The sequence below is a fragment of the Corvus hawaiiensis genome, chromosome 3, assembly GCF_020740725.1.
Source record: "Corvus hawaiiensis isolate bCorHaw1 chromosome 3, bCorHaw1.pri.cur, whole genome shotgun sequence".
Taxonomy (NCBI): Eukaryota; Metazoa; Chordata; class Aves; order Passeriformes; family Corvidae; genus Corvus; species Corvus hawaiiensis.
The window spans coordinates 105,290,207-105,544,447 of NC_063215.1; the positions used below are offsets into that span (position 1 = coordinate 105,290,207).

General features: G+C 40.4%; 6 protein-coding genes and 1 long non-coding RNA gene across 11 annotated transcripts; 2 read left to right on the forward strand and 5 right to left on the reverse strand.

The window, feature by feature from the left end:
• Positions 1-51,493: 51,493 nt before the first annotated feature.
• On the reverse strand, positions 51,494-98,540 carry CNIH3 (cornichon family AMPA receptor auxiliary protein 3). The gene is made up of 6 exons (XM_048299343.1): positions 98,383-98,540; positions 75,638-75,706; positions 72,760-72,807; positions 57,212-57,324; positions 54,602-54,745; positions 51,494-52,659 (listed from the first exon to the last, which is right to left on the reverse strand). The coding sequence occupies exons 1-6, from the start codon at positions 98,461-98,463 to the stop codon at positions 52,632-52,634; spliced, it is 483 nt and encodes a 160-aa protein (XP_048155300.1). The 5' UTR covers positions 98,464-98,540; the 3' UTR covers positions 51,494-52,631.
• A 1,458-nt stretch (positions 98,541-99,998) lies between these two features.
• LOC125323831 lies at positions 99,999-132,234 on the reverse strand. 2 transcript variants are annotated; one of them, XR_007202670.1, is made up of 6 exons: positions 132,056-132,234; positions 130,628-130,754; positions 129,458-129,627; positions 111,886-112,089; positions 108,421-108,525; positions 99,999-101,628 (listed from the first exon to the last, which is right to left on the reverse strand). It is a non-coding gene; the product is annotated as an uncharacterized LOC125323831 (long non-coding RNA). The 2 variants fall into 2 exon arrangements; XR_007202669.1 differs by lacking the exon at positions 111,886-112,089 and having other exon boundaries at positions 100,002-101,628.
• A 383-nt stretch (positions 132,235-132,617) lies between these two features.
• On the forward strand, positions 132,618-164,182 carry WDR26 (WD repeat domain 26). Its single transcript, XM_048296127.1, has 14 exons — positions 132,618-133,300; positions 134,795-134,894; positions 135,014-135,070; positions 141,584-141,720; positions 142,310-142,407; positions 143,201-143,357; positions 147,854-147,992; positions 151,486-151,626; positions 152,932-153,051; positions 153,806-153,951; positions 154,474-154,552; positions 155,136-155,265; positions 157,905-158,090; positions 159,481-164,182. Exons 1-14 carry the CDS (start codon positions 132,942-132,944, stop codon positions 159,504-159,506), a joined length of 1,875 nt encoding a protein of 624 aa, XP_048152084.1. The 5' UTR covers positions 132,618-132,941; the 3' UTR covers positions 159,507-164,182.
• CNIH4 (cornichon family AMPA receptor auxiliary protein 4) lies at positions 147,347-176,252 on the reverse strand. 2 transcript variants are annotated; one of them, XM_048296131.1, is made up of 5 exons: positions 176,130-176,252; positions 174,802-174,870; positions 173,880-173,992; positions 169,656-169,796; positions 147,347-150,484 (listed from the first exon to the last, which is right to left on the reverse strand). In XM_048296131.1, the coding sequence occupies exons 1-5, from the start codon at positions 176,196-176,198 to the stop codon at positions 150,460-150,462; spliced, it is 417 nt and encodes a 138-aa protein (XP_048152088.1). In that variant the 5' UTR covers positions 176,199-176,252; the 3' UTR covers positions 147,347-150,459. The 2 variants fall into 2 exon arrangements, with proteins under 2 accessions (XP_048152088.1, XP_048152087.1); XM_048296130.1 differs by lacking the exon at positions 147,347-150,484 and adding an exon at positions 167,971-169,067.
• Positions 176,253-176,271: 19 nt separating this feature from the next.
• Positions 176,272-215,045, forward strand: NVL (nuclear VCP like). 3 transcript variants are annotated; one of them, XM_048296125.1, is made up of 23 exons: positions 176,273-176,378; positions 178,300-178,373; positions 178,914-178,966; positions 179,057-179,153; positions 180,009-180,063; positions 180,580-180,846; positions 181,666-181,789; positions 182,082-182,158; positions 182,434-182,568; positions 184,007-184,108; positions 185,961-186,078; positions 186,586-186,730; positions 189,399-189,669; positions 191,900-192,118; positions 192,697-192,801; positions 193,599-193,661; positions 194,855-194,974; positions 195,666-195,765; positions 203,644-203,750; positions 207,433-207,509; positions 208,989-209,077; positions 212,933-213,003; positions 214,789-215,045. In XM_048296125.1, the coding sequence occupies exons 1-23, from the start codon at positions 176,322-176,324 to the stop codon at positions 214,831-214,833; spliced, it is 2,571 nt and encodes an 856-aa protein (XP_048152082.1). In that variant the 5' UTR covers positions 176,273-176,321; the 3' UTR covers positions 214,834-215,045. The 3 variants fall into 3 exon arrangements, 2 of the variants coding, with proteins under 2 accessions (XP_048152082.1, XP_048152083.1); XM_048296126.1 differs by lacking the exon at positions 184,007-184,108; XR_007202001.1 differs by lacking the exons at positions 203,644-203,750; positions 207,433-207,509; positions 208,989-209,077; positions 212,933-213,003; positions 214,789-215,045 and adding exons at positions 201,654-201,845; positions 203,369-203,637 and having other exon boundaries at positions 176,272-176,378.
• Positions 215,046-220,240: 5,195 nt separating this feature from the next.
• On the reverse strand, positions 220,241-225,680 carry DEGS1 (delta 4-desaturase, sphingolipid 1). Its single transcript, XM_048296128.1, has 3 exons — positions 225,519-225,680; positions 223,996-224,738; positions 220,241-221,829 (listed from the first exon to the last, which is right to left on the reverse strand). Exons 1-3 carry the CDS (start codon positions 225,598-225,600, stop codon positions 221,683-221,685), a joined length of 972 nt encoding a protein of 323 aa, XP_048152085.1. The 5' UTR covers positions 225,601-225,680; the 3' UTR covers positions 220,241-221,682.
• Positions 225,681-229,474: 3,794 nt separating this feature from the next.
• On the reverse strand, positions 229,475-243,342 carry FBXO28 (F-box protein 28). The gene is made up of 5 exons (XM_048298718.1): positions 243,102-243,342; positions 237,159-237,268; positions 236,053-236,191; positions 233,421-233,616; positions 229,475-231,573 (listed from the first exon to the last, which is right to left on the reverse strand). The coding sequence occupies exons 1-5, from the start codon at positions 243,312-243,314 to the stop codon at positions 231,179-231,181; spliced, it is 1,053 nt and encodes a 350-aa protein (XP_048154675.1). The 5' UTR covers positions 243,315-243,342; the 3' UTR covers positions 229,475-231,178.
• Between the last annotated feature and the right edge of the window lie 10,899 nt (positions 243,343-254,241).

Genomic DNA, 254,241 nt, shown 5'->3' on the forward strand with positions numbered 1-254,241 from the left:
CATACAGGTGTCCAGGAGGCTCTGAGGGCTCACATGAATAAATGTGAAAAGCTGCTTCGGATGAGGAACAAGCAGAATACAGATGATTTCTGCTTTACACTTCCAGCTAGCTTTTACCACGGTGCCATTTGCAGTATCCCTTTGCAGTAACCCTTTGACACTGATCGTTTTTGGATTTAAGACCCAAAGAAGTCAAGTAATTTATAACTCCATGATTTTACATACAAGTATAGATGCAAATGTGAAAGCAAAAGCTGTAATTCTCATTGAAAATCTGATTTAGAAACCAAGTGTTTTTCACAGCTTCTAGCACCAGTATTTTTTAGTTGGACATATAGGACTACATGAGTTGTTAAGCACAACTTGGAGAAAAGTTATTAGAATTTAATAATCTACTGCTTTGTGAAGGATGTTCATCACGTCATAAAAAAATATCCATCAAAGCAGAAACCATGGCTGATATAAACCAATTCTCTACCTATTCTCAATCATGCCATTAATTTGAACATGACTCTGTCTAATTCCTATAATGACTGATCTGGTTTGTGGAAGGTGATCTGACACTGGATTTGAAAATAGAGAGAGAATGAATTACTGGATTTTCTTCTTAAATGTATGAAATCATATTCAGATGGAGGGCTTTAAGAACCAATCATGCATATTAATTGAAGGTTTTGGTCTTGGAAAAATTGAATAGCATAGCAGAAACACAATAATAAAACACAATATATAAGAATATGAAGGGGTAGTTCTTCAAATATGTCATGCACAAGATTATTAAAACTAAAAGTTATTCTTGATCCTTTTTTTGGCTAGAGTTTCTTACAGGGTGTTTAGGCTCAGCAGAAAATCATCTTCATACTCATCCTCTCATCCCAAAACACCTGTAGTTGCCAAAGTAAATGCAAATAGATATGAAGTTTTCCTGATAACTCATCAGGACACTTTTCCAGAATTTTTTTCCCCCTGAATTAATAAAACAGGAAAAAAAGAGTCAATAATCTTCAAATATTTCACTGCAATAAACTAACATAAATTACAACTTTTCAATACATTTCATATAAAAAACATACAGTAATTGGCTGGTATTTCTGGAATACTAGAAGCCAAATGGAGTGTGAAACATTAAATCACTGTTAAGAGTAAGAGGGTAAATAATTTTGCAGTTGTGCTGCTGAAATTCAAAATGCATGAAACCCATGGGTTATGATACTAATTAGCGTCCAGGTCAAACAGGATCACTTTCCCAGATACAGAATCCAATTCTGAAACTTCTGTAACGTTGTAATTCGTGGGAAAAGATATGCAGAGATCCAGGAGCTCCAGAGATGTTCTTGAACCTACATGTGTGGCTTAGGGTCTTAAAGAAAATCCTTCAGCTACATCTGGGCTTCACCTTGGATACCTTTAAAAAGAAAAACTACCAGGAAGGCAAATCTTGAATGAAAACAGGATTGGTTCAACTGAGATGACCAGACACCACGGATAACACTGACAAATAAAAGCACATTTTTTTACACAACTGTTAATTAATAACAGAGCTGATTTACTCTGCCCAAAGGATGCTGTGGAAGCAGAAAGTGCAGCTGTCTTCTGACAGACAGGTCCCTGGAAGATAATTGCATCTTTAGCTGCTTGCTGTGGTGTTTTGGGTGGAATCTCCAGCTCAAGATGTATCTTCATGTTGCTGAGGTGAGGCCAGTAAGGGTGCCTGAGAGAAGGGTAGTTAATTTTGGAGTTATTTTTCCTACATGATTTCAGTGCAAACCAAGGAGCAGATATTGTTAGAACATGCTCCTTGTTTAACAGTAAATGTTCCACACACCTCCATCCAGAGGGATGAACTAAAAGGCTGATTAATTCCAAGCTGCAGAAGTCTGTCTGTGTCCACAGAATTAATGAATTGCCTTTATCATTCAATGATAAGAGTTCACTACAACAGCAGGAACTTTCCTAAGGAACCATGTCAGGGAGACACATTTTTTAAAATCCACGGCAGCTCCTGATGACCATTTTCAGAAGGAATTTACATGTTTACTACTTAGTCCATCCACCACCACAATCTCCTTCTGAGACACAGAAATGTCTGCAATTTTTTTTGGTGTGTGCTTATAGGAAACGTTTTGTCCTTTTCCAAACTTCTGTGAAACAAACTGTTAAGTGTGTGTAACTATTCTGTGGAAAATTGAACAGACTTTTAACACTGAAGGGTTCCCATCCATCACTATTTGGTACTATTAATGAAGAAGACTGAATATTTTTCATTGTATCTTTGAATATATTTATAATCTGTGTAAATATATACATATGGCTAAGTTTTGAAGTGAATGCTTATTGCTGTCAAAAATTCCAAAAAGACAATGAACAAGCACAAGTAAGCAGTTAGACACCTTTTAGTCAAAGTTGCTGCATTAGTATTTACTCTGTAGTTTCAACTAGTAATTGGAAGAAAAAACTGGAGGAAAACTAGATTTAATCTTGCTACCCCTTTGCTACAACATTTAACTGTGCCTCAGGGCATAGTAGGTTGCTTTTTATAGGGAGTAAACAATAAAATTGCTGTATCATTACACAGTAAAGAAAAAGCAGGACAAGAACTGCAACACTGATAAATATCCTTGAGTGACCATGTTGTCCAGTGCTATTTCTGGGATGACACCTTTGTCTTTTTTCTTCATGAATTTGGTGATAAGTTTTGCTCAACCCAGAAATGTGATCACAGAAATCTGCAAGTGTAAAACTGTGGTGGGAGAAGAGACTGTTAAATTTAAAAATGCATGTATTTGTCAGAGCAAAATGGTATTGCAGGGAAAGCATGAGAACCTGAAAACCCCATGAAGTCAGAAATGTACCCCACACTAACATTTTGGTGACTCTTACCACCTCAGTGTTTTGTCTGCCCTTTACCTTTAAAATAATAACCTATTGTTTAAAATGCCCGTCCACGTATCACAAATATGTGTGATATAGACACACAGAGCTCACAAGCACAGCATCTGTCTGTAAGTTAACAGTCTTCTTGGTATTCCAAGTAAGTTGCAAATCGTTCTTTGTTACTGAAATTGACTGTTCTACCAATCACCTATTCGATAGCTTGAAGAATGTACAGAAACTCTTTGCTTTTTATACATGAAACAGATTTTATCATGCTGTTTGCAGAGCAGAGCATGCCTTCACTGTGCTTCCTTTACAGAAAAACATTTTTTCTAATGTTGCTTTTAATTGAGTGTCATGTCTTAAGAGAAATGAGACACATCATAAAATGAAGATGTCATATTTGTCTCCGTCAAAAGAAAAAAACCCTGAATTTTTACAGTTTCGGGATTTTAACTTAAAAATGCACTTTTCAGAAAAAGCTTTTTAAAAGCAAATGAAATCCTTCTGCTGGGTTTCCTGCTTGACAAGAGAATTCAAGCTTTAAATTTGGTACATGAGATATTTCAGTCACAGGCTTTTTCAACTTTGCTTCATTATTGTCTATGGAAGTTTGCTGTTGGAGCCAGACAAAGTCTATTAACATATTTGCTGAAATATTTGTTTCCTTCCAACTTTATTAGTTTTACTAGAAGCAAGTTTTATAACACATTTTTAAATAAATTTTCTTAATTTTGGACACAGTATCTGAATAAAGCTGAAAAAGTAAAAGACAAAAAGGGAGCTATTGAACCACTAAATCAAGTCTGTCCTAGACTTGGAAATTTGGATACCATCATCACTGACAGGAAGGACATAACCATTCTCAAAAACTGCAGAAGGTGGAAGGAGGCTTGGAAGATTGTATGATCTGTTCTTCATGTAGAAGCACCTATAATTAAAAAAAAGATCTTATTTTCTCAGAAGTATTCTCTCTATGTAGGGAAGCAGTGGAAGTGTATCTTGAAGAACTCCAGCTATTGGTAATGACTTCACTCTATTACCCTGCATAATATTTTCCCCCATATTTCATATATTTATTTTATATTTAGGTGATACCAAATGCCATAAAGGCACAATAAATTAGAGGAAGGTCTTGGAACTCTTTATACGAACACAAACCTTGACACCCTTTTGCCCAACACAGCATTGACCCTGGCTGACATATTGATTACTCGAGGGGAGCTGAAATCCAGATGGTTTCTCTGGATGTAATTAGGAAGGAATGAACCCCCAAGACACAAGAGACTGAATCAGCATCTATCACAGCCTGAAAAGGAGGCTGAGGAGGAAGCCAGGAGAGCTGTCTCTGGAGCTCAATGATATAACCTTAAAATGTCATGACATTAAATTCAGATCTGTTAAAAAGCTTTTGATAATGTGTGAGTCTGAAGTTAAGAAATCAAAAGAATAAACCCAGTGTGTTTGGTTGCCTGAGTTGTTCTCATGTGACTGTGACCTTTCCTTCACTGCAATTATTAATCACAGTGAGGGGAAAGCACAGGAAACAGGAAAATATCAGTAATGTTCACGTAGATCCAGTACCTGCCATCCAGTTATTTGGCACAGAGCTCAGTAGGTAACCTGTCAAATGTGGGGCGCAGTTTACGAGACAGCTTTATGCTTCCCAAAAGTGCTAAAATCATCCTCTTCTGGAGGAGGGATGCTATTTCCAAAGCCAGAGCATATCAGCAGGCAGCCTCCTGCCAGATGGTTGTGAGCACAAAAGGAGGGAGCAAGGCATGGATGGTTTGGCATCAGGAGCTCTGTGATCCTCTCTGCTGCTGGGTAGTCCAGGTTTGGAGCAAGCCTTCAGTCCAGTGTGTTCTCAGGTGCTGCCAGAGCTCACCAGCCCCTGCAGAGACTTGAGAAAACTCCTTTTTCTGCCATTCTCAAACACCTGCAGTCAGAGTGGACCCTATAACCTGAATACAGAAAGGTTTTGTTCTGTCCCACTTAGCCATGGTGTTAAAAAGCACCCCATGTACAATTCAGAATATGCAAATATTATTTAGGAGAAGCAGTTGCAAAGTCTATTTTTTCTGAATGCCTAATTTTAGCATTTTTGACAGAAGTATTTCCCCTCATCTTGTGGGGTACAGCTGTCAAATGGCAAAGAAAAACAACTGTTGGAGGTGGAAAAGGTTGTATCACATGAGTAGGACCGCTAATTCGGGCCTGAGCATAGAATCTATAGAAAAAAAAACCAAAAAACCCAAACCAGAATAAAATAAAGTCTATGAATGTTTGCATTTGAATTGCTAATTATAGTTAGACAGTGTTTTCACATGCATCTTGAGTGAGCTGTAGCACATTTCTGTCAAATCATCATACACACAAAACTGCATGGCCAAAGAATTGTTCAGCAGACAGGCAAGATGCAAGTAAAGGTTTCTCTGCATTCTTTAATAATAGTTTTATTATCTTTTCCCCATTGCATTACTTCAACAATTTGATTTTCAAAAAATAAGCACAAGAATTGGTAGTTCTGAAACACAACTCACATCCTTGCTTGAGTTCCCCTTTTGAGCATCATAACAAAAGATCATCATCAGGAAAAGGCATGGCAGATGTGCACATTTCTCATGGTCAGACATTTCAAGGCTGTCTGTCTACTGCATAAGCTACTAGCTCAGAATTTTGCACCCTTTCTAGAGGTTTCCTTGAACATAACAGTAAGCTGGACAGCACTGCCTAGTGCTGAAGTGTCCAAGTGATAATACAAGAAGACCTTCTTATTCTCATTCCTGTCCTTTACAGCAGACTGGATGGCTGGAGCAAGAGAGGATTGGAGTTCCCACCCTCATCCAAGGCTGGGAAATACCCCTGTGACAGAAATAATACAGTCAGAAACCTTTTCTTTGAATTTTGTTTCTACAGGTTTTGGCAAAGGTGATCTGCTGGGGCAGAACAGGATTATCTGGATTGTGACTACAGATCCTGGAATTTCAGGGCTCCAAAAGATACAGCCAACTTTGAGGAGGCTGATAATTAAATTATTAGAGGCCATAATTAAAATAAGCTCTCAAGTCTGACCAGGTAACACTGAGATCCAGGAGGAAAACAAAACACTCCTCACAGAAAGGAGAAATATTTCTACATCCATTTTGTGTAAGAAAGAAGCTGTTCAGATGTCGAGGTGCTTGCATTGCCTTCATCTATGCCTAAAAATATACAACATGACAAATACCTGCAGCTTTCTGAAGATTAAATATTGATTCCACTCAAATAAATAAAAGAAATGCAATAGATCTTTCATGGCACAATAAGTTAATTTATTAGATTAACTTTTTATTTGGAAGAGCAGCCTCCAACATCGTTTCATGTGATAGTTGGAAACAGATTTGAATTGATCAATCTGTGAGATTTCTACAGCTAATCCAGTTAACAAGTCAACATTAAGTTATGCAGGACTCAAACAGTGAACAGCTCACTTGGGAAATTGGGCTCATTCCATTACAGGAGTATCTCAAGCAGAATCTCTACATTGCAACAAATTGTGATTTATACATTTTTATATATATATATATATATATTATATATATATATATATATACATATATATATACACACAAACACCCTTTCTGACTGACTTTTGGCAAGTGCTCACAGATTCTCCACAAGGTCACTTCCAAGATCTCCTCAGGATGTCACACACTGCTCATTCTTCTTCCATTCACTCTTGTGAACCTACTTTCCTAATCACAGCCATCACAGGGTGTGGAATTGATTTATATTTATATTTATATAGCAATGCACGGGCAACCCAACTATAATGAAATGTTGATGTGGCATTCCTAGCATTGTTTTTCAGTGTAAAATTCAAATAAATACACGTTACTTCATTTACTTTTAAAACTCTGTCTCATAATTCTGCATAAACCAGGAATTTGGAGGTTTTTTCTGCAAAGTCTGCAAGCAGCAAACATCCCTAAACTGTATGTGCAAAGCAAGCTCAGCATCTGGTTTTCAAGAAAACAACTCTATTATGTAAAAGTACCAAAGATTTTTCTCAAAATCAATCAATTTGTAGTCTTCCCTCCACCTGTAAGGCCAAAGCAATATTATACCAACAGAAGTCTGAAAACAGATTGCCAATATTAATTAAGGTGGTTGAAAGAACATCCAACATGAGCTTTTCCTTTTATTTTATTGAAATCATTGTCTTGAAACAATACTGAAATTAATCAGGTAAGAGCATACACAACTCCCTTCCAGTTCTATTTTGGATATAAAACCCACACCCCAACTAACCAACAGAAAAAAAAATTTTAAAAATCAAATGGTTTGCATCTTACTAACTCAGATCATGGATATGACAACCTCATATCTGCATGCAAAACACTAAGTAGATTTCCCAAAAAATACTGCTAATTACAAACAGAAATGGCTTAGTTTTAAAATGCAGCAGATCAAGCAAAGAAATTATTTCAACACAGGTCTCAAACAACATAGATGCCTTAAGCTCTCAAACCTACTGTCTAGTCTGGACTCTTCTCTATACCTACCTTGTTAGGAAAAAAATCCTGATACACATTTTTCTGCAAAAAAACCCCAGTACCCCCCAACCCCCCCAAAAAACCCCAAAATCCGAACCACACCTAAACTTTTCTCCTCTTAAGTAAAAAAGACTGAACAAAAAAAGGCATCAGAGAAAAAAATTAGTTTTCAATCATGGCTTTTCTGATCTCATGCCCCTAATGCACAGCATTTCCTTTGTTAATAAGTGTTAACATACATTAATGGGAGAAACTTAAGTACAAAAACACTGATGCTGGCAATAAGCTGTGTCTGTGTAAACTACTAAAGCAAAGAAAAGCCAAATTTTGATGTTAACGTACATTGGATTCTACTGAGAAGATACTAAAATCTGAAATTGTGAATAGTTGTTTGCCAACCTCAGGGTGTGCTTTCAAAGAAGCACAGCTAAGAATATAATGGGTTATTGATTTCACATGGACACAGGTTCCAAAATTTGATAGCAAAACTCTATTAACTTCTCTACCTGGGCTGGCCAGCTACAGGCAGCAGTAATTGCTCTCCTTCCAGTCCTGCATGTACCAATTCCTAAGATTAAAGAAAATGTAGGCAGTTAATTATACACTGGTATTTCAAAACCACCTAAAACTGCAAAGCAACAAGTTATGTTTTACTTCAGATTTCATTCAAAGGTCTTTAAAAAGAGGCAGAAATTTCAAAGTATAGGTCATATTTGAAAAGGTGTACCGTTATTCTTGAAGAGCTCGTTCTCTCTACAATGTAGTAAGCTGTTACATTAGAAAGTTACAATATACCCTGAATAATTTTTTTGGGCAAATTTGAAGTTTGCAACGAGGACAAGGATAACATCTAATTTCACAGAATATTCTGAGTTGGAAGGGACCCTCAAGGATCATCAAGTCCAGCTCCTGGCCCGGCACAGGACACCCCAAGGATCACACCATGTGCCTGAGAGCGTTGTCCATGTAACTCTCATCCCTCAGAATATCACCCAGGGCAGAAATAAAGATTCTACAGTGTTTTAATCATTATGTATATTCGCTATGAAATGCGAAAAAAAATGCAACGTAAAACCCAAACATGGAGGGCCACTGAAAATAAGCAAGCAAGCAGAAATCCCAGGCAATGACAGGGAAAGTGAGGCATTCTGAAAGATAAATTTATGGAACACTGTGGGAGTTTGTGATGATAATGAAAGTGGAAAATGGAATGCAGTGCTTTTATTGCTTGCAATTCCTCACTCTTCTTGAGATTTCACCTTGAATGATCATAGAACAGGGATCCCTAGGCCATCCTCTCTTGTGGAATGCACAGGGATACAAATAGGGCACATGCAGAGTCATTTTAATCTTAACACATGCAGAACCAAATATATCAGTTATTCTGAGATTACATGAGGAGGAGAAGAGCAGGAAATGTAGACTTACCAGCTTCAAAAAATAAGTATACTGGCCATGATTGCCTTGAGTGATGTGCTTTTGCATGGTGAATGATTCCAAAAGGAAGCCTTTAGACAATTGTGCTTGGCAGCTGGCTCTGGAATCCTTCACAGAAGTAACGGTGGGATCACTGTGGAGTTCTGTATCTGTGCTGGATGGCTCAGAAATGATGCAGTATTTAAAGAAGCCACTTAGTCACAGATGGGTAGATTGAAAAACACAGACATGGAATGATAGATCAGGACTCTGTAACGGAAAGGATCTGGAATGACTTTGTCTTATTTCTCACGTATTAAAGAGAAAAGAAAGTGAAGCACCCATGTGCCCATCGCAGACAATCCCAATAAAAAGTCTTGACAGAGCAGACACTTTGTATCTTCACCTTCTGAATTTGATTTGACATCACACAAACCTCTTTGAGACAGAGCCTTTCACAGCATGCAGTTCAGAGCGCCAAGCAGACATCAAAAATGTCCAGTGACATCCCTGTCAAGAAGCAGCATTTGATTTCAAAGTATCACTGAATTTTAAATACTAAATACAATCCCATAACATATTCTCATTTATCTCCATCAATGTTTATGTCTTACCAGCTATAAATCCACTTAGCTGAAAGAGATGTGAAATAATTTCTTCAACTTTGTTATTCACAGACAAATGGGAGGCTGTCAAAACACAGAAGGCAGTCTTCTGATAGTTAAGGCTTTTGACTTTGATCATGTAGATATGCTTTTTAGTAGCCATTCCTACAACTTACAGCAGAGCACTTGTATACTTATCCAGAATGTTCCTGAAGCCTTCTGAAGTCCCTTCCTTTTGTAGTGTTGATTTTGATGCTTGCAATTATTCACCATGCTGAGATAATGATATAAACTCTCTGCTGAAGTGTTCTGCTTGTGCCATTCAACTACGAAAAGACAGAGAAGTTACCATCTGCAGATTTAACATTGCAAGGGAAAAAGCTGTAAGTTCTGTTCTGTACACTAAAAATGTCTAACTCTTAACTGCAGCCAATTGTCTACTAAGAATTGTTAGGACTTTTCAGGGTAAGGACCACGTTAATATATTCTACATGCGATTGCAGTGCTCTTGAAGGGTGCACAGTCATACGTAGGATGAGATAGAATAAGCAACTCAGTTTCCAGTAATTACTTGAACACACTTTAAACTACTTCAGCTCTGAGAAACAGAGTTGTCAGAGAGGCAAAATGCTATAAAGAGCACAAAAATGTGTTTTCTTACATTTTTTCCCACTTGTTATTCTGTGCAATCATTTTAAACAATTTCAAAACCTGCCTGAAAATTCTTGGTTTATGATATCAACATTTTCTGTATTGCTTCCCTCTTGGGATCTCCTTGATGTTTTGTTATTATAATGTTAAATTTTCAGGACGGATATTGCTTCCCTTTCTACAGCAGCACACAGACTCCTGGGACTTAAATATAAACTTTCTGAAATTAACTTCTACAGTTCAAGCACCATCACCACTTGAGATGCATTTCTTAATCTTGTGACAATGCAAAGTTTTGGTAGAATAACTCTGTTCCTACAAGTAGTTCCCAGTCTGGGCATGGGTTCAGACACTGTTTTCACTCTTTTCCATAGTAAAGAACCATGACATGGGTTCCTGTAGAGTTCCTCAAACCAGATGGAGAAGGTTCACACAGCAAAAACTTCAGCTTTGCCTCTCAGGGAATTTTGTCAAGGAACTGCACTTTCCCTGCAGTACATATTTTTTCTCTTACATAATCTCCTATTCTCTTTTTGGGCATCTTCTCCATATAAAATGAACATTTTGGTCTGGAGCAAGCTTCAGGGTAGTGGCTGTACTTTGAATGTTGCTGAACCTTCAGCAAACCATGTGTAAATCAGGTCTTCTTCCTTCCCTGATCAGTCCCTTCACCATAAAATAAGAGTGGTTGGCATGGGCTGCACATAGGTCTGTTGCTGAAGCTGTATCATAAGATCACTGTGTTTACACAAGGGATTCAAAATAATTTAAATATTTCACTGCAGGTGGAATGAGTTTAAAAAAATCCCCCAGTCTTGAAAGTCATAGTAAGCAGGGGTAGCACATACCTAATTCACACATCTTAAAAAAACACAGCTTCAAAATTCAAAATAACTGAGACAGTTACACTCGAGACAGAGGACGTTCTAAACAAGAGCAAAGAATGACGATGAAAGTGGAGGAGGCAGAGCAGCTGAATGACTGTTCCTGAAATGTTATACCCAATAAAGAAGTGACACAGGAAAACCCATGCCATTCATCAGCCTCAATGACCAAATTACCTGCACTGGAGTTGTGATATAATGGAGCAGAAAACAGAGAAGGAGAAAACTTGTAAAAACCCTGTATTTCTTCTTTGATCTGGTTCTTGTTAGAGGGGTAAAAGAATTGCCTCTAGTAAGGCTCCAGCTGGTGTTATTTTTATTTTAGACTAAGTAAAAATACTCAGAGGTCTTAAACTCTATTTAAAAGTACACAACATTCCTATGAATTTCAAAATGGAGGAACTCCGGCGATTTCATCTTTGCCGGCTTTTCAGAAAAATGGTGTCAGAAAGATCCGAACAACAGAAATGCCAGAAGGTCTTGGTTTTCAAATGCAAGGTTTCCTCCAATACTATTTTTGACAGAAGTTCACAGTCTCTGTAATAACAAATCTTAATTTCACCTTCAATATTATTTCAATATTATGGAAATTTTTAAAGTGAAAACTTAGGACAACCCCAATTGAAAAAATCATATCTTGTTTGGAAGAAAATATTTTGGTATTTCTCTTTGTACTGATTATTTTCTTATTAGCAGGTGGGTTTTTTTCCTAAAGAATTCCTTTGGCTCTGTAATTTTTTTATTTTTACTTGTAGGACTTTGTTCCATTTGTCAAGCTGTTTCTGAAATCTAGAAGCAGCTGTCTTCTTTTTCTGAAAAAGGGGTCTTGTCATAGTAACGTGACTTGGTCTGGTTAAGTTCCCATTAACAGATGACCTGGTCAGCCAGGTCAGAAGTGAGAATAATATCCATTGGTTAAAGATTTTTTCCTCAGATGTTCTGATAGTAGCTCTGCAAGCAGGCAGACTGCTATAAAACAGTTTAATAGAAACACAGTTTTCTTGTGTTTATTTGTCTGATTTATGCTCTTTCGAGATCAATCTCTCCTGGAAAAAACATGGTCAGCAAAATAGAGTTTAGCACTGATTCCATAAAAGAGAGCAAATGCTGATGCTCACGAGTAAGTCCTGAGAGGGAGCAGAATGTGGCTGATTGTGGCACTACAGGGGCACAGTGACCAATTATGGGCTGTGTATGACCAATTAAGCACTGGAGCAGTCGCTGTAAATAACAGCACTCTGGTAAGCAGCAGTGGAATTACCAAGGCTGAAACCACTCTCCACACATTGGCAAGAACCACAGTCAGAGGCAGGAGAGCTCTGAGGTACCAAAGGGTGTCCTGGTGGCTTTTATCACCAGCTGCTAATGGGCCCTTGGTGAGCAGTCAGGCCACAGAAGATTTACAGACCTTGAATACAAAAGGCATCAAGGGAGATGACTGGAACACCAGTGCTGCTTTGCTTTTGATATCCCTGATTTACTTTGTTGTCTAAAGGTTTTATTAAAAAAAAAAAAGAAGTGAAGGACAGTTTTTTAATGCTTAAGAAAATCCTTAAGCAATTAAATATAGCACTTTCTTCAAAAGGCCTAGTCTTATTTTCTACCCTAGCAAGTCCAGAGAGCTGCTATGTGTTTGGTCTTTCCTGGATATTTTTTTTTTTTTAATTTACATAAAATTCCTTTAAACTCGCTCTATTCTTTGAAAATAATTTATGTAAATCTCAGACGATTTTGTCTGTATTAATATAAACCACTTGTTCAATGGCATAAATAACTGAAACCATGAGTAATCCAGAAGCTGAGAATTTAGGACAACTGAAATAATACCAGAAATTCCTGTGTTTTACAGATAATTCCTTTGAAATAACACCATTAAAATATGTCACACTAAGTAGCAGGAAGGACTAAGATGACGAGAAGCAGCACTGAGTTTTATGCCTTTGGTAGTAGCACTGGGGTGTCCAGAGGGAGGTTTGCTCTTCAGGAGAAGCTCTGGTAACAAAATCTTCAACTCAGGTTCTGTGGGGGAATACACACCATAAAAATATAAGTGGGCTAAGACCACAACCTGTTTTGTAACAAAGCCATTATGTGGTCTCCAAATCAAAACACTCTTTTTGGGGCTGTGATTTGTGTGGAGCCATGTGTGCACCTTGGTGTGGAAGAGAGAAAAGACAGCAAACAGCCAACATCCAACTCAAGTGTGCTTGCCTTTCATTACCCGTGTTTGAAGTATTCTTGTCAATGACTTCAAAATGAGGAATAGCATAACCAAACTTATTTATTGCATGAATTAACTTCAAAGAGCTTGCCTCAATATGACATTTAAGAAATATAAAGAATTTGAACAAGTCCAACAAAAAAAACCTTTAGAATTGCTTTTCTTAACGCATAGAGACAGTTTATAGAAGGGTTGCCATCTAAGGTCATATGATTTCAGGACATTAAAACATTTCAAAAGACAAGTCTGATTTTGATTGAACATACTAAAAGAATATTCTGCCGTTGGGTCATTTAAAGTGCCCCAACTGAATGTTGATGAACTTGTCACCTACAAAAAATCTGTTATTAGGGAAAACGCTTTGTATCTGCTAAGCATTAATGCATGAATGAATAAAAGTGGCTCTGACTAATGACAAGCAAAGACAAAAAAAAATTTTTTTCAGAAGATGACTCATCATCTATTACTTTTAATGATGCATTCCATAAATGTCAATTTTTCAGACTTTATGCAATTAAGAACTCAGTTTACTCAATTTGTTTTCCTATTTTGGCAGCTGTAAAATCAGGCAGACACAGTCTGACAGTTTATGCCTTTTCCACTTGTCTGTTCAAGTGGAAGAAGTCCATCAGCCTTTCCCTGTCCTTTACCCTTAGGTACAAGTGAAAGATCTAATCCATATACTTTCAGCACAGCCCAAATCCACAGAAAGAAATCTCTTCCTAACACAAGGACTAATTAAAAACCTATCAGAATCATCTCAACTATAGGATACATTTCCACTAAAGGGGAAACCAATCTCTTGTGAACAGTTAACAAGATCTTTTTCATTATACACAATACAGATATTATTTACATGCTAATAAAGGATGGTCCTAAGGAGAATGAATAGCTGAAGTGTGATGGGATTTTGTTTACTCATCTCAACATGAAGATTGAGTTCCATCGTCTCATTTGGCCCATATTCAGCCTGAATTTAGTGCAACCACTCTCATTTTGCAATGGAACACTGTATTAATTATTATTTTCATCTTACTTATAGCAAAAATCCCCAGTCATAAAGCAGAATCCACTGTGCTTGGCACTAGACAAACATCAAAATAAAGCTCAGGTTTCCCCAGATTAAAATTCTAGTCCCCTACACAGCAAGATGACAGGACCTTAACAATTTTATCAGAGTAAGTCTTCCATGCTGTTATCAACAGTTACTCTGGCATTTGTATAATGGTCTTTGTTGCTTTAGAAAGGGAAATAGAACAGAAATTGGTAAAGTGTACAGCAGGAGATCAAGTTATCCTTAATTGTTTTCCCAGGAAAAAGCTACATTCAAACTGGTCTTGTTCGTCTGGCTTCCTCTAACTTTGGTTTTCCAGACTAGAAAGTAGGTTTTCAACTCAGCAGCTTTCTAAACCTGCTCCCAGGCTTTGCCTCCCAAACTGGATAGATGCATGAAAAACATATCTGAGGCAGAGACTTATTGTACCCACAAACATCCCTGTGCTGACCACATCAATGGACAAGGGAAGGACTGTGAACATCATCTCTCTGGGCTTCTGTAAGGCCTTTGACATGGTCCCCCACAACATCCTTCCCTTTAACTTGCAGAGAGATGGATTTGATGGGTGAGCTGTTTGGTGGACAAGGTATTTCTTGGACAGTCACATCCAGAGGGCAGTGGCTTGACTGAGGTGGATATGAACTAATCATTAGCATAAAGTGTGTAGTTAAAGAATGTCAGTCTGATAAAATTCCGTTTAAAAGTTTAAAATTTGCTTATCTGTCTCCTGAACATTCCCATCACAGCAATCATTAATTGACACATATACACACATATTCAGTAACAATGAAGGTTCCCAGAACTTTGAGGAGCAATGTAATGAAACAAGACCATGATTTCTTCAGTTAATTTTTATAATGTGGAGTGTGGTACTGGCAAACATAAAGTACAGTTTCAAATATATGTGCAATTCAAACCAGATTCAACCAGAAACAAGCATCTCCCTCTAAAATGGAATGAAAAAATATTGAAATGAATGTGTAGGAGAATAATGTTGCATATTTATCTAAGCAAGAGGTTAAAATCCAGCTATCAAGTTTTTACTGATATTTCCAAAACAGCCAGAAGAATGTGACAAATTCACCACTAAATATTTTCTTCTGTTTATCACTACATAATTTTCTGGAATTAATACTATATAATGTGAACAGTACTAGCTATTTCATGCAGTCTTTATAGCAACAAAGAGAACAAATGGAAGAATTAACTTGCCTCCTAAAATTCAGTGCATATTAGGAAGATATTACCAGATATATTCTCACTTTTTCTAAGGTTAAATAAACAAGAATAAACAAAAAAATATATTTTAAAGAAAGAAGATGTTTAGTTTCTTTAGTAATTTAGACATAAGAACCAAAAGACCTTTGAATAATCTTTAGATTCTGTAATTCTTTAAATTCTTGAATGCCTGTGCAGGAGTCAACACAGTATTAAGATGGCATTTTATCATACAGAGTTGTTGAAAAAATATTACTGTAATTGGTTAATTTCAATTTATTTTTCATTTCCTTTACACGAAATTGGAAAATAAATTAAAATTTAGTAACTTAGAATGCAGCTGTCTTTCATGTAGCCATTTTGGCACTAGTGTTAATTCCATTCCTCCTAAATTATGGCCTGCAGAAAACTAGTGAAAGAATCAAGAGAAAAATAGCAATCACTTTCAAAAAGAATTTGTCAAGCATTTCCAAATCTTCATTATCAAAGACTAAAAGTATGAATACTGATGGCCTCAGTGGTGGCAAAAAAATCACTGTGTTTTATTTTGTCTACCATGCAGCTTTTGTTTAATTTTGAAGAAGCTTACAGCTGTGACACCCAGAGGGTGGTCACCTTAACACCTTCTGGCAGCAAACTCCTAAAAAACCTTTTCCTGAACCTCTGCCACATCTTGAAGGTAGGCAAACAGCATCTGAGAACCAAATCAACAACAGGGCAAGCAAATAGAGTTTGATTATCCAAAGGGAATGTGCACACCTGTGTGAAAGGAGATTAAAATCACAAACTAAAGTAGCATCATTTTCACATTATGGACTGGAGCCTGACTGGCAAGAACACAGTAAAGTGGCAATGGGTAGATGTACTTCTGTAGAAACCTTTTTTATCTTTCATGGCAGTACGAGAGAAGACTGGATACTAAGCAGTAATTAATGATTTTGAATGAACTATTCTGTTGTTTAGCCAAAACAAATAGTAGATACTTTATTGCAGACCTTTTGGAACACATCACTTTGTACTTAAATCAAGGCTGTACCTAAAATTCCTTGTAAGCATTCTCAAGGCAAAGGAACAAGGCTGCAGCCTTTTTTTCCCCAGCCAGATTCCCAACACTTACTCTTCTCTACCCATTTAGTTTTATAAAAGCTTAGTGTCTCCACTGGTAGAAAATACATTTTCCCCATTCTAACAACAGTAATTGCAGCAATTTCTAAGATATACCTGTGATTTTCTGACATTCAAATCAAGTATCTCAGAAGTTTAGCATCCAGCAACAATACAGTTGTGTAAATTATGCAATTATCACTTAAGCCATGCAAGTTTAGTGTCATACTAATTCCAAAATTCATTGATGCTAAAGACAAAAAGGACTTCAAAGTTGATTTGTCTTCAAAGACATATAAGATCTGATGAAACATCATGGAATGTGGTGCTCATATTCTTAAAAGGTATTATTTTTAGTGCTTCTTTTAGGATTATCACTACTCTGAGCTTCTGGTGAGATGCCTTAGCTCTCTAATCTGACTGAAAATTAACCTGGCAAGGAGATAAATACACATATAAAGTATTTTAATTAATTTTCAGCTGAATTAGTGAGACAGTCTAACATGCTGGCCATGAAAACACCAGGACCAGTGTGATGGAGGGGGTGTCTTAGAGCCTGTTGTGTTCAGGGTGTAGAAATTTGTCAGAAAATAAACCCCCTGTGCTCCAGCTGGTCCTAAAAGATCAATGGGCTGTGACTTCTGATCACAGCTAATTCAGCACTGTAACTGCGCTCAGTAAGGACCTGCACGATTCAGATTCACAAATAATGTGGATTATTGAAGGAACAGAAAAGCATGCTCAGAATTGCTGGTGATAAATGAACTAACTACAGAGATGTTAGCATGTGTTGCCACAGAAAGTATAGCAACAGAGATCTAGTAACAATATAAATATAGAAATGAATATTCCCACCTCTGCTCCAATGCAGTTGGAGGTGCAAAGTTCACCTAAAGGTGTCCCCTCAGGAGAGGAGGAAGGACACAGTCTGTCAACCGATCCTGAGCAGAGGTGTCTTCTCCTGCTGTCCTTTTTGCCCCAAAGCCCCCCTTTTATACTATAAATTTTGACTCTTCCCAGTGGGGTGGAACAATCACATCTTACAGCTGGAGTTTTGGTGACTTTCGTCACACATGTGTGACGTGTCGTCTCTTTTTTTTCACTTGCATTCTTAGGGGTGTGAAACTTAATATGGAAATGGAGCTTAATGAGGGTCCTGGTTACTTTCTGTCAGAATTTATAGCTGACATAAAAGGTAGAATAAACACTTCAGTCCTCCTCCACATGCTGGGGTGGCAGTAAAGGCAGTCTGGCCTTCACCAGAGAGTCTTTGTGCACATCCTTATCTCCTTATCAGACCAGGTTTACAACAAGGCTTGTTACACACAGTGAAGGGAGTGAGGCCACTGGCTGGTATAGAGGTGCAGGTGCTCTTCTGTGCCTCACATTCCAGACATCCTCAGCCCTCAGTCCTCAGCCCTTGCTCAAGCCTGGTGCAAGATAAGGAAGGGGCTCAGCTCAAGTTTCCCTCAACGAGTCTCCTCAATTCTTCACCAACTTAAAGTCGACTGTAGAATTCTGACCATTTACAACACCAGGAAAGGCTGAGAGTCCTTATGCAGCCACTGTCCCCTGCAGCCAGCCAGCCATGCATCCATGCATCCATGCATCCATGCATCCATGCATCCATCCATCATCCTTGCACACTGATTGGGGGCAGTTTCTTCAGAGCTCCCTAACTCATGGCAATGGGAGAGATCAGCTTCCACTCAGGGCAATAGAAATGTGTCAGCTCACTCAAAAAGCTTTTGAAACAGCTCCAACAGCAGCCAGCCTGCTCAGGCTTTTGTGCATCCCAGTGGGATGCAGGGGATGCCCACACTGATGGAGGAGGGAGGCAGGATGAGCACTCTCACAGTTGGTAGGTAACTATTCTGCTCAGTGGTGCAGGAGTTACAGACCATGAGCTGAGAGTTATGAATTAATCCTGACAGTTGGAGAGGGGATGAACTAAGAGGTGAATTCATGTGCAAAGGGGATGGAGCCTTTGTTTGTCGTGGTTTTCTTTCCCAGTGAGCTAATGAGAGAAGTTTAATTTACAGAGTGTCTTGTCCTGCAGACTTGAGAGGTCCAAACAGATCATGACAGATGTGCCTTACATCTTTTCTGTGGGAAGAGGAGACTTCATTTTGCTGTGTAACAGAGGATCTGCTGGGGAACAACCTCTATGTCCCATTCATGAAGCAGCCAAGTTAATGCAGCCTGAGCAGTGTCAGTGTCGTTACTGTGAAGGCACTTCAGCACACTATACCAGGCTGAGCTCCTGACAGGCAAAGAACCACCTGGAAAAAAGCAAAGCCAGGGAATGTGATACCCAGATGGCACAGGTTTTGCATGTGAAGATTCAGCAAGGTTTGAAGGTGTACAGAAGCAGCCATGCAGCAAACCCAAGGGGTAGTTGGGTTGGCTGGCCTCAGAGAGCCTCAGTGACTGCAGGAAAACACTGTCATTCATTACTTTTCCTGAAAATCAGTGTACACTTGTTATTGCCAATACCTCTGCAAAAACCACTCACAAAGGCTTCTTCAAGAAATCTCTTCTCCACTGCAGAAGAGAAGCACTGGAGCACAAGTTTCAGAATGTTTGGCCTCAGAATCCAGGCCTGCGCTTGCACAGCCGTTGTTGTTCTGGGCAATAGCCAGAGATCTGCCGGGATGAGCCATGCTTCTCACAGAGATATGATGGAATTCTGTTTATTCTACTGTCAGTCCCATAGTTATACCCTAATTCCCCAAGCACGCACAAGCAAGCTCCATGCTATTGGATCACAGCTGCTGTTCACACAGCCTTTAATAGCAAGTGATTGGTTACAAACAAATATGAACGTGACTGACTAACACAAGTCTTCCTCTTCCTGAGGTCAGCACCTCCTTCTTAACAACCTGTCGACTTGCCACATCAGCATTGTTCTTCTTTTTCCTTAGTCAAGGACAGTTCATGAACATAGCTTGGGTTGTGCACGTACATGTCCCTGTTCACCCAGCCACTCCTCTACAATTCCCTCTTTTTCTCTTTGCACAAGCCAAGCCCGATTAACAACGTTCTCTAAAGCCTTTCGTATGCACCCAAAAACACAACAAAATATCCCGAGCACGATGGATGCACACTGCCTAAAACTTCTTGTCTCAGGCACTTGATAACATTCTCGGCATAAACTACCTTGCTCGTCTATGTTCCAAGTTCCCCTAGTAAGCTGTTCCCCACAGCCCCCACAGCACAAGCACAAGCACAAGCTATTATACCAGCGTAAACAATTTCTGCAGCGATTAGCATGCACTCTCGGGGACTGTTCCCAGACTCTGAGTGATTGTCCAAATGTGAGGTTGTCAGCCACCAAGCGAAGGTTCACTTCCCAAAGGTTGGGAACATCTGCTGTACGTGCCACGTCCTGGCTCAGTCGGTCACGCACTCGCTGGAGCCTTTTGTGTCAACAGCAGGACTGGGAGCAGGCTTGGTCCATCTGCTAGGAACCCTTATCGGTCTGGTATCTGTAGAAACACAACTATAACCTCGACTGTTAAATAACAATGGAGCTGCCTCCCCCCATTGTCCCATCCGTGGGTCTTTATAACAAATTTGTACCCCTGGGTAGCTTATAGCTTAACATGGCTGTTATGTGTGACTACGGGGGGCTGTTCAGCATCCCCTGCCAAACTCAAAAAATTTAGAGTGAACAGTACCTGCTGCAGCCTAACTACAGGATCTGTTTGCTCAGTACCCTTCTGTTTAGCTAAATATTCCTTGATTGTCTGATGGGCCCGTTCTACAATAGCCTGTCCTGTAGACACATGGGGGATGCTGGTATTATGCTTAACACCCCATAGTTGTAAAAACTTCTGCACTTGACCCCCCACATAAGCTGGCCCATTATCAGTCTTTAGGGAGTCTGGTATACCCATAACAGCAGAACACGCGGTCAGGTGGCGAATCACATGGATTGCCTTCTCTCCTGACTGCGCGGTAGCCCATATCATTTTGGAAAAAGTGTCTACACTGACATGCACATATTTTAGACGCCCAAATTCAGGCACATGTGTGACGTCCATCTGCCACAGTTCGCATGCCTGCAGCACTCTTGGGTTTACTTCGAGGTCTAAACTTGAGCCATGCTGGCTACACTGTGGGCAGGCCCTCACAATCCCATGTGCATCAGTGTTGGTAATGTGGAACTGTCTTTGCAAGGCCTTGGCGGATGGGTGGAACATAGCATGACTGTCATGGGCTGCTGCAAAAGAGTCTTGAGGTGCCTTCAATAACGGGCTAACCAAGGCATCAGCTCGGCCATTGCCTTCGCCTAAGCCTTGGTTGGAGAGGTGGCCTCTGATGTGCAGTATGCTGCATGGCCCAGTCCGATCATGGATCGCTTGCCGCACTTGTAAGTGTCCATATACTCCAGTCCCTGTCAGCATGTCTGGGTTGAGGCCATATAAGGGGTCATTTTGTTGTCATGGGCGGTGGGCCTCCATTTGCACTAATCTTTTCCATTCCCTCTCCCAATGAAGGAACTGGGATGGTGTCAACAGAAGTTTGGCCAGGTTAGTGCTGTCCGTAAGGAGAGTTGGTATCTGCTGTAAAAATCCACTCTAAGGCCATGCAGGCAGCATCAGATTTTATTCCATGATCTGTTACAGACTTCTTGGCCTGCTATAGAACTTTCCAGTCATGTTGCTCATATTGTGGCCCATTTTGATCGAACACTACAGGGCATGTGATATTCCCTGCAGCGCACCAGTCCCCTTCTAAGATAGCATCTTTTATAATTCCGGACCACCTCTGCCCCAGCCGAGAGGTACGGGGAGCGCCTGTGGCGCAGGGCGGCAGTGCTGTGCTATCCAAGTCGGGAGGTGGAGGGGAGGGGAGGGCTCGACTTGAACCCATTCTTGTAGTTGCAGGGCCGTCTGGGCCACGGCCTTCGGGAGTCCCGTAAGACCTGCTTCAGGTTCTTGTTTCCGATTAAGCTTTTCCTCCATAAAGGACAGAGCGCGATCAAGACGATGTTCCATCCGGCGCACGGCCTCTTCAATCTGATGGGCCCATTTCCCCGGGGCCGGGGGCGGTTCATTGACCACCTCCGGCACTGGGACACCATCGTGGGGCAGCGGAACGCTCCGTGGTTCAGGGCGAGGTCCGGCCGGCAGCGGAGCGGGAGGGGCCGGGCAAGCAGGGTCGAGGCGCGGCTGACAAGAAGGGCCGCCCGTCGCTCCGCCCATTGACTGCTCAGCCCTGACTTCCGCCGCTGCCTCCAGTTTGCTCTGAGGCGCCGTGGCGGTAACTTCCTCTTTCGGCTTTGTTTGCAAGAGCTCTTTCTCCTGCTCCTGTAGGAACTCAGTGACAGTCTCAAAGTGTATCTCTGCTTTCTGCCCTTTTATTGCGCTCGGGCTTTTAAACAGTCCACTCAGCCCCCCGCGCTGCGCAGTTCGGGCAGGAGCGACAACCCCAGCGGTGTTGCAATTGCCTCCACCGCAGCCGCGGCTGCTTTCGATTCGGCTTGCATATTTCTCAAGGTATTTATAACAGTTCTCCAGGTGGGCCCTAAGTTTGTCATTTCTTTCCCTTTTCCCTGGATAGTACAGTCCCACAGGTGATCCCCTACTTCCCTCCACTCGGCTGCATTGAAGGGGGGGGGGGGGGGGGACTCGCAAGTGTCCATGCTCCCGCGCCCATAAAACGAGCTTATTTAGATCCTTTTCCTTGACCTCCTCCCCTCGCTTAGCGAGGATACCGAGGAGCAATTGTTGCGCTGCCGCAAACTCTAAATCCATGCTAGCAGGGTATCACGGAGGGAAGGTAGCGACCCTTCTTACCGGCCTGACCGACGTCCTTTGACCCGCGGTCCACACTCTCCGCCCGCAGGATCTCTGTCGCTCGTCGCCGTCACCCTCCTTTCGGTGATCAGCGAGCGTATCTTCCTCGGAGGAACAGTCCCTGTTCCGGCGCCAGAAATAGCCAGAGATCTGCCGGGATGAGCCACGCTTCTCACAGAGATATGCTTAACTCCGTTTGTTGTCTTGCTGGTCACATAGTTACACCATAGTTCTACGAGCAAGCCCCATGCTGTTGGAGCACAGCTGCTGTTCTCGCGGCCCTGAATAGCAAGCGATTGGTTACAAACAAATATGCACGTGACTGACTAACAAAAGTATTCCTCTTTCTGCGGTCAGCATCCCCTCCCCAACATCCTTGCCACATCAGCATTGTCCTTTTCCTTTTTCCTTAGTCAAGGACAGTTCACAAACTCTACACTGGGCCATACTTTGGTACTTCATCACCACTTTAATAAGGCAAAACACTGTTTTTCTTTGGAGGGGGTGCTGGTTTTGCTGCAAAAATACATAGGATTTTAGGAATGTCTTCACTTTGTAACAGAGAGGAAAACCTTTGCTCCATCTGTTCCTATAGTAGCTGGCTCATAACTCTTATAACTCCGTAGATATTTATCCATGTCATTCTTGGGATCACCAACACAGTGGGACATTCATGAGTTACAGATATTCCTTCACATGAGTACAATACAAAACATGCAGTGAAAATCTGTACGATTCAGGTGGATCTAGCAGCTTTGCTGCTAAGTGTGTTCCAGTTATTTTTGGTTATATACACTGAATGCACTATTTAAAGATTTAAAGACTTTTATGTAAATATATTTGAACTCATGTGTCATACTGGAAAACTCTCACTTCTCTTGACATTCCCCAACCAGTCCAGAGTGCCCTCCAATTAGATTTGCAATGTTCTAGGGTCAAAATTCTTTTAGAGACATTACTTCGTATCCCCTAATGCAATATATTACTTTAGGAAACACTGCATGTGTTCATTTGAAGTTTGTTGGCTTTACTTGGTTAGGAGCACATTATCCTTCAATCAGTTTTGCAGTAATGTGATTTACCTCAGCACAGATTTCCCACACAGAGGGAAATTATCCTACCTAAATCTACAAAACATTGTGTCAATACAGTCACGTGTAACAAAAAGAGGTGAAACGCTGGAAGTTCATGTCAAAGCCATGTGGAATATTCCTGGTTACAGGTATTAACCAGATTCATACAATTATTTAAGCCAACAAACAAAATCAGAACTGCTTCTCAAATTAATTGCATCCAGATTCATAATAGCACTTAGAGAATTTTTTATTCTTGGATTAAAGTGGAGCATTTTTCATCTGTACCCATCCCAGAACAGTAGGATAATACTGAAAGTCTCAGTTCTGAAGGGCCATCCTTTGTACATGTTTCATAACCCCAAACCTTTTATAAACATAAAAATCTGCAGATCTAAATTAAGACATAGATCTTAATGCTTACTTCCCCCCCCCCCCCCCCCAGCATTCCAGTTTTCTGTGTTCTTGTAAGTGCTTAATGTTAATTACAAGTAACTTCAATATAAGCTTTGCATGTAAATCTCCTGTGGGTAGCTGGGAAAAGAGATGAATTTCCTGCAAGGATTTAATTATTTGTTATGTCTCTCGAGATTCCATTTTCTTAGTATGGCACTTGCAACTGATTCACCAAGACAGATTTATTAATGTGTTTGAAGAAATCATATTTTATTTGAGTGTAAGCATTTCAGATTAACAAATAAAGGCTTTGTCACCATTTACATCTTCAGGAAAGCCATGTATGGTCAAATCAAGTGTGGATGAGTTAGTCCTGAGCAGAGTTTTACATTCCTTTTCAGATTTCTGACAGTCTGGCAGTTCTGGTAAAACAGCCCTACATTTCTTAAAGATAATTTTGTTCTTTTAATGATGAAAAAATTTTATGATCAATAAGAAACAAGTTGAAGGCTATCAACTGTATAGGCTGGGGACTCAAGAATAACTTATCAACAGATTGACTTCAAGATACTGAAGTACCAAATAGTTTTACCTTTAAATAATCCTCTTTGGTGGATCATCACTTCAGTGAGGATGTAGTGAAGTAACATCTGACTATTTCAACTAAGTTTTTGCTTTATTACTGAACTTCCTGTAGCTTGAAGCTTCTCCCTGTGGGGCAGAGACATACTACAGATATTTTTGAAAGAAGTTAATGAACTCATTTACTGTTGGCTTTACTCAGCACTGCTACGGAACAGTTTTTACCAAAAATTAACATTCACCTCTCAACTGCCAGGTTTCAATGCTGCAATGACCACCCTCCAGTCAGATTTTGGTGCCACACGAACCAAGGAGATAACAATAATTTGATGTCTTTGATATCATGTCCCACTTCATTACAGCACCAAACGTTCATGTTTTGACTATGCTTATTTTCAAATTTTGGCCTGCACATACCAAGGTATTTACCATACAGGTAGAGACTAACAAATCATGCATTTTTCAAGCAGACAGGCTTTTTATTAGTTTCTCCATATTTTTTGCTGGCAATTGAAAAAATCAAGCATTTTGATTGACCATCAGCTGGATTTCTTATAGAGATTCCTCATAAGATTTGTCAGTTAAGTCCTTAATAAATGATTGATTATATTTTAAACCTTGACAAGTCAGTTTTGATCCTTGTACCTAAACAATAGGCAGTTTTTAATGTTGTCTCTATTCAAGAAAAATGAATGGTGTCTTCAGCCTTCTTCAGTTTTCCTTCCTTTTTAGCTTTCCCATCTTGCTGTGCTCTAAAAGTTAATGAAATGAGTGAGCCATAGTCATCCCCTCTGTATTCCCCAACGATGTTCCACCTCAGGCTTTAACAGAATGAGCTTAGGGGTGTAGCTGGAAGAAGGTCTGTCCAGATCTGTCTCTGCTTCTTATCAGGGATGTGAGCTATCATTGTTAGAGGTACTAATTACTCCTGCATGGCTACTGCAGCCATAGCTGCTTCTGCATCAAGAAAATGTTTTACCTGTATAGAATTATTAGTGTATTTGCCCCCTTGAGGCATGATTGAAGTGTTTTGGTATCTGTCTGGTGTGTGTAAAGAGTTCATTACTTCTCATTTGGAGCTTGACACTTCCACAATTGTGCCAACTCTGCCTGTGAACTGCCCTGATCAGATCTGGGGCACTGTTGGTTGTTGGATTGGTTTGAACCATCTGTTCTGTACTAAACAGAGTGAAGAACATGCAGGTGATGTCTGAAAGAGTGTTGATTGTGGGAATATGATCTCCTGTTTGAGTGGCAAGAAGTGGTGAGGGAAGAGCAGCACACTGATCTCTTGGGATGTGGACGGATGAAGAAGGAGAGGTTTGAAGGGCCAGCCTTGCTTTCAGCTGTCTCAACAGCCAATTCTCACAGTATTTCCCTGCTGAAACTGCTTCAGACTGTTAGAAACATGGTTTATGAAGTAATGCTACAGGAAGGGAATGTGCCATTTATCAAAACAGGATGTTTTCATGTTGTCAAAAAAAGTAATGTTACCAACCCTTCAGAAATAGGCTAAACTTCCACATTCATGCTGGATCAGGATTCAGCAAACCTCTTCAGCACAGGCTGAAATTTAAGGTATGGTTGTCCTTGCACATCTTGCACTTCATCTTTAATCCAGAGAGCACAGGGACCTGCTGCCACTGTGGATATACCCAGGTCTAAAGATCTAGGTGGGTTTGGAAGAGATCCCAGCCACTGGGATAAGACAATGCTCTTTCCTTCCATTTCCTAATTTCAAGTGGCCTGAGCCCTGACAATTTCTCTAGGATCCACAATTAGCACAGGGCTTATTGTGGATCCTAGAGAAATAGGATAAAGAAACTGAGCTCAAGGGATCAGCTAAGTTTGCAGCCTGATAAAATTATATTCAGCTGTTGTTTCCTTAACTCCCACAGGAATGAGCAAACCTGGCTCAAAGACTTAGTACACTGAATTTCAAATCCTAGACAAAAGACACTGTAGCCAATGATTAAGCCTCTTGCAATTTGAATGTGAAGCAAGGCTAGATATTTACCTCTTTCAATTTTCTCTACATCATACACTCCCTTTTTTACATAATATACAATAGCAACTGACACTTTGATCAGCATTTATTCTTCTGTGCACTTCGTTAACATCACTGAAAATGTAATATGCAACACAATTTCAGTGGTCCTTCCCGAATTTAAGTATTTGCCTTAAATAGTTCCCAAGGTTTAGAATGGAATGCAAATAAACCCTTTTTTTTTTTTTTTTTTTCTCTAGAGAGGAGCTATTGGGACATCAGTCCCTTTTTTAGTGGGAAGTGGGAGTATTTAATTCTGTGGCACATGGGCTGTAAGCTGGTAACATATGAAATGAAGATGATGGAGGTGGAAATCCTGTCAGACACGCTTCTCCCATTGCACATCTGTCCCTTGTCCACCACGAAGGCCAAATCAGAGGAAGGAGGGAGCAGCTCTTCCTTGACACTTTTAACCAGATGTCAGCAGAGAGCAGCATTTCCAAGTGGTGGATACAGAACAGGCTGGGTTTTGCACGGAGCACCCCTACTTTTGCAGATGTTCATTTGCAGTAATCTATTTTGATCTATTTAAAAAAAAAAATAGATGTATTTGCAGTTCATAATGAAGCTTATAACACTTGATAGTTTTACCAGGTTGTTTATTATCATGGCTGGGCTTTGATGATGCTGTGATTTGGAAGCATGTTAAGGAAATGGAAAAGGGGGACCTAAACTGGGAAACCAAACAAATCTGATATTTCAGTGATACTTGTAAATCAGTAAATCAGGATTGAAAACCTCTGTTCTTTCTTGGCTTTCAGTGGTTTTTTTTACTCTGTATTAACATTTTGGTGGTTAAAAATAAGAATGGTCTTGCTGAACTGGATTTTTTAGATGACTGGATTTTTGTCTGGATTTAGGATTTTAAAAAATCCTCAAAATATTTTTTCAGACTCCTTTATACTTTCCATAGATAGCGTATATAAAAGATGAAGATTAAAATATTCAGAAATTCTTGCTTTTTCTTGTTGACCTCCTTACAAAAATGTGTATTCCTTTATCTAAATTGTGCTTATAGCAGTAAGTGCACTTGCCTTTATCGTTTCCCACTATTAATATTTTCAAAGCAGATAAATACTTAATTTGCCACTTAGTGCACAATTAACTGTTTTTAATTTGTCAACTGCTTTTAATTTGCAACACTGCAGAAGCAAATACTCAACCACCACCTGATTCCTAATGAGGCGTGCTGATCTCGAGGATGCAGCTCACACTGGGGGCATAGTGGGGAGAGTCATTGCTGCAGATTTAATTCAATAGTTGTTTTCTTACTGTTAGGATGAAGGATATTGTCCTAGCTGTACCTCCATCCTACTAAAAGTCTGACTGAGAGGCTACTGTTAGAATCATATACTGTGCAAGTAAAGTTAAATACAGAAGTGTGTACGTTCTTGAATCCTTTCTAAATCTGTGTGCCCAGAAGTCCAAAATCAAATCTTTAAAAATAGTGGCCAGAATTCTGCTAATTCTGGAGGCCAGAATTAGCTTGTGCACTCATAAATTAAGGAAAGTTCTGCTGCATGTGCAGTCCTGGGCAGATCTCTGGGCCTGGGCAGCTGTGGCTGTTGGAAATGCAGCACCATTGAGAGGTTAGAGGTATTGTAGGAGTGGTCCAAAGCCAAAATATTGTAGTAGAGTATAGGAGCCTTTAGAAACTCCCTTCAAGGGTTAATGTTAAATTAGTTCTTGCACAACTGTTTCTTTTTTGCCAGTGAGACTTTGGGGAAATTGGGATGTTTTGTAAGACTGAAAATTTCATGTTAGCCTTATGTGTAGGCAGGCACCCTTCGGTTGGATAACTTTGATATACACAGGATAATCCTAGATTTACAGTATTTTTATATAGGGCATTTTAATTTGGTTTTTTTTAGGCTGGCTTCTTCCTGGGAAAGTGTTATATGAATACATTTTGATTATTACATATTTACTGACTGTGCAGTGGTGGGAGTGAAAGTCTTCCTCCTAGGAACCTTGTAAGGAAAACTTCAAAGGCTGCCTTTTATTGTGAGGCCTTTTCCTGCAGGAAATATTTGATACTGAGTAACCATGAAAATATGGGACTTTAGAAGAAAAGTGGTTTTGCTTGAAATCCAGCTACAGACCTGCCATTGTTGGCGGAATCTCCTTAATGAATTGTTTAATGGTGATTGTCTTGAAGGGAAACTGAAGGAGTGTCCATATTGCTCTTAAATACTGTACCGAAAACCTTTGAAATGGCATGACAAGGTGCAGTCCAGGATTCTGACTGTAATATTAGAAGGAGTAGAAGCTATTTAGGGAGATCACACAAACCTGCCTTCTGCTGTCCATCTCCCTTGTCTTCCCCTCACATCCAGAATTATGGATCGTGTATGTTTGGGACTGTAGGGCTGCTCTGTACCTGTTTGTGAACCTGCTGACCATGAACTTAGCTTTTCCCTTTTTGAACCTCCTCATACCATCATCCTCCTCAGATACCTCTGGCAGGAAGCTCCAAAAGTTCATAATCCCCAGCCTTCTGGCACAGTTCATTTTTTTGGTTCCTTGTTCTTTTTACAGGAGATGAGGAAGGCAAATATTTTTCTGAGGCTGAAGAGACAAGAGTGCTTTCTTACAGGACACTTCAAATCATGAATTTTTTAGACTGGGTTAAAACCACATGTAGGGTATTTTAGTCTAAATTCTTTATTTTAAAAATTTGATGTTTGTCTATCAGTTTCCTCTTGATGAATTTTGAACTAATTGATCCCTTGCATCTAAACTTACATGTAGAGAGAGCTGTAGACGTGAACTTCTCAGCTTGTGAAAAATGAGGTTTTGTGTAATGGAACCTCAATTTTTATCTGTTCTGAGCCATGAGAATGGTCTGCATCCCATACACCATAGAGCATTTCACCAGTAAGGACCTGCATTCTGGCTTGCATCACAATACTTGCTGCTAACAGTCTTGTTTAATTAGTAGGTGATTTGAGAGGAAGCTGAGAGGAGGAATCCAAGCAAGGAAATTGAAGATGGAAGTATTTCTGGGGAGTGATTAAGGAGTATTAAAGCACATATTAGGAAACTGCCAGTCTTCATTAGTTTCAGTACAATTTATTTTGTATTTGTGTATTTTGCTCTCTCACCTCTTTTCAGAAAGCAAAGCTCTTTTTAGCACAGAACTGCACCATCCACTTTTACAGTCTCATTCTCCACTCCTTTTTTTAGATTTTTCTGGCAAGTTTCTGTAAGAAATATTCTCTGCTCTAACTGTGAGACTGTGAAGAAAGGGTTTATAGAGCAGTTAGCTCCTCCTCCTCCCCAAACCAACCTACAGCTTTGAAGAGAAAGTCTCCATTCATAGACTCAAATACAAGATCATTATTAAATACCACAGTCCTTCTTTCCAGGGAGATTTTCAGTTGTCTTATATCTTGGAATAACTTTTCCTATTGGATTGCACGTTATTACAGAGAAAATATAACTCATAATGAATGAGGGCAATTACTGAGGAAGATTCTACTGATCTACTGGGCTGAGTATGATGACAGCAGACCAGTTGTGCAGTGCTGTGTCTGAGGTAGAGAATAGATTAGTTAAAAAAAAAAGGAAAGAAAGCTGTACAGTCTTGACCCAGGGAAGGGTAAACATGCAAACATCAAGCTTTATTCTAGTGCAAAAAATGTATTTATGGGACCATGTTAACATTTGGCCATTTTATACTTCCTCCAAGAATTCCAGATCTGAATTTCTCAGTGTGACAATCTCATGATGGAGATGAGGACTTGCTTGTCTCTTCTGGGCCATGTTGTTTCTTGCATTTATGAACTGCTGTGGAACAAATTTGTCCCAGATATGTGCAAGGAAGTGACTATGGTCTCTGTCAGATAATCAGTAAATTTATTGATATCTAGATAAAAATTTTACACTGTTACCTAGACAGTAAATAATCACTGCTCTGTTATCAGGTCCTCTCCCAGTTTCTCCCATCTTCCTGAAAAGTGGCTGCTGTTCCTATTCTTTCTCATTAGTCCCTGAATAAAAACATGGAATGTTCATGGACAGCTTTGAAGCTGAAGGTCTCTGAAAGAGCCATCCTGAGAATGCTGAGGTAGCTGTGACATCTGGCTCAGACTGCTGGTATGTCAGGAAAACTGCTCTTTTTTTCTGTCAAAGGCTTGAAATCAGCCTTGAGAAAAACAGGCTGCTAAATGTGCATGCACCAGGAGAGAGAAGTTATAAGTAAATAAGTAAAATAAGTACAAAATAAAGTACCAGGAGAAAAAAGAAGATATGGAATAGAGGGAGGTTTTTGCTATGTATTTTTTATATGAACAGTGCTCCCCCTGTCCTTCCTTTTGTGCAATGGAATTCTGGCCTGGAAGAGAAACTTCATGAATTGTGTATTGACCTTTCCTGCTCCTGTAGGAAGTGCATTCATAGCCTGTGTCTGCTGCTAGAGCAGAAAGAGGGTGGCAGAGATACAGAGACTTGGGAACAAAACCCTAAACATGCTGCATCGGAACTGACAAGACAGCAGATCAGGCTGTTCCCTGATCAAAGTATTTGTCCTTATGGATGTTTGGCAGAACTGTTCTGCACTCTTTTTTCATTTTAACTAAATGCCATTATCATTCCTTTAGTAAAGCTTGATCAAATTTCAGTGTCAGTGTGAAATTCATACAAATTAATTTCTTTCTCAGTTTGCAGGTACCAGCAGCACAGAAAATGCCCTCAGAACTGGCCTTGTCAAACTTGTGGTCAGCTCAGCTGGCAGACCATTTCCTGCTGGGACCTGGAAGGCTGACCAAACATTATACAGAGGTCACCAACAATTAGCACATAATATGGTAACTCTTACTAAAACAAATAAACAAACAAACAAAAAAACCAAAACCAAACCAAACCAAACCAAAAAAAAAAACCCCCCAAAAAAAAAAAAGAAGGAAAGGAAAACAAAAGCCATGTAGACTGAGATTTTCAAATTAGCATCACTTAGTGATGTTGAAAATTTATATTCAATTTTTCCATTTTATGAGAGCTGAGCTTTTTCCCTAAAAGGCAGAAAATCCCAATTCTTTAAAAATAAGCAGATAAGGCTGTTGATGGCCTTGCCTTCTGCAGGATTAATTTTGTCTTTTGAGTTTCATTTAAGATGTAACAGCAAATGCTGATGTGCATCAGCTCTGCAGACCTGAAACTGAATTTCTAGTGATCTGCAGGGCTAGTCTACAACACACAATGGGAAGTCACAGGATATGCTCCAAACAGTATTACTAAAAGAAGAAAGATGAGTTTTATTTTCTTTAAAATGTGGCTTTCACAGTACTTTGCTAGACAAGCTACTGATGTTGGACTCCACTAAAATGTTCTGTGTTGCAATTTTTGAAAAAGCCATAAGGAAGAAGCAAAGAAGCACATATTGGCAACAGATCTGCAGTCAGGTCCCTGGTCCAGCTCTTGGGATTTTTTTTCAGAAAATGAATGTGTTCATGTAGCACTCTGAAATTCTTCACGGGAAAGTATTTTGCCAACATGTTGGGAAAATGTTGTTGGTCCACAGCTGACAATGGCTTTCTTTGTTACTGGAACATGTTTAAAACAGCAAATTGAACTGACTAGCCTGAAAGCAGACAGCTTTCATTCCATAGAGCTTCAAGAGGTTCTGAAAGAGCGAAACCAGGAAAAATACGTTAGGAGAAGAGGAAAATTTAGTAAGTTGTTAGCCCAGGATTTTATTTTGAGAAGCCAGTATTATAATTGTCCTATGGATGGTTATGGAGCTATTTGCCTCTATCTCTCAGCAACTCCAGGAAATCAATAGCTGTCAGAAAATGCCCTTTGCCATCTGTCATTACAGGTTATTCATAAACCTGATGCAATGCTGAGGAAGAGCCTGGGCAATCAGATGACTAAATGCCTGGTGCCTTAAACAGAAATATTAAATAATAATTAAAACTGTCAGCCATTAATGCATAAATACAAACATGCTCATAGAATTTTTTTCCTCATTTTAATTTCCAGATTGCTGAAAAATATTGAGCTGACGAAGATATATACCACTGACTGATTATTCATGCCCATCAATGTCCTCATTTCTCTGGGCTGGAAGACTCAAGCTGAAAGCAGTATCATGAATAATTTTTATATTTATAGAGCAAACTGTGTATTTGCAATCCAGTCGAAGGTTGCTGCTGTTGGCGTAGATCATCCATAGGAAAAGGGAAGGATCCAAGGGTATCTTGCTTTTATTATCCACACATTTGCCTCAGCTCTTGTTCCTCTCCCCCACAGCACTCAATGTAGCTGATGTACAGGAGAGTTCACCTTAGATTAACTAGGAGACAACAGGAACTTTTCTCATGCAAATAGATGATAAATAAACACCCACACATGTTCCCTCTGACAGAAACACTCGTTCATGCACAGGGTAGCACCAACAGCCTCATCCTGTTCCCCTCTCTGGATGATCAGGAGGAAGGTCCATTAGTGAAAAACATAAACATACATGTACATCATGGCCCAGTAGCTGGCCCTTGGATCCTTCATTGTGACATAGAGATGAGCCTTGAATCACATAACCTAAGACAGCCTGTTTAAAAAACCCCAAAAGTTAATTACGATTAATGTATTGAGTAAATTCTTATTAAATAGTTAATGATTTGTAGATGCTTCCTCTAGAAGATGTATATAAAGGTCCCTGTCTGAGATACAGTTATTTTTATGTAGAAATTACAGATTCTCACTAATATTCCAGGTATGTTGTTAAAGAATTTCACCATTTGAAACCATACAGAGGATAAGGAAAGGGGGGTGCTAAGATCAGGAAGTAAACCTTGAATTAGCACAACAGACCAGTTCTGCATAAAAGCACCCAGTGAGAGAGTGATCAGGGACTCACTTTTCTCATCTCCCAGGAACACTGAGTATTTATTTAATTTCTTTTGCTGACAAGTTTTAGTTAAATCCTGTCTGGGTCACCTCTTTCCCAGTCTTGATAATTACTTCAGGCATTTCTAATATAAATTACATCCTGCATTGTTGAATGCAATTTCAAATCGTTGGTCTAATTAAGGAGCCTCAGACTCACAAAACATTAATTAATTATGAAGTATCTGGGCAGTGTGTGTCTATGTGCATGCTCAAAATAAAGCAGCTAGAAAATCTTTCCTTGCTAGTTGTGCTTTTTAGACAATTCATTATAACAATCACTAGTTCCTGAGTGCAAAAGTCATTGTTTTCCTGGCAAGTTTGCCCAGATAAAGAAATGCATCCAAGTGCTCTGCAGCATCACATTCCCAACAGCCAGCAGGAGAGCAGCTTTGTTGGTGGGAGTGCTTTGTTCCTCACCCACTGCATGGCTTCACACACACACAGACACACACACACACACACACAGACACACACACACACACACGTGATGTCAAACACAGCAGGGTGTGCTGGGCCTGCCCTCTTCCCCTCCTTCAGCAGAATAACAACACTCATCTCCCTGCAGTCCTGGGAATATGGGAGTTCTTTGCTCTGGCTATGCCACAGCACCCTGCAAGCACAAATTTCTCCAGTGACTAAGGGCTGTCTCATCGGCCTCCAGTAACATGCATCAGAAAAAGCAAAATGTACAGGAAAAAGGATGAACTATAATGCTGGGGGGAAAAAGACTGGGTCTGAAAAACTGCCTCTAAGCTAAGCTAAGCAGAAAAGGAAGAGTAAGGCTGCTAGAATTCACCAGGACACATTTAACAAAGACACAGTGCTAACTGGATAAGAGTACAAGAGATCTGGCCAAGCTGAAAGTGAAGTTTGAGAAGAAACTGAAGTTGTATCTAATTTTGTCATTTAGTGTTGTTATTCACTGAAAATGACAGGTTTCTCATCCAAAATCTCATCCTTATTTTATTGTAATTTTGCTCACAAAGAGGACAATATATTACTGCAACTATGCAAGTAATCTTCATTAAAGATGATTAAAGTGGTTCAATAGGATGCTTTTCTTTAAAACTGAGTGCAAGATATAACAAATTATTTGGTTTATGAACACTAGTTATACAGAGACCACATTAATTAAAAGAATGCACACTCCTGTACTCACATCTCATAGATAAACTGGTTTTAGCCAACTGAAATTGGTATCTCAGTGCAGTCTAGGGCCAATTAAAATATGAACATGAACATGTAGAGCACTATCAGGGATGTGACAGCCTCAGTGCTGCCATGTGTTAATGAATTCTAAGACCAAAGGTTATTTTTACTTGAAGGACCCTTTGTAGTTAAGAGAGAATGTATCATATGAAACCCATAAAATAAGACAGACCCCTGTGAAACCACTGTATTTCTCACAGACCATCACAAATTCTTATCAGCCCTTTTTCCATCAAACAGCTTTTGATAACAAACAGCACCAAATGCAGAGTAAGGAACTGCAGACCTGGACTTAGGAACAGAACATAGGGGAATATTTTTAAACTGTCAGAGGGTAGGTTTAGATGAGATATTTGGAAGAAATTCTTTGCTGTGAGGGTGGTGAGACACTGGAACAGGTTTCTCAGGGAAGTTGTGGATGCCCCATCCCTGGAAGTGTTCAAGGCCAGGTTGGATGGGGCTCTGAGCAAGCTGGTCTAGGAAAAAGTGCTCCTGCCTATAGCAGGGGATTGAAACTGGGTGATCTTTAAGGTCCCTTCCAATGCAAACCATTCTATGATTGATATTAGGAAATAGTTTTTATAACAAGTGACCATTATATAAAACTAATTTCAATTTGTTAATGTGCCAGGATACATTCTGCTGGTAAAAGAAAAAAAAAGGGAGTTTTATTAAGCCATATAAACATCATCAATTGATAGTTTGCACTTTGTGTTAGGGAAAAAAGATGTCAAAACTGTAAGAAGAATAAAATAACTTAAAATCAGTCTGGGGAAAGAGAACAATAATATGCAAAAGGTAGATTAATTCTTTTGCAGAAAAATGTTGGCTCAACACTGCCCCTAAGGGCATAATTCCAGATTTTTAACAAAAGGGAATCTAGGATGTTAAGGCTTCTCCTCATAAAGGTAAGAAATGGTAGCATCTAGTAGTCAGCGATGCATAGAAGCACAAACCCCTCAAAGAAGTGGCCACTTTCACTGCTGAGTCCCTTCAATTCTCTATGTAAAATTCAGGCTATGTTGAAGTTAATGAACACACAAAAAAAAACCCCCAAAAAAACCCAAAGGAGAAAAAAGAACAGACCAAAAAAACCTCAGAGGCCCAAGTCTGTGCAGCAGCAGAGCTCAGCCTCATTCAGTTCTCTGAACTGTTCTTTTGCCCCAAGTTTCCACCTACAGATCTTTCTCAAGCAGGGAAAGAACTTGTGAGGCACTTGTGCATGCATGTTTTCTGTACAGCCTCTGGGCTGTTAAATCTGAAATCAGAAATACCATCCCCTAAGACTGGAAATCCTGATAATTTTTGTACTGTTGCAGGTATTCAGATGCTCTGCACCAGTGGCAGATTGCCTCCATAAATAACTAATCAGACCCATTACACTTAATGAAAACAAGTCAAAGTTTAAGTCACCATGGAATACTCAGCCTTTGGCTTCAATGCGTGAATGAGTTTGAAAGGAGCAGGCTGTTACAATAAAAATAACAGATTTAACTACTAGCTGGTTTTTTCAGGGAAGAAAGCATGATGGAGCAGTTTGGGCTAGGAAGTTTTGATGGATTAAAAGAACAACTTTGGGTCTTTAATGTCATGTAATGTGGAATTTATAAGCAAATCTAATTAAATAACAGATACACAATGATCAGACTTCAGTCATGACAGCAACAAGCTCCTGCAGTGCTTATAATTATCATTTATTCTGTGCCATGCACAGGTCTGATTAGAAATTGAAATGAGCAAGCTCCAGTTCAGGATTATACTCGTCACGATTATTTCGCTCCTGCGCTCTGAATAATTGCAATCTTGCCAGTCTCCACACTTGGAATTGTGTTTTCTTGGAACTCAGATGAGCAGTGAGAAACATACAATGGACAGACAGAACAGATTTATTTATAATTTCAAATTCCCCTTGCTACCCATCTGTCCTTCTCCATTGTTAAGTGGATTTTGGCCTCTCTTCCATCAATTAATTTTGCCTGATTACCTGTCTGCTTCTCTTACCACCACCTTCATTCTTTCCTCCAGATTCCAGAGCACAGATGCTAAATAAACACCTTTATCACCAAGTCTTTCTAGTTCAGTGAGACAGTATGAGGACCCACCAAACATTTATGAGTTCTACTCAGCTGTTGTGGTAATACGTAAGTGCAACAGCAGCTCTTGGAAGCAGCAACTGCTGACCCTTGCCAGGCAACTCCGAATTCCACTTACACAATTTTACATGCCAAGAAATAAGTCACAGTCTGTTGCACACGTTGGTTTGTGTACAGATTCTGCCTTTCACACAAGTGCTCTATCTAACAGTTAACTCCCTGTACACATCACTGTACAGCAGCACTTGGGCATCCAGTGAACACAGACCACAAACTAAAATTCCATTTCGTATGCGGTATTTCCTAAATAATAAAGAAACCCTGACACACTCGGATGTTTTGTTAAACTGGTTTCCTCTTATTTGATTTACATGATAATAAAGCTGTCAGAGTTAGTGCAGCACTTGAAAGGTTTCCTGATCCCTCCTCCTCCTGGAAGCCTCAGTCTGGAATATGAAGCACAGCATCTGCATTAGTATTCACATCATGCATGGCAACATTGACCTTGCGCCTCAAGTGGTTTTAATATTTCAGAGACATGAGGATTAAACTCCATGGGAACATGGAATGGAATAGTGGCAGGGCAATAAGCAATGAATTAAAAGAGGTAAAAAAATAAAATCACGTCCTATGTGATCAGACATCTAAATTAAAGTAATTTTACTGTCAAAACAATCAGTTAACTATGCAACAAGTAATTAGGCAAATAGTGTCATTATTCTTTAAATCTCTCGGAGAATGTTGGATGTGCTTAGTGGAGAGCTGATAGTGATAGAGTGATAGTGATAGCTCAGGGGATAGCTGACAGCTTTGTTTAGTTCCTCCACTACCTGCTGTTTAATCCACACTGTGCCAAATGTCAGCACTTCATGGGATGAGGGACCTGGATCACCACAGATCTCAAGCAGGCAGCAAGTATCTAATCAGTAAGGTGGAATTTTTGAAGAAGTTGTAGGGACATATTTGGAAGTTCAGAGTTTGTCCTTCACCCCTCTGCCTTCTTGAATGTCCAGCTCAAACCAGGGATAAGAGCTGACTCAAGGTCTGGTGTGGCAGAGACCAGCACTGCTCCTGTGTGTCACATCTCTGGTACAACACTAACACAAGCTGGAAGGCCCTGAGCTTCTATGAAGTCATGTACAGTGCATGGTGTGTTCTGGTGCTTTAAGCAATTTTTGATGTTTTAGCATGTTTTAACATGTTCTATCAGATTTATCAGAGCATCTATAGCTTTTTTGTGTTTGGGGGGTTTTTTTGTGTATCTGTGTTTTTTAGCTTTTTTTCCCATTTTTCAGTGGTTTTAGCAGGTTTTAGCAGCTTCTTCCTTTTGCTTTTTTCCAAGCTTCTTAGTTGCAATAAAAACAGCAGGGAAGTGAAACTGTCCTCTGGCTACGTCAGGCTAATCATCATAACTCCTGTGTGAAGATGAGCCAGCTATTTTCCCCAAGATACTACTAAAGCAACAGGGAAAAGTGGAGGAAACATTTTCAAGAACTGCATATCTTAAATTTATGAACAGAAATTAACATTTGTTTCTTATCTTTCACTTTATAAACCCTTCCCTCTTCACATGACTGGAAGGAACTTGGAAACAAGAAAGCCAAGTTAGAACCTAGGCAGAACATTCTCAAATTACAAATAACCCAGTGAAGAGTTTGATCTTATTGCAGAACCAAAATTGTTCTGCCTGAGAACAGAGATATAAAATTGAGTTGTTTGGGGTCCCCCACAGCTTGGGCTCAGACAGTAAATCTAATGTAGAAAATTAAGAGTAATTCTATTCTTACAACTGTGTCAGAGAACAAGGTAAGTTGTAGTAAAAGTTTATAAATATTGCCTTTGAAATATTTGCTGCTATGGAGACAGGAAGGGACTTGCAATTCCTACAATAAATGAAATCCAAACCAAATCAACTTTAACTCGATTATGTTCTTTACCCCCGGATTTTAGAGAGCTGTGGAAATTCTGGCTTTAGCACATCACTGAGGAGAATCACTCAGTCCCACCCTGGGAGCCGCAGTTCAAAATTAGGAAAGCAGAACTTGAACCTCTCCTTACGGACTTGTCAAGATTTCAGCCAGACTTTCTGTTAGCATAATAAATAGCCAGTATGTCATGGGTTTTTTGGTTTTAACTGCATTTTTTTTAGCTAGAAATAGAATGGAATTACTGTACCACTGTGCAAGCCCAACTTGTCTAATAAATTAAATACTCCAAATGAAGATTAATAGATTTTTGATCCACTATAAGAAATTGTTTCTGTAAGTCAGAACTCAACCTGCTGTGCTGCTGAGAGCAAAAAGTGCACTTTGGTAATTGAGATGAGTGATCACTTGTCAGGCACCGATGTTGGTTACGTGAGTTTTCATTCTCAAACAGATTCTCCAGGGAATTGATTTCACCAACCCGAATTACGGGATTACAGGAGCACTATTGTACAGAGTGCCTTTGTCTCCCCCTTCACTTGAAGAACGTGAACAAACCTAGGTAACTCTGATAACAGTCAGCCAAGTCCTACAGCCCCAGGAGCTATCCTGCAGTCAGGAAAACTTCTATGCCATGTGTCATAACCCATGTGCCTGTGGACTGCTCAGAGCACCAAGAAAATGCCTTGGTTTTCTTGCAAGCAGGATCTGAACAGATGAACTTGCTGGGCTATTATGCAAATAAGGACTTACAATTTCTTAAAAACAATGCCATAATTTTCACAGTGCCATTTTTAAGACTTCTGCTGCCAAGGCAGTTTTCATAAGAAGACATGCAATTTGTTAACCATTCAAAATCCTTTGAAGGGTACACAGCACTTGTGAGCTGTGATAATGTGCTTTCCTCTCTGGTATTTTCCATCTGGAAATTTCCTTATGCATTATAAAGTAGGATGTTTCAACCAAATTTGGAGAGAGGGGAAAATCAGTGTTCTTAAAAATGAAGTGATGCCTCACTGACAATAAGTCATTAGGGTAATCAGAAATAAACTGAAGCTCCCCTGTCAAGTATTTGAAATACTAAAATAGGCTGCCTCTCTTCATTACAAAAGGATTTCTTTTATTAGGGAAATGTGTCACACTTGATGTATTCAAATTTTTTTACAAGCTATAGCTAAACCTTACAATGCGGTGTCGAGACACAGTGTTTTCATCTCCATGGCAGGAATGAAATAACAGCAGTGTAGAAATGTTGGGCCAGTTGGCCATCATCACACACTGAACCTGTGTCAGAGTACAATAGCTCATCTGCTTCTTAAGTTTGCAGCAATGATACAGAAAATCTACCCCAAAAAAGGTCTGGTGGGCCTGCTTAGATGACCACCTACCCATAACTTTGATCATTAAAACAAACCAGCCTCTTCAGACTGGAGGAACAGAACAGGCTGTTTGGGAAGAGCAGATGTTTTGCTTTTTTCATACTGTCCTGCTTCCCTCCAAAGCTAATTTACTTCATCCACTTCTGTGTTCCCTCTCCTCTCCCTCCTACAAATCTGCACCTCTTGGCTTGAGAAATTGGGATGAGCAATACTTGCATCTGGGGGTGTACTTGTCGCTTGTCTGCTTCTGCAGACTCACAGGCCAGAGCAGAGGTTGCAAGGGCCAACACACAGCTTTATTTCAGTTTTAAAAGTAGCTGCTTTGCATTCCAAATCCAAGTAAGGAATTAGTCCAACTGGACATCTCAGTTCAATCTGCCCTGCTGGGTATCTGCCCAGCTGGCTAATAGAGTTGGAGAGCTCAGGGAAGACTCCTGCATGACAGCTGCAATTTAAACACAAAAAAAGAAAACCACGCACAGTTGCATGTGAAGTAGAACAATGAATAACACAGAGAATACAAAAATGTTGTCCAAATCACCCCTACTAAAAATATATGCAGCTATGGTATCACAGAAAGGGAGATGAGGCATAGAAAAATAGGTGTAGAAGCACACAGAATTCTGGTATTACTCACTAAAAAAAGATGATGTTGTTATTCATCACAGAATTTGATAATTGTAAAGGTGATACATCAGAATCTTCTGTCTTTCCAATCTCATAGCCATATTACAAAGACCGACACTATGAGAGTTTTCTGAACATTCTGGAGAAACCACAGACTGAAAGTCAGGCTTAATAGAGAATACAACACCTCCAATATCATTTGGTCACCTCTTTCACCCACTATTAAAGAAGTTTCCCTGATACATTCACCTCTGCACATACAGCCTTGTTAAGTCATCAGTGACTGAAACTGAAATATTCTTACTTGGCTAGGATTTATAGATACCTGTCTGCCCTGAGCAGATTTAAGGAGTCTGTAGCCTCACCACCAACCAGCAGAAACCCACTAAACAACTTGCATATTTTTGCTGCACCTCTCCAGTGTCACTCTACCCCTTTGACATACTGCTGAACTGAAACACTGGAGAAACACAGCTAGAACTGGCAGAGCAGCCCATCATTTAACACAGTAAGAGAGCTGACCTCAGCCTGGGCCAGCTAATAGCAGTTCCCCCTTGGGAAGCACTCCAGCAGTCAGAATCTGTAAAGCAGGATGGAGTCCTACCAAGAGCACATCGCCCCCAGCTATTGGCAAGGACATGGCAATGCAGCTCTGCTCTGTTTGGGCTTTGCAGAGGTGCCAAGAATCTTCTGTAGATTGGTTGCTGTGTCTTTTTGAGAGGCTTGAAACATGGCAGACGTGCAGATGTGCCTCAATCCAGGAGAGAAACTATACCCAGAGCTTCTGCAAGCCATAAAATTCCAGGGCAAACTTCTTCTAAAAGGACAAGTTATTTTTGTAGCCAACAATACTGGTGACTGCAAAGGTTGTGTTAACAGTAAACAAATTTCCAGGTCTTTGAGTGCTCAGTAGTTCCAGCTCTAGCCTCTAGCACAGCGAGGCACAAAAACAAGATGACAAAACAAGAAATGACAAAAGTAATGTCCTCATTTGAGAACACACTCTTTATCTCTGATAAAATCTGTGCTGTGCTCTCAGTACAAGATACCTGCTGGAGATAGAGGTGTGCTTCATGGGTGTGTCAGAACATGCTGCAGAGAGAAAACAGAGCCCTACAATCGAATGAAAAGAAGCATCATAAATTCATAATTGCTCCCAGTGCTCCAGGCTAAGAGATTGTCTCTAGATACTGTCAATAGATTTATTACACTTACAGCAAATATATATATATCTATTTAAAAGGATCTCTGTAGTCCGGCAGCTTTTATTTTATTTTATAGGTTTCTCTGGAAAATATACTTGTAATATCTGGAACATAGGTTTTCATTTACAGCAGAAACACAGAGACAAGACTTTCTAATCTGGTGATGTATCAGTGCTGGGCTGAGTGCTCATAGATTAAAAAAAGTAGATACAGTCATAGCAAATTACTTCTGAACTTCTTTGAAGCTTATAAAACTGCTATTATGATCCAAAGGAAGCTTGACAAGGTTCATCAAAGATTCATCGCTTGTTGTTGTAGACTTCAAATGATGAATGAGAGAGGGTACATTAAAATTCTGCTGCTGCCACTACCACTTCAGGAAGCTTTTGGAAGATAAATACTGTTTCTACTTAAAGGCAACAGGTTTTGAAAGAATGAGTCACATTTTCCAATACAACTTAACAATCTTATTTAATAATTAACATAAAGGGACACTGCCTGCTCTCATAAGGCAAACCCATGATAGAAAATACAACAAATTCCTCCACAGATAATCAAAACCAAAGCTCTGGCTGCTGCTGGGATTATGACAGTGCTCTGGGATGACAGGCAGGGCTGACCAGCTTTTGTTTTCTCCTGCAGACCTTGCTAACTGCATTTAGGTTTTCAAGGCCAAAGAGTCAGAGAATGAGCACATTTGGGGAATATCTTTGACATCCCTTGAAAAAAGGCTCTCAAATGACCTGAGGTGGTAAGGCTTACAATGACCCCACAGCAGCAACTCTGAACCTGCCAGCAGCACTTGTCAAAAATGTATTCTAAATTAACATGTTAGAGATACAGCTTCCTTTTCTTGTTCAGTATAACCCCATAAGTAATGTTACTGCTTGGACCTGCTTTATGTGGCAGATAAAGCAAAAAGATAACAGAAGAGCACTTCCTTTTGTTCATTATATTAACAGACAAGAATTTATTTAGCTTCTAGATGGCTTCTGTGTGTATGTGCATATCAAGGAGCACATAATTAAATACCAAAGTATTTAAAAGCCTATAAATAGACAATAAAGGGGATATAAAGCCCACTTTAGATTCCATTAGAGTTCATCTCATGCAATGCCTTAGACAATATAAGTATGTATAAATATGTATTTTTAGAAGTCTGCTTCAGGGCTGAACTCGAGGATTTAGAACCAAAATGTCAGGTGGCAAAATTCAAGGGTGATATAATCTGTAGTGGAAGAAACGAGGGTTAAAACAGGCCAAATGCCCCCCAGCAACCTGCATGACTCTACACCATGAAAGGTTGCACCAGTGCCTGTAAATGGGACATGTTCCCCTCTGTGAACACAGCTCTGCTGTTCTGCAGCTGGGTTATACCTACAAAAATATATCATCCTTTCCCAGATTGAGGCAAGTTCTATCCCGTTGATTTAGCCTACTAACCAATTTGTGCTAATGCACATTTAAACACCAAACTCTTGTACGAATGTGGCTTTATTCATATTCCAGGATGAAAAGGATGTCTACCAAAACAGCTGATTTCCATTTGTACCCAGTTAAAACCAAACTAGGATAATTTTATTCTAAATAAATGTCCACAAGCAGATGTAGGATTTGGACTAGAACCAGTGCCACTGTTTTAGTCTGGGCTTGCACTGGTTTTGCTTTAAATGCAGCACTGAAAGATAAGTGAAACAGGAAGAGGATAAAAGGGTAAAGCCAAAATGAATTAGAAGGGTGCAAAATACTGAAATGGGGAGATGTTCTGATCTCTATTCTTTACATTTTAGTGTTCTCTGGCAGCATCAAATTACAGAACACAGGCATTCAGAGGCTGAAGCACACTTCAGTCTGTCAGCAGGCCCTGAGGCACAGCAACAGCCCAGATCAGGTACCTGCTTTGCTGGCAGTGGAACAAATGGATTTTGACTAATTCCATTGAATTCCATTATTTCCTCCCATGAGAAAAAGTGCATTATTTAGGATTATAATACCATCTAGACATGTAATTTGAGCTGTGCAGTACCAGGCATTACTCAGAGAGAGAAATGCCTCCATCTCACAAGAGCTCATAATCTAAACGGACAAGACAGACAAAATGAAGAAGGGCCGTGCAACCACCTCCAGTTAGGAGATGGTGAGCTCAGAGACTGAGTGTTTGCCCAAAGTGACAAAGAAAGGGGCAAGAACTGAACTCTCATTTTTGCAGTTCTGGTTACTCAATGATGAGAACTTCATTTCTTAGAAAAGGATTTCTGGTTAGGTGGTTAGAGCATGTACCCCGCAGTTAACAGAAATAAGTAGATCATACTCAAATAACACCTTCAAGTGCTCAAAGTATTTAGGAGTCTAAGGGTTCCTCTGCTGAGAAAGTGAATCTAGAGGGTAGCAAAGAACACACCAACTATTCTGCATCAACTTCCTCTGTGGGCATTTCCAGTGGAAACAACCTGTATTGAAGTCTTGGTATGTGGACAAATCTTTCATCTCACTCTCAAGAGGTTTTTAGGATCTTAAGTAAATAGCCAAGTATTTGTGAAAATTAGACTTGCACTCCAAACTAATTTAGGAATTTTCAAAACTTTTGTTGATGTAGAGAAGTTAATAATAGAGAAGTTAATAATTTGAACCACAGTTTCCAGTTAAGTAGATGTTCTGAATTTGTGGTCATTTGAGAACAGAATCTGAGCACTTGAGTGAACATGTGCATAGAAAACAAATCTTCCTGTCAGACACAAAATGAAAAAAATACCAAAAAACCACTCCAAAATAGTAAAAAATGAAGCTCAGGAACAGCTCAGTGAAAACTGCTCTTTCTTGATGGTATCTTTCAACTTGGAGAGCAGTGTGTGCCTGCAAATGGCTAGGAACAGTAATGCACCCTGATGTTCTTACCTTCCAAAAGGGCAAGGGATCCAAAGTGACAAAGTAGGGGTCATCTGCTCCACAGGAAATGCGGCTGCAGGATGTGAAGTTTCTGGGCAGCTGGGAAGGTACAACTGAGCCTGTATTTGCTCATATTCTTCCTGAACTGTTGTTCTTGACAATGGCAGCAATCAGGTGGGCTTTGACAGTCCAGAAACAATAAATGACATCAAACCTAGAAATTTCCTTTGAATAAGAAGGCTCTCTAGAAGTTTGGTAAATTATCTGCCATGTTTGCTGTATTTTGTAGTTACATTTCATTTGGATTTTTTTTGTAATACATTTAAATTTGCTGTATACCGAGAGTCAGGCATGGTCTGAAAATGGGTTAAATATGTTTTAGAAATGAACATAGATTCTTATTCCATGGATTCTTATTCCAAAAGAAGCTAATGTATGTATTGCTAAAGCTACTATTGACATCACAATTTTCACCTCCAGTAACTGCAAGCTGTCAGTAACTGTCAGAAATTATTTGAAATGTTTAGAAGTAACTATGGACAAACTTTGCATTCCTGTTAACTGCTGCAGCCTGATTATCTTTGGTTTTATAATTTGAATTGCTTTCTACAACAAGCAAAATACTGTAGGATCAAAAATTAATTACGGACAGAACAGAGATAGAAATACAGAGAGAAATCCTGCTTTGCTTGTACTACAAGACTTGCACTATGTATTACTTGTACTACTAAGTGCTTGGTGCTTTATAATACTATGCACAGGTGAGAGCTATTCCGTAAGACTGGATGACTTCTGTGTTATTTAAGATGTTTCCATAAATCATGGGGTCGTCTGTAGGAATTGTTCTTTCTGTTTCACGCCAATGATCAGTGGCTGAACATCTGTTTAAAAAGACTGGAACTGTCAGAACAGTGGGACAGGCAGATTTCTTCAGATCTGTCAGGAGACTGCTGATACCAGGGATAATTTATAGGACAAAAGGAGCAACATCTCTTCAAGATTTAGACTAAACAAGATAATTTGGCTTTTAATGCTTTATTCCATTGCCATAACATATTACTCAAATATGGGGTCTCATTATTAGGAAAAAAAAAAATTAAAAAGCACTTTGAATTCCTCAGAGTTCTCTTGCGAGTTTGACTACACAGGAAGTCATGGAGTTGGGACACAGAAGTATATTTTCTCTTACATGGGAGTTTGGCCAGCAATTAACGGTAATAAAACAAATACTTTAAGTGTGCAAACACTAAAAAATATTTCTAGAACTGTGGTTTATTAAATTGCATCAGAATATTGTCTGCAGCAAAGAACTTCATGCTTTGGTTGAGGTGTACCACTGAAACACATCATCAGAATTTTGTTACAGCATGTTCATAGGTTATCTGGGAGAAAAAAAGGGGAATATTGTATTTCATGGGAGAATTTTCCCTCCTTCCCACCTACAACTGCATTACTGAGCAGCACAAAAATAAATCAGAACAATGTGTTCATGAGCAATGAATGATCAAAAAACTCACCAGAGGAGGAATCTGGACTGAGATCACTGATGTAAATTTCAGTGCAGAATGGATAGCAGCCTAATATTTGTTGCTTCCCAAAGAATAAAAAAACCCAACTCTTGCTTTATTTTGACCTTTTCATCTCCTGTCCTATTTGTAGCAACCCAAGCTTTAACATTTTGATTAACTAAACTTACTGTGTTTGTTTGGTGCTTTTTCTATTCTTGTTTTCTACCAACCTTTTGGTAGAAATTGTGCAGTGGTAGGTGGGGCTCACATGAAACAAAAGGTATGATTTCTATCAACTTCCATGTAGCCAGATTTTTACCAAGTTGGTATAACTTTCTGTGATAGTTCGGCCTGAGCATTGAAATACTACCCTTATCCCTAGAAAATGCAGGTTCCTCTTCCATTCATAATTCAGTTAAATGGATGTGGTACCAAGATCTAAAAGATGGGATCCCTACTAGCAAAATCCTAGAGACTTTCCAGTGTGAACCAATTTCCCATGTAGCTCTAGAGGAATGGGCATTAAATGGAAACATTTTGTTTTCCTTTTGTTTCCTATTGGAAACAGCAAAAAACCTCCAGTAAATTCAAGGATTTTGGGTCATGCGCTGCCATTTTTAAATTTTTTTTTTTTGGCAAAAATATCTGTGTGGTGATGGAATGGAGAAAGGAAAAGCAATAGATTGCTAATACCCTTGCTAATAATGTAGGATTACTCATGACCCCAACAGCAGTGCCAGATCATAACAACCTCAGAGCAGTTTTTGTAGAGTGTAGGTTGAAGAATTTTTTCTTCCTCTTTCAGTGGCTCAGTGCAAAAGGAAGAGTATGGCTCAAGGAAGCAGATGGAAAAACATTTCTGACAGCTTAAGTACAGTTAATTATTTGTAGGCGAAGCATTCTGCTACCAGCACTGATTTGCTGTATTTGAAGCTGAAACAGTCAGAGCAGCAACAATTTTGTTCAGCATCACTGCAATTACCTGACTATAAATAGGACACCTTGCCTTTCATCCCTTCCAGGAACAGGCAGGTAAAGGCCAGCACACTGTGTAGATACCCTTTTGGTAGGCAGCTCATGCAGGTCTCATCCTTTCCCATTTTTTTCCACCTCTTACCTTTTTCCTTTAGGCAGATTCACCAGCTACCAGGAAAAAAAAAAGAAAAAAAAATAAAGAAAAGAAGTACAATGTGTATGGAAAGAGTTCACAAGGTAGGTATCACCTTTTTCACTTCACAGATGGTGCAGATGAGGAAAATGAATACTCATTTAAGCATGTGCTCATTACACTCCTGCTCCTGAAGGAGCAAAGTGGGATGATGCGTTTTCTTATGTCTTTTATGGGATTTATCTCTATCACCAGATGTCATGGTTTAGTATAGTTTGGGTTTTTAGTAAAGAGGGCGTCAGCCACGGAAGTGATTCTATTGCAAAGAGGTGCTTACAGCTTCCTCTATGAGCTGACAGAACCAATCAACTGGCCAGTTTGAATATTGGCCACTTTTTAAGCCCCTTAAGAAGCTTGACACGGCTCTGTGCCCCCCGTTTAAGAACGACCAGAGCCCGGGAAAGCTCAGTCGCTTCCGGCCTTCGGGCAGGTCCCTGGGGCCCGCGCGGCGCAGCGGGGCCGGGCCGGGAGGCGGCCGTGCTGGAGCCGGGGGGCGCTGTTCCACCCGCGGCCCCTCAGCGCGGGCAGCCAGAGCCCCGCTCCGCGAGGCAGCGCGGCCCGGCCCGGCCCCGCAGCGGCCAAGGACTCATCTGAGGCCGCTGCCCGGCAAAGATGGGACCGACAGCGAGAGGCGAATGCCGGCTGCGGGGCCGGCTGGGGTGAACCCTTTCAGTGCTGTGAGTTTCCTCCAGGACAGATGGAGCCTGCAGACATCAATCCTCTCCCGAGTCAGAGGAAGAGGAAAGGTGGAAGCAAGTGAAGAAAACACCATAGAGACACCAAAGTCAGTGAAGAAGGAAGAGCTGAAACCCTGAGGGAGGAGAAAGAGGAGGTGCTTCAAGCCTAGAAGCTGAAATTCTGTTGTAAAGCTATGGTGGTGATGGACTATGATACATCAGAGCGCCCACTGTAATTTCATGAGAGCATGGGGGGTGGAGCGTTCAAACTGCAATTGTGAGCAAAAGTACCTGTGCTGAAATAAGCAAATGTTGAAGTAGCTGTGATTTGATGAGAAGCATCAACAGAGAGAGATGAAAGAGAGGAGGACCCTTGCTCCCAGGGAAGACCTCTGTTCCTAGAGATGAAGATGCTCCCAGAGATAGGTGAAGAGAACCTTTGCTTCTGAACAACTCAACCTTAAAATGGTACCCCATTAACATGATTGGACCCTTGAAAACAGTTGTGGGGAAAGCTGTAAGTCGAGGGAAGGGACTCTCACATGCGAGCAGAGAACCAACCCGGGTGCCTGTCTGGTTGTGATACTGAAGCCATGAGAGAACTGTTTCTTGTGGAGATGTCTCCATAGCATGAGCAAGGGAGACTCCTCTCCCTAAGTGAACTGAAAAAGATTATTATAGAGGTGGTAAACTGACTGAAAATCTCAAGGGTTGTCTTTTTACACTGTCAGTGGAAGAAGGGAGAAAGGTGGGGGAAGGAGAAGTGTTCTGAAGGTTTAGTCTGACTTTTTCTTTCTTTTAGGTCTGTTAATAAACTTCATTATATTCTTTTAAGTTTTGTGCCTGCTTTGCTTTCTCCTAATACTTATCTCACAGAAGGAAAATAAGTAAGTAATGGATATTTTGAACCAAACCACTACACTAAATTGGTGTTTCTGCCCGGTTTACGAACTGAACCTGCTACACCAGAGCATGTGAGAGAAGAGCACTCTGCTCCTAAGTAATGACATTCACCCTTTCAGGAAAAAAGACAGGAAGAAAGCAGGCTCGGGGAGGAAATCTCCAGCCTCCACTAACCAACAAGGAGGAACTGGAGAAAAAAGGGATAGCATAGACTATTTCTCCCTTAAAAGTGTGACATGGGCGAGACACTTCTTGTGACCAAAGATCACAGCATTCTTTTCTGTTCTTCAGCAACAACTACGCAGTTTACTTCCCTTGCTTTGGTTAAACCAGAATCATAGAATCTCTTGAGTTGGAAGGGACCCACAAGGATCATTGAGTCCAACTCCTGGCCCTGCACCCGAAATTCAATGAAAGGGGAATTATCCTCGTATTAGTCAGTTTTTCCATCAGCTTTAAGATTTATCTCGAAGATAAACAAAATGCTATTCAGAGCTGTGTGATTACTATTTTAACAAGTGTTACTGGAAAGTACTGAGAATATTAGCTTTCACTGTCCATTCACAGCAAGGCCTAGTTAGAGTAAGATACTCTCTGGAATACTCAGAACAGCTGTGATTACCCACTCTCAAGAGAGATTAATTTGACTGGAAAGACAATGAAGAAGTCCTTGAAAGAAGATATGGAGAATGGAGACTTTTCTATGGGAGGACATGAGACAACTCACTTTTAACAGAATGGAGGCTGAAAAGGACTTATTTCTCTATATACTGAAATCTTAAGCAGCATGAGAGAGAGTGTAGTTAGGCTAATGTTGGCTCAAAAGCAAGTGGAATAAATTATCCAGGAATAAATATACTCTGGAAATACAAAAAAAAAATTTCTAGTACGAGAGCAGTGAAATCCTGGAAAGACTCACTCAAAGCAGTAGTAGTATCAAATGAAGTGCTCTGCTTTCCAGTGGAGTTTGCCAAGTATATTGATGACGTTGCCTGAAATAGAGGACCTGTTTCAAATGACCTAGCATGTCCACTCAAGTCCTTGAAGTCACCTGAGGTTACTTTCAGAAGATGCACACACACAGCTGGTTCTTGTGCAAAGCCAAGAATTACATGCCAGTGCCAGTTACACTCACAGAGCTTCTACTCAGCCCCACAGGAAAACAACTGACCTGCTAGCAGTTCTGCTCATCCCTAAACCTCAGGGTCTGAAAACTGTGTGTTTTCAGGCAAGTGGTCATACTTTCACCTATCCAACCTCACAAAATTCCAAGCCTTTCAATGAAACTGACTTTAAAGCATGTATTTGGAATATAGGAAACCTGAATTAATTTCTTTTCATCTCCTATGCAATCCTAGAAGATTCATGGAAAGATTCAGTCACCTGCTCAGAGATGAAAGTTTTATGAGGTAGCAAGACATCTAGAAGTTATTCACTGTGATTTGTCCCTATGAATCTAGTTCCTGTACTTCCGTAGAACTAGATGCTTTAGTTAGGATGCAGAGAAGAAATTCAGTTACAATCATCAGCTTTTCATGGGCTGTGCACTAATTACTCCACAGCAGCAGAGCTTTATCAGTTAGCTCTGTAATGATCCAGTGAAATTTCTTAGCTCAGGCTCACTCCAAGAAAACAGATCTGTACTGCCTGCAGGGTCAGTGTGATTTCAAGAGCAGTTCAGCCACCTCTATGGTGTATGCAATCCAAAACTATGAGCCATCAGAGTCCAAATTAGCTCCCCAACATCTGATTTGACAGCCCTATGCTTCCAGAACTGGGAGTATTACATTGTATGAAGATAAAATACATCCAGTAAAAACTACTGAAAATTAAAGAATGAAACCACAGTAAATTAGAGAATGTCAGCTCTTGGGATAACTTCATCATATAAATGTTGTCAGAACGACCCCAGTATAATGTTTGCACAGGCCAGCTAGCTCCATTCCAAGCAATGCCCAGGCAGGATTTGGGAGCTGGCGTGGTCCAGGAGCAGTTTACATGCAGCCACTGTGCTTTGCTGGTTAACAGGATTTAATTTTGCTAACGTAGCCAGATCAAACCAGACTGAGTCCTGGCACTGCAGGCACACAGTAACTCCAGCCCCATATGGAACATGCCAGACATGGGATGACCCAGCAGCCATTGTGAGACTGCATCTCTCCTGCTGAAGTCCTGTGCCCAGACTGAAAACACCTCAGAGCTTGGTACAGGATCACTCTATTGGCTCTCAAGAGCCAGACCAAATGTGGTGAGCAGCGAGCTCGTGCTAACAGGACCAGCTGTGAACAAGGCAGGGGACAGATGGGCCTCTCCATGCTGTTCCCTGCCAATCTCTGGTAGAAACCTACCTTATTAGCTCATTCCCAGTGCAAGAGCCAAGCAGTGTCTGTGCATGCTCTGGGGCTAGTCTCGAGTTTACAGCCTTGCTACTACCCACAGCACCAGTGACTCTGAGGGAGCGAGCCTGGGTTCACCTGGATCAGCACTGAAATATATTTAGCAGCAGTTCTGGACACTTGATGCCTTTGACCTGTCAGTCAAAGAGATTAACCTAAAATGTAAATAGATTGTATTTATATAGATATGTATTTGTATATACATACATATGTATAAAGATAAGCAGCCCATACGAATGAATTCGAATGAGAATTCTATGACAAAATTTTAAAACCTTTAAACTATAAAAAACTGAACATCTTTCAAAAGGAACCTGATACAAGACAAAGACATTTTGTGTATTTGCTCCAGCTTAAATTTTACAGCAGAAGTACAACTGCAAAACAGAATTACAGACCACAATTAGCTGGTCCAGTATTTGCTATCCAGCATTGTGATGAATATAATAGCTACGTTACAATCCTCTTTAAATATATGCAGCTTTTACCTGGTTTGGGGTATTTTTCAGTCAGAGGAACACTATTCTGGTAAGTGCCTGGCCTGATTAGGTTAAACCCAATGTATTTCTACATCTCACTGTATGGTGTTGGCGCATCACAAATGAAGTACAGAAACATACTGGATGTTCACCTGCAGGAATAGCATATAGTTAGAATACAGAACACTGAAACTGCAAATTCCTTCGTTATTGTTGTTTTGGTTGGGGACAAAAACCAAGAAACCAAAAGCACTGAAGCGGTTCCATGAGATTTGACACCCCTGTTTGACTAGAGTCATGCAAACAGCCCTGTAGGACAGTCACACATCATATATGAAGTCCACTCAGCACTCATTTTCAGAACATGTGGTACAGTTCTTCTTTCTGTGTAAGATCATCTTGTCCTGTGCTTCCTCAGTCCAGAATAGTCCTTAAGAAGCGTTGCTTTCTGGAAGACAGTAGGGGCTATAGGGATTACAGTTTTAACAAATCCACCAAACCAAGCAGCATTATCCCTGGAGAGGTGAATAGTTGTATAATTTGGCCCATGTTGTTGCTATTTTTTTTTTTTGTTTGCTTGGGTTTTGAAAAATCATTTGCTGCAATACATTGAGAAACAGGAGACAAACACAATTAACTCAGCCATTCTCCCATGGTATTCTGCTTCTCTTTGCTGGATCTCTCTTTCATGTACCGTATTTACTGCTTGGGTTCAAAGTTCTCCTCTTTGCTTTTTTTAATCATGCATCCCTTGGTTCACTCATCCTTGCACCTCCAGCCTTTGTTGTTTTCAGTCTTTAGCGATGATCTTTCAGTTAAGAGCTCACCAGAGTGTAGATCATGCTGAATGTAAAAGAAAGACACAATATGAAAGTATCCCTTTGAAGCATGCAGAGCACTTTGATTTTTATAACCCTTTGCTGTCTGTTCCTCAGGTCTGACTGTAATGGCCTGTGCCTTCCTTTGCTTTCTTTCTATCTCTCTAAAGCATCTTAATTATGGTGTATTCAAGATGGGTATCAAAAGGCACTCAAGAAATAACAAATTCATTATCAACATCCTACTGCACCACAAGCTGTGTTTGAGCTTTTTAAAGCTCAGTCTGAGCTTTTGAGGATTTGAACAGCGAAGAAACAAAACCATTTTGCTTTCACGTGTTTGATCTTTAAAACTTCAACCAGCAACTCTCGGCGGGGCAGGCAAGGTTTTCCATGAAACTGCATTGTTTTGATTCCTTTGGAAAAAAACTCTGTGCACTAGAAGAAACATAAAATGCAGCCACCAGCTGGACTGAGTCCATACATACTAAACTCAACTCTGAAAAGCGAACAAAACAGAGTATATTGCCACAGCTCCATTTTACTGCAATTCTAATTCTGCCAATACCCAGGAAAGCATTGAAAAACTGTCTGTAATTTATAGTATTTTATCTAGCACCAGGCAGTGGATTTTGGATGATGGCCACATTTTAGAATGAAGGGCTCAGAGGAAGCTGCACAGCAGTAAGGTCACAGGAGAAATGCTACACCACACTACAGAGCCAACTTTGATCCCAACACAAAAACGTGGAGTTAAAAAATGCTTTTCTCTGGCCATTTCTTGCTTTCTCTCCTTGCACTACTGACAGAGCTTGTCTAGCTTAACTGCCATGCTTTCCACTCTCAGCCCCCTGAACAGGACTGGCACGGAAGGTTGCTCAGCCTAAACCCACCAAGTTACTCCTACTCAAATTCCCATTCCATATCCATCTTCATGTGTGTTAGGCACCTCCCAGCCTCTCGCTCTCATGTGCAGACAAAGGCACCTACACATGCACAGGTGGATAGAAATCTTTGTTCTCAACAGCATTTAAAAGGAATGCTGAGAAACAGCAACGTGCAGCAATGACTCCTCAAGATGTGGGGAACAGCAGAACAGATAAGACACCAGTAATCAGAGGAGAAATCACACTTCCACCAGCACGCAAACCTACCTTGCAGGGGGATGACTACATGCAAGACTGGCTTGAAGAGGCAACTCTATATAAATACATCATGGAAAAAGGAGTAGAAAAAAGGCATCCTAAAGCATCACCTCCATTTAAAGTGTGTTAAAGTTTGTCGTCCAGTAGTTTTTATGGTATGATTACAGAGGTGACTAAAAGCACTGGGATCCTGGTAAGCCTTACCTTAAATGATTCTGACATATTTTTGCACTGGGCATTTGTGCCTGTGCACTGAGGACATGTGACGTGAAAGGGGAAGGGGGACAACACACAACTGGGGTGCATATCGTATCTTCATTAATGTACTTTAATTAGGGGTTTGGACCACACACAGGCTTTACCCTGTCATGAAAGGGAGCCTGTAGGAATGACTACAAGCATGGTGCATCCCATGCTCCCACCCAACATCCACCTACCCATTTATTTACCATCTTGAGTATTACTACACCAGAGGTGTATTTTTCTTCTGATTCTCTTGAATCATAAGGAATTGTAGTTTTTTATTTCATGCAATGCCATTAGCATAACATTTGTTATTTCACCCATCCTAAAAGACTATACAGAGAAGTTAAAGTTATTTCCTTTGGTTGGCCCTGGGGCCTGGTTCAGGCCTTAGGTAAACAGTAAATATTCTGTACTGAAGTGTCAGCAGTCAGTGGGAGTACTTCCCTGAACCAACATCAGAAGCAAGTTTTATGAGACTAAGGAAATTGTCCAACTGGTTCCAGTCATTCCTAAATGCAATTTCACAAATGAAATGAAAAGCAGCTACTATTCTCTTAGTGAAATGGCCAGACTTACCAGTAGAGATAGTAGAAGAAGGAAAGGAGGTAGAAGGCCAGCTTACACCAGGCCTCTTTTTGGCAGTAACTCAAGGTATCTGCGTTCATGACTGCAGGTGGATCATATGCCAGCTCTGAGCTATCTGCTGGGCAACGAAAATACCTGGAAGAGCAGGAGAAGACACCCAGAATGGCTCTGTAGTAATCTGTATTAAATATGTGCAGATACACACCCTCCTGAACACCAGCTCAGGAGACTACCATCTTCCATGATATAGGAGGAATCCCCCTTTCTTTTTCAAGTCCCTATTTCCGGACATTGTAAAAATCAGGAAGCTAGTCTAAGCACTCCTTTCTTATGGAACCGAGCAATTAATGAATGTGGATTTACTGTGTTCTGTTAATTTTTCACATTGAAACATTTCCCCTTCCTACAGAGTTATTTCTGCCTTATCCACTAATAACATACACATTGTGAGTGACAATACATGGTGGTTTGTGATCACAGAGTGGAGGAAGGACTACTGGGCTTTAACTGCACCTACACAACTGATTTCAGACATGATGAAAGGTGACAGTCCCAATCAACTGGTAGCTAAGTTCCTTCAACTCTGGAAAGGAAAAAAGCCAATATGGAGTAACAGAAGAAGTGGCTAACTAATGTTTTCTACATGTGGCACTGCTCAAAAATGTATCATCCAAATAATTTTCTTTGGAAAATATTTTCCTTCTTGCACAGAAGAAATTTCTAATTAGTCTCAGCAATGACTGAATGTTTGAGAAAATCGTGACAAAAGAACTCCTTTGGCAAAGGGGCTTTTGTCTCAGCTCCTTTGCAGTAAAAAGCAAAAGCAAATACAAAAAAAAGAAGTCTTCAACAAAGTTAATGAACTGCTCTAAAATCAGCACAAATCAGAGGAAATATTGTTATTTCTGCTGCTTTGACGAAGTAAACAGAAGATTGCTGATTGCTTACAGATGGATAGATAGACAGATAGGAAGATACAAAAACACCAAACAAGTGACCAGCAGCAAACTTTGAAAGGAGATGTTCTCAAAATAACTTTGCCTTTCTCCCTTCCATTGTTAGTCACATCCATTTACAATCTCTAATAAAATTGCAAATTGTTTTACAGAGAATCATAGGTAAAATCTTGCTTAATTCTCTTCATTGGAATGAAGATATTACACAGCATCTTCCCATGGTTCTGTGCAGAACTTTACATAATGAACCCAAACCTCTCTGTGGTTAAAGCAGGAGTAATTATGGAGTACTTACAGCAAAGCATATGAAGAATCACAGAAAGAGAATCAAAAGTTCTCTCCAAAGATCAGTATCATTACTTAGAGTCTGACCATTTTCCTCTTGGTAATATTTGTTTTTAGAAACTTTTAAAATGGGTATCATTGTCACACTTTGGTTGTTAACCCTTAGCAAAAGAGCAGCATAAAATATTATTATTTTTATTGGAGCAAAACAGTGTGGACAAAAGAACTTGTAGCTTTGTTTCATTTAGCTTTCTGAGAACTGCACAAGCACTCCAATTTCTCAATAATACACTTTATCATACGACTCTGCATTACTACCAAGCTTTTGCAGAAAAAAAGTGTAAAAAAGCTACTACTTTTTATTTCCTGGTTGACATGATGATTTTTACTTCTTTACAGAATTATTCTTCTGGCTACCATATGTACCTTTGTAACACAAAGAGACCCCGACAGACAAAAATCATCTGTGCTTTTACAAACACTGTGAAAATGCAAAACTAGGGAAGTCTCCAGACTGACAACCACAAAAACTGATGTCTCTTGGTTATTTTCAGAAGCAACAGAAGGCTGATCCTCCACTAGAATGCAGAGGAAGATGCAGCAGCAGCAGCTGCACTGCCTGTCTGGAAAACAACAGCAGATCTTATGTGATCAACTCTGAAAGCCCCTCGGTGAATATAAAGACAAATCAGAGATCCAGAGTGGGAACACGCCCCACTTCTTCCTATGGGCAGTGTGAAGAAACAGCTCTTCACCTACTCCAATCCCTACTCCAAGAGTCTCTAAAAGAGAACTCTCCTGCAGAAAAGAAATTCCCTACTGCACAGAAAGAAACAACTTACTTCATACTGAAAAAAAAAAATCAAAAAGCTGCCAAAGAAGATGAGACACAAAAATCTGTCAACCTGCCCAGTCTCTATTTCACAACTACAATGGAAAGGTTTCCTTGTTGGGGCTGAATGAAGAGGTCCAAGCTCTTTCAAATATGAACTGTCTTACAACTCCCCAGCTGTGAAGTATTCAGAGCCTCACCAAGTTCCACATTCAGATTCCAGCCTATTTCACTCCCATGTTTTCACTCGCTTGCGGCGAGTATATCCTGACACCCTTCAGAACATTCATCTAAGTAACTGAAAGCCACAGCTGTATTATCATATGTTTTCTTTAGCCATCCTAAATCATAAAAAAAATTCCTTTTTCTCTGGAAGTGTAAGTTTCAGCTGCTTATAGGCAAGAGCCTCTAGGCAGAAGATACTCATCTATACTCCTATCACTGTCCTTCATTGTTCATACAATCTGCATGTGTGCTGAGCTGGCAAGCAAGGCTAACAAGCAGTCAGCGTATAAAAGAAGGGCTTACCTCCAGAAGTGGTAAAAAAGCAAAGGAACATTTAACCCCAGTGTGAGCCACTCCTGAGCACATAAAAACATTATGCAGAAAAGACTGTGGATGGAGTACTCTGGCAGCACCAGCTAAAAGGAAAGGAACAGAAACAACAGAAGTCAGTAAAACAAACACCTCTTTGATTTTAGTCACCCAGGTAGTCTTTCAGAAAACAAATCAACTCTGCAAGTCTTGCAAGTCTCCTGTGTGTCTGCCCCTAGACATACCTCAGCTGGCAGACAGAGTGTCTTTGAGCAAGGAGCACAAGACTCAGGGCCAGGTTAAGGTTCTACCCAAGTCTGTACTCCAAAGGCTTGATGAGAGGCATAGGACAAATCACATACTGTCTTATCTGGTGTTCCAGATTTATGTCTACAGAACACACATTATATTAATACCTCCCTCACAGAAGCATTTTGAGACTAAATGAATGTCAGTAAAAGAGTTTTCAAAGAACGAAGTTTTATTACTCATGCATTCAGAAAGGAAACAAAGCTATTCCTGAAGCTTTGTGTCTGTATTGGAGGGGTGTCTTTGGAAAAATAAAACGCTGCTTCTACCATTTTGATATGTTATATTCACCCTAAAGAGACCAAATCCATTACTAAGTAAGCCTTGCAAGCTCAAACCCACTAAGACAGGAAACTCACTTCCTAAGAAAATCCACGGCTCCCTACACTATTTGTTTCAGAACCATGATGATTCTTTCTATTAAAAGAGAAAATGAGTGGGTAGCTGGCAGAAGCAGAAATGTATGTGATGTTGATTCAGAGTAGTTATTTCAAAAGGCACTTTGCTTTTTTCAATGCTTTCCCATTTCTTAGCTGTCTTTCTTCTCTTGTTTTCTTCCCATGTCTCTTCTCAGCAATCCCTATTTCTTTTCTTCACATAATAGAAGAGAACAGTTTCCAGCAGTGGATATTTCTCAAAGCTAGACAAACTCATATACAACTAATCTGCATCCATTGCTTCATCTTGGAGATACATCAACCAAAGTTACATCACAAAAGATATTTGAGGCCTTTTTTTGATGTAAATTCATTATCATCTGTCAAATAATTAAAATGAGACCTATTTTTCTTAAAACAATGTAAAATTTACTGTACAGCTTCTCCAAATGCCTACTCCCATACAGCTGTGTTGCAAGGAATTACATCATCTTGGTTCTAGGAGTCTTTCCACCTCACATGGAATGTATTGTTTTAATTCATTTCACATCAGTACTTGAAGAAGTTAACACATTTTGGTATCTCTGTGACTATGCCTTCAACTTAAACATTCTCAAGGGCTTATCTTATGTGGATGACAAATCACAATACAATTATATAGTTCAGGTTCCAGATGGTACTTATTTATCACTGCTGGATCTTTTTTTTTTTTCAATTTTAGAATGTGATTTACAACATGACTATAACCTTTCCCCAAAGAATGATTCATCTTCATCACAAATTGTAGCAAGAAAGGTCTTCATGATGTATGTCTGCCCACTAAACATCACAACACTTAAAAGCATATTACATTCATTTTCACATATTTGATCTCTGATTCCAACACAATACACAGACTTAGCAAGACTGTAACTCTGGTGCCTGATCAGTGGGCTGGCTGGTAATAACAGAGAAGGAAACCCACGGTGAAGATTTATTCAGAGCTTGAAAAACAAAACAAAAATCTGCAGTCAAACTAGAAAGGAAACAAAGGAAGCAGAGGACTCTCAGCAGCAGGCTCACTTTCCAGTCACAATTTCTGGTGTAAATTAAATCCATCTATGCTTTTGATGGAACAGCAAATGGGTCATTTACGTCTTTCCACCCTTTTCTTGGAGTGGTATTTTCCTGTAGACATAATTAAGAAAGGATCATTGCTGATCACTGTTTCTGGAGAGAATTCATGCAAAGCCAATTACATTCAGCTGATGGACTTAAGAGACCAAATCTAAAAGGAGAGAGAATTGGAAGCATGTAGAAAGGCACTAACATCAAGGCTTATGAGGTGAAGTAAATAACTAAAATAAAACACTGTCTCAGTTCTTAGCTGTAAGAATCATCCTGCAATTTGACATGATATCCTCTAAAAACAATGGAAACTTGAAATCAACTTTAGCAAACATGGGATTCAGCTCCTGGAGAGAAGAAAGCTGGCTGAGAAACAAGCAGCAGTAAATCCTTGTTGTCCCTGCTGAGGTACTCAACTGAAAAGCAACTTCTGTGATACAGATAACTGCAACAGGAATTAAACCGTCTTTAATTCATTCCTGTGAGAGCATAGGAAGCTGTCAGATGGTAAACATGTTAGGATATAAATAGTACACTGCTATTTTGAACCAGGAACATCCTGATTCAGATAACGACCTCTGCTTTCCGACACAGCTCAAGATGAAGCTCGAGATGGTTATGAAACATGGAGAAGAAAGAGAAACTGGCATAGCAGCACAATTCTTAAGGGATGCAACTCGGTCACTTTGAGTCCCAAGCTCAAACGGCGCTACAAATTTACCACCAAAAATTCAGCTGGCTGATATTTCCCTGTGGAAAACCTGAGAAGGAAGTCAGCTTCTAGACAAAAAAATTGCTGCTAATCAGAAATGCCTTTTGCTATAACATAAGCATAAGGGAAAAAGAAACTATCACAACTTTCTAAGTGCTGCTCTGATATGGATAATTAAGTAAATAGCTACATCAGTAAATATTCAAAACCCTTATTCACAATTCATCATTCACATTTAAAATGCAAAATCTTAGGTGGTTATCACAGTCATTACCATCTCACCACAAGAATTCATTCTCATACAAAGTAGTAGGCACACACATGCACATGTAGATAGATCCTTCTCCTCTAATTCCACAGAAAATAAGGCAGGCTTTGCTATGGCTAGACATCTAGGCTTGGCTGAACTAAAAGAGAAGGAAAACAAGCACTGAATTTAAGCACCTATCAGCAGCTTCTTTCTGTTTATAGGAATACAAAGGCCTCTGTAGAGAAGCTCAGTCCTAAATAATTTTACTCTGTTTCCTATTTCCTAAATCCATTCTGTTGTTCTTATACAACAGCCCCTGTCTTTTTCTGTCAGCACCTTTCTTCCTTATTCTTCTTATTACATGTGGATACCTTCTTCTAAAATGTAATTTTGATTTTACAGGACACTATCATTTTTACATGGAATGATTCTTACAGATTGTCTCACCAGTGAACAGGGCCCATAAAATACCTCACAGGAACCAGAACGGGGAAGATATTATAGCAGGAATAATAACATCCCTTCATCAGTGCTACTAAATTCTCACAGTTAGAAAATCAATTGCAACAAGTGAATCAAGCAGTTTTCCCAGTCTCTCTTAAGCCACTGAAATGTCAAGATGCTTTTTTCCAGCACTTTGGTTAGACCAACACTCCTGAGTGCTACACAATAATAATAATTCTCACACAATTGCTGTTCCTTCCCCCAAAAGACTCAGAGTCTACATCAGACTCCATCTGTGCATGTCAACCTCTGCACTGCAACCACAGATTTTACACTGTACCCAGAAATTGCCAGTCACTATACACTCTACCCTACCAGGGTTTCTGAGAGTCTTCATTACACTGTTAGAGGCTGAAACAAGGTCCCTTCTTAATGCCTGCCTTCTCCTCCCACAGGTGGCAGGAAAATCCTGGAGAGAAGTGGGGGTTGAGTCTCCTTCTTGCAATGTTAAGAGCTCTGTTGATTACCCCAGCAGAAACAAGTTGTTCAACTTAAAAACACACAAGCCTCTTTCCATCCACCTGAAAGCAACAAGAAACTGAAAGCACCATGCATTTGTGGAATCAATCCCAGGCCCCAGATTAGGACTGATCTAAGTGCACACTGCTTTATTGCAGTGGTTATTGCTACTGCACTAGAGGATGACTGCAGCTTGTCACTACAGTGCTCATTTGCTGCTTTTTCCACCACATCCCTCAAAAAAGCTGACGGAATCAGTCCTCAGCAGCAGCAGGGAAAGAGGGGGTGGAGGTGTACCCAAGGTTTTCAGGACACAGGAGTTATTTCAATAACACTTTAAAGCCCATCCCTACAGAGCCTGCCAGAGCTAACCTGGGTTACTGGGGAGTGTCAGCTGAGTTAAAGACTGTGAGGTCAAAGGGAGATTATTTAATGACTCCAAAATTCCCCTAACTGAACAGCACAGGCCAGAAAAATCACAAGTGTAGTGCAAGCAAGTGGAAAAAAAAGGAAGCAAGACCACACAAAAAGCTAGCAGTAGCATGCGCCTTAGCCCAGACTGTGTGCGTATGTGGAATGTACATACTCTGAAACAAATCATCTGTTTCCTCCTGCTGGTGCACAAACCAAAGAAGAAGGGTCAACTGTGTGTAACTTAAATACACACACACATCTTAATAATTCCAACAGTTTAAACATACTGTTTGCACTGATCAAACACATGAAACACTAAATTTACTCCTGAAATACAGGAAATCTTTCTGCTTTTCTAGTGTATTTTTCTAAGCTACTTTAAATGATTTGGGTTACTTGGCTTCCAAAACCTCTTCTGAAAGGCTGCCCTAGAGCCCAATACAATTCTGTCACAGCAAATATACTAAGGTTTTCAGTCCAAATATTCAGGTTCAATTTATTTCAATTCTCCTGTTAAAATCCACACTTGCTTGTGTCTCTACAGACTGTTCTCTAGCTGTTTATAGAAATCACTTAGAAATTCAGTGGCATCAAATTGTTATAACACAAACATGTAACAAAACCGTTTCAAGTAATTAAACACCATGTTAGGCAAACCTCTAGAAGTATTTAGCAGTTTGCTAGGCAGATGTGTGCAAGTAGCTGAAAAGGAAATGCCTGGGAAATGGATTCCAGATCATCAAAAGGACAACGTGCAGTTGAACCTACTAAGTTCATATATATATAGCTTTACATTTTATCTGGGGGAGAGCAGCAGTGCACACATGCAAGATGTAATGTTACAGAACAAATGCAGAGCACAAATAAAAACGAAAAGGGATATAACATCTGTGCTTTCACCCCTCCACCCACTGTTCAGGATCACAATGAAACAAAGCAGCAAAAAGCCAGTGCTTTATGAATGTAATTTAATTATTCTAAAGAGCTATTGGAATTCCTTTAAACATTTATTTTAAGGGGATGTGAACATAAGTCACTCCACAGCACAAATACCAGACAATGAAATAAGTAACACAAAGAGCCTAATTACTATTCTCACTCCATATCCATCTGTAACACAGTACCAAATCTAATATTAAAATATAGGATTTCTGGATGCTCTTTCCATCTCAGCTACTAAACACATCTATATTTAGGCCTATCATTTCACTTCTCATTGTCTCGTTTCTCTCTTCAGCAACATGGGGATAATTATATTCAATATCTACAGATTCCACTGGAGCTAGTTTATGACTAGAATATTTAAGCCTTTTCTTAAGACCAGTAATAAGTTCAACAGGAGTGACAGATGAGAATCAGGTCTTTACAGGACATTCATCAGGAGTATCTATAAATATTTTGGTATTGCAGAGCCCATGGGAGGTCACAGCAGCCAACAGGTAAAGAGGTTATGAAACGGATTTAAAAAAAGACTGAAAGGTCTGCAGGGCAGCGGCACAATTCAAGAAGTGCCCCATCCTTGGAAGGCACGTCATTAGGGCAGATGTGCTGTGATCTTACAAGTGTATCTCCTCTGCAAACTGTTCTTTTCCACTCAGCAGGGATCAGGAGACATCTTTATGACCTTCCTTTTCCTCACACTAATTCAGAACCAGTAACAGAAGCTGGGTTAGCAACCCCGGAGTGCGAACTTCTCTAATGTCCACAGCACTGGCAGAAAACAGGGTAATAAACCCCGTCTTGCCCTACCTCACTTTTGTACTTCAGGCACAACCAGCCAGGACACTCCGCAGCTGGGCTATTCCAAGAGCTCCTGCTGCCTTTGTCTGCTCACCCAAAGCTGGGGAGAACGGCAATTAGCACTGCAGCTGCTCATTAGGAGCCACAAAACCAGCCCCCCAGCTCACAGGCAGGGCTATGAATACAGAAACCTCAGGAATGATCAAAATGAAGTTCAGCCATCTGCACGGCTCAGGAAGGGCCCTCAGGCCTTCTCCTGGGGGTCTGCCTAAGACTGACACTTCCATAAATGCTGAAAACTAAGCGTTCACTAAAGGGCTGTTTCTGTACTGGGTATGTAAAGACTGTCAGTCTGAGGAAGCAGATTTGGTGCAGTGCAGACATGGCAAAGACATTTCCTTCCCTGGCAGTACAAGAGCTTTATAGAAAACACCAGCAACGAGATGCAAGGTAGGACATTTAACTCACAGCAGAAAACGACTGCATCCATAAACAGGTATGGTGTAAAATTATTGTGCTCTACATTTAGGAATTATATTGCTTTTTGTAATTGCATAGTAGCTTTATAGGGTGTGATCCCAACTTAAACCCACACCGAACATTCTGCTAAACAGAGCAGTGACCTTTGGTTTAACTTCCTTCATTTTATGAAAATGCAAATACTTCGTTTATTGCATACTGAATTAGAGCAAATATAGGCCATTAGCAAGTCAAATTCTGCCAATATTTCAACACAGCTCTGAGGAACAGATGCATAAATCGCATCACCCCAAGTGGCTGAGAAGTACACTGCTCTCAGGAGCACAGTACAGATGACATTACTCATCTACATTTTTGCTGCATCCTCAGCTTATTCCGCTGTTACTTGTGATGTTCTCCCACTGTAAGGACTTATGTTTACATATCCTCCAGAGCAGGACTGGGAGAAGCTGAATTGTAGAGTGAGAGGTCATCAGCTACAGGATGGTACTTTGTTTGGCACTTTGATTATTGACTAAACACTTAGAGATGAGACTAGCAGCAAAATATAGTCAGTTAAACTGAAATAGTTTTATACATACATATTTTCATGAGTAATAACACTACAAATATCTCCCTTCAAAGGATATTCCAGTTTTCATCAGGCATGACTTTGGCAAATCTTACTTCCCTCCTGGAGTAAAAGAGGGATAAGGACCAAACTGTGGCTGAGTCACAAGTTTGAACTCTTCACTCTTGCAATAGTTTTCATAACTTCTCCCCTTACAAGCTCCCCCTGCTATGAGCACCTGGCAGACACAGCAGGATCTATCTTCTCATTATCCCTAGGTAAGCACACAGACATCCTTAGGCAATTACTGCTAAAAATAACAATTGTTATGTTCTAACTTTTCAAAAGTGCTGAATTCAGGAACTTGTGAAATTGACTAGAAATAGTGTTGGCACAATGCACTTAATAAATGAGTGTCAGTAGTGAATGAATTGCCTGCCAGAAATACTACACTTCCTCTCAGTTCTTTAGTCCTATTTTAAGGACTTTCTTTCCAGATATGATAGTGTATCCAAAGAAAGGACAAAAGGGATTATAGTCGGTATTTTTACTGCAATAGTAATACTTTTTTAGTAAATATGAATGTAATCTATTTAAAACAAAACAGAAAGTGTGACAAAGATGCACTATCTCTAGTCAAGCAACATTCATGGGATTATTTGTGTACGAAGTATAAATACTGCCTGCTCTTTGATCCCAATTCTATTATCAGTTCTGCAAAATAGCTACTGTGCCAAGTTCCACTCTTTCTGATGAAATTCAAAACTATGTGGGTGCCCAAAAGACTAACTGAATAGGGCATACCCCATTTTATCCCATTCCACAGCTCACAGATAACAAATGTAACAAAAAAGTGGGCAGAAAAGACTTAAGGGAGGGAAAGAGAGAAGCTTTTAGATGATCTGTACTGAATTTCCTGTCAGAGTGCAAAACTGAAAAAGGCAGCTCAGTAACAAAGGTACTGAACGCCTAAATTTTGTCTGTACTGGAAATATATTGCAAGATTCAGGGAAAATCATTATGTCCTCCATCCTTCTGGGTGCAAACAAAATCTCTACCAAGTGTGAATCACTGTGAATATATTAACTCCATCCTCCTTTAGGCAAGCTGCAGAAAACAATTAAACCAATACAGAGCTAGTGAAAGTGTGTCATATTTCAGTTACAAATATTTTACTTCCCTTTCCTGTATCTCCACTTCTCCTATCAAGTTACATTCCTCTTTCTTTTCCTTGTACAACCTAAGGACAGCCCCACTGTTCACATGAACAGGAGATTTAGCATTTATCTCCTGCCTCTTTTGACTAATGAGAGACGCTGTGTGAAAATTGTCTAAAAAGAACTCCACCATAAGTCATGATCTTCATAAACTAAAACTTGTGTACTAATACATTTTTAGCTAACTTCAAATTTTATCCCTGAAGTGTAAAGTCGCTCTCTCCAAATGTAAAAATATCTTGTCAGAGCCACTCAGAAGGCCAGAATAAAGTTGGCTTTATCATGCAATAGAAGTTTACCAGCAACTTTCATATAAGGATGGAGTAGTGAGATACACACCAGTTTTGGGTTTCTCACACACACTCAGAGCCTAATGTATTTGAAAAAGTTCTGGGGCACCTCAAGAAAGGAACTTCAATGAATTTAGTTTTACAAAGGATGATGCAATCACAGTCCAAATCCTAACTGACAGGATATGAACAGCATGGCAAGCTTACAGCCTACAAAATCTGCAGATCTAATCAATACTTCGGAAACAGCAATATCCTTTATTCCAGTGGCTGCATGCAAACTCTGGAATTTCTTCTGAGGCAGTCTGGAAGCTAATTTTGTGTATGTGTGTATAGCAGAGGGGTGTAGCTCATACTTACTGTGATGTTGACAGAGATCTATCTCATCTTACTGCCTATTTTATTAACACTTCTGTAGAGGAAGCATCCCAAGTCTCTAAGCATACAACACCAGATCATTTTACTCCCAACAATCATCAATGTGACCACAGTAGTTCGAGGCTGACTCCAAACTGGGCTGGATTTGAACAGATGCTGAAGAGATTTGAGGCCCCATGCAATTACTGACACCCCTCAAAAACAGCTAACAATTTTAGCTTCAGTTAAAAACAAGAGATTCAAGCTATGCCCGCTAACAACAAAACTAAGTAGGTTTCCAAAAACAAGATTTCTATCATCAGAATAACTGTGCAACCTCTCCCTTCCTGTTGTGTACATGTCTTGTGAGTGCAAACAAATGCTCTTCCCATTTACCATGTGGGTTTTGTAGCATCTGACACAACAAGGCTTTATTCTTTACATGAGACCAAAAGCACTTCTGTAACACAAACACCAATGCAAACATAATGGAAAAGGAGAGCCAAGTCTTGCTGAAAGTCATCTCTGGCTGAAGCACAACACAACCTTTAAAAGACCAAAGTATCCAACTAAGAGAACCAAATGCAAAATTCAAGAAGTGGCAAAACATAAGACAACAGAACATCCACCTAAAGACAACAAAAGCAGAGTATTATATTTCCTTCCAGAAAGAAGACAAACGAAATAGCCTAAAACTACTCTTTTGACTTAAGACACTATTAAAATGTGAAGTTTTCATCTGATAATGTTAATTCAGAATATCACTGTAGTCCCAATAACAGATCATATGTTTAAACCTCTAAAAAAAACTATTAATGAACACCTGTTTCAGATTCACATTGCTTATCAGGCCAGTTAATAACAAAACTACCTAATGTAATCCAACCAAAAGGATTCAGAACTCTGTTCTGAACCACTGAACTGCAGTGCAAAGAAAAAAAAAAGGCATTTCAGATGATAAAAATAATCTTAAAAATACATAGTATTTACTTAAATAGTTTTATACACAGCAATGCCTGCCTGGGTACAACCTTCTGTATTGCCCTGAGTCACAGTGAGACATTGAATAACCCCCTAGGTATCTGCAGTATATCTTCTATTCACAGAACTTTATATTCACTCTTCAGAAGATATCCACATTGCCTCTTGATTGGGGTTTATGCTCCTCGTCACTCTGTGGGAAGAGTCTCCTGACAGTTTTCCTACTGCCCAGAAGGTTACTCAAAACTCAGCAGTTTCATCACATCGGTGAGGTGTGAAAGGAGAGAGCATTAGATACATTAAGAAATACAACATGTGCTGAGGAGCCAGTAACAATGATGAACTCCTCAGTCTCTAATGAGAGTGGACAAAGTTCATGTGCTCCATCATTGTAAGAATCACTATTAACAGGAAAAATGCCATACGCAGCCATTTTTTGTTCCCTTTGTGATCTTTGTTACAGCAGCAGTTCATCAGAACTCTGGAAACATCAGCCTCTTTCTCCTGCAAGGCAGAATATCACTGCCATTTCCACAGCCCAAAAATGCCTTATTACCAGACTGAAAATTCTGTTTTCCTCCTGGATAACACAAACACCTAAGCTTCAAAGAATAAGTGTCCACTACATGCTAGGAGGAAAGCAGGTATGCATTAACCCTGCAGACTTATCCCTCTAAGTGTGGCTATGCTGCAACATTTTCTTTTTCCGCTAAGTCCAACTTAATGAGGAATTAAAACATGTTTACTGAGGTTGTAAAAAACATAGCACTACCAAGGTAAAACCATTGCTGCTATTCCCAGTTTCACAACAAACTGATTTTCTTGCTGCTGCAGTTTCCACCTAGGAGATTTCTCAGCCCCAGGGAGAAAGTATGATTCCTTCTTACAATATGGATGATTACACACCACTTCCAAAATTCCTTGTGATTATGCATCACATTTGCTAAATTTGCTTATATAACCTCACATTAGGCATTTTAATGAGCCATGCTATAGGCTTACAGAAGTGGTCTGCTAATGACTATCAGCCTGCAGACTGGGTAAAAGAATGTCACATGTCCATAAATCCCTAAATGCATGACGAAGCAACCAACAGACATACCCAAACCCACACTCTTAAAATCCATCGCATTATCTCAGGCTTGCCAGTGACTATGAGGCAGAACCACAGAGAGAGTGATCCTTGCAATAGCCAGAAAATTTATCAAGATGGAAAGAATGTGATCAGTCAGTTGAAATGAGCTACTGGGACACCTGACACTCCCCAAAGGAGAGTGGCCACTGTAGCTGCTGCATGCAGGGAATGGTAGGAGCCACCAGAAGGCAAAGGTCTGGAGCCTATCAAGGTCCAAGTAAAAAAATTATTTCATATGGCAATTACTCTAGTGCACATTGGTCCAAAATATGCAGGAAGAATCATCAGCTGAGTAAGGGTAAACAAGGAAGGACGGGGCTACTTTTTAAGAGTGGTGATTTCACATAATAGTTAGACACATATAAAGAAAAAGAACATCCATATTCAAATAAGCCTCTTCTGCTGTTAAGGAAAAGCCTAAAAGCTAACTTGTTCCCCGTTAGCTGATCCAATGAGCTCAGTAATGTTTCACCAAACATATTGTGGGATTTTGTCCAAACTTTGAGAGTCTGCATTCAGTGTTGACAAACAGGCATGACAGACATGGGATCAAGCCTTATCTTCATCCTCAGATTCATTGCTCTGTCCACAGCTGAACCTGTGGTGTTAACCCATAACCCTTCAAACTTCTGTTTGTTCATGTCTCTGGATTACTGTTACTTGCACACATATGAGTAATTTTAATTTTTTTACAGAGTAGGTAAATATTGAAACATACAAAACAAAACAGTGCAGACACTCAGATGTCTAGAATTCTGTATTACCCTCTCTAGGTCTTACATTTTATTTACATTATCTCAGTCTGAATGGAATGGCTTCTACAACTGCTCTTTGAGGTAACATCAGGTTTGGTTATTTACCAAATAATGAAATATAAACTTAAAATAGATATTTATTTTATTTTTGCAAGTACTAAAAACCAGAACTGAATCTGGTAAACACCAGAACTACTGAATACATAATAAGTTTCCACCATTTCTACAGCAGATCCAGCTCCACTGGAAACCACAGTGACAGAGGTACAAGACCAGACCAAGCACTGGCACTGCCCAACCACCTAACTAAAACACTAAAACTTGCTTCAAAAAATATTAGGTGAAGAGGTTTTTAGGTTTGTTTTGTTTTGTTTTAAAACCCCAGCTCCTGATTCACTATCTACTATATTACTGCTAGTACTGGAGTGCTGAACTGGCCAAGTTTGGTTATTCAAATACCTTCCCTGCAGCGGTTTTTGTCTGTGTATTTGTTTGTATTTTTCAAGACAGTTCAAGTTTATCTGGAACGTCTTTGAGATTAATGTCACCTTGCCTGTGGTTAGATTTCTTGCTGAATTTACTCTCTTCCAATCATCCCTTCAGGAATTGGAAAAAAAAAACCAAACCAAAAAACAAAAACAAAAAAACCCCCAAAACCAAATAAAATCAAGAAAAAGGATTGAGCTCTGGTACAGTATTTTCTTACACTTGAAGTTTTAGGAATTTTAGGCATAACTTAACTAAAATGCTGCACTACATTAAAAAAATGTGTAAAAGTCTGTCTTTTATCTACCTCAACTCCCTCCCAGTTAAGTTCCAGTTCTGATGTTCATAAATCACTCTTACTTTAGCTTAATGGGCTTTAAAAACAAATATTTGCTGATAATTGGAGAAAGGTTACTTATATTGTTGAGCATTGTCTGGCATGAGCAAACTGAAATCTGAAACGTGTTCACTGATCAAGAAGTTCAATCAACTCTCCTCCTTAGTAGGATTTATTGAATTAATTAAAAAATTATAATGCAAACCTGATTAAAATTTAATTTAAATTTCCTCCAAGGTAAAGTAATAATATTACAATGGTTGATTAATGAATTTGACTGTATTTTAATCTAGGAAATTCCTAATTGTCCTCAGTGCTAATGTAAATACCAATTAGGAATTAAAAAATAAGGAATCAATTGGTTACATAGATTTCTTGAAATACAACTGCAATTACAATTAAATAATATTGCTGTCATCAGTAACTGAATATATTTTAACAACCCCAACAAAATATTTGACTGTAAAAATCATGGTAGACCTCACAGGCACACCTTGCTTTTTGCACCCCTCAGCAGGGCTGATGAGCCCAAGAAGCCTGAGATGCTCTGTACTGCTCTGCTCCCACCCAGCACTAGTTTGTGTCCCCTGGACAGCACTGCAGTGAGCCATGGAATCACATCCTTAGGGAAACAAAGGCAATTTATAGCAAAAAAGCCTCCACAGCATTTGCTCATACTGGTGTGTGTCCTGTGTCAATCATCTGACACTTGTACAGCAACCAGTGTCCAGGTAATGGGATATTCAACAGTTTGCAGCACAAGTCTATCCTAGAAAGCCCCACACCACTGAATAAAATGAAATATCTGTAGTCTGAGAGAACCTCAGGTGGTGCTGGGCTCAGAAAATAAGCCTTCTTCTCATTTACTTCAGGGTAGGAGAGATCTGACTGTGGCTATAACAACGTTCATAGCTTCCTTGTGCATAATCAATTGTTCTCCAGTAACCAGAAAATTTGGGCTTATCTAATCCTGCAGCACCATAGAAACAAGGACCCATGTGTTCCCGCCTGTGTACATGACAGCATCATATATATCTGCTTCAGACAAATCCTGCTTGTTTTAATGACCTAGAAACATTTTCCCCAAACCAAACATCAGAAAATGCCTGGCTGCAGAACAGTTACATCCTCCATTCTATTTTGGAAAATGTAAATAACTTAGATAAATTATATAATATCTGGTGAAATAACACATACCTGGTCACTGTTTGACAATAAACTTCTCCAAGTATTTTGGAGATAAACCCAAAAATACATCCTTAAAAAAGTCTTTGCTCACTGGGATCAGGTTTATATGACGTATGCCCACTTAACAATTCCCAAGAATCTCTTCTAAAACCAGTGTATCATGAAATTGAACATACTTTTATAGCCCACCTATAACCTCTTTAAAAAAACAAATTTACATCATCTCTTAGACATTAAGTTCTAGTGTCATAAATAGCAAAACAGCACTGCTTTCAAAGCCCTTTAAAAAAACTTCCTGACTTCAAAACAGGTATGTTGTTGTTTCATAGAAATAGAAACAGATCCTAAAGCCACACAATATTGAAGGATATATTTAGTACTTGCTGGAAGCATCCTAACTGCTATTTTCCTGTATCAATATAGCTGACACTCAATTCTTAACTGTTTTTCCTCAATTTTCCTCTATACTACATAAAACCCAACTATTTTTAGTGGTTGTCAGATTTGAAGGCTACAAATCTCTGTAGTTATTGCACCCTTCTCTTCTTGCATATAATCTCTCAATTAAAACAAATGTGTCCCCAAAGAACTTAGAAGGAGAGGCTGAATTAACAAACCGTTTAAGTGAACCAGAAGCAAGGCAATCCCTTATGAATACAGAGTCAGCAATTAGCCAAAATGCTCCATCTTGCTGTTCACAACGAGGCTGAGGCTCAATAAAAATTAAACATTGATGCAGGCAAGGCATTCCCATGGGGCTCACATATAATAAACCACCACTCAACAGTTGCTTTATGTCCAAGAAACTGGGACACAGCTTGAGACTGGCTGGCTGCCTGTTTGATAAAGTGGAAAGCTATTGGTGATAAGTATTTTCTCTTATTTTCATATCCCCCAAGTGTCATAAACAGGCTCAGGAAGTACTTAAATGTGGCTCCTAACAGTCCCACGCTCACAGTGGTGCCAAAGAGACATTATTCAGGTTCTGACTGATCAGAAGATGACAGTCCACAGGTTATGTATGCATGGAGTCACAGTCACGCCTTTGGATCAGCCCAAAATGATAATCCCCAGCACCATCTTTCCCAAAACCTCTAAGGATGAGGCCATCAGTTTCTTAAAGCCCTATCTCAATTTAGGTCTTAGCTTGATTAGGGTGTGTTCAGCAGTCCACACTTCAGTGACGACCTTTTTAAGGAAAAATGCAGGATTTAGGAGGCTTCATTACCACCCTGCAGAACACAATACATTGAAACTTGAACACAGAATAAAGTAGTTTGGAACTATGATATTTTTACTTCAACGGGACACAGTCAGGAAAACAAAGATTGTTTATGAAAATGCTCTTTGAAGCCACAGATAAGTAACCCACAATGTATCAGCTCCTTTAAATCCCTCAGAAACTGAGGCACTCAGCATCTCACTTTCATCAAGCTAAAACACATATTATATCAACTATTCTATTCCATCAACCAGAAACCTTGAACACTAGATATGTAACTAATAAAAATGTTCAGCATGTCAAATAGTAAGCCACTGTTCAAAAAAAGGGTATTTTTAAAGCCTGTACTACAACAATAACAGCAGTTTTATAGGACTATAAAAGAACCTCCAGCTGCAACTGCAAAACGACTCACCACCTTGGAAAAGCTTGTTCCAAAATAAATGGGCTGATGTTCCAAAGTTCAGTTTTTATCCAGACACCCTCTATTACATCAACCTTTTATAATTTGTCTTACTCTGTCCTTACAAGGTCATCACGACTTTCACTGCACAGGAGAATCCAGCTTTCCATCAATAGAGTGTGAGGATCAAAGAGAAAATAAATGCACATTGCCACGGGATGGCTTTAATTCTCATAAACTTCACAAATCCTTGGCTGGTTCATGCTCACCTTTCGCAGGAGGAAGCAAATCCGCTCAATATTCCTCAGCCGCTCCCTCTGTCAGGAGAAAGTGAGGGAAAGGCAGGAGATTAGCTGGTGTTATAAATTAAGACAATATATTACAAGGGGTCAATGTTTTAATTAATGGCTGCAGTGAAGCAACACATTATTAATCTGAAATGACAGCATTCAATTCTTACCTACTGCTTGCAAGCCAAATGATTTTCCCATTTCTAAGTCCCAGTAAGTTATTTTTCATTTGTTACTGGGCGTAACAATATCAGCTGGGGATTCAAGTCTATGTTAGCCTTCAGCCAGAGGCTGCAACTCTATTTTAAGTCAGCATTTTTGGCTCTATCCAATTGTGCCAATTTATACCACAGAGACCTGGTCTTGCATTTTCAGGTACCCAACCTCTGGCTTCAAGATAAATCTGAGTGGGAAAAACAACAATGAAGTTTGCATGGCAGCTCTTCCTCTATCACTAAAATGGTGCCTGAACACGTAAAACTAGAATTTAACACATTAGTGAAAAATATCTGAAATATCCTAAAAATGCCACTTTAAACAGCAGATGCATTCATAAATACTGAAAATCACTGTAATTAGGCATTGTGACTCAAAAGATGTTCTAAGCTCAACTCACAGAAAGAAGACAAATCAAAGACAGGCTTTCTTTTCAATGGCTCATAATGAGGAGCTCACCAGCAAAACCAAATTTCACTGCATAACCCCATGACTGGAGTTACTGTTAGTTACACTGCAGAAGGTAGAGTGGGTTTGCTGTCCTCAGAAGACTATCTAATATTTTCGTTTAGACATGGCAAAAAATATTCCAAACAATGAACTTTTTAAAGCAGGTAATGTACTATACCAATGTGAGAAGCCAAGTCTACCTAAGCTTTTTGCTTTTCAAATGTTTTAAAACTCAAACTTGTGGCAATTTTATTCCAGTCTCCAAATGAATGTCTGTTTTCCTTTCCTGTCCCCAAGTTTAAGCCATTTAAAAAAAAAAGTATCGTTTTGGAAAGACAATGAGGCAGTGGCAGCTTGATAGGCGTCAGAAAAATAGAGTGCCTCTTTTTGGAGCCTCTGAGCTAAAAGAGAGTCAGAAATTTTAGACTCACAGTTGCAAACGTGAGAATGGATGTGTGTGGATGTGCCTGTGAAGCTGCAGAAAGCTCCCTTGCCTTTAGAAGTGGAGAGGGAAAGACAGATGCCAACTGCAGCTGACCTTGTAGAAAGTCTATCTCTGAACTGGAGGTAATAGAGAGCAAACCAGGAAATATGAATTAAATTCTCAGTACTGCCATTGTTTTTGCCTCTGGTTTGTCTTTAACTCAGCCTCCTCTTGCCAAAAAGCCTCTATCCTCTGTCATGAAAACACTGTGGAGGACATGTGGGTAAACTTCAGACACTCTTACAGTGCAATACAGAAAACTACCCCACCAAAAAAATGGAATATGGGCACATACCACTGTGCACAGGGAAAAAGGAAAATTCACTCGGCAAAAGATACAAGAAATGCCCACTAAAAATCTTCCTTTTATGACAATCTAAAAGGCATCAACATATATACTGTGCAGAAAAAAGCAATCTCAGATTATTGCTTGAGTTATCACAGAAAGTTTCAAGAAGTCAGGTATGTGAACCACAGAATACTCTGCTGTGCTTTACTAGAAACGTTATGATTCACTTTTTGATTGCACCACTAATATGACAAAAAAAGGGACTTGTTAACTTTTTTTTAATCATGGAGACCAACTCCATTACCATTTTCAAATAAGATTAAATTATCTCCACCGAGCATCTCAAGTTTTAGGAAGGGAACAGTTTACTGGAATTTGGTACATATAAATTCAGTCTGCAGTTCTCAAGATGGGAAATAAAAACAGATAAAGTGAATTGAAAATCAGATTACTTCCAGTAAATTCAAAACCAGATTACATCCACTGATGTCCTCTATAGGATTTCCTCACGTAATTTCTTTCTTCTTATTCTTTGCTTATGTGTTAGTGAACAGTAAAAAAAAATTGTATTCTAGGATTATAAAGCTTATGCTTAAAATCATCAGTGGTCTAAGCAGTGCAAGTCCTCAGCTGAGTTATGAAACAAAGTCAAATGGCAAGGTACTAGTACTGAATCTGGTTACCAATTGTAGGCAATTCAAGAACTTCATCCCCTGTAGAGATCAAATTCAGCATGTGTCATGACCATTGTAATTCCCAGTGAGGTGATGGGGAGACGAGTTCTGCTCTCAGTTCTCGTGGTACAAACTGACACGTGTAGCAGTAGTCAGCCAAATCACCTTAGATTACAGCTTTAATTATCAGAGGAATTTTGATATGCATAAATCTAGGCTGCACTTTTGGTTCACTAGTTAAAACTGAGTTTACAGTCCCAGGTATTTACTGCGTTTCCATGCAGATACAGCAGAATATGATATTTACTCCTAAACCACAGGAGAATCTAGAGCCCTGCCATGGGACAGAGAAGTCCAGGCATGCACCTCTTTTGGTTCATTATTACAGACAATATGGGAGAAGCATGGGTCATCCCACGCCCGAACAGAGAGAAAGCAAATTATTTTGAAAACGAAAACTTATGCCACAGAATGAAAAGGTAAAAAAGAAAGCAACAGCATCCCATGACACCCTTCAGTTTTTGAATTTCCAAATTACCTTCCTGCCTCCTTCAGCAAAGAGGAAAGCCATTAACATAAACATCACCATCTGGCTCCTCAGACTGGCCCAATAAATCAATTTTCCAAACCACAGCTGACTTCACAAGAGACTCCCTATTAATTGCCACACTCATCCATCACTGACAGCTCAGTGCTCCCTGTTTCTGGAGCAGCCCCAGCTCCGCAGGCCCTGGCTGTACTCACTGCGTGGGCCGGGTTGCACTGGTCGATGGGGCTCTTGAAGTCTGTCCGAAGTTCATCGAAGGCAATTATCTGAAAAACAATTTTTTCAACTCCTGTAATGAATTCTCATTCAAACACTTATTTTCCTTAAGGGATTAATTACATGCACTGACTGCCTTCCTGTCTTTCCAGGGAAAACATGGAAAAATAGCTTCCCCGACACACTCCCTTTAGAACTAAGTAGTTAAAACAAAGCATGGCATACTCCTACATATGACACCTAGAACTCATTAATCTGTCACTCTGCAAAATCATATCTATAGCCTTTTCAGTGTTGCTCCTTTCCATATTTCTTCCCTCATATTAACAAGAATTCTTTTCTCAAATTTCCACATGACATAAAACTACTTCACAAACAGATACATCTCCAGATTTGATGGAAAGTCATTAGCTGCCTAAAACACAGAGATGGATCTGATATGATGTTCCAGGTTTAGTACATAAACTGTCCATTTTATTAGTTGTTAAACCTACCTCAGATATTAATTCCAAATTAGTATCAGCTTTACCATCAAGCTGCTATTCATTAACAAGCACACTCCTCAAAAGGTAAAGCACTCTAGAGCAAACATGCCCTTCCTAAATTGTGGCAGGTTTTAAAACTTTACTTCAGATCTCACTAATGGAGAGATATCTTTTGCTCAGGTCCTTTGGTCTCCTCCATTAACGGATGGATTGAGACACCCTGGTAATTACTGATGCTTTTAAAGTACAGCAGATAAATTGCCTATAAAAATAATACCATTTGATAGCATTTTCTTGGAAGATCTTGCGTTAGCTCTAGTGAAGAGCTAGTGTTTTCCTGGAAGATCGTTTTCTTGGAAAGAAAACAGCTGTAATGATCCTCAGCATACTTCATTCAAAGATCTCAAAGCACATTCTTAACTTTGTGTTTGCATTCTAGTAATACCTTTTATTCTGCTTCTGTCTTGCTTCACCCAAGGAAGGAAAGCTCACTGACAGGCACCACATAAACAGATGTTAAAACAACGATTCCTTTTTAGACACTTTACAACCCAAAGTCTCTGCTCTTAATAAGAGATGATGGAAGTACAAGGCAGCAATCTGGTAATTAGTAGAGTGCAACAGCCTTTCCATGATGTGTTACAACGTGCCTGCTTGCCTGGCTGTTCAAAAATGAACCAACTGGGTGTCAGCACAGACCTGCTGCATAGCCAAAATGCATTCATTTAGCAGAGATAGAAGGCAGGAGCAGAAAGCCTGAAAAGGGCCTGTTCTTGAATCATAATAATCTGGTGAGAGGCTTGAGAATAAAACCCAGAGCTACAATCCCCAAATTTCAGCAGCGCTCCGCATCCCACTCTAATGCTGCATTCATCACACCAAAGCACATTTAAAAATCAAAAGTGTGGCATTTTACAAGAGCCCTCCACAGAATTCAATTTATTCAACTATGACAAGTCGAAGTGGCAGAATAAACCACAAAGGGAACTATAAAATGTGATTACAAGTGAAGCATTTCTCCCTATGGATGCAGTACCTCTTCAAGTTAGGAATTAGATCTGCAATGGTAAAAGAGCAACTAACAGAAGCTGTGAGGAGTTTGCAGTACATTTATGAAGAATAAGGCTCATGACACCTCTGTATTTAATTCTTCTTGGACAGGTCGTTATATTCTCCAGCTGGACCAACTGCTAAGAGGGCTACAACCCCACGAGTCAGTGTAACTGGGTATCTCTCTGCAGTTGGGTACCAGCATCAGCACTGACAGAAAGGGGGAAGCATGGAAAAGAGGTTAGACTCAAATATACTGCACATTTATATTTACTTATATTTTTCACTTTCTTTTCTGCCCTTTTTTTTTTTAATTTCACCAACATTCCCAGTTCTGTAGCCAAGACCCTACTCTATTTGCTGGTACATAATTTATGTTATGCTTGCATTATATGTAAGTGCATTGAAACACATCTGACAGGTATTAAGCACACGGTTTTCACAGAACCAGTACGTAAAATGCAACAGTCTCACAGACAAACCTTTTGAGACGCCTGAAAGTTATGACAATCTTAAGAGACACTTCTGCTACACCTGAAAGAGATTGAGGTCTGGTATCAAGCACACGTGACTGGAGGAAAGTTTCTTCAATAAAAGTTTCAGTGTCTCTCTGGAAGGAGGCTGACAAAAATAAACCCTCCTCAATTCTTATCATTTTATTTCAAAAAAAGTTCCATAATAGTTTATATTTTGTTACATCTCCAGAAATAGAAGTCTGGTGATGACAGGAAAATACCTATTTTTATTTATGAAAAAGCACACTCCTATTTCCTATTTCTTAGTTACAGTGAAAAAATTTAAAGCGTAACATTAGGCAGGCTCAGACTCAGAGGAATATAAAGAAACTCCCAAAGCATTTTGGGGGCATGGGTTTTTTCTGTTTTGTTGTTGGGAGTGGGGTGGGTTGGGGGTTTTTTTTGTTGCTTTTAAATCTTACATGTTGTCTGTCTTAAATCGAAAGCCACAACTGAGTAAAACTGTAGCTTCTTAAGATTAGCAGTTGCTCACAACACACCGAGTAACTGTGCAACTAATTATATTATATTACTGAAAATACAGCTGGGCTGTGCTGCAGCGGGGTGTGCATAACTAATTAGGAAACATCTTCCTCTTTCAATTATAACTTGCCTTCTGGAGCAGTTTAATGCCCTGAGGTGTTGAGTGGCTGGAGCTGCCATTTTTCCATCCAGACCCCTAATAACCAAGTACTTGTCTCCATTAAGTATTTCACACACAATGCTTTCACGAGAGCTGCGGTGCTCTGACCACAGCCAGAGGAACAATCTCCTGCCTGTTCCCATTTCAGCTGGATGCAGTTCAGCTGCCTGACTCCCACACATGTACCGAGCAGAGCTGCTGAGTGCTCTGGGACAGCATCTGGACACACTCAAGGTCTGTTTCACCTCAGAAACTGCCCCACTTACCAGCATCTCGAGCAGAGCAGTTCATCTCATCTCATCTCATCTCATCTCATCTCATCTCATCTCATCTCATCTCATCTCATCTCATCTCGAGACAAACAATGTAATAGATCCCAGTCAGGGCACTTCATAAGAAATGACATTGTTTCACCTTTGTAAATGAATGTATTTTATAAAGCATTCATTATCTTTTAGTTTTCCAATCTAATTTGATCCAGGGTGGCAATCCAGACTACAAATCATGCACACACATGGACATCAGCAACCCAGTCTCTCCGAAGGCCACACAATAAACGGACCATTCCAAAGAAAAATGACCAGCCCCTAGTCACAAAGCTGAACAGAATCTGGAAACATGTGCCAGGTCTTACAAAAAGGAGAAGTTTATTTCTATTTGTGAAGATTCATGTTGTACACAGCTTCGTAGAGAGAGAATAGGATCATCAGGTATTTATTTAGGAACTTGAAGAAAAAAACCCCCAAAACACCAAGTGTAGCAGGTTTGGTTTGTAACCGGGCGGAAACACCAATTTAGTGTAGTGGTTTGGTCCAAAATACTCATTACTGTTTATCTTCTGTGAGATAAGAATTAGGAAAAACACAAAGCAGGGACTAAACTTGAAAGAATAGAAAGAAGTTTATTAACAGACCTAAAAGAAGAAAAAAAAAGTCATACCACGCCTTCAGAACACTTCTCCTCCCCCCGCCTTTCTCCCTTCTCGCAGTGATAATGTAAAAAGACAGCCCTTGAGATGTTCAGTCTGTTTACCACTTCCATAATAACCTTGTTCAGTCCATTTAGGAAGAGGAGCCTCTCTTGCCCATGCTATGAAAACATTATCACAAGGAGCCAGCCACCCGGGTTGGTTCTCTGCTTGCATGTGAGTCCCTTCCCCCGTCTTGCAGCTTTTCCCACAACTGCTTTCGAGGGTCCACTCTTGAATTGCTGGGGTAAAATTTTAAGGTTGAGCCGTTCAGAAACAAAAGTTCTCTTCACCCATCTCTGGGAGCATTTCATTTCTAAGAATAGAGGCCCTTCTCTTTCCCTGGAAGCAAAGGGTCTTCCTCATCTTCCTCTTTAGAACTATCTCTGGGAGCATCTCTAGGACCTGAGGTTTTCTCCTTTTCCATTTGGAGCAAAAGTCCTCATCACTTCCATCTCTCCCTGTTCAAACTTCTCATGAAATTACAGCTGCGTCAGCATCTGCTTATCTCAGCGCAGGTGCTTTTGCTCACAAGTACAAGTTGAATGCTCCACCCCCCATGCCTTCATGAAATTACAGCAGGTACTCTGATCTATCATAGCTTCACAACAGAATTTCAGCTTTAAGCATCTCCTCTTTCACTTCCCTCCGGTTTTCAGCTCTTCATAGCGCTAAAAGGGTTAATCTCACCTAGGCCTTGCAGCTGGAATGTGGCTTATCGCTGTTGGTCACATGACCTCTGCCAGACAGCCGTGCAGCTTTAGCTGAATCTTGGCAGCTCTGGAGAGGGGGAGCCGAGCCGCTCCGGCTGCCCACAGCCCTGCTGTGGGGGGGGTTCCGCGGGTGGAACAGGGCCCGTCGGCTCCAGGATGGCCGTGGCCCGACCCGGCCTGGCCTGAGCAGGGCCTGGGCCGGGCCCGCTGGCCCCCACACGGGGCCCGCAGCCACCTGTCCCAGCACCGGAAACAAGACAGAGAGAGTCTGCCTCGGGGTTTCCTGTTCTTAAGTGTGGATCACAGAGGCGGTCACAACTTTAAGTGGCTTAAAGAATTGTCCATATTCAAAGTGGCCAGCTGATAGGTTCTGTCAGGTCACAGAAGGAGCTGTAAGCACTCCTTTGCAAGAACATCACTTCCGGGACTATGCTTGCTAACCCATGACACCAAGTTATCTGTTGACTTGCAAAGCCTTATGAGGAAAAGAAAAAGTGCATCATGTTTAGCAGTAATTTTTATAATTACTGCAGAAACAGGCCAGGGATTGAATAGACAATGCATTCAGCACTACCTTCTGTCTTGGGGAATTTTCCCTGTGAGTCCACACTGCAAAGCATTGCAGGAAGTTTGTTCTGCCACTGCCCTAGGCATGCTTTTTCCTGGTGAGAGAAGTGTACTTGTGTGTGTTTTCCACCTAATAAAACTAAAGTTCTATAAAAATACTGCTTGCAGTCTCTGGTGATTCACACCATCTGCAAATCTCAAAACTCCCAGTCTAAGTCAGCAAGGAGTTTGCCCCAATTTATACACATAATGCATCAATGAGATCGTGATGACAATACAGGTTTCAATTGCAATTATATTTAGAAAATTTGTTTTCATTATTTGCATTCTCTCTGCTTATCAGAGAGACCATAACAGCTTTGAATAATGCAGTATTCACCTATGACCTATGACTGAGCATGAATTTTGCTTTCTTTCTATGCTTTTGTACCCATCAAAATGAAAATTTCACTTGATGCTAGAAATTAGCTATATCTCATTTTTAGGGAACATACTTTTTTTCTTAATCACTGAGCTCTTACAGAAACATATTTTAATTGAGAATGTGGTGGTTTAGGGTGGCAGTGAAGTTGGTGTGGGTGTGAATCCAGTGACAGCAAAGAAGTTGGATATTATTGCTTACTGGCATCTCAGGAAAGTTAAGATAAAACAGAACTTGATGACAACCACACTAACCACAGAACAGAACAGTAACACCTAACATATGCTTCCTTGCCACCACCCTGTCAATGCACCACCATCCCATACTGAAGGAACTGTCTTTAATGGTTCATTTAGACAATTTGTCTCCCCCTCCACTCTCCCAGGCAGCTTTCACAGCACCCAGACCCGCAGTTCACAGGCGGACTCCAAGTCAGCACATGCACACAAGTTAGGCAGGATTAGGAGCAGGCTGTGCTCCTGAACTTCATGCCTGCTCAGCAACTGATGCACAGACATATCAACTGTCTTGGGAAAACGTGCTTGGCTGAGGAACTTCGCTGGATTTTGTGGGGCAGAAGCAGCAACTGAAAAAATGTGAGAGAGTCAGTCAGGTAAGAATGAAAAAGGACCGGGAAAGGAAGGTAAGTCACTGCCTTGACATGATGGAGTGAGGGAGCCCATGAAGAGCTACAGAGAACAGGGACATCAACAAAGTGACAGATTGAATGTTTTTTTTTTTTTTGCTACCCAATTCTTATCATGATATGAAATGAACCTGAACAAGAAATTTAGCTACGAGGTGCTCTTCTTCCCTCTTTGTTTTCTGGTTGAATTGATCTGGTTAATGCTACCAAGCACGAAAGATAACTCAAGATTGTATGAACGGAGGGGCAAACTGCCTCAAATTCCAGTGCATTTTATCCTTGTTGTCATTATTTCCTGCCTATATCCATTTATTAAGCAGCTCCTATTAAAAAAGGAAAAAAGTCTCAAGTCTTGGTTTTCATCATTCCTTCCCATGTAACACAGTAGCTTCCCAGACCAGTGTACCTGAAATGCTGGTGTTGATGAGAACCTTAACAATAGAGCCAAGTAAAGGGCAGAGAAAAAACGTCAGATTGAAAGTAGTCCTTTCTTCTCTTTTCTCACCCCAAAGTATTTATCTTTCTGAATATTACAGTTATTAATTCACCACATATTAATAAAAGTAAACAATAATAATGAATAATGCTTTGCAGTTATAAATCTGCCTTCAAGGCAATGAAGGTCTTAACAAAGGAAAACATTATTTCCATTTTTTAAACAAGGGAAAAAATGAAGCTCAAAGAAATTAAATTTTTTACAGAAGCAGTGGCAGAAGAACGAAAGGCTCTGGATTTTTACACCATACAAAATTTAGGGGAAACAAAGAATACTGTCAGTACACTAATAACATGAGAAGTGAAACCATGCACTTCTGTCTGATTATTGTGCTGTTTTTCATCTCTAGAGCAGAACACTGGTTTAAGCAGAGTCTTTTCGGATTAAGGTTGCAAATGGTTTTAAGACACTCAAGGGTAGAAAATTGTTCTATTTGTCAGATTTCACACTAACAATTGTATGGCATTTCCTTGCTCTACTTAACTTGAATTTCACATGCTGCCACCATCAAACAACCCGCCACAAAGAAATCCAAAACATGGCTCCATCCAGGGCTGCACAAGCAAACACCTGAGCACCCAGTTTACATCTCTTTACTGAAGTTCTTTTGTCTGTAAAAGGATATTACATTTAGGACAACATGATTTAAACCTTTTTTAGGCTCTAACTGGAAGCTTAAGCTAACGTAAGTCATGAAAATCTTACTGTAATTTCTTAAGTATTTAAGCCAGCTCCTAAGACTTTTCCAATAGAAACTCCAATTGGCAAATTTAAAAAGGCATAATCTCCATCTGGTTAGCATGACTCAAAAGGATTTCTTACCTACCAATGGAAATATGGAGGCATAATTGTACTACTCTAAATAAATACTGATGAAAATCCATAGAGGAAGGCTCTTTTGCTGAGAGCATGTGTGCACAAACATGCCAGCCTGCACTGCTATATTTACACCACTGTACTCCTCTGCACAGATAGAAACTATACAAGTGAAAATTAAACAAAACAAACAAAAGGAAAAAAAACCTAACAAAAACCCAAAACCTAAAACCAAACAACAAAACCAAACAAAAAAAACCCTACGCCCCCCCCAAAAAACCCCCTAAACCCCCAACCCTCCAGAAAAGCAGTATTTATTGTATCAGCTACATGAAATTAGATTTCCAAGCCTGCAGAGAGGTGCAGGAGAAACCACTAAGAATTAAGAGTAACTATTTGGTAGTCACTTGAAACAGTCCACACCTATTAGTACAAGCATGAAAAACTCCATCCACACTGTGAAAAATACAGAAATGTATCTTCAGGGATACAACCACACTGTACAGAGCTTTGAGTGCCTTGACTAAAAAGTTACTACGTCCATGGTACTGGTTACTATTGCAGGCCACAATTTGGAAAAGCAAACTGATTTCTGAATGTAAAGAATTCATGTTATTAATTTTGACAAAACCACTAAAAAACCCTCAGCAGCTGCAAAATTCTGTTGTACACACAATGTTTCCAGAAGGATGATTTGACAAGCATCTATTGACAGATTTCTACAACTGCTATGAAATGGGCTTTTAAAGATAATTTCATCCAACTGCAAGGTGAAACAGTTTCTACTGGCTGGCTAGCAACAACAGGGTTCTGGTCACAGATTTCACTTGCTCACCACAGATACTGAAATATCTTCCCCAGTCATCCTGAAACTGAGATGTCAACCCCCTCCTGCAGCAGAGAGACAAATGTCCCACTGATTCACCACAGACGGAGATGACCTGTGCTTTTATCACAACTTTATACCCACTCACTGTCTTCCAGTCTACACCAGCTGAAATCCAGCCAGACCAAAATCAGCTGTGCACATATAAAGTGCATTTTGTTAAGAGAAGGAAGACAAGCAGCAAGCTGTGCAGGAGGGATGATGCTAATATAGCTGTACAGAGCCTGTTTCTAAATAGGTTAATAGTTTTGCTCCCTGCAGCTAGGACACATTTCCAAACAGACTGCAAGCGGAGGCGGCATTTTTCAGGTAAGTCCAGACTGCCATCCTTCTTTCCCCCTGAAAGGATTTCATCATTTTGTTGTCGTGATTCTTCTTTTTTTCCTTTTGTTTTTTTAAACCTTACTTTATTGCATTCAGTACAGGGAAACAGTTCAGAAACCAGCAGTGTTCTGAGACTCAAACACGCCCCACAACTCACCCCTCAGTGGGACACAAACACTTGCTACCAATACAAAGAAAAAAAAAAAACCCCACATTTTCAATTAGCACCTAAACTGGTGAATACACCACATTGTTCTGAACAGAATGAAAGTGGTTTTATACACAGAGATGCAATACTTCAGTTTAATTACATTCAGTGTGATAGAAACAATTCTTCTGCCTCAGCTGACTGAAGACTCCACGGGTCAGTGGTGAAGTTAATGTCACAGTCTGAACCAAAGGCAGCAGGTACGGACGGCATTCCCAAGTGCTTGTATGTGTGCTCTTCTCCTTTTTCCAAGAAAATATTACAGAGGATTTGACAGTGTTGCCCACCAGCCCCAAAGGCACAAAATCTATGCATCATTGTAGGCGGAGGGAAATACAGGTGGGATCTCTGCAGCAACAGGGAACAGAGTATAAATCTCCCACACTCCTTGTACTTCTGACACAAGCACGCCACCAGTATTCTCTTCCTGCATATGGTCTCCTCCTCCTACATGCAATGGGGTATTTCATGTGGATTCTTTATAAAACAAACAGGTTTTTTGATTTAGATAACATCAAAATGTTTTAAACATTTCGGTATCTAACTGCTTCTGATCTCTTCAGTTCAGCACCAAAACCCCAAGATCAGTTATTCACAGAGCACCAGTGACATCAAACTGACATGTCATTTCTGGGAATGCTGTCACTTGTTAGGTAGGTAGTAAGTTGGTTTGATGGTCAGGACTGGAAAAGCAAACAATCTGCTACAGCAAGGATTCCCACTCACAGCCACGCATTCGGCAAACTAAGAAAGGGCACCACAGAGTGGGTCACGTTGGAAGGGACCACAGTGGGTTGTCTGGTCCAAGCTCCCTGCTCAAGCAGGGTCATCTCAGAGCACATGGCACAGGATTGTGTCCACATGGTTCTGTAATGTCCCCAGTGAGGGACACTCCACAACCTCTCTGGGCAACTTGTTCCAGTGCTCAGTCACTGCACAGTGAAGAAATTCTTCCTCATATTCAGGTGCCTCAGCTTCTGCCCCTTCCCCCTTGTCCTATTGCTTGACACCACTGAGAAGAGCCTGGATCCTTCCCCTTGATGCCCTCCCCGCAGACACTGACAGACATTGATGAGGACCCCTCTCAGTGTCTCTTCTTGAGGCTGAATAGGCCCAGCTTCCTCAGCCTTTCCTCGTAAGAGGGATGCTCCAGTTCCTTGATCAAAGCAAAGGTCATCATGACAAAGGTCATACAGATTCTTGCACCAGCATTTTCTTCTGTCCTGGAAAGGATGCAAACAAAGACCACATCTGCAGATAAGCTGAACAAGCATATGTATAAAGTTAGGCCATGACTTCACCCCTAGTCTTGACCTCTTCAATGGGCCAAGAGGAAATGACGGGAGTTTGGATCCAAGCTTTACAGATGAGGTGTCAAACTCAGATCTGTGGCTCTGATCCAGGGAATATCTAGTGCAGATAGACTGGTTTGCAGATCTCTTCACCAAGCAGGGGAGATGAAAGCAGTATTATTTTCTATCCATGCCCAGGAGAGGCTGGGGTACTCTGCTTTCAGCACAAGAGATAGCACTGCTTTGCCCTTGCACCTCTTTATACTAAATTCCACATCAACTAAGAAAACACAGTAAGAAACTAAACAACTCCAACATCTTTCTCACTGCCTCTTTATCACAGATGCATCACTACAGATTTCTACAGCTGCTACTTGCATAGGCCAAATTTTTCACTATCCAGGTTTTTTCCACACCAAATTGGAGACAGACTAGACAGGACTTGGTGAAAGACCTGTACAAGAGGCTGGCCAGCTGCAGAAGGTAGGAGAAAAGGCGGTGGTCTGGTTACAGTGGACCAATAGCTGGTTTATTCTGTCTGGAAGCAATATAGCTGCCCCCCTATATTTTTAAGAGAGTTTATTCTTCTGCCCTTGTTTTTCCTCAAAATTACTAGTAATTTCTTATTTATCTCACCATAAATTCTGTGTGCTGCCATGCAATGTTTCTACTTGTCTTTTTACTCTCATCAGAATTACAGTATGGGGATATGCAAGGAGAAACACACTACAGACACATTACAGCCACAAAGCTCCATCTTCATAAATTATTCTCAAAATGAACTGAAGCACTTTTTCTATTACTTAACAGCACAAAGCTGATAATCCAAAGCTAGGAATAAACAGGCTGTTTCTGCAGAATAAATTCAGGGAAAGGGTAGTAAACAGACAGGAAAATGTACTAAAATAGGCCCAACTAGAAAAAAATATTCGCCCCAGAGAAGATGGTAAGAGAATGAGATCCAAAGAGAAGAATTTTTTTTTAGTATCAGTAGATGAAAGTCATGGGTGAGAGACTGGCCAGCTGGCTGGAACTGTCCCAGTGCAAGTATCCAATCTTATCATCACAACACAATTTGTTCTTTTCTTGAGCTTTCAAAGATTCCTACATATTGCTACAAGTTATTATTTTGGTATTTTTAATTACTGTTTTGCTGATACATGCTTGGGAGAAGCATTACCTTCCTTTCCCCCCGCACACTCCTTGGTTTTCCTCCCAGGTTTCTCATTGCTGCTGCTACTTTTTCCCCCCTCTCCTGTGTTCTCCATTCCTACCAGCAGCGATTTATGCACATTCACCAAAATCCAGGAGACACATAAAGGAATCTGGGTTCTGTCACTAAAAAATCTGTTCAAGCATGTCACACATTACACCATACCCACACAGAAGGCTCATTACACAGGCTGTCCAAAACCATCCACCACCTGAATTAGCCATACCTTCTGGATTCAGGCAGCCTCTTCTGCTCAAATAATTGCCTCCCAAATGATAATGAGAACACAGCAATCTTCCCTCTTGTTAGTCCCTTGCTCATACATGGATTTTCTGCCTCTCATTTCCTCTTTCCTTCACATCTTTCTCCCTGAAGTCCTCCCTCCCACAGCCCCATTTTCCCCCTTCCCACGTCATTTTTATTACCCATTACCCACTCAGCAGTGGGGTTCTACTTAATGCTGTCTCAGAAAGAAGCCCGTGGCAGGCAGAAATTCTGCTGGATCTGTGCTTCCTGCCTCTCAGTGGCACAGTAGGAGCCCAGCTGGACCAGCAAGAGGCAGGACAAGGGAACAGGGGCTCTTCTAATGCAGGCAGCATCAGGCAGGGATGACAAGATTAAAGACCTTCCCAAGTTTTCTTTCTTTCCCAAAAAGAGGCCATGCAGAACTTGGAGGAAAAAACTGCAAGGCCAAGACACACACACACACGTGAAATGGCCTTCAGCCACACAGCAGTGTTTGCAGGGCTAAGGCAAGGGGAAGCAGTACAGCAGCATTACAACTGTGGTTGCAGAAAAATAGCAAGGAGAAGGGACACAGCAGCGTGCAGAAGTGACCAAAAATTGAGATTAGAAGAACAGCAACTCAAAAAGCATCCTCCCTCATCTATTCAGCCACGTTCTCATGAAACTCCTCAGTTTAATTACAGGAGCATGACTAAGGATAAGGATTTCAGCATAGCCAAACAGGCCTGTCACTTAGATGATCAGCAAATCAATTTTCTAAAGGATCTGTTAATAGTGTTTATATAATACTGAGGGAAGAACAACTCTGAAGCACATGCAATCAAATTGATTTCAGTGGAGCCTTCATTATGTTTGCTTATAAATGCCCATTCTGTGAATGTATAAAGAAATTTCTAGTTAGATGGCGATACAATGTGAACTATTTAGCCCAAACTCATAGCGTGATAAAATAATAATGCAACAGAAGATTGACTAAACAATTACACACTTGAAACTGTGACTCACACACAGCATGAAGATGGTTGGCATTTAAATGCATTAAAAAAATCAAATGTCATTCTATTAAAAAATGGTGCTTGTATCAACAATGCCTGGCACTTGCACACTATCTGTTATAATTGCAAGGGCTATAAGTTACGAATTCTCACCATTTTACTGTAAGTCTCCTTAATTCTTTAAGTCTGGTTCCTCTGGCAATGTGCTTAGACTTCCAGATGTATTTAACAAAACCCATCTTTCACAGCTAGAATATGACATGACCTGCAAAAGCATAGACATACAAAAGGACCCAAAACCAACTGAGATTTCTCATGACCTGTTACATTGGCGAGGGAGTTGCAAGCAGTGCACAATGGGAGAACTCGGCGACGGTACTGCTTCTTCATCTCCCTTATGTTCTGCTTCATGTGTTCACATGATCAAAACCGGAACCACAAGTTCAGCACTCCTGCAGTATCTTGCTGAGAAAACCTAGTTCCATTGTAAATGTTTTGTGATTTTAATGTAACTTTCCACAATGACATTCCTAAAATAAATCCTTGCTTTATAGCAATACCTTTTCAATGGGAAGGAGAGAAAAATGTAAAGACTTTTGTCCTGCCTTCACAAGGCACATTGATGTCTCTCTGAATTTAAATCTACCCTCTGCTTAAAGCCATTCCCTCTTGTTCTTTCACTACACGTCCTTGTAAAAAGTCCCTCTCCAGCTCTCTTGTAGGGCCCGTCCCAGTACTGGAAGGTGCTATAAGGTCTCCCTGGAGCCTTCTCTTCTCCAGGCTGAACAATCCCAATTCTCTCAGCCTTCTCAGGGTGCTCCAACCCTCTGAGCACCTTCACAGAACTCCTCTGGACCCACTCCAACAGCCATGTTCTTATGTTATGGATTCCAGAGCAGGACACAGAACTCCAGGTGGGGTCTGTGTCCTGCTCTCAGAGAGGGAGAATCCCCTCCCTTGACCTGCTGGTCACACCTCCTTTGATGCAGCCCAGGATATGTCTGGCTTTCTGGGCTGCAGGCGCACGTTACCAGGTCATGCTGAGCTTCTCACCAACCAACACCCCCGAGTCCTTCTCCTCTGGGCTGCTCTCCATCCGTTCTCCACCCTGCCTGTATCTGTGCTTGGAATTACCCCAACCCAGGTGCAGAATCTGGTCCTTGGCCTTGTTGAATGTCATGGGGTTTGTACAGGCCCACCTCTCCAGCTGTCAAGGTCCCTCTGGATGGCATCCCTTCCCTCCCGCGTGTTGACCACACCCCACAGCCTGGTGTCATTGAACCCACTGAGGGTCCCTTCGATCCCGCTCTCCATGTCACCAGAGAGGTAAAACTGCACCAGTTCCAATTCTGACCCCTGAGGAACACCACCTGCCACTGGTCTCAGCAATCGAGCTGTTGACCACAACTCTTGAGAGCGCAACCATCCAGCCAATTCCTTATCCACTGAGTTGTCCATCTGTCTAATCCATGTCTCTCCAGTTTAGAAGCAAGGATTGACACTTTCATTCAGGACAGTGTCAAATGCTTTGCACAATTCCAGGTAGGTGACACCTGTTGCTCTTCCCTCATCCACCAACACTGTAACTCTGTTGCAGATGGCCACCAAATTTCTTGGGCATGATTTGGCCTTAGTGAGGCCATGCTGGCTGTCACCAATCACTTCTTTCTTTTCCATGTACTTTAGCATGGCTTCTAGGAGGATTTGCTCCATGATCTTGCATTCAGTTTCCTGAGGTGGGTTCCACGGAAGTCAGCACAAAGCTCTTCTCAGGGAAATGAGCCAAGAGGACAAGACATAAAAGTCAGAAGCTGCACCATAGAAATTCCAGCCATGTGTAAGAATACAATGTTCACAGTGAAATGAGTAAAGTACTGGAACAAGTTCTCAGATTTGCAGAATCACAGAGGGGGTCAGGTTGGAAGGGACCACAGTGGGTTGTCTGGTTCAACCCCTTGCTCAAGAAGAGTCATGCCAGAGCACATGGCACAGGATTGTGTCCAGATGGTTCTGGGATATCTTCAGTGAGGGAGACTCCACAGCCTCTCTGGGCAATCTGTCCCAGTGCTCAGTTACCCACAAGTAAAGAAGTTCTCCTTCATCTTCAGGTGGAACTTCCTGTGCATCAGCTTCTGCCCATTGCCTCTTGTCCTACTGCTTGGTACCACTCTAGAAGAGCCTGGTCCATCCTCTTCACACCCTCCCTTCAGATACTGACATTGATGAGGTTCCCTCTCAATTGTCTCTTCCAGGATGAACAGGCCCAGCTCCCTCAGCCTTTCCTCAGAAGGGAGATGCTCCGGTCCGCTAATCATCGTCATAGCCCTCCACCGGGTCTGCTCCAGGAACTCCACGTCTCTCTTGTACTAAGAAGCCCGGAACTGGACACAGCACTCCAGATAGGCCTCACCAGGGCTGAGTAGAGGGGCAGGATCCCCTTCCTTGACCTGCTGGCAACAGTTTTCCTAATGCATCCCTGGATACCATTGGTCTTCTTGGCCACAAGGACACACTGCTGGCTCACAGACAGCTTGTTGTCCACCAGGACCACCAGGTCCTTCTCCACAGAGCTGTTTTCCAGCAGGTTGGCCCCCAGCCTGTACTGGTGCCTGGGGTTACTCCTCCACAGGTGCAGGACCCTGCATTTTCCTTTGCTGAACTTCAGGCAGTTCTTCTCTGCCCATTTCTCCAACCGGTTGCAGTCTTGCTGAAGGGCTCCACAGCCTTCTGAGGTATCAGCCACTCCTCTCAGCTTGGTGTCATCAGTGAACGTGCTGAGGATGCCTCTGCCCCTTCATCCAAGTCATGGATGGGTAAGTTAAACAACACTGGGCCCAGTATCAGCCCTTCAGGGACACAACTAGTGACAGGCCTCTCCTGTGCCATGGATTACAACCCTCTGAGATCTGCCATTCAGCCACCTCCAAATCCACCTCACTGTCCACTCATCCAGCCCACACTCCCTGAGTTTGCCTATGAGGATGTTGTGAGAGACAGTGTGGAAAGCCTCGCTTAAGTCAAGGTAGACAATACCCACTGCTCTCCCCTCATCCATCCAGGCAGTGTTTCATCTCTCCACCCAAGTGATCTGGACAGGACCTTGAGCAGCCTGGCCTAACTTTGAAACTAGGCCTGCCTTGAAGAAGAGATTTGACTAGATGATTTCTTAGAGTCCTTCCAATCAAAATTATTCTATGAACCTTTTATTATTTCTTTTAACAGGAACAGGACATTTCTGAAGTTGTAATTACCATCAAGGAACACAGGAACCATTTTGTTAATAAAATTGCTTCTTACTCTCTGCACATCATCACGGTCACAAACTGAATTTTTAACTGGGAACTTCCAACTGTGAAACACTGGAAGGTGACCTAGTAAATCAAACAGTATTTGACATTGTTCTGCCTTTACCCCATCAGCTGACTCTGCCTGTGACTTTAAGTGACTCTTTTCAGAGTGGAAATAATAATAATTCTTACCTGTTTCATGTGGGAGAGATACTTCATTTCCACAGAAATTGGAAGTGTTTTCCAAACTACCATCACCAGAAGAGTAAGCCTCCCAGTATCCCCAGTTTACAACTTAAGTGAGACCTAGTTCCATTGCCTGGAAGAGTCAACTCCAGCTGTCAGCAGCCACACTGGTTATAAATGAGGGGCATGTCGCAGGCACTGACGAAGAGGAATGGGTCAAAGAGATACCTGTTATCTGTATGGAAAACATTCTCTGCTGAGCTTCTTTCTCCTTCTGAAAAACACTTTGCTAAAAGGATATTTATGTTGGGGTGAGGGTAATCTGCTGAGCCAGAGGTCTGAGGGCTGAATTCAATGTTTTAAATGTGATTTAATGTAGTGTGTGGTGGCTGAGTAAACAAATACACATAGTGAGCTATAAACTCATGCCTCCAACTCAATCTAATAGTTGTACTCACGGTCTAATAAAATATGACAGCTATATTGCCTTGCTTATTAACAATCATAGCAGTTACTGAAAAGCACTAGAAATAAATTATTTAACAATTTGGATATAAATCCGTTTAGTAAGTAGATTTTACAACTAATCCTAAGACCAAAAACCCCTCGGATATGTGACAACCAAGTAACATTTAAATAGCTCTCTGCACATATTGTGGGAGGCACGAGACTCCACAGAATAATTTATTTTACACAGATAATAGAGTCACTGTGAGTTGTGAGGCATCTGGAATTACAGCCAGTGGCAAACACACACAGTTTAAAATCTTTCTCCAAATAAATCTCATCATGACAGTTCAAGCATACACAGAGATCCTGCTTAATCTTTCCACAGTACTTAAGTCTGTGTTGGAGCCCATACACTTCTATGATCTTTTAAATTATTATTTAAGCATGACACGGTTACTAAACTGAGATATACCTCTTTCCCAGTATATAAGACACAGTTTGCTACACAGCCTGTGCTGCCTGGCCTAATATCTGTCTGTCAGCATTAATGTGACAAACTTCTGAAAGAAAAGTTGTAAGGGAACTGTCAAGTTATGTTAAAGCCAGGGCAATCTGGCTGTGCTCTGTCTTTAAAAAGAGTGGAAATATCAGACTCATTCCTTAAACTGTCCTGACTATAAAACCCTCAGGGACAATGTGCTTAGCTGCTTAGGGAAGAAAAGACATCGTCAAGAAATACGTATAACATACAGCAACAGCATTTGCACCCCCCTTCATCAAGCCTTAATCTAATTTTATTTTTAAGCACAGGATTATCCAACATTCTCAGAGAAATGCATTAATGATTCATTAATGAACAGCACTGAACTTCAATGTCTGAAAGAAATTCAGGCTTGACCACAAGTCTGTAAGGAAATTACTTTCTTTTCATGACAGGCTCTAAAGCATTGCAAAGAGGTTAAATTGAAATGACTGGCAGCCTTCACTGGAGAGAAGCACAGGTTCAAGTTAGATCATAGATGTCTTTACAGGTTTCAGGTAAGGCAGATCCACCCTCTAAACCTAAGTTACAGAAACAGTAAAATACAGATACACAGAGAACATTGACAGATCAGCACAGAGTTTGTGACCAAAGTGTTTTGTTCAACTGAGTTTGCTATCAACCCAAGCTTGTGTGCTTTTTACATATCTTCAAAATTAAGGCTGTAAAACGTATCAAAAATTAGGCTAGGAATTTTATGAGGAAGCCTAAGTAAGTCAGAAACTGAATACTCACCAAATTCCACATGCTTAACTCTTTGAGAGCTTTGAAATTTTTTACCTGAGCTATTGAAATTTGAGTGCTAATAAAATACAGTCCACATCACCAGGACAGTACAGTGACAAATAACAGAAGTGGCAACATCTTATATGTACATAGCACCTTCTGTCAGAAAGCAAAGACATTTTAGGAATAGTTCTTAAATAAAGTGATAGGCAGTACTTGCAGTTTAGCTCCATTACTCACACTTAGCAAATGAGAAAACAAGGCATAGATAACTCAAGTTGTCTGATGAACGTAACACACAAAGCCATGAGCAGAAACAACAGCAAATACAGATTCCAAGGGCTTCTTTCCCTGGTGTTTGCAAAAAAAAAAGGATGCTTTGATTTAAAATACAAGTCAATCATAGCCTATATTACTCTGTTCAGTCACTGCCTACCACTGTTTTTAATTATACCTGTGAACTTGCAACTGTTAAGTGAAGCCAAAGTTATACTAAGGTAGTTTATCAAGATTAACACTATCCTCATGCTTCAAAAGAAAAAATAAGGTGGTGTGTGTTGGGGAAGATGAAACAGGAAAGCCTTGGAAATATGATTGCCTGACAAAAGATTTTGGGAATATGAAAACTACAGGCAACATCGAAATGAAAGCCACTTTTGAAATACCAGGTCTTAGTTACTGAACAACTAGAAAACAATGGTATGGCCGACTGAAGTAATCCCCTCTTGATGGAACAATACCCTCTGCTTGCAAACAGGTCCAAGGGTCAGAGCAGACCCTACTAGCTCAGCAGAAGGGGTCCAAAGAGTAGTTTTTAGAAGTTAAGATGTAACACTCTATGGTAATATAAGAACTCTTATAGGCTGTATGTAAATGTTATAGGATTTGTATCTTGTATTAGATTGGTTAGTGACAATTAGAATATTCAGTACAGAAGATGATTTATTGTATTGTAACCAGGACTTCAGACATTCTCATTCTCATTCTCATTCTCACTTCTATTCATTCTCTCTTCTATTCATTCCTCTCTTCCACTTCTACTCTTGCTCCTACTCTCTCTCTCTCTCTCTCTCTCACCCGTTCACTCTCTTGCTCTCTTGGGCCTGCTCAGAGCTGAGTCTACCAGCTCTGAGCAGTGCCCCAATACCCACGCCCTTTGCAATAAACCGGCTGTGTCCCAAGACCTGCCTATAGAGATCTCTCGTCTCCATCCGTCACCGTCTACGTCCGGCCGTCCCGACAGGACTCCAGAACCCCCGTAACCAACAGTCTGGCGCCCACCGTGATTGCCGAACCCACACCCACAACCTACAGTCTGGAGGGCATAAACCAAAAAAGCTCCATGTTCTGCTGCTTTATTCTCCTTATGCTTGGCTCAAGTAGCTGCCATCATTTTCAGCACACACAGCTCTTGTGCCAAAGAGCTGTTCCTGGATTCATCTGCATTCGCAACTATATCAAAATACTCCAAAAAGCACCCAGTGTGGTACAGCTTCTCAGGCTAGCACCACCAATTTTTTCACTGGCATGATATCCCCAATACTTTCTGGCAGTCCTTAGGTTCTGAAGCAGTCACATGCAAAGATATGCTTGTAAGACTTGAAAAAGAGATGGCCCACCACAGAAATTAGTATCTTTTTACAGTAAGGTTCTTGGTATTTATGAATTGCTTTGCTGTGGTATTAAAAAAATGGACCACTTCGAAAAGCTCTTTTCTTAAAGCTTTCCTTTAAATAACAAATCTCAAAGCAAGTCTTTTCATCTTAAAATATCACCAAAAGGGAAGGACTCACTCAAAACCAATATGCTTTAAGAGAACACAGTGCTGCAGGACTCAACACAAGCATATCCCTTTTTAACTGAGGACAAATAAGGCACCACTTGGTCAGCTTCAGTTAACTTCACTTGAGACACAACTTAGTGGAGCTACACTAGAAATGAATGTGGTGTGTCAAGTCTTGTTGCGAGTTCAAACAGCCTTGACACAGCTCAGTTCAATGTTAACAGGAAGCTAAATCTTAGTTCAAGATCATTTAGGATTGGAATAAAACTGATTAGTAAAAAGCTGTATATAAAGAAGAACAAGAGCTGAGGACAGCAAGACAAAGCGTCTGTGATAGTCAGGAGGAAGAACATACATTCTGCTCTTGAGTTTACAACAAGATCAGATGAGGATATCAAATTATGTAGTTAGCAGGCCAGATTCCGCTGTTAGTTGTATCACACACTTCTCCACAGTGTTTCTAATACTGTGACATGACAGCTAGAGGTAATGTGGTCACTGAACAACCTGAATGCTTTAAAAATTCCTGTACCAGAGAGGGTTATATCCGTTTCATGTAGTACATGGAGATTTTCAAGTCCTTTTCATTCATTTAATATATATAAGTGAAATTACAGCAATAATACATTAAGATAATTATTGTGCAGAGTTTAAACAAATGTTGCTGATAGTATCTAATTTGGTTTTGTACTGGTTTTTTTATGACAGACGCCTCTGGCTACCTATACATGAAGATCACTCAGAGGCAGGAAAAAAATTATAATAGATTCCAGATATCCGGAGGACTTTGTGCATTTTGTTTGCAATTCCTTTAAAATGCTCTGACCAGCTTCATTCTGTCTGCTTCCAAAGAGTAAGGAGCACAGGAACGTATAGACAGTCTTCAACTTCCTAGAGGAAAGGCACCAGAAAAGCACAGTGTCCAAAAATAAGAATCCTCATCCTACTTTCTTGTTTTGGTTGTACAGTTTTTATTGAACCTATGAGATCAATATGAGTGAAAATTATAATTCATCTGACTTGCCAGCAGGAAGAATATTAAATTTTATTTGATCTGCTGTTAAATTATTCCAGATATCTGCCCAAACCTCATTCAGCTTCAGGTTAGAACAATATCAAGTCCAAATGCTACGGTTTTTTTCTTATCCTTTAAAATGCTTCACAAAATATAAATTCTCATTCTCACAAATCTTTCAAAGTGATGGGACACTCAGATTATTCATCAACTTATTCGTAGCAACAGAATGTCTTTATAAAAATAAACAAACAGGAAAATATAATGATTGAAACCTCCTCTGCCATTATTAGAACCTACGTACAATATATTTACTGTCCCTTACCAGTATATTACAGTGGGAAAAAATCAGGTCACAGGGAAGGAGTAGGAGTTTTGTTTCTTGGGAAGATTTTCACAACTGAGATGTTTAAGGTAAAAGAAACTCCTATGACTCAATACATACCTTACAAAAGAAACCAGACTGTACCAGTTCTTGAAGAAAGGGCAATAAAAACCCTTGCGTTCTGTATATGTGGATAACATGTACACCTAAAAGTTTATTTTGGCAGGATGCTAAATCTAAATTCTATGACCTTCCTTCACAAACCATGTATTTCAATAGAATTTTTATCTATTTTCTAGGAAAGACAGTGCCAGTTCTTCCATCTCTTACAACAGAAGAGCATTTCCTGCCATTTTCAGTTTCAATCCCTCAACAGTTTTTCAACAGATGTAAGAAACATGCAGCATAAACATATGTGTATTGAGAAAAGGTTTTCTTTCCTAGTTGCCTTACAGGGCTCTTATACTGAGGCATTGCTCTTCATGAGTTTATAGACTGAAAGTTAAAAAAATGTTTCACTAAGAGTAAATTTGCAGTAATTACACTCATTTATGGGAGAATAATTTGCCAGATTTGCTACAAGTACTTTATGAATTCACATGACAACAACTCCAGACCCAGAAAAAAGAGGACACAGGAACAGACATCAAATATATAAAACAACCATTAAAATTGCTGCAGTTTAATTTGTAGCGCTAGAGATTCAAAGGAGAACACACTTCTAACTCTAAGTCCCTTGAGGAAGCTGTGGAATTCTCACTTTTGGAGACCTAAAGGTTTGCAGAAGAGGAGGAGAGAAAACATGAGTAATAATCTAAATTTTACTACTCCTTTTTTCAGAGTAGTGCAGTAGCTGACTGCTAGAGATCCTTGCCAGCCTTGCAGTACTCGACATCACGGCAGCACTCGGCATTACCATCACACCTTTGTGGTTTCCTTAGTAAGAAAAAACTTGTAACTGCCCCACGAAGAGTACAAAATAATTAAATTTCAAAGCATTCTCACGACAGAAGGATTTCTTTCATGGTGCTAATACAACTAAGCTAGCAGCTTTATTTCCATTTCAATAAAAATAAATTCTGCATCTCCCTTACTTGTTAGTCAAAGGAGGGCTGTTCTTTTAATCATACTCCATCAAGTAGCTGTAGAAGCATCCACGAGACTCGCTCTATTCTCCAACTTATCCTGTTCCATACTGAATGCTTACGGCACGGAGTTATCGTGTAGCACACAAAGTGTAATTAATTCTAAAATATGTAACAGTTCAAAAGAATTCCAAGTTATGCATTAGAATGATTTCACATTTTCTAAGTTACACGCTTACGCCTACCACAGACACCCAGCGAACAGTAAGGAACGAGCGCCAACACTGTGGAGTGAAATTAATGAAGGTGAACCACAATAGCCGGGTCACGCATCGGAAGGATGAGAGAGTTTCACATTCAACCCCGACTTTTTGAGAAGTTATTAATGTAGTAATCACTGAAGGAAACACACCGTATCTGCTTCATCGGATACGGGGCGGTTTCCCCGCCACAGCGGCGTACCCGCAGGCAAGAGAAGCAGATGTTGTTACCTGCGGAGTTCCCGCCGGGGCACAGCCGGCGCTCAGCCACGAGCAGCGCGGGGCTGGGGCAGCGCTCAGCCTGCGAGCGCTGCCCGGCAGCGGGGACCGAGCCGTCAGGGACCCGTGGCCACCGCTCCTTGCGCTTTACAGCGATGTCATCAACCCCGTCCCCCGCGCAGAGGTCTCACGGCGAGGTCCGTCGGCCCCGACCCCGCCGCGGGACGCTGCGCCCCGGCTCCCCGGGAGAGGGGCTGCTCGCCCCCGCCCCAGCCCGTCCCGCCGCACCGCTCCCTCACGGCACGACCCTCCACACCGGGGCTGGAGCCGCCTCTAACGCGGGGGCTGCGGGGCTGGGGTACTCACATGCCAGATGGCGAAGAAGATGAGGGCGGCGCAGAGGACCAGCGACAGCATGTAGCAGAAGGCGGCGAAGGTGAAGGCCATGGCGGGGAGAGCCCTCCGCGCCCCCCTCCGCCGGGCGAGCGGGCGAGCGGCGACCCCCGGACCGGCAGCGCGGCGAGGGCAGCGGGCAGCGCCGCACGCACCCGGGGCCGGGCGCCGCCGCCCCCCACAGCCCTGCCCGGGCCCGCCCCGACCCCCGCAACGCCCCCGGCCCGGCCCGGCCCCTCCGCCGCGATCCCCTCCCCGCCGAGGCGCCGCGGTGGGCGGCCACCAGGGGCGGGTCCGCTCGCCGGGGGCTGGGGGAGCTCGGGGCGCGGCGGTGAGGGGCTGGTGCGGGGCTCTTGCCGGCACTCGAGCGTCTGCAGTCAGAGAGAGCCGCGTGTTTCTGACTGAAATCCTGTCACGACAGCGTGAGAGGAAGGAGCGTAGGCTGGGATCAGTTCAGGCCAAATCTTGAGAAGGTAATTATGTGCCTAAACTTGAAGTGCTTTGATGGTGTTTTTTTTTTTTTTAGTTTTTTGGGGTTTTTTCCTTTCAAGGTCAGTTAAATCGGGTGAGACATGCCCCAGGCTCAGTGGGTGGACTAGCGGAGGAGTGTCTATCCTCTGATGGAGAGGGGACAGGAACCCAGCCCAAAATCTCATGAACCAAAGCAGAGTAGCTCAGCAAAGCGGGCTCAGTCTGCCCTTTCCCACCAGGTGAAAAAGGCATTTACTGTTGGAGTAAATAAATAAAGCCTTTCTTAACTGCCACCAGCGGGGAGAGTGCTCTTGCTGGCTTTCAGGAATATGCTATATCCAAATTGCTGAAGTACATTATGTAAAATAACGAAGGAAGAGCAAGCTCCTGCCTTCTCTCATCTTTAATGGATGGATACCTTCATACCTTGTCTTTAACGGCATCCATAGTATCTCCAGACACAACTTAGCCATTTCTGCAGATCTGGTTTAGATTTACCATCAAAAGTTCTTCCACTTCTTTGGAGTGCATCAGCTGGCACAATACGGCAGGTTTGCAAGCAAAAAGTTTTCATGAGGAAATACCACAGAACCATCAGAAGTCCTGTTTAAAAATATCTTGAAAACATGGATGAAAGTTACGTATTTGAAACATCCTTACAAAACTGAAACACAATTTCAGCTCACAACATTTTTTTCATTCCTTTTACGGATTGAAGGGATTCAGTAACAACACTGTTTAGAATCCACCAGTGGTCATCTGTGAAAGTCAGACTTCACAGCACAGGAGATCATAATTCCATCAAAGCCAAGTCCAGTGGAAGCTTTCTTTGTAAATGATTCCAATAAATTTTTGTTTATAAGTACAGTATATTACTTGTAACATAATATGCACTTTTATCCTGAGGAAATAGTGTTGATTTGAATCAAGAGTCAAGGCCAGTAATTAATAAACCAATCAGGAACAAATTGATGACTCTAACCTTTCATAATTGAGCTGCTCCAGACTGTACGTGTGGTCTGATGCTTCAATTAAGAAGGACAGAACATGGCAAATAGAAATGAGCCTTATGTCATACAGGGATGCAGTAAAACTATTTATTGTAATTCTCTGACCTTTTAATTTTTTTGTATCTGAAATCCTTCAGAGCATATACTTGTGGAAGTCAATGGTTTACTCATAACCACACATTTTGAAAAGAGCAGTAAATGAGGTACAGGAGTCATCTTTGGAAATATTTATTTCTTTATTTTTACTTTAATATCTGGATATATATTACCTCTGTTAAGATTCAACACAGAAAACACCTGATGCTTCTAAGAAAATGAAAATAAAAAATTTCTTTTTGGAGCATTTACATGTATACACTTCCACAAATATATATACATACCTATGAAAAATATAAATACACTGTAGCTATCATAAAAGACCAAAACAGAAACAAAATCTCAGTTTAGCACCACACTGCAAGGTAAATATTCTCCTGTTTTTCACTCTCATCTTCATTTATATTCCAACTATTTATTTGGATATCTTCAATGAGCACATAGGCAAAATACTTGGTTTTGATTTTGCAAGGAGAGAGTTCCTCAGCCAAAGACTTCCCAGATCACAGAGTCTTTCCTGATACTGACTTTGAAACATACATTGCCTCTAGCTGTATTGCTAGCCATTAATCACTGCTAGTGGCTGTCAAATTACAAAAGTTTCTGACATACAGTGAAGGGAAAAAAATCCATAAAGATGCATTTAGGACATTTTTGTCTTAGAGAGTTCTTATTATATAATACCATGAGAATACCTTAAGTATCCTCAGATGTTTAGGCCATGGAGAGTGATGGAAAGATATCCCCTTCCCTCAGCACATCTCTGATTTGCACTCAGAGATTTGTCTGAGTAATCACTAAAAATCTTCCTTATCTCCATCGCATTGCGAACTCATTACAGCTCTCTGTGGTATGAGGACCTCACAGCGGGGAGCTGTTTCTTTGTCATTTATGAATGAGACTACTGCAAATCATGAAGCAAAGTGCAAAAACAATATGGATGTGCCTGACTATTTTCTCCCTGGTTTAAGCCTCTGAGAACACAGCAGGAACACCAGTCTGTCTATTCGCTCCCCATCCACTTCTATGGTCTTGGTCCTAACCTTCAAGAAAACTAATGGATCTGATCTGGGCTGCATGAGAAATCACAGTCCAGCACCCAGCTGGGCTCCTTTGAAATAATTTGAAATTATTTCAAAAATCATTTGAACTAATGTACAGCACAGAGGCCAGGATGGAGGTGTAGGAGCTGAGGGTGGAGGCTGTGGGAGCTGAGGGTGCAGCATTATCCACTCAAGGGATCTGGGATGGGCAAACCAGATAAACACAGAGCATAGGATGCATATTTTATATATACATAAAATATATTTTTGCCTCTATGAAAAGCTGTTGCTTTCAAAAACTGTTATTTTAACGCTTCTTTTCCTCAAATAAACAAAATTCCATCCACATGTTGAGACACACATGGATTTCTTTTCTATTACTAGAAATAAAAGGCTCAGAGGTTCTGCAGCACTCTTAGGAAATGCAGTAATTCCTGCTCTCTGATGTTCAGCAGCTCATTTTAGCAGCCACAGTCTCAGATTTAGCACCTCATCTTTCACTCTTCCATCTTCAAAATCTCACCAATGCTCCTGCTTCCTCCATGGTATTCCCAAGCCATTTCCAGAAGGGATTGCTGCTGTCTCTCTGTGGCACACACCTGTAACCCAGGAATGCAACAGAAAAAGTAGTCAGAAAGCTGAACCATGAAATGAATTGCAGACCAAGTAGAAAGTTGGTAAGAAATGGAAAGTAAATTCTGTTCAGATGGATTTTAAAAGGGTTTGTATTCTCTCCTCTTATCAGAGGCTCTTTCTTTTAAATATATTTGATGATGGGTACACAAGGCTCTTCAAGCTTGACAACAGTTCCTAGCACAAGTTTTTACATGAGCTGGCTTTGTAGGCTGTGTCCCACAGTACCCACAAACAGATTGTGATGGTGCATTTATAAACCCTGTGGAGAAAAGGGTTTTACAAAAGATTGTGAGGGCTCTTGCTTTCCTTGAGCAGACTAAATTTTGGAATGCTAGCTACCCCTCTTTGCATTTGGTCCTTGTAAACAGAATTTCTCTTTACTTTGCGTATTTGTTGAAAAATATGATTGCAGTACAGTCTGATCCCAGGTTCACACCGAGTCATCACAAGAGGATAGATGATGGTGCTATGTTTGTACAAGTAGTACTGAGATGCTGATTTTCAAAGCTATCACTCTGCAGATATGATCATAACTCAAAGCACAAACAGGATCAGGGATTTTTTTACTTAAGGATGGCTTTCTACTGTGTGAGGACCTTTATGAAGGGACCATAAAAATTCAGTCACTAGATAAATAGTAACAGAGTACATCTGGTGAGCAGCAGACAGCCCTCAAAAACAAACAACATCCAATTGTGAAAACAGATTGTGAAAATAGATTTAATAGATTCATGAGTTCAGGATGTCCTTACATTAGCAGGTCTCAGAGCACTTGATTTCATGTGAAATGACCTTTTGTGCTAGATAATGGAAGAATTCGAAGGTACTTAAAGAAATTTCCAGTGGCTAATTTACAGAACGGCATCAGAGATGAGAAGGGACTGCTAATGAGTCCTTTCACTCCCAAATAATTACCACAACTGGAAAAACCTAAAGGACAAATCTTTACAAGGCTTGTAGTCCCTGAAGTGAGAGGCTAGAATCACCATAAATCCACCAACGAGGTGATACACCCTCAGCCAAAGTAGTTCCTAGTTTTAAGATTTATATGTTATTGCTACATTATTGCTGTTTAAGTGTAACATACTACTGAGTGCCTGTTAGAGTAAAAGCCATAATATTAATTATAGTAGAGAACTCTCATTCACAGATTATTTTCTTAATAATACATGTAACTCTCTCTTTTGTGAAACTTAAGTAATACTAAATTATTAACAATTCTTATATACAAATTGCCATCATTGGGCTTTGCTGCTAATACCCCACAGAGATTAATAGAAGCATTTCATGCCCTTATGCATTATTATTTCAGATTATCTGCAGATTCCAGATGAAATTACTCTATTAGTTCATGGTCAGTTCATTTCCAAAAGGTTACTTTTGCAATAATAAAGACAAGTGACATTTTGTTAATGAAGTCTCATTTTCAGATATCAAGAATAAGGTAGTTCAGAAACCCACTGACAATAATCTCATTTTACTGCCAGCTGTTCCCACCTTTTTTTGTAGGACTTGGATGAATAAATTTTAATGACATTATCATAAGATCATAGGAAAGTTTATGTCAGAAGAGACCTCAGGTGATCTCTAATCCAACGTCCTGCTCAAAGCAGGGACAAATGCAAGGTCAGGCTTATTGCTCAAGGCTTCATCTGGTCAAGTCTTGAAAACCTCCATGGACAGAGACAGTCCAGCCTTTCCAGGCAACCTGTTCCACTGCCTATCTCAGGCCATCTTCAGCAGAATTGTCAGGTCCCAGGCTGTTTCATTGCCAGGGCTTACTCCCTCCTTAGCACACAACCTTACATTTGTCCCTGGTGAAGTTTGTAAGGTTCCTGTCAGGCTCTAAATTCCGTGTTATTGAAATCCACTTTTAAAAGCGTGGATTAATGTGCCATACAGAAATGTTCCTAAAGAGCAAAGTAAGACTCTTCAGAGCATGACACTATAGTGCTTTGCTTCTACTGTTCCCTTGCCAGCCAGTATCAGAATTATACAGCATCCCACTCATGTCCATAATGGCCACTGGCAAAACTGGGGCTTCAGGTTTGCAGCTCAGACCACTGAGCTGAACTAAGTGATCTCAGTGACTGCTCTGTGCCGTGCGCTGATAACCAACAGCACAGAGACAGGACGCACATGTTGGCTCTTCATGTCACCGATGATCTGCTAGCAAATAGAAGTGTTTGTCATCAGGGAATCTTTTGTGACTTTTTCCATTACCTGCAAGATTAGTGGAGCAACTTTGTGGGCATAGATATCACTGCACCTCTTAATTCCTAAGATATGCTTTTCTCCTCTATTGCTCCAGCCTCCTCTGTCTCTCTACTGGACAGTTCTTTCCCATTAGCCCGTTTTTCCCTTATCTTCTTGTTAGTTCACAGTCTCAGCCTGGTCCATCTGCCTCTCACTTGATATCTCCTCCAAATTCAGCTTTTATCTCCTGGGAGCTCATCAAGACTGCTTCCTCACCAGTGATGAAATATCTGACAGGATACTAATCCCCCCAGAAAGACAGGATCTCTGCCCTTGGTTCCAGGACAGAGTAGAAAAACCAAGTGGAAAAAGCAATTGCAGGGGAGCTCCTGCTTTAAAGTGAAATGGATTGAGGAAAGGATTTTCTTAATTTCAACAGATCTCTAATGACTATATGTGGAATTTTCAGAAGGATTAGAATTAGCCAAAGACCATAATTATTCATAGCAACAGCAGAAGTCATCTTCATCTCACAAAAGTTACCTCCTTCCAGACATGAAGTTCTTCCAATTCATGGAAGGCAGAAACCTGCCATAAATTAGTAGTAAGATTTTCAGCATTGGCAAAATAGCATCTGTGTTTTTTTCCTCAGAACATTTTTCTGAACTAGTCAAGACCTTTAGTCTGGAAGGGAAACCCAACATAAGAACAGGAGCCCGTGAAGGGAATAGAAAGCAAGATCTTAACATGGAGTATCTGAAGCAGTCTTAATTGCCTTTGACATTACCTATTTTGCTTCAAATCAATACATGGAAAGCATACAGAAGTAATTCTTGCTAACATTGCTTAATCCTGCCAAGAAGGAATTTAATTTGTGTCTGTGCTGGGGAGAGAGTGGGTTACAACTTCATCAATTCTGAATAACTGAATTCCATCAAAGGAATGAAAAAGGAATAACAAATGTTCTGAATAAGCTTTCTCATAAGAAATCCCTCATCAGTCACTGAAGACCCTGCAGACCTCTAATAAGGCAATTTGCATAAGATATGCATTTGTCCAAACACTGAAATAACATTCTGGACCAGATTCCTCTGATTTTGACGATGTTTCATTTTTTCCCAACCCAGAGCCTGTAATACTCTGCTAATCTCCAAGACCTGCTGCTGCTCCCACCCACTGCAGGCTGTATCAGATCACACCCCATGGCTCCATCATTCTGAACAGAGATGCCAGAACAAAGTCAAATATGTGATGCCCTTCAACAGTTCTCCTTCTCAGAGGATGATTAAATTATCTCCCATTAAACCAAATGCTCTTCCTCTTTGTCTTTCTGTACTGAGATTGATACTGAATGCTCATCCCTGCTGTCCCAAAAACAACAATCTGTTGCAGTAAACCTAGACCTGGTGTCTTTGCTATAATTTAGGAAAAAAATCAGTATTTCACCAAACTGACATATGTGTTCTCAGTGAATTAATGGTCTTAGTCATTTTTAACTTGCACGCATAAATGAATAGCTACAGTATGGTCTGCATAAATAACAGTGTTGACTAATGAATACATAAACATTAAATTATAGCTGTATTTATTCAGAAAAGTTGGTTTTGATGCAATTTTATGAGAGGTGGGCTCACCTATGGTACAAAAGGAAGGAGAGGCCATGCAGGTGTACAGCAGCATGTGCTGCAGTGACAGTATGAGTGGCCTGGTTGCCATCAGCTCAGGACCCCTATTGCCCTGTCTCCTTGTCCTCTAATTCATTAAATTAGGATAAGGTTTGACTGACCTCTATTTAAAGGGAATAAATAAATAAATCAGTTGCCAAAAAAAACATGACTTGTATTATTAGCACATCAGCAACACAACTCTTTATCAACGCTGAATTTAAACACTCTCCAAACTGATCCCTTAAGCTCTTGTAACTTTGAAACATACTCCTCATGTTAAACCAGAGAAAATAGAAAATCCATAAATAGGGATATTTTTAACTGTAGGAGTAAAACTAATTATTATAACACTCTGTATCACTTAGAATTTCTAGTCACTTCAGCTCAAATCCCTTATAAAAACTATTTTAGCATTTGACAACAAGTACTGAAGAATTCATATTGTAAATTGGAAAAATACCAGAAGAAAAGGTTGGAGGTGGCAATGGAGGAGTTGGGAACATGTTTAGCAAGAAATCTCATGAGAACACTGTGCTGAAAGATCATTTTTATTCTAAATATAAACCTTTAATACATTAGCCATCCTGGCTTTAACATCCTAATATATTTTTATTTCCAGTCTGAAGAAGAACAAGCAAGACAAGGTGATTCTCTGCAATTCACCTATCTCTTACAAAGAAGAGAAGGTTTGAAATCCTGGTTGAAGGTTCCAGTGCATTTTGTATTGCAAGTAGTTCAATTTCTGTTCTACCTTCTATTGGTGCCAAGCAATAGGAAAATAGGCAACAGGCAGAAGCTGGAACACAGGCAGTTCCACCTGCACATGGGGAAGAATTTCCTTACTGTGCAGGTGACAGAGCACTGGGACACATCACCCAGGGAGGTTGTAGAGTCTCCTTCCCTGGAGATATCCAACAGCCATCTGGACACAATCCTAAGTAACCTGCTCTAGGATGACCCTGCCTGAGCAGGGAGGTTGGACCAGATGACCCACTGTGGTTCTTTCCAACCTGACCCACGCTGTGATTCTAGGATTCTTTTTCTTTCTGTAACCTTGAAATGTCTAGCTAAACTTGCCTAAACCACAAGGGTCAGATAAGTTTGGGTCTAGATCTTTAATATATTCAGGGTGCCCTCTGAAATACTCAGTTTAGGAATAGTTTGGAGAAACAGTGTTTGTGATGTCATAAGTAAAAAACCTGCCCTTGTGCCTATTTTTATTGTGTCATCCAGAGTCACCTTTTTCCCAATCCCGTATGTTTTGCACCTACATTAAACACTCAGTACAAGTTTTCTTTTGTTAAACCAATTGTCACTTTTATGTGACAAAAGTGGCTGAGCAGTAACAGGTTCCAGCTCTAGTCATCTACGCTCTCCAAACAGAATGATCTGTGTTATTTCACAGAGCTTTTACTTGTCACTCAGAGCTCTGAAGCAGCTCTCCACTGGAAGATCAATGAAGCACAGGTCTCAGAGATTACTAGAGAAATGGAAGAGCTAAATGTGATCTTAACTAGTCATTACCTGGGAAGAGAACAATGACTCACATCACCTTCAGAAAGTTAAACAGCCTTTTAGAAGCTATCATGACTCACAAGTACCTGCACACACACACACACACACACACTCTCATACACACAGAGTCTTATTCTCTGTTCAAAGCATTTAGTTCTTCTATAGAGAAACTCAGCTCTCATCTCCTCGAACCTGCAACAGTCTTATATCAATGTAATTACCTTGACATCAGCCAGCTCTCTGATTCAGAGAAGTAGACGCCATATATGTATTTCTTGCTGACTGGGCTACACAAATTGTTAACCTATAAAGTGCTGTGAAACAACACATAACAGAACTTTTTTTTTTCCCTAACAGATTTTGTAAGAGTTTGCTTTGGACTGCAAGTAAAGCAACTCTCAAAATCAAATTAACTCCGAGGAGGTTTTCTTTGAGGACATAGTTTTCTAAAAGAAAAAAATTTTTCAACAAGTATTCCAGTGAGGGGTTACTTTGGCTTCTGAAGCATTCATTTTAGTGACAATGATTCGGTGTCCATTGAAGCTAGTAACACAAGCAAAGCTATTGAGTTACACAAAGCACTCCAAGCTGGGGGACTCAGGCTTGAAATGGGAGCAAATACGACATTTTAGCAGTACTGGTGTTTCCAATTCATGCTACTGATCCATCAGTTATTGTTGTAATTTACATGCATGCTGCCTTGTGAGAGGTACTTTGAACTTTCAGGGAACTGAAAATCAGAAAGCACTTTTGCTAATTTGAACTGCAAAAGGGTTTTCCACTGCAATGGTCTCAGTATGCCCCACATGCGCTCAGTGGAGATCATCCTGCAGGAAAAGGTAACACACTGGACAACCTTTTGAGTTTCTTCACATATTTGTTCTGGCCCAGATGGAGAAGCTAATTTGTGATAATTAGGGTGTAAATTTCCAAGCACAGCAGCTTAGCTGCCCTAGTTCCCACTAAGGCCACTTTGTCTTGCTGGGAGAAAGTAATCTTGCTTTGAAAGTACTGTAAGCTATTTTTCCTTTAACACTGAAGTGTCCTCAGCAAGAATAGTGTGAATTAGTAAATTCACACCCAGTGTGAGTTTCTATTAACTTCCTTCTTTTAAAATGCCTATAAGTAGGACAGGTGGCTGGAGCAGACTGGCAGGGTAATAGATGCCCAGAAAGAAAAAAAAAATTATATCACAAAAGTAACAAAAGTCACTAGGAAAATGAATTAAAGATGAACTATGACCACAAATGGTGTTAGTGAGTTCATTGCACCTTGAAGAGGAGGAAGTAGTGCATCCCAAGGAAGGAAGGCAGAATTACTGCAAATGATCTTCAAGTAGCTGAGTAAAGAGTTTGATGTGCCTGCTAACTAACTCACCTGAGGAACCAAGATAGCTGAGTGTGGCCAGGTGTGCCCTCACTGCTGCGAGCCTGACACAGCGGCTGGGAGAAGTTGTGCTCTGATGGTTGTTTACCACACTGCCTGAAAAAAGCAAATTCAGTTCTTACCAGAAAAGTGTCTGCCTTGCAAAACTCAGAAGCATGAGATTCCCCTGCTAATCATCTTGGTGCAAACGAAGAGGAACAAAAACTTAATTATCCTTCTGCTCCAACAAATGGTACCTCTGCATTAAAATCCAGAGATTGCACTGGGGACCATCTATGCCTTTACCCATTCCAAAATTATCTTACGTGGATTATTTCATCCTGCAGAGCTGCCAGGCTGGAATTGAACCCAAACACATTAGACTGTTTGCAGTTCTTTGATTGCATTTATCAGTATTCTTTGTTGTCAGGTGTAGGACTTTATTTTAAATCAATAAAAATATGCTGTTAACTACAAAAGCACATGGAAACGGCATGAAATCTTCCATTGTTCCCCACTACACAGCCAGGGTTCTCTTTAAAAAGATAACTTTGAGTTTAGAAATTCCAGTTGTAGGAACATTAATTGAACAGCGCTGCAAGGCAAAGATACATTTAGCTTGTTTGAATTCCTAGGCAAGATGTGAAACCAAACTGGGGGGAGTCTCCAGATAAACCAAGAGCAATTGCCTGACTGTACTTTGGTCCAAAGCTGCACAGATCATAGTTGTACAAACTCATTTTATCCAGAGTCTCTTTTGTTAACCTATTTAGTGTCTTCTGTCTCTGAACATCATATGTGAATTCCAAACCCTGCAAATCTGAGGTATCTGAATTTACTGTCATATTATATTATGAAAGTGGATCACCATGACTTCATATCTGAGTATTTGTCAAATTCACAAGTGCTAACAGCAGACGTTCTCCCTTCTGTCCATACAACTTCTTAAATGAGATTCTGCTTCAATATGCAAGCTTTATGGCATCTCTATATACTGTGAAAATGTGCTTTTTCACAAAAAGTAGTATTTTACTATCTTTGACAGCAATAAAAATGTCTCTTAAATACTACAGAATATTGTGAGACAGTCTGAGATATGCATGAAATGTCCCTCCAGGAAAGAGAGTTTATTTAAGGAGACTGGCACACATTTCCAGGCTGGTTTATATTTCAGAAGTTGCTGTAATCTCAGACTGACTATATATTTGAGAAATCCTGGAAGACAGTTGAGGTTCCAGAAGACTGGTAAAGATAAAAACCATCTTAAGAAAAAGGAATAGCCTTGGAATGGTCAACATTTGGCATGTTTAATTGTTTATTCCATTATTTTTCTCTTGATTTAAATTAAACAACTAACCAGAAGACAGCAATAAAAAAATAGCAAGGAACAATGATTAATTAAAGGAAAATTGTATGAAATTAAACAATATTCTTTCTATAACAAAGTAACAGGTCTTGGGAAAAAGAATGAGCAATTAAAGCCATATATGCTAGCTCTGCAATCTGTGCTGTCTGGTTGTTCCCACTCTTATTATTATTTAATTATTCCTACCTAAATGAAGTAGCTCCCATTTTAATTTGTTGAGTTGTGTATACTTTTCACACTGATTTCTTGAACTGTCATGATGATTCTCAATTTACATCCTACCCTTTCACAGGCAGTAATGGGATCCTCTGCAGCTGATGGCTGAGTGCTATTTAATAATCCTCTCTACCGTGTTATCCAAAATATTAATGGAAGTTCTGACTAGTGCTAGACTTGCAGTAGAATCCTACACAATCCCATGTGCAGAATCCTTCCATTTTGATGATGAATCATGGTTAGCAAAAACAGCTGCATTTTCCCAACACGATGCAGCAGTACTCAGAAAAATAGCTGCATGTTTTATCACAAATGGAACAATATCAACCCAGAATGAAAACAGAAAATATTGTACTGGGATGCATAAACCAAAATGTAGCACTGAAGATATGGAGTAGTGACATTTTGGGACATTACAGTTGTGAAAGCCGCATGCACGCACTTGAGATAATTCAGGATATATTAGAGCTACTGGCCTTGGAGATAAGGCAGAAAGAACTGAGCTCATTCCACCGAAGGAAAACTCTGGAGACACACATGAAAACAGATACATAAAGTGGTAGTGAGTGCAGAAATATAATATTCTCTATCCATCACAGACAGGGTAAAATGTAATGATCTAAAACTACAAAAAGTGATTTAAATTAGGAGTTAGACAGAATTTTCCATAGGTAAAGAAATGAAAGCTTCATTTCACTAAGCTTGCTTGCTCCCAACGTGACATTAATGGTAATGTAAATGCCGTTTACCAAAATGCCAACCAAACCATGCTCCCATAACCTGCCTTTGAAACTGTCATGCACACGGCATCCAAGGTCGAAGACTGGATGTTTAGCTAGATTTTGGTTACAAATTACAAACCAGAGACTCGCTACCTTACCTAACACATCTAAGTTATAAGGTAATAGAAAGGTTTAGGTTGGAAGAGTCTTACAAAGATATCTAGCCCAATACCCCTGCCAGGGGCAGGGATATCTTCTTCTTCCTCAGGTTGCCCACAGGCCCATCCAGCCTGACCTTGAACGCTTCCAGGGATGTTCCAGCTGATAAGGTTTAAGAGTTACGGAGACAGAAAACACACAGCAAGCCTACAGATGATTAAGGAACCACACAGATCTATTATTTAGAGTCTTGCACAGTTTTTGACAGGTGACTGTAACATATGGGTTTGAAATCATTATTTTAACCTGCTGTTGTGAGAATCCAAAAGTCTAGGGGTGTAAAATTTCTCTTTAGAAATCAATGGTAATGTAGAGTCTACCTACACAAGATATTTATGCAATCCCCATTATGGCAGTATTAGTACTCTTCCCAATATTTAATGTACTTCTCTTCACAATAATGCTGTACGGTCAGCGAATCTGTGAAACCACACAATCAAAACCACAAGATTTGGGAATCCCAAGAGAAAATGCTCAGTAAGCCAGTCATGAAGAGCAATCCAGTGGTATCTCCTTGGAGGAAAGCACTCTTGATTTCTAGCTCCTGCTTTTAACATTTCAGATGTGCCCGAATCACGGAATTCCAGCACACTGGGCAGACTGTATGTGCACGGCTCAGTGGAGCGTGTGCCCTCGGTTCAGCACAGAGCAGGACAGGTGCTGTTAGACACTTACCAAGCTGTTAATGCGCACATTAACTGCTCCCCCCGAGTGCTGGTCATCTGACAAGACATTCTTTTCCTGCTGACTGAAACAATAGCAATTGCCTGTAAGAACATGCTGTTCTGGAAGGCTTAGCATGTTTGTTGTTTGCCTATTTTAGCCAATGAGTGATTGCATTTAAGTAGATAAATAAGCTTGGAAATGGTACTTATTTAGGCATACACCTAATCAGCTGAGGTTACTATTCAAATAACGAAATTATTTTATGAATCTCACACTAAAATGACTTACCAAAAGCCACAGAATGACCAGCCATGTCTCAGACCTAGGTTCTAGTTGCATGACTTGTTCTCTCTCTGGTCTGATTTTTCAAAGAAGGATTTTAAATTTAGGAGAATAGAAATCCAAGATTGGGCATGCAGGGCAGAAAAAAAAAATCATGTGATGACCATCTCAGCAAGACTTGAGCGTGTTTTTCATCTTCCTGGTCCTTGTCTGTAACAGAAATACACTACTAGTAGATCCCAATTAATAGGTTTCTCCAAGTGTCTGTCAAACTGCAATGTTACTTTTCTTTGTATGCTATCAAATTGGGATCCAACCCTGAAGCACTTCCAAAACACAAATAATACTTACGTGTTATATACACAAATAATAGGGTTTACTTTTCTGAGTGTACCCACACCTGTTTCGTGAGTGTGAACCACTCACATTAGGAAGGCTTTTGAATCAGATCCATACTCACAGATTACTTTTAAAGCAATACTCAAAGAACCATGAGAGAATATATTTTGTGTTTCATTTTTATTTTGCAGAGGATTTTTTCTTAAAAACTTGCAAGAAAGCTGAGTTCCAGCTTCTCCAAAAGAACAGAGGCAGCTACATTGCTTATTCTAGGCTTGAAAACATTTTGCATGGCCAGTGAGAAATCCTTTAGAAATTCCAGCACTGATTTCAGCACAAAATCTTTTCACAATGCCAGTATCAGGATACTTTGGAGCCGAAAAGCAAAGCCTTCAATTAACCCAAGTCTGCAAATACAAACAGCGTCCTGAATTAAGTATTAGAGAGAGCATCTTCCTGGGCACGAGCTCTGGAGCCTACAGCACTAAGTAGTGAAGGAAAGGGGATGACAACTGGCAGGAGAAAAGTCTGCTACTGGCCCAAATGTGTATTTTTGTGGAAATTCAACCCCCACTCCCACCACTGCAACTCTTGAGAAGCAAGGAGGTATCTTAGAAAATATCGGTGCTAGAAAGAAATTCCAGATGTTAAACTGAAAGTATGCATAATTTCAATTTTATGAGCATGGACCTAGATGTTGCAATTTTACCAGAATTATGCAGATTTGGTGCCCCCTGCTGTCTTTTACTACCAGAGTGATCCATGAAAAATATGAGTAAGTGATTAAACACGCTGAACTGCACAAAACACCCCCAAAGAGCGAATGAAGGATGCTGTTCAAAAAGGCACATTTAAACTAGAGTGTGAGTCCAGAGACTGCTGAAGCACCTAGGAGCTGAGAACAGCAGAGCTCTATGTTGGGAATGGTCACAAGGAGGAAAAACATTGAGTGCACCATGGCCAACAGGCACCACACAGAGAGCTGAGCTTCAGCCTTGGCACACCTCCATTGCTTCAAAACAGGACCACAGAAAAGACTCAGTCTCTTGTGGGGATAAAACCACATGAAATCCTTGTGGTCTCTCTTTTCTCGCTCAACACTCGCTCTGCTGCATTCCTGCCTCTCACCCCCAAACTGGAGAGTTTAAACACTCTAAATACTTTCATATGATGGGAGCATCTAGAAGTCACAAAAAATAAGAGTACCAGTGGTACCCCCAGGTACACACCGGGTGCATCTACATAAGTGTGTTATCAACTAAAGTGGAAGAAGACATGCTCCAGGAGCACAGCCAGTACAGCAGGCTCCTGCACGGGACAAGCCCAGAGCTAACCTGAAGTACAACCCCTGCACAGCCGCTGGGGTGGCAGCACAAGCTGCTTCTCTCTCCAGAGCAAACCTTCTTGGGCCACACTGCAAGCTAAAGGGACTTCAAATGGGACTCACCTGCTGAATTCCACTGCCTCAGAGGGTGGTTGTCTCGCCTCTCCATCCTCCTAGCTGCTTGTTGCCAGTCCATCCATTCCATTAACCCCAGCAACCTCCTGGCTTCTTGCTTAACTTCCTGACTTTAAAAAGTAATCTCTCCCTTTTTTCCCCCCAGGGCTGGTTTTGAGTTGGATCAGTTTATTGGATGGTCATGTGGGTGCCTGGTCTGATGTAAGAGGGGGAGGAATGTCCCTTTGGCAGCAGGACAGTCTCAGATCGGCTTAAGCTAATCATGAAACTTCTGTCCTAAATCAAATGAGGCTGTGAGGTGCCAATGGGTGCAATGGCTTGTCCAAACTAACAGAGCACATTTCTAGCACAGCTGGGTTGAAATCCTGCTATAATCCATGGCCAAGATATTATATCACTAACTGTAAAAAATTTCTCTGTTGGTCTCTCGCCCATTCTTTGCACTCCTACAGGAATACCACACAATGTAAGTGATGAAGAAGCAAAGCACAGTGCTCCATCTCAGCCTCAGCAAAGCGGCAGGCAGGACTTTTCCAGGAAGAATATCTATTTAAGTGATTTCCTACTGCAAATCAACAGGCTAACAAGTGATAACTTTGTCTGCTTAAGCTCAAAGACATTTCTTTAAAGGGCCCTTCATTCTAATAGTCACAAGTAACCAATCAGTCAGTTATTTCCTCCCTTGGCTATCTGTGCTTGAACAAACAAACAAACAAAAACCAAAAGCAAAACCCAAACCAAACTAAACCAAAAACAACAACAACAAAACAAACAAACAACAAAAAACCAAACAAAAAAAAAGCCAACCAAACAAAAAACTCTACAGAGAAGGGACAGTCCTGTCTTGCCACAACAGTGGTGTTCAGTGACTTGAGACTGGTGCCTTTATTCCTGAAATCATGGGTGCTAAAACAGCATTATGCTGTACTTCAAGCAGATGTGCAGCAGAGGATGCTTCATCATTTCATATTCTCCTTGTTTTGGAAGGCTTTTAGGACTGACATTGAATCTATGAGTCACTGACTGCTCTGGAAAGGCTTACTAGTGAATGAGATGAAATTTCTGTCATTTTTAGTGCCTGAGAAGGTTTTTCAACTTCAAGAGAAAAGAATTTATTCAGTTCTCTGACACTTATTTATACATATAAGTTTTAAATGGCCATTTTCAACTCTTGAACTCCTGTGACTTAGTGAGATGGTATGATCTGTATTACATCTGCTGTAGCAGTATTTAAACAAACATCCTTAATAAAATCTTGATCACTCCTACCATCTAGAAATCCTGGGTTTTACTTCACACATTTTATTTTCATACCTCAGAATTCAAAATACCAGAAGACAGGAGTTTGGTCTGGTAACTATTAAATTAGTTGCACCCTGATACAAAATCAACTTGCTTACTACATCCTTTATAGTCATCATTTTACTCAGTGAACTGGCTGCAGGGACTGTCTAAAAATTCACTTCTATCTCCTCTAAGTGTTGTTTAAGTCAGTGGTCTGTCCTCTATTCACCTCTTTTCAGGGTGAAACACAGCCACACACAGCTATGTCAGGGGTTGTGCAAGAAGAAGATTATGAGGGTGGATCCACTTGTTTTGATCTCCTGACAGACCACTGTGGCTCACCCTGCTACCACGCTGTGGGGGTGCTCCTGCAGCCACCTCCTTGCTCTTTTTCCACTCCTAAGCTCTCTTCTTTTTCTCCTTGTTTTTCTCCTTGAAATTACGAAATTTATGTGCATGTCTAGCAGCCACCACTTGCAAAGAACCAGACCTCGATACTCTTGAGAGCAAGGAGCCAATTTTTAACTATTGAAATGAATGTGAGTGCTGGAAGAGCTGCTTTGACACAGGAGGGAGGTGTGCAGAGGGGTGAGTGTGGAGGTTTAAGTCAGGTCTTATTATCACAAGACCTCAGGGCACTGGCTAATCAGCAGGGGTGTAGCTTTATTGGGAAAAGTGTCTTTTATGATATTCATGTCTGTATCTGAAACATTCCATTTCAGTGAGACACCAGAGACACGTATGAGCCACTGGGGTGCTGCATCATAGCAATAACAATTACTAGGAGACTCTCTTCCAGGGCATGGCAAGCCCCAGAGTGTGGGAAGGGATAAAACACATCCCTACTCATGTCTTTCAAGTATGCTCTTCCCAACACAGAAACTAAGGTAAATATCAATATACATGTCAGACTTCTTTCTTCTCTCAGCATACTCTTTTTCCTGTAATCCAAGTATTGGGACACATTTCTTCCACCTACCACGTATCTGGATTTTCTTTTACCTAAAAATGCAGGTTTGCACACTGTGAGTTGTAGCTTTCTCCTCACAAGATAAGAATAAAGAATCCAGAACAGGGAAGTAAAAAACTCCAAACTCAGCTCACAGTGTAAACAAAAGACTTTGCACTTACTCCACTTGTTGGACATCCTGTCTAGAATAGGATGGCAAATTGCCCTAGGCTTTGTTTTGCTGGCTAGCAAAATATGCTGTAAACAAAGCAGAAGACAAACTGGTTTCTAACATGATTTGTCCAGTGTTTGAGGAATAAAATAAAACTTCTTAAGGCTAAACCCCAACACAACCAACCAACCAAAGCAGTGGAAGGATTGAAATGAGCTACATATAATTCAAAAAAACCAAACCAAGAGTTGGCATCAATGACCCAGAGCCAGAATTCAAGTCATTTGAATATAGAATAAACAGTGGAGGGACACCATGCAAAACCAAATTTCTGCATATCCATATTTCAGGGTTGGGTTAAAGAGCAAAAGATCTGTTCACCATCTCCTTCTGGAGACTAAACCAGAATTGAGCCAAGTGTATACATATGGTACTATATCAGTAAGTACCAGTATATATTCTTATGTTAGAACAACATTTTATCACATACATTTGTTCTTATCAGAACCTGGAATACAAAAACACTCTTCATCCTGCAGTTAATAACAACAGGTGACAATCTGTTCGCAGCAGAGTAAAGAGTGCACTTTATCAAGCATTACTTCATTTTCACTCTTCTGTTTCCATCTCTTTGTGTCCTTGTAAAGATTGGGGCAGCAGGTGTGAAACAAGGACTACTAAATGTACAGAATTCCAAGTAATAACATCCAAAACCTGGTTTTTCTCTCATGATGAACAACTTTAGCTCCAACATGTGCAGTTATTTTAAGGTAATTTTATCCTGAATTCAGCATTTAAGGATTTTATGACAATGCAGTATTTCATGTGATCCTATTAAATATGAAATACTGATGATCATAACAATTTTTAAATAGTGTGAAATAGGTAATATTGATGTTCTTGCAAAGTGATGCTGTAGCACAGCCTTTCCGTTTGTGTTTGTGGGTGTCTTGGTTCTCTCCTCACCCTATACAGCTGGATTTGTCAGAATGTCTCATTTCTCCCTTCCTGGCTGCAGTTTCCCTGCATGAAAACTGGGTAGGGTAGATATGAATAAAGGGTGCGAATACAGATGTCACCCCAGTTCTGGATGAAGACAAGGCACACGCTCAGGGAGCTGAAGAGCACTGCTGAGGCACGCAGTATAACCACAGCTAATGCAGCCAAGATAAGGCCTTAGGCAGCAAGTGACTTTGCAGCTCTGTCTAATCTCCAGGCTTATAAGTGGTTGCCTTCTGACATTGCTCCTTCAGCTGTGTAACTCTTCTTACCTGTAAGAAAAAGCTTCAGTTGTTCCCTGAGACATCCTCAAACAATAGATATAGTAATATATTTATAATGGGCAGCTGCTGCTTGGTCCACTGCAATTAGATATTCTGAATTTTGATGGCATTCCTTTATTTTAAACATGCAACCAAGAGTAAATATTTAATGGTCAGTGATCCCTAAACAATAAAGTTTAATTTCTCATTTACCAGGTATATGGGAGTAAATCCATATTCAGAGCTCTGTAATAAAACACAGCTCATAAAGTAATATTATGCTTTGGAATATAAATATGAGGCATTATGCACAGCATATAATTTAATCATTCTTGACTCTGGCATAAACAGTCAGAGGTGAATGCCACCTAGATTGTTACTAATTACACCTTGCACCTTTATGAACAGACTGACCAAAGCACTTACCAGCCATGCACACAAGCAATTTGTTCTAAGCCACACAATGAGTCAGTGGCAAACAAAGGAGAGGAAACAAGGTTCCTTTATCTTCCAGACTTCTTCTGAGCCAGCCTCTCGCCAGCAAGAATTAAAAGCCATTTCATACTTCATAGCTACTTTTTGTCACTGTTTCACCAGAGTTATAACCTCAGCCTCACAACGCATTAAAAAGCTTTGTACAAGTAAATACATAAATATATGTGTGTGTGTGTGTGTTTTACATATGGCAAAACATAAGCTTAATGGAATAAAGCCTCACATCTCCTAAAATAGCTTAGTTTTACTATTTGTACACCCTACCAAGGGAAAGAGTACTACTCTAAAAGCACACATTTATTGTGTAAACCTCAGTATTTTGTGCAGCCTTTAGGTTCACTGCAATCCTACTGTACTGCATTTTTATACTTCTTTAAATAACCACTGGGTGTCACAGTTATCAACAGAAAAAGCTTGGGGGACTTTTCCAGGTTCATTATAGGGATTCATATCATCACAGATAATACCAATTCCTATACCTGTAACATTAATATCCACTCCCCTTCCAAGATGAGGAAATGGCTTCCTCAATAAAAAAAATCAGAGTTAATACAAATGGTGTTCTTTTAGAAAATGTAGCAAAATGGAGATATATATTTCAAACTTAACCTACAGGTACGATTCTGTCATACTGCATATTTGTAAAGTTCACTGCTGGAGTGGAATGAGGTAATTCTAGACTTCGTGGACTTGAGGAAAAATTTCCATAGGCTTTCTCTTCCAAAAATTAGGTGACATGAGAAACAATTATTTCCTCTCCATAAGAATCCCATTCACTCAAAGAAAATCTAATATTTTGGCAGTACAAACAGCACTATAGCCTTATGCTTCAGGTCCCAGCTCTCAGAATCACACAACTAGCAGAAGAACATGAGTTTTCTTAATGAAAAAAGTACGTTTCATCACAGAAAAGAAAATGTGACCCCAGTGACTATTCAGGTTTGCAAACAACAGCTTTAAATCATATGAACTGCTCCATGTCTTTGCTCAGTTGTCAGCTCCAAAGGGACAAAGCATGTCCGCCCCACAAAATCCCCATGAGATGACTATTTCACCCACCCACATGTGTGCCTTACACCCGGAGTACTGGAGAGCTGCTCTGGGCATCCAAAGCGTAGGCAGCACCAAGTAAACCACTTGCAATTATAGGGACTGTGTCACCATATACGTGATCCAAATGATCCATGAGGAAAGGCTGGCATGGCTGGGACACTTGGGAGAAGACAGAGTGGACAGCCAAGAACTGGTGCTCCTAAGTGCCTAGGAATGTCTGCAGGATACTTGGGAAGCCTCTGTAGTACACATGCTAAGGGATACTGATCTGGAGCAAATGCTAAGAGCAGCCAGGGATTCATGTTTGGGATAATTCTGGAAACAGGGTTTTGGGGCTCTTTGCCAGGACCTGTAAGATGTGAAGAAAGAAGGAGGAAGGTATTCCATGGATATCTCCTGTATCTTGGAGTATGACATTTGAAGGCTGAATTAAGGAGCGTGGGTCAGTTACCAGCTGCCACATTTCTCATTCCCTACTTTTTCTTACCCATCTCTAAGTTCAAAAATAGAGACAACTAAAAATGGAAGCAGAGAACTAACTTAATCCCTGAAAATCAGGCTCCACAGAAGCACCTACGGTTCCTGGCCACAGTTCAGGTGGCGAGTGAGAGATGCAGGCTGAGACATGGGCAGGTGAGACAGAAATGCCAAACAGGCACTGTCATGAGAGATGTGTAACACATGGCAGGCACCAACCTCTCTCTCATGCACTATGTTTAGGGCCTCAGATCGCCCTGAGCAAATCACCCTGCCCTGCCCAGCATTTTCTAACTCCTCCATTTCAGCCACTTGCTGCCTGATCAGCTAAAATGACTGTCTCAGCCAGAAATGTGATCTTTTTTTTCTTTTTTCTTTTTCCTTTAACCTATATTCATCCAAGTCCAGATGCACAGAAAAAGGCACATGCAGGAGAATGCAAGCATTATCTAATACATAAAAGATGGATGCAGAGAGGAAGAGAATTAAGCTGTTCTTCATGCCCAGCATGGCACGATAAGAAGTAATGGGTGTGAACTGCAGGTGGGAGTTTTAGATTAGACATTAGAAATGGCTTCTTTTAACAGTAGGCATAATAAGGACTAGAATAGATTGCTTGAGGAGGCTGCAAAGGATTTCAAAAACAGGTTAGACAAACATTTATCAGGAATCATATTGGTATACAGGTTTGCAGACTGGAGCAAGGAATGTATTGCTCAAAGTCCTTTCCAGTCCTGTTTTCCTGTGATTTTTTGATCCAAAGATGCCTAATGACCTATTTTTTTTGCTACGGATTGGTTATAAACAAATCTCACAATCTTAAAAACCTGCCAGCAAAATAATAGGAAGGACTTTTTAAAAAATAAACATTATTCCAATTCCTTCTCTTAGTCAAAAAACCCTCCCACTCTGCAACACATTCAACTACAAAGCTGAATACAGTCAGTAAAATACTGAAAGCATTAGCAGCACTGCTAACACTCTGGCAATAATACAGCAAGTGATCTGAAATCCGTATTTCTTTTGACCAACTTCTTGCCACTTGTACCTTTCTGTCCTTCTTGGCACCCAAACACAATACAAAATTTTCTAAATTACTTGAGCTTTAATGCACACTTTCATTAACATAGCAGGTGCAGTTATTTAGACCATTAATGTCCTAGCAGTAGTGGAAGTTGGGAGTGACCCCATTGCAAATTAACAGTTCAGACACAAGAGGTGAATGGTGCTTTAAAATACAGCTGGAAATCTTCCACTGTACCCAAACAGGACTTGTTCCAAAGTCCTTGTCTGAAAGCTGCCCTCTTAACACAAGTCACTTGAGTTGGAGGAGAAAAGCATTACAGATTAATTCTGGTTTGTGGAGAAAAGAGGCTCTTTTCTTCCAGCTGAAGTTGAAAGCTGCCAGCAAACATCAGCGACCTATTTGGAAATTTTGGACTGACTCCTCATGTGATTTGACCACGGACTTTTTCTCCACTTTCTATTGTATTATTTCTATGAAGTCAGTCACCAAAAGCTTCTCTGAGTCAAATTCATTCTTTCTGCCCTTTCCCTTCACACTGCTGTGCCACTATTTGTCTTTCCCTTCCCATTCCCATCACTTCTCAGCAATAATTTCCCTTCCAATAGTTTGAAAGACTGATGCCAATGTTAAGAATAAACCTACAGGGGAATCCCCCTATTCAACTGTTCTATGTCACCTTTCCATTTTGCCTCCTCTTTCTAAACTGTAAGCTTGCTGGGGCATGGACAGACATAAATTCAAACTAAATATCTCCAAAAGTAGGGCTCACTTTGCCTGGGCCTGTTGGGATTACTGGCACATGGATATTAAAGGCATTGCATTTATGCACTGTAAATAATGCAATGTAATATAATGTCAGATTGTGGCTACTACCACATAACTCAGGAAACAGAGAAAATAACCTCCAGGAATTCTTCATGAAATATTACAAAAAATTATGAAAAAAAGGAGATGCAAAAAAAGGAGAGTGAGATAAATCCTATTGAGAATGTGCTGCTCACATGTCAAACCACACTGACAATTACTGAATACAGAACTGGCCACAGAGTGGGGTCCCACGGCGTGTGTTCGGTAATTGCATCACCTGTGCTACATATTCTGAATAACTTCGGTTGAACTCCCTGACTTATTACTCATGAAACCCTATAGTTAAATGCAGGATATGGCTGCACAGCTCAGTGCAGCACTCCTACCAGGTAACTCCAAAACAAGATGCTGGAGAGGTGTGTCACCAGGCTGCTCCACCCCGGATAATGAGCACAGCAGCCAGCTGGGAAGGCGGGCTGCATCTTCCATAGCCCCAGCCCACAGTCCAGTGTCCCTCTGGGAATGGGAATGAGGAACAGGACAATTGTTAGACCCATCTCACTTCAAAGACTTTAAGAAACAGCCTTTTGATGTCTATGTAGCACATATGGATGTTAAAAGATAAGATCTGCTTCTCTTTTAACTAAGGGACCTCTCTAAGTCAGATTCCAGTCCTCCTTGTTCACAGCCACCCAAATTGCTCTTCATTTGCAGAGCTAAAATGACGGCAACGTGATCAAAAGTCACAGCAAATTGAGTGTTACATTGCTGTTGATTAATTAGATTATTAAACACATTTTCATTTGCTTCAGTGGACCCTATGTTGCCCCACACAGGTAAGATCACAAAAAATGTGCACTGAAGCCAGTAGACCTTACACACAGGTGTAAGCTAGTCTTAAAACAATGTAAATCTCATTTAGGTAAACAAACAACAGGCCCAATATGTCATCTACCTGAACTTATTAAAATAGCAATCTATACCAAGTATTACTTGGGTTAATCACCATGAGTCATACCCAGTGAACCTCATTCTGATATTTCTTGCTCTTCCTCACATAAACTTCTGTGGTGTAAAGAGAGCAGGATTAGGCCAAACAATTCCATGAGCTCATTAGCCTCACACCACAAACACAAATCAGACACGCGTAAGAATAAAGAGCCAGTTTGGCGAGATACCATGATGCCAAGTCAGGTCAGTCAGGTTATAATAATTTTTAATTAACACTCTTCCAAGTTTCAGTGTTAATTATTTGCATGCCAGTGTCACTCAGAACAATCCAATCCTCTTTCCTCCCTATGAAAACCTTTGAAAAAACTGAAAGAAAAATTTTCAGCCTGATCTGTACAAAGAGAAATCCAATGTAACGACAAATAAAAATGATAGTTGAGCTTGAAAACCCTTAATGAAAACATCTTTAGAAATGACAAGACTGATATATATCCACTGATCAAGAAACAAAAAGCATAAATCAGCACAGGTTGAACACCACAGAAGACATGATTTCTACTTTACTATCTATTTTCGATTATGTTTATCCAAGCAGCAAAAATTCCCTATCTCAGCAGCTTTATATTGCCTTGCCCCTGAAAATGCTCCCTTTTGAAACATCATTAGCGTTACTCCCTAAGGAATACAAAGGTCCAATGTAAAATTCAGCAGGTTGAGCATTCTGGAAGGTTTCATTAAAAAAAAGTATTATTTAAATTATGTTTTGAAAATGCTTGATAGGGCAATAACTATGCAATATTATTCATCGAGACTTGTTTCAAAAGCCAAGTCATGGAAGCAGTTGTTGACAATCTGAATCTGCCTCAATTTACTGTCTTCACAGTATCTGTAGTTGAAAAAATCCACACCAAATATCTGTTCCATACATTAAATTATTTACAATTTAAATTAATGCTTATAGGTATTCATGTTATACAGGTAAAATGATAAAAACCATTAAAGGTGTTGAAAGGCATAGCTAGAACTGCTATTCCTATGACAAACTTTAGAACGTATGTGAAGTAGCATAGTCTTATTTTTCACATAACATTTGTAATATGCTTTATTAACCTTATTAATATTTTGTTAACAATATTGATAAAACACAAATATTTAATATGTTATAAAAGTAAGATGTTGAGTAATATATTAGTTCTGTGTAGAAGACAGGTTAAGGATGTTTTTGCACCAAATAACTCGTAAGATTTCAGTGAAGTCATAACGTGTTCATACCACACATTTTAGGATATATGCATGGTCAAACTTTTTTAACAATGAAATAGATAATCCTAAGTCTCTTCTCAGTGTTGAAATAATGCTATCAAAATATTGTTGAAGAAGGCATGCAAGTATGTGTTATGGGGTAATTGACCTTATAAAATATAAAAATTAATATGAAAAATGAACGGGTTTAGTGAACTAAAGTGCCTATTTCAGAGTTTTGTCGAAAAGGCTTTATTTTCAACATGGGATACCTGTATTTCTTCTTTATTTTTACAAAAGATGAGAGATTGTGGGAATAAAGAGACACTGCTGTCAGTTTTGTATACACAGAATGCTTACTGCATTTAATCAGTAAAGGTTTTTAAGCTTTCACTTTGCTTTTTGTTCCTCTGATAATATTTCTATAATAATTTTAATAGTGTGCATATTTTTAAAGTAACAAAACTAATTAAGCATTGGTGACTACCCTTTACTATCTAATGAACTGCACATAGGCTCCAGTTAGGCCCAAGAGCCACAAGACACATACCCTTAAGAGTCAAGAGGATGGAGAGCTCTGGGAGCAGCTTCAAGATAAGATGTGGTAGGTCTAGACCCTCAGAGATCCCCAAAGGTCATCCTCAAGATCCTCCCTGGTAACGTCCTTGGAGACCTTCTGCTTCTTCAGGTGACCTGTCAATACTGGCCTGAGCATCCCACAGCTGAGTGTTAGGAACCATGATGACCCTTGAGGAGAGATGATGACAGATCACCAAGAAGGGATGTGATGGTACAGCTCCGCAATCCACGAGCCACAGGCTGGCCTCCCAGTGACATGGGAGTAAGTGTTCCACTGCCACAGCTCACTGTGGCTGTCCATGGCACATTGGCATCCCTCACCTAATATGACACTGTTTGAATTTCCAAATTTGCAATCACAGTGGAAGAATGTAGGCCAGAATTCACCTCTTTTAACTCTTCTCATCTACGAGTTACTGATGTACTCTAACGTAGCTGGGCTAGGCTCCCGCAGTGTCACTGCAAGACACCAGAAAGCCACACATCCCATCCTATGATAAGGATCTGGGATGAATCACCTTTGTGGGTGCCTCCACCTCTCCAGAGGAAGCCTAGAAAAATAGCTTGGGCCAACTGCTTAACTTAGAGGTGTACAAAGTCAGCCTGGATTAACCCCATGAACTATGTTTTTCAAAAAGAAAGTTCTATCAAGGTTTTCCTGCTAACGCTGTTGTTATAATAATAACACCAGAGCAGATTTATCAAGCTACCTACTTTGCATTTGTGTCAATGCTCCTGGCAAAATGACATTAGTTCTGTTCAGCTGTGCCTTTGGCACCACACATCTTTGGCAGGGGACTCCTAACAACACATGGGTATTCTTTTAGCTTCAGGGAGGGGAGTCTTTGTCTTTTAGGACCGAAAGCTTGAGCTCATTTCAGGATGCATTGTGAGGTTTTGAGAGGCCACAGTGTGCAATATAATTAGTTACTCAGAGGTGACAGATTTGTTTTAATTCATAAAACCAGGTTCCAACTGTGAAAACGCAGTAAACAGTACTGCCCACAGAAGTATGTCTGTGCATGCACTGAAATATTTAAGAGACAGAACCTTTGATCCTAATTTTACAAAACTCCCCTTTCCTCCTTCCAGCTGGAACTACTTCCCACCATGCCTCCCAGCACTGACAGTATTCAGCAGGACACACTCCTCTCTCAGACGTGGAGCTCTGAAGAAGTGTTATTAAATTGGAGTTACTTACAAAGAAGGTGTTGGTATTTATAGAAAATGAGGAACTACCTCGAAAATTCTACAGATGTAATTGTGTCTATTGTATCATCTTGTCCTGATGGATAAAAATAGGAATGACAGTATCTAGGGTGTCCTGCCCATTAGTCCAACTGGTGATGAGTAATGCAGCCAAATGAATGTCAGTAAATCCTAGCTACCACACCATGCTTCAGAAACCCTCCTGGCACTCTTCTTTAAGAGAAAAGCCACAAAAGCATAAAGGTTTAATCTGCATGTATTTGAAATTATTATGTTATTTATGAAGCAAAGATTTGAATAAGGTGTATTAGTTGCTCCAAACACATCTCACTAAAAAACTGTGCCTGCCTATATTCCACAGATTGTACCCTCTTCAACCCCCCACCCCAAGTATTATAGAAAATTTGGTGAATGTTACACTTTCAATTTGAGAAATCAGGTTGGTTTAGTACAAAAGACCCAAATATATTAGTCAAAGACAAAAAACCTGAACTCTCTGATACTAGGAGCCTTTGGAAAAGGATCTGAAGAAACTCTTCTGGAAATCAAAATGTAATGTTTAAAAGTCATTGGATCACATGGGTGATCTTACTGCCTGGTATTAGCCTCAGAGCTTGTGTCTTGCATGAGTGTCCTTCTGAAAGCCTGAGTGATCAGTCTTCAATACTGTGCAATGCTCTTTCCCACTCCTGCATCTCAGACCAGTCTAGTTCTGGAACAACACCCTTTTTCAAGCATGCAGAAAAAGTATTCTTGTGCTGGATTAGCAGTGGTGTCTTGGGTTCTTTATCAGAGTAGCTATTTGAAACTTCATGAGGTCTTAAGTCTGAGAGTAAGTGCTGGAGTGGATGCACCAGAAAACAAATTAGAGGAAGTGGTGAAGACTTTTTACTATATAAATGTATGGAGACACACAAAGGAATCTTTTCTCTAATTTTGTGGCTCTTTATTTCTGATGTAAATATCATGCACCAACAAGGATGAAGAAGCTTGTATGGAAAGCTATATTTTAAGTAAAGGTACAGTTACAAGAAAAACTAATGGTTTCCCTTAAAATAAGGGGCACTTAAATAGTAGTACAATGACATTCTTGTGACACTAGCCTTTAATCTCTTGCCCAAAGTAAGGAGGGTCTGGTTCACTTGCTTTTTTAAACATGGACTTGAAAAACCATATATTCCTGATTAAGAAGGGGAAAAAATTAGTAAGTAATCCCAGAGCACCAAGGAGCTATTCACAAGCTTAATGTTTAGATGTAATCTTCTGGTGATTACGTAATAATTTCCCCTCTCTGCCCATTCCAGAGTGGATATGAGATACTACAGTCTACACGCCTGGTCTTGAATGTTTAGCTCCAGGTGTGAGAGCTCACTGAAGTTGCCTAGAGAAAGGCCAAGTGTACATGTCATTCTGGGAGAGACAGGTCCTAGTTCCAAGGAGAGGCAATAGAAGGTGGTGTGTTACCCTACTCAGGGTTAGGCTCTAGGAGCTATGTGGGAGTTGGCAGACACAATTAACAAGCCTGAAATAACAACTGCCTTGAGAGCCAGCAAGAAGTAAAAGGCAGGGGAGCAGCCCTCAAGTAGGAAAAGTAAAATAACTGCAACAATAGAAGGACAAATCTAATCTCACATACAAACACCGATAACCCATCTGAGACCTGGACATGAAATTGACACGCTGATATTAAGGAACACAGACCACACAAAACAACAAGCTTGGAAACCTTCATGGAACAAAATCAGTGACTGGCTTTTCTGTGGAATACCTGCCAGCTCCTGCTGCACAGTGGTCAGAAGGGGATTTCATAAGTGTTAGAGTGAACATTTACACCTATTAAGATGTGGAGAAAAATAAAGAAAAATCCAAGCACGCTGTTATTCTGCCCATTGCAAGTCCATTGAAGCACTGACATGGTGGCCTACTCCTTCCAAATCCTGGCTACACATAATTTATGAAATATCTGAAAATGCCTGATAAATCACAATATACACAGACAGATTTTGCAAGGTGACATCTAGCATAGTCCCAGACAGATAAATCCTGCACGCAAGCAAGTCTGACATGTCAGATTGACAGCATACGCAATATTGTCTTGCTCAGAGAAGTTGCACAGTAAGTACCAATCTGGCATCACACCCCTTGCACATGCATGTTTTATCTGTCCTTACAGGGAGGTCTGAGTTCTCCCAATACATGGTGTCCTGCACATCCAGAAAGACACCTATGGCAACAGAAATACAGGGAAAACCATGCCATGTATGCTCTTCCTATGGGAAATTGCACTGACCATGTATTAATATGACAGCCCCTGTACTAAACAGGACGTTCTGTACCACATGGGATCCTCAGCACCTTCTGACATTTATTTTTGTGACCACGCCACGCTGTGCTTACCCAGGAGAGCACAGAGGTCAACATCAGTGTATGCACATGAATTTGGTGGACAGAAGACACTGTGTTATTACCTAATATTTAATTAGGTTGCAACAATAGCACTACTGCCCTGATTCTCACTATGCAAGCTCAGCTACAAAGCAACATGACTGTACTGAAGCTTTGGGACACAATATCAGTAACCCCTGAGACATGACAATTATCAAGTCACCAATACTGTTCCCCCCGTAACACAAGGATAGTCTTGTAGAATGTATAATCACAGAAAAATCAAAGTTGGGCAAGATACTCTGTAGGTCACTGGTTCAACGTCCCACTCCCTCCACAGCTATCTTCAAGGATAAACTAGGTTACTCAAAGCCTTTTTCTGTCTAGTTTTTTCTCCAAGGATGGAGAATCCATAGCCACTCAGGGAAAGTGTTCTATGATCACTCTCACTTTGAACTTTTGTTTTCTTATACACCATTGGAATATCTCTGGGTGCAGCTTCTCACTTTTGTCTCTTATCCTGTTGGTGACCATCTCAGAGAGAAGCCTCGTGCCATCTTCCCTGTAAATCCCTCTGGGAAGGTGCACATTGTAATTAGATCCTGGTGTGGCTGGACCCACTTCCTCACACAGCACGTGCTCCAGCCCCTACCACCTCAGCAGCCTCTGCTGAACTGGCTGTTCCCAAACTGGACCCTGTGTATCCAGTGTGGCCTCACCAGTGCTGCACACAGAGCTCGTACCTGCTGAGTATATGGATAAGGCAGCCCTGCAGATGTTGAAATCCCATGAGGAACTTCTTTTGTCCACCAGGATGGTCAGGCCCCTTTCTGCTGGGCTACTTCCAAGCCAGCTGGTTCTCAGCCTGTAGCGTCCTATGAGGATAGTCTGTCCCACATTCAGGACTTTGCCCTTGTCTCTGTTGACCAACACAAGGTTCTCACTAGCCTTCTCCTGCAGCTTGGCAAGCCTGCTCTGACTGGCAGCTGTGGCTTCCTGTGTATCAACTGATCTCCCCAGCCTGGCAAGGGGATCAGCTGAAAACTTGCTGAGGGTGCACTCTGTACCACCCCCTGCACGGTGAACTTGTCAAACAAGACTTGCTCCAGTATTGATCCCTGACCCCTCCTAACAGGGCATCAGTGAAGACTTAAACGAATGAGACACTACCCTTCAAGCCTGATGGTACAGACAGTTTTTCACACACACAGTCTGCCCACCCCCCCCACATCTACCCAGTTATTGAGGAAGTTTACCAAAAGCCCTAATAATGACAAGCTTAAATGACATACTCTGCTTTCCCCTTGCTCCCTAAGCCCAAAGTCAGTGACACTGGGTCAGACACAACTGAACTTGTAATATTAGCCTTTGTTCAATCACCTGCAGTCTTCTAAGTGTCATGGGGTGGGAGCCCAAACCCTGATACCAGCCCACAGAAGCTTAGGAGATGTGGAAGGGTTTTTTTGGAAGTCCAAGATGAAAGAGGTCTTTTCTTTTTCCTTGACTTGTATGGTCAGTTCAATCACCCAGTTCTGCAGCAGGCTTTCCATATTCCACTCCTCTACTAAAATACTGACCATCCTCCTCTACATGAAGTGACGGAATCTCAGACCAGTGTAATTTGCTTACTATCTGCTGAATGATTTCTAGAAATGCTGTTTAAGGAAGGTGCTTATCTTTCATCCTTATCTAATTTTTTGGAAGTTGCAAGCATATCCAGGTGCCTGTTCAAGCATTTATTTAGCTGGTACTGTGGAAAATGCCATTGTTCTAAATTATTCTTTCTTTGTTCTTTGTTGTTAGTTGGTTTGTTTCCAGTAACCTCAAATTTGGTGCAGAAGAAAAGGGAATGTATACACACCTGATAGAGAATCAAACAATTAATTACCTTCATCATGCAGCTTTGACTGCTAATCCATCTCTCGAGGATCTTCTCTAATATTTTGTAGTATTACAGCTCTGCCGAAGCAGCCTCACATGGTTATTATCAAATAACCCAGGCCCTTAACAAGATTTCCTTCCTATTATTCAGATCTGGAATATGTGCTCCATCCTCCTCTAAAACAAAATGGAGGGGGAAAAAAGTTAAAAAAAAAAAAAAGAGCTAAATTAGCGAAAGTTTATTAGTTCTAGTCAGCTCATAAATGATAACTTCAAGGGTTATTTTTTCTTACTTGACTTCCCAGACCTAGAAAATGGAAGTGTTTCTTGCTTTTCAAGCATTTGTATTTAGTCTAGAATATCCCAAGACAGGTTTCTTACATTTAAGAGATACCACTTGTTCAAAATATTCTACATGGGTAATTTCATTGGTTGTTTTTGACAGGGAGTGATTGGTCTCTTCAGTTTTCTAAACTATCACAATAAATGAGAAGTATTTCTCCAACATTTTTTCTATTAAAGATGTGGATCTATTACAATATAGTCAGATTTCTACATATTCTGCACAGTTATACATTACACTTCTGCTTCAGTAACATGGCTGATACTACAACTGAATTTAAGGTTGCCAAAATTTCTCTTCAAAATTTCTCTTCTGGGTGTTTATAAGTTTGTTATTTTTTATAGCTGAATTGTTGCATTAATTCTCTACTTTTGGGAAACTTTGAAGATGCCTGAATATGATTAACTCCTTCTTCTGTTATTACAATAGAGTCATCTGTCACAAGTGAGACGGGTTTTGTATTTACCAGTTGATTCTCTAATTGTTCAAAAAGCTGCGCACTTTATTTGGATTATTAAATCTGCCCTCTCTCATCTGGGTGCAGAATAGAATCAGATCCAAATCAGGGCTTAGCTGATGAAAAACTGACAGAGCATGGTGCCATTACCGCTTTCACAATTCTCTTTTTCCTGTGACTGTGCCAGCCCCAGACCTGTCTCCCAGGATCCCCTCCTGGTGACTAGGGAAAGCCTAGGAGAAGTAAAAACCATCTCTATGACTAGGAAAGCTGTAAGTGACAAAGGACAAGAGGAGTAGAAGGTGCAAAGGGGTTTTTACCAAACCCCACCCCGGACACTGAGGCAGAGGGCAGGAAAGAATGATGAGAAACTTTACCTTCCTGAAAACCTAGTCTTGATCTTTAAAGTTCACTTTCAGGTGCCTTCACAGGGTCCGCACTGCTCTCTGTACTGTTCCTGTCATCTTTACCCAAGCCTTTGAATTACAGATTCGGTGATGGCATCTGGGGAGGACCAAGAAAGAACTCAAGAATGCCGAAAACACAGAACAATGGAAATGAGAGTATATACAGCAGTGAAGTGCCTAAAACACAAGCCTTGTGTTCTGCAGCAGCAATTGGTGAGCTAAAGAACATAAAATCAACATTCCCCTCTCTGGGAGACCAATGTTGAATTTAACCCTACAGCCACACCTGGGCAGAGGTCAGGGACAAAGCTCTTTCCAACCTCTCCCTCTGGCATAAGAGTGCTTTGGCTGTTATCAGCCAAGTATCTTCTGCAGCCTCTAAACAGGGCCAAGGTATCTACTTCAGCTGGCCAGGCCTCCATGAGGTCTCATCTCCTTCTCTGGTTTCACTCCTTTCATGCATTTTGTCTCTTCATGGAATTCTCCACTGGTCTTGGGCCTGTGGTTTCCCTCAGCTGGACTTTTTCAAAGTTCCACTCAAAACAAAGCACTGTTTTTCAAACTTGCTAGTTTAACCTAAGTCAGTACCCCTAAAACCTCAGCTTCTGAAGGGGAAGATAATTAGATATTAACCTCAGCTTTCAATAAGGAAAAGAGTTTTGTTATTTCCCTTTGGGTTTTGGAGAAAAGTTTGAGCATACCAAAGATAAAAATTCTAGGCTCTAAACCAAATAACATAAAACATATTATTTCAAGATGCTATTTTTAAAGACCAAGATTTCACTCATCTCATGACTTTTGACCAGAGACTTGGCTCAGGATTTGAGTTTACCTTCCATCACACAGGAGGGTTAGCAGGGAGAAACCACAGCGCAGAGACTGGGACCCTTAAAATTCCCACTATCTTCTGGCAGCCTGTCCTGACTAATGTACCCCAACACTCAGCATTCCTGTAAGATCTACAGCAAAACTGCCATTTCCCTTCTTTTTCCGTGCCAACGCATGCAGTGCCTACAAAAGACAAGACCATCAGCAGGTCGGAAACCTTCCAGTAACCAACCTGGGCAACACCAGGATGCGACTTCATTAAGCATTTTCCTTTTTTAAAAAAACCCAAACACAAAATCATAGAATCAGGGCTGGAAGGGACCTTAAAGACCACCCCATTCCAAACACCCCTGCCATGGGCTGGGACACCTTCCACTAGACCAGGTCGCTCAAAGCCCCATCCAACCTGGCTTTGAACACCACCAGGGTTGGGACATCCAAACCTCCCTGGGCAACCTGTTCCGCTGTCTCACCACTCTCACATAGAACTTCTTCCACACACCCAACCTGATTTTCCCCTCTTTCAGCTTGCACCCAATTCTCCTTGTCCAAATTGCATCAGGGAACTACCTGAGGCCGGAAATTAGCCGGTCACCTCCACGGTGTCACAGGGACGGCCGGTCCCACCGGGACACGTCGGGGCAGCGGGCACCCACCGCACCTCGTGCACGACCACCCTCGCCCCTCTCCCGCCCCAGCGCTGCCGGGCGCGGGCACACAGCGGGCACATGCCCGGGACCCCCGGGACCCCCTCGGGCACGACGCCCCCGACCCCCGCAGGCGCCGCGGGACCCCGCACGGGCGGGCGGCGACCCGGGCGGTGCCGTAGGGGCGTCCCCGTCCCCCCCGGGAGCCGCCCCGCCACCGCCCCCCGGCAGCCGTGGGGCCGTGCCCACCGCGGCCCCGGGCGGCGGAAGTGTGTGTAGGGGGCAGTGCAGGAATTTCCTGTGACGTCCCGGCCCGGACTCCATTAGGTGCAGCTGGGCTGAGAGGAGACAAACCCGGCGGGCAGCGAGCGGAGCGGGCCGGGCGCCTGGGGCTGCCGGGCGGGGGCTCAGGGCAGCGGCGGCCGCCATCGCCAGAGGGAGCCCCGAGCGGGCGGCGGCGCTGCCTCCGGGACCCCCGGCGGGCGCAGGGCCCCGCTCCGCCTCCCCTCGCCCCCGCCGCCTCCCCCTCCTCGCCCCCCCGGCTTCCCACCACGGCCGCTCTCGGCGAGGAAACTCTGGCCTCCGCTTCCTCCTCCTCCGACTCGGACACCGGCGGAGCCTCCCCGCCCCCGCGGAAAAAAGCCCGGGCCTCCCCGGCGGCGGCGGTGGAGGGAGCAGGAGAGCCCGGGGCTTCCGCGGGCAGAGCAGGCCTCACCTCGTCCCAGTCCCCCTCGCTGCCCGCCGGGCTCGCCCCCGCCGCCGCCCCGCTCAGAGGCAGCAGCAGCAGCGGCGGCATCGCCAGCAGCGCCATGCAGGCCAACGGGGCGGGAGGGGGCCAGCAGCAGCAGCAGCCGCCGCCGCAGGGCCCCGAGCTGGGCTGCCTGGGTGCCCAGAACGGCGAGGCCTCGGCGGGCACGGCCGCCGGTGACCAGCTGGCCCACGCCAACGGGCTGCTGCCCTCGGCCAACAGCGGCGGCCCCGGCGGCGGCAGCCCCGGCGGGCTCGGCGTCAACAACGGGGTGCCCGCCGCCGGGGGGCCCGGCCCGGCCGCCGCCGAGCTGGGGGGCGGCGGCGGCGGCAGCGCCCTGAAGAAGAAGAAGCGGCTCTCGCAGTCCGACGAGGACGTGATCCGGCTGATCGGGCAGCACCTCCACGGGCTGGGGCTCAAGTAAGTGGCCGCGGTGGGCGAGGGGCAGCGGGGCCGGGGGGAGGCGCCTTCCTTCCCTTCCTGCGGTGCCCTGACCGGAGGGTCCCCCCGGGACTGGGGCAGCCCCTCCGGGGAGGGTCCGGCGCGGGGTCCCCGTGGAGGATGGGCAGTCCGGAGCGGGGAGGAGAGTAGAGGAAGGGACCCCCGGCGGGGGGAGGGGGTTGGTGGTCAAAACTGCCCCGTCGCAGCCCAGTGGCGTCCAGCGAGGGGAGAGCAGTGCCCGGGTGCGAGGCAGAGCGGTGGGGCAGGCCCGCTCCCGGAAAAAATGGAGCCGGAGCTGTGTTTTCCAAGCTTGTGCCGGTGTCTAGCCAAGGGACAGGACAGGAACTTCCCCTGCCAGGAATGGCAATATGGAAGTCGAGTTGCACACCGATAAGGGTAGATCAATACAAATGTGTCAGTGGGGGAGAAGTTATCTGGTAAACATAATGGAGCCCGCAGCTGGGCGGGGGGGGGGGGGGGGCGGCTTTTCGCAGATGAGTTCCAAGATTTGGCTTGTCAGCTCGGAGGAAGCGACACAAAGTAAACTGCCACTTAAGCAGGCTGTTTGGTTTCCCTCTGGAAACCTTTGGCCCTCTAAATGGTGAAGGCCTCTCTAGATTTGTGCTGGACACGTGTTTTTGCTAATAATCTTACTCGTAAACAAGATATTAGTATGTTGGCCCTTTCTTAGAATAGAGAAAATAATTTCCCAGTGGAATGGGGAAGTCTTAAGTATTTAATCATAACACTTCGTGAGTAAAGCTAAAGCTAGCCAGCATGTCATAATTTTGGAAGGAGGCTAGAGAAGTTCTGCAAAGTGCTTATGTAGCTACCACAAAAGAAGTCTTCAAAACGCTGCAGAATGGGTCAGCTATAAAGAACATATTCCATAAAATAAATTGCCTCTGACACAAGAGGCAAGTTTACAGCAGCAGACAACTCGTGACTATTCATAGACGACACCACAGTAAATAAGCTATTTTTAGTATAAAAGGGGGAGGGCTACAGGTTCCTGAGTTTGTTTATTTTTTTTTAAGGAGCTAGTCTTTTAAGAAGTGATGAAGAAGAAAAAATTAGGCCTGTGCCAGATGTTGTAGCTCTCCTTGCTCTCTTAGGGGGGAGGTAGGGAGGGGGCAGGGGATGGCAGCCAGTAGCTAACAGCTTTCTAGACTGTGTCTTCCTTCATGAAGTTTATCTTCTGTGCAGGGATGGCTGTTTGTGGTGGCTGGTAAGTCACATACTTTATGGTACTTCAGCGAAGCTTTCAAGCTCCTTGACAACTTGCTTTAGGTAGAGGTAGCTTTTTACATGTCTCAGGCAACTGAGATAATCTTGAACAAGCATCTGAATCTGGTCATAGTATTCTTGTTTTATTAAAGTTACTTTAAGGTATGGTAAACTGTTATCATAGCAGGCGGTGTATTTGCGAGGGTGAAACTGGTCGGGTTTTTTTACACTGTATCTCTCCTGCAGCCAGACTGTTGATCTCCTCATGCAAGAGTCAGGATGTCGTTTAGAACATCCTTCAGCTACCAAATTCCGCAATCATGTCATGGAAGGAGAATGGGATAAGGTAACGTAGGGCTTATAGGACTGTATTAACCACTGTTGAAATTTATAGTATCTATGAGAGAATTCAAAATTCACCCTCCTTATATACTTTTTTTTTTTTTCTTATGCCGATTTCTGCAGGCTGAGAACGACCTGAATGAACTTAAGGCCTTAGTGCATTCTCCGCATGCAATTGTGGTAAGAGGCACACTTGAACTCTTTCAGAGCTGTGTAGTTGGACTAATTGTAGTGATGTAATCTTTCACTATGGAGTTGGTTGTCCATAGTTCTTGTTTTCTCTTTTTTGTTTACTTTAAGCTGCTTGCATGCTATCTCAAATGTCATACTAATCTGAACTTTTTTTTTATTCTGTTGTAGAATGTGAGATAGGCAGCCCAAAAGTGTTGAGGCTAAGATTTGGTGTACTGAATATTAAGACCCCATTAAACATACCTAACTGATAAAATATAAATCCTGTCACAGTCCTAAAATAGGTCAGTTTCTGTAGAAACTGCCTATGTTGAATACTAATTTCAACCTTGAAATATTTCTCACAATCTCTGTGTTTATAGGAGTTAGGTTTTCTTGAGGGGAAGAGAAGTTCAGAAATAAAATGCAGTAATACTAATGTGGAGTTGGCATTGTAATAGCACATTACAAGAATATAGAGGCTGCTATAGACCATGAACAATACTGTTGCTTTTCCAGATGGCTTTTAAAGAGCAAATGCATTTGTATTGCTGTTTGGGATTTTATTTAGAGCTTTTTCTCTTTGGGTGGCTTTTTTTTTTAAAAAAAAAAAAAGATAAACCTAGAAATAGAAGGTTGGTGGATCCTGTGACTTGACAGCTACAATATGTATTGTTATGATTTCAGTTGCTTTGAGTAAAGCGTTTCTTGTTTTGATTTTTGTATCTCAAGATGAAAATCATTACTTGGCTCTTCAAAGAGCTTGTTCTGTTGTGTTTAAACATTTATTTTAATGAGATGAAGTTAGAACAGCTATGGTCACTTAGGAAACAAACAGTAGCAAGGCTTTTTGAAGTGTCTGTGACTGTAAACAATGAGGAATCAGCTGATGGCTGCTTAGTTCCACTTCTAGCTGATTCATTTGTTGTCAAGACAATTTCCTGTCTGGTGGGGGAGGGAGAGAAAGAGAGAACAGGAAGTGAAGTAGGAAAAAGAGATGTTTAACAAAACATCAGAGGGTACTTGATAGAAGTTTACATTTGGTCCTATTAATTTGGTCAAAGCTTAGCACCTCTTAATTAGGACAGTAGTTCACTTTCTCTTTTGTCAAAGACTTGAAGGAGTTTAGAATATTGTATGCAGCTTTCAAAAGTTTGTGCAGACTGAAAATATGGAACTGCTATATGGGACTATTAATGGTAGTTTGAAACAAATTTTCTCATGTTTCTGACTTCTGAAGTTAGGAAGTTTGTCTGTAGTATTAAAGTGTTTTGTATGTCAGTGAGGTGAGAGGTTTAATTGAGTTATCAACATTGTACTTCTTGGAGAACTCAGTTTGAGAAAAATGTTTTCCTTTTGTTGTTCAGAAGGGCTCTGAGAGCATTCTCTAATGTTGATGTCTTAACTGGTTCCATAAAGCTTGGTTCAGGAAAAATACTTGGTTTAGACTGAACTTTACCTGAACCAATATTAACTGCTTTCTTTTTAAAGTTGATCTCCTTTATATAAACTTGATATAATTTAAAACAGGTAACAGTTTTGAATGTCTTACATGTGTATGTTAGTAAGACAGCATTATTTGCAAGGATAAATTGAGAGTTTGTGGGTGTTCCATCGTGTGCACACAGTCTCCTTGTCTCTCTCTGTCCAGCTTTCGTGCACATGGTTGAGGTTCTGGGTGGGCATTAGTGTTGTCAGCAGCTGGGAAGCTAGAGAAAGATCATTACAGGTAAGGAGGGATGCTTTATGCTCTGTAGGTATTCCCAACTGCAGTAAAGTCAGAGCTAATGAAGCTGATAAATGTCTTGATCTGGAAAAGTCCAAACAAGGTGCTGCTGCAGGTAACTCTTTAAAAATAGAAAATTGGATTTTGAGTTTCCTGACTTGTGACTCACACTGTGTGACTAGATGTTTTAAAAATGTGTGCATACAAGAAGAATGGGTACCTAAAAATTTAGATGACACAGTGTATTTAACTAAGTAGGGTGTGTGTTTTGTGGTTTGTTTTTGGTTTGTGGTTTGAGTGGGTTTGTTGGTTTTTTTTTCTTATAGTTAATATGACCTGGACAAAATAACCAGGATACATAGCTTCTTTTGAAATGTCTGGTCAGTGAAGGGAGATGCATATGTATTTTAAAAATTCTACTTATGTTTAATTTCCTGATTTCTGCAAAGTGCTTTAAGTTCTACAGGTGAAAAATCTAAATATGAAATGGCTAATCTCAATTTTTAAAGCTTTGATGCAGTGTGTTGATATGGGGGGAGGAGGGTGTGGCAGCACCCAGGAGAGTTTGAGATTTCTGTTTGTGTCAACACAACTGAGTGCTGTACAGTATGTGATTAGTCGTGTTAACTTTTCCAGCATGTAAGATACAGCTGTCTTAGAGAATCTCTAGGAAAACTTTATAATTGAATCAATGATCTTTTTTCCTTGAGTAACAGTTAGAAAACACTAACTTCAAGCCCGCCTGAGGTTTTGCATACTTTGGGGCTACTCAAGCATATGATGGCATCTGTCTTGGGTACTTACTTGAACCTAAGAAGAAACTTGGAGATTTTTCCTCTACAGTCATCTAGAAAATACCTTCAAACTGTTCTCTTTACTTATTCTGGAAGTATACAGCATGCAGCAGGCAATACAATCTAAAAAGGGAGTCAAATATTATAATTTGGGTGAAGTGCTCCACCTGCCTGCGTGGTGTCCCTCTTGCTACCAGCATTAAGGGCAGTTCCCTATTGGAGTTAATTACTCGCTGTGTGGCAGGACTCGGTTTGGTTGAAGCCTCATTAAATTCCTTGCTGAATTCTGTAGAGAAATTTTTTTTTGCCCTTTACATATCAGGGTATTTAAGTTTTAGATTGTTTTTAAGTGCTTTCATCAGTGTTCTACAAAACTATCAAAGTAAAAGACTACAGGATAAAGAAAACTGAGGTCTTAGTTCTGCAGGCTGTAAGTAGACAGCTACTGTGTTGAGTTTGTTTTGAAACATCTGCTGATAATTTCACCATGTATTTTAGTTACCTATTCAAAGAACAGTTGTTTCAGCAATGTTTACTTACTTTGAACTCCTAGTACATTAATAAAACCGTTGTGGAGCTTGTTAATTTACGCAGGTTGAAAATAACACCAAAATCTAAACCTAAACTTAGGCTATTTTGCATTTTGCTCATAAAACTTCTGAAGGTTTACTGCTAGTTACAGTTACTGATCAGAACGACCCAATTTCTTGTCTGTGGTAGTATGTTTGTGCTGTTCCTTCCACAGTTCTGTTTGCTGAGGTTTTCACCTTTGGTTACGTAGTGCTGGTGAGTTACGGGACGTGCCAGATGTCCTAGAATTTAAGATTCTGGAAGGGGCTTTCCTACTAACAATGAAGACAAGGAAGGAGTACAGTACTAAGCATTCTTATTAGTAATCGAAGGCTATAGCTTGAAGAAAGAAAAATGCTAATAGTGCATACACTAAAAGAAACAAAACACTGTAAATCTGTTAACTCTTAGTTTTGCCCCAGGGTAATCTGAGTTCAATTTACACTTAAATAATAGCTTGTAGAAACAACAAAGTAATGCACTTTATCCTCATCCTTTCTATAGAGGTGACAGACAGGATGAGGTAGTAATAACTGAACAAAACCAGCCAGACTGCAGTGCTGAGACTTGGATTGGACTTTTCCAGAGGTTCTTCAGGGTGAGGAATCTTGGCTATAAGCTAAGCAGTGATGGTGTCTGAATTTTAAATTGTTAAACAGTAATGAGTGTAATGATGTTGAATTTCCTTTGCAAACACTGAGATGATAACAAATCACAGGCACTTGTGTTACTTTGGTTTCGATTATGATAATTTTGATTTCCCTTCTTTGTAAGGCAGCTAAAGAATATGGAGAAAGAATAAGCTACTTAAACAGTGGAGTTTCTGCTTTTACTTTACAGCTGTCAATATTATAAACAGTTCTCTTTCCTTCTAGAAGAGGTTGTTTGGGCTGTAAAAGAGATGATGTACCCAAAATGGTCTTGGATGTCATAGAAGGTGGTGTTGGAAGAAATTAGAAATACTATTACGAGGGCATAAAGGAGTTGAGAGAAAGCTATTTGTTAGCAAAGTCACTGACTGCGCAAAAATGAGAATTAGGAGACCGTGAGTTGTCCCAATGTTGAAAAATGACCTGCAGTGTGATATTACTGGAGGGTGACTTTTGCCTTGAGGAAGTTCATGCCATTGTTTGAGTATGCTGTAGGGCAAGTTTTGGAGCAGTTATCAAAATAACTTAGCAAATCAATTTAATTTCCCCATCAAGACTATAGTCCCTGCCCTTTGCTTTCGATAAGCTACTATTTCAAACTGCTTATCTTCTATTCTAATTCTCCATTATGGCAACAGTAGATTGCTGCATGAAATACATAATTCTTTGTTTTTCTGGAGGCCTTCATATTCCTGATATGCCTAAGTCACACATGGCACCGATGACCTCTTTTTTTAAACCATACTTTCTAACCTAGAACTGAAATTACACCACTTTGGCAACAGCATTCTGAGTGGTAGTATTCCTGCAATACTTTCATGAAATTGCTGGGACTGATGTTATAAACCCTATGTTATAGGGGTTTTCTGTTCTTTTTACTTTTTCCTCTAACAAAATGAAATTTATGTGCTAAGTCCTAAAAGTAAGGAGGGAGAAAAGGTAGGCCATCACATTTAATGGAAATATGATATAAATTTAATAAATATTGTATGCTGTGAGTGGAGAAGGAAAATAGGGAGGAATTTCAGTTTTTATTACGAACTGGAAATATCAGGCTATTTTTAATCTGGTGGTGATCATCAGTGTGAGGTGACTAAGAGCAGTGAAGTACAGTGTGTGTCTGCTACCTGGGCATCTCCATGTATTCTAGAGAGCATGTGCACAGCTGGGGGAGGAAGCTCTTATCCCTCCTGCTGCTGGTATATAAGCAAACAGCGTGAGGTCTGCTGGCCTGCTGCATGCAGCCAACCACTGGGCTTGTAAATAATTGGGATATCTTTCATTTGGTTTTTCACATGTCAGAACGTCGAAAAAAGTTCTCACCTGGAAGATGTGTACAGTAATGGTCTAATAATTCCAAATTCAGATAAACTAAAGAGCTGGATTTGGAGTGCAATACAGGTTTGCCTGTCAGATACAGGACAGCAGAGCACTACAGACAAGTTTGAACATAAATCATCTGTACTGTGTCATGTTTTATGCTTCACAAAGCTGTGTGGTAAGTTAGTAGCACTGTATGTGGAAACTTCATTCTTTTGAAGAACTGAGTGTCTCTGGAAATGAAAATGCTTTATATTTTAACTTTGGATTTAACATCTACTAAGCCTTAAACTTTTATGTGAGCTTAAATAGGACAGGAACATCTTAAACTTCCCGATTATTAAGGAGGCTGGCAGTGTGTTTGAAACTAAGTAAACATTGACCAAATATGAGCATGAAAATAGTGAGGTGCCTGAGGTCTGATGAAAGCAAAGGAAACTGGTGATTGAGCTGGTGGTGTATTCATTAGGAAGGCAAATGTAATTTGCTACACTTTATCTCCAGTCTGTTTCTCACCAGTATGTCTCAGCACGTACATTTTCCTCTTTAACCTGGTGAGTTTTGTGGACCAAAACCACTATTTGTCTGATAACTGCTAGCAGTAAAATATGTGTACAAACACAAGATAGTTGGTTTCACCTAGAAACAACCAAACTGTGTTTCTACTAAATTAGAATTAGAAATTTCTAGGACTTCTGTTTTTTTTTTTAAATAGTAACTTAACGCCAAATTTCCCTTTTTTTTTAAATCCACAGATATTTGTTGTTACAATAGCAGGCTTTCTATTTATTTTTAAAAAAAGAAAACAACCAAAAACTGTACAAGTGAAAGGAGCACTATGAAATAACAGTACTTAATTCAGAGTGTTGAAGTGACTCCTAAATATAGGAAACAGTATTTTTTTCGTAATCCTGAAAACAACACCCAAGGAAAACAAGTTAACATGGAACTACAAAGAAAACCCCAAAACCTCAGGCAGTGTCAGTTTGTTACTGTTATATGTTATGCAGCTATGCAAACAATCTGTGTCAACTCCTATGTAAGCAGTGTGAGAACTTGTTGTCCTGTTGTGTTCTGTGCTGTCATGCAGTCTTAAATATGTGAATAGCTGATTTGGGGCCCTTTCCTTGATAGAATATTGCACTGGGAAGCCTGTCTAATGCAGGGTTTGAAGAATGATGACTAAAGAGCAGGCGAAAATGGGACCCGTCGCAGGGGGGATCTGGGCAATGAGATAGAAACATACTTGGAGCCCCATCAGGCAGGGAGGAAGTTCATGGATAGCTTGATTGCTGCAATGTTGTTGAAAACCCAACAAAAGAAATTGAGTAATGAAACGTTACTTAGAGCTGTATTTCTGAAGGGCATAGTAGAATGGTTTCTACTGTTCTGTTTAGGCTCAAACGTTTTCTGAAACTTCAGTCAACCTTTTTCCCCTGACTGCTGCTTTCTGTCATGTCAGAGGATGAAGTTTTTGCTGCTGCAGCAGAAGTACCTGGAATACCTGGAGGATGGCAAGGTCCTGGAGGCACTTCAGGTTCTACGCTGTGAACTGACGCCTCTGAAATATAATACAGAACGCATTCATGTCCTTAGTGGGTAAGTGTTTGGACTTTAAGAGCTCTTGCAGAGAAGGTTTTTAAGGAATTTTGTAGCTTTTGATAGCTGATGTTGTGAACACTCAAACTGTATTAAAGCTACTATGCTGGTGATTAATAAGCTGTAGTGAGATGTGATAAAATGCTGAATAAAGAATACTGTTCAGTAGACAGTGTTCTGTTTCAGATGCCTGAAAACAACCTGATGATGTTTTACGTTAATACTACTAGAACCCAAATTAATACATATGTACATATGTATGGCCATCTGACCTTGAGAATTATTAGCCAGTTACTTTATAATGGAATTAAGTGAGTAATCTGGTTTGTTCTTAGCTGAAAATAAGACATTTCTACCTTCCTAAAATTGCTTGTGTTTTATTTTCTTTTTCTATGGGCAGTTTGCGGACATTTGTTCAGAAGACGTGTGTGTGTGTGAAATAGTTCCTTGCCTTCTTCCCTATTGCTCTCAAGTTTAAGTCACCTGTTCCCAGTTCATTAAAAACGTTATGATCTGTATCATGCTTAGAAGTGAAAAGAATGATTCCAAAAAGACTTGGTCTGTTGGTGTATGTGCACTTTTGAAACAGGTACCTGATGTGTAGCCATGCAGAAGACTTGCGTGCAAAAGCAGAGTGGGAAGGGAAAGGAACAGCTTCCAGATCTAAACTTTTGGACAAACTCCAGAGTAAGATGTTCTAGTGCTTAGAATTTCTTCTCACCTCTGTTAAATCCAGTATAACTTACATATCTCAGGGAATTGACTCTGTTTGCTGGTTGGTGGGGTTTTTTTATTTCTTGATTCATGGGGGTGCCTTTACCCTTTGGTCTTCTGTACCTAACCCTTTGCTGTCTCTGATAAACTGTTTGTAATAAGAACTGTTATTTCTTAGCTCTGCTGCATGCAGCAGTGGTATACCTTGGTGATTAAATGTGTGGTTTAGGGAGGGGTGGGTGTGTGTTATAAATGCCAGCTGCAGTAAGTGGTGGAAACTTAAGTGTGGCCTATTACCACTAGTGATACTGGTACTGGTGGTGTTATAATTTGCTCTGAACTATGGTTTCTCCTCTCTCTTGTGGCTGTTGTAATACTATGTACCAGAGTTGCAAAACTCATGGTATTCTTTCTTTTCATAGTGCTAATAGACAGTTCCTTAAATGAACACAGCTGGTACTGTTGTTTTACAACATTATAGATTTTGTTAAATACTGAGTTTTGAGTTAGCTTGTGTAAGTGGTGCTTGTTGGCCAGGACAACATGCTCTATAACAACAAATACCTTGCATACAGCTCTGCTTTCCAGAAGTTCATGCTTTTATAATTCCAGGTGTATAGCTGTAAATTTGACAAGCTGTGTGCTATTATTTACTAAGGTCTCTTCCAAAACCACTCAAATCAAGGTATGCTCTCACTTGTAACTTACTTTTGATAAGTCTTTTTTTTCTTCATTTGTTTGTTTTTTCTTACTAACTCCTCTGAAGCCTACCTACCCCCATCAGTGATGCTTCCTCCGAGGCGTTTACAGAACCTGCTGCGCCAGGCTGTGGAACTCCAACGGGACCGGTGCCTATATCACAACACAAAACTAGACAGCAATCTAGATTCTGTCTCGCTGCTAATAGATCACGTTTGTAGTAGGTAAGATACCTTCCTGGCTTCTGAGATGGGCAACAGGATCTTTTCTTGGGGTTTTAAAATAATCTGATTGTTAGGAGAAGCGTGAAAACTATTCTGAGTTGGTTTAACAGGATTTTACTGGGAAAAAGCAGTTTGCGCTAAATGAGCAGTGGAGGTGGGGAGTAAAGAAGGTGTGTCGAGATTTTGGTAGCTGGATGTGGGGTAATGGGATCAGACTGAAGCTTTAAAATTTTAATCAGATTGGTATGAAAAGAAGATACTGCTATGCTAATCCTTAGCCACTTATTTCTTGTCATTTTGGACAGCCGGTCTCTATTCATCAACACAGGCTTGCTGTGTTTTTTCACTGGAGAATCAGTAGTGTGTTGCTTATCCAGACTCTGTCTTCAAGGTTACTGGAATGCAGAAAGCCTACTGAACCATGCTCCTATGACCTCAGCTTTCAGTTGTAACTTTTAATAGTGGACACAGGTGCTTTTAGACACAAAGGTTAAAACAGAGGAGAAATGTGCAATGGATGTTTCTGATTTACATAATATATAATATGAATAATATAAAGAACTATTTTCTCAGATTTGTAAGGTAGTAAGAATTGAGTGTCTCTTATACCTTTGTATTGGCTCTTTAGACTGTCTGGGTAACTTTTTTTGGTAACGACATCGATGCTGCTTCTGACCCTTCAAAATGCAATACTCTAATAGACATGAAACAGGAAGATGTTTTTAGCAAATGGCTGACTTGAGCAGTTTTTCCTCATTCAGCAAAACTTGGCTAAGGACCTAAAAACCCAGTGTAACTTCTATGGAAAACTGCTGTGCTCTGCATGCTGGATTAAGGGAATGAGGGCTAGAACATAAGGGCTGTATGGGACATTGTATATATTTGTCCATGTAACAGGCTAACACTTGGGCTTACATGGGAATTGTTTTTATGTTAAGGTTAGCTCACTGGAGGAAGTTATTTAAGAACTGATAAACTTGATTATAGAAATTTTCTGAACTCATCTGTTTTGACTTGTATTCTTGAGTTACTTGGAATCAGTTTTTAAAGATGCAGACTTCCACAGTACTTCACTGTAGCCATCTTAAAGTTTTAAAATTACTATCTTTGGCACTTTATGTATTCAAGTAACCTTTTAGCTTACAATTTTGCTGCACTGCATTGTTTCAGCAGCTGCATGTGTATGCAGACATTTGACCGTTGCCCACTTTAAGAGCTGTTGGAAATGATCCTATACTGATATTGTGGCTTCCGTCCTTCAGAAGAGAGTCTTAAAATCAGACTAAAAGAGATTTAACCTTTAAACAAGTCCACGAGTAGTGTTGGATGTTGTGCAACAAGTTTGATATTACTAATCAAACCCCAAGGAGCATTCAAGATCACTGTGGAGAGCATGATTTACTGAAGTCAGGCTACATAGAGCCAGATATAAAAGGTACTACATGCAACAAACCTGGGTTTGAATTTCCCCTATCTGAATCTATTTGACATAAAAGTTTGGCCACAGTTTATGGTTTTGGTTTGTTAGTTCCTTTTTTTCACTAAAGTAGTACTTCCTAAACTTGCATATTCCGTGTGTATATACATACATAGATACTCAGTGCTAAAAAACCCCAACAGCAACGCCTGCCCCCACAAAAAAGTACCCAAAAATTCACTTGAAATGAAAGGCTTCCATTCTGTCCTTGTCCTATTGTACCTGTCTGTAGCAGGGGTCTGGGTTCAGTTTGTGGTGTGCTGTACGGGCTGCCATGCTTGCGCATACTGAGGTGAGTTAGACAGTGGAAGCCAAATTTTGATCAAGGTGACAGAAGTAACAGTAGTCTAATAGCTTAGACAGTTCAAGTCCTGTACTACTTAAATGATGGAACATTGATAAGTTTCCCTTTTTTAGCTGGAACCAATCTGTTTTGGACTTGAGGCAATATTTTGGTTAAGCATGCTTGAATTGAATTGATGCTCTTGGGGATGATGATTTTTGGTTTTGAGAGCCTTTGGCCTAGCTGGGTGTATTGGGGCTTTTTGGTGGGTTTTTTTTGTGTTTTGTTGAGGAATAAATCTTTCATTGTATGTACAGGGAATAAAAAGGTAGCTATTTAGTGTTTTACTCTATAATTTTGAACTTGTCTAAATACAACAACAGGAAGCTTTATTGGATGCTTTATTTCAGTATGTGAATGGCATAATTCAGGTGTTTAGTGCTGAACAGAATAATTTCTAATGAAATGCTTCAAAAAAGATAAAAACCTTTGAGCTTCAGTAATGTCTAATTACCAAAACCAGAAGCTGTTAAGACAACTGGTTCTGGTTTCTTGTTTCAAGACTGCTTCTATTTCCTTCCACAGCCAGGTTGTTTAATGTAGCTTTGCTCTCTGTGAAGTCAAACTTGTTGGGTTCTGTGTTTCACAGTTAAGTTAGTTTTGTGGGAGCACCCTGATCAGACTGGGTTATGAATAGCATAATTCAGTATTGGGATGTGTCTGCAGCAGCTCTATCAACTGTGTGTCACCCCTTCTAGGAACCTAAAGGCATCTTACTATGAAAACTGTGTGCTCCAGCATTATCCTGCTTGCCTTTCATGTCTGCAGAACCTTGGCTGCTTTTCTTAAGCTTTAATATGGAAGAGCTGTTGTTCCATAGAGTATTATTTTGAGATGAAATATGCTGAAAAGACTTTCCTGGGATACAGTGTGCTCCTTGTACTTTGTGTGAGTTATGGATGCAGCCTCACCTGCTAGGGCGAGTTGCTGCTCTGAGTAAAAATGTTAACTCTTAACAATATGGCTAAATAATAATGAAACCCTGCTCCTGTAGGCGCACATGTCTGTGTAAGGGCTTGCCTGCTTCCCTTTAGACTTCAAGGAAAACAAGGTTGTCTTTCATGGGTGGGGCTTTTTACCTTGGGTTCAGTGTTCTTCCAGGGGCAACCAGGCAGTTCTTGGTCAGCTGAAAGCAGGAGCAGAACACACTTGTGTTTCTCTATAAACAAGTAAGTATAGACATACCCAAGGAAGCGAATTACAGATATGTATATATATGTACATTTTATCCTCTAAAACAGGACAGGAAATGAGACTCTATGGTTGTTCAGTGCTGCTTGATAGTCTTTAAGCACAGTCTAGGAAGCTCTTCTAGTAAAAGAAAATAGACTGAAAAGGTACAGACACTGTGTGAAGCAGAACTTTTTTTTAGCTTCAGGCAAGAAGTAGTTTTTTAGGTGTCTGGCTGTCACCAAACTGTATTTGTAAACATGAATGTGAAGGAAGTAAGTTTCTTGCTTAAATTAATGGGGGGGTTGTTTAATTTTTTTTGTTTTTATTTCCTTTCCTTTGGTCTGTGGGGTGTGTTGTGTTTTTGTTGTTTTTTTGGTTGGTTTTTTTAAAGCCAGTTTATCTCCAGGGATACATACAACTGTACATTCAAGGGCCCTGTAATTCCCTTTGTACCACTGTCCCATCAGAGTTGTGTTGCCTTGTTGCACTGGGTGCTGTAAAAATTCAGCCTAAGACTAAACCACTTCAGGATCTCTGCAGTTAAAGAAAAAATGTCTGTGGTTAGAGGCTATCTTCTAGTGCATCTGAACAATGAACTTGTACTTCTTGCAGTATTACTTCAAAAAGAGACATCTGCTGTAAAAGCCTACATTTATTTTATCTTAGCTCTGAAATTCTTATTTGAGAGCTTGTAGGCAAGATCTAAATCAAATAAAACTTGTCTCCAGTTCTCACCTAGTTTAATATTTTGAGTGTTAGCTTTTTCTCATTGTGTAACTAGAATATTAAATATCGGCTCTAGAGGAATGTTTTAATCTTCTTCAGTAGTTTATTGTGTAATATTTTGTTTGATAAACACCACATTTTACAAAATAGTGTAGATTTCGGGAGGGAAAAGTGTTCAAGGTGAAAGCTCAATGGTGTCTTGCTAGTTATGCAATATCTAAGATATTGTGTGTGGTACTCTGCAAAGAAGGTGAAAAATGACAAAACAAAGGCAAAGAAACATCTAATTTATTGCAAGGTCACAATCAGGAAAAAGCTTTTATGTAAGAATCATTTGTTAGGAAAATATAGCTAAGTGAGTTGGATACCTACAAAAACCTCAGGAGTTAAAACACTGCACTTATGGTTCAGAGAGACCTATAGTATTTTCGATACGTCAGAAAATTAGGTAGTAATAAACTGCTACACTCCTGATGAGGCCAGTTTTATTCCAAGTTACATGAAAGCATAACAAATTATGAGAGTATATAAAATAAGAACGGTTCTATGTTCTTATGGTTCATTATGATGGCTTGATGGTGTGAGCTTGTTGCCAGATAAGACATTTCGTTCTGTACTTATTTGAAGCAGCTGTTAATAGAGGAGTTTTCCAAGTTGTCTGGTCATGCATTTAAATAAGGTTTTTGTTTGATTAGGTTTTTTTTTTTAGTAGCTTGATTTTAAAAAAATCTTACTGCTTTCTTACTAATCTGCAAATGCATCCCTTTGTTTTCCCAGGAAACAGTTCCCATGCTATACCCAGCAGATCCTAACGGAGCACTGTAATGAAGTGTGGTTCTGTAAATTCTCCAACGACGGCACTAAATTAGCAACAGGATCTAAGGACACAACTGTTATTATATGGCAGGTTGATCCAGTAAGTGTGCAAAGTGTGAAAACATGCATGAAAACAAGTGTGACAACTTGTCTTTTCCTTCCCTCTCAGCTTTTTCCTGCTAGGATGGTATGATTCTTGTATGACAGGCTGACATGGACTGTAGCCCACTTACATCCCATTCCCTGGGATATAAAAGTCTTGTAAGTCTTGTAGCTGTAGGATATTTCATACATCTTTCCTACACATATCTATTAGTGTATAAATAAGGAGGTTGATTGATGAATCTAAGCCTGTTTCGACTCGTAGAAGTGATTAGGAAAGTATGTCCATACATGTCATAACAGTTGAAGACTGTGAATAGACTTGAACACACACACACATCTGAAGTTGCTAATGCTTGTGAAACACTATCAAAAATAAGATCCTTGTGGTTTTTTTAACCACACAGCTGCAGGCTGATATGTAAGGTGGAAAATGAAAGGTTTTTGCAGCTCCATCCTGGTGTTTGGTAGGATTTGAGAGCTGAGTTTAGTTTCTTCCACTTCGGGTTAGGAAGCCATTAATCTGAGTCCCTTTTGCTATTAAAATAATGGGAGGACTTAAAACCCTGTTCCATGTGCACAGTTGTTATGTAGCCCCAGAACTAACAGCAGGAACAATGGCTTTTTCAGGCATAAGAACTGCTGTGGTTTGTGTGTTACTGGGGCCTGTGTGGTCTGGGCTAAGAGCTGCATAGCAGCAAAGCTGACTTCTGTTATTTAGTTTGGAAATCATCTGTATGTTGTTCGTTGGTTTTGTTGGAGTTTCTTTTAACAGACAGAGTAATTTAGGTAAATTAAGGATCAAATGTTTTTTGCTGTTAATTTGTCACTTGACTGTAGATGCACATCTTTCTTTTATATTGATGGGTTTTAATACCACACATCTTGATTAGCACATCTTAAAGTGAATTGTTAGCTAATACCTACTTAGTAAAACCAGATAAATGTTTTGTGAGTGTTCAGGTTAACCCTTTTGACCAAGGGTTGCTAAAGAATAAAAATCTCTAAAAAAAAAGTGGGAAAGCAGTTTGGTAGAGTTTTATTGGTTTGTCTCTTTTTTTGGATGCTTTAAAAAAAATTGCAACCCTTTAAAGCAGGTGGATACTTAAATAGCATTAGGCCACATCAAGTGATTGATTTTCGTATTTGCCAGAACATGCTTCTCACGTTTCCTGTAGAGTTGACAATGTCTTTTGACCCGTAAATTTAATTTGGTTTTCAAGGCTTTAGGTATACAGAATTATTCTAATCTGTTTGCATAAACTACGTGGAAACATCAATCCAACAATGTCTGGGCAAGTGATGGGAGAGCACTGTTTTAAATGAACAGTGTTTGATTTTTACACACACACTTCGTGTGTGAGAATCTTTCATTTCTCCCTGTCCAAGCTCCTCTTGGAACTGCAATGATGCTGCTGCAATGTGTTTTCCTAGTTTCATACCTTGAATTTCTTATTTCTTTTCTAAGACCCAGCTACATGTCTAGACTGTCTTAACCTATGCTTCTGTTGTCATCTTCGTGGGCTAATTTCAAAGTTCTAATGCAGACTCAGCAGCATTAAATAGTGTCTCGAGTTGACTAGGTTTGTGTGGGATGCATTATTTGACTGTCAGGAAGTGTGGCAGAAGCTCTGTGGAGCACAAAGGATAAGCACACTCTGTGCATCACCTTGTCTAACAGGCATCTTCTTTGTTAAGAGTTCTCCTTTAACTGGCTCCTTACAAAAATCCCTTCTGCATTTTCTGAAAACCATTGACAGGTTTTTGGCATTTCAGCCAAGGAGCTCAGCTACTGCAGACTTGAGTTGATGCCTGAATAGTTGCTTGTCATACACAACAAAAATTTGGAAAGCTATATGTAAAGCACAGAAGTGCTGAGATTTCTTTCGGTGGTGGGTGGGAGGCAGGTTGACTACATTTGGGGATGTTTGCCTGAAATACCACTGACTGCTGTTTTAGAGCATGGTATAGCAGCTTTATGGTATTTGGAGGGAAGTATTAGAGCAGTATGGAAGATAGTAACAGCCACAGAGTTCTATCATTAGAAGAGGAATATCTTATGTATCTTGTTTCTCATGAGTTTCAAATATGCTGAAGTGACAGGCTGCTTTAATCCTGTTGTAAAAAGAAATGTATCTGTTCCAGACAAGCTCCAGGATGTGCGATGATGTCAGACATGACTCAGTTTTCTTGAAAATGACTTTAGCTACAGACACAGCAGTGTCTAATGCAGTCCAGGAATAATGATTAGAATGGAAAAGGGGTCTTGAGGAGATCCGTTGGTTTGCCCTTCTTTCTCTGCACTCTGAAGATTATTCTTAGCTCACTTTCTTTTGAGGAATTTACTTTTTCTAGCCAGCAGAACCCCCAGGGCTGCAGGCTGGCCAAGAGTCACCAAAGCTCTCACAGCTGATCCCAGGAAACAATCCGTCATGTCACTCTTCCTCTGGTCTTTCTCTTTAGAATCAAGAAGTGCTCTGTTGTTTAATACTGGGGAAAAAAAAAAAAAGAAGAAAGAGAGAAGGGACAATTAGAGAAATCAAGCTATATTTTCCAATTAGTCACTCTTTTTGAAAAGAAGTTGGAGATATAAGCATCTGCTATGCATGGAAAAAACTGAGGGTGGGTGGAGGGAGCACAACTTGATTGCCCTTTCCAAGAGGCTTCAAAATAATTATTGTCAGTGTTTTAACAAGCTCTGATCTACTTGTGTATATGTATGCTGTTACCAAGAGTCAGTGCTAATGCTGTACTGAAGCATGTTTCTGTATTTAGGAAGCCAGTGTGTGGTTGTTTCACAGTATCTAGCTGTACCATTTATTTTTGTAAGCTGCTTGAAAGTCAAGTTCCTCTGACGAGGCAGCAGTAAAACAGTTGTAATATAGAGATGATACAAGATGCTGCATGTGCCAAGTATGCTTCATTCACTAAATCTGGCAGAAAACAGCTTGCTGTAGGCAACACTTCTGAAATAAGAACACCTCTCAAGGAAGTTTTTAAAAATATCTTTCTGTAATCTCCTTCCTTGAGCAGCACACACAAGATACACAAGTTTATAAAAATATTGGCACTTCAAGGTTTTTCCTTGTCAGCATCTGTGAAGGTTTTGGTTCTCTGTTTAACCATAACAGGCTTCCAACACGTCTTTACTTTTAAGGAAGTAACTTAATTCTGTAAAATACAGATAATAATAGTATTTTCGTATTCCAGTAGATGTAGAAAGACTTGACACCGCAGAAGTCTTCTGTACTAAAGCAAGTGTAATGTAATGCAAAACTTTGTACACAGTGGTATTTCATGAGTTTTATGTTCAGAATCATGGAAGATTAGAACAAAAATACCTATGAGTGTTCTTGTTTTGAAGGTTGAAACTTAGGAGCTTTTATTTTCTGGCTCTGTAAACTGGCAAACCTGTCATGCTGTGGATGGACACTGTGGAAATGTGGTGGGAGTTCATTTGCATTGTCTCAAGAGCACCTCTCTTGTTGCAGGACACTCACCAGCTAAAACTGCTTAAGACGTTAGAAGGTCACGCATATGGGGTCTCCTACATTGCCTGGAGTCCAGATGACAACTACCTTGTTGCCTGTGGCCCAGATGATTGTTCTGAGCTTTGGCTCTGGAATGTACAAGTAAGTGGTGGTTAAGAGTGAAAAATAAAACTTTGTGGTCAGCCTGCTGCTTTTGTTTCAATATCTGAATACTTCAGGTGTGAAAGAAGTAATTGATGCAAACTTGTGCCAAGGTGGGAGTGTAAAGAAGAGATACTGATCTCGCTGCCCTCCTCTCAGCTTGAAAAAATAATTATGGCAGCCTTTAAATTCTCTTTGCACTTTGGACAGAACTGAAATTGGAGTTCAAGTCTAAGTGTCTGGGATTGTGCAGCAATTCAGATATATGTGTTTACTGATCATTTCTGAGAAGGGATGGCATAAATGCACAGGACCTCAGAGAGCTCTTGAAGAGAAGGGGACAGCAAATGAATCAAGAGAAGCAGAGGACAGAATTATCAAAGGGAAGCAGTTGCTCATTGATGATTTTAACAAATAGCAAAAGTAAAAGATGAAAACTATTTTACTTCATGTAACCCTCCCAGTCATGTTAGTGAAGGATCCGCAGAGGCTTAAATTTATGATTTCAGAACTTAATCTTTCTGTCAGGCACTAGGGCATTTTGCCATTTCCTTCATGAACTTGAAAATCACTTTCTGCTGTTGAATTTTATGGCCACTTGAGTTGATACAAAAGCTTCCCTTGCCTCGGTTGAGAGCTGTATAGACTTCCTTGTGCTGCCTTGGACTCTGAACTAATTTAGTTTCCTAAAACAAAAACATTGCCTTTCTTCACCCTTGGAACACTTTTCTTCTGTTTAATTAACTAAATTGGCTCAGTGAAGAGCACTACTGACAATGCCACTCACTGGTGTTCTGTCTTGTGAAACGGTGGCTTTATATGCTGGGATGAAAGCTAAATTTTGGCATGGAGAACTTCAGTTCAAGGAGGAAAACATTCTAATGACTGATATTCCTAACTTCTTACTAAAATGTATTTTGTCACTTCTTCTAGTCTTTTCCTGCCTCCTTTATTTCAGTGTTTTGGGTTTTTTTCATTGATAGTGCTTGTCACTTTCTTGGCGTGTTCATATAACTTCTTTTCATTTCACTCTTTACTCAAAATCTTTCAGTTGTCTGACACAGCAGCTATTCCATCTCTCTTGATTTGAGAGACAAAAGAAATTATCCCAAATCAAGTCCAGGTTCACTGGAGATGCTAAAGTAGTTCTGCCTTTTTATTGCATTATTCTTAAATATGTTGCTTTTTAATAAACGTGTTGAAATATATACACTTCCAAACACTATTCACATCAGATAAAATTACCAGTGCGTTTTTGGGAAAGGGTTCTGGTATGAGGCCTTGCTGCCTTTGTTTATTTTCCAGACTGGGGAGCTGAGGACAAAGATGAGCCAGTCTCATGAAGACAGTTTAACAAGTGTTGCCTGGAATCCTGATGGGAAGCGTTTTGTAACAGGAGGGCAGCGTGGACAGTTCTATCAGTGTGTAAGTTCTCTGCATCTGCCTTATTGTAAGCAAAGCAAGAAATAAAAGTTTGGTCGATGCTTTTTCAGGTGTTTTGTGTGTGTGTACACTAAAGCTTCTTATCCTTTGTGATTCAAAGAAGCAATACATTAATGCAAATATTTCAGCAGCACTTCTGTATGGAGCAGTTTGAAGGGTTTGAGCATCTTTGGTCTGCCTCAAGGAGGATTTGTGGTCTGGAATTTTTTTCTTGGCTGCTCCAGAAAATACGCTAATAAAAAGCAGTACATTTGTCCACAAGTGGTTTTATTCCACAGAGTTTTGACTACATCTTTATTAGTTTTTGCATGCTGCCTTTGCTTAGTGAAAACAGGAATTTGAAACCCTCATTACTTGACTGGCACTGGTTTGGGGTGGTGGTCCACAGTCTCACCGTATTCTTGATTATTTTTTCAACTGGTTCCTGGAATAATAATGTAGTATGCAAGCCTCACTGTGAAGGTCATATCAGTGATGGGGTGCAGATGGCACGTGTCACATACAAGAAAGTAAGTGACAGAAGGGTTTCTCTCCTCTCCAGGGCAGATTCCTACAAAAGCCCTCAGTTAAGACAACCAACTCCTAATTCATTAAGCCCTCTCCTGTAGAGGGTAAGATAGCTTTCTGTAGCAATTGTCTGAATAGGAAGTGAAGAATATTTCTATTTGTGTCACAGCTCCTCAGAAACTTGAGACTAATGGTTCAATGTTTGTTGTTTTTTTTTCCTTCTGCTCAGGATTTAGATGGTAATCTCCTTGACTCCTGGGAAGGGGTGAGAGTACAATGCCTTTGGTGCTTGAGTGATGGGAAAACTGTTCTAGCCTCAGACACGCACCAGCGAATTCGGGGTTATAACTTTGAGGATCTCACAGACAGGAACATGTAACTACCTCTTTTTTTGGTTCTGAATTCCTGCTTCTTAGTGTTGGAAGAAAATTGAGGAGGATTTGGGGGACAGGATGGGAAATCACTTAGTGCTCTCAATATTAAAAGAAGACAAGAATAACATGGGACAAGAATTAGTGAGCAAGTTTCAGCAAGCAGCATTAGATCAAGTATTAGAAATAACTTCCTAAGAACTGGAGTAGGTTTCTGGTGGATGTTTTGGCATTTCTATCATCACAAGTGCTTGTGATGGGGTCCTCCCAATTCCTGTGTTCTTTTAGTAGATTCTGCCTTGAATTTAGGAGTTCAAGTTGAGGTCTGAAGTCCCTTTTAGTCTTGGTATTTGGCATAAGTATAAGAAACTATTGCAGACCTGGCTTGTATTGATGTATAGAGTCATACCTAATTTCAAATTCAGAACTGTTTTTCCCTGATCATACTGCAGAGACAGCACATGCCTTTTGTTTTGGTGTTGCATTATTATCTGGTTATCTTGACACTTGTGTCTTATCATTTCAGAGTACAAGAGGATCACCCTATTATGTCGTTTACTATTTCAAAAAATGGCCGTTTAGCTTTGTTAAATGTAGCAACTCAGGTGAGTTGGGGATGTTGGAAGGAAATGGAAATAAATCTGCTTGCAACTGCTACCTGTTTCTAAATATTTAGATGAGAGTTGGAATGTTAGATATTAACTAGTTGTATATTGTGTGATATGAAGGCCTTAATATTCCGAAATACAGCATGGAATTCTCTGACAAGAAGGCAATCTTATTCTTGAGACCTGATTTTTTTTCTTTTTTGACTGATTTATAGTGAAGAGGTTTATATTGTGAAATATCTACTATTAAATGTTATTATCTGGCTGTTGCATTGGGGAGCCAGGTACAGCAAGAACTATGGCAGGTTAACATGCCTGGGGGCATGAGAATTAGATTTTATTTATCTATTTCTGCTTTTGAAACCTTGGGTAAGAATAAGAGTTTTCAGAGAGGAAGGGACCAAAGGCTGAAAGTTTAGTTTAGTAATTTGATACATCTTTAGTCTTTTCACCTCCTCACAGTACTGAGGTTGGCTCTGAAGTTACTGTACTTTCATGTGTATTTTTTTTCATTGTTCAGAAGAATGCTGTTAATAACGTTCGATGATAAAATAACATTCTTTGTATTTCTTATTTCCAGGGAGTTCACTTATGGGACTTACAAGACAGAGTTTTAGTGAGAAAGTATCAAGGTGTTACACAAGGATTTTACACAATTCACTCGTGTTTTGGAGGTCATAATGAAGATTTCATTGCGAGTGGCAGTGAAGGTAACACCATTCTCCTTTGTGCAGAAAACTGGAACACGGTGTCCTTCCTATACGTTCATTTTATAGATGACAGTTGCTAACAACAACATGATAAAAAGAAGCCAACTGGTTCATGAAATAAATTTGAGGCGTGCTGAGATTGTGGCATACTTCAAGAAGTAATTGTGGGCTGGCAGAAAGCATCTTCTGAGAGGATGGCAGAGGTAGAACGCATTAATGACTCTTTTGTGTTCCTCCTCTAAAGCAAAAGCATCTGCACAGTTTTAATTAGAAGTGGGTGGGGTGTTCTTGAGGATTTTTCTTTTTGTGGTATGATATTTAGACTTCTGGTTTGAATAAAAAGTACTTCTGGGGAATAACAGCTTCATTTGCCTGTTGAAGATACAGGTGTGGTGAGGTTATTTTAATTTCAGTAGAATCATTTTAATTACAGACAGGAGTCTCAAATTAAGCAGTTGTTGACGTACTTTGGTAGGGTTTCTTGGTGATTAAAGGCTTTGTGGTATGTTTTTATTCAGCTGTCTGTGGCAAGAGTAGAAATTTGTTAAAAGCTTATGTGTTAAATTGGTTCAGTTCTGTCACTGGTGTAGTGCCATCACCTGCCATGGAGGTCACTTAAAATTCAAGCTTATGCAGGGCTAAGAATTGCACTTGTAATATGTAAACAGATTACTGTGAGTACTGTGTAACTCACAGTTCTTAGGAAACAAAGTTGGCCAAGGTATTTCCTACTATCCTGTTTTTGGAAAATACAAAATATGTCTAAAATAAAACCAAGTTTCACCCTCTGACTATATCCAGTGGAATATAAATGAAGGACAGCACCTCCAGTCCTCCAATTCAGTGTGAACCTCTTTTCATGGTTGGACAAGATTCTTGGTTTGAGTCCTGAGTGCCTGAAAGTTCAGGATTTGTTTAGCCATAACTATGTGTAGGTGTAGATACTGTAGTGTACCAGTCCTTTTTCCTCCCCAGTTTGTTGACTTTATTGTCTTCCTTGTTTAAAAACCACTGTAGTTAAAACTGATGGTTCCTTAGATTTGAACTGTCTGAAGCTGGTGCCTCTTTGCAAATGTGCCTACTGAGAAAGACTGTTTCCTAAAACAAGCAAACAAAAATAACAGGTCACATTGTCATAGCCTGTTTTAGAAAGTAATTGATACACATTGTCATAACCTCTTAAAACATGTTGTCAGCTAGGTAGGGGTTTTCCTGACAGTGGCATCCATAGGAAGAAAATGGAGGTCTGTCTCAAAGGGGAATTGACTGCTGCCTTGTAGCTATCTTGTTTATTCCAAACCAAAGTACTGCTTTGTGTTTAGGCTTTGGTTCTCTGACAGAGCAGAGGCTTGTGTGTCCAGTGTGTGAATTGTGTTGTTTGGTGAATGGCATTGATGTGTAGTCCCCTTGAAATCCTAAGTGGAATATAAGCACAGCCTGAACATTTTCATCAACACAGCCACATGTGAAGGTGGTACCCTCACGTGGGCTGGTTCAGCTCAAGACAAGGGAGTTACCACATGGTTCCATGGGGGTTTTCTGGCAGGGAGGTCAGAGAGCAAGTTTGTTTTATAAGGGGCTGGGAGGAGGAATAGAGGAAGGCCTTCAGAGTGATGTCTATATCAAATATAGACATCGATTTCAAATATATCAAAACACTTTCATTTGATGTGCTAGACCCTAATACTAGGCTTTTTTGTAATACTAGCAATACATACTTGTCCAGTTTCTGTTGCTCTGTTTGGAATATTCCAGACATTCCTGGAGAGGTAAACCCACAGATTTGTTGCAGGCTGCTGGTCTACAGCTGGGACGCCACCACCCACCACCCCCCAATTTATTCTTGAATATGGTTGGTTATAAAGAATGACTCTTCTCTGAACATTGCAGTAGAGTGTCTAACGAGTTCACTATTCTATTCCTAGCATGTTGCTAGAAGTAATTAAAAGCTTCCCATCACAAAATAGGATCTAGAGGGTTTATTTGCATCTACTTTAATATGTACAAATAGATATCTTTAAATATCACACAATAATTAGTTTTAAAAGACTGTAATACCTCACAATTTGAGCCATTAAGCTTTGCCCTCCCTCATTTGCTCTGTTTGCACTTTCACTGGAGTGTTACAGCTTTTTAGTATTAAGATGTTTTTTATAAAGTATAGAGCTGTGATCTTATCTGGTACTCATCAAAAGGAGGTGGTTATAATTATTCTTAATACTCACAACTTTATAATGCATTTGGTAACCTGCAAATACAATTATTTGAGGGGGGGAAAAAATGTGAAGTCTTCCTTTTGAATAAGATTACAACTCCATACCTGTAACTAAAGACTAGCTTGGTTTCTCTCTTTAGCCATGTATTGTCTTATTTGCATTGCAGTCAAATGCTTTTCTTCAAACACCAAGTGTGGTAGACTTGCAGGTGTCAAAAAAGAATGTGTCTCTTAATGGAAGAGCTTTGCCAATGTTCTTTTGATCACTTGTAAAAGGAAAGCTTTGTTAGTGCTGTTGCACACTCGAGACTCAGGTTTTTGACATGGGTTTTAATGAGAGCTGCTGTGGAAGTGCTGTTGGCCCCACAGATGGGTGTGTGCAGAGCAGTGCTGCTCATGCTGCTTTTCACTGGTTTTTGTTCAGATCACAAAGTGTACATCTGGCACAAGCGCAGCGAGCTGCCCATCGCGGAGCTGACGGGGCACACGCGCACGGTGAACTGCGTGAGCTGGAACCCGCAGATCCCAGCCATGATGGCCAGCGCCTCCGACGACGGCACCGTTAGGATATGGGGACCAGCGCCTTTTGTAGACAGCCAGGATATTGAAGGTAAAAAATGTGTCTTACTAAAAAATGAGTCACTGCTTTGTTTTGTTTTCTCAAGTGTCTGACTGTTGAATTTTATCTGAGTTACTCACTTTGTGGAATAAAAAAGAAAACTGATATTTCCAACATTACTCTGACATGGCCCTGTAGAAAACTGTGGTGTCACTTAGAATTGCATTAACTTATTTATGCAGACTCCTTAAAAATCTTGCCTTCAATGCTTGAGGTTTAGTAATGTATGATGTTATTAAAATTTAAACAGTGCATTCTAACCACACTGTAAATTAAGTAATGGTATTGTAATGCTTACAAAAGGAATCTCCAAAGTCTAGAGAGAGTTTTCCCCAGGAAAATCTATAAAAACTGAATCTTTACTAACCGTCAGTAACCATATGTGTCATGGGGAGGGAAAGACAATGCTCAGGTTTTGGCTGCCCAAATGCACACAGGTGTTCCCAGCCCTTCTTGCGTCCCCCAGGATTGTTAAGGAGATGACTGCTGGGGAGTTGTTGTACAGTTTATATGCTTCTGTCATTACGTATTCAACCTTGCAGTAAGAATTTACAGGAGACATTAAAATGGTCTATAGCATATCCTGTTGCCACAGGACCTTATGGATGTGACTTCAAGGGGAACCTGGGCAAAGTAATCAAAGAGAAATCCATTAAGTGCTGGTAGATAAGTAAACACTTCTAGTTCAGAATGTCCCGAAGGTAAAAACGGCTGAAAGTTGGAAGGGTATTAGGAGGAAGAATTACCTCTTCTCCCTGCTCCAGTGCTTTGATACATCTGCTTCTAGTCTTGGACTAGGTGGACCAGCCTGGCTAATCTGTTTGTAACACCTGGAATGCACCCATAAGGAGTCAGAGCCTGTCCTCCAGTTGGTACTCATGGCTTTGTGGTTTGGTTTTCTCTAGTGAGCTGCTTGCTCACTCTTTCTTAGTTCCTCCAGAAAATGAACGAGTAAGTGCCATCAAAACCAAACCAACAGCAAATGGATTTCTCACAGCAGTGCTTTTGCAAGAGGTGTAGGTGCATGGAATAATACCTAACCACTTAGGAATCCTAAATGGGTGACAAGACAGCTCTGTAATTAGCACACTCCCCTAGAACTTGTATGTAAATGTGTGTTACGTCTTTTTGGACCAGATGCTTTTTGAGTACCCACACTTAACATGCTAAATTAATTTCTAGATTTATATGAACAATTTTATCTAAAATAAATAATTTTAAGCATGGAATTTAGCTACTGTATAAGATCCATTAACTAGTGCATGTTCAGTTAAAATTTATGTAACTACACTGTATTAATTACCTTATGATAGAAATATGAACTGTTGCTAAGATCTTCAAGCTGTGATTTCTTTCTCTCTATGTTTTTGTCTTTGCTCAGAGGAATGCAGTAGCATGGATAGTTGATGGCGAATTTGGAGCAGACGACTTCAGTTTAACTTAATTAGTCGTATTTTAAATGGCTTGGGATTTGGTGCAAACAAACATGATTGATAGCTGGACAGACATGCTCGTCATGAAAAAGAACCATTTCTGAAGCCCGGTTGGGGCCAAACATTTACCACCTTTGCTTCATAGTAACCAGTCAAGATGAAGCACGTCCTTAGAACTTTGTTGGACACCATGTTGAAATTACCCCCCCATCGGTTGTGAAGAACTGTGCTACATTCAGGCTAACCATTGAACTCAGTATATATATTTTTCCCTCCTGCCTTTTTGTCTGGCAGGCTACTGTTCTTGTTGCTCTTCTGTGTAATGAAGTTTAAATGCTTGTTTGGAACACTTTATTTAACAGTTTAGAAGGCTTGATAGAAAGAGTGCTTTAGTCTGAAGAGTATACATTGGATAGGAAAGTATTTCCTTCTCTTGTTTCTCAAGTCTCTCTCCGCCTTACTTAGCTTGAGATCTTTGCAGCTTGGTTCATGGATTCTAGCCTTGCCCGTTGCGCAGTATATCTATCAATTGAGAGGATAAACCAATGAACTATGTCAAAAGCACTCTCAGTATCACATTTGACAAAAAGTTTTGTACTTTTCACATAGCTCGTTGCCCTGCAAAGGGGTTAACAGCACAATTTTTTAAAAATAAATTATTTATAGGATTAAAATGCCTTCATTTGTATACATTTGGAATTAAAACAATGCAAGAAGTGTCGTGAAACATGGTATCACTGATGCTTTTCTGGAGTGTCCTGAGACCCAATCAAAAGCAGTGGCTGGAAGGAGATTTATATAGGCAGTAAAGCTTGTTTCAGATGGAGGGATTCACTGTCCATCTTAACAGATAAACTGTATTAGTTAGGAAAAAAAAGTATTTGGACTGCACCACCAGTCTTAAGAGTTTAAACAAGAAGAGGTCTTTTTGGTTTTCTTAATTATATAAATATATACAACAATGCTGGTGTAAAAGGTAGACTACACTTCAAGGGAAGAATGTGTTGAAAGAGTCCTTTCTTCACAAAGTCAACACTTTGTATAAGTAATTTACGTACAAATCATAATTAAACACTTGTATTATGATGGAAATTTTTTCTTTATTTTATAAACAAGGGTGGACAGATTTTGTTGTTGAGAATATACTTTTAAGTTTGCAGATTTAAATGCCTCTCCCAGACCTTGTTGTGTGCTGGTGCTGTGGACATCTTGACACACCTAGGAATAGTTCCACTAATGTCCCGTGTTAAGAAAAAACAAAGACATTTATAATTTAAATATTTATTCTTTTTGACATAAACAGATGGCCTGGCATCTCTGGGCTTCTGCACTACACACAAATCCATTACGGGATGGCACTGGATTCCCTTTAGCCACCGTGGGTGGAAAGATAGTGTTGGTACTGCTGCGAAGTAAAGAAGGAGCAGGGAAGGGCATGCCACCAGCAGTCATGTGAGCAGAAGTGTGGACTTCATCCTTTCATGAGATAATGATCTAGTGTCCTTATTAGTCATGTGTGGAAGAAGGGTGGGGGAAGGTTTGCTGGAATTCCTGGGAAGAGAAGTGTAGCCACTTTGATGAATGGGAGTGTGGTGTTTCCCAGAAAAACAAAGGTTAGCAGGTTAGATTTTTTTTTTTCCCTTTTAGATTCCAGCCATCAGGTGGTGTGTGTTTGTCTTGCCTTGTGTGCAAACATAAGCATGAGCTAAGATTCTGATACTGTGGTTGAGACCAGCCCCGAATCTGACATATGAGTCTTCTAATACCTCCAAAACCAGGTAGGAACTTAATGTTCAGCCTTAAAACTAAGGTGAATGCTTTGGTGGCAATTACTGTTTCACAGCACTGGGAATACATGTGTAAACTTAGATTATAAATCAGTTCCTTCTTTAATCAGTTCTGGAGGAAGCTCTTTATTTCTCTTCTTAGTTCAGACAGTCAGGCCTGTGGCCTTAATGTTGCAGGAAAAGAGACAAGTTCTTGTGGTCAAATTTTGAGTAAGCTAAACCTTGGGGTTTAAGGAAAAATTAATTGCCTAAATTGTAAACAGTAAATTGTAAAAGTGTTTTACATGTTCAAAACATGGTATAATTCATAAGCAATGCCAGTGTGTGAATCTTTGGAAGTTACTCTAGTATTGTCTTATTCTGGAACTTAGGTTTTCAAACCAAACATTGTTTAGGGAGAGAGTAAGGAGAATAATGGTTTTGATGTCTCTTAATGCCTCATACAATGGTCTGTCACTATGTACTCCTGGAAATAAAATGGGAACTTTAGGCAGGTGGTGAAGGCTGGATCAAATCTCAAGTGCAGATTTAAAGTCTCAGATGCACTTCAGCAGGCATTTTTCATGTGGTGGCCATAACTAACCAGAATGAGAGTCCTTCCCTGGTACAGCTGTGGGGGGTGTATGGGCTGATGCCTGCTTTCCCCAGCAGTGCAATTAGGAATGTAAAGCTAGGACCTCTGCCAAAACACTGCCCCTCTCTTCTGGACTTGGTTTGTCCCTCTGAAGGACACTTGACGTATTTAGAAGCTGAGTTAGGGAGAAGCACGTGTTGGATCTCTCTCCCTTAGAGTCCTGGTGCAGCCATGCCACTTAAAGGCAAGCTCCAAGCAGGTGGCAGTGCTTCCAGAGTGTCTCAGAGACAGCCTGTGTGCGTCTCATGGACGATGAGCAGGCAGGACAGAAAGGTGAGATTAATCTTCATTTTGCCACACTACCTGGTCCCGCAGCAACTGCCACTAGAGATGTAGCAATGACTACCATTCCAACCTGGAGATGAAAGAGCAACCTAAACTATTGCCAACACATTGCATATTGACACTATGTGGATTGAAAAGTACCAATACTTTTTGTGCACAGACAATAAAATGAGACTGGGGTGGGGTGGGGGGATAAAACCCAAATAAGTTTGCTCATTTGCAACACGTTGATTTCCATGTGCTTAAAAATGTTCGTAGTCTGGCGTGTTAGGCTGGAACAAGTACACACCCACAATAAATTACTGTATTTCTAGTCAGCAGGCCCATGGTTTTAGAGAGGAAAATACTGTAAGTGTGTACTCATTTTGTAACTTTCTCTGGACACCTGTAAAATAATTCACAGTAGCCCCAGGCTACTATCAAGGCAGATCTTAAAAAAATGCTGAAGCATCTTATTATATGAATGTTCTTTAGCTGTTCAGGTAAGTAATTTTCAAGGCACAATGGAACACAAAAGGGAAAATGGTAGCTCTGTTCATGTTTTGGAGGGGAGGGAAGTGGGGGAAATGACACTTTTGTTTTTAAATTCCCTCTGTCTTTTCTAAAGTTCTCCAACTTTAAAGTTAACTTCTCTTTATGATTGGAGCAAAGATGCAAGCTAGAAATCTACCCAGATCTTGCCAGTTACTTCTCAACTTGGCTTCAACCAGGTAATGTTTAATAAAACTCCGTCTGCTTTTGGGAGTTGGTGTCTAGTTGTGTATTTTTACACTGCTAAGTGATGCTCCCACCCAAAATCAGTTGTAAAGGCTTCCTCAGCAGGAGGCCAGGACTTGTACAATTAGCTGTAGCTTGAGGGGATATGTTATAGATCCAAATGGGGAGGGAGGTAGAGAAAAAAGAATGGACATAAAAAGCAGGATTTACTGACCAACAAACAAACTACTGTAACTCAAGGGGGAGGAGGAAAAATGCACTTTCAATAGTTTGTCCATATTTTTAGCTACACAGTACGCTTGTATCTAATTTCTTTTTGAGACAACTATTAAGAGGAACACCCATCCCATAAATGGCTAGTCCTCCTTTTGCCCTCCTCCTGTCTTTTCCACGTTGGCTTGAGTCCATTTTCAGCTGCCATACTTGATTTTTGAAAACTGCTACTTTTAACGATGTCTAGAAAGCAAAATCATTAACTATGACACTTTTTTTAAACAGGGTGGACTTATTTGAAGTGTGCAGTGTTGAACTACTGCTGCAGTAGCTGCCTCTAGTTGAAATAAACTCTGTAGCCAAGTTTTCTGTCTATTCATCCAGATAATCTGGATTCAGTAAAACATCTGTGAGAGTGTTCCTCCCATCCGGTGTGAGTGTGTGTGTGCATGTGTTCCATGAACAGACAGAGAACCAAATGTTCTAGGTACTTGTCATGTTTTATTACATACTTTAAGTCGTGTGTATGTGAAGTGTCCTTTGACCAGAAGGTTTTGGTTAATATCAGTATATTTTTATAAATTTGAAATTCATTGTGCCCCATCTTTTTTCATGAACATTTTTCATTCTTAGGGTATATGTGCTAGATTTGAAACTTAACATTTTTAGGCACAGATGGAAAAAGTTTATTGGCTCCTTGAAAACATATGGGACAAAATGGATCCTCAAAGCATGTATGTACTTACAAACCAAGCTGTAGAGATCAAGAAAAGAACTTTGTTGTTGATCTCAAGATTTCTAAATTGTCAAGATTTATATGGAGTTGTGGTGGAACTAGTTAACACTTAGAGCTTTTGGTATGTAATGACTATTTGCTATGGACTGATATTAAATGTTTCAAAGGATTGCGTTCTTAAACTTTCTGGATTTTTGTTACTCTCCTCGGATATTATTAAGTAGTTAAAAATTTCTTTGCTATATTACATTAAAAACATAAGAACTTTGGGTCTCGTATTTATTTTCACTTGTTTTACTAATTATTTACAGAACACCGTTTTAACTTTTTTATTTTATAAATGTGTAGTATTTTAAACATATCTTTAAAAATTGTTCAATTGGAACTACATTAACTTCAGATTTGTTTTTATTAGGATTTTTAAAAAAAATACACTTTTTCCATGTTGGTGCACAGCACTTAACAGAAATGTTTGTATTCCCTTTCTTTCAATTCAATAAACAATAAATAACTGGAATGAATAGTTCTTAGTTTCCCTAACTTATATGACTGACTTGGATGTTAATTTCTTGATCATTAATTATAGATTTCTTCCGTAGTATTTCACTTCCTCGCTAGGACAATTAATTTGTGCAGTGCAGCAGCAGCTGAGTCACTCAGTGCTGTGCGCAGCTCTCCAGTCTCTGCTGTCTGGCTCTAATCTACCTCACCCTTGTGTTTGTGCTGCACTTCAGCACTCAGCTTGCCCCTGTCCCAGGCTGTGCTTATCTCACTTGCTGAACATCTGCTCCCTTGAGGCTCCGTGAAATCCATCATTCCTTAATGCTGCAGCTTGCTTAAATACCAGACTCTGGTTGCTGGAGGTGATCTGTGAGTTTTACTGGGTTTTTTGGTACTTCCTATCAAGAAGGTGCTCCTAAAGTACTTGGATCTCCTGCCTTTGTGTTTCCTCCAACTGACCCCACATTCTTGTCCCTCCTCCCTGTGCCTTAAAACAGAAAGTCACCTTTGTCCTACATTTTTATTCAGCTCTACTTTGTGTTAAAAAGTTGTGCCTGAATCTCCACTCCCCGTAGCTTTTCCAAACTCAAACCTTTTGCTGAAGTGCATTCAATCTTTGAATTCTTTTAACTTATGTATTGATTAGAAGAAGTCTTCACTCCCTCTAGTAGCACCTTTGTATTAACTTCATTCTCTCCCTTACAGTTTAGGCAGTATATAGACAATTATGGCTTAAATGCAGCTGCCAAGAGAAGGGATGTGCCTTATTCCTCTCCATGTCCTACTTTGTGCCACTTCCCTTGGCTGCTGCTATTTGCAGGAGGGTTCTTAGGATGCAGGCCCACTTCAGCCATAAATTATCCACACAGCAGATGAAGTTCCTAACAAACCCAGCCAAAAAGCTCTGCTTCATCTGCTGTCCTGTCTGCCTTTAAATGGGTCAGAAGAGTGCATGAGAAACAGGTATATGAATTCTATAGACCTGTGACATTTCAGCATTTGTAAGATTTAAGTCCTGTGGGTTTGTTTGTTGTTGTTTTTTTTTTTTTCTAATGTGTTTTTGGGTTTTTGTTTGGTTTTTTTGAATCATTCAGATTATTTCAAAGAAATTCCACAAGGAAGCCGAGAGTGTTTCTTAATTAGCTAAAATCCAAGCTCTGCCTGTGGAGAGCCCTTCCTGACAGCTTGTCCCGTGCTCTCTGGTCACCTTGCTTGTCTTGCACGTGCCAAGGCTGTCACCTCATCCCAGAAGGATGGCAGTGCCAGTTGTCTCCTCACTTTAAAAGACCTATAATGCTCTGAAGGGTAACCACTGAGGCTTGTATGCCTCTGATTCTGCCAAAGATAAGGTGGTGACTGTACTGATATATATGTATATGAACCATATATACTGATATATGTATATATGAACCACTGTCCATCATACCCTATACTTAAAGGCTTAAATGGTCTTTTGGCACTTGTACAAAATCCTAGAGACCTTCTTGTGAGAAGAAAGAATTAGAATAAAGCTATGACAATCCTGAACAGATAAAGATTTGCCTTTTTGGGCTTATCAGGGTTTCTGGTTGATTGTTAACCTGCATGTAGAATTGTTCTTAGGATTACTGGTCACACTGCTGATTTGCTATGTTCCATAATACAGAACCACTTTAGAAAACCAAACCAGTAATTTACTAGATTGAGGAGACAAGTATTTTCTTTAACAAAACAGGCTACATAACCAACAGTCTGTAACTAATGATTAATTAGGGGGAAACATGCAATGGTACACAACTAACCCCCCAAATGCAGAATTCTTAACAGCAATCTAATATCTCTGAAAACTGATACAGGATGATTGTCTTTGCAAGCTGGCCAATATATAGATTGTGGGTGAGGAAAAGGAATCAGTAACATCAGTTAAAAGTTGGAATTCCTGCAGGACTTTGGTTTATTTTCACTGATTAAAAGAGTTTTCTGTCAATCATAGCTAATGGGTCCTCAGAAAGTTATACTTGGATACCTCAGGTTCAAAGGGAAATAGTCTAAGTGAATAGGAAGGAATCTGTATTTGACCTCACACCAATTTGTAGTGATAGTTAGATGATTGTTTTAAAAAATCAGTCTCAAGGTTCTAATTGTCTTGAATTCTGTATTATAAGCTTGGGTTTAAATTACCCTGTTCTCTGCTGGAAAACAGAGGGGTTCTTTTATTTTTGCCATCATAAAAATTTCTGTGCTCTGTGGGCCTCTGAGTAGTGAGATAACTGTAGTATCCCTATTTCTAGCTAATGAGCCATGTTTTTAGCAGTTACATTTTTCTTGTTGCTGACATTGACCTGTGAAGATCTCTGTTGAGGCAGGCACTGACCCTGTAGAGTAGGGAAGGCTTCAACACTACCAGTGTAATTATTCAGCAAAATGGTAGTCTCTGAAACCTGCTGCTGAGGTTTTTACAACTCTTACAACCAAGAACTTACTATAAAGGAACAGAGAACTTAGTTGTATTAAAAAATTGAGGTGGGAATCTTGCATTCATATAGAAGTATCAACTGCTTAATGTTTGACAAGCACCACTTACAAAACATATATGTACTTTTTGTTGGCTTCTCATGGTTAATAATTCACTCTTGAGGAGGGAAGTGGGGAGAATCCACAATTCCATCTCTCTAGGTCAGGATATACACATGCTATCCCACTGGCTTTTCCCCTCACATCTGTTGTTGTTTTCTTTTATCCTTCTTTGTCCCACCCCCATCTCTGAAGAAACACTTCCCTTGGTAGAGAACAGAAGCTTTTCATAGTGAGTGATAAATTTTTCCAATTCCATGAGGGAATGGGTCTGCTCTATCTAATGTCCTCAGGGTAATTCTAAGGTGCTATTGGAAATCATTGGAGACAATGTAGCATACACACATTTTTATTAATAGTAAAGCTCTTCTCTCAAAATCCTGTCTTTAGAGCAAGATATCAAGCTGCTGGTTTAAGTGATGGACTTACAAATTAATGCTCATGTTTCTCAGTGTGAAACAAGTTCAGTGAAATATATCTACTGTCAGCAGTATAGCAAGGACTTGACTTAGGCCCTTTCTTCTAACACCCAAAATATGTGTAGTAGGTTTTTTCCGCACACAAATAAAGTCATTTAATTGCCTAATATGATCTGCTAAAAAAGTTACTGACTTTCTACCCTTTTAAAGTTTTATTTGCTCTCCTTTCTCCAGACCTACCTCCTCTCTGGCTTTTGGCATTACAGGGCAGTACTTTTTGTAGTTTGATCTTGTGCTGTCAGGTAGTCAGTGGCATCCAGCTGGGGTAGCTGTTGCCTTAGGTATTTTTTTAATGAGCACGATTTTCAGCGGTTTTTCATCTTTAACACAGCTGAACTTGGACTCCATCCATCAAAAATTTACAGCCAAACTTTCTAGAACAGACACTGAACACAAGGTATCTACAGCAATAAAGCATCAGTGTTGCCTTTTCATGACTGGCCCTGAAAACAGTTGTTAACTCCAGCTGTACACTAGAACCCCAAATACTTAAGAAGAAAAAGCTCATAAATTTTAGGACGTAATTACAGAAGTGTATTTTTTAAAGTGTTTTAATTGATGTGTTTGTTCCAAGAGACCTCTTTCCAAGCACATATAAAAAACTTAAAGACAGTTATTGGACAGTGAGGGTACAAACTCAGGTTTATACACTTATCGCCGATGCAAGAGCTGCACAAAAAGAACTTGCTGCTATCACTGAAGCAGAGTCATATCAGAATTGGGAGAAAAGTGGGGTTATGGGTTACCAGACCATTTCCCTGAGCTAGACAGACTCTTGGATTCACCCCACCGGCTATGGAAACAGCAGGTTCAGGGAGTAGCAACTGCAGATAGTCTTTTGCTCTGTAACCATCTCCACCCCAGTGCAATCTGATCTTTCCTTTATCTGGGTGTCCATGATGTAGTTCAATGACAAAATAGGAGTTGAAGGGAAAAAGCAAGTATTAATCATCTTATTTATCTGCACTCTTACACACAAGTGTCATGTCCACCAAAAGGATCTTAGTCCGTCCAAATACAAGATTTCATATAGGTTGCTGCAGGGAGGCAGGGACAGGGAGGAAAATGTAGCTTTTATTCCATTGATTTTTGCCTGGGAAAAACACCAACACAAAGATGCAAGCTCTGCTCCTGTTCCACTTTGAAACCTCTGTTCCAAGTGCTGCTTCAAATTAGGTTCTGATAGGACAGCTTGGCAGCCGGAGTCTCATCCTGACACCTCTCAGCAAGAATCAGATTATCTGAGCTGCACTTAAATGTGTTCTGGAACTACCTTCGTTACCAGCTCATGCTGTTGAAATGAGTTTCCCTTATCACCATTTAATTCCTACGAGGTCACTTCTGCAAGCAAGGATTTCATCTTACAGAAACAGCAGCTCCAGCAGTTTGGCTTGTAAAGGAACAAAAACAACTGCTAGACAAATCCAATGTCTTTTGAAAATATTTTATGTTAAAAATACAGAAAAATATTTCTTGTTCAAAGAGGAAAAATATACTGCATGATGACACTGATCTAGGTGTGTTCGGAAGGTGTCTGTGGCTCCACAACCAGTCACTGGAGTGATGACCCGATTTGGCAGCTAATGGTTCTCTTTCAACTTCTCAATCATTTATCAAAGCCAGAATCATACTGTGACAAAACAGAAAACATGATACCAGTGGATTACTGAAGCTTGTGCAAGAAGGAGCAGCTCTCGGTGTCACGGGAGAGCTGCACTGAGAGAACCTGAAATAGAAAGTCAAGGCACCCCTGCTGTGTGCTTTGCTTAGGAAGACAAGACTGCAGAAGCAGTGCTGCAGCAGAGGAACAGCAGCTCTGCCACCTTGGAGTAAGTGGCCCTATCACAGAACACATCTGTTTGTAACTCAGTCAGATCAACTTCATTTTTTAAAAACAGAACTTGTAAAATAAACTTGGTCCTCAAGAGTATTTCCATTCTAAACAGGCCACTTACTGTAGGTGCTGAAAGCATGTAACTCTTTATGTTGTACTTGTTTTAAGATTAAGGAATAGCCTAAGTTTCCAAACAGTGTTTGATCAGAATGAATAAAGGCATATAATGAGGCCAGAGATAGCTGTCAAAATATATTACTGAGGCTTAGCAGGATGCAAAAGGTAAGACATGAATACCAGCAATTACAGCAGTAGAATAGAGGAGATAAAAATAGCTGGCAGACAATCCCTTTGTTCCATGAGAGCAATTTTTTTGAAACTAACCTGTAAAGGTACATGAAGAAACAGAGCAGATGAAAGCCCAGCTTAATCATGGCTTCTTTCATGTGTGATTTCAGTTGTCCTCGGTTATGGATCTCTGTGGGATCAAATACTCCCATGTTTCCACTTGGCACCATAATGTACCTGAAAGTTTAAGAAAAAAAAACCCAAATAAAAAGACCCCACACAACAAAACCCAAAAATGTAATCATTGAAACATTAGGGAGTGTTGGGGGAGAGCTTGCCAAGAAGGGACTTTCGTCTAAAGAGTTGTTTCACAATTCAGCATAAGGGAGTTCTGGATATTGCACCTATCTCTGCCACTATAACCCACAAACAAAGAATAAGAGAACAAGAAGCACTAAAAACATCAGTCCAGCTTCCATAAATAAATGGGAGAGATTCCAAGTAATAGCCAATTCCAGTTAATTTTAATTGCTGTTCACAGTTAGTTGCTGTCATGGGGGAAGCACCTACCCACAGTGGAAAGTGCATTAGATGAAGGGGACTAGAAAAGAATTTAGCTAAGAATCAGTAATTTATTTAGCAAAAAACCTCACATAGGAAATCACAAACTCCAGTGGTCAAAATGAGATGGCATAGGCCAAGGCAAAGGATCTGTGCTGTTACTCCTGCCTTTGTCACAGCCATCCTCGGTCACCTCAGCACAGACACTGAGGCCGATGAGTCGGGCAGAACTGAAGATGTCACGTTCGGCTGTCCAAACCCACATGAGAACAAAAGCTGAGTGAAGTCAAGTGAAATGTAAGCCAAGGAAGCATAAAACCAGCAGACCAAATGTTTATGTCCTGTGACAATTGAGCCAGCAGCATGTTCTTTTGTCAGAAGAATTTCTCGAGGGAGCAAATGCGAGCACACGAAGTTCTCACTCCAGCTGAGCTCAGGCTAGAGCATCACTTCATTGAGATGTTACGCAGGCTTTACCTTCCTGGAATCAGACTCCTTCTATCCAGGAATTTAACTCTTTGTCTTAAAGCTGGAGCAGAAACATGGTCTCAGAACAGAACGCTTGTTAAATTTTCTTCATCTACTCAAATGACACCCCTTGTAGTCCAAAAGGCACTTCCCCACCCCTTACAACATTCATTTCCTTAACAGGAAGGGAAGGAAAGGGAACAAGCAACAGGGAGGTTTTCTAGCAGCAGTAGGACACTGGGAAATAAAAAGTTCAGACCACAGTAATTGTCTGTCACAGAGGCATTGAAAAGCACAGCAGCATATTTGACCAATATCAAAGACAGTTGTGTCCCATTAAAACAGTTCATGTTAAATAATTCCAGTTTGACATTCTCTTCTAGAATTGAAGTTTTGAGTGATTGTTCTGTTTTCAGTATTGTAACATAAATTATTGTCCATTTCCTGGGAATGTAATACATTTTATTGGAATAAAAGGAGGAACACGTTTCCTGTACCAATTTATCCTATAAATAGAATGCATAATTTTCTTATATGTCTGGGATATGATTGCCATAAAGACAGCATGTATTAATTTTGCTTTTTATAAAGAATGATAACACTTAAATGGTGCAACTTGATTGTGTAAGCTGTGAGGTGTTTCTTCCAAGAGGCCCCCGAGGTAGGACAGCCTGTATTACATATCTAAGGAATTGAGCCATGGGTACAGTGCTGCTGGATGCTGACAAACCCAGCTCAAGCCAGCTGTCATACTCTACACAGCAAAAAACTTCTGCAGCAAACAAGTAAACTGTCAGCTTTAATAAATACACACATTAGTGCCTCCAGTATTGCCATTCCATGGAAGCTGCTACCACACCAACAGGACACTTCCCTCTAGATTTCCCAATTTTTTAAGGGATGTAGAAGTTCTGGCCAGAATTTTCACTGAATTGTAAAGATTTTATTTTTTTTAATTTTAATTTTACTCTTTCAGTTTTATCTTCTTAAAGACATGGCAAGAATCTCATTATTTGGGCCTGTTCTCTCAAGGAGATCTATGTAACACAGAAGAAAAAAAAGTTGAATGCTTTCCTTAGTTTTAAAACAAGGAGAATGTAAGACAAAACTGTCTCACTGGAGACACTACAAAGTTCATCAAAAAAAGTTAAATATCATCTGAGTGTGCTGAGCAAGAAGGGCCAGTAGGATGTTACAATAAACATGCTGCAACTTTGAAAGTCTCTCTTAATGCTCTTTTTGACTAATTTATCCTTCCCAGGATTTGTTTCTGATACCCCCTCTGCACAAAACCTCTCTCCTCTCACTGAAATCCTCGACGGAATTAGTAAATTAAGCAAGTACTGCCTGTAGCTGCCATGTGGTCATTGGGATTAAGCAGGTTTTAAAGAAATGTGAGTAAGGGGAAGAGATTATCCTACCTTTCTATCACTTGCACTGCAAAGCACAGACTTCTTCAATCTCAACAGAATTATTTTTCTTCTGTATTTCTAACCTAAACTTCCCCTCTTTTACTTTGAACCTGTTACTCCTGGTCCTATCACTACACTTCCTAATAAACTGAAAATGCTAAACCCCACACTTGCTTTTGCAGGCCTCCAGCTCCTTCACTAGAAATGGGATAGTCCAGGCTGTTAATGTGGGAGAAACTCCTTGATCCACAGAAAGAAGGGAGGATTAGTGATACAGGCTTAATATTTGGACTTCTTGTGGCAGGACAGGCAAAGTATCATGTTGTCATATTCATTTATTGCCTACATTGCATATCCAAAATTGAGGAAACAATCCTGGATTTTAGGATATTCAGAATATTTATGCCATGTATAAAAATGATACAAAATGAGAGCTGTCAATACAAAAGAGCAGTCAAAGCTTACTGCCTGAAGTGTAGAAATAGAAATAATTTCTCTTTTAAAACTCTGTCTGACCAGGTTTAGAAGGGAAAGCAAGTGGCTACTTCAAAAATTAATGTAAGTACACAAAATGAAGCAGCAAAGGGGTAACCAGTACAAGAAATCATCAAAGCTGCAAAGACAATGCATTCTGCCTGCAGTGTCTCTGCAGAAACAGCCTTGCCTAAATGAAACATCAAACCCTAAAGTTGCCAGCAGATCCCAAATCAAATACTGGTCACTATGAGTCACAGCTGTACACAGGGAGGGGCAAGCAAAACCAGGCAAAAGCATGCCCTATGTGTGTGTATTTAGGCAACATTTATTTATTAAGCATAAAGTTATACTGTTTCATGTTTCTCCAGCTTAGAAACATTTGAAGGCTTTGTTGGCAGTTCTGTAGAAAACAAGAATGATATTTATCAATATTTAAATAGCATACCTATTTTGCCCATGAGCAACCAGGTTGTCAGTACAGAGATCCTCAACTTTGTTTTAATGAGAGCTGTGAAACTTCTTGTTTAATTCTACCATCAATCCAACCCATCCCTGCAAATAGTTAGGCCTGGCAAGTTCAGGCAAACAAGAATGACAGCCAGCTTTTCATACCTGTACCTTAAACACCTGGGCTTTTGGGTTCCCTCACTATAGCGATTGGAGATAAGTTGTGACAAATTGTGACAAATCCAGAAAATTAGCTTAACACCTTTGAAGGGTCAGTTCTCCACACACCAAATGACATCAGATAAAAAGAATGGTTTGAACTGACAGTCCCAGTGTTGCCACATGGAAACCCTTCCTGACAACTAAACTGTTTCCAAGGGTGGCAGCCCAGTGTACAAAGACCAGTAACACTGACAGCTGTCCTAGGGTGAAAAGTCTACAAACCTTCCCAAATACAAACTGGCAGGACAGGAGGCCAAAACCAATGCAGATGAGGGGGAGAGACAAGTCAGTAAATGAAGGAGGGTGCAGGGGACAACACCACAGCCCCATGGTTGTACAGCCATCAGCCATGCCACCCTAAGCACTTTTATGCTGATAGCACTATCAGGAACAGCATGAAAACATTATCAGCTCTGTTGGCAGTACTACTTCATAATCCCAATTAATCTGCTATTATTTCCTTTGCATTTGGGAATGACCCACAAATTGAGATTCCTGGGCACTAGAGAGAATGCAAGCAAAGACCAAAAGTTTCATATCCTTTACACTGTTGGGTTTCTTGTCATTTTAATGACAAGAAATTGTGTTAGTTTGATCAATGAAGACTGTTAGCAGCTCAAGAACACAACTGAAACATCTCACCATGACATATTATTCATCTTTGTACTACACTTAAAGATTTAGCACTAGTAACAGTGCTAAAAAGCAAGCCCACAAACCCTTGTGCACTTACCTGTATATATTCCATGTGGCCACTGGCAGGTTAAGGAGAAAGATGAACCAGTGCAATGAAATAAGCATTAACACCGTTACAACAGCATGACCAATCACCTCAGGCACCACCCACTGCAAAAAGGGGAAAGAGAAAAGAGTTACATGCACAAATGTAAATTCCTTTATGAAAAAGACATCTATTTGGGATTATAATCTGATTATAATCATGTAAAATCAGAAAAAACCTGACAGCAGAGGCATGTGATTCCATCACAGTGTGGAGAAATCGATACCTTCAGGCGGATTCCACACAAGCAGAAATCAAGCCCTAAGATACTGTAACAGAAGTGCTTTATCCAAGCATTACAAACATTTCTGGAGAGCAGCACAGCAGCTGTCTGAACACAACTATACCACACAAGCATTCGAGAAAGAGAACTGAGAAAGTATATAGAGCTCATTTGAAATAACTGCAGAGAACAGTGGATTTAGTAACTCAGATAATTAAAAACTGCGCAAAGAGCCTCAGGCTTGGAACAGATAAGAAAGCTGATCAATATAAAAACTGACACAGTTACATTGGGTCAGCCCCTGGCAATTACACATTTTTGGCTTGACAGGATCTTGTACCATTCTCTCTCATATTAAGAAAAAGAATACCTTTGAATCAAAGGGAACACACACATGGAAGGCCACATTGATTTAAGGCTAAGAGTTTTAGGCAGATTCATGTAAAATGGTACTTTTGCGATGGAATTTGCTGAAAGATGGATGTCCAAAAAAAGACAAGCAGGCTGAATAAGGGATACATGCAAAATACTGCCACTCAAGGCTCCTCAGATACCGTCACACCCCAGTTATTTGCAATATGCAGATGCAGGTACTCAGATGAAGGATGTGGTTTCCTCAAACCACAGTAAATGCAAAGAAGAACAATTTACTTTATTGAGCTTGGAGCAGCATGATCTAGCATTGATGTAGTCGCATTCCAGATCTGATAACGTGATTATCTGAAGTTCAAGATAAGGAAATACTGTATGGTAACTCAGAATACACAAAGCTTTACTTTACTTTTAGGGGAGAACCCTCTGCTCTCAGCATTCACTGTCGCTCTGTGCTGGTCTTTCAAAGGCATGTTTCAACTAGTTACAATTCACTCCTCTTTTAGATAGGAGGCTTGGCTACATTTTATCATCATTTTATTATGTATTTCCAAGGGCAACTGTTGCACAAGTGCTAAAGTTCAGTTCAGCCCTTAAACCAGACCAGGGAGGCAACCTCAGTACTTTTAGTATCAAAATTGTTACTACAACACTTGAAAACAAAACTTAAACCGGAGAAAGAGTTCATGCACTTTTAAACTCTCCGCACAAAATAGTGCAGTTTTAAGCAGTGAATCTCATTTTTTTTTCAACATGTACAACAACACTGAATTAATTAATACTTTGGTAGGAAATAAGAGGGTAACATCATTACTGAATGAACTTTCAGACTGAAATACGAGTATTTCAGACAGAAAAGTCCTTACAAAAAAGGCTTAGGATGCACGTGGGCACCTTGCCATGCTGTGTCCTGTAAAGCTCTTGGTTCTTTTCTCCAAGGAAATGAACACTAAGAGATTTTTCTTCTACTCCTAAAAAATCGGTGAAGGCTTTTCATTTTTCAACAAACAACTTTTCCTTCTAGGATGAATTTCTTTCGAGTGGTTTCGCTACAAGAACTGGGGAGACTCTGAAAAATCCCACCAGGATTGAAAGAGCGTGAAAGCCAATTCTCTTTTATTGAGAAAAGTAAGGAAAAGAAGTCAAATCTGTGCACAACGCCAGGCAGCAAAGACTGCGAGCCAGTCTCCAACAAAAGAACATAGAAACCCTGCTTGCCGAGGAGCTCGGAGCCCGCAGCTACGAGCACACAGCCCGCACGGAGCAAGGCGTCCTCGCAATTCAAGCGCTGCTGGCCGCACTTTTTAGGCCCGCGTTGCTCCCGAGCACCAACGCGGGGCACTCGCTCCTTGTGCCGCGCTTGTGTCTCCTCAGCCGCGGCCGCGCCCGCCCGGGGAGCCGCAGCCCCGCGGAGCGAGCACGGTCCGGGCACCGAACCCGCGCCGCCGCCGCCGCCCCACAGCCCCCGGGCCCCGCGGCCGCCGCCGCCACCCAGCGCAGCCCCCCCGCCCCGTCGCCTTCAGCCCACCGGCCCCGGCGGCGCCTCAAAGGGCCCGTCCCGCCCCGGGGCCCATCCCTGCCCACCCCGCGCAGGAGGAGCAGGATACGAAGTAAACGGAGAGGAAGATGAGGGCGCAGCAGTCGATCAGCGAGAAGATGAAGACCACCGACTCCATCCCGCCGCCGCGCCCGCCGCGTTCGGACCCTCCCGGCTGCCGTAGGCCCCGCCCTGCCTGGGCGGGCCCGCGCCGCGCGGCACGCTGGGTAATGGAGTCCCCTCCTCAGGCGGGGTGGCGGCCATGCGGTGCCGGCCTGGCCGCGTCTCCGATCCCCGGCTGAAGCAGCGCATCAAGCAGGTACCACCCGCCCTCCGGGACACCCCCGGCACCCCCGATACCTCCGGCACCACCGGCACCACCGGCACCGGCAGCCGGTGGGAGGGGGTCTCATGTGTCCCTCTCTGGCTGAGGGGCCTTGAGCATCCGGCCCGCTCAGTGGCGGGAGAGGACCAAACCCCGTCCCTGCCTCTGAGGGCTTTAGAAAGGTCTATTTGTTTATTTTATTTATTTTAAATTTTTGGAAAATAGTTTTGTTTTCTCTCGTTCTTCTGTCCCCTTTCGTAGTTCTGGTCTTGAGGCTGACTGCTGCTTCAGATGTGAAATGAATAGGGCAAAAGAAATATACTCAAAGGATAGATAGATAGATAGATAGATAAATAGATAGATATAAATATATGTGTGTGTATATACACGCAGATGGTGTGTATATGTATGTGTATATATATGCAGATACATATATAGATATATATGTGGTGTATATGTATGTGTATGTAAATGTGTGTGTGTGTGTGTGTGTATGTATTTAGACCTTATGAAGAATTTCTTCGAAGAAAGAATGATTAAACAGTGGAATGGGCTGCCCAGGCAGGTGGTGGAGTCACCGGCCCTGGAAGTGTTTAAGGAAAGACTGGATGTGGCACTCGGTGCCCTGGTGTGTTTGACGTGGGTGGTTTGATCAGTCATGGGTTGGACTCGGTGATCTCAGAGGTCTTTTCCAGCCTAATTGATTCTGTGATTCTGCGATATTGGCAAGTGGTGTTTGTATTTGGAAACGTGTACAGTGGTTTTATTGAATGGCTGGAAAAAGGGGAAGATGAGATTACTTCCCAAATGCGCGTGGGAAGGACAGGGAGAGCTGTGATTCCTGCAAGTGGCGCAGTGCTGTGTCACATCTTATGATAGTTTGTAATGACTTTGCACCTTGAACACCAATTTTCTGAGCCTCTGTATAAGTGTGCTCCACTTCCAATTCCTTAAAATGAGAGAGTGACTGCTTGAGGGAACTTGCTTGGTTTAATTCACAAGATCACATGGATTGTGCCTTGACTATTCCAAAGTGGAAAACCCAGCTGGGTTTATGGTAGGCTTGATGTTTCTTCTAGGGCAGGAGCTGCTGGGTGATCTGAAGTGTAATATAATTTTAAAAGCTAAATCTGTATTCAATTTGATTGTTTTGTATAGACTTATTAATTTAAATGTGGGTTTGATATTCACCTTGGTGTGACATTTGTGTTACCACATCTTTTAGGGTGATTCTATATTTTCATCCTCTTTTTTAAGAAGGAAGCCACCTTTACAGTATTGAAAGTTCTGGCTCCTTGGAGAGTGGGGAAAGAAAGCAAGTGGAGTACAGTTGTACATGAAATTTAGTACATTTTCTCACACTTTCAATAACTGGGGTTTGAAAATGGGTTGGATTAGCTGCTGTCAGAGCAATAAAAAGCTTGATAGAATTCATTTTAATTAATGCACTTCTTTGTAGTATTCTTTGAAGTATCTTGTAAAGATTAAAGTTGTTTTTATGACAGTACCCATGCTGATTGATACAGATGGTTTCATTTTTAGAGTAGGAGATCTAAACCAAAAGGAGGATAACTGGGAGGAACCAAGACAAAAAGATGGGGTGTGGGCTACAAAGTCAGCTTTCTTGCTAAATAAAAATGACAGAGTTGATTCAGCAGAAGTCATCAAAGCCCCCTAATGTAGGACACTGCCTTTCCCTGGGAAGCAGAGCTGCCCAGTAATCTGTGCTTTAATAAGAATTTCCCATTTCATTGGGAAATACTATCTGGTGTGTTGCAAGGCAGTGAAAAGCTGATTCTGATTTTCATTTCAACTTCTAAGGAGGGTAGAATTTAAAATAGGCATATTTGGTCGAGCTGTTCTGGTGAAGTGACTGACAAAGATTTTATTCCCTGCTTAAAATTCTTCATTTCAGTATCTTGCAAGTAGTAAATGTGGGCAGTATGTTGACATTGGAATTCTAGCATCTGATTTGCAGAAAACCTACAGGTGAGCCAAGATTTGTCTTATATCCTGTGTTCAAAATGTAGAATGTATTAGTTTGTTATTTTGCATTCATTATAAAAGTTACAATTTTCTTTATGTTACCTTCATTGCCAGTTGTTGAGGTTGATTGAAGCACTAAGATTGTTTCCCCTCCAGTGTTTCCACTATGCTGACATATTTAATGACTCATATTTTATTAATGCATTGGTATTACAAGATCTAGTTGTGGTTTGGGTTGATTTCTGTTTTTAAATAAAGAGGTACAGATGCATTGCAGCATGCTGGGATTTACCCCAGTGAGTTTAAAATATGAGGGAAGATAACACTTCAGTGCAGACATGGGGGGAGATACAGGATCCAGTAAGACACTAATATCTTGCTCAGTTGCTCAGCAGGACAATCACGTTTTCACACAGGTAGTTTTTAATAAGAAGCTGTGTGGAAGCTTGGGAATCGACTTCCCGTGTTCTTTTTCCACTGGGAATGACACTCTGTTGAGAGAAAAATCAGTTGGTGTAACATGTTTATTTTGGTTTTTTTCAGTGTAGATTATGGACGAAGAAAAAGAAATGCCTTTAGAATACAAGTTGCAAAAGGTAGATCTGTTAATATTATGTCCAAGATGCCAAATTCTTTGATTATGCTTTGGCTGTTAATTCTTAACATGGTTGAACTTTTTCTTTCAGTGTTTGAAATAATCAGTAATGAAAAAGAACGTGAAGATTTGGCAGTTTTAGAATCTGAGCACGTGGCAAAAAGAGCAAGGCAACAAGAGAAAAATGAGTAAGAAGAATTTTTACTACTGGATTAATAATGCCATTGCTGTTATCATTTCTTTAAAGCTTTCTGTTTCTGGGTTATTACATTTTGGTTGTTTCAAAGTTGCAGGTGGATCCTTGATTTCCTATAGGCTTGTCTTCTTCAGAAGTTACCTGTAGTTATTGGAAATCCTTTTGTCACTGAAGACAAGCAGATACTAGAGCCAGTCATGATTTCTCTGTTGTAGGGAACATACAGCCCTGAATTAGTGGGCAACCTTGTGGCTTCCTCGATAGTTTTCCATGTAATGCCCTGTTCCTCATGTGTCTCAGTTCCTTTGTTTTGTTGTTAGTCTTTCTTGGGTGTGAGACATACTGGCCACATCTGAGAGAGGAGACTGCAAGACAGGCTACTCGAAGTAAATCACCAGTGGGTGTGAGATTGGAATGAGGATTTCCTGACTCCTACCCCTGTTCATAGTCTCATGGAGCATTCTGTTTTCTCTAACCTGGGATAGATATTAAGGATCTCATGGAATCTTTTTTGTCAGAAAGATTGGTCTGGTTCAGCAGTGATTTGCTCCTACTTCCCTTGTGAACTGAATCAGAATGAACCTACATCACTTTCTTATAGGTCTGTCTTTCAGATAGGTTGACAAATTGATCCAACTCATCACACACTTGGAAAGGATGCATTTTTTAACTTTTCATAGTAGAAGATTGAGAGCATGGGAGTCAGGAATTTCTCTTCAGCATTAGGCTACATATCATGGTTATGGGGAACCACATTGTGGAAATTGCTTTTGTTTTATTTTACAGATGTCTCACTTGCAATTCTGCTCTGATAAATTAATAGTTTTTGTCTTCCTTCCGTGTTAAGGACTACTGGAAGTGGCACAGATGACTCTGATTTTGATGATTATCCAGAAGATCTAGTAAGTTGTATTTTATTATGATTGTCTGTATTTGTATAATCTATGATTCTGTGTTGTCAAATAGCACTTGAAGCGTTTAGAAGAGGAGATAAAGTCTAGTCAGAGTTGGTAATTCCAACTGAGAATCTGTGGAGCTGGAAGGAGGATGTTTTCTGAAGGAAATAGAGGAACTTGTGGTGGGGAATCACTTTTGAGGAGGCACACTGAGGGCCTGAAGGACTTGGCTATCAAATGGATGAAGTGATCCAGCTACTGCCAAAAGAGGTGCCTGTCCATTAACAGGAGTCATTCCAGGGTCAGTTGCAAAGGCTGCTGCCCCTTCAGCCAGCACATGTACTTTTATATGCAGTCATTTGCTTTGCAGAGGAGTGGGTTGGCAGATGTATTGCCTGTTTTCTCCATCAGGGAAAATGCTGAATTATGTTCATGAAATAGTTTTCATTGACCTCTTTAATATAAATAATCCAAGTTATAACCTGTCCTGTATATTTTCTTTTCAAATGTGTGAATCTGCAGTCTACAAATCACATGAACAGTTCCCTGCTGAGCTTATACAAGAAAGGCAATCCTGATTCTGTTCCACCCACTCCAAAAAATGACCCAGTGGAGACCCCTCCTCCTGGGAGAACAGCACCTCAAACAAGCACCCTCACACCAGAAGCAAGAGCTGAAAGACGAATCTCTGATGGTGGCTGGTTCATTGATAAAACTCCTGATGGGAAAGACTTTTTCGTTGACCTCTCTGAGGATGGAGAAGAAGAGGAAAAGAAACTGATTTCTGAGGTACTTTGTGTTTCACAAATCCACAGTGTTTTAAGTGGACGTATGAATAGAATTGGCCGATTTCAAGCATGTTTGTATAAGAGGCAGAAAGTGACCAAATAATGAGTTTCTTCCAGATTGTTTAGAGGGAAATGTAGTGCTCAATATTAAGGAGGCCCAGATTAGTGCCCATACTGAGAGAAAGATGAGTGGAATGTGGCTGTTATTTATTCCATTTGCCAGTGACCAGCCTACTTGGCTTGTGCCTTGCTGTAGCCATAGCAGGGGGTCTTCCTTAGCCAATGGTAAAGTCTTAAGTGACCCTGGGTGAAAACAGGAAACTACTTTTTATTTCTTTTATCCTGTAAAAGTCCTTCTCTCACATGCAGGTAACTCATGTTAGGACAGAATAATTTTTTTCTTACACCCCCTTATGACTTACTTGTAATAAAAATTGTTTCCAAGGGAGTAAATACATTCGTAGAGTTTTATTCATCCCCAGAGTGGATTCCTCCATGGCATGCAAATAACTGGTGTCTGATTTTGGTTAGTAGTTTTGAGGGGGTTTGTTTAGTTTGGGTTTTGGTTTTTTTGCTTATTACTGTGTTCTCGTAACAAAAAAAGTGACTGTTGTAATTAACCCATTTTAAAAAAGCCAAATCCTAAGTACAAAAAAGATTTTCTACAAGAAGAATGGGATAAATTCCTGCCTTTGTTATCTTTATTTGTATAATATGTGTAAGTTAAGTGTCATAGACTTCTGTTTTGTTCTTTTAAGTTTTTGCAGAAGTTCACTGACTTGGAAGGTTTTGTGTATATAATTCTGGTTTTATGTCCTAGAAATCAACAGAATTTTCTGTCTTGGAGAGTGAAAGAAAGAAGACAAAGGGCAGAAGAGCAAAAAGAAAAAAAGAAGAATTTCCTGATGTAGATGGAAAAATTGAATCCATGTTACTTAAGAAAGGTGAGAAGGTATTTTTGGTGTGTTACTCCAAACAGTGAGATGGTATTAGACCATGGAATCTGTTACCAGAGAAGTATTTTCTGATGTGCAGAGAAGTGACCTCAGGCAGTTTTTAAAAGAAATTTAGCCTTAATGTTGTACTAAAAAAAATATTGCAGTCCTGTGTCTACTACTAAAAAATAGTACTGCCCTGTGTGCTTAGCTGTTTGTTTAGGCTGAGCACCTTTCTGTTCAGTATTAGCAACTACATTTATACCATGGCTAAATTTGTGTGACTTTTTCTCCTTAACAGTGAGAAGTAAGGGATCAGAGCTTTACCACCCTTCAGTGAAGTTTGAGGATGTAGGAGGCAATGATGAGACATTAAAGGTTAGTTAAAATTTTATTTGTGGGCTACAGGATGCACTAAAGAAAATGTCACATTAAAAATGATAAGAAATATTGCAGAGTTCATCTGCATGGCACTGAGAAAAGCTGCTTATACCAACAGCATCAAGGTTGTTAGTTTTATTTTGATTAATCTTTCTGTAGGTAAACACTGAAATCAGATTGATAAACAGAACTTTATTTTGCCCTGCCTGTAAGAATAGCAATCTATAATACTAATTTCTGCAATTTAAATGGAGCTCCCTTGTTCTTTACAGGAAATCTGCAAGATGCTCCTCCACATCCGTCATCCTGAGGTCTACAGCCACTTAGGAGTGGTTCCACCTCGGGGCTTTCTTTTACATGGGCCACCAGGATGTGGGAAGACACTGCTGGCACAGGCAATTGCTGGGGTGAGATGGCTTCACATTTACAGCTTCTTCCTTTCCTGAGTTGCATTTAGAGAGAAAGAGAATAATCCTCCTTCGTAATAGACTAGAGCTTTTCACATTAGCCATCCTTTGATAGTTTGAAATATGTTAATCTTTACTTCCTTTATTTGAATTCCACTGCATCTTTACTTGATAGAACCTCATGTGTAAAGAAGAGTCATAGTGACGAGGTTTTGTGCTTTATTTAACTGTTTTGAGGCATTCCCAGAACAGAGCAATACAGGCATGGGTGGTGAGAAGGGTATAACTGAAAGATAATTTTGGTTAAATTTACCATTGTGTTTCAAGTCTAGACTCGACCTTACCACCTTTTATGAGGCATTACATTGACTCTGTTGGGTGGCATCTGTTAAACAGCTGACTTCTGAATTCCAAAACTGGATGTTGCCTCGCCTGTGTCATACTGATGTGTTCAGAGCACGTGACACTATTGGTGTTAATAGTTTGGGGTGTGGTGAAGCTGCTGTGCCACTGTTCCTGTTCTGGATATAAATCTAGGGACTATTTAGGGCTCTTCAGTGATGACCATGGACATTTTCTTTTTCTTCAATATAGTTGTTCCTTAAATGTCACTGATTATAACATTAAATATAGATGCATGTAAATTAGTAACTTTTGTAATGCAGGTAAAGAAAATACTGATATTTATTCCTTAAATGTTGGTTGCACCTTCTGACATTATGCTTCAAATATTTTAATTAAGATTTGGGTGTTTTCTTTCTAATGCCTTATTGTAAACCAGAACCCTTTGAATGATTTGATGATATTTAATGCTTCGGTGGGTACTTGTAACCTGGAAGAGCACTGCATTTGGGGAAAGAAACATGTCACAAGTGAAAAGCTTTGAGATGAAATAAATTTAATGACTGCTTCTTAAATATTTTTTTCTTTAAAAAGAGATTTTCAGTAGTGCTATTTTAGGCAGATTATCTTCTTTGAGCACCATAGGGTCTCTTGTGGCCTTGACTTGCATAAATTAGGGTTAGTTTTCTTTTATAGGTAATTCAAAGAGCTTGAAATAGGCTGCAGCAACCTGTAGCACTACTGTAGTGCTACAGTCTATTAAAGTTGCAGTTGTATTTATTTCTTTTTAACAGCAGAACACTTTGAGTGTGAGCTTTACAAGTGTCTTACTGTACAGTCCTGCTCAGATATTTCTGGAATTGGACTCTGGGAACCAAACCTGGTGGGGAATACCTTCCAGACTGCTAAGCAATGCTGTGTTACCCATTTTAAGTTGGAGGACACTTCTTAACATTTTAAAAAGTTCTTTGAGATTTAGTCCTGAATACGTAATTTGTAGGTGTAAAAGATGTCATATTGAAAAATATTTGTCCTCAAGGACAGCCAGCATTACTAACCTCTGGCTACATCATACAATGTTCCTTGTTTCTTCCAGGAGCTTGAGCTCCCAATGTTGAAAGTGGCAGCAACAGAGATTGTGTCTGGAGTGTCAGGGGAATCTGAGCAGAAACTGAGAGAGCTGTTTGAGCAGGCTGTGGTAAGAGACCCGCTGGAAATAGCTCTGTAAATTGTTTGTCTTTTTCTTTGTAAACATCCATACTTTGTTGCTGTGGTTTGAATTTGAGTAAATCTCAGTGAGTGAATCTTTCTCCTGCTGCGCACATGACTTTGTCTCCCTTTCTGTGACCAGAATTCCATTGTACTGTCATGATGTCACGGAGCACAAAGCTTACTATTCTGAAGCCTTGACAAAAGATAGTTCATCATAGCAATGTAAGGAGAGCAACATAAATGATTTACATATTTGGATCTGCTTGGCTAGATATATAAAAGAAAAAAATCAAGAGCAGTTCATTGTGCTTTTTTGTTACAAGGGGTTCTTGTTAGTTTTGCATGGCATGGAATTTGAGTGAATGTCAGAGACTTCAGGCTTTGGGGGTCTAGGTAGAAAGCAAGACATTTGGAACAAACACGGTAAGAGTGGGAGAAAAGTTGCCATTGAAGTCTTGCTTTGATGTGACTTCTGGATGTAGTAGGAAGCAAAGAGAACAAGACAGGTTGAGATAATTTTAATTTAAATAAATGCAGATTTTTCTGGTTTTGAGTATGTGGCTAGTATTTTATTTCATGAGGTCAATTTTCTGTTCCTGACCTCTGAGAATGTTCTGATTTTCCAACTTTATTTCATTTTTCGACTCTCCTCCACTGTATATGGGTAAAGTATGTTCCTGTAAAAAAGAATCCTGAACAGGGCAAAAAGGTTGATTGTGAAGCTGTTTGTTATGTTTCCAGTTCATACTAAATTTTAATTTTTAGAGAGCCTTGTTAAGAAGTTGTTTAGGATAAAATTACATAGGTTATGGCAAAGTTTCTAGAAATTAGATCTTTTGTATGCGTAGTGATTGAGGGGAGGTTGCTCTAAATTACTGTTACAGAAATAACATCTGTTGCATAATATATGTTTGAAATAAAATCTCTTGACTTTCTTATAGTCTCTCACATTCCCTTTAGTAGTTTTTCCACTTAGTTTTTGCAGCAACTTTTGTGGGGGGGAAAAGACAACGATTCCTCGTTATTCAGGTGCTGTGAAATTTTTACGGCCTTTTCCCTTCTGTTACAGTGGGAAAGGGAATGACCACGAGATGGCGCAGCTGGTGCCTGGGAACACCCCGTGCAGGGGATGTTCAGCACGGGTTTTTTACTTGGGACTTTTTTGGAACGTGATTCCAGTGTTTTTCTTAAGTATTCCTTCGCACTACTAGTGCTTTGTTGGAATATTAATAACCTTACGTCAGCTAAGCATCATTCTATTAGTTACACTAGTTAATCTATATTATTGTTGGCTTTTTACAAAGTTCATGGAATTTTAGAACACTTGTGGGAGTTTCTCACTGCTCATTTTTACTCTTTGAACATGGTCAGGCTCTGTAGTAGTCTTGAAGTTCCATGACCACCTACTGCTCCTTTTGTTTCATTCTGTGTGTCAGTAATACTACTCTTGAAATTCCACAGCTCTAATGTCACTAACAAAACAAACAACAAACCAAACCAAACCTTTCTTGTGTGATTTTCATTTATGGATTTCAGCAGGCAGTCACAATGGAATATTTTGGGAAAACATAAAGCAACACAGAGGTATATTTAAATTTTGGGCAGTGTGTAGAGACATTTTAAATCTCATGCCTTTATTATTCCATAGCTTCAGCTCAGTGAAGTTCCATAGTCTGGTGGCTCTCCAGACTGTCAGCAAGAACAACAGAATTGTTCCAGGATTTGATTGTGCAGCAGATTGACAGTAGTAGTTACAGATCAGAAAACATGAAAAATTTCTTTCTTGTAATACACTCAGTCAGTGTAATTTTGTAATTATGAATCTTTCTTGTTCCTAGTCCAGTGCTCCGTGTGTCCTTTTCATTGACGAGATTGATGCCATCACCCCAAAGAGAGAAGTCGCGTCGAAGGACATGGAGCGGAGGATCGTGGCTCAGTTCCTGACTTGTATGGATGGTGAGTTTCAGGAGCAGCTGTGTTAAGACCAAATTCTAATTAGCAGGCTCACTGTCTGCTTGCCTTCAGTAGTGATTTGTGCTTACTTTGGAGGAGATAGTGGCAATAATTTTTCATATTTTGACACAGTTTGCCTGGGGAGTGGTGGGAAGATCATAAGTTTGAAGGGGTGTTACTATAATATTTTCACAGTGGTCTGTACAGCATTATATAAGCCTGTCTGTTGTATCAACAGAATAATGGGGGAACCTGTTAAATGTAATTAATAATTAATTAATCTGTTAATTTTAACATTTTTGCTTGATTGTGCAAAATGCAAGCTCTAGGTAGTAGAGATAGAGATGAACAGCAGTTCAGTCTGACTGTTGATGAGTTTATCTCTGCTGACTGCTATCATGTGCTGCAGAAACAGAGTGCCACAGATATGGGAACAAAGTTGGAACAATGAGTATGAGTACTGACTTCCTTCCTTCCTTCCTTCCTTCCTTCCTTCCTTCCTTCCTTTAGACTTGAATAATGTGGCTGCCACTACCCAGGTCCTTGTTATTGGAGCAACAAACAGACCTGACTCACTGGACCCTGCACTGAGGAGAGCTGGGAGATTTGACAGAGAAATTTGTTTAGGGATCCCAGATGAAGGGGCAAGAGAGAAGTATGTGTTGTGAAGTTAAACTTCCTTTTTGATACATTGATAAGTAAGAAAATAATGTGTAAGTTAACATACAAATTAAGGAAAATTACTTTGTTGTGTTTAGTTCTGTTTGTACCTCTACACACTTTCAGTGGGTCAGCACACACTGAAAAGTTGCAGAAGACATTAGGTGTGCACCTATTTATCTTGGTAGCTGTGTCTACATTTGGAGTGATTTCCTTTCTTGTGTGCAGATCTGCTTTTAGCATTATGTTAATGGCTTTTGAAATGTCTTAACAGTACAGATGATGGAATCAAATGTATCTTTTCTTGTGTTCAGGAAGTTAACATTCTGTCTTTGGTGCTCCCTATGTAACTGTTAAATTAGGAACATTAATTAACTAAAGCCCATTTGTTAGTTCACTCAAGCACGTACCTTAAGCAACAGGCCTGGATTCTTCTCTTGCATTCCTCCTGTAAATACATCAGTCCAGGCATTAAGCTGAGCTGCAGTCATCCTGTGTTGTGTGACTCTCCCTTTTTACTCCAAAGATCTATGACTGTCAGATTAGGTTAAAAGAAATAAATCCTTTTTTGCTTTTTTAATTAAAAAGGAACTGCTACTCATTTCCACAACAGCAAAAACCACAGGAAGGGAAGTTTGAAAGACTTGTAGCTTATCTTGCTATGGAAAGGAAAGAAAGGATAAGTTTCTTCTAGCTCAAATAATCATATTTGTAACTTGAAGAGACAAACACTTCTGCTTGCAGTATTGCTCATTTTGTGTTGTCAGCACTCTGTCCATTATTCCACCCTGGGGGTTTTTTTCCCCTTTTGGCCATAACTCCATTTTTTTTTTTCCTTCCCTCCCTTCTTCCTCCAGATTTACTCTAGTAATTATGTTCCTCTTGGTTGTGGGCAAGATAGGCAGATCATTAGAGGAAGAACTAAAGAGTTAACTGAAGAGAGTTGTGATTCTCTGATTCCCAGAAATAGCACACTGTTGAAGGACAGGAGTTATGAACAGCAGAGCCATTGTGGTCTGTAGAGGTTGTTCACAGGTTACAATGGAGTCACATTCACATTATTGTTTGTATTTGTGTTCCTGAAGGTGTAGGCTTACAGGGACTGATGATTTTGTTTTCTTTTTTAAATTACTCCCTCCCCTGCTTTCTGTTTTGTTTTGTGGAAGGCGTGTTGGTGTTGATTTATTCCTTTATTTAAAATTAAAGGGTCATATAGACCTTATAAGTCCATCCAGTGTGCTGATTTACAGGATAAGTGAGTCTTGCTGAAGGCAGGATTTGAACTGCTTAGTTGTGGTTCTGCAGCCTTAGGGGGTGGAGTGAGATGAAAAACGTGCACCTGGAGATCTTGCTTTACCTGGTGTTTTCTTCTGCAAATTCAGAATGAGCCATTTGTAGTTCTGAACTGTTTACACTTCGACTCCATTGATTACATACAGCTCTTGTCAGACAGGTTGAAAAAATCTTGAGAAACAAGCTATTATCCCTAAAATGATTGAAAGGAGAGATGATGCAACTTGCTAGTGAGGGAGGGAAACAGATGAAATATATTATAATTTTAGAGTTATGAATAGTTTCATCACTTAGTTTTTTCATAACTTCTCTGTAGTTACTTGATCTGGAAGTAATTTGGACTAGTTTTTATTGGAACTAGAAGTACATTACTGATCTGGACTTCTTTGGTTTGTGCTGCCTTTTTAAAATATTTTCCCAATGAGGTGGTATTTTGCTATTTCAACAAGTTGATTTGATCAACTGCTCTGAGTTCTTCAGTGCCAGTGTTTATGCAGTGACATTGGCTTTTGCTGGCTTTTTTTCCTTTTGACAAGTCATGTAGTTTTTGGTTGTCCTTGGCTTAGAAGAGCAGCAGGAAATTTTGGTGGACCCTGAATGAGATTTTGAAAGCTTCAGCTGTGATACAAAGCGGAAAAAGCTCCTATTAAAAGAAGTGTGAAATGTAGCTCTTCACTGTCAGTTACACAGAGCTGTTTTATGTTAGTGAGGAAACTGCCTAAGGAGGTGTAACTTCACCTTCGAATGAGGATAAGGTAACTCATGAGGTGGTAACAGAAGCCCTGTGTTGCCTACTGGAAGTTTTACTGGGGACCCAGGAAATATCTGCACTTGTATTCCACTGGCAGTGGTCAGGGAAAGATACTGAAGATTAAACCAGAGCTCATCACACAGTTTGATTTCATTTGCTTCTTGCAGAATAGTTTGTTGTGGATGTTCTTCAATAAATAAATAAAAGTGTCATGGAACAGACAATGCAGATTTAGGTATTAGGAATACAAGGTTAAATGTATCAATGGATAACTCGTGTGCATCTCTGTGGTACACTCTGAGTCCTAGCCCATCAATTTTGAATATAAACTGAGGTTGAAAGGCTCTGTAAAACTTAGGTCAGCAAAACCACTGATTTGCAATGTCTGCTTGAGGCTGTTGGTTTTTGTTTAAGAACTGACGGGAAGTTTATAGCACAGTTCTGTGGGTTTCAGAGTTGGTTACTTCCTAGCTGGGTGAAAACTTCCCACTGTACTGCTTCAATTCATGTCGACTGAAAGAGACATTAAATGCTGTTTGTTTTCATTTGGGGGGAAAAAAAAAGTAACAGCTTTTTCTCCAGCTTTATCTTTCCTTTTTTTTTTTCTCTGCTTGATCAGAATTCTCCAGACTTTGTGTCGAAAACTGAAGCTCCCAGAGTCGTTTGAATTCCGTCATTTAGCGCGGCTGACTCCGGGCTATGTGGGGGCTGATCTGATGGCCCTGTGTCGAGAGGCAGCCATGTGCACAGTCAACAGGGTCCTGATAACATCTGAGGAGCAGAGGAGGAAACACACACACTCTGGGGGGAGCACAGCTGAAGGAAGTATGGGGATAGGAACAGACATGCTGGTGGAAGATGGCACCAGACAACCAGAACTTCCTCCTAAGGTATGTGTTCCTTGAAGTGTGTGTTTTTAACATCTGAAGAGTTGAGCCATTTTAGAGTTATGAAAGTCATTGCTCATAAATTCCCAAACATCCACAGCCAACCTAATATTAAATTTAGCTTTACAAGTATCAGCTTCTAAGGCAGGAGCTTAACTCCTAATGACCCTATAATGGGTCGGGAAAAGTGGCTTCCAAACTCCAGTCCTCCTAAAAATCATGTTCATGTTTATACAAGGTGTATTTTACCCCTGGGATTTTTTGTTTTGTTTCTGCTGTGTTGTTTTGTCTTCTAGCAGAGCAGAGTTTAAAAGAGTGGCTGTATCTCTCTTCAGAAGTGTATTGACTGTAACAGAATTTTAAAAGCATCAGACTTGCACTGAATATTTTGCAGAAGCTGTTTGCTGTGCCCTCAGTAAAATATCTATTATGATGCCTGGAGCTCTTCCCTGACCTGGTAGAGTTACAGTAAGCCAAAGTCTAGAAGTATTTATGCAGCCTTTGTTTGCCTTCGAGTTATGTGATTATTGAGGTAAATCACGTGTGGTGTCTGGTACCTGTAGCAGGTTTGAGGAAGAGATGAGCTGTTAATGTGCAGCACAACTGGAATTCTGTTGCAGAAAATAGTATTTCAAGTGCCCAGAATTATTCTTTGGCCTAAGTAACATGAGGATTGGTGAAGCAGAACAACTTTACAGAGAAGTCCTTGATCCTACTTCTCAAAATTTGGAGTCTGTATATGCCTTCATTGTGTGCCTCCTAAAGATTTGTCTGGAGATAAGTGGGCTTAAACGCACATTGTGCTCAGATTCTGTTTTTAGAGGGACTGTCAAAGAGCACTGTTGCTGTGATGACAGAAATCAGTGTAAAAAGCTGTAGTAAGCCTTTGTATTAGTGTAACATAAGCTTAGTGCTTATACCTCCCAGTGCTTCCTGGGGCCTGCTGTAGCCAAAAGAAAGTGGGGAGGGGCAGGTAGTTGCAGCTTTTATCAATGTCACCATGATCAAAGGGGTCACTGAGAATGAGGAAGTCTAATCCTAACAAAGCCATGTTTTGATAGCTGGCAGGAGGTTGACATAGTCTAATACAGGGTATTGTCATTAAAACCCTTGTATTATGTTTATAATGGAAAAATAAACATACAAAACCTTTAAAAATCATTCACACAATTGGAGTAAACAAACCCAGTGGTCTTGGCTATTTCAGAGTTTCTCTCAATGGCTCTGTTAAGAACAGGAGGGAGGGCTTAAAAGGAATATCAGGCGTTCTAAGCACTTGTATTTCTTTGTGGTCAGTTGTAGAGCTATCCTAGCTGAAATTGACAGGAAGTGATACTTTTTCTTTATACTCCTACAGGAAAAATGTTGAAACTTAACACAGTTTTTACATTTATTTTTTCTCCCTCTATCTTATGAGGAAAATCCTGATACAGTTTTACTAGCAGTGCAGTACCAGTTTGTTTTGATAATGCCTTTCTGTATTAGAATGGGGATGCATTTGTGTTGTGAAGATGTAAAGTTCTTTGATGAAATATTTTCTCAGGTAGTTTCCCCAATATGGAACTGATTGGAGAAATTGGAATGTACCTCCCTGGGTCACTGTGGTCTGCAACATGGGGCAGTGTAGAAAAGCATTACCCTGCATCTCTATTCTGTTGGCCCAAACTTTATCAGGGCCTGGTTGCAGAACCAGGCCTAATCAAGCTGAAGAAAGGAGTTGTCTTGAAATCAGATGGTGTTAAATAAAAGTGGATGTTCTAGAAGTGTGTTAAGAGTTTTAACAGTTTATATGGAACTGAATATTCTGCAAATTGTTGGCATTGTGCTGTCCAGCAGTTTTTCACTTTCTCTTGAAAGCAGTTTCTTGTTAAAAGCAGAATTAATACATATGAATAGTACATATTTTTGAAATTTCAGCATGGAAATAGCTTTCTCCTAGTAAATGTGGGAGAAGCAGTAGGAAGAACTGGAAGGCAAAATACATGTGCTAGCTCAGTTTCTGTAGCATCTAAATCAAAATTTTAGGCTCAGCTCAGTGCTTTCAAACCTGTAAATGTACACAGAGCTTCCCTGGAACGTTTTTATCATTAATAGTGGTTTACATATTTTATGTGTATTGTACATAATAATGTGATTGATAGTTGAACTATGGCTTTGAAAAAGCCCTTAAAATGGTTCTAGAAGTCTAACCCAGTTGTACAATCTTTTTCTCTCCCTTTCCATGTACCTTAAGGATGAATTGCAGAGACTTTTGGATTTGCTGAAGGAGCAAGACCCCTTGCCTGAGGAACAGCTGCAGAAGCTGTGCATTGAGATGAATGATTTTATTGTTGCACTGTCATCAGTGCAACCCTCTGCCAAGAGAGAAGGCTTTGTCACAATTCCTGATGTGACATGGGCAGACATCGGAGCCCTGGAGGATGTTCGGGAGGAGCTGACTATGGCAATATTGGTATGTCTTAACCTTACTTCCAAAGATCTGTTGCACTCCCCCCTGCGCAGAAAATAAAACAAGGTTTGTTTTCAATATTTATTTAAGGTATAGTGGTATTTTGCAATATCTTTATTTAAAACAGTCAAGCTTCTATAATTCACTTCAGAATTTGTTTCAAGTCTGGTGTTTGTATTTAACATTTTGTGTTTTGTATTCATGCTTTCAGTGTGTTTGTATTGCTTAACCTTTAAGTATTCTAAAAGGTTTGTACCAATAACCTTGGTTATGCAACTGCCACACAAAGAACTGGGGACTACTTAGCTGGAAGCTTAGCAGTCTTGCTGCCAGTCAGAGGGAAGCTTAACATTAACACCTGTAGGTAACTTTGGTAAATAAAATCTTTGCCTCTGAATTTCTCCCATTTAGGGGTAATTAGCAGTGCTAGATATTAAGATGTTTATCGAATCATTATTCTTTTAGCCTATAAAAATTGGAATAAAGAACTTCCCATGAATGATTTTTCATCCAGCTGTAACTAAAACGAAAAGTTTCATGTTTTCTTTATGCCAGAGATAATGATGATAATTTCTTTTTAGGCACCTGTGCGAAACCCAGAGCAGTTTAAATCTCTGGGCCTGACTACTCCAGCTGGTGTCCTGCTTGCAGGGCCTCCAGGGTGTGGCAAAACGCTGTTAGCTAAGGTAATGCATTTTCTAAACATCATTAAAAACACTGGATAATCTTCTTGAAGTGGATGTTTTTGTAGGATGAGTCTGGATGATAGTGACAGAAGTTGGGCTTTTGCACCACATCTCATCAGAAAATTAAATTTAGGCCTTTGTGCTAAAGTTATTTGATTTATTTGCATAAAGTTACAACTTTGCTTGAATTGAGAGGGAATTCCTGCAAAACTTGAAGGAATGAAGTTAGTTAAGGAAAAAGTAGCAAAGATGAGAAGAAACTCTATTGGATACCCACTTTTATGGAATATTTCACAGTAATTAAATTATATATTTGGGGGTATATACTTTACACTCTATTATGTATATGTGATTTTATTTTTTATATTTATCTTATTGAAACTACTTCTATTCTCCTTTTGAGCATTTCAGTTCTTACAGCCTCTCCATGTAAATACAGATGATTGTGCAAATTTCAGGTTGTTTCTCATCTGTGTCTTCAGGTGCTCTTATGGAGTTGAATGTCTCTTTAACTCCCATAGTTATTGGGCATTCTTCTGGTGTGAGGGGTGAAGTGTGAATCTGGAACTGCCTCATCAGAGAGAGAGAGAGAATACATTGCTAAACTCGCTGCTCCCCTCCCACTCTTAATTGCATGTAATTATACTTTGTACTGTTTTCTATATTTTGCAAACAGTTGATAACTATGTTCCTTCCCTTATATTTGTTTATCACTCCATGGACAGAAGCAAAGAAGACATGATAAATGTGTGTTTTATATATATATCTATATATAGCTGACTTTAAGTTTTTCACAGGCTGTGGCAAACGAGTCTGGACTGAACTTCATATCTGTGAAAGGTCCTGAGCTGCTAAATATGGTATGTGCTAATCATGGGGCTTATGTTATTTATGGAATTCTTGTCCAAAATGTGGGGCAAGCAAAATTCCTGATAATTATACAACTGATACTGGTGTGACTGAAGTTGCCTTATTTAACTTCTCCTTAAAGTTTTTAGCAGTGAAGTTGTTCATGTGAAAAGAGAAAAGTCCCTTGTGTAGCTTAAATATTTATCTTAGTTTAAATTACCTGGCAGGTGGAGCCTTCTTGACTTGAAGTAGAGTTTTTAAATGACCAGCTACATACATCACTGCTTTTCTGTAGCATGGAGATTTTAAATGTCAACAGATGAAAGTGCTGTTGTTCAAATTTTTGAAGCACTGGACTTACAAGTGCTGTGATGTAACTTCAGTCCCTTTTAGAGTCAAGAGAATGTGTTGAACTGAGCAAGGTGGCTGTAGCTCCCATCTGGGAAGGCCGTGGCAGTTTTCTGCTTATCAGTAATGTGGAAGCTGAAACCAGCATACTGGATTTGATTGATCTCTTCCCAAATATTTTTATATGTCTGCTTCAAGTACTGATACAGGCAGGAAATACAACACTTAAGTTAATGAGAAGCCCGACTTCCTTGTGGAATACAGAGAAAATAGTTGGCTGTGGTTCAGAGACTGTGTTAACATATAAATTGTATCAAAACATGTTTGTTTGGAAAAAATTAAGTGTTTGAATTTACAGCTTCACAGCCCCTGTTCTTACAGTTCAACATTCAAAGTGAAATTCTGGCTGACTTTTGAGTTCCCTACCACCAAGGCCCTATCTTCAGGCAACAACTCTATGAACTTCAGATGTTCATTGTGTTCACATTGCTCACTGGGTTTGTTTATGAGCAGCTGAAAAACAGGGTCCTTAATTAAGACTGTATTTGTTAATTCTCATCACCAGAATGATGGCAAGTTAGATTTACTGCCCAGAAAAAAGGAATTCTGTTGAACTCTGAATCTACTACAAATTGTCGAAAGTCAGCTAGTGACAATTAGTTCCTACATAAATCATGTTCAGTAAGAAAACAGAGATAAGCAACTGTTATCAGAAATAAACAGTAATAAAAGATTAGTAGGTTGCATTTCTCCTTTGCAAAGTACCTTGAATAGTGTTTAAAACTATTGATTTTTTTTCCCAAGCAAAATCTTCATGTCTTACGTCATTTCAATGTCGTTTCTCTTCTTTTTTTAGTATGTTGGTGAAAGTGAACGTGCTGTCCGTCAGGTATTCCAGCGTGCCAGGAATTCAGCCCCCTGTGTTATATTCTTTGATGAAGTTGATGCTTTGTGCCCTCGGAGGTCTGACCGTGAAGTGAGTCTGCCTTCAAATATCTCCACAAATAAATACTCTCAGTTACAGCTTTTGTGACATTGCTGGCGACAGAAGTGCCCAGAAGGGTATCTCCCAAGAAAAGCAGTCCACTAGGCTTTCTGTCATTTGAGGGAAAAAGTGTTGGTCAAGTTTTATAAAGCTTCATACTTTTTTTAGTATGCATACACAGAAAAAATATCCAGAGAAATTCAGGTTAAGCTATTGAGTTTGGTTGCAGGATGTTGCTACTATGGAATTAACATTTATGTCTTAGTAGTTCACGTGGTTAAAATGTTATTCCAGAGGTGTCAGTATTTAAGAACTCTTTTTTCTCAAAAAACTAAGTATTGAGAAATTTTGTGGCTTCTTGTTGAGGTACATATCAGAATGACTAGTACAAATATTTATATGTAATCCTGTAAGTGAGTCCTTTAGTTTTGATGGGAAAGAAAAGGTTTGCCACATGTTAAAATATGTGGCAAGTGTGAAGATGGCATAAATTTGGGATGGAGACACGCTAAGAATATAGAAGGAATCCACAATGCAGCTACATTGAAAGTGTGAAAAAGAACCTTTTTCTTTGAGTAATGTTTCAGTGCAGGGACTTAGTAGATCTTTTGTTTCTTTTACCTTGAAATAGTCACATTTCCACTGTTTCCTCGATTTTGTTGACAAATTTCTCCTTCCAAAGTCAGGAGCCAGTGTGCGGGTAGTGAACCAGCTCCTGACAGAGATGGATGGGCTGGAGAATCGGCAGCAGGTTTTCATTATGGCTGCCACTAACAGGCCAGGTAAGCACCCAAAAGTCATAAACAAGAAATCAGACGTCCTTGGTTCTATTCTAATGAAATAATGTGTTCTTAAATATTTGAATTCTGTAACTAAGCCTGTTCTGTACTTAAAATTACAGTGTCTCCTCAAATCCAAAGCTTTTCTGATGAGTTAGTCTGTTCCCTGTTCATGCGGCATTGTGAGATAAAGCAATCTCTTTAAAATGTGTCTTACTTAGCACCTGGTACCATTGCTGTTAAAATGCTTTGAAAGACCTTTGACTGCTGTGGATTATGTCCTTGCAATGTAAAAGCAGAAAAGAGACCTAAAATGTAATTTTAAAATTTTTTTTACTACTTAAATTGATTTTCTATCCAAAGCAGCCTTACAGTTTTCTGCTTTATAGATGTATTTTTTTTTTCCTTAAGACATCTGTCTCGTATTAAATCATTTTTCCATTTGAAAATCATTTTTCCATTTGAGAATCATTTTTCTTATCTTTTGCTTCCTGGGTTTCATGTTCTGAACTAGACTCTGTTTGGATCAGTTACTCTCCTGTTCCCTCATATTCTGTCTGGCTTGGATATGGACAGCTGTCCTTGCTCCCTTGCTGGCTCTTCAGTTTTTGGTAGCTCTTGCAATTTCAGCAGCATCTTCTCAGTTAATAACCTAAACACTGATGTCTGCTTTACAAATATAATGTGTTTTATGAGCAATTTTCTGCCTCTTTTTTTTTTTTTTGTTTTGTTTTGTATTATGGAGAAGTCCTGTGTTTTATTCATAGCAAGAAACTTGTCTTTTCCTGAATGTGAATTCCATCTAAAAGCTGTGGGTTGTAAGTAAAGGAATTTGTTGTCAGTTAACAAAGAAACATGCATAAAGATGTTGCCCTTCCTTGGTTATGAGGATTTTTTGAATATTGTAACTGAAATGAAACACAGGGTTACAAGTCTGTCTTGTAAAACCATACTGGTGTGGGTACCAGAATTTCAGAAAAATCCTTTGCACCTAGAATTTGGCAAATTACTACTTACAGTGAGACACAGTTATTTCTTACCTGCATGTATTAAGTAAGGACAAGATGTAGAGTTTTGCTGAGAAATGGCTTAACAGAGAAAATAGTAGCATAGCTGTTCTGGATATAATTTGGAAGATGAGAAAGTTAAAATACTTGATATTTCTTGTGCTCTATAAATTAAGAAAAATTTGGTTTGAAATAGTCTATAATAGGCAACTGTGAGGTGTGGGGTTTTTTTTCCAATGGTCAAAAGCTTCAAAGATTTTGAGGAAGATCTTCCTATGTCTTGAATTCTTTGCATCATGACAGACTCTCGGGCCTTCCACATGATGAAGTATGAGCCGTAGGGGCTTAAATCTGTATCTGCTTGTACAGATTCTTTGACTTAAAGTGGTAGGTTTTCCTGGCATGAGCTTGCTGGCCTGAGCTATCTAATGCAATGCAGGATAGAGAATAGGGTTATACTACATGTAGATGCAGTGGGATGTACCAAGAGTATTGGTGGGAGTGTCATCAAGTTGCCTTAGGAAAGAGATCTCTTCCTAAATTAGTTGTGCTATTCCAAGCATTTGTATCAAGCAGCCTTATTTGGAAGTGTTTCTCAAGGGCTTTGTATCTAATTACTGACTTGTCATTATCTCTGACTGGAGCTTGGGCTGGGAATTCCGGCGCTTCTGAAGCGGAGGACACATCCAGCTGTACTTCCTGCAGTGCCTCCTCAGCCTGTTGGGCACAGGGCCAATCCTTTTTGGGCTGCTCTGTGTCACTGTTCTGAGCTAAGGATTCCTCTCGTGGAGGCAGCTGAGTGCAAGCACTCCAGCAGCTTTACCAGGGCCAGTTTAGGGTAAATATTGCTCAGATGTTAATTTCAAAATATAAATACTTACATGTAGCAGGTTTGTCCTAATTCCCTGATTTAGTTTTACACTGATTCAGTGCTTGCTTACGGGTCTGATTTTCATGCATATGTGAAATAGGCACCTGTTCAATTGTTAATTCCCCTCTCTATAAGCCTTACACTGGGTGCATTTTTACCATTATGTGGTTAGAAAGTACCTCTGGAATGGTTTGGGGATCTTTTTTTCTTTTTTTTTTTTCCTTCAGTTTTAAAATGTCACTGCTGCCTTGTTCAGCTGCAGTGGCAGGTGTACTGTGTGACCATATGGGAATAGTTTTGAGGGCAGCTGGGAAATGTATGAGGCATGAAATCAACAGTGTATTATTAGTCAGTGACATTGGTGAAAAAAGTGGATTTGAGGTAAAAATGCCAAATGCAAAGAAAATGCAAAGGCAGGGATAACAATTACAATTAATTTCTGTTTACTGAATTTGTAAATGAATTAATATCCTTTAATTTGATGATTTTATCTTGATAAAGATACAAGGAGTTGTTTTGCCAGTATTAATAAAATGATTTTTTTTCTGAATGGCCGAGCTTGGCACATCCAGCTTCTGCAGAAAGAGGCAGTTTGGATAGGATGGACATCAGCTGTGTGTATGAATAACATTTTGGATAGGTTTAGACCATGATTTTTTCCTGTGATATCTGCATTTGTCAGTGTGAGGAAATAAAGTTTCCAGCTGATGCAGCTTTCATCAGAACAGTTTCTACTGAAGTTGTGGTTAAGTTAGGGAAGCTGATTTTTCTCTCCTGTTGTTTGTTCACTGTTCATGGGGCCTGGGAGGAGGCAGTGTTCACCACATGAAGTTTTGCTGGTGTGGTCTGGGTACCTAATAGGAGCACATTGCAGGTAGAGAGCAGGGAAGTCTGTGCTAGTAAAGCACTCTTAACCACCTTAAGAATGCAAAGCCCAGGCAGAGACCTGTAGGACAAGCATAGCTTATACTGGCTACTATGTTGAAGTGATTCCCACAAACAGTTAAAGCTGTGGTGCCTGAGAAGGTCTTTAATCTTTGTAAGAAAGAATATTCTGTCGTTGTCGTGGTGAATAGAGGGTGCTGCTGGGGTGGGGGGTTGTGTAATGTAAATCTGAATAATATATGTGTCCTAGCAGAACTGCCTGCAGTCTTCCACTGGGCCAGTACTGTCAAGTGTGAGATCCCATGGCTTTTAACCCATGTTAGTAGAATTTATTGGGAGAGAAAATGGCTTTTCAAGATGCTTCTTTTTTTAGAGTGACTGCATGCATGGTAGCTTTGATAGTTGGTTGCTGGTACTGTTCATGACTGTCAGTGCTTGTTGTCAGCATTGTAGTCTGAAATCATTATGCAATAGGAAAAGTCTTCTCTCAGAAGTTATTATTACTGTTGTTGTTACTGTTATTGCTATTATTATTATTGTTATTGTTATTATTTAGGAGTAGTTGCAGTTAGGCTAGCAATGGCTCAACCACTTTTGGCATCAAGGTACGTTCCTGGCACAATTGTTCCAGTGAGGTGTTGGCACCCAGGACAAGGTGTTACTGTGAAATGGTGGTGGTTTATACCCCATGGCTAAAGACTGCCAAATTCTCGTTTATATGGCCTTTAAACACTTGGAAGGTTTTAATTCCTATTTTGCCAAAAGGACAGGCACAATAAATTGGTTCCTTTGTTTATCAAATACAATCTGCAAGTGGTAATTCTTATTCTGGCAGTGCTGAAATAAGCCTTTGATGTGCCCTAAAAAGCAGGATATTTGAGTGGTTTTTGCACTTACTCAGTGACTTTGAAAGTCCCCTGTAGATATTTCTTGATTCCTTCTAAATTAGCAGGGATGCTGTATTCCAAACTCAATCTCTTTCCACCTAAATGCAGAATCAATGTCAAACTTTGTCTGAAGATGATTAAACTTTTCAAGTACTCAATATCGTTAGAGAGAGAGGGGGGAAAAAATAGAGGCAGAAATGTCATGTCTTGTTAGACCTTTAATGGGTCAGAATAATTATATTCTTTTCCAGTCTACTTCCTTCCCCAAATCCAAGACTAAATACTACACAACTGCCAAACACTACTGTTAAAAAAAATCTATAATTTCCCACAATTTTCTGGTTACCAGTTTGAATTTTGGGATGGGATACTGCTGCTTTCTACTCTTCTCTTACTTCCCTAGGCTTTGAGCATTTATAAACTCCTTAGAGAAATGCTACCAAGGCATCAGCAGCATTTCCCCTGGGATCTAGGGAACTAACTATGTATGTAACATGAGGAAACAGTCAAGATTTTAAACTTGACATAAATTGTGATGATGTCTTGCTTTTATTCATGGCCTCTCTCTTTAGCTTTCTGAAATTAATTCTTGCACAATTCCCCTTCTACTGTTACCTTTGAGCATGATCCTAGTTCCAGTGAGTTCTATTTTTTGTTAGCAAGTTTATTTTAATTTTTTCAGAGCTATTCATGTGAACCACATGTTTTGAAACACAATAAAAAAAATAATCACCAGTCTTTAACAATAGTTAAAGTTTGGGTTTGGGCATTGTTTATGTTTTTACCTGTTTATACATGTTGCTGAATTAAAGGCAAGATAACATCTAAGAAAAGCACTTAATACGTGAGGCATGGAACAATTTTTTTCATAATAGTTCTAATTCACACAAATTATATTTGTGCATTTCAGCAGCCCTTGAGTGTTGTGTATCTTTCACAATAACTTCAGTTGTTAACTGCAGCGTTCGCTTGGAGTCTCAGAAAACCTTTTAGGGCTTCTGAGCCTGCATTTCAGAACATCACAAATGGGAGGGTCTAGATCTTGTGTACTTCAAATATATTTTTGAAAGCTGTAGTGAGAGTATAAGAGAAGTTTGATGGACTCACGCAACAGCTGTCACTGCTGGTATGCACTGAATTTCTCTAAATGTGGTTGGCTCCTGTACAGTTGAGATAAGAAATGAATAATCAACTAGAAATGAATGTGGGATTAACAGATTCTATTTAGAAAAACAGAATGTCCCTGTTTAGGGAATTCATGCACAGATACTTTCAATAGAATGTAATGATTCTGTCAAATTTTGCAATAGTTTGAAGAGCAGTGTAGCAAACTGTAATGTGACATAATTCTCTAGAGGTTAGTGCCTGTTTTAACTATTAAAAACAAAACAAGGAATAGATATACTCTAAATATCTTCTTATGTAATTTTGTCAAATTATTTGGAAGATGATACTGCTGTCTTCTAATGACAGTCAACACCACTGACCACCTCAGAAAGGCAGAAAATTATTAACTAGACATTTCTCCTAATAGGAGTATATTCTCTCTGTGAGACAACTGCTTGGAAAAGAAGTGCCGTGTTTTACCACATTTCCATGCTTCACTTCCTTTCCAACTTAAGGGATAATAATAGGCTTTGAAAGGGGTATCTGCGATAACTACCTTAATTTCATTAAAATGTTAAATGTATCTGAAATGAGTTGACTTTCTTCTGTTTAGATAACTTTTAAGGTAATAGATATGGAGAGAGTGTTATGATTTATCAGGGTGGAATGTTTTGAAATTCCTTAAAGGGGAACATTATTCAGTTCTTTTGAATGGATATGAGGCGCATCTAATGAGTGCGTTTGCCCAATGAGTAAATACTAATTTTCTGCATTATGTGACTTGAGTTTTCAAGAACTTCAGGCCCAGGTCTGAACCAGAAGAATGAAATTAGTTGATTCATAAGGAGATGGGGAGTGTAGATCTCTGTTTTAAACTTTGGTGTGGTCTTGTTGCTGTAAACCACCATTACTGCAGCTTATCAAGTTCTGTCAGTTGTGGTAACTCTTTGAATGCAGGCAGTGTGATCATTTCCATACAAAAAGATGAATGCAACTTCAGACCACATCACTGACTTCACATTGTTGGACAAATAGCAAATACCATGTTCTCAGCATGCAAAATGGAAACAGTATTTTCCATAGCAAGCTTAATATTTTAAAATATTATTTAATATTTTATTTTTGGAATGTTAGAATGAAGAAATCAGCAAGTGCCTGGTGTTGTAATGCAGTCCCTATTGAGAGGATTTGTTTTGGTGTTTGTAATTGATCCTTTGAGTGAACTTTGTCATCTCCTATTAATAATGTGACAAGAAACACAGGAACAGGAAAGTGCACTTGTGTCAAAAGCAAGGGAAAGTGTCATCTGGAACGATGCACAGATGTGTAAGTAACATGTTTTTGTCTGTGCCTGCCATGGCAGGGATTCTGTTTAACCCTTGTTTCATCTGGCCTGGATTAAATTAATACAACCAGTCATTACTTCTTTTTCCCCCCTCACCATTCTCATCACAGTCGCAGTAGCTGATTTTTGCTTCCATAAATGCTTCTGCCCCTGACTGCTGTATCTTAGGGGAAAAAAATGCTTTTGTCCAAGGAAAAGATAATGGAGTTGTTCTTTAAGTGTAAGTGGGAGAGCAACTGGAACAAAACTATGAGTATCTTTAAAAAGTGGATCAAGACCATATTGTGGTAGGATCAGGTAGTTCAAGTCTTGACAGAATTGAGCAAACTTTTTTCATTTGCAAAAAAGGGACAGCTTTACTTCCCTGCTACTGTTTTAGGGCGTGGGTGGTGTCTGTTTTCTTTAAAACATCTATACAGTAAAGATTAGCAGCTTCACTTTTCCCACATTTCACTTTAATGTACACAGCTGCAGTTTGTCTGTTAGCTCCCTTTTGTCAGCAGGGCAGAGCCAATGCAGGCTGTCAGCAGCCTCATTGGGAGGCCTTGATCATTTCCAGCTTTAGACTTAGATGGAGCTGTCAACTGCCACTTCTGGGAAAGGTTCTTGCAGCAGTTACCTCACACATCCATAGAATTTATATACTTGAAAATAGTCTGTTACAGTAAAAGTATAGATTTCTTTATATCTTCTGTGAGTGCTTTTGTGACTTTGCTGCTCATGTTGCTGTGGCATGTAGGATATCATAGAGCCATAGAATCATTTAGGTTGGAAAAGACCTCAAAGATCATGGAGTCCACCTGTTAACTCAGCACCGCCAAGTCCACCACTAAACTGTGTCCCCAAGTGCCCCATCTACACATCTTTTTGGTACCTCCAGGGATGGCGAGTCAATAGAATTCCTCAGTGAAATAGAGCAGTTAATACCATTATTGGTTTTTGGTAGATGGGGAAATAGGGCATCAAGAAGCATTGAGAAATACCATGCAGACAGTTTGTGCTGAAACACAGACAGAAATTGAGGCCTTTTCCAAGTTACATGCCCTGTCTGTATCTCTTGTTATACCAAAAGCATTTATATCCTGACTTAGTTTGTGTACATAGTAGTGAAGCCTGTGGTTCTAAAAGGCTGCTACACATTTCTGTTACACTTAAGCTTTGAATGATTTTCTAGAAACATTTGTGATAATTTTTGCTTTCTTACTTCTCCACACATCATAAATTTGGAGTCTGTAGTTCTTCCTGGGAAACAAATTCTGTACTTTGCAGCTATATTTAGTACTTTCATGGGTTTCCTGTTTTACCATTCAGATTACTATTATGTAGTAGAAATGCAAATGACCAATAAAATTAAGTTTGCATATGGGTGGTTGTGATTGGCCCTGTGTACTTGTTATGCTTGACTTATCACTGTCCCATTGGGTAGAGTTCCTCCCAGTAGAACAAACTGCTAATAATTGATGTGGAATTCCTCAGCAAAAATGTTCTAATTCTGTATTGCCAGATACATGGTTGTCTTCATCTGTGAAGAAATGAAACTGGTATTTATGAGCCATCATTGAGCAGATGTGGCTGAACTGTCCTGGGTGGTAGAGACAAAATTCAAAAAAATGAAACTTTTTCAGTCAGCTACTTTTAATGCTCAGAGCTTCACGTCACAGCACAAATGCTTCTTGGAGTCTTGGTACAAATATGCATATATTCCTTCTCATGTGGAGACTTTCCTAAGAGTGCATCTCATTTCTGTGTTAATTCTTTTCTATTTTTCCTCTCCCTAAGATATAATTGACCCAGCTATCCTGCGTCCTGGTAGGCTGGATAAAACCCTCTATGTGGGTTTGCCACCACCTGAAGATCGACTTGCTATTTTAAAGACCATCACCAAAGTGAGTATTTGGAAATATAGCCTTAATCTTGAAGCTTGGTGGAATGATGTAAGACAAATTAAAGGTTACAAAGAATTGCAGGATCCTGTCTCATTAAATACTTTCACGTATTCCATGAGGTCATAAAAATAATCCCTCAGCCCATCTGCTGTTAAATTTGCTCTGAGATTGCAAGGGGCTGATGAATCTTGATTAAAGCAAACCTGTTAAACACAGAAGTTGCTGCCTTTATAGTCATAGTTTGAACAGATTTAATTAGAAGATTCCTATCTGTGTGAGTAATGGGCCTAGAAGTGTTTTGTAAGCTTTTTTTGGGAGGCTCCAGACATTCACCAGAATGATTCACAAGCTCCATCTGTATTTGCTTAACAGTAATTGTGACATGTAATTGGCTTTAGGATTAAAGGAAGCTTGTGATGATAGAGGTTGTACGTTAAAGTAAATGTGAAAATGTGAAATCTGTGCTTTCATGGGTCCTCCCCACAGTTATCAGCACAATCTGCCACTCAGAGACTTGGACTATAGAATTCTGTGTGAGTATTTCTCCAAGTATGGCACAGCAGCAGTCAAGGCCTTAAAAATGAACATACAGAGCACTATGAATTACTTGGATATTTTCTGCTTTTTTCCAGTAGATCAACACTGAGTGTTAAGAGCAGGTGTTCTATCAGATCGGGGTTTTTTGCTGCAAAGGAGACAAAATCTTTACTATAGAGGAAAGATAGCATTATGAGAAGTGTGGCAAAAATTACTTAGTGTATTTGTAATAAAAGATAATCCACACTTGTGTAACCTTAAAGTTGTGGTGTATAGGCCATAGTTGATTCAGAATTCAGAAAGTGGGAACTTGTTCAAGCCTGTTCTTTCATGCCAAAATGGATGTTCAGAGAGTGAATTCTCATTACAAATTCAGGATTTTAGACTTTCCTTCGTTTGTTCTCTGCATTACTTCATGGATGAAAATATATTAAGTGTTCCTCCATTTGCTATTTGCACTAGACCAGTTTGTTGTTTTTAAGTTTTACAGAAATACTTCAGTTAATTATTTTTATAACCCTGTTCTTAAAGATGATTGCTTTTCATGAGATGTTGAGAGAAATTGAGTGTAACATCCTTGAATCATTTTTCAAACACACTGTAAGGAATCATGATGTTTGTTTTACCAAATTTATTTTCAAAGGTTATTAGGGGTGTAGGAGAATAGTGCAGCAGAGCTTGATGCTTTGCTCCCTTCACTGGAGGAAAAGGTGGTATTAAACAGAGCTGATTTCGCTCACTCTCACAAGCTTCCCTTGCTCACACTCTCACAGCTACATGTAGTCACCAAGATACACAAACCCACCTGGCAGGGGCAGGATCACTCGTGGGAAGCACTGAGAATAAGTGAGAATTAAGTTCTCACTTCATCTTTTGACTTCCTCTTGTTTGGCAGTGACCAGCTGGTTGTTAGGGAGAGCTGTTTTCAGTTTCCCGTCAAGAATCAAGTTCAGAATTGGGTTTACTGCCATAAATCTTGGGTGAGGTGGCTGAAAAGTGTCTTTGCTCCCTTCTCCTGGGAATCTTTGTGCCTACAGTCCTATCTTCCTGTTGGGATAACATCAAGAGGCGTGGCAATGGGATGTGGTAACCCTGTTATTATCCCATTGCCAGAGTGTTTTTGTCTTCTGCTGAGAAGTCATATTTGATGTGGCCTGATCTGCTTATGGGCCTTCTTGTGACAGAAGGAATACATTGCACAGTGTTTATCACCTTGGTTTCTGTGGATCCTGTCACTGGTTATCATGTCGTTTATCACGCATTTTGGAATGCAAGATGCTTTCATGCATGCTTAATTCACACTAATCTGACTATTTTGATTACAAATCCTTGTGGTGAATGAGGAGTTAAATCTTTAAAGATGTGTAGGAGTTACCTGAAAGAAGAACATGGAGTAAGACGAGGGGAAAATGTGTTAAATTAATTGAAATACTTTAATTTTTGTCAGATTTCACCCATGCATTCCAGGTAAGGAAATTTGAAAAATTTGAGAACACCTCTGCTCAAGGCTAGAGAAAACAAAATGTTTGGTGCAGATGTGAGTGGCTTCTGGATGATGGCATGCATTCCCAGAAATCTCCAAGGAATACACACACAGCATGTGGAAACAGAATCACTGCTTAATGAAAACATGGATGCTTAGAAAGGCAGCATGAGGGGTAGAAAAGGGACTTGGGGGAGGAAGACAGACAGCCTAAATGTAGGCTGAAACTTTGTTGTGAAAGACTTTTATTTCAGTTAACTTGTACAAATCAGTCATTCCCAATTATGCACATTATGCAAGAGAATCCTGTCTTCACATGTTTCTGTTACTACTGGACTGACATTCCTGCAAGCTGCATCAAGCTCCTCTGCTGCACAGAGCTTGGCACCAGAGCAGGCAGAGCAAAAAACGCCTGGTGTATTTGCTCCTCAAATTTTGTAGTAGTGGAGAAGGCATCTCTCTGGCTTGCAATTTCCTATAAGAATTACCAAAATATCCCATATGAAACAGTATGAAGCTTCCTTGTTTCCAGGTTAAAGTCTCTCAGGATGTTTTCAAATGAGGCTGCTCCTTTATTTTTTTGTTACTTGTTATGTTACTATGGTTTTTTTCCCTTTCTAACATTTAAACATTCATTCAAGATTGCTTCCTTACTCTGCCTAGTCCTTGACTGTTCCACTGCCTGTTAAGTATTGAAGTGTTTTAACTTGCCAGTTACTATATATTTTATTTTTTCTCTTGAATATATTGTAGATATGCAGTATATTAGTTCCTCTGAAGAAGTCAGAAAATAATTATGTGAATTTGTTCATTTCTGTCAAATGAGTTTCTGGCAGAAATTCGTTATTGTATCAAAAAAGTGTTCTTTCCTGTCAAAACTCAGACACTGTTTGATACAAGAGACATCTTGAATCTCTGCACTATCATGATACTACTTTACTGTTGTCTAAGGATAACAGGGAGCATCTCCAACCTTAACAGTGTTTGGAAATTTTGTTGGCTAGTTTCAAATACCATTTATAATGCAGTTTAGTATTTTTTGCTGTTGGAGATGCAAAAATAATAACAAAAGAAACCACTTCTGGGATCTTCGTGGAGGAAGGAATAATAATGTGGAAAAGTAGTGTCCAAAAATCTACAGTATATGTAAACCTCTATGAAATCCAGATGGAAAACTTCTAAGTTTGAAAATTCATATCCAGAATATAAAAGATATATAATTAATTTAGTCTTAAAGGTGACAAGAGTAAACTGACATGCCTATTGCTTAGCTGTTTGATTTCAACACACAGTAAAACTAGAGGAGCTGCAGCTAAACAAAGCTGCTGAAGCAACCAGCTATTATTATTATTCCACATATGGAACAGTGCTGGTGCCACAATGCCCTGTGGCAGGCTGGCCATCATTTCCTTAGAGAAAATCTAATCTGTGGGTGGCAAGTAAAAATTTAACAATACTTAACATTTTATAATTAAATAGTTTTAAGGCTGATTATCCTTCTTGTCAGTTTGACATTAAAAATATTAGTATTTGTGGATATTGCATGAAATTTGTCAGACCCCTATATGATTCCTGATTAAAGATAACTAATCACTTCAGGGATGGCATATGTAAAAAAAAAGTTTTCTTACCTTCTCTTTTTTCTTACCTCAACCCCTTTAGGATGGCACCCGACCTCCACTAGACAGTGATATAAGCCTGGAGGAAATTGCTTACAGTCAGCATTGTGATTGTTACACGTGAGTACCTTCTACTTTCGACTTTCCTATTTAAGGTGCAGTGCCAGCAGTTTTCTGATGCATGATCAGGTGTGTTTTGTTGGTATTATTAAGAGGGTTTCTCAACTTTACAAACCTTTGCCCTCAGGCTATTTTTCTTGCTTTCACTTGTGCTTTTTTCCAAGAAGTTGGTAGGAATATATGGATGCTGAAGTCTTCTTCATCTGGAAAAGTCCTCTTCATGTTGTAAATACAGAACAGTAGGGGCATCTTGGTTTCCCTTGCTTTTATTTTATAATTCTTGCATCATCTGAGGACAAAAGAGCCCTCTTTAAGTTGTGGGCTGATAATGATGATAAAAGCAAATTGGTTAAACAGCCATAAGCAACTTGTTTTGTCACAGAGTTGAGAGCAATCTGTTTGACAAAGTAATGAGGGCCCATTTCAACTTGTGCTTTGGGAATAGCAAGGTGTGGCTTTAGGGAAAGCTTGATGGCCATATCTGTCAGAATTATTTGCAGTTATGGTCCATAAAACTTAAAAAGCTTTAAGCTATTCAGTAAGTTAGTAATAATGTTTTTATGGAGTTCACAGAAGATAAAGTTTACAACAGGCTGCTTGCCACAATATTACTTGGGAAAGATGAGTACTTTTTCTTCCTACACCTTTCATTGTTTTATGGTCCAATGTTGTTCTTTTTCAGTGTGGGGGGATTTTGATTTGTTTTTTTGTTGTGGAGTTTCTGTGGTTTTTTTGTTTGGGGTTTTGTTGTTTGGTTGTGCTTTTTTTGATGTTTGAGTTTATCTGTATTTTGAGTTTGGGGGTTTTTTGTGTGTGCGTGTTTGGGTTTTTGTTGTCGGTTTTGATTTCTTTGCTTTTGTTTTTTTTTGGGGGTTTTTCTTTTAGCTGGTTCGGTTTAATTTTTGCTTTTTAAATACTTTATGCCTAGTACCCCCAAATGAAGCATGGGGAGTTAATTTTGAAAATTTTTTTTGGTTCAATGACTTTCACCAGCTGAAAGGCTTGTGAAAACTTCCAGCTGTTCCAGTTCCAGGAAACTGGAAACAAGTACTTAAACTGATCTGACCATGTTTTGTAGATACTGTTATTTTAAGCATGTTTACTGTTCGTGCAGCTTTGAGCAACTTTTTGTAAAGATGAGGGACTTCATTTGATTCTTTCATAAGATTTATAAAAAAAAGAAGTTATGATCCAACCAGGTGGCAAATTATTTATCAACTCTTTGGCGTTTTCAAAGATGGGGTTTTTGCCTCTTCCCTTGCTTTTAATTCATTTGATCTTAATCTGTGACTAAAATCTGAAGGGCATCACTCCGTAATGCAGGGTAGTCGTCAGGCCTCTTTCCAATGTTCTTAAGATGAAACTTTGTTACAGCACAACCAATTTTTAATGTCATTTTTAGTGTCTTGCCTTTCTATCTGCCATCAGCAAAAGACAAGAGGAATTTTTCTCCAAATAATCTGTTGTTTGTATCTCTAGAGGGGCAGACCTTTCTGCTCTTGTGCGTGAGGCTTCCCTTTGTGCCTTGAGACAGGAAATGGCCCTGCAGAATACTCAAAGCAGGAAAGGTAAGAAAGCTTTAAAAAGAAAATCTTAACTGAATAGTGACAAGATAAATGGAATGTAAAGTGTTTGAAGTAGTTCAAGACAAGCATGAAGCTGTGCAAGCTGTATATCATTGACTGATTGACTTCTGAGCCAAACAAAAGTCAGTCACATAAGGGGAGGTAGGGGAGGGTACAGGAAAAATGGTTATGCTGGAAAGTCAGCATAATTTTTATTTTTAAGGAATTGAAGCTTGCAACCCTAAAGAAAAGATTCTGTTAAATGGTTATGTAAGCTGATTATTTTCTAGACTAAATACCCCTTTGCCAATTTTCCCTATCACTACCAAAGACTAATTGTGCTGACGTATTTGGAGGAGGGTTGTAAACTGCACATTCCCTGATTACCTACCTTTGGCCCCCAGCTGTGTTGTGTAACTGAGCATGTACATCCAGCACTGATGGAGCTGGGAAAATCTGAGTGCCACTTTGGATCTTTGGTGCTTAGCTCATCAGTGCCTCTTGCCAGGACTTTAACAGGGAGTTATAAATTGATTCAAGTACATTCTCTGCCCTTTCATTATCTGTCTGAACTTCTGGTATAAATTGTGTGTTCCTGGCATTATTTAAATTATAGATTGAAACTTTTATATAACATGCCTGTCTGTCTAGATTTTTTTCCAGTAATTTTGTTTCTTATTTTACCCTTAAGTCAAAATGCAAAGCTAAGATGGAATTGTGACTTTTCAGATTATGTCCTTGGAAAATGTCATAGGCTTTCATTATGCCCCTGATTTCTAAGAACAACACTGGAATTTTAATGGCTTTGAATGCTTCTTTTTGATCTAATACCTATCCAGTCTTGTCTGGCTTTTAGCAACCAGTAGGTTAACAGAGCAGTGTTTGTAGTCCTTGTTCTGAGGCAACAAGCATGTTCAACTAGAGGGGGAAAACACCCTGAGCTATGAAAACCTTCGCTGTTGTATGACTTAGTTACCCGTTTTGCTTGCTGTAGCTGGAGAAAACTCTTGATTTGAGATGGAAATTTCTGAGTTTATCCAGTTCTTTTTTATAATTGTTCAGAATAGAGCAGACTTTATTCAAAGCTGTTCATCACTTAAATTCAGCCTTCAAGTTAGGATTGCAGCCTAAGCACTGACTGTATGGATGTGTAGGCAGCCAGCAACAACTCCCTAATATATGCATGGCTTGATTTGCATGTTTATAGCAGCTGCTTGCTTGGACTGTCCTTGGACTTCCAAGACATCAGCCCTGATTGATATGAAAACATATAAGGTGGTTTCTGATTTGAAACCCTGTTCATTTTTATCTTCAAGATAAGACTGGGGATTTTCGTCCTTCAGTGTGACAACAGGACACGCTCAGCTGCTTCCCTCCCATGCTCTGCTTGACTGTGGATGGGTGCTGAGTGTCCTTCTCAGTCAGTGCTTTGGAATCAGGGCTGCTCCTTTCTATTCTGGAGAAACTGTTGCAACTTCTTGTTCGACCTAATATTTTCCTCTGGAATAAATTCAGGGGTGTGGTATTTTTAACACTCAGCAGTAGTTTGCTTGAAGGTAATTTTAGAAAGTGAAATGGAAAGGTACCCTTTTTGTGATATTTTGTAGAACAATTCAGAAATTCTACTGCCAACTTGAACAGGCAAGCTGATCATGTTAGTGACTATGGTCTGAGAATTGCCAGATACAGAAGTTTGTAGGGGAAATTCCAAACAATTGGGCAGATTTCCACTTGCATGAGGTCCTCCTGGATTTCCTCATCATTGGCCCAGCATTTGACTGCCCAGAAGGGTTCACTGTCATTTGCAAACTTGGAGTTTCACTTCTGCCTCCCTTTTCCAAACCACTCAAGATGCTGCATAAAAGTGGTTTCAGCAGCACTGCCAGAGTGGGACTCACCCTACTGCAGCAGATCCTCAGAAACTTTGGGTGAATACCATGTGCTCCTGGGGACTTCTTCCCATTAACATCTTAACTCACCTCTTTGGCTTGATCTTGTATATTTATTTCAAATAGATCTAGTTGCAGAGAATGTATAGGGTATGAGAAATATCATAATAGGAGAGATTCTTACCTATTTCAGCTGCAGTGACAAATACAGACCTTCTAAACAATGACCCTTTTGGTATGTTTTTATAAAAGACAGCCAGTGGCCCCACATCACCTGCATAGTCTGTAAGGCTATGAGAGAATCTGGGAGACCTTTTGGTAGAGCAGTTAAGAGCAACTGTGGTTTAACAAGTGAGAATGAAGTTTTGCATCTTTGCAGTTGAATTTGAAAAGCAAGATCTGGTCCTTGTTTGATAGGAACCACCTATCCCTCACTCATCTATGTAAACAGGAAAACACCAATTTCATATTTAGTGTTTCAAGTACTTGGTCTTTTTTTTAAAAGATTGTACCTGTTGATATACTTCATTATTCCGATTTATCAATATAAATGGTTTTAAACAATAAAATATTTGTACCTACTTATTCAGACTAAATGGTTTTGTCATCAGAAATCAAGGCAAAGTGTGTTAATGCAAGTAGCCAAGGTCTGGATTACTGACAGCTCCATTTTCTACATGATCAAGCTCTGGGCAAGCTTTTATCACATAATAAGCATGAAGTAGCCTAACTTACTTGCAGTGAGAGGTAGACTACCCAGCAGGAGATTTTCTCCCTCCCTATAGCATTGTCACAGTTTGATTAAAAAGTTACATGCTTAAAAACAAAAGTGAAAGCAAAACTGAATTCTTGTAGGTTCATTTTATTGTTTTATGGAGTTTTAAAGTAATCTGACTTCTCAGAAAGTCCCAAATGGAACCTTTTCCTTACTGTAAATAGCATTTCCTTGGGGAAACAGGTTAAATTCCTAACATTTTAAACTTGCATCTTCAATTTTTCTGGGTGTAACTTTATCTGGTAATAGGAATGTTGAATATGAGTGCCACAGAAGTGAGATGACAGAGCAGTGAGGTTGTATGTTTAGTTCAGTGAACTTTAACCTTCATCTTTACTTTAAACACAGGTAATAATAACTGTAGGCTATTTGCTCTTCTGCTTTATACCTTTGACAAGGTATATTTCATTTTTAATTTAGTACCTTCCATTTGCTATTTAGTCTTTTACTATATCAGCAGAAGATTTTTGTTCAACTCGGGCTCAAAATCTATTAACAGTTTTTTCATGGTGGCACATCCCATTTCATGTGGCAAAAGTGGAAGTAAAAGCAATAGTCATCCTAATGAAAGACATTTTAAAAATGCACCAAACAAGACTACAATTTGTATTTCTGTCATATCTGATACCTGTGCACAGTGTCAGCTTGTAATGAATCTTTCTAGTAGTAGCATCTTGGGATTCTTAAGTCAAGATTAAACAAGGTACTGCCTTGTGAGAGCAGAGAAATCCATTACTTATTTGAGGTATGCTTATGTTTTAACATACTAAGAAAACCTGTTCAGAAGGCTATTATTAGGAATAATTACTGTGGATAGCTGCATTAAGGTCAAAATGGCAATTTGCATAAACTTAAACACAGGGAGTTGTAACAGTGAAAGCTTTCATCACTTCTGTCTAACATCAGGGAAGGCAATGATATGAAGCCAATTATTTAGAAATTGAGTAGAATTGGAATGATAGCAAAATGTTTTCTAGGTACTGCTTAAATAACAGGGAAGCTTAATATTAAATTTATGTTAAAAAAAAAAGCGCCCCAAACTGGAAACAACAGGCTTTGAGGGATTCACTTCCAGAAAGGTTAAGGGAATTTAGTTAGTTAGGTTTCCTGAACGCTGCTTTGAAATACATAAAACAGTCACTTAATTGCCACTTGTCTGCAATTTTAGTAATTTATTATGCTCTGTTCTTTAAGGAGGAATCAAGATTTCTCGTAAACACTTTGAAGAAGCTTTTAGGAAAGTGAAGTCTTCAGTATCCAAAAAGGTAAGATAATATTCGAGTATGTAAAGCTCATTACTCCCTTGGGAAGGACACTCTTGTGATGCTGGAGACCGGTGGGAATGGTTAAGGTTGCAGCATACTTAGATGTATTTCAAACTGACAGTACCTGTTTGTGCATTAACAAACCTGATGTTTGTGTTAAGGTCAGGAATTAAAGCCTCCCTTTTCAGCTGTAGATGATGCACTGCATGTAGGTGGCTTACCAAGATACCAAGATTATCTTTTAGTGTGGTGCCTTGGACTTCACTGACATTCCCAGATTGATTATTAACCTGGCCCTAAGCTCTTATGGCTGCTGAATTTTCAGTTAGAAGTCAAGGCCTTTAGAGTGCACCACATCCTGCCACAATCTTTCCTTCCCCACGACAATGACACACAAAGATTCTCAGCCTTTTCTGTTGGTGTGCAAGAGATGTAAATTTGACATGGGACAAAACACACTTGATTATCTTAGTTACTTTTTATCACTCTTTTCATTATTTGGATTTGTCAAGGAAGTCTGTTGTAAACGTTTCCTTATGTCCGGTTCCTTTTAATCACTGAAAGGAAAGCTGTTCAATCACCTTAATTACTGTAATTTTGAAGTTAATAGTTAATGTATAGGACTTGCTATTATTGCAGAGCTTGTATATGGGTCTCCATGTGTTGCCAAGAGTGTACTGCAGCCAGAATACAGCAATGTATTCACTTTTAATGCTAGCCAGAGAGAAGTTAGCTAACTATTTCCTTTTATTATTATTGTATTTTGATGGTCAGTGACCTTTCATAAAATTTAAAAGTGATCTGTGGCTCCAAGAACCTTTAAAGATGATGTTGGTTGTTGTTTTCCCTTTGCTAATCACTAAGCAAACAGCCACAAAAATGTAAAACATCTCCTCTAACATAGGACAGGAATAATAACTGTGAAGTATTAGAACATATTTCTTCTGGTTAACCAAAAATGTTATTCTGCATCTCAAAGGCAGCTTAAATATCGTATGTCTGAGAGTCCTATATTTCAGTTATATTCATCTGAAGACTTTTCAGTTAGGTATTTTGAAATATCTATTGCACTACAAGATACTTATCTCCCGTTTCCAGAGTCTACTTCCTATCTGCAGTCTGACAAAAACTCTACAGTCCTTGCTATGAATACTGGAAAATCTAAAAAAAAAGGCTAAAAAAGCTACATCTTACTGATCTAGTGCATTTACCTCTTCTACCCCATACACATCTGTATTTGGTTTAATTGGTTGACTCAAGATAAACAAAAAAAAATCCTTAAAGCTGTGGACAGACATCACGTTCTGAAGCCAGTTATTTCAGTGGAAGTATTCTATTCCTCAAAAGTGTCATTTTGAGTGACCAGTGCAAAGGGTTAAGGAACAGTTAAGTTAGATTAGCAAAAGATGATGTCTGCTCATTGTGCAGAACTAGAGGGGGGCAGGAAAGTGTCAATTCAGCAGCTCCCTGGTGAAGAGGGCAGTACCTTCTCAGTGAAGCTGCCATCTAACCCAGCATGGCAACATAAAGAGTAAGAACTCTGCCCAAGGCCTCTGTGAACTACACACCATTGGTGACTCTCCCTGGAGACCCTCATTAATGAGCCAGGGTAGTAGGGGTTTGCCTTATTTAGGTTTTTGTCTGTAAATGTTTTAAATGCAGCTAGTAGCTCATAGAGCTGGTTTGTTTCACTTGCTTGAATAATACACAAAGTCACTTTTAAATATTGTGTAAGCTTTTTACCACTATCTGAGGTATTTTTCTCTATTCTCTTGGCACTGTTAGGATCAAATCATGTATGAAGAACTGCATCAGTCACTGTGCAGGTGATACATTTGGACAATTCCCAAAAGAGACTCATTCTACACTGGTGAAGAGTTCTGCAGTTCCTGTGCCTGTTTTCAAGAGACAGGTTGGAAAGAAGCTGTACTAAATCCATCTCTCAACTTTTTATACTGCATCTGAAAAGAAGGTCATCACAACCTACTGCTCTAAAGCATCCTTAATTTAACTGTCTCCAGAATAAAAGATACAATACATGCTTCCTGCTTATAACCATTTCTATTTTCAAAATGAATGCTTTTAGTGCTAAAAAGCTAATACCATTCTGATACATTTGGTGCCCTGAATCTGAAATCTGAGGCACAGGCTAGCCCCTCCAAGTGTTTACACTGCTCAAATAGCTGTTTTCAACCACCAGAGAAAAGTGCTGTGTTTTCTAGAACGAGGACACAGAGAAGCACTGGGAGGACAGAGCTGTGAAAGTAGGCTGGGAAAGTGCTGCAGTGGATGTTACTGCACGCATTTTCTGAGTACAGTGACACATAATTGTGCCAGCCCAGGTTCTCAGAGCTGCTAACAGCTTCCTTCCACCTTACCAAAATAAACTGCCCACAGATTGCAAGCTGGGAGGGTTACCTAGGAGAGAGTAAAGTTTGGAAACTGGCAAAGTGCTATTATAATATGATTCAACCTAGAAAACATTTGAATTAAGAGGTAGTTGACAAGCTGGTTCTTAATTATTTTTCTTAAACAGATAAATTTGCAACAACAAAAACTTTTTTACAGTGTTTCAGTATCCTCCGGAGAAATAAAAATGTTACTGTTTTAAAAAGCAAGCCAAGAGCTTTTTTTTTTTTTTAATACACGAAATTCCATATTGGAAGGAAGGTCACAACTTCCTAACTTTCAGTGTCAGCAAATCAGACAGTATCCAAGTTAAAACACTGAAAAGTGCCAGATTATGAAACCTACAATCCTTCAGGGAAGAACCCCAACAAAATAGTTTTTGTAAGCAACATATAATCTGTAAGCATTCTCCCCTACTTACTTAAACAAGAGGGAGATCATTTCATCTCCTACTTGAATTCATTTAAACAAATACCCTGAACAACCAGATCTAACTTTAGGACTGACCTTGACAGAGAACAGTACCTTACATCTTAAATTCTTCTCAGAATTGTCAGCTAACAAGAAATCTCCTGCACCTTTTTACCCAAAGGTACATGTTGAAGGCTATCACATGTAACTTATCACCACAGACTTGCATTTTAAAAACACTGACACCCATGGGAGCTTGTTCTTACCACTGGGATTTTTGCTCAACATAGTATGACATTCCCTCCCTCTCCTAGGGAAGCTGGAGCCTCAGTGACTCAAATTCCGACTCATAAGACTAACAAATTAAGTCCCTGTATATAAAGCAGATGATGATGATGTGCCTGCTTTTAATTGCAAATCAGGCTTGAAGCTTCAGCTATGATTCCCAGAAATCCAAGGTGAAGGATCATCATTTTCAATCAATACCATGTTGGAAGGAAACCTCAATGATCATCTCGTTCAACCTTTCTTGGCAAAAAGCAGTCTAGACACAATGGCCCAGCACCCTGTCCAGCTGAATCCTACAAGTGTGTGACACTGGGGAGATTCTTCACAATGAGTACAATCAGCCAGTGGAATCGTTTTCCTCATTCCCAGTGGGAAGCACCCCAGGAGTAACTTGCACTCCTTACCCCTCCTCTTTTCCACATCACTCTTATAAAAGGGAGTCTCCATCTTCTTTGTAACCACCCCTGGAACACAGTGATAAATTCTCTCCCTAAGCTTTATTTTCTCAAGGCTGCACAAACACATTTCTCTCAGTCTTTGCTCATAATACTACAACAGTATAATAATAATAATGATACACTCAATTCACTTGAGTGGCTGAGTGAACCAATGAAAAGTTATTTCTCCTTTATGGATATACAGAGAAGATTCCTGTTACTGTCCTTGAGGATAGCTGCAGCTGATGAGCTTAGGCAGGAGTGGAATCCTCAAGCCCTGGCATATCCACCTAAGAATTTTCCTTTCCTTTTATGATGGCATTATTTCTGTGTATGTATGGAGCAAGAAAGCAAAGAAGGATGTGCAAGGCAAGATAAGGGAGGAAATGCTATCAAGTAGTACTAACAGCACTACAGTCTTGTCAAGAGTGCCAACACAAAACATGTTTATTATTCAAGGTGTCTCATGATCATTCTTCTTAACAGGTGATAAGGGAAGAGGAAGTGGGGTGCAGGAGGGTTTGAATGCACAAGAAAATCTGAAGTGAAAGTGAAAGGCAGAAAAAGCCAAATCAGTCAAGTGTCCATATCCTGCTTGCTTACCTTGTCTGGGCTCTGTGTGCAGCAGGGAGCAGGCAAGGGTAGGCAGCTGAACTCCATTTGCCTGCTCACACCCAAGTGTTGCACCCACACTGCTCCTTGTGGGAAATTCTGCTCAGGCTATAGTATATATCACTAAAAAAAAATGATCCTTTGTACGGAGGAGATCCTTTGTACACAGAAAATGGGAACTGCTTTAAGGAATGAGCCTTTTCACGCAATAGAGACAAATATTTTGTTCTGCATATGCAGCTACCACCCCTCCTAACAGACATGCCTCGAGGTTTTGCCTCCAGTCATCTTGTTTCTGTTGTGACAAGATCAAGAAATTGTTCATCATGCCATTCTCCTCTCTTTTCCTGAGGCTAGCAACATATCTAAACCACAAGAATGATCTTGTCCCAGAGCATAGCAGAGGCATGGATAGGGGGCAGAGGCAGTGCACTGTGTGGGGGACTGTTGAAAGGAGAAAAGAAAAATACTGTCTTCAGTCATGGCTCAATAGGAAACTTCTTCCACATCTTTGTCCTGACTAAAGTCATATATCCCACTTCAGGCTTGATTGTGAAATAGATTTGCTAGAGAAGAGATAATTGTGTGGAGTTGCAGGTTGCTGTGCTAAAGGCAGATCCACATGATCCAGACACACCTCTTTATCAGATTGTTTTCCTAGGACCTTGCAGAAGCAAATGTTGGCAGCCCCAGAAGTGGTTCCTGTGCCTTGCAATGTGCAAACTAAAGAGCAGAACTTGCTTTGCTGTCTTTTGAGACTTCCAAATTACAGAGGAATAGTTTCCAAAAGCTGTGCCAGACTCCTTACACAAGGTTGCTGCTTCAAAGTCACTTTCCTCCTCTCAGTCCAACAGGATGGCAGCCTGCAGTCTGTAGCACTGATGGTATCAGCTGTTGAACCTCATCATGGAATAAGGAATGAACAGCTTTAAGCTCTACTGGGGCATGCCACTCCATCCAATAGAAGAAAGAAATGTCAGGGAGGCAGAGGTGACCTCACCATCTGACAGTGTCCACTTACCACCATCAACAGATCCATGTCTCAACACCTGGAGACCTTTGTCTTATGTGCTCACCAGCTCATTTAATGACTTCACCAGAGGAGTTCTGAGACACACAACTGGAAATCTGAACTGTTTAAACTGACCTCTGGTTCCAGGGAGGAAGTCCTGCCCTGGCTCTGACAGCAGGGAGCTCTGCAACCAGACAGATGCACCCATTTAGCACGTTAATGTTGGGAAGGAGTCAGGTTCAACAGCAAATCAGGAATGCCAGAGGCAAGAGTTGTTCTGAAAGAGAAGCATACCCACGCCTGTCCTGTGGGAAAACTAATGCCTAGTACAATCAGATTCCAGGATGCATTACTTATTCCACTTAAGCAGCTTCAGATAATTGGGGGCAGGGAGTGTTAAAAGCCATGCAAGGAAGTTTATTCTGAAAACTGCAAGTTACTCTAAAAGGCCTGAAGGGGATTCAGAGCTCTGCACAATTTAACTGCAGCTAAAATACTTGGGTGACAGTTAAAACTCCTGACTGATTTCACATAAGATGTTTTCCAAACTGACAAACTGAAAGGAACAAACCCTAACAAACATGTGGAAACACCAAAGTTAACTCAGTCCATCTGAATAGATTCAGAAAAAACAACTGGGTTAACTGTCAGGGTTCTTGATGCTCTTTAGCTTCAAATTTGTTCTCCACAAGCTCCCTCCAACTTTCAGATAAAATGTTTCAAAAATTATACTAACCCATTTCTGCCAGATATGTTTTAATTGTATTAATGAAAACTATTTAATTCCTTAAAACAATAACTAGATGGTTCATATATACTTTTTTAAAAAAATGTTAGTGCTTCATATTTCTATGTCATGCCTTTGGAGTAAACACCATGCTTTCTCCAGTCATACTTACATTCACTGCTCATTTAGAATATATCAAACAAGTCAAGTAGGGCCAACTGGTCCTAATTACTTTTACCAGTGGTTCAGAAATGCTTCTAACTGTTTTTTAGGGATGAAACTATGCTGGTTACCTTTCAAATATCTGCTTTTGGCAGTTCTTACTATTGAAGTTAGCTGTTACAGTTTTTTTATGTTTTACACAGGAGTTATATGCCTAAAAAGGGTCACTACCAATGCTTGCAAGAATGAGACCATTGTTAAGATCCCAACTTAAGTCTCACTGGCTCAGATTAACCTAATACAGCAAATTGTTCTCCAATAAGTAGCCAGTACCAGATATTTCAGAAAGACTATGGCAAGCACAGATATCTCCTTCAGAATTCCCCACTATTCAGTACCTCTTGAAGTGAAAATAACATATTTATAATTTGAGTTGGAAGGGAAAATCATAATCAGACCACCTTAAAGCAATGCTTGCCATTTTAAACAAGAAAGATGGCAACTTCAGTCCTGTTTATAAGCAGGAATTCCATGAAATGGATAACTAAGACTGACTATAAAATTTTTACTCTGAACTCTTGTTATCTTAAATATTCATATAGGATAAATGAATTTCTTAACTATCGCTCTTAGCCATAAAACTTTGTAGGCACTTTCCATCCTTCATCCAGCTATGATAAATCATTAACACCAAAGACAATTTAAGAAACAAAGGGTGAAAGTTATTAACTAAGTGGCTTAAAAAGAAACTGGTTTGCAACTTCTTAAGCCTGTACAAGTATTTCAACCAAAGTCCATTTTCCTCTGAGTAGGGAGGAAAGGCAGTGATTCTTTACAGGTCATCTATATCACCACTCAATAGAATGGATCTCAAATCTGCGTTAGAAGTACCAAACTTCTCTAAAGCTTAAGTCCTTCAGCATAAGGGGACCAATCAAAAATTCACCTAGTATTACTTTAATCTCGGCTTTTTAATTACATGTAAAAATACTGGACAAAGTCTATTTTGGCATTACACTCTACCCTGAGCAACACACTGGCTACACCTGTCAGGTTTCTGGCATAATGAAGTAATTTTGTAGGTGGCTGGCAGACTTTCATACCACTTCTATTGCTTAGCCACAGATAAGGGCCCACACTTAAAACACCCATTAAAACAGCACCGCAGTCAAGACTGAGTTAAGAGGTACCAGTACATTCATTTCAGGCACTCACCTTTTCAAAACAAGCAACAAACACCCCAAAAACCCACCCCAAAATGCAGGAGTTGAAGGCATCTAAAATTAGGTTACAGCAGCTACAACTTCCACCTTCCATCTTTCAGATGAACACACCACAGAACAACCATTTGAGATTTAAGGGTGATTTGTAGCCAGTTTTGACTGCTTAAAGCCATCATCAATGCATTAAACGGTAGAAGGCACATCTACTGTGCTGAGGTATGGAAAGGTTTTTCACTGTCCAGCAAGTCAACCTGTTGCCAATGAAAAATTTCCTAAGCAGGAAGTTTGATATCACCACCTCTCAGCACATTTTAATAGGTAAGAAAGACAAGTATTTATGGAGGGTACTGTGGGTTTAGGGGAAAAAAGCCAAACAAGATTATTTAACAACCTTTCTGTGTACACAAATGACTAATGTGCCTAATAGGTAGTACTGACAGTGGTTGTAGCCAGACTTGTTTGCCAGAATAGTACCAGTTTTAATCCATTCAGTTTTCCATAAAAGCCAAATTTCCAAGTGAGCGTAAATATTTATATTTAAAACCATAGTAACATGTAATAATTTTTCTTTGAAGATCAGAAAACCCCCAGACTCTGTAAAAAGACTTTTCCAACATAAAACCCCACATTGGGTATATTAAGTTACCTAAATGCCACCTGCTTACACCACATGCCAACAGAAGCAGCTCAGGCAGTAGGTGGGACCCTTGGAGCTGGCAGTACCCTTGAATACCACACCTTTTTTTTTTTTTTTTTTAACAAAGAAGTCACAAAAGCCATCTTGAAGATAGCAGTTTCATTCTGATAGATTGCTCCTCTAAGGTACTTTCAGTAGAAAAGGTAGACCTTTAAAGCAATGCTTCAAATGACACATTACATATTTAAACAAAAGCAGACTTAACATTTCTGTGCAAATTTAGTTCTTCCAACCATCAGTTCCGAAACATTTTCAACAGAATGTTTAAGTTAACAAATCACGTTAGTTTAGAATTAGCAGGTAAGTACAGCATTTTAAAACTAGTCATCTAAATAGCATGTTGAGGGCAGTATACTACATTGAGAACTTTAAAACTGTTATGAGTCAGACAGACATTTTATATAGATGTAATACCTACCAAAGTAAATTCTGTTTAACAAAGTTTTTGTTTAAACAAAGTGGTTTTGCATTATGCATGTAACACTGATCCTCAGGCAAATAGAGACACATTAAACCAACAAATCTGAGGACTGTGAGGAATGTTATAGCTTGTAAGAGTCTGCTACTAAATCCTTAAGGATGCATTGCTGTGTTGCTGCACATCTTAACTCAGGACACAGGTGAACAGCTTTAGCAGGAGACCTTTATACCAGCCACTTTAAAGCAAGCAGACATTTCAAAGTTTTTTGGTTGCCAGAAGTTTAATCTTGCTTCACTTCACCCTTTAATTGCCTTTTCATGCGTGAATATGGGCTGATTGTGTCATCCATCACGAAGTCATACAGTACTTTTATCCAAGAGTTATATTGGGGCAGGTTGTCATAGTATTCGGCTGCTATTTTCTTCACCTGAAGGAGAGATATGAGGTTTATTTACTAGTTATATTAACATCAGTTGTGACAACTTTACAGTCCTCCATGTGTAACCTAGTGATGTGTAACAGCACTGGAAGTTTCATTCCAGAAGTTAGCTCCTACAGGAAAGGCCACTCATGGCACAATGTGAACGTTCCTTGAAGGAAAAAGCAATTCCCTAGTTGCTAAATAAATCTCATATGAAGCTTTTGGAGCTGGCAGGAACAAACTCTGCTAACACTCCAATGTCCCTTCATTGTGCTACCTACAGGATGATGGAGCTCACAAAAGCAAGTGGTTTGGTTGCTACTGAAAGTGACTCCGTTCAGTGCTGACTCATAGATATAAAAGTAGCAGTAAAAAGGATGTTCTAAGTTCTAGGAAGAGATGTTTAACCCAGCTATTTTTACATGTCGTTTCGAATCTCCATACTCAGAAAAAAAAAAAAGGCATTTTATTTCTGAGGAACATTTTGTTTCTGAAGACAAACTTCAAAGAATGAATATAAACTGCTTCCAAAGACTCTCCTCTCAGTTGCATATGTTGACTAGACCACTATTTAAACTGAGAGCAGCAGGTTCAGTTAGGTGTCTTTACTGCTATTTAGGACCAACCACTTTAAGGCTTAAAAACATGAACAGAACAAAAAGGATTTTTCACAAAATTCCATAGCTTTAGTCAGAAGAATAATATCAATCTGTAAAAGCAACAAACAAACCCAAAATAGTTAAATGCTTGGTTTGAAGGCAAAGCTTGTTTTGACCCATCATCACACCTATAGAATAGTGCACCTAGGCAGTGTACTTTTACTCAACAGTAAGAATTCCCAGCTCACCAGTGCTGAGGAATCTAGTGTTCAGTACTTGGGGATCTTTAGCACACAGCACAGCAGAATCCAGTCCAATTAAATTAACTGCACTGTTCCAAAAGAAGGCTTTGGTTTCTTATCAGAGCTGTGGATTACGAGTCCTGCAGCAGAACTGGGTATTTACCCCTAGGACTAAATACTTGAAAAAATTCATTCCCAGCTTATACCTAAAGTACTGTGCAAGAAGTGAAATGCTGGTTCACAGCACAGAGCCAGGTATCAAAGGAGAGTTAAAGCAACTTTTGCTGTATTTGAAAGATTAAATCTATGAATAAGAGCAGTCATCTCTCTGTAGAAAAAAAAACAACAGAAAAACCCACACAAAGCCTCAACAAACCAACTGCATTATCTACCTGCTCTGCTAGAAGTGCTGGCAGTTACTTCAGCTGCACTGCCACCACTGACCACAGAAATACCAATCAAGTTTAGACTTCACCAGAGGGACGATCTTACAGGGTCTCACTACTGCCACGTGCAATAACAAAGCTGTAAGACCAACACCACAGCTGCTGTCAAACTGCAAATTTTGTGTCTGATGAAAAACCGGAATTTTAGATGTAACCCTGAAGTCTGTGTTCCCCTGCTCCAGTTGGAAAACACAGATACAGTGAGAAGGAAGCTCCTGCCTGTAAGAAACAAAGACTGAAGTGAGGAGAAACTTCAGCTCTGCTACTCACGCAGGCATGACAGGCCTAAGTCCTGGCTTGGAACTCTTAATTCTGCCAATGTACAGCTGATATTTATTTAGGGTTCAAAGGCTCTTGCTACAGAAAACTGAAGTGCTCCAGAATAGAAAAGTTATTAAACATTTGTAAACAGTACAACAAACATTAACAGTACCTCAAACCCTCTCTTTTCCCCTACCAGAGAATGTCCCTGCTAGAAGAGACTGAAGAAAAGCACACATTACAATACTGTCCTTAACATTTCAAAGGCAGAGATAACAAATCTCCAGAGTTATCTGCAACGTCTTAACTAGTTTTTTGCATACTTACAAACAAGAATTCAGAAGACAGGTTGTAATTACAGAAAGCTGAAGTTAGTGCAAAGCTTAAGACGTGTTCCCTCCCCTCTCTTTTTATGGAAGAGGCTTGAGCCGCAGCATATAGGGAGCTAGTTCAGGATACCACTAAAATGATAAATAATTACCTCCTTTATCACTCAACTTATATTGTGGGGTTTTTGTTTGTTTTTAAGCTCCCAACCTATTCTTCTGTCAGGGCTCTACCTTATTTTCATGTTAAAGTAGGCCTTAATTTAAGAAAAAGTAATTATCTTGGAAGGAAACTTACCAGTGGAAGGCTCTTGCCAGGAATATTGGGGAAGTCATGATGTTCATTGTGATAACCAACATTAAAAGTGAGCAAATTAAGTGGCCCATAGTAGGAATAGGTCTCATGTCCTTTTAAAAACATGTAATGTTCAGCTATGAAATGTCCTGAAATTGGGTGCAACCCAAGACCAAGTACTGAACCAGCAAGCATGTAAAAAATTGATTTGACGCCCCATAAATAATATATCGTGACATCAAAGGCGAGCTGAGCCAACAAATTGATTATTTCAAGTCGAGTGATGGGTTTAGGATTGATGCAGAGTGGTCTAATGGCATAGAAAAAAGGCTGAAGAACAATCCATATGAACTTCCTAAAACGGGTGCAGAAAAACCAGCCTTCAAAGTTGGTAGGAATGTCCACATCGATGCCGTCACCACCTAAGTAACGATGATGATCCATGTGGTATCTCTTGAAGGATATGGAGTAGGGGAGACCAAGAGGGAGGTTGGCAAATATTCCAAACCATCGATTCCACATGGCTTTGCTGTTGCCAAAGGCACTATTGTGAGAGATCTCATGAATAGCCAGAGTCATGGAGTGGCTAATACAGCTTCCAAAAACATAAGCCCAAAAGACCACCCATTTCCAATCCAAGTCTTTAACCAGATAGAATGCAGTCAACTGTGCCAGAACCATCAGCACAACCACCCAGATCAGGTTGTAGTCTGGCTTCATCAGTGCTTTTATCTCTGGATGTTTAGCTAGATGGGAAAAAAATTAAATGAAAAAGAAGATATTTCAAAGCTCTCCTCACAACTAGCCCAATTAGATTACAGTTTTTTCTTCCCTTTGTCCCAATTAAGAGTTGTCTGCAAAGGTAATGAAAATGCATGACCTTACCACTTGTGATATTTACTGCTACAATGAATCATCTGAAATCGAGTCATTTTAGCACTTTCACGTTGCTCAGCAACTAGACACGTACATGGCAAGCACCACTACCACCTCCAGCCTCCTCCGGAAGGATTCGGCTCTGAGCCGTCGACCCACCCGTAATTCACCGGGGCTCAGGGAAGCTCAGCCCCGCTTCCAGCGCCGCACTCGCCGCCGTTATCCGCCGCCCCTGGGCGCGGGTGCCGCGGTGACCTCCGCGCGCCGCCGCCCCAGACACCGCCTCACCGCCCGTTCGGCTGGCGGGGAGCGGCCCGGGGCCTCCGGGGAACCCGGCCTTCTATTCCGCCGCTCGGGATGGCAGCCCGGGCCGCCGCCGCCCCGAGCTTCGGGCTCGGCCCCCGCAGGCCACCGCCTGCCCTCCTCCTTCCCCCTTCTCCTTCCTTTCCCCTCCCCCGCCAGCGCCGCCAAGGCGGCGGCTCCCGCCTCCACGTACGCGGGCCCGGCCGCCTCCGGCCGCCCCGCCGGGAGGCTCCAGGGGGCCCCGCCGCCCCCCGGCAAGGGCGGCCATCTTGTGGGGTGCCCGTGTGCCTCCCCCCCGCTCCGCCACGCAGCCGGCGGCAAGAAGCAGCGACACCGCGGCTCCTCACCCAGGATTTCCTTGCGGCGGTCGGCGTGGGGCTGGTCCGTGTAGACCCACTCGAAATCCTCTCTAGCCACAGTATTCCCCATGGCGGTAGCACAACGCGCACTATCCACCCACTGCGTGGAGCCCACGGCGCCGCACTTTATAGCGCCGCGAAGGCGGCTCGGGGCCACGCCCCCCCGCCACGCCCTCGCCGCCCATTGGCTGCCGCCGGCCGGGCGCGCTCCCGCGGCGGCGGCGCCCCCTGCCGGCGGGGCGGGGCGGGGCGGGGCGGGGCGGGCCCTGAGGGGCTGAGGGAGCGGAGCGCGGAGCGGAGGAGCCCTCGGAGCGGAGGAGCCCTCGGAGCGGAGGAGCCCTCGGAGCGGGGCCGCGGCACCGCCCGCGATCCTGCGAGCTGCTGTCCTGGTTTGACCCCGTGCTTACAGACCCCTGCCTAAAGGTACTGAACTGCAACTCCAAACGCCTGTACCAAAGCCTCCATTTCCTTCCTTTTTTGTGGTAAGGTATTTTAAGAACTGTGACAAACTCCTCTGTAAGAACTAACGTCCATTTAATCTGTTACTGCATGTATTTGTTATAAAACACTGACTGCGGGCAGTTCAGTGAGCAAGATTACCCTATGCAGAAGTTGAACCACTACTTGCTTAGAATTTTAGCTGTCCACTCATAATAATCTAAACCAGTAGATCAAAAATCCACTCAAATAAATCAGCAGTAGTGATAAAAACAATGGAGGGTATTATCACAAAGTGAATTATACCTTATCTCTCCATGTAGTATCATCACTTAAAATTTATTAGTAATAGTGGGTACAAAAGGCTTATGCCTACAAGCTGCTGAAAGTCCCACGTGCAACAGGGCTATTGGAGGGGAAATTCAATCTCTACTTGGAAATGTTTGCAATCTAGAGTAGTGGACAAAGCACAGGATCCATAAAACACCGCACCTCTGTGAATAGTTTGGTTTGCATGCATTTTGATTTGTGCATATTAGGGTGGGATTTAGAAATGAAAAATGCAGCAAGGAGGTGAGACATGGAAAAGGTTATGCTCAGCCTTCCCCTCCTTAGTCACAGAATCTGGATTGTGCAGACTGTGAGGACTGGTGCAGCATAAGAGGCTACGCAGATGTGTAGATTTCATCAAGGTACCGTGACCTTGCAAGGTTTACTTTCTGGTCAGTGACCATTTCACAATAAACCAGGAAGCTTTGGGGTTGCCAGTGCAGCAGCTGACTGCAGAATTGCCAGGGCCACAAGCGTTTCGCTCAGCTGCGCTCCAAACACCACACGTAAGGTTTCTGACAGCGTTCCCTTCTGGGTGTAGTTCAAATATTAGCACTGCTATCCATCATTGTGCTAAAGACCTCCTCCTCCATGGGAAGGATCCTGCCAAAAGAAGGAGTGTGTCAGCTGGTGACAGAAGCATTGGAGGAGTGACAGCACATCAGGAGTTCAGTACACAGAGGCAGGTTTACAGCACTGCAAACGTACATAGGTTTGTAAATGGTCACGAATTTCAGTAGGGCAATTAAACAGAAGATCCCAGGTTTGTAAACTAAACATTCCAGAGCAGTTAAACAAGCTTTAAACAACTGAAAAATATATATTAAATAGGAGAGCTTTGGACAACATAATTGCCCAAGTGTACTGGAGGGCAAAATGTCTCTATTTAATCACCGAGTTTAATCACTGGTTTAGGCAGACCGTGTAACAAATCCAGATTCATTAGGTCTTCAGCAAGCCAACAGTTTCTGTATCTGACATTTTCCATTGCAGACAGCGAGATCCAGTACCTAGTGTGTCTTCAGCCGGCACAAAGCTTGAACAAAAATCCTGGAATGTTCACTTACATGTAAACCAAAGCCAGGAGTGCATCCTTGTCTAACAGGGAAGGTGAGATCCAGGTAGGACAACCATAAAAGTGGAGAGCTGGCCCAGACACAGTGCAAACTAGCACAGAAATGCGACTGGAGACTAACAGAATAGTTCACAACTAGCAGACATGTTGTAGAATAGTCCAAACTGAATCTACTTATTCATGAAGTAACAATCTATCACTGTAATTTGCTAGGTACCCTCTTAAAACTGTCAGAACACCAAGAAACCAGGAAATCCTCTCCTGTGCTGAGGCACATCCAACTATATCCTACGTCATCCTGTTTTCGAGAGGCTCTTGGTGTTGAAAATTCCTTTGGCAATCTTAGTGCTCCCCACAATTCACTGTTAGAAGATTGAATAAGAGCAACTAAGTTTTTGTTCAATTCTGTCTTACCTTTTACATTAAGAAGTTACACAGAGGCATCTTTTGTAGCATTAATGAATTCAGTGATTAACGTGCAATGCTGAGCAAGTATCAGGAACTGAAGAAGTTCCATTTGTTTCCATCTGTTCTTTAATCTGTGAAATTTATCTTGCAGTCTTTCTTCCTTCAGTGCTTCCACCTATTACATCCATTAGTTCAGGTTTGGAGGGTCCTTACATACTGTAGTTACATAGAAGCTGTTCAATTTGGGAAGCAAGACCTGGTTGCAAACAGCTTTTCCCTCAAGAAAGTACCACTATGGTATCTTTTGATCTCATTTTCACCATATTCACTAGGTATACAAATTTGTAAAAAAATCCCCAACCTTGCTATGAAATAAAAAGCTGTTTCCAAGCAAGCTGCTGTTTTTAAAAAAGCAGTAAAGTTGGCCTCAGTAGTTTTAAGTTATTTTAAGAAACTAAATGTAAGACACTTGAAATTGCTTTCTCTGTCAGCTCTGACCTTTTTTTCAATTTCAGCCCTTGACACAAGTACTAAAACTGAATAGTGGCTGCAAATAAATCAATTTTTTACGTAACTTTGTGAACTACATCTCAGTCTCACTGGTTTAAGGCTCTCCCTTGAACAGATGATACAATCACTAATCACTACCAACGCTGCTTTGAGGCTGATACACCAACTCACATAAATGTACACAGACATTTAGAGTGAAAAGAGATTTAGTTTTACTTCAGGTGATTCATCAGCTTGTTCATATATTGCAAAATGCATCCTTTTTATTTAACAAGGGACAATTTGGGTGTCAGAAATTAATGTTCCAGCTATTTTGTCCAAATGATTACTTCATTCTGTTTTCTCCATGTGTATATTTCTCTGGTGTACATTCCAGCCCGAGAGCCATCTGACATCTCCCTCTCTCTGGGATGTGAAATAGAAAACACTGATGTACCTTTATTGTGGAATTTCTCAGAGCTGCCTTGTAACCATCCCCTCTACCCTGTAAGTTTCATGGGCCTCATTCCATTTGTCTGTCAGCACATGGAGGAGCAGGATGCACCTGCAATCCTGGAGCATGTGATACTTCCTTGAGCTGAAGGTTCCAAGTTGGCACCGTTCACAGAGAACATTTCCCGTAAGAATAGGCTGTTCTTTTCCAGCTCGGTTTACACACAGCCAGAGATTCCCCAACACATACAGAAATGCTGCTCCTGAGGAACCTGAAACAATTTGTATACTGGGATGGTGTGGAGGGGCAAATTGTTTGCATATTCTAGAAATTCATAAAGAAATGAAAGTGAAGAATATTCAGAGATGTATCAATAAAGCTTTTCAGTAAATGCAATTCACAGGTTTATACCTGTTTGGAAGTATTTGACCACAGGTAGCTGGTAATTAGTCCATTACAGGAATTTTTTATCACAAATAACCATTAAATGAATTTGTATCACACAGTAATTCTAGCTCTAATGCTGACCCTCTGACTCAAAATTGTTTTTTAAAAGATAAGGCATATGCCAGTATTTTTAATCTGAACAGCAGGCATCTATCTCCAAGATAAGACTTAGCTGTAAAAAACATTCTGAGCTGTAGAAAACCAGTACAAGCAAAAGCTCAGTTAACCTTAGAAGTCTTCTCTCAGACAGCCTTTTATAATTTCCTTGATGCTTAAGAAAAATGCCTTTTTTTTGGAAAAGACTCAAACTACTCAAGAAGTTTATTTGAAAACGAAATGTCTGTCAAATATTAGGCATTTGCAATGTTACTTCTGGTATGAGATACTATGTTTTAGAAGTAAAAATTGTAGCTGAAGTTTCAGGAAAAATGTCAGCTTTCCACAACTATATAATATCTGACCAGACAACTTCTGATTTGTTTGGTGCTTTAAATACAGCCACTAGGTTATGCTGACAGCCATACAAAATGAACTTGCACTTTAACCCACAGTAGCAATATCAAGATTGTGAACAGCTACAAATGCAGCATTTGCATTTTCAGTGCCATACCAAGTTGAATTCAGAACCACCTAAAGACAAAGCAGCAGCTGGTTAAAAAAAGGAAACGTAAGTCAAATTATAAAGCTACACAGTTTAGTACATTAAAACAAAACCAAAGACAATGGTATTTGTATAAGATTCCAAAAATATACAGATGGGGGGTGGGGGGAATAATCACTGTACACAACTCTGAGGTGGTTAAAGTGACCAGAGAGACTGAACAGTGCAAGACATGCTTTTCCAGTTACAAGCTCAAAACAGAAGTGCAAAAGAAATTAAAGCTTTGTCTGCAGTGATTTACCTTTTAGGATAAGGAAAGCTTAGAATATTGTCATCAGTGTTACAGAGAAATTTCCACCCCAACCCCAACACAGACACACAAAATAGTTTGTTTATCCATAAAACAGCATTTCACTCAAATGATGTCCCTGAGCTTCGTGACTCCAGGGACCATTTGTAGGTGTTCGCTGTTGGCCTATGACCCAAGTGATGCACAGGCAGCCTCTCGATTCTCCAGCTTTGGCTAACAATAAATCCCTGCCTTCCAGGCAGGGCAAGTGGCAGCCACACAGCCCGGGCTCAAATGCTCCTGCCACTCACCTCCCCAGACCACCTTGCTGTAAGGAAGCCGTTGTGCTGAAAGCAGAGGCTAAGCTATGGCTGAGGAACAAAGGAATTGCTTGACAGGTCTCTGTGCTCTCTGCCAGAGTTTAGAACAGTTTCAGGCAAGTGCTTTTGGCAGGCTGACTAAGCTGTACATGCATCTATCCATGCAAATGTAGAATATGGCCCCCAAGACCTAGAACCAGGGTGTGTGCATGTGAAGACTGGATAGAAGGCCCTTCCATGTAAGTTTACAAAAATATATAGCCAATACTGTAGCTTAAGAAGTCAGTTTTACTCATTACAGAGAACCCCAAAAAGTATTAACTACTTTTCAGACATTCCAGACAAGGTCACTTGTAACAAAAAAGGTCAAGTTCTCAAAAACAAGGTTTTAAAAGCGGATCTTTCCTTCAAGTGAACAGGACATCTGTTTTTACGCTTAACCGTTTAGTCAGTTAAGACAATTTATTTAAGATTTCATGTGAACATATGCATAAACACAAATAAGTTTACTTTAAACACATCTGCACGGAAAAAAAGGTTAACCCTTCAAAACATAACAGAGCAGGTCTGGTTAGTATGTAGCTATTGCAAATCTTAACGATTCTGTGCATTAGGCCCACCCATATAGAAAGCAGGGGAAAAGTCAATGAAAGAAAATTACTGTTCAAGTCTAAGTGGTGTTTTGAAGAGCCAGCAGGCTAAGTGACACCATGAAGCTGGTCACAGTATCCAAACAAGCAGACCTGCTTGGGCTACTAGAGCAGTGTATCCTCCTGAAGGCGCCATCTCCTCCCGAGTTATTTTCTGTTCCGAAGGCGTTTAGATTTCCTAGGACAGTCTGTGGAATCAACCGCCTTCCTCCGTTTCCTGGGAGATTGTTCATTTGAGCCGGAACCTGAAGAATTCCCTACTGTGCTCTCCATCACCTCTCGCAGCTTGCGCTCCAGCTCAGCCAAGCGGGCGTTCTGTTCCCCAATGATTTGGGTTTGCTCAAGCAGTTTCTGGTCTTGATCCTGGAGCTGCTTCTGCTGCTCCTGCACTTTGACGCGCAGCTCCGAGATCTCCCGCTTTAACGCCGTCAGGCCCGTGCCGTTGGCTTTCACCTGCTGCTGCAGTTTGGTGACTTCCTGCCTGGAAGGGCTCTGCTTGGAGAACAGCTGCATTGTTGTCAGTGCTGCAGAGGGCCCTGGAACTTCAGAGAGAACTGTGATTAATCCTCTGCAACTTAAGGGTAGAAATGGTGTCCTGGTGTTCATATTTTGCTTACCCCTACTCCCCACATGAATCTGAATACTGGTTGCAATTTATGAACAGGTAAACAGATTTACAGCCACTTAAGTGTCTAACAAGAACATGTGGTAGTCTCAGAGCACAACCAGTTTAATTTAAAATACTTACAGCTTTTCAGTAATCTGGAAAAAAGTTCGTAATTCATTTCCTGTATATAAGCCCCCCTCCTTTTGCTGTATCAAAAATTGCGTAGAGATACTGTGTTGTCATCTAGACTTACTGTCCCAGATGTTAAGACAAAACCCCACAAAACATCTATAAATTACTTAATATGGAATAGTTAAGACTGAATAAATATCTTTCATTAGAGCAGCAAAATTCTGCTGTCTTAGTTGCAGACAGCTAAAGTTCTAAAATTTTGTAGTTTGGAACTTAACAAGGTATTTCAGTATAACTTACATTTTAGAAGAAAGGAATTTATTTTCCATGCTTCTTTAGAATCACTCTTCCTAAGCACTAAAACCATACTGGAATCTGAGCTTGGAACTGTTGATTCTAACAAATTTCCTGCAAATCAAGGAGACTAACAGCTACAGTATAATTTCTTTCACTTTCTCTGCCATAGAAGATATCTATCACTTTTGCTGCCATTATACTCTTCTAGCAAGGCTGTGCAAGTAAGGTGCAACTTTAACTGCTCTACAAACAGAAGAGTCTGGAACAGTCATCCTCATTTTCCTCCTTTTTGTCCATTAGGATGCCAGCACAACTACCATTATGTGACACTAATGGAGAGGTTATGCCCTTCCCTCAACAAGAGAGAGGCATTTTATGCACCACAAAGCCTTGAAAAGTTGATTGGCACCAGCTGTGGGTTTGGGCAATACTTCCTCAGCTGAGAGGCTCAGTATATATTAACACATATAATTAATAAAAAACTTAAACCCATATATAATTTCTTTAGAAGTATATAATTACAAAAATGAAAGTATAACTAACAGGATATAATTAAAAGGTGGCATACACACTTATGGCTAAAAGGATGGACAGGACATACAAGAAACAAAAGCATCAGCAATAGGGCTATTGTTCTTGCTTAAGATGGAGTTTTTTTCCACAATTTTTACTAAGTTATCCTTCTAGAGAGTTAAATTTCACAGTTCCTAAAGTGTGAACATGTCCTGTATAGGGAAAACGCTACAATTTTACCAATATTTTGCCTTTTACCATTAGGATAACTTCGGCCATGAGGCAACTACCTTAGAGTTTGGTTAACAAAAGTTCTGGAAAGTCTGACATATGAGGGGCCAATTTAATGGCTTATTTATAGACCGTTATTTTAATTGCCTTTTGACTATTACCTGGAACTATTTTGCTTGTTAGTGCATAAAATAGTACCCCCAGTAAAGCAAAAAAGCCCATTCTAGCCCTCTGTGTACTACTACAGCTTAAGCAAATTCATTTGCTGCTTGTCCTAAAAATAAAAGGCATCGAGTTGTCATCTCACGTGCCAAATTTCAACCAAATGCAGTGATAGAGTCTCATTCAGTGGTGGCACAAAAGCATTTGTTTAACAAATACACACTATGCATAATTCTAACATACATTCAAGTGACTGTTCTTTTGGTAGCACAAAGGCTCCTTAAATTTCAAAGCAAATGAATTTCAATTAGCATTCTTAAGAAACAAGTATCATCAATATTTATGGAATAAAGCTCCCACTTAAGGGAGGGAGTTTTAAAAACATACAGTGCTGTGATTTTTTACAGAAAAACTAAATAAAACTTAACTATACGTTGGAATTAATACCTGGGGCAGTTCCTATTAGACGTCCCGATACATCTGACCCAGGCATCTTTCTTTTCAGTATTGGAACAATCTTCTCATCAAAATATTCCATAGCCATGGAGGAAATGTCCCTTAGTTCTTGAAGAACTTCATGAGCTCTCTGAGGAGCTCTTGTAGAGTTTACATATCTTAGCACTCGATAAATTTCATCTATTACCTAAAACATTTAAGAAGAATTAGGATTTTCTGATAAAGGCAAGATTATTTCAGTTTGTTCTAGGAATTCTGGCATATTCAGAGGTTTTTACCACATAACAGTTGCACACTACTGTGTGTTTTAGTTCCAGATCAGCTTTTTGAAGTGCTGTTCATTATATATCAGAGAAGCTATTCATTTAAACTATCACAACAGCTCTCTTCAAAGTCATGAAATAATGCTCATTGTGTGAAATTTTAAGTACAGCCATAGCTGACTTACAAGTTATATAATCTATACTCAGCAGAGCATGATCATTTCCTTCAGGAGAACCTGGAGCACGAAGCCCCAAAGCAGAGCAGTCACTACCCCTGCCAGTTATGAAACATGTAATTGGAGAAGCAAGAATTAGCATTATGTCAGCCTGAAGAGCTGTAAATATTTACTTGAGTCCACTTCCATATACACAAAATATTGCAAATTCAGATTAAGTCCAAAATATATTTGTTTACAAAACACCAATCCACTAAGGACAGAGAACAAAACTCTCTTGATAGGTTTGGGAAACAAGCCCTTTGGTTAGGAGAGATACAGAGAGATGAAGGGTATCTCATTAATTTATGAATTATAGTCTGAGGCAGGTCAAGATAGGAGTGCTGATCTCTTACCCAAAGCTACACAGGTATTTTGCACAGGATTAAGAATGTTTGAAGTGTTTCCTGAAGAACACACATAATAAGGATCTTGTAATACAGTTGCACCTTTTGTTCTGATAAATGAAGTTTAGCTAAAAAGTTGCAAAAGCTAGACAAGACCTAAGCTTCTCATCAAGCAACACAACAAAAGACTTCTCTAATTTCATTCACTTTTTATCCTGTTAGCAACAACATCCTCAATATAGAACCTTGCAGCAGTGCTCTGCTATCACACAGAATGCTGAACCTCAAATCAGGATTTGCATATTCTACCACAAATTCACTTCCTGGCAGTTCTGTAGTGAAATTTCCTGAGGGAAGCAAAGCAGGTGGGAGGGAAACCACAGACTAAGTGAACACTAAGCCTTAAATCTGATTGACCAAAATATTAATCTTGAGCGAACTGGTAACTGTGTTGAGAGAGCAGCAGCGCTAGCAAACTCACACACTAAGTAAATAATTTCTTTAAAAAACCCACAGACTTTTTAGCAGTGTTATCAAAATAAAATCAAGGTCCTTACAAGTTGGTGCCCAGAAGGAAAATGGCTGGCAAGCTCACCTGCCCAACTCCTGCACATCCCTGGTCTAGAGTGAGTACTGCCTTTCCCTCTACTCTTCAAAATAGTAGGGCAACACTTTTTTATAAGTATTCCATTTACCATGTAAGTATCAGGGACTTGAGTTCATTTGACTTTGTTATTTTAATTTTTTAAAAATACATGGGATATAAAAAATAGAAGGTAAAGTCAAATAAGAATATAATTTAAAAATAATTAAATATCAAGTCAACAGGAGTGTACAGAAATAGTTACTTCTTCAAGATAAGAATGCATTCCACATCCACAGTTTATCCTACCACTGCTTGCAGAAATGCCTGCATGCTTCCCCAGAATCCAAGAGAGAACTTTTCCATTCATCCCACTGCAATTCAGTTCTCTGCCCACAAAAAAGTAACACAAACATATCCGAACCTTACATGGAAAGATCAATGAACAGAGCATTAGGATAATGTTCACTGATCTAATTTAATCCCTGAGCTGTACCAGTCTTCCTCTGAGCATGATTTCGTCAATTCCCCTGTGCACTGGTGATTTCACAGCTTATAAAACACTGGTATCTCCATGTACATCTTGCCTGCATAATTTATATTTAACACTGGGTTAGTATTCTGAAACACCAGAACTGCTCAGTAATGTTCCCATTTAACATACTTTACATTTTAAACTAATTCCACCTACTGTGCAAAAATATACCATCCACTGTAGTACTGAACAGTGTTTTGACATACTAAATGTCCTAATTCAATTAACCTGAAGTACTCAAATCCTTAAGAAAGGTGTGTAAAATCTCGATTGACTGAGTGCCTAGTGTTTTATGTAGTCTAAATTACTACATCTTCAGATGGCCTGATCACATGTTTTTTCTAAAAGGTTGTAGAGCATGAGTGCACCACCAGTCAACCATCAGAATCAAGAGAGAATCTAAGGGCAAATAGAAATCAAATTTTAAATCATTAATATTTAAATACAGTCTGGTTTATTAATTTCAGACTGCATGGTAAAACAGAGTATTGGCTTGTAGGTTTGTTTGCAAGTATCTGAAACACAGTTTATATATATATATATGTATGTATGCAAAAACATATATATATATATACACACACACTCTCTCTATCAATTTACCCCAGCTGTGCCAGGTTAAGTTACACAATGCTATTTTTTAAACACAGATACATATTCATATAATATAGTCTACATTTTACCTTTCCAGGTATGAAGCAACAGAGATTGGAATCCACATACTTCATGAAAGTCATATTTAAGAGAGAGAGTCTTGTTTCCACAGCAGCAAGGATGTCTGCATGACGAGCTAATGAATGGTTTCTCCTTTCTGACTCCCGTCTAGGAAACAGACCACAAGGTGACACTGATTTAACAAGGAGTCAAAAAATCAAACTGTAACATTTGTCACATTAATTTCACCCTTAAAACCCTGTAGCCACTAACATTTGTCTTCATGGAAATAAAAGATACAGATTGAGACCCAGCTCGTAACAGCATACTACACTTTCTTAGACAAAATTTGTTCTCTAAATAATTACTATACTTCATGTGATCTATAAACTCAGCATGTAATTTAGGACTTTTCAAGAACAAGGTTTCAGTATTAACTATCAGCAGACACTGAGTGAGTGTGAATATTTTTATCCCCCCCCCCCCCATGGTCAGTACTTCAATGTAATTGAAATAATAAATGGAATATATTAGTAGTGCTTGCTGTGAAGTGTAGGTTGAGATAGAAATGCTTTTTGACAAAGGATCTCTATGATAAGTAGCATTTAGTTGCTTCACTCTGACTGGGAAATCTGAAAGGACACAGCAGCAGCTGCACTTATTCACTGGGAAGAGGAAGAAAGACGTTGTTTTAGTGAGAAACCAGTTTCCAGTAATGCTCACATATCAAATCCCTTTTCCTTGTTCCTGTTTAATCCTTGTCAGTGAAAAACCTTGCCCTTTTTTTTTAAGCAAAAAACTTGCTTTGATAAATGATCAGTGAAGGCAGTTGGTCTTGAAAAGGAATGGCATTTATTCATTCCCAGGAATCCTCGCTTGATCTGCCAGAAGAGTTGAGCAATACAGAACCCAGTCTTCTCTGTTTGAAATACCAGATACACTTTTCACACCATTATTCTGTAATTAAATCTTAGGTTCAAGGTGCTTTTAGAAAAAAAAAATGCAATAAAAGCAAATGTGACTCAAATTTTCAAGATACATAAGAGGAATTAGCCAGAAAGGAATTCCTTTTCAATAATCTGCTTAAATTAATCTAACACAATTAAATTTAATTACAGTTTTAACTGGTACATACCTTGGAAGCTGAGCTTTAACTTGCTTCTGACACAAGTTGTGGTATCTTTCCACTTTCAGAAATCCCTGATTTAACATCCTCTGGCAAACCAAGTCCATTCGCTTACAAACCTGTATTTAAGTAAAAAGAAATCTTAAGGCTCAGTTAAGGCCACAAGTCACTTTTACTATTATCTTACCCCTACTTGCCAGGTAGCAAAAAATTCTCTTAACTGTGTTTTGTTCCATTTCAACAAGCAAGAACTGAAGTTGAGATTAAGGCATTCCCATCTCCACCAAAGATCATGATACTCCAAAAAGGAGCAGCTATGTCCCACACAGTTCACAAATAAATCTATTGATTTTGCCTAACAAGAGACAGTAGGCTGAATGCCACCTGTTAGAAGCAGATACAATTTCCTCTGATTGTAATGGAAGTTGCAAATGCCCATGCCTGGCTTTTAGCATGGTCTCCAGAGTGATTCTGGTGTATCAAGTTAGTATTTTGTAATCTCAAAAAAAGAAACCTTTAAAGACAAGAAATTATAGTGGTTTTCTTCCAGTGTTTAAGGTTTATGTTTTTTTGAAGTCAACCACAATTAAATTTAAAAACACCTGCAAAACACTGCACATGGAACAAGATTCTCCTTTTCGTATAAAAAAGTCTTTTCTCCTCTGTTTAAAGGATTCCTTTATTTGCTATGTTGGACACCAATAGTCTCAGGGGTTTTATGCCCCACAGATTTAGGAATAAGGGACATTAAGAGCTGCAGAAGATATAATAAACTGCTAAAGTTAACTGTTTCCCTTCACAAAGTTACTAGTTACAGGACAAAGGCAACTTGTAGAAAAGTTTAAAGCAATTGCTATTCAGTTCTGAAGATGCAAGAGCTTAGTGACCCAACAGTTCTTCGAAATTGTTTTGGTTTTGCTGGGTTTTTTTTAGGTATTAAAGTCCACAGCTCCCACTGTGACCCCCCCTTGCCAAGAAATAAGCTGCTTTTTTTTTTTTTTTTTTTTAATAAATACTCCTTTCCTCCATACACTCCTCATTTCATAACTTTTAAGTCCATGTAAGTTTATACCTGCAGGAAGGAGATTCTCACTTCTCCCAGAGAAGCTTGCAATTACTTTGTGTAATGCCTTCTCTATAAACAGAAGGAAGTTCTGCTTTGTGAGTCTTCCTCTAGTCACAGCCGGTTTAAGGTCTGTGAGAACTGACCATTTTCAGACAGATCTGTATGAACAGGCCATTAAGCAGTGACTGTGGCTCTGTCCGTGCTCCTCGGTATTAGATCTTTCTGGTTAACAAAGAAGGATCAGACAGGCAAACCGCAGAGGGAGAGTCTTAGCACACTCTGCCCCACATTCAGTGATCCAGTTAAATCATCCCCTGTGTATATGGAAAAATGCTGGCCCTTCCTACAGGAAGGAGGAAACCGTTCTTTTTTCCCTGAGCTCGTAGCTCCAGGGGCACACGGATTTAAATCGTTTTTGAGTCGGGGCTTTGCAGCTTTCCCGCAGCCCGAACGGTACCGAGTCCCTGGAGCAGGAGCTGGTACCTGCACAAGGCTGCGTCAGCTCTGCAGTCACCCGGCACAGGAGGAAAACAAGCTCCAGCCACGCTCAGCTCCGCGCTCGGAGGCGGCAGAGAGGGTTTTAACCTCGTGCACAGTGACATCTGGTGGCAGAGAGGCCCTCCCAGGGAGCTGCAGCCCAAGACACGAACCGCACTGGGGGGTTTTAATCTTCCTCCTTTGCTTACCCTACACAGCATGAAGAATTATTTGCTCCAGTTTCTCAGCATTACCCATATTTATGCCAATAATCAGCCTAGAACCCAAACACCAGTAGCACCAGAAATCGAAAGTGTTTGTTTACAACTTATTTTACCAGTCATCTTAATTCTCAGCTGGCTCACCATGTAAACCATACATAGCACCTACATTTATAGGAAAATACACCTCTTCTAGACTGCAGTCAGTCATATGTACAGTAGCATCATAATACTTTTAGAGGTCCATAGTAGTCCAAGACAGCTTGATATTAGCTATTGGACAGATCATAAGTTGTATTTCCTTATACTTGTTTTTGTAATTTTGGTGAATATTTTCTTATTCTAGTCACAGAGCTGAAAGAGGCTGTGTTTCCTCAAAGGTCAAGTCCAACCAGGTCCTGTGTTCAAATTTCAGGATTAGAAAGGTATTCCAAGTCCATGTGAAAAGCAGAAAGAGAGGTTGCTTCTTCATGTGCTGACTTTCATGTGATAACAGCTTTCTATGATCCTATGAATTATTTTTCCACTTCATTTGTAAACAAACTAAAATGACACAATCTACTAATTTCCATTTCCTCAAGCATGTCTCATTTCTTCCAAGCTTCACTACCAGATAACCAACTCCAAAACAGATATAAATACCCTGGAGTATTTAGATTGTTCTTTTTCTTAGAGGGCACACAGAACCATGTTCTGTAAAATGCCTTTTTTTAGGGTAAAGTAAGTGGCAAAATGTTTATGACTTCATCAAGAAACTTTAAAATAGACATGCCTGTAAATACAAACTGACTGAAACTGGGAATATTAAAGCCATGTTGTCCAAAGGCTATCAGTCCTTACTAGTGCTGTGCAGGAAATAAGCACAAGTTTGCTGCAGAACCTAAGTCAATTCTGATGTGTATCAGAATCCAAGATAACCTTCTCAAGAGTGTTCATGGGAGGAGGTCATGGATTGTGTGATTTTAATCATGCTTGTTGTAGTAATAGCCTGAATGGAAGTGCCTTTCCAAGCTCAAACATGTGACTGAAAAAGAAACTGGAATATAAGAATTTCATTATTATCCCACTGAGGTAAAAATTTCAAAGCTTCTGCAAGTCACTAAAAATATCACAGTAAGAGGAGCCTTCAAAAGCTGGAAGATAGCAAGCTTCCCTGTCAGCATGCACAGTAGGTTTGTCCAGAGCAGTACAGCTTCAGACATAAGGATCTTTGGGGTTTTCTGTGTTTCTCTCATGGTGACTATCAGAGAAAGTAGATGAAGTAAATACTCAGAAGGGCTGAAAGCAAAATGCTGCTGCTTTTCCTCTCATTCACTTAGTCTGAACAAAAGTTTGACAGCTCAAGATTTCCCTCATTTCAGACACGACTGCTCTCTGAATATCTATTGTTTAGTCTCTGTTCCTTAGATCTACTTCACTTCTTAACCAGTAGGTGCTTCAATTTATGCTTTCACATGCAGTAACCCCAGGAATAGTAGAAAGCATTATGCTCAGGAAAGCAAGTGCTTTTTGCACAATGAGGGGCCCACGGTCTTGCCTTGCAATCATCACAAGCAGGAAATGTTCTTTACCTCATCCTTTGGTGACAGAAAAAGACTTCTGGATCTTATGCCTGAGATTATGCTGCACATAAACAATGCTCGTTTCTGTCTCCATTTCAATCTGAAAACATTCCGGTGTTCTATATCCTCCCACTCAGCCAACTCCTTAGGCTGTTGTCTTGTATATACTGTAGATCCAAACCCAGTTCAACTGTAAGAATTTATTTGTCACCTTTTTTTATGGGTCACTGAGCTAGGGTGATCCAAAATAAAAAGCAGATTAGGACATCCATTCCTTCCATGCTGGGACCCAGAGAATGCATGAAAATGACTGGTTTAGGGAATCCACATTTTTTGTCTAAACAAGTATGATCAAACTTTATTTAGGTTGATTGATGTCCTGGGTTTTCCTGCCTTCCTCAAGATGCTTTATCCCGGGGAATCCCACATTCTAAGGGGTAATGAGTCTGCTTTTTGGGCACGTTTCTAATATGCATGAGACCTGAGCAATTTAATACCTGTCATTCAATTAATGTGCTCCTGCAATGTATCTTTAGCAGAAAAGATACATTCATTCATCTTTGATAAGCAGCTCAAGTCAGTTCTCACAGAAAACAAAAATTTACTGTTTGTGCCAGGCAGATCTTAGAGCAGGGATATACAGATCCTTCCAAAGGCTACTCACCACCTTGAAAAATCCAAAAGTCATGAAATTCCATTATGAATTTATGCCTAGGCATTGCTATTTTTAAAGGCTACCTTAATTCTCTGTCAACAGCACCTGGAGCTATGAAGAACATTGTGTGTCTGCCTCTCAGTGAATTGCCAAAAGAACACCTTCAGCTCTGAACAGCCACCCGAAAGACCCGGCTGATCAAGCTTATGGGCTCAAACCGGAGGGGCTTTGATTCTTTACATTACTGCTGGTTAACAAAAGACTGCTTTCTTCTCAGAAGAATGCTCATAATGCCTTCTGATGTGCTTAAGGGAACAGCTAGGAATTTGATGGAGATTAATTTTCTTGGCTGTCACTGACTCGAAAACTAAAAATAGGGGAAGACCAACTGAATAGTTTCCTTCATTTTACGCCCAGTATTGCTCTATGTATGTGTCAAAGTTGGTATTTATCCAGCCTGGTTTTGCATATTTCTGAAACTTCTGAAAGGGGCTGTCCTCTTCTGGAAAAAGGAACTTGGAGGTGCTATATAAGAAAGCATAAAAGTGTTACATTTTACTTCTTAAGTGCCAGTGAGAGTTAAACAGCTGGTTTAGTCCTGACATCATCATCTTTCCTACTGACCTTCACTGCCAACACAGCATTGCTTACAAACACTTCGAGCTAGAGGAAGAAAAAGCCTTCTATTGACTTGTGAGAGCTCCCACAGGCACTACCATTCATAAGATGCAACGGGAAAGGTGCAGCCACGAGCTGTGCCTGGCATTGCAATTCTGACCCTGAAACATGGCATATCCAAACACCATGTGATGTACTTCCCTTCCCTTTGGTCAAACTGCAAGTACCACCTGTGATCTTGAGGATGTCCTGTGCAGGGCCAGAAGCTGGACTTCCATGATCCTTGTGGCTCCCTTCTAACTCAGGCTATTCTGCGGTTCTCAAAGTACATCTCTTCTACAGATCCATTACCTACTCCTACAGAAGAAGCTGAAATCTTCAGTGCACTGACAGCACACTAGAAATATTTAGGAACTGGTGTGCTTGGAGTAGTATAAATAAGATCATATTTTCTGCTTGAAGAGCTTTTGTTTTAAAGTTACAGTCAGGATGCAACACTTCAGGTTGCTGATCCAGGACAGAGACAGTCCAATTTCCTGCAGAAATATGCTTATAATATTATCCGGTTTAGACTAATCGAGTTCTTAAAATAGGAACGATACAGTACATGCACGTTTACTGAGAGTTACATAACCTGTGCATTAATTCCCTCACTATTATTCCATTTATAACCTCGTAAGAGATTCAGTAAGACAGCAGCATATCATAATGTGACATGGTTTACATCAGGCTCCTTATGCAGGCAGTTAAATATTGATATACATTGATCTCCTCGCTGACAGCTGCGGGGTTTTTTGGCATTATCAAGTTCAGAGGTGCAGATACTACATGTTATTAGATCTACCACTAAGACTGAAAGAAGCAGGCAGTCTTTTTTGGTTTTTTTACATCTTCTTTTTTGACCCACATTTCTAGATAAGGGAGGGTTCTTGGAGCAGCAGGCTCACCACGTCCTACACTCGTAGGCTTAAGCTCTATAAGTAAAAATAAACACACATATGAGACACAATAGACTACCCACCCCAACCAGTCACTAGGAGAAATGAGCCTCCAGCAGCCCGGTGCTTTCTCACAGAGCGCGAAAGGAATTAAAGAAGTAAGAGACGGTAAAAAGAGCTTTAGGAGCGCTTGTATGGAAGCGCACGCCGAGACTGGAGAAGGGATAAAGCCCCATCCCACCCACCCCACCTCATCCAGCCCCCTCCCCGGCGAACGCAGCAGCCCGGCGGGGGGCGCCCGGTCCGCCGAGAGCCCCGCACCTGCCCCGGGCCAGGCGGGCTGAGCCCCGCGGGCTGAGCCCGGCCCGGCCGCAGCGGGGCCCCCGCCCCGCTGCCTCCCCTCCGCGGCCCCTACCAGGCGCAGCTGGCTCGTCTCATCGTAGGACAGGAAGCTGAGGATGCTCTCGATGGCCACGATAGGCAACCCCATGAGCGTGTTGCTCTGAGGCGGCGGCTCCATGGGCGCCAGCGGCTCGGCGGCCTCCGGCAGCGGAGCCGGGGAGAGCCGCGCCGAGCCCGGGGCGCCGCCTTCGCCCTCCGACACGAGCCGCTCCTCCGGCGCCGCCATCTTGGAGCCCGTCCTTCCTCCGCGGGGGAACGGTACCGCCCCTCTGTGACGCCTCTTCCGCAGCCGTCACGGGCAGCCCCGCCCGGGCGTTCCCTCAGGCAACGGAGGGAAATGGAACTTGGGGTGTTGCTGCGACGCTCGAGGGCTTAGGTTACCGCCGCTGCCCGGGAAGCCGTTGGCGAGCGGGGGCCGGAGGGATGGTGCCCGACTCTTGTCGGTGGTGCCCAGAGACAAGACAAGGAGCAAGGGCCGTAAACTAACACACTAGAAGTTCCCCAGCGTGAGGGAGAATTTTTTAAGCTGAGGGTGGCAGAGCGCTGGAACAGGCTGCCCAGGGAGGTCCTGGAGTCTCCCTCTCCAGAGACATTCAAACCCCTCCTGGAGGCGTTCCTGTGTCACCTGCTCCAGGTGGCCCTGTCTTGGCAGGGGGTTGGACTGGGTGATCTCCAGAGGTCCCTTGCGACCCTGACAGTTCTGTGATTCCCATGCAGGATTCCCACCCTCTCCGTGTGGAGTTTGTCCCTACTACCCAACCTGAGCTTCCCCCGAAGCGGCTTTAGAGCCTCCCCTCTTGTGCTACGGCTGGAGGCCGGAGAGGAGGGATGAGTGCCTCCCTCTCCATGCCCCTCCTGAGGAAACTCTGTGGGAAGGACCTCCCAAAACTCTATGGCTGCTGCCGCGCAGGAGTCCAGCAGTGCTCTCTCCGCACAGGCACAGTGACCTACCGAGAGAATGTGGCTGGATTACAGCGAGGCAGCTACAGCGCAGAAAATACCCCTGTAGCTCCTAAGTAAGACACAACTACATCCTTATTACAAAGTAATCCAGCCTGCTGTATTTCACCTATAGATGGGCGAGCACCCCTTTTGTGTTTGGTGTCCAAGCAGCCCCTACTCTGCTGACTGGAGTAGCCACAGCAGCCAGGGGGGCTGCAGGTCTGCTGCCAGCCCTTGGGATCAGAGCCAGCTGGCAAAACCCTCGGCTGCCCGAAAACCACTGCCTGGAACCAGACATAATTGAGCAGGCGGAACACCCAGAATAAAGCAAACTCTGCTCCTATATTTGCCCTTTACCCTGTGTATTAAGGAGGTTTCTGGATCAGATTGCTGGGACAACAAAGGGATGGGACCAAGGGCTGTTTCTAGAACATTCCCTGGTGCCTCTGAGAACAGACACACCTCAGTTTCACAAGCATTTTAGCTTGACAGAAGTTGGCACAGCCTTTGAAAAGTATGGTGCCAGTCTCCTCAGTGCCTTCAGCTGCTGCTGCTTTGTTTCACATCAGCAGCGTTGGGTGTGTGTGCTTGACTGGGGGACTGGTGCTGCTGAACACTGATTTGCCAGAAGAAATCACTGAACAAATGCCAGGAGTGATGGTAGCAAAGTGTATGGGAAAAAGACATCAAATGTTTTGGGAGAGTGGGACCATTTCTTGCAGTACCTGCACCAAGGTAGTACAGCTTAAAATATTACAGGACTAAAGAATTAGCTGCCTGCAGCACCTCTGTACTTTTTTTTTTTCAGCCATGCTTCCTCTCTTTGAAGTTTTATCTTAACCCATTTCTTTCACTCTCTCCTCTCCTCGGAAACTCATTTGCAACATATTTCTCAAAAAAAAAAAAAAAAAAAAAAAAAGCATCTGGAAAAGAATTAGCTTGGGAACAGGGCAAATACAAGGGTAAGGCTTTATGTGTGTCATCCTAATGGCACTCCAAAAATGCGCTCTGAAATTAATATTTCCTTTTTGGGAGCAGAACACTGTGTGCCTTGTATGGATCTGGAAGTGTTTTGCTCCCTCCCCTCCCCCTCAACTCATCAGTGCTGCTATCTTGCAACAAGGGTTTTATTCTTGTGCGTGGTTTTCAGACCTGATCTCCTTTCACATGCACCATCAGCAGTTTAAAACACACTCAGGAGAATTCTTTACGAACTTCTGACTTGGCACGTGAAGTTTGGGCTGGCAGTGTGTTGATGGTTTAAAAGGAAGTGGAGTTTTTCATCCTACCTAAGCATATAAGATCTCACATTATTTCGAGAATGCTTTTTTTTTTTTGTCATATCATTTGAACAATTTCAGTTCTTTCGATACAGCTCTACGTTTAATAAATATAAGCTGTACGTTCTGTATGTTTATCATATCATCAAACAGAATAAATACAATGAACAGTATATATTTTATGCTAACTATACACATAGCTTAGTAGTTAATAAGTCTATTTTAGTAAGTAGGGTAATTCTACTGCCTTCCAGGTTCTGACTCATGTTGTTCCCCAGTGTATCTGGTGTCATTTTTCTGAGCATGCATCACTTTGCATTAATTTGGAAAAACACAGTTCTCACGCACTTTCACAAAACCCCCATTACAGACCCTCCAGTGGATGAACTTTTCAGTTATTTTGGGATACTGTGAAGCCAGAAAACTTGATAATATTTTCTGAAAGGGATGAAATAAAGCCATGTAGAATCTATTTGCATGTTACATGTCATGTATCATCTTGAAATAGCCTTAAATCTTAAAATCTTGACATAGCCTTAGTTTTGATTTTACCATGTTAGAATTATAAGTATAGTTGGGCTGATTTTTTTTTTTTTAACTTCTCAGTGACTCACAAGAAGGTGTTAGGGGAAATGAATTTTTTCACTCCTTTCATGCAAAAATCCTCATAATATTTTTATTTATGTTTGGGGGAATGAAATTTGGATGTCTCCATACTCTGGACTAAATATTGTGCTCCCAACTGATTGGAGTGTGGTGTGTTCAGGTCAGCAGGGACTGTGAAATTTTACTGAAATTATGTGGCATGTTTTGGTTGGGCTTTTTGTGAAAGCAAGCAATGCCAAGAACTGCGATGAAGAGGAAGGAGCCTGGCTCAAATACAAGTCAAGTTGTATCTATGAAATCTGAGAAAGAAGAAGAAATTAAAGAAAGGGTAGAAAGAGAGAGAGTGAGAAGCAGGAGCTAACAAACAGACATCTGAGAAGATGGGAGTGGGGAAAAAATTTAGCAGCAGGGGTTGGAGGTGAAGGAAAGTGTGTAAGTAGGTCAGGAACTGTCATGTTGATGAGGAATATTGGAGCAAAGAGGAGCAATGTGCTCAAAAACTGAGGGTAAGAGCAGAAGCTGGGTGGGAGGAGAACAGATTTGTTTTATTAAGTTAGTGTAATCAATAGAAAAATAGAAAAAGCTTTCCCACATAATTTGTTTTCTTCTCGGGGACAGCAGCAGTTTGCTCACTTTATGGATACTAGGAATTTTTTTTAAAGAGATGCTAAATTTGAAAGAAGTCTGGTCTATTCACACAGTTATATTTTCATTCAGGCTGCTGGACACTAAGGCAGAGTAAAGTCTTTCTTGCTTAAAGGCCTTTTTGTGAAAGGCATTAAAAACCAGAAAAAAGTAATATTTAAATTTCCTTTGGGAGGGTTCTTAATAAACACAGACAGCAGTGTAAATTTGAACAGATTAATCCTCTGCAGTGGAAACTTTTAATCCTTTAATAGGTAAATGGGTAAATATTGTGGTGTGGAGTCAGCTTCAGATATGAATGTAATCCCAGTTTAATTAAATCAATATAAATATTTAACTGGATCCTTTGGAGTTTAATCAGTTTTGGACCCAGTAGTGCTACATGTTGCATAAAAAACTGGTTGAGAAACTGGCTCTAAAATCTACATCTACCCCTTAATTTACTTGTAATACTGTATATTAGGTATCTGATAGTAATCATATGTTGATATTGAGAGACAGAAGAATATGATGCTCCATGGGAAATGAGAGGTAGAAGCAAAAGGAAAACAAGTAGAAGACAGAAGGAAAGAAAATACAACCTCTATAGATTTTTTTGAACTTTAAGTGTGGGGACCAGACTAATCTTGAGTGGTTTTTGTAGGCCAGGTGTGTTACACAGTCAAGCTTTCATCAAATATGTTTTTCTGTTTCAAATTTCAAGAAAATATTTAACTTAAAGTATTTTCAAATCCACAGGAAAATTGGGGTTTGTAGACACCTAATATATTAATTACATACTACTAATAATTAATTACAAATCAGGTAAACTGATGTACTTGGGGGATAAAAAGAACAAGGGTTCAGACAAATACCCTTTCTATTTCCTTGTAGTCAAAATACCTCCCCCGAGAGAGGGCTGCAGAATCAGGTACTGATAACACATTGCTTTGGTCAGGTTACACATCCTCACACAGCTGTACTCAAAAGTAACCTTGGTGAACAAGCTTAGATAGGAAAATAAGAAGCTTTCATTGGATAACCTGACTTTTGCTAATTCTCTGTATTATCCTCTTGTAGGATGTTTGCAGGCCCTAGGGCACAGAATTAGTTTTCACCATGAGGAAGGGCTCAGTTTTGATGTAAATTCCAAGGAATTCCTTTAATTTTAGTATACTACCACATCTTAACGTTATGATAAAGATAATTCAGTGAAAACATCAATGATGCTGCTGTGTCTCATCAGTTCAGCTTGGTGAAAAATCAGAGACACAACAAACTGCACCAATACTTTTGATGTTCCCATGTCTGCCAGGGTTATTTCAAGCAGAGATTGATATGCTGAGGCACAGGACTACAGCTCTATGTGAGAAGGTGCAAAGAAAATAGGTAAATTAACAATGAGAAGAGGTTTACAAAGACATGGTCTGCTCAGTCCTGCAGTCACTTTACAAAAAAAGAAATTGTTGGGGGCCTGATCTTGAAATAATTTTGTATTTTCTGAAATCCTTCTGGTTTCATTCTCTCTTGACTCCAGAGGGACTGCTAGCATGAGCTAAGTCTGTCTTCTTGGCAGCTGAGCAATAGGGATGAGGCAACAGTGAAACAGCAGTGTTCGTTTAACTCTCCACATTCTCCAAACGTCCAGCTAGGATGAAGGTTCAGCCTCACTGTGTGGCTAATCAGTGTCTTAAAGTTTCTGGTAAAGAATGGGATTTTGATCACAGAATTTCTGTTTCCAACAGCTGAATATATTTGTATTTAATGAACATATTTTTCAATTCCTTCCCTGTTTTTCCTCACTGGCCAGCTCCCTTATGGGGCTGGATGAGTGGCTGCAGGCAGATTTCAGCTTTCCCAAATTGCTGTAATTGCCCTAAACAGACGTTTTGTTACAGAGGGTCTTCTGTCAGGATCCGTGCCCAGATAAATTGACAGGGGTCCAGAGTGAGCGTAGTGAATATAATTTAGTTATTGAGAAGAATGGCAGCTGTGTGTGGTGCATACAAAACACTAATTTGTGCCAGCCTACATTTTGTTGAAAGATGCTGGGGACTAATGGAAGAGGAAGTTTATTTCTCCTCTTTTTAAGACATGGTGCAGACTTGCTTTAGCTGGCTGGTTGTTAAATTACCTGTGAGGAAAAAAAACCCCACAGTGAATTTAAATTACATAGGAAAGAATTTTGAGTGAGGAAATTAGAATTTTCTTCCAGCAAGTAACTTGAGAAGTTGGAGGAGCTTTAGTTTACTGAAGTTAAATAATTCCTGGTTGATCTGGAATAAATTGAAGACTTCTGTTTAAAGTGAGTGATGCTTGTGATATTAATGACACTTTCTATTTTTAGAGAATCATCCTCTGAAACTGTATTTAAACGATCAGCTTAAGAGCTGAATAGCTTGCAGCAAAATTGATGCAAATTTCAGAAGTGTTTTCTGAGTGTTGCTGGTTCTGTACAATTACTAGTTTTCTGAGTAACATGATTGAATATGTACTTTGTGCAGTGAGTGTATGTGGGACTGTCACAATTTAGATAATGGGATTAGTTTGCAGAGAGGGTGCAAGTTAAGCAAGAAATAATTTTGAACTTTAAAGTTACAGAGTCTGAATCTCTGTTGTCTCATGTAGTTGCTTATATACATGACTAGCTTCTACATACAGTGATCATTAAAGTTTATATTTAATTATTGTAGTAGTAAGTGCTATCACAAAGCAAGGCACTGGCTCTCTTGCCTATGCTTGAGGAGCTGAGCTGTTCCTTGTGTTGGGAAAGTCTAGATTTTGTTTCCGCTGTGGCACAGGAATGTGACAGGATACAGTTATTTGTTTAGATTTTAAATCGATGTGATCTGCATGTGAATGAGGAAGTATGTCACAACCAAAATGGACTTGGTGTGACCACAAAACACACCCCATCCAAGTAGGGGCCTGATGATGTTCTACATTAAGCATGCACGGATGTGATAAACTCCTCAAAGGGATTGCAGCTGAAGAGGCTCATTTCAGCTGCCAGACACAAGTTTAGAGGGAAATGGCTTATTCCAGGAGGAAGGTATGCCTACTGAATTGCTCCTCAATGTCCAGGAAATGTCCAGGAAAACCTTAGAGAACTGGGCTGACGGAAGTTGTGGCAAGCCACTGTGTCTTAATTTAAAATTTACTCTTGCTAAATGTTTCTTGATGTACTGCTTTGAATGTGGCATAGACCAAAGGCTTTTGCTTTGGAAGCAGCCACTGGAATAACATGAGATGTTCTAGCTGATGTTGTTAGCAAATTTCTTAAAAGATTTCATAAATCTTACCTGCAGACTTTGGAACTTGGTCAAGCACTGGAACAGGCTGCCCAGGAAAGTGATGGAATCACTGCCCCAGAAGTGTTCAAAAAATGTATCGTTGTGGTCCTTAGGGACATGGTTTAGTGAAGGACCTGGCAATATTGGGTTAACGATTGGACTTGATGACCTTAGAGGTCTTTTCCAACCTTAATTGTTCTATGGTTCTATGAACTAGGGAACATTATTTTCCAGCTGGGAGATGATAGTCTCAGTCACTGCTGCATGTTTTCCCCAAAACTGTTTCTGCTGTAAGGTCTGTTATCTCATGTTTTGAAAACAAATTAAATAGTAGGAATGCAGCATTAAATAGTGGAAATGAATCTAACAACAAGAGGGCAGCTGGTGGATTAGCAGAACTGTGTGAAGGTGCTGAAAGTGTTAAACCATCAGGGTTTTTTTCTTTAGCTGCTTTTTCTCTTTGTGAGAAAGTTTGACAACATGGACTAATCGAGGTCTTTGCTTTGAATCACTGCCTGGAAAAGCCTTATCTTGAGCTGGAGAGTAGCTGTATAAGTTAGGTGCCAGAGTTTCAACATTGCTGGAAAAAATCCAAACTTGTGAAGCTGCTGTGCCACAGCCCGATGAGTTTAGGTGAGCAATTCTCTTAGCATGTTCCTTTTTAATTCTTTTTTTCTTTTCTCCACAGCAATCTCAATTCCAAAGCTTTCCCTTCTTTCTGGGCTCTTAAATTATATCCTTCGGGAATTAGAGCTCACAAGTCTGATTTGGTGGATTTTTAACAGTAGGTGGCAGTGGACAGCAAATCTAACCCAGCCCTTCGGTCCCTCTTCTCTTGATGCTGCTCTCTTGATTTCTGACACTCTCCGAAATTACTGTCTTAGAAGCAGTTTAAGAATCATATTCAGCTTTTTTCTGAAGAATTAAAGGGTTTATTAAAAACAACCGACAGGTACAGCTTTTTTTTTTTTCCCTTTAAATTCTTACGAGTTATTGCAAAAGAAATGTTACCTGATCATTTTGTCTGTAAAAGGACTGTAAAAAGGGACTTGACTGGTCTGGAAGCAGTTTTAGGCAGTCTGGTAGAGCAGAGGATGTGAAGTTACTGTTAAAATTACTTAGATACAGCACTGAAGGAATTACGTGGAATGTTTGAGTTCTAAGTAGTGTGCTGAGAGCATGAAGTACAGCAGTGTTTTTTCCAGCCCCCTCCTACACATCCCATTGTTTGGAAAGACTAATGACAAGAGAAGATGATGCTATTTATTTCTACTGATTATCATTACCAATACTGTCTGTAATGTCTTTCTGCTGCTGCAGGTTTCTTTGGTTCAGATCAAGTAGATCTCCTGTGGAAAGAAGAATGGTTCCACTACATTTTTATTTAGTGGTTTGGTGGAATTTTTTTCCTTTTCTTGGATACTTTTCAAGCCATTCCATGAGTATCAACTTCCCCATAACCCTTGCTGTGATTACTTCTAGGGGACTGCATGTGGCCTTAGTCAAGTGCAGCATGCTCTGTTTAGGCCGCCAAAAGTAGTGGGAACCAGGGAAGAGGTGCAGAGCTTCAGCTGTCCGTGCCATTGGCTCCAGATCCTGTGGATCTCCTCTTCCTTTTTCTGATAGCTCTGTGTATGCAGGACTGGGAACTGCTGCCCCTTGCCAATGCTCCTGTGCATGACTCAGTTATCTCCAACTGTTGATGCTCTGGAGATTGAACCTGTGGTCAGAAACCCTCACATATTTCTGCCCTCGGTGGGGGAACCATCAGCTTTCTGCTCATAAACCAAAAAGTCTTTCCTGTAATTAATAACCCGTTGTGAGAAATTCATGCCATGCTTATCTAGTGAAATCATGTCTGAGTTGCTGTGAGAAGCAGGAATGTGAGTGCCATAGGGAGGGTGAGCAGTGCTGCTGAGATAGGCACGGGTACAAGTGGTTTTGGCCCCACTTTACCTGCAAATCTGGCCAGCAATGTCCCCTCTGCTGGACAGGAGCTGGGATCTAAAGTGCAAGACCAGATGGCACTGAGAGCCTTCACTGCAGTGTATGAGTCACAGAGCCTGCACAGAACTGGAAATAAATAGGTGCACCCCTTGGAGCTTCATTTCCTTAGCAGGGATGGGGTTGTAGTTTTGTGTGGAAGATGTCAAAGTTAGAACTTGAGCCAAAAGAGACTTCTGTGGTTTGGCCTGCAAGAGGCATGTGCTAGCAAAATGTGGCTACCTTGCACATACACTGCATCTGAAACATCTTTTCTACTTGATTTTTACCTAACCATTTCCAGGTTTATTTTACAGGCTTAAAATTGTTATTTTAACATTCTAATTATTATTAGAAATTATTTGTGTCTGTATTTAGGGTGTACATTAAAAGATCATTCTCCTGATGTTATCCCTTACCAGCTAGATGCTTCTAAAAATTCAGCAGGGATTTGCAGAATCGTTGGCTGGAGTGTGTTCAAAGAGGGACAACAAAGCTGGTGAAGGGTCTGGAGCACCAAGGCTTCTGAGGTGCAACTGAGGGTTGTTTAGCTTGGAGAAAAGGATTATCAGAGGGACCTTACTTGTGCTCTACAACTGCCTGAAAGGAGGTTGCAGCCAGGTGGGAGTCGGTCTTTTCTCCCAAGTAACAAGTGATAGGGCAAGAGGAAATGGCCTCAAGTTGCACCAGGAGAGGTTTAGTTTGGATATTAGGAAAAATGTCTTCATTCAAAGGGTGGTCAAGCATTGGAACAGGCTGCCCAGGGAAGTGAGGGAGTCACCCTCCCCAGAAGTGGTCAGAGACATGGAGATGTGGTGCTTAGGAACATGGTTTAGTGGCAGACGTGGCAGTCTTGGGTTTATGATTGAACTCAAGGATCTTAGAGGGCTTTTCCAAACTCAGTGATTCTATTACTCTACGATTCTAAGAATTTTGGTTCTCCATCGCCACCTGCTTTGACCTGAAACATTTCTATCCTGTAAGATAAACCCAAAGTTTGAGTTTTAAAAAAACCACCAAATGAAAACTGGCTTTATAAACCTTCTGTGCGTAGTTTTACCCATGCATGCGGGCAGTGGAGAAGCGAATCGGAACGGGCGCAAATCGGGAAAGAGCTGGAATTCACAGATCCACTCTGCCGGTGGGATAACCGCGGGGTTTGGGAGCGCGCCGGCGGGCGCAGCGGCGTGGCGGGCGCAGCGGCGTGGCGGGCGCAGCGGCGTGGCGGGAGCAGCGGCGTGGCGCTTTGCTCGCAGTTCGGGCGGCGCGTTTCCCGTCCTTCAGTCAAACAACAGCGTGGGGACAAGGCAGCGGCCCCGCTGGAGGCGCGCCTTTCCCGCCGGGACAACGGGGAGCCACTGCCAGGGACGCGGCCGGGCCGCCAGGGCTTACGGGGCGGGACCGTGACGTCACGGCGTTGCCGGGAGACATCGCTCTGTGTTCGCGAGGCGCCCAATGGGCGCCGGGGGAGGTGACGTCATGTCACCGGCGGCGCCTCCTCATTGGCCGGCCGTGGAGCGGGGGGAGGAGCGCGGAGAGCGGGGTTGGGGGGAGGGATGCGGGAGCGGCCCCGGGATCGGGACAAACACGTACCGGGGGACGCGGCCCGACGGTGTTTTCCCCGTCCCCCGCGCCTCATCAATACTGTGTTTAACAGTGCTTGCTTGCCGCCTAGGAGATCCAGCAGGGAGGGGGTCGGGCGGGGCGTTATCAATGTTCTAATGCTCTCAAAGTTTCTTTATTGCTTTAGAAAAAGATATGTTTGTATGCAAATTAGGTTCTTGTTTTGCTTTTCCTTCATCTGGGAACTTTTAATCCTCTCCGCTTTTATCCTGCCTAATTACTGCGAAGATTCTAATACGAGTAGGAAAAGCAGATGGAGCTGGTTTTCCTGCCGAGAGAGCCCCGTAACGGTGCTGATTAAATATACTTTTCTTCCAAGCCTTGCGTGAGCTTTTGAAGTGCTGCTAGCAAAGTGACTGGGTTTGAAATGGGTGTCTTGCACACTGGTCCAAGGAAGACAGAACTATTCCCCTTCATCACTTAAGTGGGTGCAAAAGATTTCTGGGGATGTTTTCTGGACAGCCCAACTAAGACTTTGTCATCTCAATGAGGTCTGACTTGATCGACTCATCAGGTCCAACCAAAAATAACAAAAAAATAAAGCGTGCCTTGGGCAAGGATGCTCCATTGACTGCGGACACGAGGAGCTAAAAGGGATCTGTAGGACGGTCCGTCTGAGGCAGTGGGGACGGCAGGGGCTCGCAGCTCAGGCTAGGGGAGGCTCTGCTGTTGAAGGCTGACCTTGGCCAGCGGCTTCCCACCCGCGCTTTCCCGCTGCCGGTCCAGGGAAGACCGGGCTACGTGTGCCCCTGCCCTCCGTGGGGCCCCGAAACCAGCGCGTTTCGGAGCGGTGTGCAGGAGG

What these genes read in the sequence shown, in the direction of transcription:
- DEGS1 (XM_048296128.1), bottom strand. Translation starts at nt 225,600, where the DNA reads ATGGGGAATACTGTGGCTAGAGAGGATTTCGAGTGGGTCTACACGGAC. An exon ending in CCGCCGCAAGGAAATCCTGG is followed by an intron (nt 224,739 to 225,518) that starts GTGAGGAGCCGC and finishes TTTCCCATCTAG; the next exon opens with CTAAACATCCAGAGATAAAA. An exon ending in CTGGCAAGAGCCTTCCACTG is followed by an intron (nt 221,830 to 223,995) that starts GTAAGTTTCCTT and finishes TCTCTCCTTCAG; the next exon opens with GTGAAGAAAATAGCAGCCGA.
- FBXO28 (XM_048298718.1), bottom strand. Translation starts at nt 243,314, where the DNA reads ATGGCGGCGCCGGAGGAGCGGCTCGTGTCGGAGGGCGAAGGCGGCGCC. An exon ending in GTTAAAGCTCAGCTTCCAAG is followed by an intron (nt 236,192 to 237,158) that starts GTATGTACCAGT and finishes TCTGTTTCCTAG; the next exon opens with ACGGGAGTCAGAAAGGAGAA. An exon ending in TCTAATAGGAACTGCCCCAG is followed by an intron (nt 231,574 to 233,420) that starts GTATTAATTCCA and finishes TTCTCTCTGAAG; the next exon opens with TTCCAGGGCCCTCTGCAGCA.
- CNIH3 (XM_048299343.1), bottom strand. Translation starts at nt 98,463, where the DNA reads ATGGCCTTCACCTTCGCCGCCTTCTGCTACATGCTGTCGCTGGTCCTC. An exon ending in TCTTCTTCGCCATCTGGCAT is followed by an intron (nt 75,707 to 98,382) that starts GTGAGTACCCCA and finishes ATTGTTTTTCAG; the next exon opens with ATAATTGCCTTCGATGAACT. An exon ending in CTTTTTTACCACTTCTGGAG is followed by an intron (nt 54,746 to 57,211) that starts GTAAGCCCTTCT and finishes CTGCTCTTCCAG; the next exon opens with GTATTTTCGTTGCCCAGCAG.
- NVL (XM_048296125.1), top strand. Translation starts at nt 176,322, where the DNA reads ATGCGGTGCCGGCCTGGCCGCGTCTCCGATCCCCGGCTGAAGCAGCGC. An exon ending in GAATACTCAAAGCAGGAAAG is followed by an intron (nt 209,078 to 212,932) that starts GTAAGAAAGCTT and finishes CTGTTCTTTAAG; the next exon opens with GAGGAATCAAGATTTCTCGT. An exon ending in AGTCTTCAGTATCCAAAAAG is followed by an intron (nt 213,004 to 214,788) that starts GTAAGATAATAT and finishes TGGCACTGTTAG; the next exon opens with GATCAAATCATGTATGAAGA.
- CNIH4 (XM_048296130.1), bottom strand. Translation starts at nt 176,198, where the DNA reads ATGGAGTCGGTGGTCTTCATCTTCTCGCTGATCGACTGCTGCGCCCTC. An exon ending in TCTTCCTCTCCGTTTACTTC is followed by an intron (nt 174,871 to 176,129) that starts GTATCCTGCTCC and finishes CTTGAACTTCAG; the next exon opens with ATAATCACGTTATCAGATCT. An exon ending in GCCACATGGAATATATACAG is followed by an intron (nt 169,797 to 173,879) that starts GTAAGTGCACAA and finishes TTAAACTTTCAG; the next exon opens with GTACATTATGGTGCCAAGTG.
- WDR26 (XM_048296127.1), top strand. Translation starts at nt 132,942, where the DNA reads ATGCAGGCCAACGGGGCGGGAGGGGGCCAGCAGCAGCAGCAGCCGCCG. An exon ending in TGGAAGGAGAATGGGATAAG is followed by an intron (nt 134,895 to 135,013) that starts GTAACGTAGGGC and finishes CGATTTCTGCAG; the next exon opens with GCTGAGAACGACCTGAATGA. An exon ending in ATAGATCACGTTTGTAGTAG is followed by an intron (nt 143,358 to 147,853) that starts GTAAGATACCTT and finishes TTGTTTTCCCAG; the next exon opens with GAAACAGTTCCCATGCTATA.